We start from the raw sequence: 288358 nt of genomic DNA, 5'->3' as shown, positions 1-288358 counted from the left end.
CTTCCATATGCCTTTCCTCCCCTCAGAGCCAACACCTGCTACCATCCCTATGCCTGACCCTGCCCCCCCACCATTATCCGAGCCAACTGTCTTGTGCCCCTCCTGATGAGACCTTCACCTACCAGACTCTGACACTGGACCTGCCACCATACCTCATTCCACTCCCCTCTCTGACTGTGACTGTTTCTTCCTATCACCAGTACCCTGATTTCTTCCCCCAGGACCCCACCATGGATAACACCAACCCTGCCCTCTAAGACACTGCCCCTGCCCCCAAACTTCCAAGGACATTCCCCCCCCCTTCCATGGACACTCTCCCCCACCCTTCCCCCATAAACCTGCCTCCCCTGTCCAGTCTTCATTCCACCCCACTAAACTCCCTCCCCTGCTTCCAGCCTTCGTCTGCCTCCCTCGTCCAGTCTTGACGCAGGGTTTGCTAACGGCACTCGAGAGAAGTTATGCGAGGTCCCCAAGAAAGAGAAAGCAATATCTATGGATCTTAAAATTGTGGAAGAGATGAAGCTTGCCAGGTGCGCACCACTTATATACAGTCGTAAATTGAATGTTCTAAATTCTCACTGGCAGGAAACTTAATTTGGAGGACAAACTTAATTCCCACAAGATAGCCTTTTAATGAGCATGCATGAGATACTAATGAATGCAAATGGGGTTCTGCCATTGTTCATCAGGAACTCAACTGACCTTTAACCCACCTTGAAAGTCAAGGCCTCCCACCTTCTGCCAATATTCCCGCCACTGGCGGGACTGGAAAATTCCACCCGAAAGGTTGAAAAATATTGCATTCTTTCAAACTCAGTAACTGTTTGTGTTATCCATTTGCACATGTCATGCACCCTCTGCTACCTTCAGCCTATGGGCAGGCATACCTGTAAGATATTCACTATAGATTATCTAACAGAATAACAATGTCTGGCTGGAACTTTAAGACAACCTCAGGATTTTATGGCCATTCATAAGTGCTAGTCCAATGGTTTATCAGAACAAGCATGGAGTGAAATACCATGCAATATTTTGCTCTTTGATATCTGTTAATAAATTGTCATCCTTTCATTTTGTTAGGTCTAACATCTCCAAGATACAGCACTGCTACACTTTCTGATTTTCCAACACTGTCTCCGACCTGCCGATGGAAAGAGATTTACATCAGGGCTTGTCACCTGAATCAAAACTGGGCATTGGGTAGATATACAGTTTTACCTTTACTTCGAGGCCATCAAGAAAGAGTAGATTGCCTTGACTGTGATGGTAAGTAATATTCAGCAAGAGCAGAGAATGGGAAATAGAAAAATGTAGAATATGAAATAAACTGCGATGATTTTTCTTTCCTAAGCATTGATGTATACAGTTTTACATGCACCTCATGCACCTTGACTGAGTGGCCATTATTCAGATGTGAAACTAGACTATGAGCATTGGCTGACTATTCAATCACAATTACAATAAGTTCTTGTATTTATATAGCACCATTAACATAGAAAAATGTCCCAAAACACTTCACAAAAAGATAAAGGCCAAAAAAGGAAATATTGGGAGCTGTAACCAAAAGCTTGGTCAATGAGATGTGTTTTAAAGGAGGACCTTAAAAGAGTAGATGCAGGAAGTGAGGCCCAGATGGGTGCAGGGACAGCAACCAAAGTTGATAATGGGAAGGGATGCGCAAAAATACCAAGTCAGAGGAGCAGAGAGTTCCAGGAAGAGGTGGGTTGTAATATAAGAAATAAGGGAGGAACAATACCATGAAGGGATGTAAACAAAGGCATTGCAGACAAACCCAATTCTGTCCTCATCTGGTTTTTTACACATGCACTTCTTTTTCCCTATGGACGTCCAATCCCTCTACACCTCCACTCCCCACCAAGATGGTCTGAGGGCTCTCTATTTCTTCCTTGAATGGAGAATTGAACAATGCCCATCCACCACCACCACCATCTTCTGCCTGGCTGAACTTGTTCTCTCATTGAACATTTTCTCCTTTACCTTGTCTCACTTCCTCCAAATAAAAAAGTGTGGCTACCTTAATGGGCCATAGCTATGCCTTTCTTTTTGTGGGGTATGTGGAACATTCCTTGTTCCAGTCCTACTCAGGCTCCCTCCCACAACTTTTTTTCCAGTACACCAATCAGTGCCGCTTCATGCTCTCATTTGGAACTGGAAAAATTCATCAATTTTGCTTCCTATTTTCACCCTTCTCTTACCTTCACATGGCCCATCTCCAACACTTCCCTTCCCTTTCTTGACTTCTTTGTCTCCATTCCTGGTTATAGACTGTCTACCAATATTCATTATGAGCCCACAGCTATACTTCCTCACACCCTGTTTCCGGTAGACTCTATTCCATTCCCCCAGTTTCTCCATCTCAGTTGCACCTGTTCTGATGATGCTACTTTCCACAACAGTGCTTCTGACATGTCTTCCTTTTCCCACAGCCAAGGATTCCTCCCCACCGTGGTTGACAGGGCTCTCAAACATGTTCGACTGATTTGCTGCACTTTTGCCCTCACCCCTTCTCCTTCCTCCCAGAACTACAATAGGGTTCCCCTGGTCCTCACTTTCCACCCCCACCAGTCTTCGTATTCAAAGGATCATACTCTGCCAACTCCAGCATTATGCCGCTGCCAAACATCTTCTCCTCACCTCCCCTGTCAGCATTCCAAATGGACTGTTCTGTCTATGACACCCTGGTCCACTCCTCTATCACCCTCAACACCTCATCCCCTTCCTACAGGACCATCCCATGTAATCGCAGGAGGTGTAACACCTGCCCCTTTGCCTCCTCCCTCTTCATCGTCCAAAGCCCCAAAACACTCCTTCCAGGTGAAGCAGCGAGTTACTTGCACTTCTTTCAATATAGTCTACTGTAATCATTGCTCACAATGCAGTCTCCTCTATATTGGGGAGACAAAATCAGACTGCGTGACTGCTTTGCGGAAAACCTTTGCTCAGTCTGCTGTTTTCATTCGGGTAGGTCTTGGCATAATGTATCATCACTGGACTAGTATTCGAGAGACCCAGGCTAATACTCTGAGGACCCAGGTTTGAATTAAAAGTCTGATGATGACTATGAAACCATTGCCAATTGTTGTAAAAACCCATCTGGTTCACTAATGTCCTTTAGGGAAGGAAATCTGCCATCCTTACCTGGTCTGGCCTACACGTGACTCCAGACCCACAGTGATAGACAATAAATGCTGGCCTAGCCAGTGACACCCACATGCCATTTTAATTCATCATCTTGTTCTCGTGCTCACGTTTCTGTTCTCGAATTTGGGTCTAGTTTGCCCTAATTACTAAATCAAGTCCCACAAATGAGATTCTTGAGCCACTACCAGGGAACAGTATTTGTGTAGGCCATTGCCAGTGTTTCACTGTTTCATCTTAGGTGTACCTTCTCCTAGATGGACTAGAAAACCCCATCTGTCCTTTACAATGGGGGAGGAGACCACTTGTACCCATCGTTTCCAAGTGCCCTCTCCCGCCAATCAATCCAGTATGCCCAAAGCCAGCACTCCAGTCTCCCCTTCTGCCAGGGTTGCCTGGGGCCTGCAAACTCAACCCTTCTGACTCAGAGGCTGGAATACTATCACTAAGCCAGTGATCATTCTGCCCTGACATGAGAAACTTGCTTGCGTCCACACAATATTTAGAGACATATTCTAATCTCTATTCCCTGGGCTGTCTGGAGTGAGGTGCAAACCCTCTAGTTTCTGACTCAGAGGCAGGAATGCAGCCACTAAGCCACAACCCCACTTCCTTCTTATCAAGTACTTGAATAAAAGTACAAATGAACAACATCGGCCAATGCTATTTGTTATTTCCTCGAAGACCACTACTAGGTTACTCAGATACGACTTGCCCTGCACATATTCTTTTAATGTCTATTTAAGAAATATAAAACGTTACCTGAATTGTACATGTGGACTCCATTTTTTCAACAAAATATTTAAACACAACAGGACTCTTATCTCACATTGTCTCCATTATAACATACTTTATGCCTCTTTCATGTTCACAGGGAAACGGCTTGTTAGTGGAAGTTCAGACAAAACTGCTCGTGTATGGGATCTGTTCACTGCAATTTGTCTGCATGTACTGGATAGCCACACAGATGCTGTAACAAGTGTTTGCATTAAGGTAGATTTTTTTTTCATCCAACTACCAGTAAGAATTGTTAAACAAACAAAGGAACTGTATATTTTAATTCCTTCCAAAGTATTTACATTTTTGTTTGCATTTGTTCCTAACTTATCAGATTTGTTATTACAGTACTGGATGAGAAGAAATTTCCTTCAATTAAACATTAGGAAGACCAAAGCTATTGTTTTCAATTCCCACTACAAACTCCATTCCCTGGTTACTGACTCCATCCCTGTATCTGGCAACTGCATGAGGCTGAACCAGACTGCTCACAACCTTAGGCAGAATTTTACGATCCCTCGCCAGTGTGTTTGCAGCTGGGGGTGTCCATAAAGTTCCCATAAGCCTTCCCGCCAGCCTCCTGACATTTCTGCAATTTTGCAGATGGACTGTGAGGCCTAGGGCAGCCCACACACTCTCAACCAATTAATGGTGACTTTGAGGTCTTGAGGTCCTGCCTGACCTCAATTTTGAGGCTGGGAGAGGAACTCAGGGGTGGGTGGGGAAACCTGGTAGGTTACAAGGCTTGGGCCTCAGGCAGAAAGAGGGGGCTGCCTTCCTCAAAGGTCCCCTTTCCATATCAAGACAAGGTATGCCTCCTGTGGGTGCTCCCTGGCCAGCAAGAACCCCATCCTCCTCACCCCACCCACCCTGGGCCTCACCTCCCCTCCCCACTGTGAGATCTCCTGCATTTACCTGGTCCTGCTCCCTGGAATTTAGAATCTGGGGATTGCTTGTGTCCATAGTCCTGACCACTGCTGCCGCTGGCACTGCTGGGACTTCAGAGCTGCTGGTTAATCAGATAGGTCAGCAGCTCTCTGAGATGGGATTTCCACCCGAGTGAGTGGTGGAGGTCATGCCTCCGACAAATTAACGCCCCTTGGAGCATTAAATGGCTGCAGGGCTGCCGTGATGTGTGGGGATGTGTTCTCCGCTGATTCTTCGGTTGGCAGGGTGGGAAACCCCGCCATCCAAAAAATTCTGCCCTGGGTGTCGTGTTTTACCTCGAGATGAGCTTCTGCCCACATACTCACACCATCACTGAGACCAACATTTTTCACCTCTGCAACATCACTGACTTGATACCGCTGCTTCATCTCATCTGCTGCTGAAACCATCATCCATGCCTTTGTTGCCTCTAGATGAGTATTCCAATGCACTCCCGGCCACCTTGCACATTCTACTGTAAACATGAGGTCATACAAAACACTACTGCCCATGTTTTTATTCACACCAAGTCCTGTTCACCTATCACCTCTGTGCTTGCTGATCTTTGTCAGCAGATCCCAGTCAAGCAACTCCTCGATTTGAAAATTCTCATCTTTGTTTTCACATCCCACTATGCTTTGCCTCGCCCCACCTCTACAATCTCTTTGAGCCACAACCCTCCCAGACAGCTGCATTCATCTATTTCTGGCCTGTTGAACATCCTCAATTTTAATTGTTCTACAATTTGTAACCAAGCATTGAGCTGCCTTAAGTTCAGGCCTCTAAGCTCTGGGATTTCCTTCCTAAACCTTTCCATCCCCTGCCTCTCTTACCTCCTTTAACTCACTTGTAAAAACCTACCTTACGCTGGATTTAATGCAGCCCGTTGTAACGGGAAACATGGCAAGCCAAGTCCACTTAATCACGGGAGAGGCCGTACATCAGTCTCCCGGAAGTGGGAAAATTTCCTACGATTAAGTTAGAGGTGGGAATGGCCCATGGGGGAAATTCGCCCACTCCTGGCAGGTTGTTAATTAGGTTTATTATTGAGCTAATTGACACCAATTATTCCTGAGCCCAGTTGTGGTGGCTCAGGGATTACATACGAGTGTGGCATGACCTTCCTGCACTTCTTCAATTACATTAAATCCACCTCTTGCTGACCAAGCTTTTGGTCTTCTGCCTTAATAATGCCTCATGTGGCTTGGTGTCAAATTTTGCTTTGTATCGCTCCTGTGAAGTGCCTTGGGACATTTTATTACTAGTGAAAGACCTTGGGATGATTTATTATGTTAACAGCACTGTATAAATATATTGTTAAAGGCACTATATAAATACAAATTGATGTTGTTATTTCATGGAGGTGGTTTAACAATTGGTAGTAAAACAAAATGGTAGTTAAAAAAAAGTTGCAATGGTAACTATCAAGTGTGCATTAGCTTAGATCTTATTCAAAATTAAACAACCTATAACTGTTATTACAATAGATAAGTAATTAAAATTATATAATCAGAACACTAAACAACAAGCTAATCACAATTCTCCCATATCTGTTGCTCATGAGTTAACAGATCACTCAGTCAGGGAATGTAAATCATATTCCATTCTCTCTATATCCTCTGTTCCTATCACACATTGGAGGTTGAATTTCTGAAGGGATTTTCCTATCTAACATTTATGGACGATCTGTCAAAATTTTGAAAAAGAACTGGAAATGCCTATGCTGTTTATCCTAGTTTCTTTAGATCTGCCCCCAAAGTTGCAGCTGAGGATCAAAAAAATTCCTGCAGAAATTAATGGTTAACATCATAATCTTGTAAATAGCATTGCACAAAATAATTTTTAAAAATTAAAGCTATTTTAGTGCAATTGGTATAAAATAAGAAATGCCTATGAGTAATTTAAAAGCTATAATCCAATTTCAAGGCTCAATTAGCATTCACAAACTGCTTCAATGTAACACCAACCCATGTGATTGAGTTACAGCTTTTTGATTCAGTCTTGTGTTTCTAGCATTATACATGTTAACTTTGGATTAAAGGCCATATCATCCCAGAAGTGAAGTGGATTCAATTTGATCCCAATGTATTATTAATCATGGATAGGTCATATTACTCCCCAAGACTGCTAGACTGTATTAGTCTGGGTTTTCTTCCTAAAGTAATCCCAGTTTGCTTCAAATGGGCCATGGAGTCTTGAAACCAATTCCTGACAAGCAGGGCAGGATTTTCTGGATTGTTTCTGGTTCCTGAACCCACCCCAGGGGAGAAACAGTCACCGGTCCTAATTTTTACAGGAGCGCTCCCTTCTTAATTAGCCTAGAGATGAGTTTGGCAGCCAATTAGTGGTGATGAGGGCGGGAACGGAGGTGGGACTCTTCAAATGCAAGCCCGATTTAAACATACCGCAGTAGCCATTATTGTGGCTGATGTTTCACTTTTTACCTTCAGTTTGGAAGGTCATAGAATGTCTCGGGAGAGGCAAGGGCCCAGAACCAGGGGCATGGAAGCCCATTGATTTGCGGATGCAGGCCTTGTGATTCTCCTTGAGGCCGTAAGGGAGAGGAAGGAGGTCTTCTTCCCAGAGAGTGGCAGGAGCAGACCCCCACCAGACTAAGCAGGCCTGCATCGAGATAGCTGATACAGTCAGCGGAAGGAGTGTGGCACACAGAAATTGGATCCTGTGAAGGAAGAGGTTCAATGACCTGATATGCTCTGGCCAGGTGAGTGCAACCCCCAACTCTCAGGACAGGCCTCTGGGTATTCACCCTCCAGTAAGCACACCAGCTGAGGAGCCTGAGGCCACATGCTGCTCCTGAACATGGGAGGAGTGTGCGCCCAGGGCACCTACTGACTCCTCAGAATGGCTCAGAGCAATAGTGCTACTGAGGACCTGTCAGCACTGAGATGTGCAGCTTATAATGAATAGGAGCAACTGATATTGGCCATGGAGGCCAGCGTTGCCTTATCATGCTTTCTTTTGTCCTTACAGGAGAAACAGACCCATAACGCATGTGAAAGGGCCCAGACAGTAGGAGGTGCTCCCTAAGTTCACATTATCACTGCCACAGAGGAGGGAGCCATGGACATCACCTGGGTCATGGATGATAAGGAAGTTGAGCAAGACGAAATGGACATTCATGTCAGAGATGGTGATGAGAGAGTGCAATATGTTTATTTAGGGGCTACATTGCATTCCACCCTATCTGCCAGCATACTGAATCCTGAGCTGCATTGGAATGTTTCAGCACATGCAGAGGCTTCTGCTCTTCAAGGCTAATTCTTATGACCTGTTCTTATGTCTCTCATGGGTGCAGATGTCAAGCCAAGGAAACCATCTCTCTCACCATCACTAGACAAAGAGCAGTAATAGGAGAGCTTACAAGCACCCTCCACCAGTGCAGGTATAGTCGCCTCAGTGAATCCTCACACGTGGTTACCTAGGGTGACACTAGGTGAGGAGCATGGGACTAGTGTGCAGGAGGAGGTGCCAGAGACCGAGGCAGCTGTAGGCTGCCCCCTTTGGAGGAGGAAGGACAGACACAGCCCTGCTCAGCTGGCTACAGATGCAGGGCCTTAGGAGGCACAGGAAAGGAGGCTCTACCCAGACTAGCAGCAACAGATGTGCTTCCTGAATTCCCTGAGGCAGTACGTGGTCAAGGGCCGAGGATGGAGGTGTCGATCCAGCTCATGTACACCACAATGGCTTAGGACTTTGAACATGTAGCTCCTCCACTGAGAGTGGCCAAGCTCATGGAGAGTCAAGGACAGCAGCGCTTAGAGTGAATGCAGGAGCTGCACAAAGACATTTACAGGGTGAATGACTCACTATGTAGCCTTGACTTTTCAGTGGTGTTGATGGCACAGGGTTGTCTGGAGGAATGCCAGTTACATAAAGACTGAGTGGAGTGGGAAGGGAAACACCAGGGCGAGAAGACCTTAGTGGGTGCCTGCAGTGGGCACAGGGGACCGGTAAAAGAAACACCTTTTCCCCTTGGCTGGTCACCAGCCCAACCAGTAAAATCTGCTGGGCTGCACACTTGGCATGGGCCTCTTGCACCATGGGTAAAATCCCAACGGTGGAGGAAGGAGGCTGTTGTTTAAGGGCCTCAATTGGCCAACTTGCAGCTGGGCCTCCTGATGCCTACCCTGCTGTTGGTAAAATTGTGTGTGTGGGTGGGCAGGTAAGTGCCAGGAATGGCACCCCATGGCATAGTGCCCAATTTTATGTCTCCACCCCTCCACCTATCCAGGGGGACTGTAAAACCCCAGTGTCTAAAATAGAAACATTCATGTAGTAAATTTCTGAGGTGTTAGGCACATTAAGGACAAAGTCTAAGGAGTTTTACTGTAGCTTTTGCATCATGTTATACATGAGTGCTTGATAATGACACTGGGATTATCACAACCCAATTCAGACCAGAATGGAGGTGGGTGGCTGGAAAAAATGGCAACAATAACATGCAGCCTGACGTCCAGCCTCTGTTTCTGGTGTCAGTGCTATTTGTGAGGGTTGTGTGGGGAGCTCAGACCTCTGAACTCACCTGCTCTCCTAAACAGGCCAATTAATCTAGTTACGGTATTGTTAAAAGTCCGACTCTAGAAACCTTATGCATTTTCCTGCAGACGGCAGGTATTTTGCAGCTGTTTGCCTCAGACCAGCTGAAGGGAGGTGAGGATTATGTTGGGAGCAAGTCATGGAGACCAGAAAAGTTTCAAAAGGTAAGTGTGCATGCTTATCATAGGTTAAAGGACTTTGAAGTTAAAGTTGCAGCAGCCATCGTAAGTCAGAGAGGAGTTAGAATTAAGAATTTTGCCAGTTCAGGGGATTGTCACCCTTCTGAAAAGTGGGCAAGGCTGTTTGGACTGCACCCAAGTGCCAAGAAGGGTACAGCTGGAAATAAGTAATCGAGAAATCGAGGCCACTGGAGATAAACAGCACTAGCCTGCACAGGGAGTGGAGAGCACCGGGCATCAGTAGGCATGAGGAAAGGGATGAGGGCACAAAGGAGAAGGTGACCCTACCCTGAGCACAGGATATACAGGCAGAGGCGAAGACTGAGGATATGACTGAGAACCAATGTTGAAGGAGACTGTCTCAGTGACGGTCAGACATCAGTACCTTTGTCAGTATGGACCTCTGTGGCAATTCACAGATGGCTTGCTCACCAATGCCTCAACCAGGTGACAGATGCCCCCTTCACCAAGGCTGGACAACAAATCAGGATCACAACTGATAGGGCACCGCAGACTCAGAGGGCACTCAACCCGGTCAGGTGGTGCACTGCAAGGCACTCAGTTGTTATAGTCTGTTGCGCTCTCCATAACATGGCCTCCAGAGAAGTGTGGACCTTGAGGACAGTGAGGCCTGGAAGGGGAAAGCTCATCAGGGGAGGAGCAGGAGTAGGAGGTAAGAGAGGAGGAGGAATTAGAGATAGAGGGAGATGATGCTGAGCAGAAAGATGCCTCAAAGCATGACAAGGTGGTATCCTCCTGCCAGCCTCCTGGAAGAAGATCACCCTCCTTTCCCTCCTGGGTGCCAGATCTCAAACTATCCTGTGACATCTCACCTCCCTGTTGTTCCAGGGAAAGTCTCTGACCCAAACCCTCTCCCCGAGGACATCAGCAGTCTCAGTGATGGCTGCTGTGGGTATCTAAATAAATCCTCCTGATCTACCTCCATTCATGCCCCTCCAACTTTAATTTGACAGGAATCCATCTCCATATCAATCAAGGGCTCACCCCCGCTAAAATCTGAACTTCAGTCAATTTCCCACTGGAGGCAAGTTTATGACAAAACAGGCCTGGTTCCTGTTTCCCACCTCTGGTAAAAATCCGACCCTGGGTGTCAGTGCCAAAACTTGATAAACATTCCATCCTTAAAATGCCTTTTAAAAAGCACTTATATGATGCAACAGTTTTTGAGTCTGAATGGTGTAATTATGAATAATGTAAAAGCTGAAGTACATATCTCTGATTTTCAGGATGAAGTCATTGTAACAGGCTGCGCTGACAGCTTGATACGAATTTTCCAAACAGAAACTGGTATTTGTCTGAGAGCACTGATGGGTCACAATTCAGGAATTGATCATCTCTGTTTTGATGGAATACAGGTGGTCAGTGCCAGCTCGGATAGGTAAAACTCAGATTCTACAGGTATCACATTCATTTTTGAAGTGATAGTTCAACAATTGAATATTTTTAATAAAGATCTGTTAGTAATTGATATTGGGATAAAAATGTAATATTTTATGGACAGGGGCGGAATTTTCCAGTCCCAAGAACGGTGGGCTTAATGGTGGGCGGGCGGGGGGGGGACTGCAGCAGGAGCTTAAAAATCGGTTTCCCACCGGCGTTAAATGCTCCTGCCCATCATGGCAGGTCACCCTTCTGAAAAGGCCGGCATTAAGCTGTTTTGCACCCGATTAATGGGATGCAGATGAAATCCTGACTGGAATTGTATCCCCGTCCAATTATCCGTGCCGTCAGTGGGATATCTCAACAGTCCGGAACACATCTACAGCGATGTGGTGTGGACATATGGAAGGAGTCCTGGGGCAACTAGTGGAGATTGGAAGATGGAGGACTTCAGCGACCATGGACCCTGGAACACCATGTACAGCAGTGGATAGGTGGAGCATCAACCATGTGGATACTCTCGCTGCAAGAGCTGCCAGGAGGTGGATCTTCCTGCTGCAGCTGCAAGAAGCACTGTTGGGCAGTGATGGTCTGTGTTTGGAGGGGGAGGGGGTGGGGGGGTGGTGGTGGGGGGCGGGTGGGGGTGACATTAGACAGGAAGGAGTGGAATGAAGAGGTGGGGAGGGTGTTGAGACCTAAAAGGGGGCAGGGGAGGCGGGTGAGGTGGGGGTGGTAGGGGAAAGAGGGATGCTGCGGGAATCATGGAATGATCTGGCTGGTATAGAGCAGGAGGGTGGGAAGTGCTGTGATCTAGTGTGGGCAGGGGGTGTGCAGGTGTGAACAGTCATGGGAGAGAGGAAGGGAAAGGGGTTCAAAGGGGTCTGTGGTGTCAACTGATGAGTCGTGGGGGACATACTGAGGGAATTGTAAATAGGAAAGGATGGTGAGGGTTAAAGGGGGCAGTGGGATCCAATGGTGAGGGTTTGGCAATGACAGGTGAAGGGGCACTGATGGTTTTTGGAGGGGATACAGAAGTAAAAGCGGATTCTGAGGGTAGGAACAATGGGTGGGGGCATGTCTATTGTAATGGGATGGGCTCCTCTGGAAGGTAGGGGACATGTACATTCACCCTCATGGGACGGAGGGTGATGGGGGCGGGTTGAAGGATAACTGTAGAATGGTCAAATGTTACACCTGGGGAGTCAATGGTTATGGTGGGGAAGTGTGTGGGTCACGGGGGGAGGGATAAAGGTATTGGACTGCACATGAAATGTAACACAAACCATGACCATAACACAAACCATGGCTGCTGGCAACTACCCAGAACCTTGTGGTGGAGATCTTGAGATGCTGCAAGGGAGTTGAGTCATCGGGGATGGGCGGAGATGTAGGTCATTTCAACTGGACAACTGAAGGGGAACCCCAGCATGTAATACTTACAATGCTAGGATGTTGGAACAGATGAGTGTGAAGGGCAAAGGCTCAGCGTGCATGGGAAACTGCTTGCACATGGCTCGCAAAGGCCTTGGCAAAGACATTTGCCTTCCTGCACATGCATGATTCTGGGGGACATAGTCCCAGTCTGGGGTGTTCCTCTGAAGATGGTTGGCGGGGTGGGAGCTGCATAGGCTAAAGGACTAGGAATCACAAATAAACCACATCAGTGCCATAACATCATAGTGCACCCATGCATCCACATGTGAAATCAAAATTTCTTAATCTTGTGTTCCCTACCACTCCTAGGTGCTCCCCCGACATCTGCAGCAGGGTTGGAGGCGACCTGCTGACCAGTGTACCCTGTTGTTTTGGATGACCTTGCCAGCCGTTCTCTGGAGACCTGAGGCCTGGAGGGCCCCGGCTTACTTTGGCTATCCTGCTTTTGGGCAGCCTTTCCCTCTGCGGTCATACAGGATGAAGCTGAAGGGGGTCACAGGCGAGGGGGCCAGACACACTCAAGAGTCCTGAGTGGAAGTCCTAGGGATGTCCAACAGCTGCTTCTCCTCCCTTTGGATGCCTAAGGGGCCTCTGCCTAACTCCTTGAAGGGGAGGGGCACCTGGAGGGAGGTTGAGGTACCTAGTTCTCCTCTCGTGTAGCCAGTGCAAAAGCTTACCCATGACCACAGTGATCGAGTGAGGTCTGCATGCATCTCTAGCAGAATCTGGACATTCTGCTGGACCAGGTTCTCCATGGCGTCCACCACCCTCCCCATGGAGACCTCAATGTGTGTACATGTCGGTACCTCTTCATTAGCCAGCAGTCGGGTGGTCTTCTCCTCACGTGCCACTCTATTGAGGGCCTCCAACACCTCTGCCTGATGTTCCCCCACCCCTCGCAGCATCCGCAGCAATTTGGGCAGGGCTGATCCCAGAGGCTCATCAACTGACTTGGACGTTGCAGATGCCTCTTCCCCAGCAGTCCTCTGAGTGCGGGTGAGCTTGGCTGACCCTGCCTCCTCCTGCTGTGGACACATGACAATGTGGTGACCACCAGAATGTGAGACCGTGCCTGATCTGCGTCTAGTACCCACCGAGGTATGTGTCTGTGCTGGTGGAGGGTGCAGGTGACTGCTGTGACACCTCTACATGTGCACTTTCTTCTTCCTCCCCAATGTCCTTGGTCCTCTGTGGGTTGGATGAACTGCTGGAGCTCCCTGGGATCGGCGGCCTGTCTCCTCCAACGGTGGGTAAGAAGTTGATGTCTGGGCGTTTTTTAAATATGGCATCCGGATATGTTGGCAGGGCGTGCCCTGCTGTGCAATACATCAAGAAACCCACTACTGCATAATTAATTAGGCCACCATCACATGATTTGGCACAAATTTCCACCAGCTTCCACAGTGGGAAACGTCCCCGGTTCCTGCCCCCACCATGGGACTTAAGCCCAGAATGGAAAATCCCACTCAGGATTTTTGGATGGTGGGGTTTCCCACCCCGCCACCCAAGTGTTGGCAGGGAACACATCCCAGCCAATACTTGCTGCTTGGCAGCCACTTAATGCTCCATGGAGCCTTAATTGGCTAGAGACAGGACTTCTGCCCCTCACTTGGGAGGAAGTCCCGCCTTAGCTGCCAGACAATTTGGCTATTGGCCAGCATGATTGGCCAGCAGCTCTCTAGTCACAGCAGCGCCAGGTTCAGGTGGTGGTTACAGCTGGGACTACAGACAATCCCCAAAGAAGAGGAACTGATGGAAGCTGGACTTCAGGTAAGTCCGGGATATTGACGGTCCTGGCTGGCAGGCCCCATCGAGTGGGGTAAGAGAGGTGAGGGGGATCAGGCCAGGTTTGAGAGGCCAGGGATGGAGAGTTAAAAGGGGGGAATGACCTTGAGGGGGGGGGTGACAGGCACAAGGGACCCCTGAAGGAGGCCCACCCTCTCCTTACCAACACCAGCTTGCCCGGCAAAAGCTGCTGGGCTACCCACCCGGCATGGGCCTCCCTCTACCACAGGTAAAATAGCAGCGGGTTGGGATGAGGCACTTAAATGGCCATTAATTGGCCACTCAAGGGCCTTAGTAGGCGTAAGGGCAGGCAGGCTGCCCAACGCCTCCACCGCCACTCCTTAAAATGGGAAACAGGTCGGAACGGGCGGGTAGGCATCAAGGAGGCCATGTGCTGGATTTTACAAACTCCCCACCTTCAAACCCACCAGTGGGGGACTGTAAAATTCTGCCTTTTGTCTTGTTTTCTTCATGCCTTGTACTGGCCTGAGGGTACAGGTTGGAGAGCTGTTCTGAGACTATCAATAAAATCACTCTGTCGCTGACTACAATGTTGAGTTCTAGAGAATGCCTCTGGCTCACTAAACGTTCATTGTTCCATCTTCCTCAGTCGAGAATTGTTTGACTTTTTTTCGATAAGGTGATATTATTGAGATCAAACCTGCTGTGTCGCAAATCAGATACAAGCCCACAACCTTTCACTCCATGGCACAGAACATTGTGATTTGAACATTGGCTTGGATTTTGCTGTGGAACTGTCAGCATTCACTGTTATACTCCATTGAAACTGGCATCAACTTTTGGAATGTGCACATTTGCAGAATAAAGTGGAAATCCAGAAGTTGCTGTCATTAAGTCTATACTCTTCCAGAGGGTGCACTGTAGAGGTTCCCATAGACTGCAAGCTCCATTGCAATCATGATTTGACAAAAACCTCCACTTATGCACTTCTAGGTTCACTGTATAAATCTTTGAAAAAGTTTCACTTTGATGAATGAAGTGTAACAGGTTTTAATAGCATAATAACATTATAACTACTGCCAAACACACTCACTGGCCCTTAAGAGGAGGCAGGAGGCGGTAGCGTAGTGATAATGTCACTGAACAAGTAATCCAGAGGCCTAGGTTTTGGGGTGCATGTTCTGGGCAGCTGGTGGAATTTGCGTTCAATTAATAAATCTGGAATTAAAAAGCTATTCTCAATAATGGTGACTATGAAATCATTGCTGATTGTCATAAAAACCATCTGGTTCCCTTATGTCTTTTAAGGAAAGAAATCTGCTGTCCTTACCTGGTCTGGTCTACATGTGACTCCAGACCCACAGCAACATGGTTGACTCTAAAATGGCTGAGCAAGCTGCTCCGTCGTATCAAACCACTACACCAAACTGCCTAAAAGGAATGAAACCAGACGGCCAACCCAGCATCGACCTAGGCACCAGGAATAATGACAGACCCAGATCTGTCGACCCTGAAAAATCCTTACTAACAGAGTCATAGTGTTATACAGAACAGAAACAGGCCCTTCAGCCCATCGTGTCCATGCCAGCCATCAAACACCAATCTATTCTAATCCCATTTTGTAGCACTCGGCCCGTAGCCCTGTATGCTATGGCATTTCAAGTGTTCATCTAAATGCTTCTTAAATGTTATGAGGGTTCCTGCCTCTATCACCCCCTCAGGCAGTGTGTTCCAGATTCCAATCACCTTCTGGGTGAAAAATATTTTCCTCAAATCCCCTCTAAACATTCTACCCCTTACCTTAAATATATGCCCCCTGGTTATTGACACCTCGGCTAAGAGAAAAGTTTCTTCCTATCTACCCTATTTATGCCCCTCTAGGGGCTTGTGCCAAAATCGGGAGAGCTGATGCACAGACTAGTCAAGCAATAGCCTGATATACCCATAATCACTGAATCATACCTTACAGACAATGTCCCAGACACCACCATCACCATCCTTTGGCATGCCCTGTCCCACCAGCAGAACAGACCCACCAGAGGTAGCGGCACAATGGTATACAGTCACAAGGGAATTGCCCTGGCAGTTGTCAACATTGACTCCCAACCCCATGAAATCTCACGGCATCAAGTCAAACATGGGCAAGGAAACCTCCTTCTGATTGCCACCTACTTCACCCCTCCCCCTTTAACCGATGAATCAGTACTCCTTCATGTTGAACACCAATTGGAAGAAGCACTGAGGGGGGCATGGGCACAAAAAATACTTTGAGTGGGGGACTTCAATGTTCATCACCAAGACTTAGTAGCACCATTATGGACCGAGCTGGCTGAGTCTTAAAGGACATAGCTGCTAGACTGGGTCTGCGGCAGTTGGTGAGGGAACCAACAAGAGGGAAAAACCTACTTGACCTTGTCTTCACCAATGTACCTGTTGCAGATGCATCTGTCCATGTTAATATTGGTAGGAGTGACCACTGTTGGAGTGAACACTGCACAGTTCTTGTGGAGACAAGGACTTTATATTGAGAAAACCTTCCATCATGTTGTGTGGCACTACTGCTGTGCTAAATGGGATAGGTTTCAAACTGATCTAGCAGCTCAAAACTGGGTATCCATGAGGCGCTGTGGGTCATCAGCAGTAGCAGAATTGTATTCAAACACAATCTGTAACCTCATGGCCTGGCATATCCCCCACTCTACAATTACCATCACACTAGGGGATCAACCCTGGTTGAATGAAGAGTGAAGAGTGCAGGAGCAACACCAGACATACCTAAATTTAAGGTGTCAATCTGATGGACTACTTGCATGCCAAGCAGCTGAAACAGCATGAGGTAGACAGAGCTAAGTGGTCCCACAACTAACAGATCAGATTTAAGCTCTTCAGTCCTGCCATATCCAGTCGTGAATGGTGGTGAACAATTAAACAACTAACAGGAGGAGGAGGTTCCACAAATATCCTCATCCTCATTGATGGGGGAGCCCAGGACATCAGTGTAAAAGACAAGGTTGAAGCATTTACAACCATCTTCAGCCAAAGTGTTAAATGGATGATCTATTTCAGTCTCCTCCTGAGGTCCCCAGCATCACAGATGCCAGTCTTATGGCAATTCATTTCACTCCACATGATATCAAAAAAGCTGAAGGCACTGGACACTGCAAAGGCTATGGACCCTGACAACATTCCAGCAATAGTACTGAAAACTTGTGCTCCAGAACTAGCCGCACCTCTAGCCAAAATATACCAGTAGAGCTACAACACTGGCATTTACTCGACAATATGGAAAATTGCCCGGTATGTCCTGTCCACAAAAAGCAGGACAAATCTACCCCAGCCAATTACCATCCCATCAATCGACTCTCAATCATCAGCAAAGTGTTGGAAGGTCACTTCTACAGTGCAATCAAGTGGCACTTACACAGCAATAACCTGCTCACTGACAGTTAGTTTGGCTACCGCCAAGGCCACTCAGCTCCTGACTTCATTACAACCTTGATCCAAACATGGATAAAAGAGCTGAACTCAGGAGGTGAGGTGAGAGTGACATCAAGGCAGCATTTGAACAAGTCTGGATGAGTGCAGCTCCAACACTGGCAGTAGATGCACTGCAGCAACTCAAGGCTGCTTCAACAGCATCTTCCAAACCTGTGACCTCTACCACCTAGAAAGACAAGGGCAGCAGATGAAAGGGAACACCATCACCTGCAAGTTCCCCTCCAAGCCACACACCATCCTGATATATTGCTATTCCTTCATAGTCAAAATTCTGGAACACCCTAACAGCACTGTGGGTGTACCTATACCCCATGGACTGCAGCAGATCAAGAAGGTGGCTCACCTGTATCTTCTCAATGGCGATTAAGGATGGGTATTAAATGCTGGCCTAGCCAGCGACACCCACATCCTGTGAACAAATAAATAAAAAGAAGAGCTAATTTTTTTTATTAGTGGAATGTCGAAGTTTGCTATAATAGTTTAAAAATCCACATATTTTAAAAACAGTTTGTTTATATTTACTTTAACTTCTGCCTTCCACCAATCATTGTCATATATTTTGACATCTGAAAAATTAAATTAAAAATGAAAAGATTCAGTGGTTTTAACTTCCTGGTTTGCCATGTGTCAATACCTAAACATATTGCCCCCTTAGATGCTTGTTGACATCACTGCAGTGGCACATCAAGACATACCCTTGAATTGGTGTCAGATTTAAATGCCTTCAGAAAAGGGGAAAATAAAACCACCACAGAGATCGCTTGATCTTGGAGGGCAGCTTTCTACGAGGTCAGTGGCAGTTATGTTTCATCTTGCCACCCTGTAATATACAGTTTATTTTTATATTTTGTGGTAAACTATCTGCCTTCTTCATCCCTTTACAATTTCTTCCATCTTTCAGCCATGCAATGTTGCTAACTTATCCAACTGAAGGAAACACCACAGCTGATCTTGATCTTGTCCACATACACATATGTAAAATTTTATGTGTGTACACACACGTAAACAACATCATTATACAGTTATCAAGAGCAGGTATTCTGGCTAATTCTCCCGTTTTTAGTCCAGGGGAACTGAAACCAATATGGCACTCTACCTTAGACAGTTAATTCTTTTTTTCATTCATTCACAGGATGGCTGGGAAAGCACTTATTGCCCATCCCTAGCAACCTTTGAGAAGGTGGTGGTGAGCTGCCTTCTTGAACCAGTGCAATCCATGTGGTGTAGGTACATCCATAGTGCTGTTAGGGAGGGAGTTCCAGGATTTTGACCCAGTGACAGCGAGGAATGGTGATATATTTTCAAGTCAGGATAGTGAGTGACTTGGAGGGGAACTTCCAAATAGTGGTGTTCCCATCTATCTGCTGCCTTTGTCCTTCTAGATGGCAGTGGTCATGGGTTTGGAAGATGCTGTCTAAGGAGCCTTGGTGAATTCCTGCAGTGCATTTTGCAGATGCTACACACTGCTGCTATTGTGCGTCAGTGGTGGAGGGAGTGAATGTTTGTGGATGTGGTGCCAATCAAGCAGGCAGCTTTGTCCTGGATAGTATTGAGCTTCTTGAGTGTTGTGGGAGCTGAACTCATCCAGGCAAGTGGAGAGTATTCCATCACACTCCTGACTTGTACCTTGTAGATGGTGAACTGGCTTTGGGGAGTCAAGAGGTGAGTTACCCATCGCACAACTTCTAGCCTCTGACCTGCTCTTGTAGCCACAGTATTTATCTGGCTAGTCCAGTTCAGTTTCTGGTCAATGGTAACCCCCAGGATATTGATAGTGCGGGATTCAGTGATGGTAATGCCATTGAACGTCAAGGGGCGATGGTTAATTTCTCTGTTGTTGGAGATGGTCATTGCCTGGCACTTGTGTGGCGCGAATGTTACTTGCCACTTGTCAGCCCAAGCCTGAATATTGTCCAGGTCTTGCTGCATTTGGATATGAATGGCTTCAGTATCTGAGGAGTCATGAATGGGGCTGAACATTGTGCAATCATTAGCGAACATCTCCACTTCTGACCTTATGATGGGAGGAATGTCATTGATGAAGCAACTGAAGATGGTTGGGCCTAGGACACTATCCTGAGGAACTCTTGCAGTGATATCCTGGAGCTGAGATGACTGATGTCTAACAACCATCTCCCTTTGTGCTAGGTATGACTCCAACTAGCAGAGAGTTTTCCCCCTAATTCCCATTGACTCCAGTCTAGGGCTCCGTGATGCCACACTCGGTCAAATGCTGCCTTGATGTCAACGGCAGTCACTCTCACCTCACCTCTGGAGTTCAGTTCTTTTGTCCATGGCTGAACCAAGGCTGTAGTGAAGTCAGGAGTTGAGTGGCTCTGGCGGAACCCAAACTGGGCATCAGTGAGCAGGTTATTGCTAAGCAAGAGCTGCTTGATAGAACTGTTGATGACCCCTTCCATTACTGATCATGGAGAGTAGGCTGATGGGGTGGTAATTGGCTGTGTTGGATATGTCCTGCTTTTTGTGTACAGGACATACCTGTACAAAATTTTTCACATAGCTGGGTAGATGCCAGTGTTGTAGTTGTACTGGAACAACTTGACTAGGGGCGCGCCAAGTTCTGGGTAGGGGGGACACAAGTCTTCAGTACTATTGCTGGAATATTGTCAGGGCCCATAGCCTTTGCACTATCCAGTGCCTTCAGCCATTTTTTGATATCACGTGGAGTGAATAGAATAGGCAGAAGGCAGGCATCTGTGATGCTGGGGACCTCCGGAGGAGGCCTAGATGGATCATTCACTCGGCACTTCCTGTTGAAGATTGTAGCAAATGCTTCAGTCTTATCTTTCACACTGATGTGCTGGGCTCCCCCATCATCGAGGATGGGGATATTTGTAGAGCCTTCTCCTCTAGTGAGTTGTTTAATTTTCCACCACCATTCAAGACTGGATGTGGCAGGACTGCAGAGCTTAGATCTGATCTGTTGGTTGTGGGATTGCTTAGCTCTGTCTATCTCTTCCTGCTTATGCTGTTTGGCATGCAAGTAGTCCTGTGTTATAGCTTCATCAGGTTGATACCTCATTTTTAAGTATGCGTGGTGCTGCTCCTGGCATGCCCTCCTGTATTCGTCACTGAGCCAGGATTGATCCTTTGGCTTGATGGTATTGGTGGAGTGGGGGATATGCTGGGCCATGAGGTTACAGATTGTGTTCGAGTACAATTCTTCCGCTGCTGATGGACCACAGCGCCTCATGGTTGCCCAGTCTTGAGTTGTTAGATCTGTTCGAAATCTATCCCATTTAGCATGGTGGTACTGCCACACAACACGATGAAGGGCATCCACAATGTGAAGGCGGGACTTCTTCGCCACAACAGCTGTGCAGTGGTCACTCCTACTGATACTGTCATGGACTGATGCATCTGCAGCAGACAGGTTAGTGAGGATGAGGTCAAGTATGGTTTTCTCTTTTGTTGGTTCCCTCACCACCTGCTGCAGACCCAGTCTAGCAGCTATGTCCTTTAGCTAATATCCAGCCAACTCGGTCAGTAGTGGTACTACCAAGCCATTCTTGGTGATGGACATTGAAGTCCCCCACCCAGAGCACATTCTGCGCCCTTGCCACCCTCAGTGCTTCCTCTAAGTGGTGTTCAACATGGATGAGCACTGATTCATCACTGAGGGAGGGTGGTACATGGCAATCAGCAGGCGGTTTCTTTGCCCATGTTTGACTGATGCCATGAGACTTTATGGGGTCCGCAGTCAATGTTGAGGACTCCCGGGGCAACTCCCTCCCGTCTGTATACCACAGTGCCACCCACCACTGCTCGGTCTGTCCTGCCGGTGGGACAGGACACCCCCAGGGATGGTGATGATGGTGTCTTGGACATTATCTGTAAGACATGATTCCATGAGGATGACAATGTCAGGCTGTTACTTGACTAGTCTGTGAGACAGCTCTCCCAATTTTGGCAGTAGCTCCCAGGTGTTTGTAAGGAGGACTTTGCAGGGTCCACAAGGCTGAGTTTGCCATTGTCATTTCTGGTGCCTGGGTCAATGCCAGGTGGTCCATTCAGCACACATCAGAGATCAAACCTTGTGGCTACTCACTGCTTTTACTAGCTGAGCTATTGGGGGTAACACCTTATTGATCATCATACAATGGTCATAAAAAAGATATTCTACAATTGAAATTTGTGCAAAAGTATATTACTGTAAGAAAAAAAGATTAGTTTGAATTTAAAGGAAATTTATCGTGACAACTTTGGCAATAAATATTTGTCTGATATTCATAAATTTTTATTAATGTATGCCTTTTCTGTAAATCAATGCTAGTTTATCTCATTTGCTCTTGTAAATCAGAACTCTTCGAGTTTGGTCAATTCAGGACGGCCGGTGTCGGAAAATTCTACGAGGTCATGAAGATGAGATCCAGGTAATGTTATTAACTATGTAGTTAAAATCTACTGCTCATCTTTGTGTTCAATTTATGAAATTCAGTGATTATTTAACAAAAAGGTCTCAGTGCTTTGTATATCAGCTTTTCTTTCAAATACTGTGTTATTTTCACTGAGGAAAATTAGGTTAAATTTCTAGCTTGGGGCACCTTCTACATATATCTGAATTTCCATTGTGCATTGCAGGAGGCAAGGCTTTCCAATGGCCACATAAATTTAGAAAATTACCCCTACAGTCTTTGGATATAGGAGGAAAAATTGGCAATCTTTCTGTTAAAGATTCTCTAAATAGTGTGTGTAACCATGACTCTCTTTCATAAATCAAAAAAGTCCAAACTATTATGTCATTTTAAAATCTTTCTCTTTAAGCCATCACATCCGTGGGGTTTGGAAGAGTTTGAAAGCCTCATAGTTGGTGGAACTGTAAACCCACTAAAATGTGTGGACTAACACTGGCATTAAGATTGGAGTCCCTCAGTCATAATTATTAATCTAGCCTAAGTAGTGATCATGTCATTTAAACTATGGAACCAAGATTGCTGCACTCCTGAGACCCTTCACAAGTAAAGAGGGGAGATGATCTCACCATGTTCTGCAAGATTAGCTGATTATAATCTGCTCCCTGCTTGTTTTCCATGAGGGGCAAAGAATCTTGTGTGACATTTAAACATCATTTAGTTGTTTAAACTGCATTTAAAAGAAGCTATGCATGATCAGCAACTGTTCATGGATAGAACTGCCCTCCTCAATGACAGTTTGAATGATCAGACATATAAAAGCCAGAGTAGGAAATCTGAGCTACATCTATTTTATACAAATGAACAGTGTTGAAAGAGTGAACAGATGAAAAAATTGCTGATCTTAGTGTGGGACCAATTTAAATACTAAAATTGCTAAACTAATCAGTGTAAAAGTGACACTCTGAGGTCTCAAGTTTTGAAAGATCATCTTTTTCTGAAGTTAATGCCTCATGAATTAGGTGCCCAGTTCGCTGGAACACTCATGCAGTCTGTAAATGTTCCTCATTGAATCAACCCTTGTGAATATTCATTAAGCAATTCTTCCAAGCCAGTTATCCAAGTGTTGTCTTCATCACTGATTATTTGAACAACATTATTCACAAAATAAGTAAACGTGTATTCAAGTTAATAATAAATCTTTGTAACTTTTGGGTTTTTAAAATATTGCTAATGTTGATGATTATTTCTACTGTTTGCAATTAGAAAATATTTCAAAACAAGTGCATTGTTGTGGAGATCTCTTAATGTTTATTATATAGTCACACTAACTGATTTTATTTTAAATGATCTATATATTTAAAATCAAACTAACGCTCTGCATGATATTTGTAATAATTTTAAATGACTGTACATGTTGCAATATGTTTAAATGTGATAAGATTGTTTATATATACTTAAGATGATACTAACCATTTGCTTACTAAACAGTACTTAGCTATGAAAGAGCATCTAGTCGCTAGCACATCCTGGGACCACACAGTAAGAATGTGGAATATACAAAGAGGAGAATGTACAGTTGTACTAAAAGGTCATACAGAAGGTAATTACCCTGAAATAAATACAAGGAGAAAATGTATGTATAAGATTTCAATGTCTATTTTCGAGATTAACTTTTAATTATACATCTGAGGCCTATTTTCTTCCCTCTGAACCCAATGTACATTCTAAATGACCTAGTCTGAACCTGCTATATTTCTAGGTTCAAATCATTACCTGAGGCCTCGCATTTCCCTGGTGCAAGTCTGTCCCTTGGCCAGTGCCTGCACCGGGGAATGAGGGAGAAAATGCAGCTCTTACCTGAGATAACAGCAAAATACTGTGGATGCTGGAGATTGGAAATAAAAACAGAAATGCTGGAAAAACTCAGCAGGTTTGGCAGCATCTGTGGAGAGAGAAATAGAGTTAACATCTCAAGGCCAGTATGACTCTTCTTCGTAACCTGCTTGAGAGATTTGCATCAGTGGTAATGGTCATTGGCTGTGGGTCCTTCTAGCCACTATCCAAAAGGGGTAGCCAAAAGGCCTTCAGTCTTGTCAACTTCTTGTTGCATTTGCAAACAGAAAAGGCCATTTACCTTTTTGTGCCTTCAAGTCCTGCCTAACCTCTAAGATCCTATAGTCTGCTTAAGCTTCTGCAGAGAAGGTCAAGACAAAGAATGATTAATTGTTTGTGCCTGTTTTAGGTGCAAGCACAAGCCTACCCTGAAGGGAAATCTTGCAAGTAAAAGAGCAATGCAAAATTACTCCAGGTGGAGATCTGAAGTAATACGTCTATACCCCTTTTTTCTCAGCTTTGCGTTTATGAATTAAGTGTTCATCGGACACAGAACAGGGGAAACTTAACCCCAGAATGTGAGAATTTTGGTTCTGAAATCCTACAGTACTATCACAGATCTCTTTTTGCAAATTTGGCAGGAGACCATTAGAAACTCCCCCAAAATGCATCAATATCCGTTTTCATCTGTCTATGCATTTTTGCTGGAGATTACTACAGTCGTTTGTTGAAGTTATTCTGGAAAAACAATGATCACTTTCTGAATTTCTGAATTATATTGATCATTATATTGCATCTGACAGGATATTGCTTATTTATTGGATATATTAAAAAGGAAAAGTGTAAGTAAAGCAAGAGTTGGTCCTCTAGAGAGTGAGCCTGGAAAAAAAGGAAAATAAAGATGCATTGAACAAATATTTTTCATCTGTCTTCACCATAGAACATACAAATAACATCCCAGAAATATTTGTGTATCAGGAGGTGAAAGGGAGGGAGGAACGCAAAACAATTACAATCACCAGGGAAAGGGTACTGAGAAAAGTATTTGAACTAAAAGAAGCCCCCAGGTCCTAATGAACTTCATCCTAGGGTTTAAAATAAAGTGGTCACTGAGATAGTAGATGCATTGGTTTTAATTTTCCAAAATTCTTTAGATTCTGGAAAGCTTGGAAAATAGCGAATGTGAATCCTCTACGCAAGAAAGGAAGGAGAGAGAAAACAGGCCAGTTAACTTAACATCTGTCATAGGGAAATTGCTTGAATCTATTAAGGAGGTTATAGCGAGGCACTTAGAAAATCTCAATGCAATCAAGCAAAGTCAACATGATCTTGTGAAGGGGAATCATGTTTGACTAATTTGCTGGTATTCTTTGAGGAAGTAACAAGCAGCATGGATAAAAGGGAAACTGTGGATGTAGTATACTTAGATTTTCAGAAGGCATTTTTGACAAGTGCCACATCAAAGGTTAAGATGCAAAATGAAAGCTCATGGTGTAGGGGATAACATATTAGCATGGATAGAGGATTGATTAGCTAACAGGAAGCAGAAAGTAGGGATAAAGGGGTCTTTTTCCAGTTGGCAAGATGTTACGAGTGGAGTGCCACAGGAATCAGTCTCAACTATTTACAATCCACATCAATGACTTGGATGAAGGGACTGAATGTATGGCTGCTAAATTTGCTGATGACACAAAGAGAGGTAGGAAAGTAAGTTATGAATAGGACATAAGGAGACTGCAATGGGACATAGATAGATTAAGTGAGTGGGCACAATTTTGGCAGTTGGATTATAATGTGGGAAAATGTGAACCTGTCCACTTGGGCAGGAAGAATAGAAAAGCAGTCTATTATTTAAATGGAGAGAGCTTGCAAAACTTTTGAGGTACAGAGGGATCTGGGTGCCCCAGTACATGAATCAGGAAAAGTTAGTATGCAGGTACAGCAAGTGATTAGTAAAGTAAATGGAATGATGTTGTTTATTGCAAGGAGAATGGAATATAAAAGTAGGGATGTTTTTCTACAGTTGTACAGAACATTGGTGGGACCACATCTAGGGTACTGTGTGCAGTTTTGGTCTCCTTATTTAAGAAAGGATATAAATGCATTAGAAGCAGTTCAGAGAAGGTTCAATCGATTGATACCTGGGTTATCTTACGAGGAAAAGTTGGACAGGCTGGATCTGTATCCATTAGAGTTTGGAAGATTGAGAGATAGTCTTATTGAAACATATATGATCCTGAGGGAACTTGACAGATGGATGCTGAAAGGATGTTACCCCTTATGGGAGAGACTAGAACTAGGGGACACAGTTTAGAAATAAGGGGTCTTTCATTTAAGACGAAGATGTGAAGAAATTTTTTCTCTCGGAGGGTCATGAATCTTCGGAATTCTTCCCCAGAGAGCGATGGAGGCAGGGTCAAAAAATATTTTTAAGGCAGAGGTAGATAGATTCTTGACTAACAAGGGAGTCAGAGGTTATCAGGGATGGACAGAAGGTGGAGTTGAGGCCATGATCTTATTGAATGGCCGAGCAGGCTCGCGGGGCCAAATTGCCTAATCCTCCTAATTCGTGTGTTCGTATGTTCCCATTTTCCATTTGATTTTCTCTTTACCTCCATTTCTCTTTCCCATTAACATCAACTTTGGGGAAATTTTAGCAGTCAAGGGTTGGGGTACGTGCAGGCAATTACATCCCCTAAAAGTGATGTCAAGTTAGGATGCCGACATTATCTTGTTCGCTTCTGGGTGTCACCAAGGTGCGTTTGCAGGTGAATGGGAATTCTCCTTGGGGCTATCAGATAAGTAATTAAAATATTCAAGTAAGTCATTAACTGCTGTTTTAACCAAACATTCTGACTTTAACAGCCAGCGGTCCTATTTCCCAAGTTGTCATCAATTTGCCAGGGTCACCAGACGAATGCACAGTGTGGAGTGCTTCATCAGTGAAACTGACATACTGGGAACCCTTGAAAAATGAAGAGTTCCAGCAGTGCACTGGTGAGAGGATGGTGCTCATGGCACTTCTTCTCAGAGTGTGCTTTTCCTGCTTGACAGGTGATTGACAACTTCTTGGAAGTCAGTTCATCTGTCTTGCACTTCACTCACCTTCAGCTGCAGTTTCCTACTGTCAGCCATCACCACGGCATGGGAGAAACTTATGCAGCTGCCTTGCTTCCTGATGGAGAACAAGAGGAGCAGCAACACCAATGCCAACAGCAGTAGGAGGAACACCAGCAGCAGAACCACCTGCCATCTCCTCAGTCACATGCTGCTTCACGGGGCTCAGAGGATGGACATGGAGATCCAGCTCCAAGGAGACAAAACCCCCAACAAAAGGTCTACAGGTAGAGAGTCAGCTCTCTCTATGTGTGAGCACCAGTGCCTCAGGAGGCTCAGGCTTTTAGGGCAAGTCATTGCTAACACCTGCAAAGTGAAACAAGACCTCCTTCCAGAGGGTGACTATGAAGCATGTGTGAGAAAGGGCAATAGGAAGAGAGTGATTGTGAGTGTTGGCTGTCTGGATGGGTATGTGAGAAGCTGCCTGGAGAGAGAGGAATGAGTGGAGCTGCACGGTGTATGATTCGGAGGAGTACTGTTCAGTACAATGCCGGGAAAGTCAAAAATGTAGGGCTTGGCACCTGAAATTGCTATGCCATTCACCTTTCCCCTTATTCCAGAGGATCTTGATCCTCCTTGTGCACTGCTTTGGAGGGACCACACTCCTGCTGCTGACTTCCTTGGACTCTTTCATGCATGTCTGCTAATTTGAAGAGGCTTGCCTCTTCCTCCCACCCTTGGGAAAAATCACTTCACTTCAGTTCTTTAGATTGCGCAGGAGGACCACCAGATAGGGGTGAGAGACCTGGGGGGTGGTGTGGCCAAGCACATAGTGGGGGACAACCTTTGCGCTCTCGTCCTCTCCTCCTTTCTTGTGATTGCTGCAGCCTCAGGAATCCTTGACCAGTTCAGCCATTCTGACTCATTCTGGGGACCCTTTAATCAGAAATCCTTCCTGAATTGATATGTTATCCCTCTATGATTGGCTGGGAAACACAGAGGCAGAATGCTAATATTGTGGCTTAGTGAATGAGCCTTGGCAAAGCCTGCTGAAACTACGAACATGTTCCCAACCCAGTGAAGGCCCTGCCATTTTGGCAGGGTCCATCAATTGAAAGTGCTGCCTATAGTTTATAACTGTATGCCTATGTGTGCTGTAGTATGCTGATTTTATGAATTTGCCAAAATAAATATTGAATTTTTTGTCACAATTGTTCTAGCAATATGTTTTATACACATTTATAAAATATTGTTTCTTAGTAATATATGCTGTATACATCAGTAATGCATTTGATATACAAATCCAGGTGGTTTGTGGCAGCATATGGGATGTGTACACTGATAATCCCACTTTAAACAATATAACAGTGTCACCATACTTCCATTTGCTGATGTAAAACAATGCTGAAAACATATTTTGTCACAGATGTGTCTCTGTGATGGAGCAGAGATTTCCATTTAGATGCTGCTTTTCTCAGGCCTAAATTGAGGACAAAAGACCTTATAATTTTCACCACTTTGTGAAGTGATTTTTTTTTCCCCCTCAACTCTTGGTTTAAAAATGGCAATGTTATGTGTTTCACGGTGCCAATTTATGTTTTTGAACTTATTATAGTATTAGTTTTTTGCTTTTGTCATGGACTTAAAAAGCAAACTTACAGAAAACAGGCCAACTTATTTTGAGACATAGCCACATTTTATCTAGCTCAGGTAATCAGTTATGCCCCTGGGGCCCTTGATACTGGGGGAAGGCCCAACATGGCATGTTACATGCTTGAGTGATGCGGTGGGCCTTCCCAAAAAGAGGGGATGCGGTGGTCTCACCAGCTGTCCAGCCAGCAGCTGAGATCCCCGTCACCTCCACAAGATTCTGCCCTGAGTGTAAATTGTTTGTATAGTTCAGTCCACTGATGATCTCAATCACGATATTTTTCTAAAGTAGAAGCTTGAATATTAAAATTTTTTAAAATTCAAAGATAAAGTATGTAATGTTTTAAAATAATTTTTACTGAGAGTGTATCTGTTTATAGTCTTGGGTGCATTTTCCTCTCCACAGTGGTGAACTGCTGTCAGTTTGACTGTCGATACGTTGTGAGTGGAGGAGGGGATTGCTTAGTGCTTATCTGGTTAACAGACAGTGGAAAATTGCTGTGTAAGTGTCAAGGACACACAGGGGACGTGGTAAGTAGTTTGCACAAGGTGACAGAGACAGAAAGCAAATATGAGAAGAACATATCTTTCCAGATTTAAAGACAGTAAAGGATAATGTAACCAGAAAACAAATTGTTACAGACAGAGCACCAGTTGAAGAGTTAGCAGTGCACAAGTTGATGTGCTGTCAGTTGTATGAAGTTTAATTTAGGCATACTGCTGTGTATCAACTGCTGGTTGTGAAAAATGCATATCACCATCAGATTAAGAACTGACATTTTAACAGTGAATTACAACTCTGGGCAAAAGTGTGTTATAGACCTATCTAAGTTTTACTCTCCACCTCATCAAGGGTTCTCAGAACCAACCTGTTTTATTTTAGAGCTTTAATTGTATAAGGCATTTGTGCACTAAAGACCAAAGGTATGAACATTTGAACACATTATTAGTTAGGGAATCTCTTTAGGGAATGTATTCTGGGTGGCAGACCTCAATGTCCATCACCAAGAATGGCTTGGTAGCACCACCACAGACCGAGCTGGCCGAGTCCTAAAGGACATAGCTGCTAGACTGGGTCTGCGGCAGTTGGTGAGGGAACCAACAAGATGGAAAAACATACTTGACCTCATCCTCACCTGCCTGCCATGGATGCATCTGTCCATGACAATATCGGGAGGAGTGATCACCGCAAAGTCCTTGTGGAGACAAAGTCCCAAGTTCACATTGGGGATACCCTCTTTCGTGTTGTGTGGCACTACCACTGTGCAAAATGGGATAGATTTCAAACAGGTCTAGCAACTCAAGACTGGACAACCATGAGGCTCTGTGGGCTATTAGCAGCTGCGGAATTGTACTCAACCACAATCTGTAACCTCATGGCCTGGCACTCTACCATTACCACCAAGCCAGGGGATCAACAATGTTTCAATGAAGAGTGCAGGAGGGCATGCCAGGAGCAGCATCAGGAATACCTAAAAATGAGGTGTCAACCTGGTGAAACTTCAACACAGGTCTACTTGCATGCCAAACAGCATATACAGCAAGTTATAGACAGAACAAAAACAGAATTACCTGGAAAAACTCAGCAGGTCTGGCAGCATCGGCAGAGAAGAAATCAGTTAACGTTTCGAGCCTTCATGGCCCTTCGGCAGAACTGAAGCATAGTTAGAAGAAGGGAGAAATATAAATTGGTTTAAGGTGGGTGGGGGGGGGGGGGTGGAGAGAGAGAGACATTGAGGGTATAGACAGGGCTAAGTGATTCCACAACCAATGGATCAGATCTAAGCTTTTCAGCCCTGCCACATCCAGTCATGAATGATAGTGGACAGTTAAACAATTCACTGGAGGAGGAGACTCCACAAATATCCCCATCCTTAATGATGAGGGAGCCTAGCACATCAATGCAAAAGATAGGTTGAAACATTCGCAACAATCTTCAGCTAGACGTGCGGAGTGAATGATCCATCTTTGTCCCCTCCAGAGGTCCCCAGTATCACAGATGCCAGCTTCAGCCAATTCGATTCACTCCACATGATATCAAGAAATGGCTGAAGGCACTGGATAGTGCAAAGGCTCTGACAATATTCTGGCAATAATATTAAAGACTTGTGCTCCAGAACTTGCTGTGCCCCTAGCCAAGTTGTTCCAGTACAGCTAAAACACACATCTACCCAACAATGTGGAAAATTGCCCACGTATGTCCTGTACACAAAAAGCAGGACAAATCCAACCCGGCCAATTACCACCCCACCAGTCTACTCTCCATCAGTAAAGTGATGGAGGGGGTCATCAGCAGTGCTATCAAGTGGCACTTGCTTAGCAATAATCTGCTTACGGATGCCCAGTTTGGGTTCCGCCATGGTCACTCAGCTTCTGATCTCAATACAACCTTGGTTCAAACAGGGACCAAAGAGCTGAACTCCAGAGGCGAAGTGAGAGTGACTGCCCTTGACATCAAGACAGCATTTGACCAAGTGTGGCATCAAGGAGCCCTGGCAAAACTGGAGTCAATGGGAATCAGGGGGAAAACTCTCTGCTGGTTGGAGTCATGCCTAGTACAAAGGAAGATGGTTGCGGTTGCTGGAGGTCAATTATCTCAGTTCCAGGACATCACTGCGTGTCCCTCAGGGTAGTGTCCTAGGCCCAACCATCTTCAGCTGCTTCATCAATTACTTTCCTTCCATTATAAGGTCAGAAGTGGGAATGTTCGCTGATGATTGCACAATGTTCAGAACCATTCGTGACTCCTCAGATACTAAAGCAGTCCATATCCAAATGCAGCAAGACCTGGACAATATCCAGGCTTAGGTTGACAAGTGGCAAGTAACATTCACGCCACACAAGTGTCAGGTAATAACTATCTTCAACAAGAAAGAATCTAATCGTCGACTCTTGACATTCAATGGCATTACCATCACTGAATCTCCCACTGTCAACATCTTGGTGGTTACCATTGACCAGGAACTGAACTGGACTAGCCATATAAATACTATGGCTACAAGAGCAGGCCAGAGACTGGGAATCCTGTAGCGAGCAACACTTCCTGACTCCCCAGAGTCCTGTCCTTAGGTTCTAAGGTCCCTTAGGCAGCACCTTCTAAACCCATAACCACTACCATCTAGAAGGACAAGGGCAGCAGATACATGGGAACTCCACCACCAGGAATTTCCCCTCCAAGCCACTCACCATCCTGACTGGAAATATATCACCGTTTCTTCACTGTCGCTGGGTCAAAATTCTGGAACTCCCCCTCCCACCACCACCACCACCACCAAAAGCCTTGTGGGTGTACCACAGGGAGTGCAGCAGTTCAAGAAGGCATCTCACTACCACCTTCTCAAGGGCAATTAGGGATGGGCAATAAATGCTGGCCTCGCCAGCAACCCCCACATCCCGTGAATGAATTAATTAAAAAAATTCTGGCTGCCACTTGGGACATCACTAACATTATCCAATCAGCCATGTTCCCCTCCTCTTCTGCACACTGTGTCCTAAGAGGGCAATGACGACCATGGACCTCCATTGGATTAGTCCAAGATTGGCTTGGCAAAGTACTGCAGTGGTTTGCCATCGCCTCCTGCAGTATGGCTGACCAGGAAACTCCAATTTTACCACCTGCCATCAGGCATCTTGGAAGGATTTATAGGCTCATAATCAATCTGTTTGGCCACATTATGAATGCACCGCTCATGGCCATCAAGTCTTGAAGTGGGACTTGACCCCAGAGTTTCTGGCCTAGCTGTAGGGTCGCGACCACTGCACCATAAGACCTCCATATCAGCTATGTACTGATGTGTAAAATAAGCAACGGGTGCGATTTTTGCTAGAGAAAGCCATTTCATCCACTTTCCTCTGGACAACCAGAAGTGTCATGGCAGGAGACTGCAATTTTAGAAAGTGGCAATTTTCCCATGGTCCCAGGATTTTATCTATGTGGTCACTCGTGCTTCCTTGTTCAATCCCATCAACAAGAAAGGATTTCATTCTCTCAATGTCCAGTTTGGTTAGAACCAGCAATGCTACATCATAGAAGTAAATCATTGCTTTCCTGACAACTGCCATGATGCAATCATTTTAATGCAACTCAGTGCCTCAGCACTATTCTGTTCTAGACGGGAGTCTTGAGTGCCTCCTGAGGGAACAAGGCAGCTGTGATTGACAACACAGTTTCCCAGGATATGAGCTAAGCATCAGTGCAAAGAGTCCATGTAACTATTAAATTAATCATAGAATGTATTATTGGCATGTTAAAGAAGCACTTTAGATGCCTGGATCTTTCTGTGGGCGCCTAGCAATAAAGCCCAGCTACAGTCGCTAGAATCCTGGTTCCTTCTGGATTGTCTCTAACTGCAATCTTATGCTTTTCCTGCTGGGCAAGAAGCATTACAAAGAGGCCTTATCATGGAGGCCCAATGCATCAGGAGCAGCATAAGGATCATTCACAAGAGCAGCAACAGCTAGAAGAGAGAACAAAGAATAATCTGTTCATGGCTGCAAGGGAGTAAACTATGTTTTAATGTTCACATTGGTCACTTTTCTGTTGACATCTTTCCTCGTCCCTCAATTATCTACAGACATTTCCTCATGAGCTTTAACTCACATAGCTTCTTTTCATACCACGTGATGAAGGCCATTCCAAATTTGGCAAGAAAACAGTGTCGATTTGCACATGTAACAACTTTATTGAAACAATAATTTTAATCAAAATCTCTAGTATGTGTACATGCTGAGCTACCATTCTGTCCAATGTGTGAAATGTGAACCTTTAACCCCTACTTATGCTCCTACTAGGGACTACCTGAGTTGCAGGAGTACACAATGTTAATTGTATATTAATTGTGATTAATTGTATACAAGTGGTGGGCATTATCTGGTGATTCCCCTGAATCCCTATAAATAGACATAGACCGTATCTGTTACATAGATGATTTGCACACCCTTCTGGTTAAAGGTTAAAAGTCCTGTTAAAGGATGCAGGTGTGGTTGATGAAGAGTATATGAGGCTAATAGGGGAGATTAGTGAGAAGTGTGAAATTTGTAAAAGTATTGAAGGATGGATAGGGACTGGACTTGGGATGCCAGCAAAATTTCTGTCTGATAATGGAGGAAAATTTGTCAATGATGAGTTCAGAGATGTGTGTGAAAATAGGGTCTGCAGCTGAAAGTCTTTTCAGCAACTGACTTATCCTTAGGTGGCCCAAAGAACAAGAAACTAGTCATTTTTAGCTTTGCGTCATGTGCTAATCTCCCTGACAGATATTCTAATGCAGCTGGTTTCATAATATTTCTGGCGTGTGAGTACAGCTCCAACGACATTCAGGAATCTCAATGCCATCCAGGACAAACCAACCTGTTTGATTGGCATCCCATCCACAAACGTTCACTCCCTCCACCACTGGTGCACAGTGGAAACAGTGTGTGCCATCTACAAGATCCACTGATGCAATTTACCAATTCTCCTTTGACAACACCTTCCAAACTTGCAACCCCTACCATCTAGAAGAGCAGGGACAGCAAGCAAATGGGAGTACCGCCACCTGCAATTTCCCCTCCAATTAGCAGGCAATTCTGACTTGGAAATATTTTGTTGTTCCTTCACCAACAGTGGGTCAAAACCCTGGTACTCCCTTCCCTTTCAGTACTGTAGGTATACCTACAATACGAGGACTACAGCAGTTTAAGAAGGTAGCTCATAACCACCTTCTCCAGGGTAATTAGGATTGAGAATAAATGCTGGCCTTGCCAGCAATAAAAATGAAGGAAACAGAACAGATTGTTGTCTGTTAAATGTTGTCACCTTTGCTGTTTTGCTGTTTGATTTTTACCCATCATGCTGCTACTGTCTGCAGTTTCATGACATCTTTCACTTCAGATCGTCTTTCCACCTATTTCAGTACCAATTAGTCAATGAATGCATGTATGAAGGAATAATACAGCATACGCATTATCCTATTTCTCTAGTTCTTCATTGAACTGCCAAGACTTCAAACTGGGGAAAAGTTGTATTTCAAAAATTCATTTTACCTTACCTAACTCATTTTTGTTAGCCAAAGGTATTAAGGTATGTATATGGAGATAGGTCACAGATCAGCCATGATTTCATTTATTGGTGGAACAGACTCGAGGGGCTAAATGGTCTATACCTGATCCAATGTCATAACATTTATTAACAGGGGAAATTCCTCCACTACCATTATAAAAGTTACATGACTGTCCCTACAGAATTTGCTTTTTACATTGTAATAAGGTTCACAATTATGGAGAACACTTCATTATCTAATGTGCTGTTTTACAGGAGAAAATTAATGGTCCTCTCCCTGCAATTATATGCTAACATAGAGCTCATAATCATAAAAGTTACTTATAAACAGAAATAAAACAAGTGCAGGGACTGAACTAAATGCACAAAGTCTGAGTTAGACTATATTAAACAGGTGCCCTATTTTAGTGAAGATCTGAAAGGGAGGAAGATCTATAAAAATTTTCTGAAATAACAACCATATGAATTTCTGCCAAGACCACTCAGGTACAGCATGCTGACTGGGGGCTAATTTCACCAACTTCAATACTGTCTACTGATTCCATCCAGTACAGCCTCTTTGGACTCTGCCAGCTGATCATCAATCACCCCGTCCACATTTCCCTCTAGAATTCGGCTCACTGGTAAATGAGGCCCCCACCTACCACAACCTTTTTGTGGATAACTGCATTGACATCATGGTATTGACGAAACCTTAACGTCCAATTGGCAACACCTTGTCCTTTACAGAAGCTTCCCTACTTTTCACCATCTGCCCTGCCCAAACTGTTATGCTGGCAGTGAGAAACTTATCACCAAATTTTAACTCTTCTCCCTTACCCATCCAGCACCTTCTCCTTCGAGCACCATACCTTTTTCCACCCCTCTTGTCTCTTTAAAAGCTTGTTCTCAATCAATCCCTACTCCCAAAAGTCCTACCCCAAGTTTCTTCCTGAAATATTCCCCTTTCCTTTCACTCCTCTGTCTCTACATTGACTTGATATATTATGACCTCTTATGTTCCTGTCTCTCTATTTATATTATTGAAAGAAAATAATATCACCCACATTTTATACCTAGCTGGTCTTACAATTTTTAATGTAATTCTTCAATGTATTCTCTACAGTACTGTTTGATGTTTAATGAGAAGACAATCTGCTCTGGTTCATCAGATAGCACGATTCGAGTCTGGGACTTTACAGGTGTGAAAAACAGACAACTTATTTTGAATTTATTTTAGAAGCTTGTTTCCTTTTTCAGGCCACAAATAACTCCATCGGCGATACAATCAGTTATCTTTTTTATAGGCCTGAATCCATGTTACTCTTTAAAGAACTTTAGAAAACTTTGCTTGATTGATATGGACTACATCATCAATGGATTCCTTCTTCCTACTATAGCACCTCCGCTCTATACCAAGCAAGTCAAACAATTACATAGACCCGACAACAAAAGAGGGCATTTAACCCAACAGGTTCATGCTCATGTTTCAATTTCATACAAGCTTCCTTCCATTCTAATAACCTCTTTCTATCCCTTATATTTTCCTATTCTTTTGTCCCTCACGTAATATGCTTCAAATCATCCCTTTATTGTGTCTGATTGGATCAGGAACTCTGCCAAAAAAAGTAGAAACTTATCAATTTGTGGCACTAATATTAATGTTTTCCAGCACTGTGCCATCTGGTATCATTTTTTGCACTGATTTCCATGAGAAAATCCAAGAGTCCCAAAAAAAAATAATTTTATTCAATGTCTTTCAGAGTGAAACTTACACTTTTTATGCTTCAAACTATATTGTAATATTTGAGTTCTCTTATGATTGAGAACCTATAACACAGAGAAGCTATTTGGGAGTGCTGAGGATGCAAGGGAGAACTTTCCACCAAACTGTATTTGGCTGGAAATCTACAGTCCCTTCAGCACGCTGGTATGGTAACTCAGGTAGAAGGTCTATGGTTAGACCAGGGCCTTAAGAGACAGGGTCCCTCCCTTCTCTGCTACTTTCTGATGGGCTTTGTTAGGGGAAGAACCTTTGCCACTATAAGGGCTATGGTTGGGGATTCTCAGGCCAGGAGTTTCCTTGTCTGATGGAGCATTTGCAAGCTTGTATGCTGGTGAGACAGACTGAATGTTGAATGGAGGACCCACCTAAGAATCAAGGCATGAATCACCAAAGATTTAGAAAAATGTATCATTTATAAAGGGACTTGATGGGAGAACTGTCTTATTCCTTTTCCCCAGAGAACCCGAGGCTAAAAGTTTAAGCTTCTCTCCTATGGTAGATGTGGGAGATGTGCAGTGGCACAGGTAAATTACGTGACTTCTTCAATCCCACAAATTTGGGCAGTGTCAAGAGGTCTCTAGCAGGCAGGTCCTAGCATATATGCTGTGATCAAAGCCCAATGGGATTTAGTTCCCATATTTTTATTCTCAGCAAGATTATATTTAGTGTATGGGTTTTCCAGAGCTGCTATATAGATGTCCTGCGCATAAATGTGATGCAAATAAGTTCATAATTGACTGCCACACAGAAGGGATACATTTTAATGCCAGGATTTTGCATTGTGTCAGTTAGTGACTATGACATCTTTGATAAAACAGTACAACTACTGCTTGGGGATTGGAGAAACCTTTGTTTTGTTTCTATAGCTTATAAATAGCTTTAAGACTTCCCCAAGTGGAAAACATAGCATAGGACCTTCCCACTCCCAAGTACAGACATTTCTCTGTCAGATAAAGAGGAAAGATTGTCTTGGGTTATGTTAAATTTGGATACCATATTGGACAAAAGTAGGATGCTGAACAAAGACCTCCCATATAAGCAAAGCCTGGAGTTTAGAGGTGGAAGCAATGCTGTTTTCCATGTACAAGGAGTCACGTGCCTGCTGTCTTCACCATGAATATTTGTGTGACAGAGACCAAGAAAAGTGATGGAAAAAATTAAAACCATTAAAAGTGAAATAATATTAAGTGTGGATTAAGGAAGCAATTCAACTCATCGAGTTCGTGCCAGTAAAAAACAATCTACAATCCTCCATCACCATCTTCTCCCTTCCGCACCACCAAAAAAGAAAGCATTTGCTGGGCATATGTTCAAGTGTGTAGCACACTTGGTACTTGAATGAATGTACAACTGCTCAAAATTGTTTTTTGGAATTCATAATAAATAGTATATTATATCAATGCTGTAAGGAGTGAAGTACTCTAAGAAATATTAATGATTTTCCACAGGAAAATGTCTCTTTACCATGTTAGAGCACATTGGGGTGGTGAGGTGTCTACATCTGGATGGAAATAGACTCATCAGTGGAGGTGACAGAAAGAAGATTTTAGTCTGGGATGTAGCGGTAAATATAGGTTTTGTTGCATTCCATGTTGCATATGTAACTATACACATTTTAATTGATCATGATCAACAATCACAAATTTTACTTTTTGGTAATGACTCTTTTTTCACTTTCTTTAAAAAGGCTGAATTAAAGCTAATCAAATCAATATATTTTAAAATACCCTTTTTAATCAAGATAATCTGACACAAATATATAAAAATGATACAAGAATAGCTACAACAAAACTAATGACAAACCTTCTACCAGTTGTCTATTAGAAAGTCAGAAATAAGATTGCCATTTATTACATTGTTATACATTCCAAAAAAATTGCACATTAAACATGAATTACAAATGGGGGTATCACAGAGTTAGCATGTGGATTCACATTTTACATGTATAAGTTACCACTCTAGCTGTGCCACTGAGCGAGATGACAAATTTAAAAATCTGTAACACTTGACAGAACGAGGGAAAGGAAATAGGAGAATCATCTTGGGCTAACACCACTCATTTTGTAGCAGCCATTTTCAAAGTAGAATTAATGGAGGACTAAAAACAGATTGCCCATCTGTCTTCAGCAACTGGGAGTGTTGTGTGGTGCAAAGAGACCCAAAGGCGGCAATGAAGAACCAATAATAATAACAGAAAATTTTGGAAAAACTCAGCAGGTCTGGCAGCATCTGTGGAGAGAGAAACAGACAAAGTTTTAAGTCCAGTATGGCTTCTTCAGAACTGTAGAGAGGTAGAAATGTGATGGTCAACAATTGAGTCCAACAACTTAAGACGATGAGCCCTGTTCTCCATTTTGATTCCCACCCCCCACAAAGTGTCAAACTGTATCTTGTTCTCATGTTTTTGCTTTCAGACAGTGCTGACCCTTTTCCTGCTATTAATACATTCTGCTATTTCGATTTTAGACAGTCCTGACTTTTATTCTTTCAGTCTTCTCTAGACTCAGGGGAGGTGCCAGAGTAATGGAGAATTGCAAACATTACACCCTTGTTCAAAAAAGGTTGTAAGGATAAGCCCAGCAATTAGAGACCAGTCAGTTTAATTTCAGTGCTGGGGAAGTTTCTAGAAACAATTATTTGGGATAGAATTAATAGTCACATGGAAAAATGTGGGTTGATTAGGAAGAGCCAGCGTGGATTTCTAAAGGGGAAATTGTGTTTAACTAACTTGCTGGGGTTTTTTGAAGAGGTAACAGAGAGGATTGATAAGGGTAATGCTGTTGATGTGTACATGGACTTTCAGAAGGCTTTTGATACAGTGCCACACAATAGACTTGTGAGAAACATTATAGCTCATGGAATAAAAGGGACAGTAGCAACATGGATACAAAATTGGCTGAGTGATAGGAAACAGAGGGTAATGGTCAATGGATATTTTTCAGGCTGGAGGAAGTTTTGTAGTGGAGTTCCCCAGGGATCGGTATTAAGACCCTTGCTTTTCTTGATATATACTAATGATCTAGATCTTGGTGTGTGGGGGACAGTTTCAAAGTTTGTGGATGATACGAAACTTGGAAGCATTGTAAACCGTGAGGTGCACAGTGTAGAACTTCAAAAGGACATAGACAATTTGCTGAAGTGGGCAGATAGGTGGCAGATGAAGTTCAATGTGGAGAACTGAGAAGTGATGCATTTTGGTAGGAGGAACATGAGAGACAATATAAAATAAGGGGCACAATTCTTAAAGGGCTGCAGGAGCAGAGGGACCTGGGTATATATGTGCATAGATTATTGAAGGTGGCAGGACAGGTGGAGAGAGCAATTAATAAAGCATACAGTATCCTGGGCTTTATTAATAGGGGCAGAGTGCAAGGAGATTACGCTGAGCTTATGTAAGACACTAGTTAGACCTCAGCTGGAGTATTGTGTACAGTTCTGTATGCCACACTATAGGAAGGATGTGAATGCATTGGAGAGTGCAGAAGAGGTTTACAAGAATGGTTCCAGGGATGAGAAACTTCAGTTATGAAGATAAATTGGAGAGGTTGGGATTGTTCACCTTGGAGAGGAGAAGGCTAAGAGAATGTTTGATAGAGGTGTTCAAAATCATGAGGTGGCTGGATGGAGTAGATAGAGAGAAACAATCCCACTTGTAAAAGGGCCGAGAACAATAGGGTACAGATTTAAAGTGATTTGCAAATTAAGCAAATGTGATGCGAGAGAAAGGTTTTTCACACAGTGTTTGTTCGAGTCTTAAATGCACTGCCTGGAAGTGTGGTGGAGGCAGGTTCAATTGAGGCATTCAAGAGGGCATTAGATGATTGTCTGAATAGAAACAATGTGCAAGGATACAGGGATAAGGCAGGAGCATGGCACTAAGTCATAATGTTCATTTGGAGAACTGGTGCAGACATGATGGGCTGAATGGCCTCCTTCTGCACCATAACAATTCTGTGATTGTGATATTCAGTATTAACACCTGCTTTAGTCTTTAATACTATCATTGCCACTCCCTTTGTTTTGTGTTCCTTTGTCATTTAATCTCTCCTGCCCTCCTACCATCCCTGACCACTTTCCTCCAACCGGAAGTCTCACCCTCAAGAAGTATAGGCAAATACGTGTGCAAAGATTTAATATCTTATTACAATAAGAAAGAACTTGCATTTATATTATCCCTTATTGCACTCTTAGACACTCCAAAGTACTTTACATCCAGTGAATTACTTTTTTGTAATCACCGTTTTGTAAGCTTCATGTTGCAGTACTTTTAAAAAAAAAATAATCTAACTATCACAATGTCTCATGCAAGCTATGTCTTATATAATTGAATGATATATTAGAGCTTGTTTGAAGTCAGAACTGTGTCTAAGTTATAGCTCAGTTAACTATAATGTACAGAATTAACCTCAGCAATTTCACAAAATAGTTACAGATGACTTTCATTCCATTTTAGTTTATTAACTTAGAAAAACCTTACAAAGCACTTACTTCCCATTGCAATATGTTTCTGAACCAGCTGTTTAATAACATGGTTCCAAGATTTTTGCCTCCTCTATTCTATCCATTCTAAACAGATTTCATGCTTTGTCTAAAGAACTTTTTATATCAGTCACAAATGGATCTTTTTCTCGCATGCATCCATCCCCTCTCCCAATTTAGTCTTTAGATCCCTGTAGATATTAGCATGCGAACAACCCCAGTCTTTGAATGAACCCCTTTTCTCATATGTTTTGAAAAATCATTACAGCAGCTTGTTTCTCACATTTATAGCATGTTTCTCAGTGAATCCAATTGTCTTCCGACTCATTAATCACATTCTTTTCCCAGTCATGTTTAGTTCCGATTTTACCCTTTATGTATTCCTAAAAGCCTGACTAATATATTTGGCTGGTGAATTGGGCATGTATATCATTGAGTTGTGTTAGCCATCTTAAATGTTAATTTTACTAAACATTCAAGCCTAATAATGATACATGCAAGGTAATATTTGATGCTATATTTAAATCCTTGATTTTTGTGCTTTTACTTCTTATTGTAGAATGGGAAACTAGTCAACATAGTTCACAGAAATCCATCCCTCCTCCACAAGATCTGGGTTAATGAGACGAAGGTCATCACAGCTTCGCCTGAATCACCAGGAATTTTAACTATTTTGAGCTATTGGTAAATGATCAGTGAGATAGCTACAGAGATATCAGTTACTGTTCTATATTTTGAAAACCAGGGAAAAGATTAAACTCACTAAACAATATACAAGTCAATGATTCATCATTATTTGGTGATTAAAGAAGCAAATCGAGTTTGTAATAACAAATGTGATATTTTTCAAGAAGCAAAAATTAAATGATGAGGTCTCTGATACCACAGGTACTGATGAACATATAATTCAAATGAACTGCCAAATCCATTGGAATGCACCTATACCAAGAAAACCCTGATCAGTTAGTAACACTGCCAAGTTTATGATTGACTTGGTAAACACTAAGCTGATCAGAGCTGTGCTCCTAAAAGAAAGAATCAATGAAAATTCAATTTAACTGTCACATTTAAAACAACAAATCACCCTTGACACAGCTGAAGATTCTTTACAGGATGCAAGTTTTGAATTTGGAAGCTATCTATCTGAATACTTACAAAAACAAATACATTGAGATGATTTTTATATATGAAGATTCTTGTAATTACTTTCTACTTGAAGCTGGCCACTATTTCTGGGAATTTCCTTGGGCTTCTCCTACTCTGCCGCTGTAACCTATGGAAGTTCAACAGAAATTACATTTAAGCATGTAAATTTCTAGCAGCTGAATGGGTCAAGACTCAAAGAATTTCTTGGTCTGTGATTTCTTTCTCCTGTTTTCTACATAGCCAGCTCCTGGCTAACTATATTCTTTCACATGGCTCTAATATATGGAACTATTCATTTACGAATTCTGATTTTTACTGCAGTGTAGAGATCAACACTTTTTAAAATAAAACTTATTACAAATTAATCAATTCCCATTTGTACTTGCTTCTCAGTATTGAAATCATTCATTATCAGATTTAGTATCAAGCAAATTGACAACAAATCACTCTCCAAAAATCTGTCTGGCTCAGGGGATCAAAGAGGGAAAGATAGATTTGCTTTCTCCAAATCCTGTCAAACAGGTCTTTAGATATGGCAATCCCAATGAAAGAGAAATTTTCACCTCAAATCATGATTATGGCTTAGTTAGGTACTTGGACTTAGTTCCTCTGGTCCCATGTGGGACAATGAGCAGAATGTTCACTGTCACTGGGTCAAAATCCTGGAACTCCCAACAGCACTATGGGTGTACCTACACCACAACACAGCAGTTCAAGAAGGCAGCTCACCACCATCTTCTCAAGGGCAACTAGGGATGGGCAATAAATGCTGGCCCAGCCAGCGAAGCCCAGATCCCGTGAATTAATAAAAAAAAGACTCTGCCACCAGCCCTGGTCCAATGCATGGTGAAAGACATCTAACTTATGTGACAACTTTGTTGTTCTCTTCCATGTTTCACTGGCATCGATTGTGGTTGGTATTACTATGGACATATGGACAGCTTCATGGCTGTGTTGATGGTATTGAATGCCCAAACTGAGTGGAACTGTTGGAAGACTGATTGATGCTGCTTTGCCGATTCTTGTGTGGGTGTTGATCTCTACATCACCCTCCCTGGAGATGTTGCTTCCTAGGAAGGGGAAGTGGTTGTTGTCCTCAATGTTTTGTTGCCCGATAGTGATGGGAAGGCTTTGTTGCCATCCAGTCATCATTGTCTTGGTCTTCTCGCAGCTGATGTGTGGACCAGCCTTGGTGCCACTACTCTCAAGACTGGTGATCATGTCTTGGAGCATGTGCACGATTCTTTGACCAGCAAGGTGATATTATCTGCAAAATCCAGATCCGTCAACCAGTGGTGGTGCCATGAGATGCCAAAGTCTGCATCCACCATTGCCTTCCTCATGGTGAAATCATTAACCACGAGGAAAAGAATTGGGGTGAGTATGCAGCCTTGCCATATTCCTGGGATGATCATGCTGAAGGACACCATGCCGGTTTTGACACAGCAGGTGGTTTTGCGGTATAAGGCTCCCTGATTAAGAACAAATCAACAAAAAAAATAAGGGAACCTCTAATATGGTCATGAAGGTTATAATGTACTAAAACACACCAGTAATTTCCTCAGGAATTCTCCCAATAGGTCACCATATCTTCGGCAGAAATCCTCCTCTGATGTACTTCTATGAGTTAATAAATTATGGGGAGTGCATTTTTTTTGAGGTTCTGCTGCTCTGCCAGATGTTCGTCAGAATCAATGGGCTGAATCTTCCAATGAGTGGCAATCACCATATTGCCACTCTACTCCTATTTTTTTTTCACCAATGTGGAGCTCCACATCTCTGGCCCGGTTCAGAAGTCCAGGCTTCCGAACCGGGCTTCTTCAGAAACGTGGACCATACCTGTTCTTGGAGTCTGTCTTCGCAGTACAGGATCGTTGGGAGAAGCCAAGCCACGTCCCTTCTTTCTGGCACAAGCTGCCATATTTCGATAAGTCTTCATACACTAACACACTGAAAAGCTTTGGGACACAAATAGTTTTTCAGTGTGTTAGTGAATGTATGTTTGTGAGGTAAGTGAGTAGGTGGATAGGGTGGGTAGTGTTGTGATATTACTTTAAGAATATGCAAATGAGCAATTAACCTGGCTATAAAGTAGCATGTGACCAGCAGCTAGCATGTTTGTGTAGGAATTGAGGCTGTGCTGTCCTGTAATGGTTGCTGAATCTCTAAAGTAGATCTGTCTGCTGAGCCACCCTGTACCGTATCTTCAAATAAATCAAATCTACATCTAGTTTACCTAGTCCTGGTGTGAGATTGGTGAGTTTGTGTCAGCATCTGCTTCCCTTGTCCTTCAAGGTGGTAGAGGTCGTGGGTTTGGATGGTGCTGTCTAAGGATCCTTGGTGAGTTTTTGGAGTGCATCTTGTAGATAGTACACACTGCTGCCACTGTGCGTCGGTGGTGGAGGGAGTGAATGTTTAAGGTGGTGGACGGGCTGCCGATCAAGCAGGCTGCTTTGTCCTGGATGGTGTCCAACCTCTTGTGGTGTTGGAGCTGCACACATCCAGGCAAGTGGAGAGTATTCCATCAAACTCCTGACTTGTGCCTTGTAGATGGTGGACTTGAGCTCAGTTACTCATCACAGAATTCTCAGGTTCTATCCTGCTTTTGGAGCTAGATAACTTGGTACAGTTCAGTTTCTGATCAATGGTATTATCCCCCAGGATTTTTATAGTGGGGGGGGGGGAATTCAGTGATGGCACTGCCATTGAATGTCAAGGGGACATGTTCATTGCTTGGCATTTGTGTGGTATGAACATTACTTGCCACTTATCAGCCTAAGCCTGAATGTTATCCAGGTCTTGCTGCATATGGGCATGGACAGCTTCAGAATGAAGAGTTGCAAATGGTGCTGAACATTGTGCAACCATCAGTGAACATCCTCACTTCTTACCTTAAGATGGAGAGGTCATTGATAAAACAGCTGAAGATGGTTAGGCCTAGGACATTACCCTGAGGAACTCCCGCAGCGATGTCCCAGTGTGGAAATGATTGACCTCAACGACGACAACTATCTTCCTTTGTGATAGGTATGACTCCAACCAGTGGAGAATTTTCCCTTTAATTCCCATTGACTACAATAATGCCAGGGCTCCTTGATGACACACTCGGTCAAATGCTGCCTTGATGTCAAGGGCAGTCCCCCTCACCTCAGGAGTTCAGTTCTTTTGTCTATGTTTGGACTAAGGCTGAAATGAGGTCAGGAGCTGAACGGCCCTGGCAGAACCCAAATTGAGCATCAGTAAGCAGGTTGTTGCTGATTAAGTGCTACCTGATAGCAATGTCGATGACCCCTTCCATCACTTTGCTGATGATCGAGAGTAGACTAATAGGGCGATAATTGGCCGGGTTGGATTTGTCCTGCTTTTTGTGAACAGGACATACCTGGATAATTTTCGACATTGCCAAATAGATGCTAGTTTTGGGGCTGCACTGGAACAACTTAGCTAGGGGCATGGCTAGTTCTGGAGCACAAGTCTTCAGTACTGTTCCTGGAATACTGTCAATAAAGGCCCATAGACTTTGCAATATCCAGTGCCTTCAGCTGTTCTTGATATCACATGGAGCGAATAGAATTGGCTTAAGACTGGCATCAGTGATGCTGGGGACCTCAGGAGGAGGCTGAGATAGATCATCCACTTGGCACTTTTGGCTGAAGATGGTTGCAAATGATGTTCTGGCTCTCCCATCATTGAGGACACGGATATTTGTGGAGCCTCCTCCTCCTGTTGTTGCTTAAATGTCCACCACCATTCCTGACTGGATGTGGCAGGACTGCAGGGCTTAGATCTGATCTGTTGATTGTGGGGTCACTTAACTCATCTGTTGCATGCTGCTTCTGCTGTTTGGTATGCAAGTAGTCCTGTGCTATGGCTTCACCAGGTTGACAACTCATTTTTAGATGTGCCTAGTGCTGTCCCCTGAAATGCCCTTCTGCACTATTTATTGAACCAGGGTTGATCCCCTGGCTTGGTGGAAATGATAGAGTGGGGAATATGCCAGGCTCAGAGGTTACAGATTGTGGTTGAATAAAATTCCGCAGCTATTGGCTCACAAAAGCTCTTGGATACCCAGTATTGAGTGTTAGATCTAATCAAAATCTTTCCCTTTTAGTACTGTGGTAGTGCCACACAACATGATGGAAGGTGAAGGCAGGACTTCGTCTCCACAAGGGCTTCGCGGTGGTTACTCCAACCGACACTGGCATGGACAGATGCATCTATGACAGGTAGATCGGTGAGGAAAAAGTGAAGTAGGTTTTCCCCTCTTGTTGGTTCCCTCACCACCTACCGCATACCCAGTCTAGCATCCTTGTGCTTCAGGACTCAGCCAGCTGTCAGCAGTAGTGCTACTGAGCCACTCTTGATGATGGACATTGAAGTCCCCACCCAGAGTATATTCTGTGCCCTTGCCACCCTCAGTGCTTCCTCCAAATGGTGTTCAACATGGAGGAGTACAGATTCATTAGCTGTAGGGGATGGTAGGTGGTAATCAGCAGCAGGTTTCCTTGCCTATGTTTGACCTGATGTGATGAGATTTCATGGGGTCCAGAGTCAATGTTGAGGACTTCCAGGGCAACTCCCTCCTGACTGTATACCACTGTGCCTCCACCTCTTGTAGGTTATCCTACCCGTGGGACAGGACATGCCCAGGGATGGTGGTGACTCGGACATTGAGAGATACGATTCTGAAAGTATGACTTGACTAGTCTGTGGGACAGCAATCCCAATTTTGGCACAAGGCCCCAGGTGTTAGTAATGAGGAGTTTGCAGGGTCGATAAGGCTGGGTGTGCCATTGTTGTTTCCGGTGCCTAGATTGATTTCAGGTTGTCCATTCAGTTTCGCTCCTTATTGACTTTTCTGTAGCATTTTGATACAGCTGAGAAGCTTACTAGGGCATTTAAGAGTCAACCACATTGCTATGGGTCTGGAGTCATATGTAGGCCAGACCAGGCAAGGACAGCAGATTCCCTTTCCTAAATGCTATTGTGAACCAGACAATGGTTCACGGTCACCATTACTGAGACTAGCTTTTAATTCCAGATTTATTAATTGAGTTTAAATGCCATCAGCTGCCACGGTAGGATTGAACTCGTCCTCATAGCATTAGCTGGACCTCTTGATTACTGGTCCAGTAACATTACCACTACGCCACCACCTCCCATAATGACTCGGTTTAAAATGTAATTATTTCAAAATAGCATCGGTATTGCACACAATAAATGTTTTCTGGCAAAGGGTGACTTAACTACAATATAGCAAAAGGTTGCTATATTTAAAAACACGGTGTGGCTTCAAAAACTTTTATTATTGTAAACTTTGGACCAAAAGTATACACTTGTGTACCAGGATCCCTTTCTACTCAAACATTTGCAATTATAAACCTTCAGAGCTGACTACATTATCTGTTGGAAAAATTCATCTCCAGCAGCACTTATAGTAAGAATTTAATGCCATACCTTTACTTCACCTTTCAGAGTTCAGACCTTAAAATACTTAATGGAAAACATACAATGTTGAAATTAAGAGCTTTTAGAATACACATCACCTTTTCTCTAACAAGTGTTCAAATAGTTTTGATAGTGATAACAAGAACATACAGAAAAGCAACATAATTTTGGAAAGGAGCTGACAATATACAATATGCTAGACACTTTGTTACTTCTAAAGTCGGTTGTCTCAGAACATCAATGTTATCTCTACTTCTCAGTGGAATATGCTCTCTTCATCAGTGGAGGCGGTGCTTTACTAGTTTCATACATCATTTCTAGAGGTGGGTTACTCAGGCAGCACCAATCAGGAATACGACCTGTCTGGCTGTAATATTCTTTGGAGACTGAACGACTACCCAAAATGTCCTGCAGAGCACCAAAAATCGCTCCTAAAAGCAAGTAAATGTAACACATTTTAGTAATAAAACACAAGCAAAATTCTTGCATACTCCCTGCCTCACAGATCTTCCATTATACTTCTCCAACCCCCTAGCAGATATTGTAGGTATAGTAGTAAATGCAAATAGTCCAGGACAGGTGAACCACAGAGGTAAAGAAAATAACTTTGAAAAACTGAATAGTTCAGAAATAATTTTTCATACTGCCTGCCAATGTATTTATCTGCAATATCATTCAATTCAATGCTCAAAGATGTACCAAGTAAGTGGCTTATGCATTGTTCCAACATTTCATTTATTTTTCCATTGAATAACAATGATTGTGAAATGCAGTAGTATATTCAATGTGGAAGGATGTCTTGCGGTTGCAAGGGCTAACCCGCTGAAAGAACCTCCCCCCACCGCTCTCATGACTGCTCTTCCCACCCGCATCTGTCTGATCAGTCTCATTGAGCCCCACAAACTTACCTGCACCTCACAGCCTTCATCTTTGCTGGTCTGGGCATGCTGCAGACCCAGAATAGCCACCCCTTCCAGTGGCCCCGATTGGATGGCAGTTCGAGCGCAGGACCTCTGCCCTTAGTCGTTGAATTCTGTTGAGACTTCCAAAAATAGCCAAGGCAGGCTTATCCTGGCTTTCTGGTCGGTGGACGGGGCCACCACCATGGCTATTAAATTCAACCAAAAAAGTGGCCAGGAAAACATGAGCAATAGCAGGACTTCAAGATGAAGATACCTTGTGAAGAAACCAAGCATTTTCCCATGAGGAGGAAAGATGGGGCATTAAATGCTCCTTGGATGACAAAGGAAAGAGGTTTATGACAAACGTCAGGTACGGAATACGACAACAACTTGTATTTAAATAGCACTGCCAACATAATAAAACATCCCAAAGTGCTTAACAGCAGCATTATAAAGCAAAGAATGACATCATTTTTTTTTCTTTATTCTTTCATGGGATGTGGGCACTGCTGGCAAAGACCAGTATTTATTGCTCATCCCTAATTGCCCTTGAATTGCCATTTCAGACGGCAGTTAAGAGTCAGTCACGTTGCTGAGAGTCTGTAGTCACATGTAGGCCAGACCAGGTAAAGGTGGCAGGTTTCCTTCCCTAAAGGACATTAGTGACTCAGATGGCTTTTTACCGCAATCGATGATAGTTTCATGGTTACCATTACTAAGACTAACTTTATATTCCAGGTTTAATGGAATTCAATTCAAATTCCACATGCTGCCACAGCGAAATTTGAACCCATGTCCCCAGAACATTAGCCTGGGCCTCTGGATTACTAGTCCAGTGACATTACCACTATGCTGCCATCTCCCCTAGCCAAGTAGTGGTTATCTGCCCAATATCTCAATTGGCTCGGTCATATTTTGTTTTATAGTGTCCCTTGAAGTGCTCTGGGATGTTTTATTATGTTAAAAGTATTATATAAATACAAGTTATTATTAGGGCAGATGGTCAAAAACTTGGTCAAGAGGCAGGTTTTAAATAAGTGGCTTAAAGAGGAAATAGGTAGAGGTGTCAAGAGATTTTGGGAGGAAATTTCAGAGCTTAGCACCTAGGTAGCTGAAGGTACGGTCACTAATGGTGTGGTGATCAAAATAGAGTTGCTTAAAAAGGCCAGAATTAGCGGAATGTAGGTATCTCAGAGGGTTGTGGGACTGGAGGAGATTACAAAGATAGAGAAGGGCGATATTATGGAGAAATTTGAAAACAAGGATGGGATTTTTAAAAATTGAAGCATTGCTTTACCTAGACATAATGTAGGTCAGTGAGTTCTGAGTGATGGGTGAACAAGACTTGGTGCGAGTAAGGATACAGGCAGCAGACTTTTGAATGGTAGGATGTGATGACTTAAGTACATAATTGTCTAAAGGATAGGAGACAGAGTACCAGTGAATAAACAATTGGCTTATTTTTTAGGTGAGAAAAATGCAGTGGAGTCCCCTAGTAGTAGGACCATTACTTTTCCTGTCATATATAAAAGATTCTGACTTAGTATTAAGGAGCACAATTTCAAAGTCTGTATATGATACAAAACTTTGTAACAAAATGAAGAAGATAGTAGCAGACTTCAGTTGGCCATAAAAAGACTGATGAAATGGGCAGGTACATGGCAGTTGCAATTTAAAGTGGTTAAGGGTGAAGTGGGAGAGACAACATGGAGATGCAGCACTATTAGAATTGTATTACTTTGAGGGGAGGCCAGGGTGGGGGTTGCAAAAGTTGGGGGACCTGGGAGTGCATATTCACAAAAACACAAAGATGTTCGAGCAAGCTGATAAGTGGGTGGAATACTTGTTTTTAGAAATAAAGGAAACGAACAAGGAAGTTGTGCTAAACCTTTGTAAATCAATGGTCAGGCCTCAGCTGGAGGATCATGTACAGTTCTGGGCCTTTATTGCCTATTCCAAATTGCCCTTGTTCAGAGGGCATTGTTGTGGGTCTGGAGTCACAAGTAGGTCAGGCCAGGTAAGGAGAGCAGATTTCCTTCCCTAAAGGGCATTAGTGAACCAGATGGGTTTTTACAACAATCGATAATGGTTTCATGGCTATCATTAGACTTTTAATTTCACGTTTTTTTTTAATCGAATTCAAATTCCACCATCTGCCGCAGGATTCGAACCTGGCTCCCCAGAGCATTACCCTGGGTCTCTGGATTACTAGCCCAGCGACATACCACTATGCCACTGCCTCCCCTAAAATAGAGATATTCAAAGTTATGAAGGGGTTTTGATAGAGCAAGTAGGGAGAACTCATTTCTTCTGGCAAGCAGGCAATGAACCAATGGTCATAGATTTAAAATAATTAGCAAAAGTACTCTGATTGGCTGGCAGCTCTATAGTCCCAACAGTGCCAGTAGCAGTGGCCAGGAGTGGGGCTGCTGGTAGTCCCAAAATTCTAGGTCTCGAGTCCAAGACCAGGTAAATGCAGGGGGACTCACAGGGGGAGGGGAGGTGAGGCCTAGGGGGTCAGGACGATTTGCCGGGCTTACGCCTGCCCTGAATCCCTCCCGTAGGAAACGGTCCTCAAGCAGTGAATAATTGCCCACAAGGGCCTCAATTGGGGCAAAGATTGTGGGGCTGGCCTCGGCCTAACCCATGCCCCGAAAAATTGGGGACATATCAGGGTGGGTGGGCCTGCTGGCAGGGTCTGTAAAATTCTACCCCAAGGAAAAATGAAATTATTTCATACACAGAGGGTTATGATGATCTGGAACATACTACCTGAATATACCTACTACAGATTCCATAGGAACTTTCAAAACACAACTGGTATATGAAGAGAATTGCAAGCTTAGGAAAAACAGAGTTGTGGGGCTAAATTGGACAACTCTTTCAAAGATAAAGGCAAAATACTGCAGATGCTGGAAATCAAACAAAAACAAAAAATGCTGGAAATACTCAGTAGGTCTGACAGCATCTGTGGAGAGAAAGACAGAGTTAACGTTTCGAGTCTGTTTGACCCTTTTTCAGAGCTAAAGGGAAGTAGAATTGTGGTGAAATATATACTGTTTAAGGGAGGTGGAACAGGTGAAGCTGGATAGAAGGCCAGCGATAGGTGGAGGCAAAGGAGAGATTGCGAAAGATGTCATAAACAAAAGGTCAAAGGGTTGTTAATAGCGGTGGTACTGGCTAAAGGAGGTGCAAATGGTGACATTATGAGTGGAAAGCAGAATGTGATAATGGCAGGATCAGGGTAAGCACTCTCGAAAGTGACAGATGTCCCTAGTGGGGGTGGGGTGGGGGGGAGGGGACGGTGGTGGGGAAAAAAGATCGAAAAGACTAAAAGCTGGGGATAAAACAATGAATAAAAATGGAAATAAATTTAAAAATAACGAAAATAGGTGGGAAATAAATAAATAAATAAATATTTAAAAAACACAAATGAATATAGAAACAAGTTGGGGGGGGGGGATCAAAAAGGGGTGGGGATGGAGGAGACAGTTCATGGTCTGAAGTCGATGTTAAGTCCAGAAGGCTGTCAAGTGCCTGATCGGAAGATGAGGTGCTGTTCCTCCAGTTTGCATTGAGCTTCACTGGAACATTGCAGCAGGTCAAGGACGGACATGTGGGCATGAGAGCAGGTTGGGGTGTTGAAATAGCAAGTGACGGGAAGGTCTGGGTCATGCTTGCGGACAGACCGAAAGTGTTCCACAAAGCAGTCACCCAGTCTGCTCCAATGTAGAGGAGACCGCATTGGGAGCAGCAAATGCAGTAGACCAAACTGAGGGAAGTGTAAGTGAAATGCTACTTCACTTGAAATGAGTGGTTGGGCCCTTGGATGGAGGAGGGGGGGCGGGGGGGGGGGGGGGGGAGTAAAAGGGGCAGGTGTTACACCTTCTGTGATTGCATGGGAAGGTGCTGTGGGAGGGGGTTGAGGTGTTGGAGGTGATGGAGGAGTGGGCCAGGGTGTCCCAGAAGGAATAGTCCCTACGGAATGCCAACCGGGGTGGGGGGAGGGGTGGCGGCGAAGGGAAGATGTGTTTGTTGATGGCATCATGCTGGAGTTGGCGGAAATGGCGGAGGATGATCCTTTGAATGCGGAGGCTGGTGGGGTGAAAAGTGAGGACAAGGGGGACCCTAACACGGTTCTGGGAGGGAGAGAAAGGTGCGAGGGCAGAAGCACGGGAGATGGGTCGGACACGGTTGAGGGCCCTGTCAATGACTGTGGGTGGGAAACCTCGGTTAAGGAAGACATGTCAGAAACACTGTTTTGGAAAGTGGCATCATCGGAACAGATGCGACGGAGGTGAAGGAACTAAGAGAGGAGTTTCTTCGGTCTGTCCGCAATCATGACCCAGACCTTCCCGTCACTTGCCATTTTAACACCCCATCCTGCTCTCATGCCCACATGTCCGTCCTTGACCTGCTGCATTGTTCCAGTGAAGCTCAACACAAACTGGAGGAACAGCACCTCATCTTCCGATTAGGCACTTTACAGCCTTCCGGACTTAATGTTGAGTTCAACAACTTCAGACCATGAACTCTCTCCTCCATCTTCACCCTTTTTTGATCCCCCCTTTTTTCTATATTCATTTTTGTTTAATTTTAATTAATTTATTTTCTTCCTTCTTAGTTTCATTATTATTTTAAAAATTTATTTCCATTTTTAATCATTGTTTTATCCCTAGCTTTTAGCCTTTTCGATCTTTTTTCCCACCACCATCCCCTCCCCCCACCCCACCCGGGCCATCTGTCACTTTCCAGGGTGCTTACCCTGGTCCTGCCATTGTCACATTCTGCTTTCCACTCTTAATGTCATCATTAGCACCTCCTTTAGCCAGAACCACCACTATTAACAACCCTTTGACCTTTTGTTTACGACATCTTTTGCAACCTCTCCTTTGCTTCTATCCAGCTTCATCTGTTCCACCTCCCTTAAACAGCATATATTTCACATTTCTACTTCCCTTTAGCTCTGAAGGAGAGTCAAACGGACTCTGTCGTTCTCTCCACAGATGCTGTCAGACCTGAGTTGTTCCAACTCTTCCAAAGAGTTGGCACAAGCATGATGAGTTAAATGGCCCATCATGATTTTATGATTTAAAATAATTGAAAGATGAATATATTATACATTGCTTTAGTTTGTTAGATTTGTAATCTTTGCAATTTGTCACTCTTTCAGCAAATCTCAAGTTTACTCATTTATGTATAGATAGCCCAAGGGAATTCTTGAATTTCAGAGTGCAGAATGAAGTAAAACAAAAAACATTGTACAAGTTTTTGCTGCATCAGTAATCTGAAGTCACACCTCCTTGAATGCAAGCTTACTCCATAATGGGGACCATGCTATATATGCCCAATATTGAATTATTGAGCCAAAACATGTTGAGCAGAAAAGGGCCACATACAGGAAATTGGACAGATATCCCACTGTGCAACATTTTCATTCTGGGCACCTGTTCATTAGTCTTAAATAATCCTCTCAAGACAATAAAACTGTTCATAAACATATAAGGCTTCATAAGTGCTACGGAGAACACATTCTTACCTCCTAGCCAAGCCACAGTGTTTGGTTTTGCAGGTGGAGTATGAACTTTGAACGTCTTGGCAGCCAATACTTCTTTGTATTTTGGTTTCTCCACCAGGTACCGAATTTCAGCCATAATTCGATGTAAAAAACCAGGCAGCATAGCAGTTCCGCCAATGATCACAAGGTTCTCTGCCAACTGTTTTCTTGTGTCAATGGGGCACTAGCAACAATCATTAAAAATTACTTCAGTAAAACAGAAGCATCATTGCTCTCTCTCTATTTCTCTCAAACAATGCATTATGTATACCTAATAAGACGTCATTTAGCCGCGCCCAATGCGCGGCCCCGACTTCACTCAGCCGCATGGCCCCGACGTCATTCAACTGCGCTAAGCGCGTGATGCAGACCTCATTCAGCTGTGCAGAGAGTTAATTTAGCTGTGTGGAGAGTTAATTAAACAGCAAGGGGGTGCTGTTTGTGGACTGGCCACGTTAGGAGAAAAATCGAAGTGTGACATCACAGGGAAACAGGAAAGGTGATTGGTTGGTAAGTATTTGGCTGGTATATCTTTCAAAACCCATTTAATTTATTGGTAATTGTAAGGTTTCTTGGTAGTAGTGAGGCTTGCTAGCAGTAGTAAAGCTAATTGGAAGTAGCTGGCTTTATTAATTATAAATTAGTTAAGAAAAAAATAAATTAACATAATAAAAACAGGGGAGGTGACGTGTTGCAACTGCAGAACCTGGGAGCTTCTGGATGCCAGTGTAATCTAGGGCAAACACGTTGGCACCAAGTGTCTGCTGCTTGAGGAGCTTCAGCTCAGAGTCATTGAGCTGAAGTCCAAGCTGCAGATACGTTGATGCATCAGGGACGGGGAAAGTTACTTGGACACTTTGTTCCTGGAGGGGGTTACTGCCCTTAGGATAGGTTTGTCTGATTTGGTCAGTGATCAGGGACAGGAGGGTCTGGCTGCAAGTGAGGCACGTAAGGGGATCAAGAGAGTAGAAGAGGAGGAGCCTCAGCCTTTGCAATGGTCCAACAGATTAGAGGTTCTTGCAGTGTGTGTGGGCGAAAGCTGGGGCTGCAAAGTGGATGAGCGAACTGACCATGGCATTATGGTACAGGAAACCATTCAAGCTGGGGGAGTAAATAGGAACAAAGTGGTAGTTGGGTTCAGTATAGTCAGGTGGATAGACACAGTTCTCTGCAGCCAAGAGCGAGAGTCCAAAAGACTGTGTTGCCTGCCCAGTGCCAGGGTTCAGGACATCTGCTGTGAGCTACAGAGAAGCTTGCAATGGGAGAGGGAGGATCCAGTGGTCATGGTCATGTGGGTATTTCCCTGGTCAGGACCAGGAAAGAGGTTCTGCTTAGGGTCTATGAGCAGCTAGGGGCTAAATTAAAAAGCAGTACCTCAAAGGTGATGATCTCTTGTTTATTACCTGAGCCACGAGCAAATTGGAAAGGGAACAAGATTAGACAGTTAAATGCATGGCTCAAAGATTGGTGTGGGAGAAATGGGTTTCAATTCATGGCACCAATATTGGGGAAAGTGGAAGCTGTAAGTGGGACAATCTTCATCGGAACCGTGCTGAGCCCGACGTTCAGGTGATATGTATAACTAGGGTGGTAGAGAGGGCTTTAAACTAAGTCGTGGGAGGGAGGAATCAAGTGTGGGAAGATGTGATAAATTAAAGAGAGAAGACAAGTCTAGAGAGCAAGATATGAATGAGGGAAATGATAATCAGAGCACGGCAGGAAGGGACAGCACGTACAAACTTAAGAATGTGCCAGCAAATAAGGCTGGAAGTGGCGAAATAGTAAAAAGACAGAAGTAAAGACTTTGAATTGGAAGAAAATAGATAGAAATAAATATGTATGATCTGACAGCCATTACAGAGACATGGCTGCAAGATGACAAAGGCTTAGACCTGAATATTCAAGGGTACATGACATTTTGGAAGGACAGGAATTTAGAAAAAGGCAGAAGGATATCTCTGTTAATTAAGGATGACAGTACAATAGAGAGAACACTTTAGTTCTAAAGATTAATATGTAGTATCAGTTTGGGTGGAGATAAGAAATAGTAAAGGTAGGAAGTCCCTTGTGGGATTGGTTTATAGACCCCTTAATAATAACTACACTGTATGACGGGGTATACAAGAAATATTGTGTGCTTGTGAGAAAGGTGCAGCGATAATTATGGGTGATTTTAATCTACATATAGATTGGATGAATCTAATTGGCAAAGGTAGCCTGAAAGAAGAGCGCATTGTGTTTTCAGAGCAGTTTCTTAGAGCAGCATGTTCTAGAGGCAACCAGAGAGCAGGTTATTCTAGATCTTGTAATGTGCAACGAGGCAGGATTAATTAATGACCTCATAGTAAAGGTGCCCCTAGGTAGCAGTGATCATAATATGACTGAATTTCAGTCTGAGGGAGAGAACAGTGGGTCTAAGACTAACGTTTTAAACTTAAATGAGGGCAATTATGAGGGTATGAAGACAGAGTTGGCTAAAGTGAACAGGGAAATTAGGTTAAGGGATAGGTCAGCAGAGATGCAGTGGTAGGCATTTAAGGAGATATTTCATGACACTCAGCAAAGATACATTCCAGTGAGATAAAAAGACTAGGGGAAGGACACACCATCCGTGGCGACTAAATAAGTTAAAGATAGGGTCAAATTGAAAGAAAATAGTGCAAAATTCCACAAAGATTAGTGGCAGGTCAGAAGCTTGAACAGAATATAAAAAAAACAGCAAAGGATGACTAAAAATATAGTGAGGGAGAAATTAGAGTATGAGAGAAAGCTAGTTCGAAATATAAAAACTGGTAGGAAGAGTTTCTACAAGTATTTAAAAAGGAAAAAACGTAGTGAGCCTTGGCCCTCCAGCGTGAGTGTCTGGGGAATTAATAGTGGAAAAATCAGGAAATGGGGGATGAATTGAACAGGTATTTGCGTCTGTCTTCACTGTAGAGCATACAAACAACATCCCAAAAATAATTGTGAATCAGGGGGTGAAAGGGAGGGAGGAACATAAAACAATTACAATCACCAGGGAAAGGGTACTGAGAAAATTATTAGATCTAAAAACTGACAAGTTCCTAGGTCCTGATGGATTTCATCCGAGAGTCTTGGCTGCTGAAATAGTAGATCTATTCCCTAGATTCTGGAAAGGTCCCATCAGATTGGAAAATAGCAAATGTAACTCCTCTATTCAAGAAAGGAGGGAGACAGAAAGCAGGAAACTACAGGCCAATTAGCTTAACATCTATCATAGGGAAAATGCTGGAATCTAATAGCGGTTATAGCAAGGCACTTAGAAAATCTCAATACAATCAGGTAGAGTCAACATGGTTTGTGAAAGGGAAATCGTGTTTGATTTATTAGAGGAAGTAAAAAGCAGCATGGATAAAGGGAACCTGTGAATGTGATGTATTTAGATTTCCAGAAGGCATTTGACAAGGTGCCACATCAAAGGTTACGACGCAAAATGAAAGCTCATGGTGTAAGGGATAACATATTAGCATGGATAGAGGATTAGCTACCCACAAGAAACAGTAGGTATAAATTGGTCATTTTTGGGTTGGCAATATGTAACGAGTGGAGGGCACAAGGATCAGTGCTGGGGCCTCAACTACTTACAATCTATATCAATGACTTGGATGACGGGACCAAATATATGATTGCTAAATTTGATGATGCAAAGATAAGTAGGAAAGTAAATTGTGAAGAGGACATAAGGAGTCTGCAAAGGGATATAGATAGGTTAAGTGAGTCGGCAAAAATTCGGCAGATAGAGTATAATGTGGGAAAATGTGAACTTGTACACATTGACAGGAAGAGTAGAAAAGCAGCATATAATTTAATTGGAGAGTGATTGTAGAGCTCTTGAGGTATAGAGGGATCTGGATTTCCTGGTACATGAATCACAAAAAGCTAGTATGCAGGCACAGCAAGTGATTAGGAAGACAAATAGAACGGTGTCATTTATTGCAAGGGGAATGGAATTTAAAAGTAGAGATGTTTTGTGACAGCTGTACAGGGTATTGGTGAGACCACATCTACAGTACCATGTACAGTTTTGGTCATCTTATTTAAGAAAGAATATTTCATTAGAAGTATTTCAGAGATAGTTTACTCGACTGATTACTGAAATTGGGGGCTTATCTTATGAGGAAAGGTTGGACATGTGGGCCTGTATCCACTGGAGTTTAGAAGAACGAGAGGCGATCTTACTGAAGCATGTAAGATCCTGAGGGGACCTGACAGGGTGGATGCTGAAAGGGCATTTCCTTTTGTGGCAGAGACTAGAACTTGGGGACACAGTTTTAAAAAAGCAGTCTCTCATTTAAGACAAACAAGTGGAGAATTTTTTCCTCTGAGGTTTGAGAGTCTGTGAAACTCTCTAACCCAGAGAGCAATGGAGGGAGGGTCACCAAATATATTTAAGGCAGAGGTAGATAGGTTCGTGACTTACAAGGGTGTTACAGGGCATCGGGGGTAGGCAGGAAAGTGGAATTGAGGCCACAATCAGATCAGCCATGATCATATTGAATGGCAGAACAGGCTCGAAAAGCCGAATGCTCTAATTCAGCTCCTAATTTGTATGTTCATGTGTTGTTCTTCTCCCCCATGCTCCACAAGGAAGTGCCTGGCTTCTCCTCAATCAGTACAACTAAGACTGCCACTTCATCAGCATAAGTGAAAAAATATCAAACCTCCACCACCCATCTTGTTCTGCTGCCACATAATAGTGCTTGCACAAGAAATAACTTACTTTTATATAGTATTTTGATGTGAAGACCTTTGGGATTTCATGTTGGCAGGAAACCCTAAAGCTCTTCACATCAAATTACTTTTGAAGTATGATCATTGTTACTTTGTAGACAATTTTGAACAATATGTCCGACAGTAGTAAATGAGAAAAATATCCAGTTAATCTGCGGGGTTTTTTGGGGGGCGGGGGGTGGTGGCGGTAATAGTTTAGGAATTCATATTGGGTAGGACACTGGGAAAACCCCCTTCTTCTCTTTAAACACTGCCCTGGAATTACTTTATCTACTTGAAGGACCTTTGTTTAAAATATCATCTGAAGGATGGTATTTGACAATACAGTACTCCTTTAGTACTGTACTAAAGCATCAGCCTAGATTGTGCGCTCAAGTGAGGCTTGGACTCAACCCAGATACATGGAGTTATAGTGCAACTACTAATGTAAACTGCCACCAAAGCTATACCTAAACATGAGTCCCATGATGATAAAGCAGTATTTTAACTCTGGGTCACTTCCACACATTTAACGGTAAACTATAATGTGGTGTCCAAAAAGGCTGACAAAGTCTTTTTTACATAATAAATCCAAATTTAGCACACACCACCCTCTTACCTGTAAAAGTGAGTCAAGGATTAAAGTGGCAATAGACTTCTCTTCATTATCTTGTTCAAAGAGAATTTCAATTACAGAATCTCTGCAAACAAAAAATGAAAAAGTCCTTGAACTAAAAATTCAATCAAATCACTTTGTTTATAACTATATCACAAACTACTAATTTAACAGTCAGTGTAACAATATAGACTCAGAATACACTATTACTCCTTAACTTAAAAGGTGAAATCTTGACGATAGGAGTTTTGTGTGTGGGCAACATTCATAGAATGATAAGTTAACAAAGTTCCCTATAACAGTTTGCTTTAACATGCCTATAAAATTGTAAGTCACCTTTTTTTATTAGGTTGCTAAAATTTCTTTACTAATTAAGGCACACCCTGCGTGGATCGCAAGCGGCTGCCTGTGCAGGCTGGGGGAGAGGAGGGAGAGCTGGGCCTAGTGCGCAGTTCATGTATGCGCGAGGAAGAGCACGTCAATCTCCCTGAGGCATGGAGCTGCCTCAGGGAGATCTGAAGCGCTGTTTAAAAAAAATAAAGAGAATAAAAATTTAATAAAACATGTCCCCTCATGTGACTGTCACATGAGCTGGGACATGTTTTTAATTCAAAAATTAAGTTTTTATTTAATGTTTATTTGCTTCAGGAAACCTGCTTGTGGATGAGGTTTCCTAAAAAATGTAAAGGCTGCTTGGCCTTTTCGCCTGCCTGCCAACTGTTAGGTTGGGTGGGCAACGTAAATTTGAATTTAATTAGATTGTTAATGGTCTTAATAGGCCTTTCAATTATCGGCGGGCACACAGCCAACTCCAGCATGTGCCCACCAAATGAAATCGCGTGACTGCGCGATGACGTCGGGACGCACACCCGACGTCATCGCGGGTCATTTTACACTTGGGCATGCGCCCACACGCCAAGTGTAATATTCTGCCGATTATGTTACCCTAGCCTATGTATACTGAAACTAAATGTCACATTCCCATCATCTAAGAGATTATCTAATTCAACACAAACCATGGACTGAACCCAATATTTCTCCACTCTTTATGGCTCAGTTCCATACTAGACAATTTTATTAACAAACAAAACCACTGAGGGAGCCTGATTTGTTCAATTTTTATTTCACCACAGGAGCTGATTTACTTTTTTTATTGGTTACTTAGATCCATTTCCCTCTAATCTGCCCTCTGCCTATATTCTTCATAAGCATATACTAATGGTTTCACAACTGAAAAACTCAACTAAATACCAGTGGAAGGGTTTCTTTGTTGGATTAGTTAGAAGGTAGGAAATGCATGATAATTGCCCAAATAGCCAATTTGCTTTGTTGCATCCAAATAACAAAACGGTTGAAATCAAGACGACATTAAGTGGAGAAGCCGCAGTTAAAAACTTCTCTTACCACTTCAACATACTATGCCATTCCTTTCAGCACAACCCAGTTATGATGCAGCTAATTTATATTGTTTATACAAGTGATCCAACCTGATTGATCCTTTGACATGTAAAATTCTCTCTCCATCTAGAGGGTATGCCACATCTGGAGGTTGTTGGGGGCGCTACAAACAAATATAAAATATCAAATTACTGCAATGCACCTCTGACTTTGCAGTTCGAATAGTCAATCTTATTCACCAGTAATTAATGCTGACCTCAGTTTTTCCATCAATGTTAAACTTGGCAGCTTGAAGTTTCAGTCCCCTCTGGAGATCACTCACAAAGCAAGTGCGAACTGAAAAGCACAATTTGAAAAAATTAAATTTTTCTAAAAATTATATGAGTACATGGATTTCAATCAAATGTATGCTTATTCGGCACAGGTTAATATTGATAACTTTTTTCATGCTTCATCCTAATTTTCACTATGCATTTCACTCCCATGTCGCCGTATGCACCTCCTTTTGTTAAATCAGATTTCATATCAATGTGCTGTGAAGTTATTTCATGGTTTTAAAGAAAATGGAAAGCTTGTTAGTCCTAATAATAAGATTCTGAACAGATGTGAACTTCAGTGCTAACTTCACACCCTCTTCAAAAAAAAATTCAGATTAATCTGTCAAAGGTTACACCAGAAACATTAATCTACTTTGCTGTTTCAGATAAGAACATAAGAAATAGGAACAGGAGTAGACCATTTGGCCCCTCGAGTCTGCTCCGCCATTCAAGAAGATCATGGCTGATCTGTTTGTGTTTCGATTTTCACATTCCCATCTAACCCCAATAACCTTTGATTCCCTTGCCTAACAAGAATCTATCTACCTTTGCCTTAAAAATATTCAATGACCCCGCCTCCACCACCTCCTGAGTCAGAGAATTCCAAAGTTGCACAACCCTCAGAAAAAAATTCTCCTCATCTCAGTCCTAAAAGCGTGACCCCTAATTTTAAAACAGTGCCCCCTGGTTCTGGATTCACCCACAAGAGGAAACATCCTTTCCACGTCCACCATGTCAAGGCCGTTCAGGATCTTGTATACTTCAATCAAATCACCCCTTACTCTTCTAAACTCTAGTGGAAACAAGCCCAGTCTGTCCAATCTTTCCTCATAAGACAACCCACTCATTCAAGGTGTCAATGTAATAAACCTCCTTTGAACCGCCTCCAATGCATTTACATCCTTCCTTAAATAAGGAGACCAAAACTGCACACAGTATTCAAGGTGCGGTCTCACCAATGCCCTGTATAACTGAAGCATGACATCGTTACTTTTATTTTCAATCCCTCCCATAATAAAGGATAGCATTCAATTAGTCTTAACTACTTGCTGTACCTTATACTAACTTTTTGTGACGCACGTACTAGAACACCAAGGTCCCTCTGCACCTCAGAATTATGCAATCATTCTCATTTAAGTAACACTCGGCTTTTTTGTTCTGCCTGGCAAAGTGCACTTCACATTTTCCCACATTAAACTCCATTTGCCAGATCTTTGCCCACTCAATTTATCTATATCCATTTGCAACCTCCTCATATCCTCTTCACAACATATTTTCCTACCCATCTTTGTGTCATCTGCAAATTTAGCTCAATGTCTTCACTACCCCCACCTAAGTCATTGATGTAAATCGTAAGATGTTGAGGCCCTAGTATAGACCCCATGTGGGACTCCACTTGTCACATCCTGCCAATCAGAAAAAGAACCATTTATGCATATTCTCTACTTTCTGCCAGCCAGCCAGCCAATCTTCTATCCATGCTAATATATTACCCACTACACCATGCGCTTTTATTTTCCGTAATAGTCTTTGATGTGACACCTTATCAAATGCCTTCTGGAAATCCAAGTACAGTACGCCTACAGGCTCCCATTTATCCACAGCGCATGTTACACCTTCAAAAAATTCTAATAAATTGGTTAAACATGATTTTCCTTTCACAAAACCATGCTGACTCTTCCCAATTGTTTTGAACTCCTCTAAGTGGCCAGCTATAACCTCCTTAATGATCGATTCTAATAACTTCGCCACGACTGGCATCAAGCTAACTGGCCTATAGTTTCCTGTTTTCTGCCTCCCTCTCTTCTTGAATAGAGGGGTTATGTTTGCTACTTTCCAATCTGATGGAACCTTTCCAGAATCCAGTGAATTTTGGAAAATTAACACCAGTGCATTGACTACCTCATTAGCCACCTCTTTTAAGGCCCTAGGATGTAGTCCATCGGGACCCAGAGACTTGCCAGCCTGTAGTGCCATCAATTTGCTCAGTACCATTTCCCTAGTGATTTCAATTTCACCAAGTTCCTTTCTCCCGTTCACCTCCTGATTTGCAGCTATTACTGGAATGTTTTCTGTATCCTCTATAGTGAACACAGAAGCAAAATATTTGTTCATTTCTTCTGCCATTTCCTCATTATCTACTATTAACTCCCCACTGTCACTCTCTAGAGAGCCAACACTCACTTTACTTACTCTTTTCCTTTTTAAATACCTGTAGAAACTCTTGCAATTCATAAGAACACAAGAACTAGGAGCAGGAGTAGGCAATTCAGCCCCTCGAGCCTGCCCTGCCATTCAATACGATCATGGTTGATCTCATTTCGGCCTCAACTCCAATTTCCCGCCCTCTCCCCATAACCTTTCAACCCGTTACTAATTAAAAATCTGTCTATCTCCTCAAATTTATTCAGCATCCCGGCATCCACTACACTCTGAGGTAGTGAATTCCACAGATTCATGACCCTTTGAGAAAAGTAATTCCTCCTCATCTCTGATTTAAATCTACCATCCCTTAGCCTAAAACTATGGCCTCTTGTTCTAGAATGCCCCACAAGGGGAAACATCCACTCCACGTCTACTTTGTCTATCCCTTTTAGCTTCTTATTTGCTTCAATTAGATCTCCTCTCATCCTTCTAAACTCTAGCAAGTATATGCCTAAACTGCTCAATCTCTCCTCATAAGACAAGCCCCGCATCTCTGGAATTAATCTAGTGAACCTACTCTGAACCACCTCCAATGCAACTACATCCTTCCTCAAGTAAGGGGACCAAAACTGTGCACAGTACTCCAGGTGCGGTCTCACCAATGCCTTGTACAGTTGCAACAACACTTCCCTATTTTTATACTCTATTCCTTTAGCAATAAATGCCAAAATTCCATTTGCCTTCCTTATTGCCTGCTGTACCTGCATACTAGCTTTCAGCAATTCATGCATGAGGACACCCAGGTCCCTCTGCACTGAAGCATTCTGAAGTTTCTCTCCATTTAAATAATAAGTCGCCTTTTTATTCTTCCGACCAAAATGGATAACCTCACATTTATCCACATTAACCTCCATATGCCAAATTTTGGCCCATTCACCTAACCTGTCCATATCCATTTGTAAATTTCTTATTTCTTCATTGCAACTTACTTTCCCACCTATTTTGGTGTCATCTGGAAATTTAGCTATAGTACCTTCTATCCCTGAATCCAAGTCATTAATATAGATTGTAAATAGTTTTTACAATTTCTGGCTAGCTTCCTCTCATACTCTAATTTCTTTCTCCTGATTAACCTTTTAGTCATTCTCTGTCGTTCTTTATATTCTGTCCAATCATCTGTCCTACCACTCACCTTTGCTGAGTTGTATGTTTGATGCTTTCCTTAACATCTTTAGTTAACCATGGATGGTGGGTCCTCCCCTTAGAATTTTTCTTTGTAGTAGGAATATATTTATTCTGAATATCCTGAAATATCCCTTTAAATGTCTGCCACTGCTTCTCTATTGATCTACGCTCTAGTCACTTCAGCTAGCTTAGCCTTCATCCTCACATTGCTGCCCTTATTTAAGTTTAAGATACTAGTCTTAGACCCACTCTTCTCCCTTTCAAACTGGATGTAAAATTCAATCATATTGTGGTTGCTGTTACCTAGGGGTGCCTTTACTCTGAGGTTATTAATTAATCTTGTCACGTTACAAAATACTAAGTCTAATATAACCTGCTCTCTGGTTGTTTCCAGAACATGCTGCTCTAAGGAACTCTCTCGAAAGCATTCTAAGAACTCCTCAACCAGGCTACTACTGCCAATCTGATTTTTCCAGTTTGTGTGTAGATTAAAATCACACATGATTATTGCCGTCCCTTTATCACAAGCACACAATATTTTCTCTTGAATACTTTGTCCTACACTGTGGCTACTGTTAGGGGGCCTGTAGACTCCCACTAATGACTTTTCCCCCTACTATTCCTCATCTCCACCCAAAACGAATCTACATCCTGATTTCTTGAACCAATGTCATCTCTGACTATTGCACCAATGCCCTGTTCGATTAACAGTGCTACCCCTCCAGCTTTACCCAGCTTCCAATTCTTCTTGAATGTAATGTACCTTCAATATTAAGGACCCAATCTTTGTTGTCCTGCAGCCACGTTTCTGTGATTGCTATCCGATCATATTTATTTACTTCAATGTGGGCCATCAATTCATTTACTTTGTTATGAATGCTATGTGCATTCAGATAGAGAGCCTTCAGTTTTGTTGGCTTTGCAACATCTAGTCTTGACTGTTGATTTACTCTTAGGTTTTTTTTCTCTCTGTCCCTCATTTCTCATATTACTATTTTGCTCTCCTGTCTTGACTATACACCTTGAATTGCTACCTCTACCCAAGTTTGATCCCTCACCCCTCTTGTTTAGTTTAAAGCTCTCTCTACTTCCCTAGTTATGCGATTTGTGAGGACACTCACCCCAGCACTGTTCAGATGTAGACTGTCCCAACGGTACAACCACCACTTTCCCCAGTGCCCCACAAACCAGAACCCACTTCTCCCTCACCAGTCTTTGAGCCACGCATTCGTCTCTCTAATCTTATTTGCCCTATGCCAATTTGCATGTGGCTCTGGTGATAATCCAGAGATTATTACCTTTGAGGTTCTGCTTCTTAATTTGGACCTAGCTCCTCATACTGACTTTGCAGAACCTCTTTCCTAGTTCTACCTATGTCATTGGTACCTACGTAGACCACAACAACTGGATCCTCTCCCTCCCACTGCAAGTTCCTCTCCAGCCCTGAGCAGATGTTCCAAACCCTGGCACCAGGCAGGCAACATAGCCGTCTGGACTCTTGCTCTTTGCTGCAGAGAACAGTGTCAATCCTCCTCACTATACTATCCCCTACTACTACTACATTCCAAAGATGACCAATCTATTGCACATTTCAGCATTTTATGTATTTATTCCAAATTTACAACATTTGTACTTTTAAAAAATTTAATGGGCTAACATATTTGCCACATAAATCTTCACTAACAATGAAAGAATCATGCAAGAGAGTTCCTACCTTTGATATCCTCTAGAGTTTCTTCTGGAAGTGAGCCTGCTGAAATGAATTTGGGAACAACATTAAGAGCCCAGGCCACAGAATATTACATTATAAAAATGTAAATACTTACTACTAGACACCTTTAAACATCTAACACATTCAAATTCTTTGTAAAACAAACTTTTTGCTATTTCATGTTTCAACTAATGTGTATACATTACAGGCACAAAAAGTATTTCTTAGGATGCAAAGCATTTTGAAACCAGAGAGCCATCTAGAAATAGAGAAATTATTGATGGAGTACCAAGAAATATATAGAAATATGCAAAATATTAAAACATTGGTATTTCAAGCCTTACTCATCACAGATGCCAAGCCTTCTCCAGTCTTAGTCCCAGTGTCCACACTGCATTCTTCTAATAACCGTGACTGCAACTCCCTTCGGTAATAAAAACATTTTAGATTTTTTTTCCCACTTCAATCTTTAAGTGGATTGAATGTCAAATTCAAGTCAAATATTAAAATATCAATACATGTGCAAAAGTTACATATTTTAAATCCTTACATGTGGATTGTTTTTCCACCCAGTGGAAGTGCTTCCCAAGCACTCAGAATAGGAATTCCTTCATATATCTGATAAAGCTAAGGTTAAATTTCAAAAAGGCAAAAAGTTATATAACATATATACATTTTCAGTATTGCTTTGCATAACATTACAGTCACTGTTTTCCCTTTAAGGGAACATCTTCCCCTCAAACCTTACAGCACAGAAACAGGCCACCTGGCCCAACAACTCCATTGTTTTTTCCCCAAATAATCTAACCAGTCTATATGACTTTCTTGTTTTCTCCCCATTCTTAATAATATCCCTCTTTTCAAGCAATAACAACCGTTGAAAATGACTTATGCACTCATTAGCCCAGACAGCAAGTATAAGGAGGTTATTTTTGAATATTAACAGATAAAATTCCTTATAGCAACCTAGTCACCCAAAATGTTAATAAGATTGTGTTACCAGTTTTAACTGCCATATGTGGTTATGACTGAGCCAATATAATGTGCTGGGAGCGAAGGGGGAAGAAAATACATGATTTTAAAAAAATGTATTTTAATTCTTAAAATGAACTCATACGCTACATGTCTAGAGAAATTTGGCTCTCCATGGACTTTAAGAAAAATGTTTTCACTATAATGTTGAAGCAAACATTACAATACTTAACCATTTACATTATAAAAACACTAGTGTATCAAGTCTCTTCACCCCTCGCCCCTTTCTCTCTCATTTGTATAGAATTTTATTATACACTGACATAAATTAACTTAAATTTATTCCAATTATTTTCCTCCTAAAATATTTTACTTTCTTTTAATTTTCTACTAAACAGTTGAGAGAGTGTAAGTTTCAGTTATTCAAAAGCTGATGGACTAAGATATTGTAATACTGCAAATGCAATCAAGTCAACCTTTGCCATATAAAACTCATTACAACAGGAAAGGCAGTCAATAAATGAACAATTTTGAGTCTGAAAGCACAGTTCAGGAACAAACACATCCACAGCGTAGAGTATGAAATCATTTTGTACAAATGAATTTAACAACTCCAGGAAGTTAGAAATCATCAGAGGGCCTTCTTTGTGAAACCTTATCACAATGCCATTAAATTCAGTCATTAAGTTTGCTTTTTAAAAATATTTACAACTGAGCTTCTATTTATTACCAGTATTCTTTCCCCACATTGATGATGGTTAAATATAAACACATTTTCAAAAAGATACAGGTAATGCTAGTGCTTCTGTATATCCACAATCTAATACCACAGCAGAATTGATACCGAGAGTCAGGAGAGACATGAGATGGCTTGGAGCAAAAAGCACTGAAGGAACCTACAAAAATACAAGTGGAGAAACCTGAAATTATATAACTTATTGTTCAACTTAACATCATTGGCTCATTTATGTAATTAATAAGGCTTAAATTATCAAATTGTACTGTATATAAGCTTAGAGATGAAAAGTCTTAATTTGTATGTATTATTAGGATCATTCATGAATTTTGGGGTATGTTGTTGAGAAAGTCTTAAAGTTGGCATCTCTAAGTGCCAAATACTGTGATGTAGGTTTAAGAAAGAACACATGGACCTTTGGGAGTGAACTGAAGTTACAGCTAGGCCACATTTACACATTTGGGCTCCAGCAAGTCTAACTTAGCAGCAAAGAGAAGCCAAAGCTATAATGCTGATTGGCCAGGAAGGTTGCTTGAGGACGAGATGTTTCAGGGCCTCTGGTCAAAGATACAAGTTATAGTTTAGCAGTTAAAAGGGACGCCAAGGCTGCAAAGCTGATTGACTAGAATAATGGTCTTGGAACTAGATGTTCCAAGGACCTCTGGTTAGAAATACAAATTAAGGTTAGATTATTGTGGGGATGCTAACAGCGTTCTTCCCGTTGGTCAAGTGTTGGAAATATTGGGTTAGAAATCATTAGTTGTTTTGATCCAGGTGCACATAGGAGCAGAAGTAGGTCACTCGGCCCATTGAGTCTGCTCCGCCATTCAATGAGATCATGGCTGATCTGATAATCCTCAACTCCACTTTCCTGCCCTTTCCCCACAACCCTTGATTCCCATACTTGTTAAAAATCTGTCTATCTCAGCCTTGAATATACTTAATGACCCAGCCTATACAGCCCTCTGTGGTAAAAATTTCCACATATTCTCTACCCTCAGAGAAGAAATTCCTCCTCTGGCCCCTTACTCTGACATTATGCCCTCTGGTCCTAGACTCTCCCACAAGGGGAAACAACCTCTCAGCATCTACCCTGTCAAGCCCCCTAAGAATCTTATATGTTTCAATAAGGTTACCTCTCATTCTTCAAAACTCCAATGAGTACAGGCCTAACCTATTCAACCTCTCCTCATAAGAAAATCCCTCCATACCTAGGATCAACCTAGTGAACCTTCTCTGGACTCCCTCCAATGCCAGTAAATCTTTCCTTAGATAAAGGGGCCAAAATTGTTCACAGTATTCTAGGTATGGTCTAACTAGTGCCTTGTTTAGTTTTAGTAAGAATTCCCTATTTTTATACTCCATTCCCTTTGAAATAAAGGCCAACATTCCATTTGCATTCCGTATTATCTGCTGATCTTGTATTTTAGCTTTTTGGGATTCATGCACAAGGACTCAAATCCCTCTGTGCTGCAGCCTTTCTCCATTTAAATAATATTCAGCTCCTCTATTCTTCTTGCCAAAGTGCATAATCTCACATTTTCCCACATTAAATTCCATCTGCCAAGATTTTTGCCCACTCACTTAACCTGTCTATATCTCTCTGTAGACTCCTTGTCATCTTCACCACTGGCCTTCCGCCTTCCCACCTACTTTTGTGTCATCCACAACTTTGGCGATAGTACGTTCACTTTCCTCATCCAAGTCATTAATATATATTGTAAATAATTGAGGCCCCAGCACTGATCCCTGTGGCACTCCACTAGTTACAGGTTGCCATCCCGAAAATGACCCCCTTATCCCAACTCTGTCTTCTATTAGTTAGCTAATCCTCTATTCATGTTAATATACTACCCCTAACACCATGGGCTCTTATCTTATTAAGTAGCCTTATGTGCGGTACCTTAGTGAGTGCCTTTTGGAAATCCAAATACATTACATCCACTGGTTCCCCTTTATCTATCCTGCTTGTTACATCCTCAAAGAATTCTAATAAATTTGTTAGGTATGATTTCCTCTTCATGAAGCTATGCTGACTCTGCTTGATTAGATTATATATTTCTAAGTGCTTTGCTATTAGATCCTTTATAATAGACTCCATCATTTTCCCAACGACTGGTGTTAAGCTAACTGGCCAATTGTTACCTGTTTTCTGTCTCCCTCCCTTTTTGAATAAGGGTCTTACATTGGCTGTTTTCCAATCCTCTGGGACTTTTCCAGAACTTAAGGATTCTTGGAAGATTATTACCAGTGCATCCACTATCTCTGTAGCTACTTCCTTTAATATCTTAGGATGCAACCCATCAGGTCCAGGGAACTTATCAGCCTTTAGCCCCATTAGTTTCCCTAGTGCTTTTTCTCTAGTGATAGTTATCGTTATTATATATATACTCAGGCTAAATGCTGCAAAGCTACCTGCAAAAGGGGTATAAAAATGGGGTACATCACTGAAGTCTTTGCACTTGCCAAGAGTTAGCATTTGTCACAGGGCATTTGTCAGGAGAGAGTGTTAGGGGTAGGGCACTTGCTAGGAAGTTAGCGTTTACATAGGACATTGTCAGTCGGTGCGTATTAGTCACCGGCTGAGGGGTTTCTGTAAGAACCCAGTATGAGAGATCAGTGGATCCAGCATAGACAGGATTTCCAGGGTTAAAGCAATTGCCTCAAGGGAGAGTGAATAGAAAACATATAACCACTTAACTCCCGAGGAATCGTTCAGTCAGTTAAAGTCTAGCTTAGAAAATCAGTAGTAAAGTACAGTCTTAGTCATTTTGGGAAAGCCACGATCTTTTTTAGAAAGCCTTTTCCACCAGAGAGAGAGAATGAATACACAGCAGGCAGTTGTGAAAGTATGTAGCTTTGGGTTGGAAAAGAATTCTTCAGAGTTGAAGTCTTCAAGCTGCAAAGGGATTTGTTTGTACGTTAGAGTTAAGTTGGCTAGGCTAAAATCTTGAAGGACTTCATGAGTCAAGAGACCAGGTTCAAGGAACAAAAAGAGAAGACCCCAGAAGTCCCTGGATCCACAGGAAAGACAAACTGACACACATTGAACTTGTAAACCATGCCATGCCTTCACTAATGAAATATTAACTATTAATCTTTATTGTCCAATTAACCTTGTTAGTTTGCAATCTAAATTAGTGATTGTCCTTTTTGCCAATATGGTTGTTCCTCAACAAGAATTTTCTTGGGGTTTAGTAGAGTCCAAATCCTTATATTATTTCTGATTTGAAATTATATCCAAGGTATTCAATTACAATGGAAAATCCAAATGTAATCATTTAAAATATCTATTGCTCAATAGTTCACATATGCAGAGTCACCAGGAGGTAATTCTTAAATCAACTAATTTTCTTTCTTGTTTCCCATTCCATCCAGAAATGGAGCAGGTCATTTTTGTACTCCATCTAGTGGTATGGCAAAGAACTAACAAATCTGGTCTGGTTCTGCAATTAAAAACATAAAACACATGTTTCTCAGCATGTTCATCAATGCACCAATAGTAAGCATGATAGGTGCCATTCTGATATATTTATTTTACTCCTGTGTGGCCCATTGTGCACATGGTCTTCTCCAACGGTGAAGGTAGGTAATCTGTTCTCAGTTCCCTTCCAATGCTGCTAAATCTTTCAGGTAAAAAGTGCACAAGAGCTGCCTGTTCGATGAAAATAGATCATTGCTTGGTTACACATCAGCTGTTTTTTTTAAACTATCTGTTCAGATAAATTACAAAATCCACAAACTATTGAATGCCTTCAGAAGTGATTTCTGACTTTTGTGATAAAAGCCAGTTATAGATTTATACAGGCAGTCACTGAGCTAACATATAAACTAATTTCCAATTAGATTACACTCAGGTTAATCTATCTTATTTATTTTCTTTTAAATAATGCACCATTAGCTACATTGCTTCCTACCTCAAAGTGCTTAAAGAACACTCTGGTAAGCGTTTCTCTGAAGTGTGATGGGCATAGAATAGATTCAATAATAACAACTCGACGATCCCTTGGGTTTACCAATAAATGTCTGTTAAGGAAAAGGGGGAAGAAAACAGACCAAGTTAAATAGAACTGGTTCCAAACTTTAGAGAAATTAATCAACAAACAGAAATTAGTCAACTAGAAGCCACTTCAGTCTTAAAAATGGAGCAATCAACATGTAACCCACAATTAAGGATCAATCACATTCTCAGAACTAAAATGAAAATTGTAATTTTTAAATCTTCTATTTTTCCCTCCAGAGTAGCATGACTGTAAATGAATTATGGAGGCGGAATTAAAGTTTGTATTGGCTGTTTCCCACACAGCAAGTTTTCAATCTCTTGCAACTCATTAAAAAAAGTGGGGAGGAATTGTTGTTTGGGCTCTCCTGTAACTTCAGTGCAAACTCTAGAGAAACAGCACAAATGGCCTTTTGCACCATTTCTCTGGGGTTTTCAGCTAACATTCAACGAAGTTATGCTGAGAGGTCAGCAATTCCCACCCCTCACCTCAGAAATTTTATCCTGGTGTGATTTTTATTGAAAGATAAAATATGCTGTTGTACATGTGCTAGAAGCCAGATCAAGAGTAGTATTGTGCAGGGATTTGGAATAAGTCTGCTCTCATTGGTACGGGAAGGTAAATACCTTTTAAAAAAGAGAGAAATTTAATGCAAAATCTATTGTGCCCCGAATCCCAGCTTGTTTAGCATGTTAAAATTGCAATGAACAATTACAGTATTAGTAAAAAATATTTTTACAATTCACTCTACCTGAAGTATAATGTGTGAATGAATTCCTTCAAATAACCATAAAGCTCTTCAGTATTAATGTTAAACTGAACTACTTTCACAGCCTGAAAAAAAAAGCAAAAACATTCTAGGTGTGCATTTGGAGGTTTACAATTTACAATCATTACTCTAAGTCTAATACAGCTGCAAAGCTTTCCTTTTGGTTCACTGTTAGTCATGTGCAAAAAACAATGCAAATTGACACAATTCTAATAGTAGTCAATAGGTAAGTAAAAACATCTAGTATATATAAAAAGTTGCTTGTGAGCGCACCATTCAGTAGGTAGGCATGATTTTCCAACATTATGCAACAGACCTACCATATTTGGAAGCATTCAACCCATTCTGATAAAGTTGAAAGACCAAAATGAAACCAAAAATGTTGGAAAACTAGAAATGGAAAGTTCAGCAGAATCGATGAAAAAGTCTGTTAGAGCAATATGAACTCAGCCAAAATAGAAAAATTCAAGACTTCAGTTAAAATTGTCAGAGGCATTTTGCCTAAAAACACAATTACAAAAATAAGTGTCTCTCTCCACCCCCAACTCCAGAAGACAGAAAACAGGACCAGTACGCACCAGCAGAAAAATCTGTTGTTACAATGCAACTAGAAAAGATCTGAAGTCTCTCACTACAGAGGCAGTAAAGAAAAAGCAAAAGCACAATTCTAGTCCTCCTGCACTTTTGCCACTCCCCAACTTAACTGGAGTTCATTATTCCAACCCCCTTCCCCACAATGAACTTTAGTAATCCAACACCTGCACCACCCACCACACACCGCTCCCCCCTCAAAACTCCAAGTAGGATTTTAATCCTGAAACTCCCTTCACACTCTCCCAAATGAATGAGATTGAAATCCTGTTGCCCAATCTGCATGATTGAACCCTTCTCATAACATCGCCCAACTTCACCCATCTCAGCTCATCTGCTGCTGAAACCCTCATTTGTGCCTTCATCACCCCCAGACTTGACTATTCCATTGCACCCTTGACTGGCCTCCCACAGTAACTTGAGGTTATCCAAAAGTCTGCTGTCCATGTCTTAACTCGCACCAAGTCCTGTTCACCTATCAGCCCTGTACTCACTGACCTATACTGGTTCGTAGTAAAGCAATGTCCTGCTTTTAAAATTATTTTCTTTGTTTTCAAATCCCTCCATGGTTTTGTTCCTCTCTCTGTATTCTCTTCCAGCCCTATAACCCTCCAGGATATCTACACCCATCTAATTCCAGCCTTCTGAGCATTCCAGATTTTAATTGCTCCACCATTGGTGACTGTGCCTTCAGTTGCCAAGGCCCTAAGTATCCTCCCTATACTCTTCGCCTCTCTACCTCACTTTCTTCCCTTAAGACACTCCTTAAAAACTGTCTCCTTGCCCAGGCTTTTGATCATTTGACCTAATATCTCCTATGTGGTTCAATTTCATATTTTGTTTTATAATGCACCAGTGGAGCAACTGGAAATGTTTTATTATATTTATAAAGTGCTTTTAATGTAAGTAGTTGTTGGTGTTGTAGTGTGAATCAGGAGTTGGGTTCCAGCTGGGTTCCAGGAAGAAATGTGAGATCCCCAGGGCAGGCATTCTCATAATGCTTGGGTTAATGCCTTATGGACTATAACTCCAGCAAAATACCAAACCTGGGAAAAAGATAGGCCCCTGCTGCAATTCCTGTTCAAAGCCCACCTGGAGTTGATTCAAATGTTAAGAGAGTGTGAAAGTTCCCAGCCACACAGGCTACATAATTAAATTTCGAGCCAGGGCTGCTCGGCTCCAGACCTCATTTCAACCTTAGTCAAAATATGGACAAAAAAAGCTGAATGCCAGAAGGTTATGGTTAGAGTGGCTGCCCTTGACATCAAGGCAGCATTTGACCAAGTGCAGCACCTAGTAATAAAAACAGAAAATGCTGGAAAAACTCAGCAGGCCTGACAGCATCTGTGGAGAGAGGAAACAGAGTTAATGCTTCAAGTCCGCATGACTCTTCCTCAGCTCTGAAGAGTTGTGCGGACTCGAAACGTTAACTGTTTCCTCTCTCCACAGATAGCGTCAGGCCTGCTGAGTTTTTCCAGCATTTTCTGTTTTTATTTCATATTTCCAGCATCTGCAGTATTTTGCTTTAATGCAGCACCTAGTAAAATTAAAATCAATGGAGATCAGGGGAAAACCCTCCACTGGCTGGATCATACCTAGCATATATGAAAATGATTGCGGTAGTTAGAGACCAATCATCTCAGCCCACTGATACGGTCACTGGAGCTCCTCAGGATAATGACCTAGGACCCACCATCTATAGCTGCTTCATCAAAGATCTTCCCCCATCATATGTCAGAGGCGGAATTTTACAGCCCCCTTCACAGCGGGGACGGGGCTGTAAAATGCAGCGAGCCATTCAAAAGTCCATTGACTTCGGCAGCACCATAAAATCCCACCCCAGAAGTGGGGATATTTGCTGACAATTGCAGTATTCAGTTCCATTCACAACTCCTCAGATAATGAAGCAGTCTGTGCCTATACACAGCAAGACCTGAACAACATCTAGGCTTGTGCTAATAAGTGGCAGGTAATATTCTTGGTGTTAAAATGCCAGACAATCACCATCTCAAGAGAGTGTCTAACCACTTCCCTTTGAAAATCGATGGTGTTGTCAAGTTCTCCACCATCAACAGCCTCAGGGTTGCCATTGACCAAAAACTTACCTGGACCACATAAATACAATAACTACAAGAGCAGGTCAGAGGCTAGGTATTGTGCAGCAAGTGCATTATCAGGAGGTAAGTTACAAGTCGGAGTGTGGAGAATATTCCCCAGTTCCTTGGATCGGTGCATCTCCAATGCCACTCACAAAGCTCAACACCATCCAGGACAAAGCAGTCTGCTTGATCAGTACCCCATCCATCACCATTAACATTCATTTCCTCCACCACTTGTTCAACAAGGCTGCAGTGTATACCACCTACAAAATGCCCTATAGCAACTCATCAAGGGTCCTTCTATGGCACCTCCCAACCTGTGATCTTTACTACCCAGAAGGGCAAGGGGAGCAAACACATTAGAACACTACCACCTCCAAGTTACACTCCACCCTGCCATCCCGTCATCTTAGCAGGGTCAACATAAGCCGCAACATGTGTTTATGTAGTGCCTTTAACATTGTAAAACGTCTCAAGGCACGTTGCAGGAGTGTTACAAAGTAAAATTTACACCAAGCCACGTAAGGAGATATTAGGAGGACCAACAGCTTAGTCAAAGAGGTAGGATTCAAGAAGCGCCTTCAAGGAGAAAAGGAAGGAAGAAAGGTGAGAGGTTTAGAGAAGGAATTCTAGAACTTAGGCTCTTGCAACTGAAGGCACAGCCGACAATGGCGGAGCGATTAAAATTGGGGATGCTCAAGGGGCCAGAATTAGAGGAAGCCATATACCTCAAACATTTGCATGCCTGGAGCAGGGTAGAGAGGTAGAGAGGAGCGATGCCTTGCAGGAATTTGAAAATAAGGATGAGAATTTTAAGAATGAAGGTATTGTTTAACCAGGTGCCAATGTAGTGAGCATTGGGTGATTGGTGTGAGTAAGGCTATGCGCAGCAGTGTTTCGGATTTTCTCAACTTTACAGAGGGTAGAACGAGGGAGGTTAGAAGCATGTCGAAATAGTTAAGTCTAGCGCTAATGAAAGCATGAGAGTTTCAACTGCAGATGAGCTGAGACAGGGGTGGAGTCGGGCGATGTTACAGAGGTGGAAATATGCAGTCTTAGTGATGGTGCAGATATGTGATCTGAAGCCAGTTGAGCCCCAGGCAGTTGCCAGGGAGAGGGATGGAATTGCTGACTAGGGAATGGAGCTTGTAGCAGGGGCCAAAGACACTAGCTTTGGTCTTCTAAATATTTAATTGGAGGAAATTTCTGCTCATTCAGTACTGGATGTCAGACAATCCGTCTGATACTTAAGAGACAGCAAAGGAGTCGAGGGGGGTGGTGTTGAGGCAAATCTGCTTGCCCCTAATGCGCACGTGAAAACTAAAGCCAAGGGACAGCATGTAGATAAGAAATAGGAAGGGGGCCTTTGATAGATCCTTGGGCAACATCAGAGGTAAAGGTACAGGAGCAAGAGAAACCCATTGTAGGCAATTCTCTGGCTACAGTTAGATAGATGATAGTGGAATGAGGCGAGTGCAGTCCCACCTAGCTGGAAGATGGTGGAGAAGCATTGAAAAGGGATGGTCTGGTCAACTGTATCATAGTCTGCAAATAGGTTGAGAAGAACAAGAAGGGGAGTTTTACTTTGTTACAGTCATATAGGTTATCATTTGTGACTTTGATAAGATCCATTTCAGTACTGTGGCAAAGGCAGAAGCCTGATTGAAGGGATTCAAAAATGCAGTTCCGGGAAATATGGGCATGGAACTGGGAGGCGACATGTTCAAAGGCATTGGAAAAGAAAAGGGAGGTTGGAGATTGGGTGGTAGTTTACAAGGATGGCAAGGTCAAGGGTTAGTTTTTTTTTTAAAGAGGGTTGATGAAGGCAAATTTAAAGGAAAGAGGTGTTAGTAACTAGAGATAGTTTGAGTGAGTTACATTTGTATTTGTCGGTGTTAGGAACGAGTTTTAGCATTGTTTAATTTGTCCCCCCTGGTGTTAAGGGGGGAACTTGAGTTTTAGTTTCATTTTAAAAGTTGCCTGCAAGTCTGAAGGCATTGTTTGTATACCTGCATTCTAATGAGGTTTTACAACTCTTGAAGTAGAAAAACTGGGCTGTTGCCTAGCAACAGGGGGCTCACTGACACAGAAATAGAACAGCAGTTTTTTTTTAGAGATTTCCCAAAAGAACTAAAAGGTCCTAAAGCCAAGGAGTGGGAAAGAAAGGAGATGGTTTAAGTGAGTTATCTTAGTATTTGTGCGTGTTTTTGTGCTTCTGTACTGGTGTTAAGGAAGGAGGGAATTTGAGTTTAGTTTCATTTTAAAAGCTGCTTGCAAGTCTGAAGACTTTGTATACCTGCATTCTAATGTGGTTTTATGACTTAAAGTAGAAAAACTGGGCTACTGCCACAGACACAAGGAGAAACAGAAAAGCAGTTTTTTTAGTTCAGTTGAAACCAGGAACTAGGAGAAGCTGGACGCAGCAGAGGGAACTGCAGAGAGCAGATTTCCCAAAAGGACCGAAAGGTCCCAAAGCCAAGGTGTGGGACAGAAAGGAGGGGTCTCAAGAAGACCATTTAGTCAAAGGAAAAGAACAGGAATCTGGTAAAGGTCCGGTTAAGTGAAGCCAAGAGTGAGGAACAGAGGAAGGTTCCTTGCTTAAAGGGAGTAAGCTGCAGGACGCAGACTTAAAAGCAAAATAAGCTTGAGAAGCCAGAAGATTCAAGGAGACAGCCAAAGGTTGGTGACTCCTTGCTATGGGCATGTGAAGCAGTGGTGTTCTGTTGACATGGCTGAGTATCCGAGAGAGAGTGGATGGAAGGCAAAGCCTGAATGCAGGTGGCAATCCAAGAGAGAAGAACATTGGAAGGAGAGTTTGAAACCCTGGAGGTGGACCCTTGTGGGAGTGGTCTGAGAGGAAATGTCGTTTGGAAGAAGATTCCAAAGCAGGTTCTTCGAGAGAGCAGATTGGGAACCCTTGGGTGAAAGATGGGAGTTCAGAGAGACCGGTTGGCTTATGGTGTGACAAATGTCTGGTGGGAGTTAATGAGAGATCTGTAGCATCTATTTGGGGTGGCATGTGTCACTTGGTTTCAGAGTGTGGTGTGTTTGATCACAGGTCGCCTAATGATTTACATGGACTGTGTACGTACTATGAACGTTAGAGTATAAGATAAGTTTTGTAACTTGCATTATCCTTACAAAGCTGCATATATCTGTAAAAGTATAGTGTGTGAAGGAGTATTGTAATATAGTTCATTTTTTTTTGTTTAATAAATGTTTTGTTCTTTTCTTAAAAGTTTATCAGCTGACTCCAGTAACTCTGTTCAGTAGTCGCCCTGCATGTTTATAAACTAAAATAAAAGTTAGGATCTATCAAGCCAGGTTCCACCCTGGAATCTGGCTTGTCCAGTGGTAACATCAGCTGGAATCATAACATCAACCTGAAAAGAGAGAACTGTAACAACAATGGCTAACATGGGACCAGGAGGAGAAGTGGGATAGTCAGTAGTTTAGTGAAAATAGGATTGAGGGAGCAAGTGATGGATCTCCTTGCACTTGTTGGAGATGACGTGAAAGAGGCAGGGGAGAGGGTTTTAAGAAGTTGTTATGCATTAAAGAAAAGATCTTCGCATTCAAGGATACTCCTGGAATCATGAGCATTTTCGGCAGATGAGAGCAAGACCCAGTAGCACTTCATGTGGTCCAGCCAGATCTGACAGTGAATGGCTGAAGAAGTTGTCCACCATATCTATTCAGGTCTGCACCCCTTGACCTAAGGGAGTAGCGATGAGGGCCATACTGGGTGAATGGCCGAAGTAAAGCAGAGCAATGATTTCAGTGGAGATTAGAGCATCAAAGGTGGAGTTGGGGTTGTTGGTGAGCAAATTAGTCGCTGCAGAAATGTTGTTATGTGTGAGGGTCAAAAGCTAGACAGTTGGGATTTTGAAAGTGCAGTTGTAAGTGAATTGGTGGATAGTTTCAAAACACCGCACCCCCCCCCCCACCCGTGGCGCAGATTGAAATTGGCAGGTATGATATGGTGGGCACTACGGAGACATGGCTGCAAGGAGATCAGGAATTGGAGCTAAATATCCAAGGATATACATCCTATCGAAAAGATAGGCAGGTTGGCAGAGGGGGTTGCTTTGTTAGTAAGAAATGAAATTAAATCGATAGCAAGAAATGATGTAGGGTCAGATGATGTAGAATCTGTGTGGGTAGAGTTGAGGAACCGCAAAGGTAAAAAAAACCATAATGGGAGCTATGTACAGGCCTCCGAACAGTAGTCAGGATGTGGGGCACAAGATACACCAGGAGATAGAAAAGGCTTGTAAGAAAGGCAAGGTTACAGTGATCATGGGGGATTTCAATATGCAGGTAGACTGGGAAAATCAGGTTGGTGGTGGATCCCAAGAAAAGAAATTTGTGGAATGTCTACGAGATGGCTTCTTGGAGCAGCTTGTGTTGGAGCCCACTAGGGAACAGGCAATTCTAGATTTAGTGATGTGTAATGAGGTAGATTTGATAAGGGAGCTTAAGGTGAAGGAACCCTTAGGAGGAAGTGACCATAATATGATAGAATTTACCCTGCAATTTGAGAGGAAAAAGCTGGAATCAGATGTAACGGTATTACAGTTGAATAAAGGCAACTACAGAGGCATGAGGGAGGAGCTGGCCAGAATTGACTGGGAGATGAGCCTAGCAGGAAAGACAGTGGAACAGCAATGGCAGGAGTTTCTGGGAGTCATTTGGGAGACACAGCAAAAATTCATCCCTAGGAAGAAGAAGCATACTAAAGGGAGGACGAGGCAACCATGGCTGACAAGGGAAGTCAGGGACAGCATAAAAGCTGAAGAGAAAGCATACAATGCGGCGAAGAGCAGTGGGAAACCAGGGGATTGGGAAGCCTACAAAGACCAACAGAGGACAACTAAAAAAGAAATAAGGAGGGAGAAGATTAAATATGAGGGTAAACTAGCCAGTAATATAAAAGAAGATTGCAAGAGTTTTTTTTTAGATACATAAAGGGTAAGAGAGAGGCAAAAATGGACATTGGGCCGCTGGAAAATGACGCTGGAGAAGTAGTAGTGGGGAACAAAGAAATGGCGGAGGAACTGAATAGGTACTTTGCGTCAGTCTTCACAGTGGAAGACACGAATGACATCCCCAAAGTTCAAGAGAGTCGGGGGGCAGAGGTGAGTATGGTGGCTATTACCAAGGAGAAGGTGCTAGGAAAACAAAAAGGTCTGAAGGTGGATAAATCACCTGGACCAGATGGATTACACCCCAGAGTTCTGAAGGAGATAGCTGAAGAGATAGTGCATGCGTTAGTGGTGATCTTTCAGGAATCACTGGAGTCAGGGAGGGTCCCAGAGGACTGGAAAATCGCTAATGTAACCCCCCTGCTTAAGAAATGAGTGAGACAAAAGATGGGAAATTACAGGCCGATTAGCCTGACCTCAGTCGTTGATAAGATTTTAGAGTCCACAATTAAGGATGAAATTTCAGAATACTTGGAAGTGCATGGTAAAATAGGGCAAAGTCAGCATGGTTTCATCAAGGGGAGGCCATGCCTGACAAATCTGTTAGAATTCTTTGAGGAGGTAACGAAGAGGTTAGACAAAGGAGAGCCAATGGATGTTATCTACTTGGACTTCCAGAAGGTCTTTGACAAGGTGCCGCACAGGAGGCTGCTCAGTAAGATAAGAGCCCATGGTGTTAGAGGCAAGGTACTAGCATGGATAGAAGATTGGCTGTCTGGCAGGAGGCAGAGAGTGGGGTTAAGGGGGTCCTTCTCAGGATGGCGGCCGGTGACTAGTGGAGTTCCACAGGGGTCAGTGTTGGGACCACAACTTTTCACTTTATACATGAATGATCTAGATGAAGGAACTCAGGGCACCCTGGCTAAGTTTGCAGATGATACAAAGATAGGTGGAGGGACAGGTAGTATTGAGGAGGCGGGGAGGCTGCAGAAGGATTTGGACAGGTTAGAAGAATGGGCAAAGAAGTGGCAGATGGAATACAACGTGGGCAAGTGTGAGGTTTGGTAGGAAGAATAGAGGCATAGACTATTTTCTAAATGGGGAGAGAATTCAGAAATCTGGAGTGCAAAAGGGCTTGGGAGTCCTAGTCCAGGATTCTCTTAAGGTTAACTTGCAGGTTGACGCGGTAGTTAGGAAGGCAAATGCAATGTTGGCATTTATTTCGAGAGGACTAGAATATAAAAGCAGGGACGTGCTGCTGAGGCTTTATAAGGCTCTGGTCAGGCCACATTTAGAATATTGTGAGCAATTTTGGGCCCCGTATCTCAGGAAGGATGTGCTGGCCCTGGAGAGGGTCCAGAGGAGGTTCACGAGAATGATCCCAGGAATGAAAGGCTTAACATTGAGGAACGTTTGAGGACTCTGGGCCTATACTCAATGAAGTTTAGAAGGATGAGGGGGGATCTGATTGAAACTTACAGAATACTGAAAGGCCTGGATAGAGTGGACGTGGGGAAGATGTTTCCATTAGTAGGAGAGACTAGGACCCGAGGGCACAGCCTCAGAGTAAAGGGAAGACCTTTTAGAACAGAGATGAGGAGAAACTTCTTTAGCCAGAGAGTGGTGAATCTATGGAATTCATTGCCACAGAAGGCTGTGGAGGCCAGGTCATTGAGTGTATTTAAGACCGAGATAGATAGGTTCTTGATCGGTAAGAGGATCAAAGGTTATGGGGAGAAGGCGGGAGAATGGGGTTGAGAAACTTATCAGCCATGATTGAATGGCGGAGCAGACGTGATGGGCCGAATGGCCTAATTTCTGCTCCTACGTCTTATGGTCTTATGGCCGAGGCAGACACAGAAGGAAGTCGGGTTAAGAACTTGGAAGCGGGATGTGGTTGAGAGTAATACAAGAAAATGTTCAGGGGTAGCCTTAAATCCTGGAACTCCCTATCTAACAGCACTTTGGAAGCACCTTCAGAACATGGACTGCACCTGAACAAGGCTCACCACCACCTTCCTAAGGGTAAGTGGAATGGGTAATCAATGTTGCCTTTGCCAGTGACACCCACTTTCTGAACAAATTTCATCATACTAAAAAGTGTACTAAAAATATCAAAGAGCAACATATTATTTATGCACCTATATTATCCGCATTTTAAACTCACTGATAATCTTAAAAATTAATAGACTTGTGAAATTTTGCAATTCTAAATCTTAGCAAGGTTAGTCATTCATGAGCAGCTAGTCACCACCATAGACATAGGAAATGGATAGCTGCAAAGGTTGTACTAAGTTTTAGGGCATACTATCAATTGCACTCTAACAATGAGAAAGCTGCATTATCAACCATTAAATATTTTAATATTTAAAGATCACAAGCAGAACTATCTGCTTCTCAAAAGATTTAATTGTTTAAGTTTTATAAAACACCTAACAATTCTACCAAACCACCTGAATATTTCTTAAACCCAGCCAGATAATGTACCAGTGTTATATTCCATGCAGCATCAAGCCCCAAATACCATCAGACAACATTCCTGAAAAATCTGATACTCCTGTGTTCCCAAGTCAATTGGGATTACACTTTGAATTGAAGGTTGCTTTGCAGCGATGTTAGAATTCTATTATAAATAAAAACAGAAAATGCTGGAAAAACTCAGCAGGTCTGGCAGCATCTGGCAGATTTCCAACGTCTGCAGTATTTTGCTTTTATTCTATTATAATGACCTGTCCCGGGCCCACTGCAGAAAAGCAAACAAAAGTTTTGCATTAACAGAGCACCTGGTCACATCTCCAAAATTGTCTTAAAGCACTTTACACAAATTACTTTTTGAAGTGAAGGTAAAAAAGCTTACTTGTGTTACACCCAGCTTCTTAATTTCACTAGGGATGATACATCTTGGTCCAGTTTCTCCAGCAAAACCACACCTAGAAATTGGAAGAAATCTTCAATATACCAAGTATTTTTAAATATCATACCTACATTAATAGCCATTATGAACATACAATGAAACTTCAAAAAGTTGCATTTACTGACTATGACGATGAAGCTACACATTCTTTTTCAAGAAACAGATCAATTGACAGAAAATAAACATCCAGTTATTCTTTTGGCAATGAGGTATTTTAATATTGGATTTCTTTCCCACCATGCTAGTTTTTTCTCTGCTAATTTTTGACAGATGGGGCTATCACAGCCTGGCTCCATTGAATCTTCGAAGGCCAAACATATTGAAGTTTCTGGATAGTGAAGATGTGTGGGAGCCAGGGTTACCACTACCTAAGGTGCCAACTTTGTTACCAGCTGAGATCAATGAAGTCAGCACAAACCCGAGATTGAACCGCACATCTTCCTGGTCCGTACAGTCAACTGCTCACTGGATAAAATTACTCAACAATTGAAACAGTAAAAGGAGGGTCCTTAATTTTTTTTCCTGTAGAACTTTTAGAATGTTCTAGCATGTACTTCTTGAATAAAGATTTTTTAAAAATTAAATCTATTTTCTTTCCATCTCTACCCCCAATTCAGGCCTTATACGTAGTGATGAAGCCCTGATAGTAAATTGGGTCCAACATGAGGTTGTTTGAGCACGTCCCAACTTGGATATGTTTTGAATCCTTTGTAAAAGACCACAGAGCAGAGGAGAACACGTCAGGGTCAGTTGGAAATAAGTCTGAACACCTGCTCACGTTAGGTTGTGAAGAGAGTAAATAAGTGTGTGTTGCCCAATCATTGTCGGTGCCATTGATTGGAATGGGTTGCTGATAAGCTACTGCCTCAGCCGTGGTAGGTTAAAATAGACTTTTAGAAAAGTTAGACTTTTAAGCAAAGTGGGTGGAGACGCAGTTTCACCACAACTGCTCCAAACTTGCTTTTCACTTCCTGGTGTCTTCTTGGCTGCTTGTTGCCAATCTTCATACCAGGCATGCATATGTGACTTTTGATAGTCTAGGACAGACAGTTCATTCTAAAGGTTGTGCATTTTGGAAATTCACGAGGCAGTGTGTATTGTTAAGGTAATTCTAAATTTTGCACAAAGCTAACAAATTGTTCAAAATAAATGCAAATGAAAATGTTCTAATGTTTTAATGTATTCTTTATAAAGCCATGGTTTGTGCCTTAGACTGTCTTTCCACAAAGAAATGTATTATATTAAATAAAATTAAATCATGGAGATAGAGGGGCAATTCCCCAAAGCAAAGTGTAAGATCACTTTGCACCTTTTTGCTCCTACAAGATATTTTATTTACTCTTTGTATTGCATTTATATTCAAACTAGTAAATGCAGGAAGGGTTTGAACCATTTTGAACTGTCTTTCTGCATCTCTAGTTCCCTTGCCAAGGAAATGTATATATTGAGCTCCTATTAAAACAGTTTAAATTTAGTGTGTGAAAGTGGTAGTGTTTATATTCTTTAAACACAAATTAACCACATAAATACAGCGTTTATCATCACGTGTATTACATATAATGCTTCACGCAAGTCGTGCAAAACTACTTTCCCCAGTGCATCAGGTTATTACATGAGTCAGGCTAGGTTTCCACTCTAAATTTGAGCTCCAGCTTGTGTTGTTACCAAGTAGTAACTGTTTTAAACTATAAAATACAAACATCTTCAGGTTAGATAGTGGGATACATGTTTAACAGCAATTTTTAACAATGTAGGGACATAAAAATTTGTCACATTTCAAATCAGAAAAAGACTGCACTCTCAAAATCCGAGAAATTTTGGTGATTGGTTTCTTTTCTCACTGCTGGTGGCAATTTAGATATTTAATTTACTATAACCATCTGCCTCGTTTTTACTTTCAACTAACTACAAGGGTTTAATAATTAAGAGGTAATAAATCTTAAGGGTATACCACTAAAAAGCTAAAATAAAAATTGAAAGGAAATGTAATGAACTTGGTGTACTGGACAGGTTTCTTACTTGAAACAAATAACTTCATTAACAGAGCTCTTGTAGAAGCTACTTGCTTGAACCAGGTCCACGACCAGAAAGCTCCGCCCCTAAGATTACCTGCTGATCACGTGGCCCCTAAAAGCAGTAGGAAAAGTTTTAACCCACAATCACTACATTCCTCCCCCTTTAATTTTTTTACATTTATTTACAGGAATATCTTAACCCACAACATATACATATATACACAAGTCATGTAATCATAAAGTAAGTCTCTGAGGTGGTTTTCTAATTTGATTAGAGCGACGTAGCTCTACGGCTTGAGATTCTCCCACTGGATCGACATGATCAGGAACTGCAGAGTCAGGACATCCTTAGACAAAGGCAGTTCTGAATTAGATAATTCAACAGTGACATCAGGTATGTCCATTCTAGGCCGATCTGGCACCTCAGGGATTAAAGGTTCAACATCAATTATAAGCGAATTAACTGGTTGTTGGAATGTGTCTCTACTCCTTAGATGATCCACGTTTTCGAACAATCTGGCCTTCCACTTCCACTTGGTACAACAAAGGTCCAGTTTCAGAGACATTTATGCCAGGAACGCAACAAGGTCCATCTCCAAAATTTCTCACGAAAACTCTCTCCCCCACAGTAAGTTTTCGAGCTTTGCTATGAATATCATGATTCACTTTCTGACTACTCTGGTTCTGCTCTACCTTCCCCTCTAAGTTTGGAAACACCAGACTTAATCTTGTATGAAGGCAGCATTTCATCTGAATTCAACACCATCTGAATTACTTAAGTTGCATGAGGTATCATACGATAATTGTGAAGAAAACGTAAAATTCGAGTTTCTAATGTTCCTTCGTATAGCTTTTTCATTCCTGATTTGAATGTTTGCACTGCTCTTTCTGCTAACCCATTGAATGAGGGATAATATGGTGTTGTTTTAAAATGTTTAATTCCACTTAACCTCACGAATCTCTGGAATTCCGTACTAGTGAAGGCTGTACCGTTATCAAAAACAATTACTTCAGGTGGGCCATGTATACTAAAACATTAGCGCAGCTTTTCAATAGTTGCACACGATGTCGGTGATCTAACTTCATACACATTCATCCACTTAGAATGCACATTGATGATCAATAAAAACATGGCACCTAAAAATGGACTTACAAACTCAGTTGTTACTGACACTGGAGAATGTTTAACCATTTTTTCTATATCACTGTCTATACCTGGCCACCAGACATAACTTCGCAAGCATCTTCATCTTTGAAATGCCTGGATGCGCACTGTGAAGCTCTGTCAAGAGTGGTTCTCTTCCTTCCCTCTTAATCCCCACAAGAAGATTCCATCTTGATAACCTAACTCAGTTTTATGGGCATAGAATGGACTCATCTCTTCAGAGACTGGTGCATTCAACCATCCTTGCAATAGCTGGTTTCAGACTTTTGATAAAATTGGATCCTGGCTTGTCCAATTCCTTATTTGCTTCACATAGACCTGCGAAGAGTCCAAGAAATTTAACACAAGCACAACTTCTTGTGGCACTGGAACATGTACAATGCCATCTGGTAACAGAAGACAATGGAGTGCGTCTGCAATTACAATATGCATATCAGGACAGTGCATAAAGGTGTACTCATACGCCGATAAAATCAAAGCCCACCGTTGAATTCTTGCTAAGGCTATCGGCAGAATTACTTTACCTTCCATTAGTGGCTTATGATCGGACACTACGGTGAAATGTCAACCACGCAGATATTGATGGAATTTCTTGACTCCAAATATTACAGATAAACCTTCCTTTTCAAGTTGTGAATAATCCTTCTTAGCTGCAGAGGGGGTTCTGGAGACATAGCCTATTGGCCTTTCAGATTTGATTTCCGTCTTTCTTCTTCTGTTTACCGCAGAGTTTTGTCTCAACCTTCATTCTGATTTCACAGTCAGCCAAATTTCTCTCTGGTGAAATCTTAACCTGGTCAGTTCGCTGGTTGAACTACCCATGGCTTTGTTACCCAATTCCATTTTCAATGTTCCGCAACTTTTCCTTCTAATGCCTTTTTTGTTTCAATCAACTGATACTTCAGCTCCTTGTCTCCTCCTGTATCTTTTGGCTTCCTCCTGGAACATTAAACATTGTTCAGTCTTCTCTACCAGTTGTTTCTTCAGAGTGGCACTATATTTGTTTTCATGATTTTCCAGTGGAACGAAGCCTTAGGGATCCTTGCATCCTGTGAAGGTCCTTTGATTCTCCTAACTTATTCCAAGATATACTGTCATATTCCCTATCAACTCAGGAATTCCTCCTGTTCTCTCGAAATGTTTCTGGCCAGTTGAGCTTCATTTCTTTTAGCCAATTGCAGCCTAGAGGACTAGGACCTTCACCTGTTACAATGATCACTGGAAGCTGGGCTGTCTGTTGCCTGTAGGACACAGGTAAAGAGGTGATGCCTTTCACCTGTATTGACTCTCCAGTGTACATCTTCAGCTAAACCATGGTTTGCTCCAGATTCAGTGGGTGAGTACCTTCACTTAGGTATTTAAATGCATGCTCTCCCATTGCTGTGGTCGATGCTCCCATATCTACCTCCATGGCTAAAGGCTTCCCATTCACTTGAAGGGTGATGGTGATTGGTTCAGGTTTTACTGCTTTGACATTATATAGAGAATAGATATCAGTATCAGCAGCTTCTGGTTCAGTTATATTGTGCACTTCAATCATCTTGGTCTGCAGTCTGATTGGCTGTCTCGCTTTCGCCCTACATTGCTTTATTGCATGCCCTTATTTGTGACAGTGGTGGCATTTTGCCTCTTTAAATCTGCAGGTTTCTGGTACCTGGTTACTCTCACATTGGTAACAAATGAATTTCTGAATCGCTGGCGAGATGCTTCCTATATGTCTTTTAATTTCTCGAGCAGTAGAGACTGTTTCCCGCTTCACGGCTGTCTCTCTGGTTTTCAGTAGGTTCCCACCCCAACTAAAGAACAGTGCCATGTTACATACTCTGAAAAGCCTATGAGACCCTCTCAGCGCTCTCCGTTGCTAGTGCTATTTCCATGGCCCGCCTCAAATCAATATTAACTTCTGCAAGTAAACAGCACTGAATGGTGTTGTTGTGAATGTCACAAACCAAACGGTCCCACGACATGTCATTGAGTGCATCTCTGAAGTTGCAGTGCTCAGTCAACTGTTTCAACTTCGTGATATAAGCTGCGATTGACTCACCCGGGGCCCTTAATTTGGAGTTGAACTTAATCTCTGCATAATCACCGATGGCTTCGGCTGAAAATGTGTCTTCACGAGGTCTACCAGCTCATTAAAAGATTTAGATTTGGGCACGTTCAGGGCCGTCTGACTACAGAGGAGGGTATATATCTTGCTCCCACAGACACTTAAAAGAACTGCTTTCTGCTTCACCTCCGCTGTTATTTCATTCGCCACGAAATAAAAACCTAGGCGCTCTATGTATTGGCTCCAGTCTTCATTAATGAGTCATAAAGGTCAATTTTGCCGAAGAGTGGCATGACTGGTGAGTAAGCTTTTCTTTCTTTCCTTAAGAATTAGCGTACTCACATTCACAAGGGTGAGGTGCAGCGTCGGAACTATTTAGCCTTGTAGCCAATTGTAATAAACTTGGTGTACCGTACAGGTTTCTTACATGAAACAGATAACTTTATTTACAAAGCACTTGTAGAAGCTACATGCTGGAACCAGGTCCACGACTAGAAAGCTCCACCCCTAAGATTACCCACGCTTGGGACTGGTTAGTCTTTACAATCACGAGACCCCTAAAAGCAGTAAGAAAAGTTTTAACCCACAATCACTACAGGAAGGTTGGCATATTAAATTAAAACTATTGATTATTGATGAAGCGTTCCAGCCCCTCTGGAGCCCACTGATAGTGGAAGGCCTCACTATCCAGTGGATAGTCCATGCTTCAACTCCAGGCACACTCGTGCGCTGATATAGTCAAAAAGAGGCAAGATTCCAACTAGCTAAAGCTCAACTGTGTGAATAAATCAATTCGAAGTTTATTTTCTTATCTAATGTTCATAATTTTCAAGAGGAAATGTAAGATCAGGCCAAACAGGTGGAGAAGTTGTATCACTATTATTTAGCAGGTGAAGAATTGAAGTGCATTCAGGAGCCCAAAATGTAGACAAAGCTAATCACTAGGGACAGTTAGCCTACCAGAGAATGAGAACCTGTTGCAGTAATCTGTGCTTTTAAATCCTACAGATAGCTAACAGCTTTACTTAGTAGTGAAAAATATCATTGCTCTAGTTTGAATTTTAAAGGGTCATGAGATATCTCTGACCTCAGCCCGCAACCATTCTTCCTTGGTTTTCTCTGTCCCAGACAATTGATTGGCTAGGGTGGAAATGCCCCATGAACATAACAACATACATTTATGTAGTATCTTTAACACAGTGAAATGCCCCAAGGCACTTCACAGAAGCTTCAGACAAAAAAAATCTACCAGAGTTTCATAATGTTTGTTTCACAACTGATTTGTGTGTTAAATAATGTTTAAGTAAAATTTGATGTTTGATCTTTTTCTATTATTCAGTTTTTAACCTTTCAAGATCTAATTTGTATTTTAGCTTTTGTTCTGCTGCCTGTAATTGAGCTTCCACTATCTGAAAAATTAGGTAGGTCACAAAGAATGTTCTGTTAACTCTGGAAAAATGATCAGATAATATTACACAGTTCATAGGCTTGCTTACAGGAGCAGTCCTTGGAATACACAGAGCTGGAAATTGCAATTCCTGCACCATGAGCGTGCTTCTGGATGCCTGACATGTCTGGGGGAACCATGTGTGTGGTAAGTGTCTCCAGCTCAAGCTTGAGATTTCTGAGCTTGAGGGGCAGCTGGAGTCACTGCGGAGCAGAGAAGATGAGTGTTTCCTCGATCATACATTCCATGAAGTGGCCACCTCATAGACAATGAGAGTTCAGGATACTAGATGGAGGCTACCCGTAGGAGTAGGAAGAGGCAAGGAGTACAGGAGGCTTTGGGGTGTGTGCCACTCAAATTCGGTGCTCAGCATTGGGGACACCTTGAAGGACTGCAGTTCAGACCAAGGTACTAATGCACAAGAGACTGCACAAGAGGGAACATTGAAGAGTAGAAATTCAGTCATTATAGGAGATTCCATCGTCACGGGGATATATAGGCATTTCTGTCACTGTCATCAGCTTGGATAAAAAAATTGGCTACCAAGAGCTACCTATTTTTTCTCCTTTATCCTGGACTTTTGAAGGTATATCTCAACCTGTCTTGTTCTAATTAAGCCACCCATCTAAAATCTTTAGAGTCCTAAGCCAAGGTCTAATCAAACATTCTATTACTTTTCAAAGTTGAAGATGATAGGAGTTTTCTGTTTAACCCCTGAGCTCCTAGTAAGGGAAGGCTTCAGCTTATAGACTGCAAGAGCTTCCCCACAGGAGTCTTTGGAGTAGCTGAAACAGGACAACGTATTTGGAGGAAAATGCAGACTAATATAAAGATTGCCATCAAGTTGTTTTTCTATGCAGAATAGGGATCCTATGTCTCACCTGCGATAAAAATATATTCAGCTACCAGGAGATGGCCAGCTTCCATTGGGAAGGGGTCTAATTGGTGTATCTCATGCCCTTGAAATGCTAATATATGGGTTGCCTGCTGGAAGGAGGGGACAATTCTAAGGTATCTTTGATCACTAACATTAATTTCATACTTGTTGAGATTTTAGTTTTCAAAATCAAGGAGAAAGCTACAATGAAGGAAATTTGAAATAAAATCAATTAAGATGGGAACAAATAGCAGGGCAGTTAGCGTTTTTCATTCATTCATGGTTTGTGGGGCATCACTGGATAGGCCAGCATTTATTGCCCATCCCTAATTGCCCTTGAGATGGTGGTGAGATGCCTTCTTGAACTGCTACAGCCCACATGGTGTAGGTACAACCACAGTACTGTTAGGGAGGAAAATCTTTTTAGAAGTGTTCCTACAGTGCCCTAGAGCTCAATCAAACCATTAAATTATCAATAACAGAAGCTCTAAGCACTTGGCATCTTGTAAACAGGGACATTAACAAAAGAGACCACAGAAAAAATAAATTATAACTGCACAGAAATATCAGATAAGCAAAGTCAACATTTCTTTGCACCTGTGTAAACAAACTCACTCACATAATCCTTCTTTAAGAGTCTGGGTTCTCAGTCAAGTAGGCATAATGAGGTTTGGTAATGCTGTTGATGTGGTGTACATGGACTTCCAGTACACCACATCAACACTCTCTGTTACCGCGTCAAAAATAATCTCAAGATTTTCCCTTAACAAATCCATGCTGGCTTTCCTTAATTAACCTGCATTTGCCCAAGTGACTATTACTTTTGTCCTGATTATCATTTTAAAAGTTTCCCCACCACCAAGGTTAAACTGACTGGCCCCTAGTTGCTGAAATTATTACACCCTTTTTTTGAACAAGGGTGTAAAATTTCCAATTCTCCAATCATCTGACACCACCCAAGTCTAAGAAAGGCTAGAAAAGAATGACCAATTTCCACTCCCACTTCCTTCAGTTTTCCTGCATGCATCTCATCCCATTCTGCCACCTTATCAAATTTAAGTAATGTATTCAATACCCCACCCGCTTTATCAATTCAAAACCCTTCAAGTGTCTCAACTATTTCCACCATGACCTAGGCAGCATCTGCTTGCTTCCTTGGTAAAGACAAATGCAACCTACTGTGGCAAATTCAACTAGGATTTATCAACTCTTCCTTATTCCTATTTCCTTAGTTCTGGCGAAGGGTCACACGGACTCGAAACGTTAACTGTATCCCTCTCCGCGGATGCTGTCAGACCTGCTGAGTTTTTCCAGCTATTTTTGTTCTAGATTTCCAGCATCCGCAGTATTTTGCTTTTATTTTAGGATTTAACAATTGTTTTGTGTACCACTTTTTATTTTCCCAGCACAGAAACAGGCCATTCGGCCTTAGTGTTGTTGTTGAAGAGCTCAATGTGTTTATGGTCCACACGAGCCTCCTCAGACCCTATCCAGCTAACTCTTATCAGTATAACCTCCTATTCCTCTACCCAACTCACTTGGTATATGCGGCTCCTAGGTCGATGACAACTGCCGTCTTCTCGCCGCCAGTCCCCAGACCCTCAAACAGCGGCATCTTGCTGGCGCTGAGCCTCCGCTGCTGGCGTCCCAGATCACAAGCCCCACCCCCACAAACCCTCCACTGACATCATCCTTTGCACGGCCGGGCTTCCCGATTGCCTGATTATATCGACCACCATTTTCTTGAACAAAAATAACGCGCCTCTATTGATTTGTTTCTATTTAATGTGGATCGTCGAGTAATTTGGCAAAAAAAAAAGATAAAATCTCAACAAATTTGTCAGGCATTTAATTAGGCTCAACAATCCGTGAGAAGCCCCACAGCCCAAAGTCAACGCTTTGCCTTGTCAGGGCCGAGGCAGTCGGGCCCAGGGGTTCGGGCGGGGCTTGAAGACTCTTGGGCGGGGCCAGGGGTTCGGGCGGGGTTTGAAGATTCGAGGGCGGGGCCACGGATCGGGGTGGGGCTATTTATCACGTGTGCGGGTCTTGGCTGTGCGTGTGTCATATGTGCGTTGTGTGGAAGCTGGGGAGTTTGTAATGGGGTATGAGAGTAAGTGGCCAGGTGGTAAATAGTCTGGAAGCTGTTGAGTTGAATTAGTTACACAGTGATGATAAGTTACGAGTGTGGTCTGTGTGAATTTAAAATGTTCTGTGTTGAATAGAAGCCTATTGTTCTTGTCCCAATGCAGTTTCTGCATTGCAGGCCTGAAAACCCCTTCCTGCTCGGAAGGGAAAGGGAGGGAACTTGCAAACATTGAATTGTTCAGTGACTGGCGGCTGGCTGGATCGCGTAAACCTCTGTCAAGTCGCAATCACAGAATGTTTACAGTGCAGAAGGAGGTTATTCGGCCCATCAAATCAGCACTGGCTCTCTGAAAGAACATTCTAACTAGTTCCACTCTCCTGCCTTCTCCCTGTAACCTTACACATTCTATCTTTTCAGATAGTCATCCAATTCCTTTTTGAATACATTGATCAAACCTGCCTCCACCACTCTGGAAGTTTGTTCCAGATTCTGACCACCCCCTGGATGAATTTTTTTTTTCTCATCACTTTTACCAATTATTTTGAATTGTTAACATCTAATAGGTTTTGGTTAATGAATGTAAATACCAAGTACTTGCTGGTAATAAGATGAACAGGTGCTGGGTACTGTTAGTTAATGATACTCAGTTGGATATGAGGAAGAGTCAGCCAACACTGTCTCTCCTACACTTCTGATCTTTGATGCCTGGTGCAGAGGGAGGAGGACCTGCTCCTGGGCCTGGCCATCAACAGGTCCAGGCAGTGGGGTCATCTGGCCTGACTGTCTGCCCCTCTTCTGTGGCTGGGTGTCCCTGGAGAGGGAGCATATGGTGTCTGCCATCTGAGATCCATAGAGGCTATCTGTGCTCGGTGGGGACTGGGGTGCTTTATAGACCCCTTTGATCACATTTTGGTTTAATGTTTGTAAGTTTCCTTTAACATTTGATTTTCTGTTTGCAGTATCCCTTTTAAGGGCTGCATCTTGTTTTGTCCCTTGGTTTTCCTAATTTAGTTTAATTGGTTTTCTTAAAAGAGAAACACACGCTATCTGGTGTGTTAGAGGGGAGAAGTGAACTCTAGTAGTGAGCAATAAAACTCTCTACTTAAGCATCCTGGTCTGCGTATCTTTCACATCCAGACTTGGGAGTTAGCCACATGAATGTGCCTTCTGGTTCTTGATGCTCCCTTGGGTGGGAACAGTATTTCACAATTTACCCTGCCCATACCCCTCAGGATCTCGAATACCTCTATCAAGTCTCCTCTCTGCTTTATCAGTCCCAACCTCTTCAATCAATCCTCATAGCTGCAGTTCTTTATTCATGGAATCATTCTTGTGAAATTCCTCTGTACTCTCTCCAATGCCTTCACATCCTTCCCCAAGTATGGTGCCCAGAATTGGACGCAGTACTCCAGATGAGGCCTAACTAGTGTCTTGTACAAGTTTGACATGACCTCCTTACTTTTGTACTCAATGCCCCTATTAATAAAGCTAAAGATACTATATGCTTTATTAACTGCTCTTTCAACATGTCCTGCCATCTTCAATGACTTATGCACATATATATACTGAGGTCCCTCTGTTCGTCACCTCCTTTAGAGCTTTGCCCTTTATTTTATCCTGTCTCTCCATATTCTTCCTGCCAAAATGAATCACCTCACACTTTTCTGCATTGAACTTCATCTACCACTTGTCTGTCCAATCCACCAACATGTCTGTCCTTTTGAGGGTCAGATTATCCTCATCACAGTTGACAATGTTTCTAACCTTTGTATCACCTGCAAATTTTGAAATCATGCCCAGAACACCACTGTCTAAGTCATTACTATATCAGGAAAAGCAAGGGTCCCAACACTGACCCCTGGGGAACTCCACTCCAAACCTTCCTCATGTCTGAAAAACATTCATCAACCACTACTTTGTTTCCTGTCACTCGTCCACTCTCTTATCCAAGTGTCTACTCTCCCTTTTATCCCATGAGCTAGAATTTTACTCAAGTCTGTTGTGTGACATTGTATCAAATGCCTTTTGAAAATCCATATAATACCACACCAACAGCATTGCCCTTATCAACCTTCCCTGTTACCAGCTCAAAAAGCTCCAGCAAGTTAGTTAAATATTGCTGATAAAAGAGACATCTAAACTTTTTGTCTTGCACTCATCAAGACACTCGCAAGAATACCAATATAAGGGGGAAATAATTTATACTGTATGTGAAGAGAGTGCTGATTGGTTGGTAAGTGGCATTGCCATGGAGAATGCACCACTGATTGTGACTGACAGTTAACTGCCAAGCATTGTTTGAACTTTAAACCAGGCAGCTTGACCCGGATTGGTCAAGTCATTGTCCTGAGGAATGGGTCAGTGAATGGCTGTCACTTATTTTATTTAGCTGAAACAGACGCAATGTATGTAATGTTCTTTCTGTCTGCAAAGAGCAGGGCCCTGTGTATTAATATATGTAGCCTCCAGTACACGCAAATGTGCCGCCACACTGCGAACCTGACTCTCAATCTTAAATTGACTGTCAGCATAATTCTTAGCACACTGAGGATTATTTAGTAAATGTTGTCCAATTGTGGAATCACATCTAATGTTGACACTGTGTTTTGAGTTTTGCAAGCGTGGGCTGGTTGGGTACGGTCTGTACCCTGCCCGTTGTGAACAGTGGCTGAGACATGCTGTTTGATACGATCCATCAGTCTTTGGGACGTACGGCCTACATACCTAGCATCACACTGGCACTAAAATTCACATACCACATGCTGGCTTTCCTTAATTATCCTGCACTTGTCTAAGTGACTATTGATTTTGTCCCGAACTATAGTTTCCAGAAGTTCCCCCATTACTAATGTCAATCTGACTGGTCTGTATTTGTCAACTCTATCCTTGTACCCTTTTTTGAACAAGGGTGTAACATTCGCAATTCTCCAATCCTCTGGCACCACCCCTGTGTCCAAGGCAGACTGGAAGATTATCACTAGTGCCTCTGCAATTTCCTTTCTCACTTCCTTCTGTACCCTTGGATGCATTTCATCCGGTTCTGGTACCTTATCAATTTTAAGTAAAGATAGCCTTTCTAAAGCCTCCTCCTTCTCAATTGTAAATTCTTCTAGTACACCAGTTACCTCCTCTCTCACCTCAGCCTTGGTAGAAAAGCAGATGCAAAGTTCTAGTTCAATACCTCCGCTATTTCTCCTGCCTCCATGTACGACTCCCCTTTTTTAATCCCTAATCAGCCCTACTCTTACTTTTACCACCCTTTTGTTATTTATATGCTTATAGAAGACCTTGGGATTTCCTTATATATTAGCTGCCAGTCTTTTTCATGCTCTCTCTTTGCTTTCTTATTAGTTTCTTCACTTCTCCTGTGTTTCTTCTATATTCAGCCTGATTCTCCATTCTATTTTCTACCTGACATCTGTCGTATGCTTGCTTCTTCCTTTTCATCTTCATCTCTATCTCTCTCATCATCCAGGGCATCCTGGATTTATTTGTCCTTCCTTTCTCCTTCAAGGGAATGTACCTTGACATTGTCTGCAATACTTTTTCTTTGAAGATAGCCCATTGTTCAGCCACCGTCTTTTCTGCCAACATTTGATTCCAATTCACATGACTCAGATGCATTCTCATCCCATCGAAGTTGACTTTCCCCCAGTTAATTATCCCTCCTCTGGATTGTTCCTTGTTTTTTTTCCATGGCCAACCTAAACCTTGTGATACAATGATCCTTGTGCCCTAAATGCTCTCCCACTGCTATTTGATCCACTTGAACCAACTCATTCACCGGAACCAGGTCCAACAATGCCTTCCTCCTTGTTGGGCTGGAAACATATTGCTAATGGCGGTTTGGTACCAAAGAATTTGAGTATTGCTGAAAAAGGACATTTTGCCGAAGCCAGCATGGATTCATTAAGGGAAAATCATGTTTAACCAACTTATAATCGTTTGGTAGTACAGAACTTGAATATTGTTGAAAGAAGACATTTTGTCAAAGCTTTTTGTTTTGCACTCATCAGAACAATGGCAAAATAGCAATGCCAGGGGAAACAACAACTATATACTGTATGAGAAGAGAGTGCTGATTGGTTGGCAAGTGGACACTGATTGGTAGAGGTGTTGCCATGGAGAATGCACCAGTTAATGGTGACTGACAGTTAACTGCCAAGCATTGTTTGAAATTTTAAACATACGAAATAGGAGCAGAAGTATGTCATTAGGCCCCTCGAGCTTGCCCCACCATTCAATAATATCATGGCTGATCAGTTTGCATTTCCAATTCCATATTCCCACCTACCCCCAATAACCTTTGATTCCCTTGCCTAACAAGAATCTATCTACCTCCGCCTTAAAGATATTCAGTGACCCCACTTCCATCGTCTTCCGAGGCAGAGAGTTCCAACGTCGCACAACCCTCTAAGAGAAAAAAATTCTCCTCATTTCTGTCCTAAAAGGGTGCCCTCATGGTACCTGTACTGAGTGGGTTGTCTTATGAGAAAGTGGCGAAGAGTGGTATTCACCACTAACAGGATGCTGTCATCAAGCCAAAAAGACATTCTGCCTATCACACAAATGAGTAAAGTAGTATATGAATTTTAGTGCCAGTGTGATGCTAGGTATGTAGGACATACATTCCAAAGACTGGTGGATCATATCAAATTGCATGTCCCTTCCGCTGTTCGCAATGGGCAAGGTTCAGACCATACCCAACCAGCCCATGCTTGCAAAACTCAAAACACAGTGTCCAACAATAGATGTGATTCTGTGATTGGACAACGTTTGCTAAATAATCCTCAGTGTGTTAAAAATTATGCTGACAGCCAATTTAAGATTGTCAGCCTGGCTTGCAGTGTTGCGCATTTGCATGTACTGGAAGCTACATATAATAATACACAGGGCCCTGTTCTTTGCAGACAGAAAGAACATGTACACACATTGCACCTGTTTCAGCTAAACAAAATGAGTGATAGCCATTCGCTGGTTCATTCCTCAGGACAATACCTTGACCAGAGTCAAGCTGCCTGGTTTAAGATTTCAAACAATGCTAGGCAGTTAACTGTCAGTCATTAAGTGGTGCATTCTCAATGGTATGCCTCTAGCAATCAATGTCCACTTGCCAACCAATCAGCACTCTCTCCTCATCTCTCCTCATACAATATAAAGTTGTTGCTTCCTCTGACATTGCTATTCTTGCAATTGTCCTGATGAGTGCAAGACAAAAACCTTTGACAAAATGTATATTTTTCAGCAATAAACATACTGCTGCAGAAAACTATCTTGAACACATTCTGGATCTCTCAGCCCTCTTGTCCCTTTGCACTATTCCTATCCCATTCTATATTTGGATAATTGAAGTCCCCCATTATAATTACCCTATAATTTTTGCACATCGCTGTAATTTCTTTGCAGATTTGTTTCTCTGCATCCCTTCCACTAGTTGGTGGTCTATATACTATATTGATCAATGTTATTGCATCTTTTTCATTCCTTACCTCTAGCCAGAGAAATTCTGTCCTTGATCCCTCTGGAATATCCTCTTTCCAGCACTGTAATGCTATCTTTAATGAATACTGCCACTGCCCCCCCGCCCCCCCCGCTTTCCTTCCAGTCATTTGATTCAAAAAATCTACTCTCTGAAAAATAAACATAGCTCTGTCCTATTAAACAATTTGTGTTCCTGCTCACTCAAGTTTTGATCATAAACCTCTAACCATTTTACACAATGGAGTTCATTTCCAGAAGGATAGAATTGAAAAGCTGAGAAGTTATTAAACTTGTATAAAGCTTAGTTTGACCACGCTTGGAGTACTCTGCACAGTTCTGGTCTCCATACTACATAAAGAGCCACTGGTGGATTTATGAAAAAGATTTACAAGAATGATACCACAACTGTGCAGTTGTAATTATCTGGAAAGACCGCACTGGCTGGGCTTCTTTTCTCCAACAACAATGAAAGATCTTTAAGGTTATGAAAGGATTTGCTAAAGTAGATGTAGAAAAAATGTTTCCACTTAGAACCATAGAAAAATTACAACACAGAAGGAAGCCATTCGGCCCATCTTGTCCATGCCAGCCCGAGGACACCCATGTGCACTTTCTAATCCCACCTTCCTGCACTCGGCCCATAGCCCTGCAGCTTACAGCACTTAAGGTGCAGATCCAGGTACTATTTTAAAAAGTTTAGAGTTTCTGCCTCTACCACCAACTTGGGCAGCGAATTCCAGACACCCACTACCCTCTGCGTAAAAAAGTTCTTCCTCATGTCCCCCCTACACCTTCTGCCACTTACCTTGAATCTATGTCCACTGGCTCTAGAATTCTCCACCAAATGAAACAATTTTATCCTGTCTACTCTATCTATTCCCCTCATAATTTTGTACACCTCAATCAAGTCATCTCTCAGCCTTCTTTGTTCTAAGGAAAATAACCCCAACCTATCCAATCTCTCCTCATAGCCTTTTTTAACTCGTGACAATATTCTTGTAAACCTCCTCTGCACTCTCTCCAGAGCTATTACGTTCTTCCTGTAATGTGGTGACCAGAACTGCACACAGTACTCCAGTTGTGGCCTCACCAGTGTTTTATACACTTCCAACATTATATCCTTACTTTTATATTCTATACCTCTGCCAATGAAGGAGAACATTCCATATGCTTTCTTTACAACCTTGTCTGCTTGAACTGCTGCCTTCAGGGACCTGTGTACTTGTACACCAAGATCTCTCACTTCATCTACCCCTCTTAGTATATTCCCATTTATTGTGTAATCCCTGTAACTGTTTGACCTCCCTAAATGTATGACCTCACACTTCTCTATGTTAAAATCCATCTGCCACTTTACCGCCCACTCCACCAACCCATCTAAATCGTTTTGGAGATTATGGCTATCCTCTACACTATCCACTACTCGGCCAATCTTTGTGTCATCTGCAAATTCCCCAATCGTGCCCCCCACATTCACATCCAAATCGTTAATATATAACACAAACAGCAAGGGTCCCAACACCGAGCCCTGTGTAACACCACTTGAGACAACTTTCCATTCGCAAGGGTATCCATCGACCCTTTGTTTCCTGTTACAAAGCCAACCTTTAAGCCAGTTTGCCACATTACCCTGAATCCCATGGGCTTTTACTTTCCTGACCAATCTGCCATGTGGGACCTTGTCAAATGCCTTGCTAAAATCCATATACACAACATCCTCTGCACTACCTTCATCAACCCTTCTTGTCACTTCCTCAAAGAATTTGAGGAACTTGAGGGCAAAGTCCTAAACTAGAGGCCATAAATATATAAGATAAATCCAATATTGATTTCAGGAAGGACTTCCTACCCAGAGAGTGGTTAAACTGTGGAACTCGCTTCCACAAGAAATAGTTGAGCCAAATTGCATAGATGCATTTAAGGGAAAGCTGGATAAACACCTAAAGGACAGAGAGATAGATTATGTGGGAGGAGGCTTATGTATTGCATTATCACTAGCCTAAACCAGTTAGGCTGAGCAACTTGTTTTTTGTGTTGTACATTCTATGTAATATTAATGCCGAGTCAAGATTGACAACTCTGAATGTATTCCTAGAGTCTGATCATGAGACAACTTGTCACAGTTTGCAAATGTCACTAATTTTATGAAGCTTGGTGCCCTGTAATTATGTACCTTTGCTCATCATTTTGTGACAGTAGCTGCTGCACAAGAAATTCTGAGAATCAGGAGGCTGCCCAAGTCCATTTAAAGGAAATAGGATTGTTCACATTTACAATGTTATACTTTCTCCCAGATTGCTAACAGCAATGCCTGGGAGATTCATCTTCCTTGAGACTTCTCGATAACCAGGAGGGTTGGCAACCATGACACAACAATTAGCTTTGTCCAAACCATATACAGTTAGTCCTTACTGAACATTGTAGTCACGTTCTTGAAAAATGCAACTTTATATGAAACAACAGCAAACGAATCAGATTTTCCCATTACAACCAGTGTAAAAGCTAGAGTTAGGGTCTGTAGGACCCTAACCTAAAAAATATGAAAACATTATATGCTATAAGTTGAAATACTTTACATTGCTCGATTCCTATATTCAAAAATGAAATAACTTTTAAAATAAAATAAATTTTAAAATATAGAAGAAATATACTGACTCTTTCTACTTATTTCTGGCTTGCTGTGTCTCCGACTTGCTACCTCTCTGACCTGCTGCCTGACCCTCTGGCTTGCTGCCTTTCCAGTTCACCACCTCTCCCACTCCCCAACCTTTCAGTTCACCGTTTCTCTTGCTTCCTGTCCCTCTGGCTCACCGTCTCTCAATCTCCCTAACCCTCCAGCTGGCTGCCCCTCTTGGATGCCACCATCTTGGATGCTTGTTGACCTTCCCTCTCACGGAACCCCCCTCTCCCATTCGTTGCTCCTCTCTCCCAAACCCTCACTGGGAGTGAGGGCTCATGAGGTGGGAGGCAGGAAGAGCAGCCAAGTTACGGGGTGCAGAGGTAAGCCGCAAGCTGGAGAGGCATTAAGAGGGAAGGTCAGTAGTGACTGGGAAGATTAGTGAGAACGAGGGTTGGCAGTGATGGGGAAGATCTGCCAAGAGGGAGGGTCAGGGAGTGGAAGAGGCTGCCTCAAAATGGTGCCGCTCGGATCACGCGATACAGCCCTGGCACGAAACAATGTTTAAGTGTGAAGACGGGCCCTATTAACTGACTGATGTTAAAGCAGAATGACTTAAAACAGGGACTTACTGTAGTTGGTTCTAGCAGGGAAATAATACCTAATCAAGCAATATTGCTCCACCTCCCAAGCATGGCTCTCCATAAAACCAGTGCCCACAGTTAAAGATGGCACCAACAGCTTCTATACAAAAAAAGTCATGTTTAAAGATGTTACAGACCTCGTGAATTGAAAATGCATTTAATTCTGCACTTGTAAAACCTTTGGCAAGGTTCTAGATTGATGACTAATGGCTAAAATAAGGATTCAAACTTGAGGGTTAAAATGTGCTAGATCGATATTTGGTTTAAAAACAGTTCCTGTTTTGAGTATGAGGCCATACTTCGGATATCACTTTTATCAGTTTCATGATAACATAGAAGAGTGGCAGAGACAAAGGTATTATAAGCAAAATCTCCGAGTTCACTATTGAAACTAAAACAGGAATGAAACCCAAGTCACGTGAAGTTTCTACCAGATATCAGCGTCATTGCTGTTATCTTTAACTTAATGACCTTGGGCATACTCTCCAGATTGCAAAATGGGATAAGAACTCAGACAAAGATCAATCTGGTCTTCATAAGAACATAAGAAATGGGAACAGGAGTAGGCCATCCAGCCCCTCGAGTCTGCTCTGCCATTCAGTGAAATTATAACTGATCTGATTGTGGCCTTAATTCCACTTTCCTACCTGCCCTCCATAACCCTTAACTCCCTTGTCAATCAAAAATCTAACTTAGCCTTGAATATATTCAATGACCTAGCCTCCACTGAATGCTGGGGAACAACTCTCCTCAGAAGAAATTCCTCCTCATTTCCATCTTAAATGGGAGACTCATTATTTTTAAACCTTGCCCCCCAGTTCTAGATTCCCCTACGATGGGAAACATCTTTTCAGCATCTACCCTGTCAGGCTTCCTCAGAATCTTATATGTTTCAATAAGATCACTTTTTTTCTAAACTCCAATGACTGTCGGCCCAACCGCTCAACAATTCTTTATCCCAGGGATTAGCCTAATGAACATTCTCTGAACTGCTTCCAATACAATCCTTAAGTAAGCTGACCAACACTGTACACGATACTCTTGGCGTGGTCTCATCAGTGCCCTGAACAGTTGTAGCAAGACTTCCCTACTTTTATACTCTATCCCCCTTGCAATAAAGGCCAAAATTCCAATTACCTTCCTAATTACTTGCTGTACCTGCATGTTTTTGTGATTCATGTACAGACACCAGGTCCCTCTGTACCGCAGCATTTTGCAGTCTCTCTTCAGTTACATAATATTCTGTTATTCTATTCATCTTGCCAAAGTGGACACCTCACATTTTCCTGCATTATACTCCATCTGCCAAATTTTTGCCCACTCACTTAACCTATCCATATTCCTTTGTAGACTCTTTGTATCCTCTTCATAACTTGCTTTCCTACCTATCTTTGTATCAACAAATTTGGCTATAATACAGTTGTCCCTTCATCCAAGTCATTAATAGAGATCGTAAATAGTTGAGGGCTCAGCACTGATCCCTGTGGCACTCCACAAGTTACAGTTTTCCATCCTGAAATCAACACTGTTTCCTCAAAACATTTTGTATAAACACAATGATTCAGACAATTTCATTTGAATTCTCATTAGACTATAGACAATTTACTGCACAGAAAGAGTCCATTCAGCCCATTGTGTCTGTGTCAGCCAAAATGTCCTATCCAGCCTCCCACTTTCCGGCTCTTGGGTCCATTTCTTTGTAGATTATGACATTCAAGTGTATATCCAAGTATTTTTTTCAATGCAGTTAAGATTTCTGCTTCTACCACCCTTTCAGGCAGTGAGTTCCTGAAGCCCACCACCCTCTGGGTGAAGAAATACCTCCTCAATTCCTTTCTAATCCTTCCACTGAAGACTTTTGTTATAGAGTTGATCTTCAGACAACCTTTCTCATTGGAAACATTTGACTTTATTTACAAGATAGCAGCAGCAACTACATGTGTAAACTAAACTCCATAACTAAAGAAGAACTCCCTACTAGAGGTTCCCCGCGCCGTTAACAGATTGGTTTACGCAGATCACGTGATCTTACAACAGTGGATTATTCTTAAAGCTACATTCCTACATTTCCCAAAAATATAATTACTACATTCCTCCCCCTTTAACTTTTCTGTTAATTTTGTATTTACAAGGATATTTATCTCATTACATTACAATATTTGCACAGGTCATGAAATTACAAGTTCAATCTTTCAGGTGGTTTCCTGGGCCATGTGAAACATCGCAGCTCCACAACGTCAGGTTGTTTTGTAGGAGACACATTCTCTGGAAGCGCATTAACATCAGGTCCCTCATTAGGCACTTGCAGTTCAGTGTCTTCCACTCCGATAGAGACATCAGGCATGTCTACCTGGTTGAGCATCTTCAACAGGAACCACTGGTTCAGTAATGGTTACAGGTGGAACATAATTTTGTTGGGATATCTCACTTTTTCTTAAATGGTCCATATGCTTATGGGGTGATCCGTCCCTCCACTTGCACATGGTACGACAATGGCCTGGGCACAGAACTCACTTTACCAGGTAAGCACTTCGGCCCTCCACTGAGATTCTTTACATATACTGCTTCTCCAACAATAAGTTATCGCTCACGACTATGCAAATCACGAGTCGCTTTTTTGGTTCCCTTGACTTTTCCCCAACTTCCCTTTCAAATTGGGAAGTATTAGACTTAGTCTTGTATGAAGACGGCGCCTCATCAGTAATTGTGCAGGTGTTGCTCCTGTCGTAGCGTGGGGGGTTGTTCTGTAGCGAAATAGAAAACAAGCAAATTTGGTCTCCAACGAATCACCTGTTAACTTTTTCATTCCCGTCTTAAAAGTTTGTACTGCCCTTTCCACCAGTCCGTTTGATGACAGATGATACGGTGCCGTCTTCAGTCTGCAGTGATACTGTTGAGGCTGATAAATTGTTGGAACTCAGTGCTCATAAATGCAGTACCATTATCTGAGACAGTTACCTCTAGCAATATGTGGATGGTAAAGCTCTGGCGTAGTTTTTCTATTAAAGCACCTGACATTGGCGACTTTACCTCATGAACGTCTAACCACTTGGAATGAGTATCTATAATCAGTAGAAACATGGTTTCAAGGAAAGGACCTACATAATCAATGTGCAATCACACCCAGGGTCTACCAGGCTACTTCCATGGGTGTAATAGAGCTGCCACCGGCACTTTTTGTAGCTTTTTGACATTGCACACAGTGTTTCCCCACATTTTCAATATCGCCGTCCATCCCCGGCCACTAAAGATAACTCCGCACTATTGTCTTCATTTAGGAGATCCCTGGATGGGCACTGTGTAGCTCTACTAAAAGTGGTTCCCCTCTTTGTGCAGGAACTACGACCCATGCACCCCTTAATAGAATACCATCCTGACTGTTAATCTCATGTCTTTGATTGAAAAATGGCTTCATTTCATCAGAGACTGGTTTCTGGGACCGACCATGTAACACTTAGTCTCTCACTTGAGACAGGGCTGGATCACAATTCGTCCAGTTTCTTATCTCCCTGGCACAGACTAGTGAGGATTGTGGACATGTGGGATTGGGACATGTTCATCATTCTCTTGCAAAGGAAGGTGATTTAGGGCATCAGCATTTGCTATATGAATCCTGGTGCATGTACAAAGGTGTATTTATATGCTGCCAAAATTAGGGTCCATCTTTGTATTCTTGCAGAGGATATGGGAGGTATAGCCTTTTCCTCACTATATAGACCCAAAAGTGGTTTGTGCTCTGATCCTATTGTGAAATGTTGCCCGTGCATATATTGGCGGAATTTTTTTACACCAAAAATAATCTGCAGACCTTCCTTTTCGATCTGAGAATATCCTTTTTCAGCTGTGGTAAGTGTCCTGGATACACAGCCTATCGGCCTCTTTGTTCTGCCGTCCATTTTGGAGATAGTACCGCTCCCACTCCATAGGGGAAAGCATTGCAGGTTAGCACCACTTCCTTCATCTGGTCATAATGCACAAGCAAATTCAAAGAGTTTAAGAGCTGTTTTACTTTCATGAAGGCTTCTTTTTGGGGTGCCACCCAAAACCAACGCTGTTTTTTTTCTTAGCAGCGAATGCAGAGGGGCTAGAACTGTGGATAAATTTGGTAGAACATCATAATTTATCATCCCTAAAAATAAAAATAATTTAAGTTCAGAGGTGTTCTTGGGTGCAGGTGCCTCTCTTATTGCTTTAACCTTCTCTTCAACCATGTGTAACCCTTGGGCATCTATCCGGTGGCCCAAATAGATGACTTCATTTGCTTGAAAAATACATTCTTCCTTCTTCATGTGCACGGCTGCTTCTAAAAATCGTTTCACAACTTCCTCTAGGTTAGCCAAGTGTTCCTTTTCTGTGAATCCAGTTACCAGTACATCGTCCAGGTAGACCACAACCTGAAATAGTCCCTGTAGTAAGCTCTCCATTGCCCTCTGGAAAATGGCACAGGCTGAAGAAATACCGAAGGGCAGGTGTGTATTGTGGTATAACCCTTTGTGGGTATTTATGGTTACGAATTCCCAGATAGCATCATCCAGCTCCAGTTGCTGATATGCATGACTCATGTCAAGCATTGTATATGTTGTCCCTCCTGCTAGTTTGGCATATAGGTCTTCAATCTTGGGAATAGGGTAACTGTCCAGTTTAGCTGCTCTGTTGACCGTTAGTTTATAGTCCCCACAGATCCTGATGGTCTGGACTGGTTTAAGGAAGAGGACTATGGGTTTTGCCCACTCTGAGAACTGAACCACTTTTATGATCCTCAGCCCCTCTAGCCGGTTCAGCTCAGCATCAACCTTCTCTCTCAGGGCGTATGGCACCGGTCTTGATTTCAGGAAGCAAGTAGTTGCTTCTGGGTCCATGTAAACCTTGGCCTGTAGGCCTTGGATTTTTCCCAGTTCATCTTTGAAGATGGTGTCTTTTTTTTAAGCAGCTCTGGTAGTCCACCTGCTCACAACTGGAAGATATTGGTCCAGTTTAATTTAATCTCCTTCAACCAATCATGCCCTAGAAGGCTTGGCCCTTCACCTGCTACCACCTTCACTGGTAGATATGCTGATTGGTGTCTATAGTGAGTAGTTGCTCTAGTGATATCTTTTACTTGGGTTTCTTCACCTGTGTCCGTGTTCAACTTGGCAGATGCTTATTCCAAATTTAATTGTTGATCATCTTTATTTAAATATCTGAAAGTATGTTCCCCTATTACAGTGCCAGAAACACCCGTGTCTACTTACGTTTTTAATGGTTTACCCCCTGTGATTTTGTTTGCTTGAAAGAAGAACCCAAGATGTTCTATATATTGAGACCAATTGTCTGTGGCTGGCTCAAAGGGTGCGATTCTGCCAAATTGTGGCATTTCGGATGAGTATATCTTGTTTTATCTTTACCAAGCTTAGATACTCATAATCGCTGGGCGAGGAACAGCACCGGATCTGATTTATCCTTGCCGCCAGTTTGTTATAGGGTTGATCTTCAGACAACTTTTCTCAGTGGAAACATTTGGCTTTATTTACAAGACTGCAGCACCAACTACATTTGTGCACCAAACACCATAATTAAAGAAGAACTCCCCTGCAGAGGTTCCCTGCACTGTTAACACATTGGTCTAAACAGATCATGTGATCTCACAACACAGGATTATTCTTAAAGCTACAGTTCTATGTTTCCCAAAACTATAATTACTACAACTTTAAAACTATGTTCCCCAGGTTATTGACTTTTCTTGTCAACATAGATCCTTTCTATCCACTCTTTCTGGGTCCTTATAATTTTATACACCTCAATTAAATGCTCCCTCAACCTTCTGTGTTCCAAAGAAAGCAACCCAAGCTTATCCAATCTTTATTTATAGTTAAAATTCTCCATTCCTAGCAACATCTTTGTAAAGATCCCCTAATCTTACTGCTCAATTGTTTCTACAGTTCAGCTATTTGCCTACATATTTGCTCTTCTATCTCCATTGACTGTTTGGGAGTCTATGTTATACTTCCAGCAGTATGGTTGCTCCTTTTTTGTACCTCAGCTCAACCCATATGATCTCATTTGATTATCTTTCTAGCATATCATCCCCCCTCATAGCTGTGATTACTTTTTTAAACAATACCGTGACTCTCTCCTTTTTTTAAATCTCTCTCTCTATCCTGTCTGAAAACCCTGCAACCAGGAATAATGATCTGCCATTCTGATCCTTTTTAAGCTACCTGTAATAGCTATGATACAATATTCCCATCTGTTAATCTGTGCCCTTTGCTCATCTGCCTTATTCACTGGAATCCTTGCATTGAAGTATATACCAATAATCACAGAACAACTCCTTTGTTGCCTATTTCCTAGCCTTTGTTTCCTAGGCCTTCCATATTTGCTTAGTAATTTTCTGGCTTCTATTTCACGCTTTGCTTCTCTATCTTCTGAATTTACACTCAGGTTCCCGTCCCATGACTAACCAGTCCAAACTCTCCCAGCAGCTCCAGCAAACCTCCCCAGCACGCTATTAGTCTTAGTCCTGTTAAGGTGCAACCTTTCTGGCTTGCACAGGTCCCACCTCCCCAGGAACAAACCTCAGTGTCCCCCAGAATCAAAACCCTCCTTCTTGTACTATCTCTCTGGCTATGCATTCAGTTATCCTTTTTTTCTTATTCATTAGTGAATGGTACTTCAAGTAATCCAGCGATTACTACCTTTGAGGTTCTACTTTTTAATTTCTTTCCTAGCTCCCTAGAATCTTCTTGCAGGACCTCATCCCCTTTCTAGCAACATCATTGGGACCAATATATACGATTACCTCTGGTTGTTTACCCTCCCGCCTCAAAATGTTCTGCAACCACTAACTGACATCCTTGACTCTGGCATAAGGGAGGCATCATACCAACCTGTAGTCAGAAACTCATTTCTGTTCCCCTAACTATTGAATCATCTATCGCTGTTGGTTTCTTGACCTTCCACCTCCCTGACCCTTGTACAGTTGAGCCACCCATTGTGCAGTGACTTATCCTTGGCTGCACTGTCCAGATGAACCATCTCTCTCATCAGTATTCAGAACTGAATGCCAGTTGGAAAGCGTGATGCACTCAGAGCCCTCCTGCATTGTCTGCCTGGTCCTGCTTGTCCGTCTGGCTGTCACCCATTCTCTCTGGCTGCCACTCTGAAGCTGTGGGGTGACCACCTCCTGAAATGTACTATCCATGTAGCTTTCAGCCTCACACATGCACTGCAGTGCCATCAGCTGCTTCTCAAGCTCTGAAATCCAGACCTCGAGCCACTCCAGCTGACAACACAGGTGGATGTCCAGGACACGAGAAATGTCCTGGGGCTAGATTTTACAGACTCCCCCCCCCCCATCCCTACCCCCGCCAGGCAGGTTTTCAGTAGGTGGCAAGCCCACTGTCTTCTTGCCCACCCCTGACCAGGTCACCGTAATGCGAAAGGGTTGGTAAGGCGCCCACTGCCCTTAGGCCTACTGAGGCCCTTTTAAAGCCCTCAATCTGCCTCCACTATCATAAAACACTGGGCAGTGGCAGGCAGGTGGGAGTCAGGCTATTTTTTAAACAACTCTTTTGAAAAGGCAGGAAGGAAGGGGGGATGCACATCATTTGGAGGGGTGCCCTGTGCAGATTGGAAGAATCCACGAAGATGTTACCTCCCCATCTTTGTTCCTCCCCGCCTAGCCTCCAAAACTCACCAACCCCTAACCCATCATCTCCCTCCGTGGGTGCCCAATCCCTTCCCATCCTAAAAGCCCGGGACTGACCTGGGTCTGGACACCATCGATGTTCTTGGGACCAGCTTGCAGTCCCACACCCACCACTAAATTCTGGTACTGCTGGGATTGCTAGGCCTGCTAGTCAATCAGATTGGCTAGCAGCTCTTGAGGGGCGGAAGTCAGACCTTCAGATTGCTAAGGCCGTCCCCAGCGTGTTCTTGCTGTGGGGTGACCTTGTTTAAAATTGGTCCATTTGGGGCTAACTTTTCTTCTGAGTGTTCAACAGTAAGCCACACCCCACCCCCTGTAAAATTCAGTCCCTGGAGTTTCCCATATGGCATGTGATGTGCATTTAACAGGACTGAGGTGCCCCTGCATGCCTCTATTCATTGACAACTATCTCATCTGACCAGAAATAAAACTGAATAATTATCTAAAGCTGATGAAATTTATAATTTACCAAATTTAAAATTTATTAGAATATCAACTAAATTTTTTAGTTTAACCCACTGCCCTAACATAGAGAGAAAAACAAGACAGCAGTAAAACTCACCAACCAATCACCTATCTGCTGCCTTGTGACATCACTGCTCGATTATTTTTTTCGCCAAGTTCATGCTGCTGTTGCTCCTCCTCCTGAAACTACTCAGGCCCCTACTCCTAATCCCAGAAAAATAGCTATTTAAATTTCCACCTGTGCTATGCCTAAAGGTCACTTCTATATGCATTTCTCTATGCTGGTCTGTGATTGAAAAAAATTGTTTACCCGCTCCTGCAGATCTTGGACCTCAGTTATCATTTCTTGTTTATGTAGCCTGAATTGATTTGTCCCTATGATGAGTCTAAGCTTCTTTACTACAATTTGTATTCATTGCGTGCAATGGGAAACATGAAACACAGACCCCACCATGTGTCTCTGGGCGCAACCACCTCAAATATTAAAATAGCTATTTGAAATGCAATATTGTGGTTGTATATTTAGTCGTACTGTCGATGATAAAACATGGTTTCTTGGAAGTTTGTGGTTTGTGTCATACCATTGATAGTCCGCAAAATGTCAGCCAATTCACCCAAGCAGAGAGGAAAGAACTAAAAAGGGAAGCTCACCCAGATGCTCTGAAGAGCATAAGAAATAAAAGCAGGAGTGGACCATATGACCTCTCAAGCCTGCTCTAATACGATCATGGTCCATCATGAGCTTCAACTTCATTTTCCCATCCGTTTCCCATTTCCCTTGATTCCCTGAGAGACCAAAAATCTGTCTATCTCAGCCTTAAATATATTCAACGATGGCGCATCCACAACCCTCTGAGGTAGGGAATTCCAAAGATTCACAACTCTGAGTGAAAAAATTCTCAGTCCTAAATGATTGGCCTCTCATCTTGAGTCTGTGCCCCTGTGATTTAGATCCCACAGTCTGAGGAAACAACCATTTTATTTTATTCATTCATGGGATGTGGATATGCCAGCGTTTATTGCTCACCCCTAATTGACCTTGAGAAGGTGGCGGCGAGCTGCCTTCTTGAACTGTTGTAGTCCATGTGGTGTAGGTACACCCACAGCACTGTTAGCGAGGGAGTTCCAGGATTTTGACTCAGCGACAGTGAAGGAATGACGATATATTTCCAAGTCCAATGCAGGTGGCTTGGAGAGGAACTTTCAGGTATTGGTGTTGTCACGACTCACTGGGGACAGTGCGCTGTAATATCAAGCCCCAGTGTTCTCTGAGCCGTGACAAATGTGAAAAGTTTGACCAAACCACAAGATTCTCCAATTCTACTTGACTGTTTAATTTAGGTTAACAGAATATGAGCACCAGGTTTGTAAACTTAATAAGAAAATAACTATTTATTGAACAAATTTTCTTTTGCCGCTAGTTAAAGATAGAACTATGAACTGCTAACTTCTAAAACTATAACTTAAACTCTACCCCTTTCTTAAATCTCTATACACACACACAAAAGACACACAAGAACCCAAACATGGATTTTAAGGGTGGGATAAACAGCTCAATAGCACCAATCCAGAGTACAGGATTAGATGGGTTGATTTTGATCAATGTCTTCCAAATTCCTTTCAGTTCTTGTTGATGACATGAGGTGGTCTTCCAGCATTTTGTTCACTAGTTGAGCACTTGCCTTTCAATGTCTCTAACAGTGATTTTCCCCTTTTTCTTTTTACAGGGGTTTCCTCAGAGAGAGGGCAACTTATAAAGATATGAAGGGGAGAGATTTTAGATGTTTTCTCTTTGCAGGCAGGCCAGGAGCTTTCTGCTGTGGAATTACTGGAACCTTCCACACACAGGAGAAAGAGGTTTTAGGACTTATTCCTTTCAAGCTAGGAACTATTTCACTCTCGCACAAAAACCTGGTCACCTAGTCAGGAGCCAATTAAAACGTTGTTGCCAGGCAGCTCCCTTGGTCCAGGACTCCTTTCCAGCACCATCTTGTCTTTCATGGCACACTCTGTTCCAGGACTGCAACATTGTATATATCTCTCATCCTGCTCCAGTGGACATGTCCTTCAAACTGCAGCTATTTCAATTCCAATCCATAGTCCAACAGAAAATAAAAAGATATGTTCTTTACAACAGTCCAACAGAAAATTACAACAGTCCAAGAGAAATAAAACGATATGCTCCTTAGTTTTCCCATGTGTCTGCTGCCCATGTCCTTCTAGATGGTAGCGGTCGTGCGTTTGGAAGGTGCTGTCTAAGGAGGCTTGGTGAGTTCCTGCAGTACATCTTGTAGATGGTATACACTGCTACCACTGTGCGTCGGTGGTGGAGGGAGCGAATGTTTGTGGATGGGGTGCCAATCAAGCGGGCTGCTTTGTCCTGGATAGTGTCAAGCTTATTGAGTCTTGTTGGAGCTGCACTCATCCAGGCAAGTGGAGAGTATTCCATCACACTCCTGACTTGTACCTTGTATTGGTGGACAGGCTTTGGGGAGTCAGGAGGTGAGTTACTCACCGTAGGATTCCTAGCCTCTGATCTGCTCTTGTAGCCACTGTATTTATATGGCTAGTCCAGTTCAGTTTCTGTTCAATGGTAACCTGCAGGATGTGGATAGTGGAGGATTCAGCGATGGCAATGCCATTGAATGTCAAGGGGTGATGGTTAGATTTTCTCTTATTGGAAATGGTTATTGCCTGGTACTTGTGTTGTGTGAATATTACTTGCCACTTCTCAGCCCAAACCTGAATTTGTCCAGGTCTTGCTGCGTTTGGACATGGACTGCTTCAGTGTCTGAGGAGTCGGGAATGTTGCTGAACATTGTGCAATCATCAGTGGTCATCCCCACTTCTGACCTTATGATGGAAGGAAGGTCATTAATGAAGCAGTTGAAAATGGTTGGGTCTAAGACACTCATTCGGGCAAAATGGAGAGTATTCCAATACATTCCTGACTTTTGCCTTGTCGGTGGTGGACAGGTTTTGGGGAGTCTGGAGGTGAGTTACCCACCGCAGAATTCCCAGCCTCTTACCTGCTCTTGTAGCCACAGTATTTATATGACTGATCCAGTTCAGTTGGTTGTTGATAGACATTAGTTATATATCAAAATGTTAAAAAAAAAATTAACAGTAGCAGGGAAAGGTTTGACCAGTATTATTATTCTACAGAACAGCAGTGTAATGTAGCACTACCATCCTCCTGAAAATTCAAAGCATATGTATACAGAAAAAATCAAAAAAGCATCCATTACACACAAATATGCTATCTTGAGACTGCATCAGGTATTTAAATTTTTACTATCTAAGCTAATTGTATGTTCATTGGATTGGAAACTGCGGAGGCTAGCTATGTTAGTAGTCATTATCTGGGTTCACAAAATAAAGAGCCTTGGAGGGAGAATGGACAGGAAACACTAAATGTTATAAATGTTAAGGGAATAGAAGCAGCAACAGATTGTCATGATAATGAAGGAAAAAACACCAAATTGCATCTGAAAATATTGGACTTTAAAAATATGTCCTGAGTTTTTTAAAAATGCACACGTGCCACTGGCGGGAATGCTGCAGGGTGACTCCCTGAGAGGTAATGGAACCCCACCCTGTTGCCAGTTAGGGTACTTCTAAAGACATCCAGAAACTAATTGCTCCCCAATGGGGCATAATGGGAGATGGATATCATCTCATCGAGAAATCCTCTGAGCAATGCCCAGACAGACTTGTGCGTTCGCTTCCCGTTTGGAATATACAAAGGAGGGGTTAAAAGTGAGCTGAAAAGCTGCCCCGGTGTCTGTCAGTTGGTGGGTTTTCTGAGAGAGAGCAAGTGCTGGAAGTTTGACTCAGAAGTAACAGCCACACACAGTACCCCTGCAAATCACCATTTTGCAGGTATCCCCATCTTTCTTCCTCTCTACTGAATTCAACACTACTGGAACCTCGAAACTGACTACTCTGTACCGAATTCAACACTACTAGAACCTTGAATCCGACTATTCGTCTACCGGAGTTAGTTCTACTGGAATCTCGAATTGCAATGTCTGCAATGCTCAATCACCTACTCCCACGAGTCAAGGACTGTTCCATAACATGATGGATCTTTCAAATATAAGCTAAGGATAGTTTGTGAAAGAGAAATGTCATAATTTAATTTAAGAAAGACTAAAGCATTGTCTTGTTAAAGGAAACTAATTTGCATTAAATGCTTTAACAAGAGAAACAATACAGTGAAATGATTAACCATGGTGCAAGTAAAGCAGCGATCATCTTCAAGGCCAGCGGAGTGTCCGCTGTAGGAGTCAGAACCCAGGAACGGCATCAGGAAACCAGCAGGCCAGCTGGTGCTGGTATTTGCCCCCCACTCACCTCTGTTCTGGCTGCCAGCTGGATGCTTGTGACTGACACTTCATACCTAACATTAGTTAAAATCTGCAGTAAACAACACCAATACATTGTATTTATATAACACCTTTAATATAATAAAACATCTCAAGGCACTTCACAGGAGCATTATAAAACAAAATTTGATGCTGAGCCACTTAAGGCAACATTTGGGCAGATGGCCAAAGCTTGGTTAATGAGAAAGGTTTAAAGAAGCTTTGTAAAAGAGGAAAAAGAAGAAGAGTTTTAGGGAGAGAATTTCAGAGCTAAACTAAACTATTGACCATCCAACTTCCCTTCCTGGTTCCATGTTAGCTGATGTTGTTCATGGTTCTCTTTCTTTAGGTACTATCCTCGTTCTTCAAATCTGGCATCATCATCCCCCTCCTCAGAAAACAACCCTTGACCTCTCTGTCTTTGTTATATCCCCATCTCCAAACTCTCTTTCCTCTCCAACATTCTTGAAAATCTTGCCTCCTAGACGCATGTTCATCTTTTCTGGAACTACATATCGGAATGCCTCCAATCAGGATTTTGCTCTTATCAAAGTCACAAATAAGATCCTGTATACTGTGAAAGTTAAGCTATCTCTCCTTGTTCATCTCAACCTGTCTGCCGCTTTGGATAGGGTTGATCACACCATCCTGCTCCAACTCCCCTCTACTTTTGTCCAGCTGGGTGAGACAGCTCTCGACTAGTCCAATTCTTAACCAAATCATAACCAAGAAATCACCTATAGTGGCTTCTCTTCCTGTTCCTTCTTACTTCTGGTTGCCCACAAACATCTATCCTTGGACCCCTCCAGTTTCTCACCTACACGCTGCCCCTCAGCGCAACATCAAAAACAGTGCCAGTTTCCACATGTACACTGATGACACCCCTCTACCTTACCATCACTTTTCACTGCCCCTTCACCATCTCTAAGTTGTCACTCTATCCAGTGCTCGATGAGCAGGAATTTCATCCAAATAGATAGTAGGAAGACATTGTCTCAGTCTCCATTACAAACTTTATTCCTAGCCACTGACTCTGTCCTCCCTGACCAATCTCTGAGGCTGTACCAGACTGCTCGCAATTCTGGTGTCATATTTAATCCTGATATGAGCTTCCAACCACATATCCACAGCAGCACTAAGACTGCCTAGACCAGCTTTGCTCCTGTCTTAGCTCATCTGCTGCTGAAACCCTCATTCATGCATTTGCTACCTCTAGACTTGATTATCCAAATGTAGTTCCAGCCAGCCTCCCTTATTCTACCCCCATAAAGACGAGGTCATCCAAAACTCTGTTGAATAAGTCATAAGTCCCATTCACTTATTATCCCTGTGCTTCCTCATCTAGTTTGGCTCCCAGTTAAGCAACATCTCGATTTTAAAATCCTTACCCTTGTTTTCAAAATCCTTCCATGGCCTTGCACCTCCCAACCTCTCTCATCTCCTCCAGCCCTACAACCTTCCGAGATGGTTCTCATGGAATGGAATGGAATAACTCTAGTCACACACCAGTGTGGTTGGCTTTTAACTGCTCTCTGAAATAGCCTAACAATTAACTCAATTGTACCAAACTGTTATGCGAGCTATCATTTCCTCATTGCAACTAGAGATGTAAAATAAATGCAGGTCTTGCCAGCAACACCCACAACTCATGAATTCATTTTCAAGAAACAATAATTGAATCTATGCCATCTTTTATTTGGAGATAAATTGTAAGAATGAAAGAATATTGAAATTTGAGTGAATTTCAATCTTTCATTGTGAACTATTCAAAAATATTGCAGAAGTTAAAATCAAAATTGTTTCTAAATATTAAGCTTTTATCAAAGAAACTGCAGGGATTTAAAAGGTAATTTGGGAAATCGTGATGATAGTCTGTTTTGTCAGAGGCAGCTGCTTGTTTCATTATCTCCAACTATGATTTGTGGTCAGAAAATTATATTGTTCTGGCTGCCAATGGCAAGAACCGCTGAAATTTCAGGTTAATAAATTTTAGAATGTACCAAGAGAGCATTACAAAGTAACTTCAGTTCCATTAGCATTAACATAGTTAAATGTTTGAGGCCACCAATAGCCTGTAAGATGAGTCTTGTCTATATTTATTGAACTATGGCACAAAGAACCATTTTGCACAGATTATCGTAATTTGTTGCTGTTAGTTAAGAGGGTGTTGTTGCTGTTGCCTGTATCCTTCAACATAAAACAAAAATGCTGCTTAAGCATACAAGAAAACAGTCTAATTTTTATTCCAAACAATCTGTTAGAAGATGGCTTAATGAGTATGATTACAAAACATAAACTTCATGGAACACTGATTGAAAGCATAATGGTAGATATTATGTTATGATGCCCCTAGTGACCAATACCATTTTAAAAGAGATGAATTTCCCAATGACTGATGGAAATAGCCAAAGGACAAGATTTCACATTTCAAGACTTTAACAGTAACAAACTAAGATCAACATAGATCAAACATTAGGCAACTAATACACCAAGCTAAAGAAAAGATACGTTTACATTCACTAATTAAAGCAATAAAGATACATTTTACAACTCCTTTTACTGTGCTTTGCACTTCTGGAGGATGTGTAGCAATACAAGATTAAGCCCCAAGTTACTCCCAGCTTTCCAGCAGGCTCACTTCTCCCTGCCACACTAGTTCCAGTGTCCTTCGAAAATCGTTCCAATCACCCTGAACCAACTTTCATCAACAAGGTCAACCTAGGTAAACTCCTTGTTCCTTAACTCTCAAAAGTCCTGTCAGTCTCAACCTTTACAAGAATTCTGCTTAGCTGTTAACACAAAAACAGCTCACCCTGCTTTTCACAGCAGTAGCTGCTTTGTTCCTCTCTCTCTCTGTGCCACTGCATCCAAAGAGAAATGGATCATTTTTCTGTGTCAAGGAGGCACTTGATTTTCGATAGGTTTCAGAGTGGGTTTCTTTCCCCATGACAACTAGATCACATGGACCTGTCTCCGGGCATAATTTCAGTATGACCAATACCCCCACTCCAGAACATTCTATTTCACCTTACATTAAAGGAGATATTTTAAAACATAACCGTCTTGTTAATTTCAACATTTGCAACAATGGGTGTGCTGAAAGTCATGTGGATATTGAATACATATGAGTAATATATTGAACCTTGTTTTGACCTGTAAATTATCATTCATTTGGATGAGCAGATTGTCACCTGTGCAAGCTTGGTTCTGACTTTTAATACGTACAGTGAACAAATTTCAACTGGTGAAAAGCATTTTGCATTATCTTGTGATAGACTCACCACCAGCTGGAGAGCTAGCAAGAGATCCTTGTCACCTCTTTTCAGAAGGCCTCCCACATTAAGTGCCAATCAGGTACCTGACTGGGCAGTAGCGGTCCTACCCTGGTATCAAGGCCCCTGAGATTAGAAGTCCTGCTCGCTGAGAGCTACTGGCCAATCAGAGACTGGCAGCTCTTCATTGCTCAGCAGCACCACTGGGCACTCCGTGGGTTCCCCTTCCTGATGCCAGATCCTGGATCAGGCACTGAATACCTTTGAAAGAGGGACCCCCTCCCCAACCCTGGAAGCCTCCAAGCAACCCCAACAGGGTTTGTTTTTCCAGGCTCCCCACATGCCAAATCCCCCCACCCGCCGATGGATAAATACTGCTGGTGGTGGGGTGAGGCCCTTAAGCAGGTATTAATTGCCCCCTTAATGGCCTCAATTGGTGGGGGACAGGAAGGCTGTCCATGAGTCTTCCCACCATGGTCTTAATTGGGGCAGAGATGGGAAGGTGGCGGGGTCCCACCCTCCCACCCGATTAAATGCCCCCACCATCAAACTTGCCACTGGGGAGGGAATTAAATTCTGTCCCTTGGGACGGATATTTCATGCCTACCAACGAGTAAAATGTGCCCTGGACAACAACAATGACTTACATTTATATAGTACCTTTAATGTAATAAGGCCCAAAGCACTTCACAGGAGTGTTATAAAGCAAAATTTGACAGCCTCATTGATAATACTAGGGCAGATAGCCAAAGCTTGGTCAAAGAGAAAGATTTTAAGGATTGTCCGAAAGGAGGTAGAGAGCCAGGGAACTTTAGGGATGGAATCCCAGAGGCCTAGGCAGCTATAGACAGGGGCACCAATGGTGGAGGGATTAAAATTGGAGAGGCAAGCATTAGATTAACGCAAATATCTCAGGAGGTTGCATGGCTGGAGGAGATTACAGTGATAGGGATAAAGCCATAGAGAGATTTAAAAACAAGGATGAGGATTTTAAAACTGAGGCATTGTTGACCTGGAGCTAAAGTAGGTGAGTGAGAAATATGAAAGCAATGCCCCTTTTGGTTATTTATTCCATCCTGATGACATATTCCATTCTTCTTGTGAGTGTTATTTTCTATTTAGTCTTCAGTAATTTTTCTAAAGCAAATTATTCTTTGTTTGAGGCTGCTCGGCTTTCACATTTTCACTGTTTTTGGTTAACTATTAGGTGGCGTGAGATATTTTTCATGGCTTCAAATTTCCCTTCCCCTAGCTTCAGTTCCCCTTTCCTATGGGGCTGTGTCTCTACAGGAACCTACATGGCTCCTGGCTACGCCTGGCCTTTCGTGGCATTTGCTGAACATTCTTTGTTTCAGTTCTTCTTAGGTCCCCTCCTTCACCTCTTTTTCTGATACTTTGAAGACTCTATTGGTACCTTTTCCTGTTTTCCCCCTGAACCGGATAATTTAATCAAATTTGCTTTAAATTTTCACCCCTCCCTCACCTTCACATGGCCCATCACTGAGTGATATCTTCTCATTCTCAACCTCTCAGCCTTCATTTCTGGGGATAGGCTGTCAATTTTAAGCCCACTAACTCGCACTGATATCTTGATTACACTTCCTCACACCCCACATTCTGTAAGGACTCCATTCCATTCTCCCAGTTTTTCTCACTCCACTTCTGATGGAAGATCATCGACTAGCAATGCCACCTCTGCTTCTCTATCCAGAAATGCTGCCTGACCTGTTGACTGTTTCCAGCATTTTCTGTTTATATTTATTTATTCACTTTGTATATTGCCAGTTACAAAAATCACAATCTGGGGTATCTATTGATGTATTGGATCTTGAACAAAACTGGTTCTCAAACACTAAAAAATATTAGGCCACAATACATTTTCATCCAGAAAAAGACTACAAACTCCATGCACCTGAGTCACTCTGATCCACAGTGGTAACTAGAAGGTACCTATACTGTGCATAGTCTTCATTATTATGTCACACACGTTCTGCTCAGGTTTACATGGAAATGAGGACAAAAAAAATCACCAAAACCAAGTCAAACTGCACAATCAAAAATTCAGTTTTATAACTAGAAACATTGATTGGAGAATCATGTTCTTAGATTTTTTTTGTCCTCACAAGTTTGGGTTCTTGAACTTTTCTTCTTCCAGATATTTTTTAACTTGTGTTTCAAGCGACTTTGGTAGTGGAGTTCAAACTCCCTACTCCCTTGAAAGTCTTTCACCTGTCCTGATATGTCAATAAAATATTGCAGTGTGTTCTTGCCTCCACATGGTTCTCCTTAATCTTTGATACCAGCAGAGAAAAACTGCATTGGTCTTCCATTTGGATCTTAACTGCCTATCAAATTCATTTAGCAGAAACAGATCAAGTGGAACAGTTGTAGACCTACATTACTCATTTGCAATTTGACATTGCTGACTTCGGAACAATTTCACTATGCACTTAAAAAGTAGCCTCTAAGGATCAATTTAAATTATTTACACTTTAGACCTACTGTAGCATTGAACTGGTTAAGGATTAAACTGCACTCATTATGAAAATAAATCTTTAATAAATATTTACATTAGCCAGGAGAATATTCATTTATTTGATAAATATGTATGCATAATTCTTCAGGAATACTTCTTAGCCAAAAACAATTAAATAATTCAACAATGCACAAGTTTTCCCCAGACCAAACACTTGCTTCACAGTAAAAACAGCAATATATTATACTGAGATTAATAGCATAAAAGATGTGAAAGAGCTAAATGGTTTGGCAACTAAAATTTAATTTAGAATTGATAAATGACATATGCTAAAACCATAACAGAAGCCTAAGTAGATTGGATTTGCTTTTAGAAGACAGGTTAAGACTAAAAACAGATATATTGGCAATGTCCAGCGAATGAGAAAAATGTCAGTTTTTGGGCTCTTGAGAACTGTGTACTTTAATTTGGCATTGGTGGAGCTGGAATTGCTTATGCCTTTAATAGTTAGGAAAAGCAAATAAAATAATTAAATTGCATTAAAACTAAGTGGCACTTTTGCTACCTTGCCAAGGCTCCATTTTTGCATCTGGGTGAACAGCGCATTCTCTTGTGACAGACAGGATAATTCCTTCTGTGCTGCTATCAATCTAACTGATGACAGCAGTGTTGTCCAATATGAAAGCCACTAATTACATGTAGCTAATTGAGAATCCAGACATGCCAAATAGCATTTTTGATTAATAAGTAAAATATGTGTAATAAGCACGCTCAGTGGCATGTGATCTCAATACTCCTATCTGCATTATGTATGGATGTGTTCCTTGATCCTTTTTTGCATTTGTTGGCAAAATAATAAGATGAAGATGAAGATCACAATATTTTTTGATTGTGCTTTAGTACCTTGGTTAATGCTTATTGGTTATCTGTTAAAAAGCTGTGTTAAACCAGTGAAAACACAGCCTTCAGAACCGTAGAAACCACAAACATCACATACAGAGTTGAGCTGCCATCATGGTCAGCTTGAACAATCAATATAGTCTCTCTGGGTAAGCTCAAAGTAAGCATGCCTAAGCAATAATGTGCAGCTCCAACAGGACACATCATGGCAAAGAGAAAGGAGGATCCCACAACATTCTAGAGGGAGAGCAGGGTCAGGGTCAGGCACATCTTGTGTTTTCTCAGCAATCACTCTGACTAAGTAAAAGTACCGCTCGTAAGATGTAACTGAGTCCAATAGCTTAATGCAAGAATTCCAAACTTTGCTGAAAGAGAAAGACTGCAAAGTTCTGCAATGAACAGTGGTAAATATTTGGTAAGTGAATGTACACATGAGGCACATTTAGCTGTAGTGTGTGTGAGGTGTTTTCCCATAATATTGGTGCATGTGGCTAAACGGTGTTACCGTAAGCACACCTGTGACTAACAAACAACTTCTCTTGAGTCGTTGAGTAAAAAAGGGGCACTGCTCCGTGTACTTTTAAGATGAATGAATACAACTTTTTTAACATCATATGGAGAAAGGTTTTATAACTGGACATAATTCAGAGAGATTGGGTAGAACTTTCTGTTCTGTGTGCAGGCGTGAGATAGTGTGCGATGACATCAGGCGAGTGTCCCGACATCATTGTGCACTTGCGCGATATTTTGGTCGGCTGGCGTGCGTGACAGTCGGCAGCGTACCCAACAATAAATAGGCATATTAAGGCCATTAAAGTAGCAATTGATGGCAATTTTTCACTGCCTGTCCAACTTTGCATTTTTGAGGAAACCTCATCCAAGGGCGGGATGAGGTTTCTGCGATTAATTTAAAAGAAGATTTAAAAAGTTTGAAAAAACGTTCATCATCCGTCGAGGTGTCTCATTCTGACGCGTAGACAATTTTCCTACTTTTACATTCTGTTTTTATTGATTTTAAATTTGTCACCTCCCTGAGGCAGCTCTCTCTACCTTTAGGGAGCTTTCCTTCTGCGCTACCCCGTGTCCGTGCTGACTTCAAAGCTTGCCCTCCTCCTGTCCCCACCCCAGCAGCGCAGAGCCTTTCAGCGCACCTTTCAGGTTGGCTAGCCATTAATTGGCCAGCCAGTGTGAAATCGCGGTTGGGGGCCAATCACCGTCGGCGGTCAGTTCCCCGGCCCCTCCTGGGCCTGCCGATCACGGCTGCCGCCAACCCGAAAATTCTGCCCATTAATCCTTTTGCTAAATAAAAACAGCATTTATCATGCAAGTTAGTTAAAACTTTTACGTGTGATTTTAGATGCACTATCCTATTGTTAATCTTTGGTTCCAATATATAAATGTGCAAGTGAAAGACACAACTTGCCTGAACAATGCATGTGTTCTGCTGTATTATTATTTGTTATGCATGTATGCAGAAAAGCAAAAAGAAATGTGGACACGACTCAGTTTAGTAATGTATCTGAAAGACAGTATCTTTGACAATGCAAACAGCCCCTCAAAAGTACACTTAAGTGTCAGCCTAGATGACATGCTGAGTCTGAAGCAGGGCTTGAATCCATAACCACCTGTGTCAGAAGTAAGACAGTTACCAATTGAGCCAAGCTGATACTGAAGAGACAGGTAGATTCAGTGTGTGACAAATGTTAATCACAAGAGAATGTAGAGTAAAGTTACACAATATGATTGTTTTATGGGGACAGGAAAAAAATCAACTATATTCAGCTCCTATAAAAACAAAAAGCTAAAAGCTACTGCGGATGCTGGAAATCCAAAACAAAAACAGAATTACCTGGAAAAACTCAGCAGGTCTGGCAGCATCGGCGGAGAAGAAATCAGTTAACGTTTCGAGCCTTCATGGCCCTTCGGCAGAACTGAAGCATAGTTAGGAGAAGGGAGAAATATAAACATTTATATTTCTCCCTTCTCCTAACTATGCTTCAGTTCTGCCGAAGGGCCATGAAGGCTCGAAACGTTAACTGATTTCTTCTCCGCCGATGCTGCCAGACCTGCTGAGTTTTTCCAGGTAATTCTGTTTTTGTTTTATATTCAGCTCCTGTTAGGTGTGATACTTGTGATCCTGCCAATAGTTCAGTGCAGTAATGCACATAGTGTGAAAAGGGAATGCTAAGATTTCTTTTTGAGGTGCTTTGTAGATTGAATCTTGATGTTATTTCAGCTCAACCTTTGCATGTATTATATATGACTTCCAGCTTCTGCGTCCATTTCTAATCTTATTTCTGTTCTTTCCATTTCCATTTCAGTAAGCACCAAAGCAATAATCTATTGTTATAGTTTCATTGTTAGTTTGTTTCCTCCCAGTATCTGAATCTGTTGATGCACTTGAATTTATGTTAGAATAATCAGTTTCCCAAGTCAGTGAGAAATGTATTCTAACTGCTCCTTAACCTCCCTGTCTTGGTGTTCTATGATGATTTCAAAACACACATATGCTGTTTCAAGGCTGCAGGACAGGTTCAGAACTTGTTTCAAATACTTAAGTAAAGATCTGTGTTGTAACATGCTGTTGCTAATCATTATATCATTTTTGAACCAATAAGTGTATAGATAAAGAGTAAAAACCGTCTAGCTTATTTTCCAAATGCAATGCTGTATAACAACAACTTGCATTTATATAACACCTTTAACAGTATTAAACATTTCAGGAGTGTTATCAGACCCCAAAATTTGACACGAGCCACATAAGGAGATATTAGTACAGGTGATCAAATGCTTGAGCGAAGAGGTGGGTTTTAAGGAGTGTCTCAAAGGAGGAGACAGAGGTAGAAAGGCAGAGACATTTATGGAGGAAATTTCAGGGCTTAGGAGTAGGTAGCTGAAGGCACAGCCACCAATGGAAGGGCAAGTGAAATTGGGGTGCACAAGAGGCTAGAATTGGAGGAATGCAGAGATATCTGAAGGTTGTTGGGCTGGAGGAGGTTAGAGAAAGGGAGGGGGCCTATAAATGGACAACCAGCATACCTGACTGTATCCTGGCTTAAATATGCTGTTAGTAACTATATGCTAGTTACAGTTTGCCAACCTGAAAATGACCCATTTATCTTGATTCCCTGTTTCCTGTTAGTTAGCCAATCCTCTATCCACGCTAATATATCACTCCTAACACCATGAACTCTCAGCTTGTGCAGTTACCTTTTATGTGGCCCCTTATCGAATGACTTTTGGAAATCTAAATACACACTTGAACTACTGGTTCCCCTCTATCTACCCTGCTTATTACACCCTCAATGAACGCTAATAAATTTGTCAAACATGATTTCCCTTTCACAAAATAATGTTGATTCTGCTTGATTGTTTTATGATTTTTTAAATATCATGCAACTACCTCCTTAATAAGGGATTCTAGCATTTTCCCAATGACAGATGTTAGACTAACTGGCCTATAGTTTCCTGTTTACTGTCTCCCTCCTTTCTTGAATAATGATGTAACATTTGCAGTTTTACAATTCCCTGGGACCTTTCCAGAATTTAGGGAATTTTGGAAGATTACAAACAATGTATTCACTATCTCTGCTGCCACTTCCTTTAAGGTCCAGGGGACTTGTCTGCCTTTAGTCTCATTAGCTTTCTGAGTATGTTTTCCCTAGTGATAGTGATTGTTTTAAGTTCCTCCCTCCCTTTTACCCCCCCCACTTTCTATTATTCTTGGAATGCTTTTTATGTCCTCTGAAGATAGAATCAAAATACTTGTTCAAAGTCTCCGCCATTTCCTTCTTTCCCATTATTAATTTCTCAATGTCACCCTCTAAGGGACCAGTGCACACTGTCACCACTCTTTTCCTTTTTATATATTTGTAGAAGCTTTTACTGTCTGTTTTTACATTTTCCAGTTTTCTTTTTTACTCCAATTTCCCCCTCTTTTCTCGTTGTCCTTTACTGGTGTCTAACTTTTCATCTTCTGGGCTACCACTAATTTTTGCGCCTTTGTACATATTTTCTTTCAATTTGATACTATTCTTAACTTCCTTATTGAGCCAAGGATGGTGCATCCTTTTCTTGGAGTCTTTGTTTCTCAATGGAATATATCTTTGTTGAGGCTTATGAAATATCTCCTTAAATGTCTGCCACTGCTTCTTTACCATCTTACCTTTAAAATTATTTTCCCATTCCACTTTAGCCAAGTCTGTCTTCATACCCTTGTAATTGCATTTATTTAAGTTTAAGACATTAGTTTCAAACCCAAATTTATCACCCTCAAACTGAATGGTAAATATTATCATGTTGTGATTACTCTTACCTAGAGGATCCTTTACTATAATCTTGTTGCATTATACATTACCAGGTCTAAAATAACCTGTTCCCTGGTGGGTTCCAAAGTACATTGTTCTAAGAAACTGTCCCGAATACACTCCATGAACTCATCCTCCAGGCTGCCTATGCCAATTTGATTAGATTTGATTTCTTACTCTGTACTACAGTGTAGCTACTGTTGTGACCTATAAACCACTCCTAACATTGACTTCCTTCCTTTGCTACTTCTTATCTTCACCCAAAATGATGCTACATTTTGGTCCTTTGAATCAAGATCATTTCTCACTACTATACTCATATCTTTTATTATCACAACTACCCCAACTCCTTTTCCTTTCTTTCTGTCCTTCTGAACTGTCAAATACCTAGCCTTGGTCAGTTGACACCTTGTTGACGTGAAATCGGACTGCCCCGCTGTAATGATATGGTTGATTAGTGCAGAGTAGGACTTCTGCTCTTCAAGATCGGGAAGGCCCACCCTAGAGAGTTGCCGGCCAATTTGATTGGCTGGCAGCTCTGTAGTCCCGTCCATGCTAGAAGACAGTGATGGCCACTGCTGGGACTAAAACCAGTCCCCACGAAGAAGTGAAGGTGCCTCCCGGATTTCAGGTAAGTCTGGGAATTTTGGGCGGGCATGGCTGGGAGACCCAAATGAGGGGTGAGGGGAGTGAGGAGGTTGGGTTAGCGAGGCCAGGGGAAGGACAAAGCGGGGTACAATCTTGGACGGGTGCCCCTGATGGATACAAGGGATCCCCCAGAGGAAGAATCCCCCCTTTCCTGCCCGAAAGCAGCTGACACTGTCAAAGCTGCTGTATGCCAGCCTTGCTTCTGCTTTCCCCCACTGATTCAAAAATTGTGGAAGAGGCAGAATGAGGCCCTTATGTACCAGTTAATTGTCCACTTAAGGGCTTCAATAGGCCTAAGGGCAGGTGGGCTGCCTGATGCCTTACTTGCCCCCCATAACATGTGGGACAAGACAGGAAAGGGTGGGAAGGTGGCGGGCTGGCCACTTGATTTATTTTACATGCTCCCCGCCTTTAAATCCAATGGCGAAGGCTGTAATATTCACCCCCCTCCCACCCCCCAACGTCAATAATGACTATTGTATTATACTCATTTATTTCTATTTGCACTATCAATTCATCCATCTTATTATGAATACTGCGTACATTCAGATAAAGAGCTTTTGGGTGGAATTTTCCCAGGTTTGCACTAAGTGCGGGAGTGGACGGGTAAAATGACGTTTTACCCGCCGGCCGCGATGGCGGGTTTTCACGCCATATCATCCCAAACCCACCTCATTATTTATGCACTCCCGGGAAACATGTTGTTTCCATGGTGGGCGGGCTCTCATTTGCCCGCTGGCCATCAGCCCGCCGCCGCATCATGCTGGGCACCAAGTTTAAAGTCCAGCCGCAAGCAAAGCGCTCATTGCTTACAGCTCACCACTGCTGCATGGAAGACATGACCAGCAAAGGAGAAAAGACCACAGTCCCCCCGCTTCAACAAAGGGTCCCTTGAGAAACTGGTGGGTGCCATGGAGGCCCGCCAGGATTTCCTGTACCCCTGCTCTGGCTGCAGGATGGACAGCAATGTGACCAATCCAGATTTGGGGGTGGTGGCAGGGGTGATCAGTGCCAATGCCCTTCAGAAGAGGAGAGCTACCCAGTGCCACAAGAGGATGAATGATCTCCTCCGTTCTGCCAACATAAGTCACTCTTCTCATCACTCTCAACTCACACTCACAAACCCATCACACATCCACAGGGCCCTCACTCACTGCCAGAGCAAGGGGCATCACCATCCACTCTCTCACACTCACCGTCATTGTCCTCATCCTGTCCATGGGATCGCTCACCACCCACACAGACCAGGCATATTTATCACCTGGCCTGGCAGATGTCTTGCTTACTTTTTCTCCATCTCTATCCATGCAGGACAAGTTGGCACACAACAAGAGAGAGAGGTGACAGACCGGTGGCGGAATGCCCAAAATCAAGGTCCTCACGGACTTTGCAAACAGAGCCATCCAGCTGGCTGGTGAGGATCTAGACTGGTCCTGTGCTGACGGTGAGGTCGGCACTGCTGTACCAAGTGAGGATCCACCAGTGCAACATCCATCAGACAATCATGCCGTGAGTGATGTGTCCTCTTTCACAGGCCACTGCCATGCACTAATTATCTCTCCTTGCTTTTGCAGGCACATCTACCAAACAGCCGACAGAGTCCATGATCCAGGGCCTCAATCAAGCCCCGAAGAAACCTCTGGAGAGGAATCTGGAGGCACTCACCCTGAAGTCCCGTCACAGCGCTCACCCATGCCCTCCGCCAGCACAGAGACACACACCTTGGTGGGACCTAGCTTTAGAGTAGCCTCGGGACCACAATCTGGTGAGCACATCATACTGTCTGATCCATAACAGGTGGCAGCAGGGACTTCCCAGGTGTCTGGCCAAGGAGGGTGCCACTGCCACACAACATGACCCCAAAAGCAGGCCAGGGCTCTCCAAGTCTTGGCCCTCAAGAGGACGCCTGCCAAAGTCATCACAGACAGGGCGTCGCAGTCAGCAGGCTGCCTGCACCTCCGCTGTGGATGTCCGGGGAGCAACAAGACATAGCGGCAGGGAAAGGAAAGTTAAGGAGAATTAACTCTTTCAGAGTCAACCAAATAAACTAAATTAACAAAATGAGGGACAAAATAAGCTACCCCTTAAATTAGGGAGATTGCAAAACCAAAGACAAAATTTAATGGAAACTTACAAACATCAAATCAAAATGTGATTAAGGGGGTCAATAAAACACCCCAGTCCCCACTGAGCATGGAAGGCCTCAACGGTGCCGGCAGACACCACGTGCTCCCTCTCCAGGGACACCCAGCCACGAACATAGCCGCGGAGTTAAGGAGAATTAGTTGCGCAGCCTGGGCACAGGTGTTAATCACTTGTACATACGGTTCACTATTGTCAATAAACTCCCAAGAATGTCTCCCTGTCTATGGCTCCCTGTTCTGATGAGCAGTGTTCTTGTCACTCAGATGTGAAACCTTTCTGCACATGATAAAGACAGGTGTCTTAGTCCGGGGCCTCTTCCCTGTGCTCTGTGCAGCCTTCAGACCACAGTGATGGTCTGGCCTCACACTCTCTGGGAACATCGCTGATGCCTGCACCTCGGCGGTGCTTGTCATTGCTGCCAGAATGTGATGGACAGACACCACAGAATTCTCTCATTCACTTGATGTGCTCCCAGCACCTTTAAGGAGGGGCTGGCCCCCATCTCTTCAGCATTTGTGACCAATGATGCTGTGCTCCAGCTCCTGAAGGGCTCAGGTGCTGAAGGTGGACAAAGTATCAAATGCTTCTAAAGTTTCATGGCTGTTGATATGACCCTGATCACAGAGTGCAAGCAAGCTGCACTCAGCCAGACAGGAGTCAGACATTCCCAGGGGCTATCTGTAGATCTATGAAGTGTCCTCATTGCATGTCGTCATTATCCTCCTACAATCGAGCGACTATTAGGGCCTCCACAGCCTCTCCGTGACAGGAGCAGCCTCGCAGAGGGTATTTGCGCTGCCATAAACCAGACTGGAGTCAAACATTCACAGATGCGATGTGAGGATCTATGGGGTCACCTCACTGCATGTCATCATCATCCTCCACAAATCTAGTAGCTATGAGGGCCTCCTGAGCGCGCCTTCCTCATCCAGCCAGTGTGAGGGCCTCATCCCCATCATCGTCGCCTCCAAGGACCTCCTCAGCCTCATCCCTGTTGGTGTCCTCCTCATCAGAGGAGATGTGCAGCTCCTCCATCTCCTCCTCAGCCAGCTCATCTCCCTGTTGCAGTGCCAGGTTGAAAAGGGTGCAGCAGACGACAACGATTCGTGACACCCTCTGTGGACTGTATTGCAGGGCTCCACAAGACCGGAACCTCATTTTCAGCATCCCGATGGTCCGCTCCACCAAGGTGCGAGCTACAGCATGAGCCTCATTACACTGTCGCTCTGCTGCAGCCTGAAGCTGCCACATAGGTGTCATCAGCCACAGCCTCTGTGGGTAGCCCTTGTCCCTGAGGAACCATCCTTGCAGCTTCTATGAACCCTGGAAGACTCCAGGGATCTGTGACCGGACTGAGAATGTAGACATCGTGCACACTCCCTAGAAACCGTGTGCACACCTGCAGGATGCGTTTCTGGTGGTCACATACCAGCTGCACATTCAGTGCGTGGAAGCCCTTGTGGTTGATGTAGTTCACCCGTGTGTAGTGATGGAGACCTGAGCGCCACATGGGTGCAGTCAATAGCACCCTGCACCTGTGGGAATCTCGAGATCCCGGAGAATCCAATGGCCCTTGCATCCTAGCTGTCCGGGTCCCAGGCGAAATGCACAAAGTTGTGTGCCCTCGAGAAGATGGCATCCGTGACCTCATGGATGCATTTGTGGGTGGCGGATAGTGAAGTCCCACAGCGGTCACCTGTGGAGCCCTGAAAGGAGCCACTGGTATAGAAATTGAGCGCTGCAGTCACTTTCACAGCCACTGGCACTGGATGCCCCCATGTCTCCTTGGCGCCAAGCCATGCATTAAGTGGCAGATGTGAGTGACCAGGTCCCTAGACATGCGCAGTCGTTGGCGACACTGGCTCCCGGTCATCTGCAGGAATGACAGGTGGTGTCTGTAGACCCTGTGTGTCGCTAGACGCCGACCAGCCACGGCTTGCTGTCGCTCCTGCGCAGCGTGTGCGGGAGCCCCTGTTGCCCCTTCTTCATGAGGTTGCCGCTCCTGCCTTTGTGAGGCCAGTTGTCTCAGTTGCTCCCTCCTCCATCTTCTTTGCTCTCTGTAGGACATCAGGCATACAGCTAGGTCACCAGGATCCATGATCCTGATATGGTCCTCCTGCGGCATGAAAGAGAGAGAGGCGTGGTTTGCTTGGGTGTACTTAGCACCTTTCCTGGCTCTGTGTGACGACCCCTTAATGCTTCCCGGACAGTGTTGGCCACCTCTCCGGTGGCCACAGATGAGTGCACTGCATAGTTGCCCTGTCAGCCTGTGACATGGTGGAGACTGCTCCTAACCGGGTTGCTGAGATTGCAAGGGGCTGTGAGCACCTCCAGCAGTGACTGCTACCTGGCCAGTGTTGGCGAGGAGATTGTACAATGTGTGCAGTCCATCTGCTCCGTGGCCCAGTAAAGTGGTCATGGACTCGAAGTGTGTGTTGTGGGGGGTGGTGGTGGGTAGGGGGTTAAGGACTGGAGTGCTTGGTGGCACTTTGGTGCCTCCGCGTTGCTTGTATGGGTGGGCAGGCTAGGAGCCCGACCCCAATCATATCACTGAGGCTGTGCCAGATCTGTCTCAGCTGCAGAGGCATGGTCCCTTATGTGTGGCCACATCCCTCACCTACCCTGCCCCCCACCTCGATTTCTTGCGTGCTGGATCCAAAGCCAGGGCAGAATTTGCCCCCCCCCACCGACAACAGTCGCCTTCGAGGTTGGGCAGCAGTTGCCCCCAGACAACCTCCCCAACAACAGTCGCCTTGGTGGCAGGGGGCTCTTCACCCTGGCCCCCGGCGGCCCTGAAGCCTGCCAAGCAACAGGCAATCCTGGCGAGTTCTGCAGAACGATGCTGTGCACTCATCTCCAGTTCCCCCCAAAGAGAAGGCCGGCAAGTGCACATTGCCTGTGGGCTGTTGTGAAACACGTCGGTGTGCTTTCCCACTGACGTGGACGGACGGTCCAGCGAGGGCGCAAGAGCCTGGCGAGATGGCCTTTTAATGAGATGCTGATGTATTCCCGATGAGCAATGGCGGTACACATGGCCCCCTGTAGGCGGGCTGAGCGGATGATTGTGGCCTGCCTTCCCGCCATCGTGAAACTGATCGCACCATATTGTTCACGCATGCCACCTATCGCGCCCACTGCCAGTGGGCATGGAAAATTCCACCCTTTAATCCTGCCTCTTTATCATTTTTCCTTACTCTGGTGTATGTTTTTTTGCTGTTGCACTCTTAGGCTCTGTCCCTTCCTGTCACACTCTGGTTATTATTACCTGCATCACTGCCCTGCTCTTTCTCTTTTAATTTTCACCCCCACTATTTAGTTTAAAGCCCTCTCTACAGCCCTAGTTATTCCACTCGCCAGTACACTGATCCCAGCGTGATTCAGGTGAAGGCCATCCCAATGGTACATACAGCTCTCTCTCTCTTTTCCCAGTACTGGTGCCGGTGCCCCATGAATCGAAACCTGTTCCTCCCACACCAACCCCAACACCCGTTTATGCCATTTCTGTGGAGTTTCCTCCACGATCAGGATGTGCCAGGTCTGAGAATCTCTGCACAAATCCCACATACAGCAAATTGCAAGGAGAGCTTTTTTTGAATACAAAAATTAAATGATTTAAGGTGATATACGTTTAAAGGGACTTTGTTGTCAGCTAAAGTTTTTGTGCGAACGATTGCTTTATGATGGTGGAGCTATGCCATTCTGTGTCATTGTTGAAGCTCAGTTTTGTTAATGAAGAGGCGAGGTTAGCAGGACGCTCCCAGCTCTGCTGCTTGCGAATGCTGGGACTAGGCGTGCACCGCTCCATCCAAACGCACGACGTCCTGGAGGACGGCCGATCCGGTGACGAGGGCTGAATATTACCAGCGCACGACAACCAAGGCAGAAATAAAAAACCGACGCCTGTGAAAGGATTTGCGGTAAAATACAGAATGTAAGAGAGATTGGACGAGCCCCTTCTGGAAACAGGTGAGTCGCCGTTGGGTTTATTTCACCTACTGCCTGTCTTCTTGGACGTTGCTACACTGCACGTAACAAAAAAAACCCAAACCCGTCAGCTGCATAAATTTGGTTGATGCTTTTGTAAGAAGAATAGGAAGGTTGCAATCGGCGTTTGTAATGCTGACGGAGCTAAATATGAGGCAACAAACAGGATTGAGTGTTTAATCGAAAGGGGCGAATATTATTTCTCTTGACAGAGAAGCTGCAAATTCTTCAATGCAAGATTGACGTGTTCTTCCGATTAAGGTTAAGTACGGCGGATTTCAGCTGCCTGTCATATTTGCAATTTGGGTTAAAAAATAGTTTCGAAATCCCGAAGCGTTTAACTGTGTGCATTGTGTTCAGTGTGACAGCTGTATGCTTGGAGTGTGTATGTGTATATATGTGTAATGTATGTTGCGTGCCATGCTTACTAGCAACATTTTCCTGCTGCCTCTAACACATGTGTCAAATGGAATAGCACCCAAAGAACATACAACCCTAGGAAATGCCCTAACTCCACTGCAGGCTGATAATATTTCAGTGGACCAAATATCCTTTTCTTCTCCATCGTCCCGACCCCTTTTATTTTAATATATGATTGAGCAACTGAACATGTAAAATAGAAACTTCCTCTTTTTATTTTACACTCTACAATAAAATCAGATAACTTGCTATTGTAGTTGACAGTATTCGGTCCATAATTTCTGGACACAGCCCCACGATTCATTGTGACATTTTTGAATGTTCATTGATTACAGTATTTTCAATTGCATTATTCACCCACAAAAGGTAAATATAATTTTGCATTTAATTCTATCATTTTGTTTCCTGGATGGTTGAGACTCCTTTACAATTTATTTTTGTTCCTCTGATTTTTGCTTCCAGTTATAAGTGATGCAAGTGCTCTTGGCAGCTTTCCTGGGAGAGTTGACCCTCTTGTCAAAATAGCCTTTATGCTTCAAAGGAATTTAGATGGTTGATGTTACTTAGGTTCTTGCTGCACTTTATTTCAAAGATTTCCACAACAGTCATGAGCAACACATTGTTTTAATTCAGATGCCCAGGAATGTTGGCAAGTTTAAAAAATAGTAACTTCTTCACTTTCTGCTCCATTCATCTCCATTCAGATACACATGAATTAAGGTTAGTCTCACAAGTTATTCTTTGTGATGCAAGAAATTGGAGGGGTAGAAATGAATGAAAGGACATGGTTAAAAGCTCAGCTACTCCAAGCTGACAAGGAGAAACCAGCTCAAATTTGACAGTTTCAATTTTAACTCAAGCATATCAAAACTAGGAAATAAAATACAGAAATCTAATTTTTCCATATCATTTAGCTAATTTAGCTCTGCGCTGATTATATTAATATTGCAACCATTGCAAAACTACTTTTCAAATTTTAGATTTAAATTTTTGAATGAGTCCAGGGAATTTGCTGTCTTTAAGTCATGTTAACTTTTCAAACAATAGAAATTTCACCAACTATCTGAAGGTGTTTTTTTTATCAGTTTAAGTGCACAGAGCAAAGGCAGGGAATTTTCTCTATAGGAAAAGGGTGGGGGAGTGGGACTGGCTGAGTTGCTTTTGCTGAGATTATTTGCTGAGACCTGGCGAAGATATTATGGGCCAAATAGCCTCCTTCTGTGTTGTAAGCATTCTATCTCAGCATTGTATTCAACCACATCACAATTGAGCCATATCCTGCCCTTATCCCAGACACTAACACCATCAACCTTCAGGCTGAGTCCATAGGTGCACATCCTTAGCAGTTGTTTGACCACAAGCTGATCCCTCTACAAGATGTCTGATTAACTGCAATGAGCACTCCTTCCCTCTGCAGAATATTGCCTTGCTTGTGTCCCTGTGTGATTCTTTCCACTGTCATACCTTCATCATGCTGAATGTTGATTTAATCAATTGTTTCCAGTATCCCCATCTCCACCCTTCATGAACTTTAGGTGTTCTATGACTTGTTTCACCTGCATACCTGTCAACCCCTCCTCACACAACTTTCCTGCCTCCTTATACTCCAACGAGTTAATTTCAAGATTCTCATGATTAGTCCTCAAGTCCCTCTTGCATTGTCCATCCTGTTTGGTAATTGCCTCTAGCTATGCGTATACATCAAGCCAACAGCCTCAACTTCTCTGACTCTTGATTGCTGTTTATCTCCATTTTCTCTATTCCACCAGAGGAGATGAGGCCTGATGGTGATGTGAGGGTGTGTGTGAGAGAGTGAGTGGTGATGTGCCTTGAGCTGGCAATGAGTGAGGTGCCAGTGAATGCGTGATGAGGGATGAAATGGTTGCCTTATACTGGCGGCACAGATGAGATCATTCATCCATTTTCTGCACTGGATGGCTGACCTCTTGTGTGCAGCATTGGCACTGACCACCTCTACCACTGCCTCCCAAGCCGGAGTGGTGAGACTGATGGCCTCCTGCGGTCAGAGCAGGGGTAGAGGACATCACAGCGGACCCCCAGGGATGTGTCACTGAATTGGGGGTCTGCATTCTTCTTAGCTTTTAGGGCCATGTCTTCATCAGTACCCTCCAGGGCTGCAAGCATTGAGAAGTGTGTGCGCAGCTATGGTTTAAATATGGCGCCCTGCGTGAGGAAGCAGCGAAGTAACGGCATGGCGGACAAATCGGAGTCGCCCACTAGTGAGACGGCGTGTTTCCTGTTGCTGCATAATTAATAAGGCGTGAATGGGATGACATGGTGCGAAAAGCCGCTATTGCGGCCGGTGGGTAAAATGTTCTTTTTCCCGCCCGCTACCATACTTAGTGCAAATCTGGGACGATTCCGCCCTTAGTCAACTTAACTCAAACATACATACAAATCTCTTTGCAGCTTTAAGACTTCAACTCTAATTTACCAGTCCACCTTAACTGCTGAAACTATACACTTCATAGCTGCTTGTGAGTCTCTCTCTCTCTCTCACATTCTCTGTCTCTCTCTCTTTTCTAACTGTTAACTATAATTTGCATCTAAACAGGGGGCCCTGGAATACTGGGTCTCAGACCATTTCCCTTGAACCAATTAGTTTCACAGCCCTTTTGTCCCTTCTAATTGCTAACTATAACTTGTATCTTTTTGACAGGAGGTCCTGGAACACCTGGTGCTCTGACCACCTTTCTGGCCTAAACTTCAATTTTTCTTAAAAGTACATGCCAACTTGAAGACTTCTTAAGAACATATCCCAAAATTCATGAATCACCCCAATAATACACACAAATTAAGACTTTTTGTCGCTAAGTTTATGCACAGTACAATTTGATAATTTAAGGCTTATTAATTACACAAATGTGCCAACAAGGTGACACTCCTTTTGTGTGCAGAATTACATAAGTACAAGGCATTGAAATTTGCACATGCACACTTCTAGCAAGGATTGCTGGATGGTGATCAGGAACCCTAGTTAAATTTGTCCTGGCAAAGAGGCCAATTGTGGCTGAGAGCAACTGATTCTATGCAGATAAGGGTTAAACCTGGGACATGCCTGGTGTGTCCTTCTCAGCTGCTCTGTATCATAACTAGCTGTTTGGGAAGAAACTCCTGGTCTGTTTATTGTCTGTATAAAATATTTAAACATTCCTAGGCTGATTCCACAATCCGGGGTTTCTAGTGTGGAGTGGGGCATGTAGGGAGGACAACTCAGGAAATCATAGCTGCACAGCCACATTTTCAGTTATGTTTTCCTCTTGAATTACATTCCATACCCAGTTGTGGAATTGCTGCTTATGCGTTTACATGGTTCATATAACTTTTCACTCGGTGAAGCTGTGAAAGAACATTTTGCAATGATATTTACTATCTTAATTACATTGATTGCATAGAAATTACAACACAGCACAACCAGCCTTTCTGTCCATGTACCTGCCCTGTTTGCATAACCCTTTATTTCTATTTCTGTCAATCATCCAACTTATTCTCAAATATTGACATGGGCCAGGCTGCTAGATAAGTACCTGAGGGAGAAAAGATTAGAAGTATGTGCAGGTAGGGTTAGTGAAGTAGGATGACAGGAGTCTCATATGGAGCGTAAACACTGGCTGAGAGCAGTTGAGCTGAATGGCCCGATTTTGTGATGTAAATTCTACCTAATTTTATGCTTCTGCTTCTCTGCTGTAACTCTGTTGGAACTGCGGTGGAAACTGTACTTATCTGCCTAAACAGAATCGCTGCTGCACCTTCTGATGAAGCTGCAGTGGCGGAATGGGAGCAGCTCCAAGGGAATTGCTGATCATGATCCCTGCTTCAGTTACTAACTGCAGGTGCATTCCACAGCCTCACAACCTTCCATGTAAACAAGAAGCCTCTCCTGCTCTCTGTTCTAAATCTCTTCCTTTTGATTTGTATGCCTATATCCCTTCATTCTAAAACCCTCTGTCACTGCAAAAGTCTGTTTCAATCAACTCTGTCCCAACCCTTTATGATTTTAACAAGCCCTTTCAAAAGCCTAAATAATATCCTTTGTTCTAATGAAGAGAACTCCAATTTTTGTAATCTGTATTCATGTTTGATTTTCCTCACACCAAGCAGCGTAATGAATCTGCATTGTAACCTCTCTATCACCTGAACATCCTTCCTATACTGTGGAGTCCAAAGAAGCTTATCACTGCCTTCTCAAGAGCAATTAGGGATGGGCAACAAATGTTTGCCTCGCTTGAGGCACCCACATCTCATGAAAGAATTTTAAAAAACTGCATATTGCTCCAACTGCGGCTTTACTAATAATATAGGTTCAATATATGTTTCCTTATCGCACCTCGACTTTTATAATCTATACCTCATCATAAACTCAGTATTCCATTAACATTTTTACGGCCTTATTGATTTGAGCTGCTGTTTTTACTGTATTGTGAACCTGAATACTCAGATTGCTTTGACCCTTCACTTTACCTAGCTTTCTCTATTCAAAGTAGAAGACGTTCTGCTGATCTCACAAATGAGTAATGTGGCATACAAATTTCAGCGCCAGTGTGATGCTAGGTATGTAAGCTGTACGTCCCAAAGACTGGCAGATTGTATCAAACAGCATGTCCCTTCCACTGTTCGCAATGGGCAAGATACAAACCGTACTCAACCAGCCTGCGCTTACAAAACTCAAAACACAGTGTCCAACATTAGATGTGATTTCACAATGGGACAACATTTGCTAAATAATCCCCAGTGTGTTAAAAATTATGCTGACAACCAATTTAAGATTGTCAGTCAGGTTCGCAGTGTGGCACATTTGCGTGTACTGGCAGCTACATATATTAATATGTAGGGCCCTGTCCTTTGCAGACAGAAAGAACATGTACACCCATTGCTCCTATTTCAGATAAACAAAATAAGTGATAGCCATTTGCTGGTTCATTCCTCAGGGCAATGCCTTAACCAATTAAAGTCGAGCTGCCTGCCTTAAATGTCAAACAATGCTTGGCAGTTAACTGTCAGTCACCATTAACTGGTGCATTCTCCATGGCAATGCCTCTATCAATCAGAGTCCACTTGCCAACCAATGAGCACTCTCTTCTCATACAGTGTAAGGTTCTTGCTTCCATTGACATTGGTTCTTGCGATTGTCCTGATGGGTGCAAGACAAAAGGCTTTGACAAAATGTCTTTTTTCAGCAATACTCAATTATTACTTTATTTAACCAAAATGTTTTACCTCACTTTACTGACATTTAATTCCATCCGCCTTTTTTTTTACCCATTCCACCACCTTATCAGTGCCCTTCAAAGCTTCCTTTTGCCCCATAGCATTATTTACTATGGCTCCTATTTTAGTATGATCTGCAACTCTAGATTCCCTCTAGCTCCTTAACCAATTCATTGATGTACTCAGTAAACAGAAGCAGTCGTAGGACAAAACCCTATGGGACAAAACTACCCATTTCCAATCACTCTAAGAAACTGTCTTTAATTCATCCTCTCTGTTTCCTCCTTTCTGACAAGTTTTTAATCCAATTTGCTACCCTTCCTATAAATGACTTGGATGAAGGAATAGAGAGCTGTATATCTAGGTTTGCTGGCAATACTAAGTTACGTGACACAGTAAATCATGTAGAAGAGAGCAGAAAGTTGCAAAGGGACATTGATAGATTAGATGAGTGGGCAAAATTGTGGCAATTTAATGTGGAAAAGTATGAGGTCATCCACTTTGGACCTAAGAAAGATAGATAAGAGTATTTTCTAAATGAGGAGATGCTAGGGAGTGAAAATGAGCACAGAGATTTAGGAGTCCAAGTAAAGAAATCAATAAAAGCTGATGGACAGGTACAAAAGATAATTAAAAAGGCTAATGGAATGTTGGCCTTTATCACAAGAGGACTGGCGTACAAAATGGTGAAAGTTATGTTCCAGCAGCACAGCGTTCTGGCTAGACGCCATCTGGAATACTGCATTGAGTTCTGCCCCCACACCTCAGGAAGGATATACTAGCCATGGAGGGGGTGCAGTGCAGATTCACCAGAATGATACTTAAGCTAAAATCGTTAAATTATGGTGATAGGTTGCATAGATTAGGCTCGTATTCACCTGAGTGTAGAAGATTAAGGGGTGGATCTAACGGAGGTGTTTAAGATGATTAAGCAATTTGATAGGGTGGATAAACTGTTAGACAAACAGACAAACTGTTTCTTCTGGTGGGAGAGTTCAGTACAAGTGGGCATAACTTTTAAAATTAGTGCTAGCCTTTTCAGGGGTGTTGCTAGAAAGCACTTCTTCACACAGTTGTAGTGGAAGTCTGGAACTCTTCCATACCACCCCTGCACTAAACCCCTGCACCCCCCCAGCCCCCCACAAAAAAAGCTGTTGAGGCTAGGTGAAATCAAAACTAAGATTGATAGGTATTCATTAGGTAATAGTACTAAGGCTTATGTAACTCAGATGTGTAGATGGGCGAAATGAATGACGAGGCGCTAAATGGCTGACTCCTTTTCCCATGTTTCTTTCTATGTTCTCTTAATTCCATGCACCTTAAACTTCTCCACTGCTCTTTTGTGAAGTTCATGTACGCCACCAACATTCACTGTATCCCCTCACCTTGATTAGTTTCCCCATTCATTGTATCCCTTTTCTTGCTTTATGACCCTTTTCCTATATTTTTCTGTTCAGTCTATTAGTTGTTTTCTGCTTTCTCTATCACACACTGGTAGTTTTTATTAAGTCTTTCCTCATAATTTCTCTTCACGCTTTTATGCTTATGTTGCAACTTCTGCAGACATGGATTCACCTTCCAACATGTATACCGATGGCACACAGCTCTACCTTTCCATTACCCCTCTTTGCACCTCCATTGCCTCTGTGCAGCTAGACTGCTGGTCTGATATCCAGTCTTGGATGAACTGCCGTTGTTTCCAGCTAAACGCTGGGAAGACCAAAACCATTTTTTTTTGGATCCCACCATTAGCTCTGTATCCATGCCACTAACTCCATCCCTTCCCCGGCCACTATCTAGGAAGAACCAGACTGCCCATAACCTCAGCTTCATATTCGACCCTAAGTAGACTGACTCTATATCCCCCATACATAAAATTAGTCTAATAGAGCAATTAGTATTATAAAATTATTATGTTTGGCTGTTCAGCTTGTTCCATTAAGGTCAATGCTGAAATATTCCAGTGGTTTTAAGTAGGCAAACTTAAATAATTGGAGGAAAGTGGTGGTTCTAGCCCAATAGGATGGAGGAGGAAATAGGATCTAATGCTTGGGAGCACTTGGTGATAGAATATTTCCCTAGTGTAAGAGGAAAATGCCTGGGGATCCAGAGTCACTCCGAGTGGGAAGAGGAGGGCTAATGCTAATGCTGGAAGATGAGTGGGCAGACCAGGGTGGGCTTGACAGCTCACCTTTGGTGAAGACTGGGAGACCTTAGGTTAAAACTACACAGGGAGGAAGTGTGAAGAAACACATGCTGGGTTGGGACGGAGCTGAGAAAGTTTTCTGTGTAATAAAAATCCGAAGGTTCACGTGTGAGCCTACAGTCAAAAAAGCAATGCAAACATAACCACTGTTATATAGATAATTTAGCTTTTATTGCTGTGCAGCCTGGTTACATTTTTGAGTTTCATAGTCTTCAAACTTATGCTACCATATTGGTATATGTGTATGATTGACTTGGTGTGTTTTGTAAAATAGACTTTGCTTTTAAATGATACACTAATCCTGTGTCATAGCCTTTTAATAGATTATAATAACTCAGGGGATGCATAATTAATATTCTGACTGCAGTGTAACATTGGTGATGTGAATTTTAAATTGTATCATTACTGCTCTGGGCACTTTCATGATAGTTTGTCTTTTTGAATTAATAGCATGAATCATGCTATAGACAGGTCCAATGCAGCAACTGGCTCTGATCCAGCTTGGACTTTTCCCCAACATTTGTACTTATATTTCACAGCAAGAATACAGTTTCCATAAACAGGCAAATTCCATTGTGAATTAAAACCTCTGTGTTAATTGAGTACCATGTACGGATCGACAGTTAACTCCCAATTGTGGTATACTGCTCACTGAACAAGTGGGATGCCCAAAATGTCTTGTTACCTCCAAAGGTGAAGAATTATTCTTTGCCTGAGCAATGTACAATTTTATTGACAGATAAAATAATACCTGCAAGCAAAAATGACACAGCCACATACTAATACTGACTGTAACTAATTGTTCAATAACTTATTTACACAGTATGTAGACAATGCTGACAGAAGTACATAATTCTTATACTGTTTCTTAATGACACCTTAGAAACAAAACCCCTGTAACTCCTGGAGATTCTGCACAATATGTTTGGCAAGAACTTGCAGAGCCCCCTCAAAAAAAAAGAGAAAAATGGCTGTGCTGAGTCCGCACCTAATCCAGGAGATTTCTCTTTGCCGTAAGAAGGGTTGAAACCTCCATTTGTCCCTTACAAGGCAGATAATAGCAAAGGGGCAATTCAGGGGCTGAGACACACTGTGCCAGGATTTGCCCTCTTTAGGATTAACTGGCATATCAATGAAGAACAATACGCAATTAGTTGAATAGAATATTAGCCTCCACATGGGTGAATGTGGCCCCGAGAGTAGAATCCAAGCCAGGTAAGCGGCCTGATATCCCAAGGAAAATAATATTAAAATATATATTTTTTGACAGTTGCCACAATTACGAAGATTGCAAAGCAGATGAATGTTGTGGCCTGGGTGAGGTGAGGTGAGGAGTCCCACCATAGGCAGAGTTTCTGGCTGCAAACTGTAGGCAGTGTCAGAGGCTCTCCTTAAGTGTTGGTTGTACCAGTCTGTCCATTGGTAATGAAATATTCTGCCTGTGACCTTGCAAACTCTGCCAAGATCAGTGTTAGCTAGCACTGGTGGACATTATTCATTGTCCCTGGAGCGCTCATTGGAAGTTTTGCCATCATTGTACAGAGTGTTGATGAGACCACATCTGTAGTTCTGTGTACAGTTTTGGTCGTCTTACTTCCGAAAGAATATAATATAATTAGGAGTAGCTCAGAGAAGGTTCATTCGACTGATTCCTGGGATGAAGGGGTTATCTTATGAGGACAGGTTGGACAGGTTGGGCCTGTATCCACTGGCAAAGTGGATACTTTGAAACATATAAGATCCTGGGGGGACTTCACGAGGTGGACGCTGAGAGGATGTCTCCCCTTGTGAGAGAGACTAGAGCTAGGAGACACAGTTTAAAAATAAGAGGTCTCCCATTTAACAGATGAGAATTTGTTTCTCTCAGAGGGTCATTAGTCTGTGGAATTCTCTTCCCAGAGAGCACTGGAGGCAGGGTCATTGAATATTTTTAAGACTGAGTTAGATAGATTCTTGATTGACAAGGGAGTCAAAGGGTACTGGGAGTAGAAAGGAAACTGGGTTTGAGGCCACAATCAAATCAGCCATGATCTTATCAAATGGCAGCACAGGCTTGAAGGGTTGAATGGCCTACTCCTGCTCTTACTTCGTAAGTCCATATGTTCATACATCCATAGAGCTCCTGAGGAGGTCATTCAGCTCATCTTGTCTGTGCTAGCTCTTTGAAAAAGATATCCAGTCAGTTCTACTCTCTGCCCCCCGCCTGGCTCTATCCCCATACCTCTCCAGTTTTGGAAAGTAAACGACATGGGATGATTCCTCACAGAACCTCTATTGCATGCAACTGAAGGTTGAGAAGCTCTGGGAGTTGAAGATCAAAAACATTGGCCTGAATCTTCCAAGGAGTGGCAATCACCATCGGATTTCCACTCTGCTCCTACTTCTCTCTGCCATGCTGGTGCTTTGCATTTATAGCCAGGACGTCCGATCTCGGCTTCTCCAGAAATGCGGACTGTACAGTTACTCAAAGAGCTTCATTGTTGCAATGGAGCGGTGAGGGAAGACAAGCCATGCCTCCTTTTTACGGCATTAGCTGCCATATTCTGGTAAGTAACTTGTTTAAATGTCCCAAAGCTTCTTTGAAAAGCTACGGGGAGAAAGTAAGTGTGTAGCTTGGTAGGGTGGGTAAGGGGGCAGTGTGGGTAAGGTATGTGGGTAAGAGGGTAGGGTGGGTGAGGATGTAGGAAAGAGGTGATGGGGTAGGGTGGATAAGGGAAATGGGTAGGGTGGCAGGAGGGTAGGGTGGCAGGGTGGCAGCTGGGTAGAGTGGTAGGTGGGTAGCATGGCAAAGTGGCAGGTGGATAGGGTGACAGGGTTGCAGCTGGGTAGGGTGGTAGGTGGGTAGGGTGGCAGGTGGATGGGGTGGCAGGTGGATAGGGTGGAAGGGTGTCAGTTGGGTAGGGTGGAAGGGTGTCAGTTGGGTAGGGTGGCAGGTGGGTGAGTGGGTAGGTGGGTCGGAGGCATAGTCAGATCGGGTTGGGAGAGATTGTCAGGTTTGAGGCTAGTTAGGTTGTGTTGGGGGAGTCAGGTGGTGGGGTCGGGTCAGGTTTGGTCAGGAGGGTGTAAATTTGGTAGTTGGGTGGTGGGGCGGGTCATGTTGGATCGTTGGGGAGTTGGTGGTTCAGGGGAGAAGTTGGGTGGTGGGTTGTGTCAGGGGAGTTGGGGGGGTAGTTAGGGGGCGAGGGTGGGTGGAGGTGTTCAATGTGAATGATTAGGGGTGTCAATTCTGTGGTTACCCAGGAGTGAGACTAGGATTTTTCTGTCTAACATTTCCTGGGTGACTATTCGAGTAAATGTCGGGATTGTCCAAAGTCCCGGAGTTGGAGACTTTTTTGAAGGGTCCTGGGGAGCAGGGGTATTGCCCATTGAAGGTTCAGACTTCCTGGGCAATTCCCATGGAGTCAGTGGGTTTGGACTGCGGAGGGGTCCCGTAGTGCATCTTTCGGGGTACTTCCGGCCTTCAAATATTCGGAGACTGGAAGATCTGGGCTATTATTTCTCAATAGTCATGCAATCAAAATGCAAACATTTTATTTGCATTTTAACAAGGTGTGAAGGGGGTCTTCTTTGTGAACTACTTGTCTGTTTTTGACGTCTGATGGCTGTTTGAAAGCTCAATTCAGTCAATAATTTAAATGGAATTAACATTTGAGATACTCTTTGTTCTTCAAGGAGCCTATAATTTGATTAAATCAGGATCAAAGGTTTTTTTTTGCAAACTTTATTCATAAAATTTGTAAAAGTATATTCCAAAACAGTTCAAATTGAAACAAAAACAAAAATAGCTGGAAAAACTCAGCAGGCCTGACAGCATCTGCGGAGAGGAACACAGTTGACGTTTTGACTCTTCATCAGAACTAAGGAAATATGGAAATGAGGTGAAATATAAGCTGGTTGAGGGGGGTGGGACAGGTGGAGCTGGATAGAGGGCCAGTGATAGGCGGAGGCAAAGAAGAGATTGCCAAAGATGTCATAGACAGAAGGGTGTTGACGGTGGTGATATTAGCTAAGGAATGTGCTAATGATGACATTAAGGGTAGAAAGCAGGACGAGCAAGTGACAGATAGCCCTAGTGGGGGTGGGGTGGGGAGAAGGGATCGAAATAGGCTAAAAGGTGGAGATAAAACAATGGATGGAAATAAATTTAAAAATAATGGAAATAGGTGGGAAAAGAAATATATATTAAAAAAATATAAATTATTGGAAAAAGGGGAATCGGAAAGGGGGTGGGGATGGAGGAGAGAGTTCATGATCTGAAGTTGTTGAACTCAATGTTAAGTCCGGAAGGCTGTAAAGTGCCTAGTCGGAAGATGAGGTGCTGTTCCTCCAGTTTGCGTTGAGTTCAAATTGAATAATGCAGAAAGTGCAATAAAATTCAACTTTCCTCCATACAGCAAGTTGCGCTCTGAGGTGCCCCAATACAATTGTAGTGCACCTGGTATTTACTTTATGCATTCAATGTCAAGCATACAGCCCAAGGGATTTTAAACAGTCACCAATCCCTCTGTGTACTATGGATGAAATGCCTTAGACTGTGACCTTTTCCAATTATGCCTTTGCAGCAGCTGCCCCAAGCTTAGTGCATCCTCAGCACATAGTCCTGGACCTTGGAATGTGCCAGCCTGCAACACTCGGTTGTGGACAACTCTTTGCACTGGAAGACCAAAAGGTTTTGGGCAGTCTTTCACCGATTTGATGATCCTCCAACAGTAGTTGATGTTTGTCTCGGTGTGCATCCCTGGGTATAGCCCGTAGAGCGCAGAGTCCACTGTCACAGAGCTGCTCGGGATGAACCTCAACAAAAAAACAGTGCACCTCTTTCCAGATCTACTTTGCAAAGGCACATTCCAGAAGGAGGTGTGCGATGGTCTCTCCCCCACAGCAGCTGCTTCGAAGGCAGTGTAGCGGCGGTGCTGAATTAGGACCAAAGGTTTACTGCAGCTTTGAAATAATTACACTGACTGTGGTAGTCAGTGCATTTTTTCAAATGGATGCCATCTCAAGCTAGGGTATCACAAAAACTGTATAGGGTCAGTTCACTTGATTCTCATTGCTGTACAGGAACAGAACAGGCCTACAGATGGTAGGGCCTAGCACCAGCAGAAAGGCAGGAAATTTAACTGCTGCAGGCCTCTTTGGCCTACTGTCGTGTGTTTGGCCTTCGAAATGGAGATCAGCAATCAGAAGGAGCCAATTACCTCTAAAAACCATCTGCTGAGGAGGGGAGCTTAAAAATGTAAGAATGTAACTAACCTTTTTATATTTGGCCTTCTCCAAAATTCTCCACAGACACCCTGATTTCTGGTGGTTATTTGGCAAAAGCTAATATGCCAAGCCTATCTTGTTGCCATTGTATGAGTGTCCATTGAGTAATCCTCCAGGAAAATGAAGTAGGAGTTGAGAAACACTCACTTTCCACTTCATTTTCATTGCTCTGTTGGGCCTGAGCCTACCACCTCCTCTCAGAGAAGTCCCAGAAATTCCTGGGCTGTATAAAAAGGGTGATTCCTTTTAAAAAAAGGTCTCTGTTTCTTTTCCCTGACCTCTGTGCTTGATGAAGTTCCTCAAGGACAATAGTCATAGAAATAGGGGCCCAATATTATTCACAAAAACATACACATTCCATGGGATGAAATCTCTATTTTTGTCACAGGCTGATGTTTCAATGCACTGTAGTGTTCTTTATCTTTTAACTTGGTAGAAGTTCTCATTTCACTTTCTAAAACAAATATGATTTTTACATTAGAAGTATGTGGACATTTGATTTTTTATTCATCAGGCAAATATATTTTTGCATATCTTATTGCCTTGTACTTTCCAATCATTTACCTACACATTAAGTGACGGTTGAGATATATTTGTGCTACATAGTTTATTTTGAATTTTATTAATATTGTGGTGACACTAAATAAATGCTTTACAAACAATATTGAGCCCTTTTTTTTTGTTTCAGGTTTCTTTGTGCAGCTCTCTTCAGGGGAATTCCTTAATTTTTGCATGTATTTGTTAATGATGAGACCAACAGAATTCCACGCATGTGTGGCTATCTTGGCCACCCTCATCTGCTTACCAGGACTGAGATCGTCTGCCATTCAGAAACGACAAAGAAGGAACATACAAATATCTGAGGTTTCCACTGCAAAGCCAGAAAACATCACAGGCTATAATGAAAACAATTACGGGGTGAAAAATGATACATTGCTAAACGGAGAAACAGCAAGTTCCACTGCTTCTAGTAATATTTTAAGGCCTACATTAGGGGCATTAACTGCGTCAATAAATCCTAGCATTGCCCATGTAGAAGAAACAAAACAAACCAATAAGGCAGAAAATGAAAATGTAATCTCCGTGACTAGCCTTGACATATTACCTACAACTACAACAGTGGTGCCATTTCAGAAACCATTCAGTACAAGTACAAAGGAAGCTGACTGGAACAAAACTCTACAGTCTAAACAGAAAGACTTTGTAACAGTCTTAACGACAAAATCATCTTCTAAACCTGGCATTGATGCCAGTGGAGTTAACAATACTGTTTACACGACAACAGGAGCAAAACAGAACGATGCAGCCACCCATGATAAAGACAAAACTGAAGGAACAATGAAGAATAAGAAACAAGTGCCAGAGCCAGTTACAATTTCAACTGTATTTGGTGGGGTCCACCAAAATGAAAGCAGTGGTGTGACAAGGGGGACAACTGATTCTAGCAGTGAAAACTTTACACTGAATAGTCATGACACCACAGCATTGCCTCTTACAAGTAAAACAGTTCTTACTGTAAATACAACACAAAAAGATGTCAATGTATTGACTTCAGAAGTGTTAAATTCCTCAGAATTTACAAATGCAAATGTCGAAGGTTTCAGGAATGAAGAAATAACAACAACAACAACAACAGTAATCAATGAACCAGAAGGTAGTTACTTCAGCTGGAAAGCAAACAGTCCAAATGCTGATAAAGAAATGAATGAAATCATGGCAACTACAATGGGTGCAGTAACAGACAGCAAAGCACCCAATACATTTCAGGTGACTACGACACCCAGAGTCACAACATCAATCAAGGGAGCTGCAATGACGGAGTCGGTCTCATCAGCTTCTACAGAAACCGTGTTGAGAACAACTCAAACAATGCAAGTATTCAGCACAGCAGCTATAATTGGAACTACCAAAAAACCATATAAGGGATTGAGTTCAAGGTTGGCAGTGACAAATGGGATTCCTGCTGTCAGATCTGCTTTGCCAACAACACATCTCCCTCAGAAACAAGTCTCCGAAGGTATAAGTATAGATAAATTATTAAAAATCCAAGGAGTGTAATATTGCATGATTGTACCGAGCCTCAATTGCTGATTGGATTGTTCTATGGCAGGCATGTCCAACCTTTTTGGTTGGGGGAGTCACATTTTCATTTTAGTCTCATCCAAGGGACCAATGAGCTAATTTCAGAAAGTTAAGGTTTGGCACAACACTAAACTGAATTTCAAAAGAAAGTCGTGGTATTAAGAAAAGAAACAACTTGCTGAACAAAAATAAAGCAATGTGAAAGCGATAAATTGTTAAGTTTAAAAAAAAAGAGTAATTAATAAAAATGACTGGATTGTGAGAGGATCAGTGTGTGTGCCAGGCTCACTCCCTGTCTCAGGGTGCTCACTCACTCACCCTCACCCACTGTGTGAGTGGGTGTGAGTGTGTGCTGGTGTGTGGTGGTGAGAGTGAATGAGAGACCTGAGACGGGGAGTAAGGCAAACACTCAGTCACTCTCTCACACCCTCCCCCCCGCCCCCCAGACACACACACTCACTCCCTCCCACAGACACACAAACACACTCACATTCTCATTCTCCCCCACCACACACACACACACACACACTCATTCTCTCACCCCTCCGCCATACACACATATACTCACTCTCTCACTCCCACACACAAAGGCCTGAATTTTCCAGCCCCCCTGCGGTGGGGTAGGTGAGCCATTGAAATCTCCTTTCACACCGGTGGGGCTGAAAGATCCCACTGGCGTGAGGGGCTGGAAAATTACGGCCAAACTATCTCACACACACACTCACTCAATCTCTCACACAAGCCAACCAGCCTCTTCTCCATCCCCCCGACCCTGGGCTCTGCATCCTCTCCTTCCCGGGGCCCCAGCACTCTCACCGTCCCTGCATCGCCGCCCACGGCACTCTCTCCCGCTCATCTCCCCACTCCCACCACACCTGAAAGAAAACCCCTTTCTCCCTAGGAATCTCGCCGCCGCTGTGTTCGCTGCTTCTCCAATCACAGACTGCTTCTCTCCCGCGTTGCTGCCCACATGTTTCAGTGGCATTTTAAAAGTGGTTCCAGGGGCCGCATAGAGGGGCTTCGGGAGCCTGAAGCAGTCCACGGGCTGTGGGTTGGACAAGTCTGTTCTTTGGTCTCACTTGGCATCCGTGAACCAATCACTGGTAAAATTTTAGAATTTTTTTTAGGCTTCAATGATTGTTTGCTTCCTCACTCCCTCAGTTAATTCTCTAGACCAGGCATTTTACCTGCTCTGTTTCCCCACAAGTGTTCCACCTCCAATGTACTCCCTTCTCCCTGTCCAGCACAAATACTTCAGCTCTGCTCCCTGCACCAGTGTTTCCCAAATGTTCCTCGATTTTGCTGTCCAGGCCCACTCAAGTGTTGCAGCTCTCCACTGCATGCCCCGTTCCCTAATATTGTAGCTGACACCCTCCAAACTGAAAATGTCTCCTGATTGTGGGCAACACAGTGGGTGATCTCCAAATATATGTCACAGGATGATACTCTCTTTTGGTTTAAGTATTGAATTCTGGAACAAAAATACAGGACCAAAAAAAAAGGTCATAGGTTTAAAAGCCATGATACCTTCACTTTCTCCCCTCCCTCAGTTGTCTAGACTGGGTATTTGCCTAGTCAACCTTCCTCTCTTCCCTGCCAGGTTTCCCCTCACCTGAATGTTCTGTTTCCATTCCTTCCTTCCATTCATGACTATCATTTTCGCACATTTCTGCTATTCTCTCAGGCTCACCTTAAGCGTTCTCTCTCGGATTCGCTTCCTTTTTCCCTTTCAATATGTTGTTCTTTCTCACTTTTACATCCTCCTCACATCCCAGTCTCACCCCAAGTCCTATTAACACTCTTTCATTTTCAAAAATATATTAACTATATTAAGTATATCAAGTAAGAGAAAGTCCTGTCTTGGACAGCAGGGGATATTCTCTGCAATTTACAGCATGCATTTTGATGATGAGTTAATTAAATTGGAATGATTTCACCTACAGTAATATTCCAATATAAATGAGTTATATATAGGTCTTGCTCAGGAACAGTGAACTTGTACAATAATATAATTTATGCAATTCTTCAAAGCTAAGAAGATGGGATATTGTAACCAAGGCGACCCAACTAAATGAGTCTTTAATGCAATAAATAAGAAACAAATTTAAATATTCACAACAGATGTGCAATTGCATTGTTGTGCAGAGCAATGGAGCACTGAAACATTGGGGGTAAAATTGAACTACACTGGAGTGCAAAGCAGGATATAGTGGATAGACCACTTGCTACACACGCTGCCTGATAAGCATTTCGAGTGAAAACTATGTGGGACATCGGTGGGCAATTGTTACCATTTGTGTTGTGCCCGAACCAGAGTTGAATTTCAGTCCTACTGTATCAGAGTGGTCGGGGTTCATATCTACCATGCCCTTCTCAGTGAATATCTAATCACAGTATTGCGGTTGGGAAAGACCACTGGCTATGTTGGTATCTTTTTTTAGCTGGAAGACTTAACATAGGGAGAGGAAGAGAAATATCATAAAGCATTTTTTGTGCCAAATAACTATACAGTATCTTTTCTTGGCAAAGAGATGGGCATACTTCTGCCTCTTTCACTGTATGCATAGGGAGTTGGACTGCCTTAGACTAAAAGGAATCTCTTCCCTTTTAGATGACAAAATTTATATACAGTGATAGTTTACATTAGGCTTTGCACATGAGTGCTAAATCCCGTTTTATAATGTTCTAATTAAAGCATTTTTAAAACTAGAAGGAAAGGCGCTAAGACAACCTAGGTGAACTTAATGGCAGAAGAGCCGGTGACCAGAGGATACAGATTTAAGATGATTAGCAAAAGAGCGAGAGGCAACATGCCGAAATATTTTTTACATTGTGAGATGCCGTGATCTGGAAGAAGGTTGTGGAAGAAGATTTAGTCCTAACATTCAAAAGAGAATTAGATGACTACTTGAAAGGGAAATTCTTACAGGGCTATGGGGAACAAGCAGGGCAGTGAAATTCATTGGTTAGCTCTATCAAACAGCAACCACAGGCACGATAGGCCGAATTGCCTGTCGAAGACTAGTCGTTCTGATATGAATATTGAATGACTAAGCAAATATTCAGTAACTAAATTGAAGGAAGAACGAGTTATTTAATGGTGAGACTTAGTTCAGCATTGGGATTTAATTTTCTTAACACCAGAAAGCAAGGGATGAGATCAGACCATTTAACACATCCAGTTCTTTCCATAAATCCCATATAATCAGCTCCATTATGACTAGTTCACTACTTAGTCACTTGAGAAAATGTTGAAATCTCCACAAAATTGTTGCATGTTAAAACAGTTGCTTTCCAGTTTAACTTGCTTATTTACTATCTTGCCTGTGAGTGGATTTGGGCTGTAATATTAGCTGTTCTGTGGTGGCTTCTCCGACAGCATTCAATGCAATGTGGAATTAAATCTCAGCAGATGTCTAGCTTTCTGAGGTACAGTTGGCCAAATCTGTATGTGAAGGGTTAAATTGCTAAATAATTGTTTTTTTTAAATTGAACTTTTAAAAACAATTCAGTATGGATTTGGGAACAGTTGAGGTCCATGATGTATGGTACCGCACAATGTGGAAGGTACTGGATGATTCATATATCTGGGATAACCATACATGTGGGAAGCGTCTTTTACTGCTTAGGTTTGAGTTCAAATTTCCTGAACTTGAGGGGCGCAAGGAGAAGGCTGAAGGATTCCACAACTCAATTGGTTATTTTGCTGTATCCTAATGTTTAAAAATAATGAACGTTAGGGAGAAAATTCCAACATGAATCCACTCCGAGATACTGTGGGAAAGAAGGTGGCTTGCTTCCAGCTAGCTCCCTTAAGAGATGGTGACTCCATAAGCAATGTTACTTATTTACGATTGGCTGTCTTCCTGTGTCACAATTGGGTAGGGAAAAATATCCCAGCATTCATCCACCCTCATTTATTTACTTCTTTCTTCTTTTGGATCAATTTCACCTCCTTGCAAAATGCTCTGTTTAAATGCATTATTTTATTACAGTATCATCCAGACAATGGAGATTACATATCTGTAAGTACCACTGACAGAAATCAGTGCTTGAACCCTGAGAAGTAGTTTGTTTGTGAAAAATAACCAATGATGTTAATAATTTTCCTTCTTGCTTGTTCAAGGTTTCTCATGCTTTTTGTGTCTCTCCTTATAATTTCACTCCCCTTCACTCCCTTTGTGCTTCTGATACATTGTATATGTCTCTTGAAGCTTGTTATGCCTCTGGGTCTCTTATGCCACTCAGTCATCCCACCTCCCGCCATGCCTGTTCTATTTATTACTACTAAATAGAATGACCGCCTGTAAGTCTTGCAGGGAGAGAGATTCAGATTCATGTAATGCCATTGTCAAGCATGCATGTCAAGACCATTATTGTTTACTGAATGCCTTTATCACCAAAGGAGTCTCAGAGCAGAGCAGAGAATGGGAGGGGGAAGAAAATGACATACTCAATCACAAATGTCCAGAGCATCTTGTAAGACATTAAACACTAGGTGCTGTTGATATGCAGGCACCTACTAATCTAGACCTCTGCTGGTGAGTGGGTATTTAATTTACTGAGGATCCTTATGAGGCAATTGTAGGTGGCTTATTTTACAGGTATTGTCCTGTTCTCCTATATATTTGGCTTGGTTTTCTCAAATTGCATCTGTCTTAATTTTACTTCATGTTTTGGAGCGTTGGCATTTGCATTTGCTGACATGTTAGAAAAATTGTTGCTTTGTCATCTTTTCATGGGGACCAGTTAGCTCAGTTGACAAAATGGCTAGTGTGTGGTTCAGATTAATACCAACAGCGTGGGTTCAGTTCCTGTTCTGGCGGAGGTAGACTTGGGACCTGACTCTTTTCCCTGCCCCCGAGAGTGAAAGGCAACCATCACTTGCGAAAAAAAGGCTGCCAAGGAAAACAGCTTAGGAAAATCAGGATAATAATGAACCAAGGGCCTGCTTTCAGGCAGAGCAGGCATGAAGGAAGGAATCTTTTCATATTTTTGCCTTTGTATTTTCCAGTGTGATCTGCATATGGAAGTGTATAATCATTGCTGTTACTTTTTTGTAATAAGGGAAGGTTGTTTTGAATTTGTTTATGCTGCATCTCGTGCTGCACTCTCCTGTGAGTGTTTCCTTGTTCCCAGGGAGGTGAACAGGAAAGCCAGTAGCTTCAATTTCCTTTCCTTCAGAGTTTCATCTTTTGTCTTAGTATACTGCAGAATACCTTGCTAAGTAGGACATTAGGATGTTTATTTTATTCCCTTTGATTGTTGCATCGCGTCAAGTCATTTTAATTTTTCAGGAGGGTGTGGTGCAGTTTAACTCCTCAGTCCACAGTGTTCTTTGGTTTTGTTCTTTGTAGTCCTGGGAATGAAACCATAGATGGAATTTAATGCTGGCCGAGGGAGGGAAGAAAGAGGCGGGTGGGGCTGTTGAAAAGCATGAAAGTGCTGAATTATCCTCACAGCAGGGTGGAAGTGGGACAGCAATGCTGAGGGCCCATGGTGGGAAGGTAACCTTAATGGTTTTGCATGCAATGAAATTAACTTGTAGTGATTAAACGCAACCTTAGCAATTAAGCTGGCAGACAGTTCCCGGGAATCACGGGCCTTCGCTTTCACAACCGGTTAAAGCTGGCAGTGAGCAGGCTGAGCACTCCTCAAGGTGGAAGGTGAGTGAGTCAGAGCTGTCTGTCACCACTTGGGAGATTTTTTTTGGAAGAGGGGAGAGGAGGCTGAGAAGCATCGCAGGGAAGGTTGAGGGTCGCTGAGAGGAGGCCGAGTGTGACTGAAGGAAGGTTGGAGTGCGACTTAGGGAAGGTTGAGGATTACTAAAGGGAGGTTGAGTGCGTCTCAGAGCAAGACCAGGGTGAACTCTGCCAGGACAAGTGTGAGCGCCATTTGGCCATAGGCACAAAGTTTTTGGTGAATGCCAGTTCTCCATTGCAGGACACATTCTTGCCAAAGATCTACCTGCTGAATTTCTGCAGGGAAAAATTGGGTCTTGTACACCCAATGGTCCTGGAGCCTCAGGCAGAGGAAGAATGGCGCAGAGGAAAGATGGAATTGGGTGTAGTCAGAGAATGGCCAGAAGGGCCACAAGGTGTACCGCATGCAGCGGGAGCAGATGCTGAGGGTGGTCAGGAGGGAGGCAATCAGGGCCCATTCCTATGCAAAGCAATGGCGTGTCTCAGAAGTCAGAGTACCTGCAGATGTCAAAAAGGCAATGCCAATGGCGGCTGAGGATGTTTAGGGAGGCAGTCACAAGCCTGTGTGCATTCCTTCAGGACCATCTGCAGCCCCTTGGACTGGAACGGAACTCAGTGCCAGTGTCTTTAAAAGCCAATGCAGCATTAAACTTCTATACCAGTGGCTCCTCCCAGGGCTCCAAGGGAGTAATATGTGGCATCTCACAGGCAGCCACACATTGGTGCATTAAAGAAGTGACAATTGCGCTGTTCAAAAGGACCGGAGAGTTTGTGCGCTCAGAACAGATCCAGAGAGCCAAGCCGAAAGACCTGTGGACTTGTGTCATTGCGGTTTTCCCACAGGTACAGGGAGTTATCGACTGCGCTCATGTGGCGATCACAGCTCCCTGGGACCAGTTTGAGGCATTTATCAACAGAAAAGGTTTTGACTCCATTAATGCGCGTTTGGCCTGTAACCCCAGGAAACATTCTCCAGGTATGTGCTCAGTTCCCAGGGAGCTCTCATGATTCACACATTCTTCATGACTCCCAGGTGCCACAGTTATTTGAGACCCCACATGCCTGAAGGGATGGATTCTGGGTAACAGGGACTATTAGCTCAAGACCTGGCTGATGACACCAGCAGAAACCCTCAAACTCCAGCTGAGGAGTGGTATAATGAATCCGATGGCCGCCAACGGGTTTCGATAGAGTAGACTATCGGAATGTAGAAAATGAGGTTCCATTGCCGGACTGCTCTGGCGGAGCTCTCCAGTATGCACCCCAGGAGGTGTCAAGGATTATAATCGCACAACCTCAGGCAGCAGAGAGGGGAGACCTTGCCAGCCACAGATACAAAGGAGTCATACTCTTCATCTGTTGAGGAAGATGTGGAGGACAGATCAGGGCAGACAGAACTGGATATTGGGGTTCCAGCACCAGAAGCCAGAGCAGTGGGAGAGATGCGCAAGGGAGACCCATGAGTCCCTCCTTCTCAACAAATTCCCTCCGGAATGGGAGGACCTGCATTAGAGAACACAAAGAATTAGGTTCATGATATTGCCGTCCCTCTCCCCATCTCTGTGTCTCCTTTCTGCCCAGTGATTGGCACCAGATTTGAGGTCTCCTCACTCTCTTCACTCCTGCTTGAGCATCTGCAACCGCTCGACCCCCCTGTTTGCCAGCCAGTTCTACTACCGCTTCCTCAGCCAGATGGAGTGTCCTTATGTAGAGCACTGCTGCACCGGTTTTTACATATGCTTTAGTGTTATCACAGGACCACAGAATTGTTCCGGTGCAGAAGGAGGCCACTCGGCCCATTATGTCTACACCGGCTCTCCAAATGAGCATCATGACTTAGTGCCATTCTCCTGCTTTTTCCCTGTACCCTTGCACATTATTTGAATCTATTGCCCACTTGAATGCCTCAATTTTCTGCAATTAACTGTAATTTTTTATGAGGCCACCAGGGTAACCCATCCTCTCTCCTACTCACACATCACCTGAGTTATGATAGGAGAATAAGCCTGCAAGTTTGGGCCCATGTACATCCAGGCCCTTATGGTGCATCTGCTGCTATGCCTTTCACTTCATTCACCTGCCTGCCCGCACCCTCCCTTCGCGGAGGTCCTTGGCTTGCTGCCCTCATGAGAGCCACATTGTACCCACCCTGGCATTGTGGAGGTGGTCATTGACCCTCTTCCTGCATTAGACTCAGGTGCGCCTGTGGACTTTCCCGTTGCCCAGTCTTCTTTGGTCAGGCGGGAGGGTCTCCTGACCCCATCGGTGGGGAAGAACATCCCCTACCGTTCCTGGGCAGCCTGAAGGAGGACCTCCAGAGAGCCATCCTCAAAAGCTGGTGGAAGCAGAGTTTTTGAATATTTTTAAGCCAGAGCTAGATAGATTCTTGATTAACAAGGGGGTGAATGGTTATCGGGGATGGGCAGAAATGTGGGGCTGAGGTTACATTTAGATCAGCCATGATCTTATTGAATGGTGGAACAGGCTCAAGGGGCCGAGTGGCCTACTCCTGCTCCTAATTCCTATGTTCATTTCATACTTAAAAATTTGCTCCCTGTACCATTCTTTGTCTCTTCTTTCATATTTTATTTGCAATGCAGCTTTTAGATAAGGCTCTTCCACATGACGTAAGGCTTTATTTATTTTGAATATAAATTTAATGTTGAACCATTTTTGTATTAGCGTTAAATATTTTCATTACAGCAGCAAACACAACTTCCACAAAAGAAATGACACCTATAACTCCTACTGAAATGATGCTGCCGACTGCTGAAACAGCAAGCACAAAAATAACCCAGGCAGTTACAACAGGCACCAACACAAGACAACCCATATCATGGAAAACTAAGAAAACTTCTACAGTGGCATCTGATGTTACAGATAGAACAATGCTGCTGTTACTGACAACCATTGCACCATCAGTGGAACCCACAGTGCCACCATCAAGTACAGCTCAGCCTCTTGAATCAGAAGGTACACGTATATCCTTTGTACAGTATGAGTAGCATTAACAGATGAAAAATGTAGAGTAGGTTGCCAGAAAAGTGAATATGTGGTATTCAACCTGGAGAAAACAGAGGATTTTGTTGTAACTAATAAAACATTTATTAAAACTGAATATGTACTTTGAAAGTAGTTGCAGCAGTTTTATTCCTTGCTTCATGTTCAAGTGTAAGGCTACATTGCAGTATTTAGGTTCATAAAAGAAAGAAATTGAATATTGTAGTTTGTTCATTGGTTCCTCACTCAAACTATATTCATTGTAGTATACTTCAAATTATTTAGTGTGCTCTACTGCTTTACAATTTAGTAGTAGGATGTAATACACAGTCAAACTGTATGGTAATAAATTATTTTGTTACTACTTGCTCTCCAGCTATAATAAACCTGGTTGAAATTCCATTATAGCTAATACCTTGATCATTTGAATTCAAATGAATATAATTTATTGCTACTTAATGAAAGCTACTGTTAATTTCAGAATCATACTCATTTGTATTGTGATTTTCAAACATTTTTTTTGTATTTACAGCTATGACCAGTGCTACTGATTTACCACAACAGAACTCAAATACATTTTCCACTATAGCAGCATCAAGCACTGAAACCAACCACACAGCACTGCAAGCATCTGCCACAAAAACAATGGAAGTGATGAAGGTTAAGCCTTCTATCTCATCACCTGTGCTAAGAGATAACACATGGCCCTCCTTAACAACAACTGTGGCTCCATCTCTGAGTGACACAGAACCGCCAACGTATATGCTGGACACAGAGTCAGAAGGTATGGCTGCTAACCTTGTTAGTCGGCGGAATTAACTTTGGTGAATATGCAAACTGCAGTCGAAGCTGCTGCATTCTGCTCCACTTTGTAAATTCATTTTTCTTTTCCCTCTTTCTCTTATCAGCCTGCCCCATTGCGATTGCTCCTGCTCTGTTTACAAGGCATTTAAGCATTTGTATATTTTTTATGATTCTGCATTTCCCTTGTTCAGTGAATTGCTCTTTTACCCATTGTTATCAGCCTATTTGATTCCCTGCATTTCTCCACTTTGCAACTCCTATTTCTGTTCTTGTGCGTATCCTACTTTCTTTATAATTAATTTAATCAGTAGACTTTGAGAGACATATACTGGCACCAATCACTGGTCCTATTGGCTAGCACTGCAGATTACATGGGAATTGCACAGGAGGCCAACTTTGAGGTATAAGAACCAAGACGTGACTGGAAGCCACTTAGTCATTTCCATTTCCCAGACAGAGATGTTCCTGTTTCTAGCTCTGGTGGAGTTAATTACATTGCTGCCATTTATACTTAGGACCTGCCAAAGTGGTTGGGGGTTAGGTGGCGGGGGGTGGGGTCAGGGCTGGGGTAGGGGTTTGTGGCAGAGATCTGGAGTAGTGGCAGGTAGAAACAACTTGCTGCAGTTTCTCAACTGTTGTGGAGAGATATAAAGTTCTGCAAACATTTAATTACACAACACACAGAAATATAAAGAAGCCCAATGTTCTGACAGATTGCCTTCTGAAAATTATAATATGAAATTCAGATGACCCTGCAAAAAGTAATGGCCAAGATAAAAGTGGAGAAGGAACTGGAGAATTTTTCAGTGTTGTTTTTGAGGCCTCTGGAATCTGCCCTGCTTTTTAATTTAATTTCTCCTTTTTCTTATCCTTTCAATCTAACCATCCACTATTTCATTGTGCTTCTGTTTCTTGCTCGTTCTGCTCCATCTCACATCACCATTACAGTCTGTCCCATCTTTATAATTAATTTAATCTACTTCTCACTTTAATGGGCCATCTAATTTCTGCTGCATTTTTGAAATGTATTTCTAGTTTTTCCCCATCTTTTCAATCATGGTTTTAACATTTCCACCTTTTTGTGCTGCATTTTAACCCCCACCCCATGTCCATTCTGTTGCCTTTGTCATAAATTAGCTGTTCAAATACTTTTCATGTCCATTTACCTCTGTTGCATTTCTCCATTTCTTTAGTCTCACTGCTTCAACCTGCTTGGCAACTTCCCAATTGTGTTTATCTTCGTGCCGTCCTTACTATGAAAAATTAAACGATTTTTCATTTTTTATGTACTTTCCTTGTTAGTGTTTTAATATCTTCCTCCCCTGTTACACGAAATGACCTACCCACCATTTCACAGCACTCAGCTGTTATTACAAGTATTAGACCTTCTTTCAGACACTGCCTTAGACCTTCTTTCAGACACTGATCGTTTCCATGTAGTGAACAGAATGTCTCAGGTGTGAGCCCATACTGCCCATTATTTAATTGTAAAATGACATAACCCTGGGCTGTAAGCTCTGAGATCTGAACTGGATCTTTCATGTGTGCCCTCGTGCATGCTTCTTGAATCTGAAGATGGACACTTCAATGTGATTAGAACATGTGAATTATTTAAGATACTTTAATTTACAGATAGTAAATGAACATATAGAGATGAACAAAACACACTTCACTCAATTTTCACTTCTCAAAAAAAGTAAGAAACAGTTGTAAACTACATATCCTGTCCATTTTGTGGGCTTACTTACCAGTACCTCAGGTGGGAATTCTAACTCTTAAACTACCTTTCCTCTCTCCCACTGGCAGAAACTAGGTGAACAGGCAAAGTGGAGTGTTTGAAACACCAACCCAGATACTCACTGGGCTGGGTTTTTTGAGTTGGGTGAGGGTACTGGGAAGGGAGATACGGTCACACTGTGGAGTTTTACCAGTGTGCATATTTTTTGTTAGGTTTCCCACTCAGAACATAAGAACACAAGAAATAGGAGCAGGAGAAGACCATGCGACCCATTCAATAATGAACATGGATGATCTTGGACTCCAACTCCACTTTCCTATCCGCTCCCCACATTGATTCCCTGAGAGATCAAGAATCTGTCTATCCCAGTATTAAATATATTCAATTATGGTGCATCCACAGCCCTCTGGGGTAGAGAATTCCAAAGATTCACAATGCTTTGAGTGAATAAATTTCTCCTCATTTCAGTTCTAAATGATTGTCACTTTATCCTGAAACTGTGCCCTTTGTTCTAGATTCCTCAGGCAGGGGAAACAACCTCAGTATTGACCCTCTTGGGTCCCTTCACCTTGAATGTTTCAAAGAAATCACCTCACATCTAAATTCCAGGGACTATAGATGCAATTTATTCAGTCTATCATAGGACAGCCCCCTCATCTCAGGGACCATTGTAGTGAACCTTTGCTGTACTGCCTCCAACGCAAGTAGACCCTTCCTTAAATAGGGAGGCCAAAATTGCACTCAGAATTCTAGGTGTGGTCTCACCAAAGCCCCGTACAATTGTTGCAAGATTTCGTTATTCTTGTACTCCAATCCCCTTGCGATAAAGGTCAACATGCCATTTGCTTTTTTAATTGCTTGCATGCTAACTTGGGTGTACTCGTACAAGGAACACAAAGTCCCTTTGAACCTCAACATTTACAAGTTTCATGCCCTTTAAAAAATATTCTGCTTTTCTATTCTTACAACCAAAGTGAATAACCTCACACTTCCCCAAATTATATACCATCTGCTATCTTGTTGCCCACGCACTTAACCTGTCTATATCTCTTTGCAGCATCTTTGTGTTCTCCTCACAGGTGGCAATCCCACCTAGCTTTGTATTGTCTGCAAACTTAGATAAATTGCACTCAATCTCTTCATCTAAGCCATTAATATAGAATGTAAATATCTGAGGCCCCAGCACTGATCTGTGCCGCATTCCACTTGTCACAGTCTGCCAACTTGAAAATGCTCCATTTATCCCTACCCTTTGCTTCCTGTCCATTGACCAATCCTTTATCCATGCTAATATATCACCTTCGACTTCATGAGCCCTTATCTTGTGTATTAACCTTCGTGTGGCACCTAATCAAATGCTTTTTGGAAATCCAAGTATGCTACATCTACTGGTTCCCCTTTATCTACTAGTTACATCCTCAAATACTCCAATAAATATATTAAACAGGATTTCCCTTTCGTAAAATCTCTTGACTTGTCCTAATCATACTATGATTTCTATGTGTTTTGTTAAGACTGCCTTAGTAATAGATTGCAGCACTTTCCCAATGACTGATATCAGGTTAACTGGCCTGCAGTACTGTTTTCTCTCTTCTTCCTTTCTTGAATAGCAGTGTTACATTTGCCAACTTCCAACCTGCTGGGATCATTCCAGAACCTAGGGAATTTTGGAAATCATAGCCGGCACATCCATTGTCTCTTAAGGCCCTAGGATGTAAGCCATCAGTTCGTAGGGATTTGTCGGATTTTAGTCCCTTGAGTTTCTCTGGCACTTTTTATCTGCTGATATTAATTACCTTAACTTCCTCACTCTTATTAGGCCCTAGGTTACTCTCTATTTCTGGTATGTAACTTTTGGCTTCTACTGTGAAGACTTACACAACAGATTTGTTCAATGTCTCTGCTATTTCCTCATGATAATTTCACCTGTCTCTGCTTGTAAGTGACCAATGTTTACTTTAGCTACTCTTTTTTTTCTACTTGTAAAAGCTCTTACAATCTGTTTTTATAATCTTGGCTAGTTTACTCTCTATTTTTCTTCCTTTTTATCAACCTTTTGGCGGCCCTTTGATGGTTTCCAAAACACTCTCAATCCTTGGACTTACTATTGTTCTTTGCAACATTATCAGCCTCTTTTAATCTAATAGTATCCTTAACCTTAAGTAAGCTACAGATGGATATTTCTTGTGGAGTTTTTGTTTTTCAATGCAATGTATTTCTCTTGTAAATTTTGATTTGTTTCTTTAAATGTTTCCCATTGTTTATTTACTGCCATATCTTTTAGTCTATTTATCCAATCGATCATACCTATGGATCGGCTTTGTTTAAGTTCAAGATTCTTGTTTGTGGTTGGAGTATGTGATTTTCAAACTTAATGTGGGGCTTCAATTGCATTATGATCACTATCTCCCAGTGTATCATCTACTATGACATTACTAATTAAATCTGCCTCATTGCACAATACAAGATCCAAAATAGCTTTATCCCTGGTTGATTCCACAATGTATTGCTCCAGGAAACTGTCACAAAACCATTCTACAAACTTATCTTCCAGATCACCTTTGCCAATTTGATTGGTCCAGCCTATATGAGGTTAAAGTCCCTGACAACTATCACATTGCTTTTGTTACAAACTCCAATAATTTCTTGCTCTGTCTGATTATATAACTACTGTTATGGGGCCTGTAAAGAACTCCCACCAGTGTTTTCTGACACTTGTTATTCCTAATCTCCACCCATACTGATTCTACTTCCTGATTTTCTGGAACCAAGATCCTTTCTCATTAATATCCTTATATTGTCCTTTATTATCAGGGACACCCCTCTTCCTTTTCATTCTGCCTGTTGTTTCAAAATGTTGTGTACCCTGGAATATTTGTTCTCAACCTTTGTCACCTTGGATCAATGTATATTGTCATGAAAAGATAGCAGTGTCTACAAGGTTATTGGAAATTATTTTTAAATTGGAATTGTAGTAGGATCTGTATCTATGTGTGTCTGTGTCTTAATTGGACTAACGCCAGCTAGTCTGGGTGCTTTGATATATAGTAGTTTGAGATGTTAATTGGGCAAACATTAAGTAAGGATTGAAGGTAAAGAGTACATTTGCATTTGTTGAATAAACCATTCAAAAGAATGGGTGAAATCTTGCACCTAGCTAGAAGACACCAAGCAATATGTTTATTTTTTCAGCTTACTAATAAAATTGGTGGAATTGAAAGGATTATTGTTAGGAGAGGTAAAGTTAAAAAACCTAGTAATACAATGGAAAATTTACATTCAAAGGGGAAAAAGCTAGGTATAAACAGAAAGGAGTTTGTGTGTGAGTCAGAGGCATTAAATGTCTAACCAGCCTGTAAGCCTACAACTGTCTGCAAAGGAAACAAATTGCAAGGGACCTTATTTTGAATTTGTAAGGTAAAATGTGCTTTGCCAGGTGTCTTTTAAAGTCTATGGATTATTGTTGCCTTGGTGAAGATTTACCTGGGAGTGATTAATTTGGGGATTTATTTAAAAGCCATTATGGTAGTAATTCATAGACATGTGTATGTGTTTAATTTATTGTAAATTTTAATAAATGTTTAATTCAGTTTTATATTAAAAAACTTATTGCGGCTTGGTGGTTTTATTCCTGAATTCGGAGCTCATCTCAAACATACCAATTGAAAATATAGTTTATGACAGTTGTTCAGGTTTCTCTCTGGCATTTAAACAACTCAGCCTTTACCAACTGCTGTGCCATAACAATCTGTAATGGCTATTAGATCTAAGCCATTTATCTCTATTGGGCAGTGGTGCAACTATCATATTGTGGATACACCATGACCAATTTTTTAAACTATGATTCTCTGCATGGACCTTACGCTGCTGCAATATTGCCATTAGACTCTGTCCCTTCCCGTACCACTCAACTTGCCTTTACTCACATTGATATACTTTTCTATTGCCTCAACTTTTGTCTTTCGATTTCTAAATCTCCCTTAACCTGAATCCTTCTCTGCCTCTGCTAAAACCATTTTCCCTACTTTGACCATGTTTACTGCTGCACTCATACCCAGAAGGAAAGAAACAGTTCAGACCAGCACTTTTATTTCCCAGTTTTTACTGATGTTCCATTTAAAGGTATACAAGACCAGTTCAGACCAGTCTTCTTATTTCCTAGTTTTTACTGTTTTTTTCGTTCTGGGTCTGTTTGTATGATTTGTCCTTTCCTGTCTACATTCTGGTTACCATTACTCGCATTGCTGTCCTGCACTATTTCCTTGTCCTGCCTCTTTAACTTTCCAAATCCCCCTAACTTTAACCCTCCCCTCCCCCTACTATTCAGTTTAAAGCCCTCCCTACAGCACTAGATATGCGCCTCACCAGGACACTGGTCCTAGCGGAGTTCAGGTGAAGGCTGTCCCAATGCTCCCTCTTTCCCCAGTACTGGTGCCAGTGGCCCGTGAATCAAAACCCATTTCCCTCTCACCAGTGTTTGAACCAGACAATCAACTCTTTGATCTTATTTACCTTAGGCCTAGTTTCTCAACAGACAATTTGATTGACAGCCCTGACTTCCAGCTGGGCAGGGGCATTTGGAGCAGGCGGCAATTGCAGGAACAGAGCTTTCAGCTACTAATGGGAGTGGGGCGCATTAAGGAAAGAGTCCTGCACCTCCTAGCCCACAATAAGTGCAGTAAGGGCACTTAACTTTTCCCTGAAGCTGCCCTCACCTCTGAGTTGCTGGGTTTCTAAGGCCCGCTGCTCACAATGAAACCTGTAAGGGAAGTTAGTTGTGAGGCTCCAAGCTTTATTATAATTAAATAGCTAATTTGCCTCCTGGGAGTGAGTTGGCTGCACACCCCTATCCAGCCTCTGTAAACCCTGAATTGGGTGGGTTAGAGTTGAGTTTGAGATTTTACACAACCCCAGCCCACCCATTTTTGGGAATTAAAATTATCCCCTCTTTTCCTGTTTGATTGCAATTTTAACATGTCACAAATATATTGCAGGTTCTGGCCACTATGCAACTCTGTGGAATGAATTTTGAAAATATCTCCCGATTTTGTTGCTGTCTTGTATATAAAGTTTTTATATTTATTAACTGATTATGGACAAAGCCATGAACAATTTCTGATTGCTTTTTGAACATAGAACAGTGGATTGAGTATTGTGGAGCCTTTTCACTATCTTCTGTTATTTTATGTCAGTTATTTTTCATGCATTAGTGTAATTGCACCATATTTTGTATTGCATCTTATTAGTACTGACTAATGTGAACAGACTAGATTAATGTCTCTAGTGACATTAAGGGGAATTATCAATAGCTCTCTTTGAATCATGTTTTACTGACATTACAAGCCTTGTAACATAAAATTCCTTTAAAAAAAAAATCACAAAACTCCACTTTCTCCAAGTGTGTATAGACATATCCCTGTAAATACTGGTTTTATGGGGTTCCATTCTTCCCATTGCAGATCAGTAAATGTCAGAGCAGTGTAAGTTATGTTATCATAGAGAAAGTTAAGTACGTAGAGAATTTAGAAAGGTCTCAAGAGGGTAAGTAACAACAGATTTTTCCTATTGCTTGGTATATCAGTAATAAAGGAGCATTGACTTAGGCCATTCATTAGAATTGCAGTGGGTGGGGAAATGAGAAGGATAATCTGCTCAGCGGATTCATTTAACTTGAAATTGTACAGTAAATGCTTGAAAAGGAAGAATATAAAATTACGCTGGAAATGACAGAGGAGCGGGATTACATTAGATAATAGTTCAAGATGGCTAAATATTGTTTAATTGTCTCCAACATTTGAGAAAACTTGACACTGTTAGTGTTGATGAGCTATGTCCTCGTTTTCCGTCACTTGAGCCCAACTAGACACTGCTTGTTGAAGTTGTGAAAGAGTCTATGGTCAAGAGTTCAAATGTTACATTTCAGATCCTCCAAAGTTCATTTTTTAATGCATTTTATTCATAAACTTCAATTCTCAGAAACCTTTCTTCACAACTTTTCACTTTAAACTACTTATCGTGCTGAATGTTCTTTTACTTAAGTACGTTTCATACTGAACTATTTTCTATGTTGATATTTTGTCCATTTGCAGAGGAAGATGATGAAGATGACGAGGAAGACGAGGAGGATGAAGATGATGAGGAAACTGACTCTGATGAAGACAGTATGGATTATGACATGGAGGTGCCTTCACTGCCATATATAACGCCTGGAGGGCCCATAAGAGATGACAGAAACTTGACAAAAGTGATGGAGATGTCATATCAGCTCCCAGATTCCTTTGAATGGAATCAGCATGATCAAGGTACTAAGAATCTGGGTAAGAGTAAATCTTTGTGTATAGCCTTTTTGCACTATTTTTAACCAGCATTAGAATACTGCTGTTAGATCCGTAGTTGAACAGCAGTAACTTTCAATACACTACACTGGGATTTTATGTATTAATGACCTCATTTGGGCTAGGATTTATCTCTCTGCATTAAGGATAAGTATCAAACTTAATTTTAAATCCAAATGAATCTCAATTGTACTACTGTATCTGGAAAAAAAAAGTCAATTGAGATTACATGGGAGACAGCCCTGTTCCCTTCAGGAAAATATGCACAATGAGATATTTTTCTATATTTAATATGTTCTGTGTGTATGTTGGTTGTAAACTGGAAGAAATTGCCTCCTTTCATTCATTTTTGTGGGTTAGCAGTGGGGGAAAAAAGTAACATATTAAATTGGCTCTGAATTTATGTTTTAATACAATTTTCTCACTTAATTTGAACATAATTGCATTTTTGATGGTGCATTCGATGGTGGGACCCATTTCTGCACCGCAATGGCTAGGCTGGTGTTTTTGTTTTGGTTGGGGCCTGCCATGTTTGTGCTTGTCATATAGCTGTGATATACTTGTGGTACATTAAAATGAGGATGGCCAACATCGGAATGTCCAGAACTTGTGGCTTGTGCCCCATTGCATCAAGTATAATTAAGCGTACTTGTTGTAAATACTGGCACAAGCACTTTACTCTGGAGCTTGCACCCTGAAGCAACTTTGAACAGTTGCATAAGAGTTTTTTGAGCATTTTTCTTTTACCTTCACCAACAGAGTTGACCTTTTCTCCATTAGCTTGAGGCCGCTTAGAATCACCCCATGCTCCGTAAGATGTTCTGTTATAATTATGGAATTCCTTTTGGCCATTCCCTTGTTTGCTATTTTACTAGAAGAGAAGGAGGAAGAGGAGCATGACAAGATGGAGAAAAAGAAAGCTAGGCAGCATTTGAGGAGGATGTACCTTAACAGCTATTAGTCTAGAATGTACAGGCCATGCAAATCTTATGCAGACCTTAGAAATGAGCACTGTCTGAGGGCCCATAGGAGAGCTGCATGAAGACCTGTAGCCAAGATCAGCAGTTCTACCTTTTATGCCAGCAGCTCAAGCAGAAACAGAGAACTTATACAATATCATTCAGGTGGCCATCCAAGAATACATTTCCTGGTCCCTGAGAGCATCATCTTAGGTGAAGGGGATCACAGTCAGTTTGACATGAATGCCAGGCAGCAGTGTGACAGAACCATACATTTTATCCAGTTGCTAAGCTTCCTAAAGTGTGAAAATGAAAGATCAGTTAACATTCCAGCAACCATTCACACTCATTCCAGCTGCAACAGTATTATTCATTTGAGCCCATCAGGGATCATTGTCAATTTTGGCTGATGGACTCTGCTCTTGGATGGAAGATAGTAGGCTAAGAACTGACATTGGAGTGGGGCTTTTTAAAAAAAAACACACAATGGCTGCTGAAGTCTGTGAAGAGGAAGTTCTACCCTGGCAGTGTAGGACAGAATGCTGTGAATTAAAAAGGATAATTTACAAATGGCAAGTATTACATGTTCTTTATTTTGTATCATTACGCAAATCTATCAACCAATTAGTAAGCAGGTATCCAACAGTTAAGACCATGCTTGGTCTGAAAATTCAAGACTTCCAACAAAGATTCACGTACAGTTGGATCTTCTTGCAATCTGTCAGTGACGTCCTTGTACATAACTGCAGTTGTGTTAGCAGCCTGCATACATCATTAATTATGGAGTTACCTGAGGCCAAATGATTTCCCATATAAACAGGTCTTCCAAAGACATCCCATCTGCTGTCTCCTCTTTGAACTCTTAATGTATTGGCTTAATTAATGGTGTCACAAAAATATGCATACTTCAATTTAAATGCCAGATTATAAAATCAAGCACTACCAAAAGTCCTCATAAGCATTACAAGAGTCCCAACATGAGCTACAGCAGTCACCCAACCAGCTTTTCTGAGGCCATCAGGGGAGCACCTTGTAAAGTGTCCAAGTTCATACAGCCCTTCATCACTCTGTCTCTGACAACATTGCTTTTACCCCTCCCCCACTGCTCTGAACAATTCTCTCCACTCCAGCACAGAAGATACCTCGGAGGAGAGCCTCCTGAGGTCGCACCATCAGATGCTCCATCCTTTCCAGGCATCAGCTCAAACAGTACGAAAAGCACTACAGGTTGATCACTTGAGAGAGAGATGAATTTAAGGCAATTATTATGTTTGACATCAAATTAATCACTTATCACATTTGATGCATTGGTCTGCAGCGCGGTTTAATAAGCAACCTCTGAGTTTGCACCGTCAGTTTGTCATTGATATAGAAGTTATTGGAATGGTTTGAATGTTCTATTTGCAGAATGAATAGAATGATGAACAAGGATAGTTAATAAGAGGGCCAATTAGCTGATTCATCACATCTCTTGCTGCAAGCATATAGGCTTTTTATAAAAATTTTCATGGGGTGTGAGTGTCACTGGCAATGCCAGCCTTTGTTTCCTATGAACCTTGCTACTCTTCTTCCTTGAGGTACCCCACGCCCCCCACTTCTATTGCTGCTTTCTCCAATGGGAACAGCAATAAGTTCTATCATTTGATTATGAATATAACAGCACAAATCTACTACTTTAAATAAATGCAGTCTACTCCAGTTATAAATGGATATTTCATTAATGAGTACATATCTAGATGTGACCATATCTAAATAGGTGTTCATTCCAGTACAGCTACAACACTGGCATCTACCTGACAAAGTGGAAAATTGCCCAAGTACATCTTGTCCACAAGATATCGGAAATATCCAAACCAGCTAATTACCACACAACAGCCTACTCTCAATCATCAGCAAAGTGATGGAAGGTGTTATTGACAGTGCTAAAAAAGCAGCACTTACGCTCCAGTAACTTGCTAAGCAATGTTCAGTTTGGGCTCTGGCCACCAGGACCTCTCAGCTCCAGACCTCATTGCTCCAAACATGGACAAAATGACGGAATTCCAGAGGTGACGTGAAAGTGACTGCCCTTGATGTTAAGACAGCATTTGACCTAGTAGAATTGAAGGCAATGGGAATCAAGGGGAAAACTCTCAACTGGATGGAGTCATACCTAGCACAAAGGAAGATGGTTATGGTTGTTGGAGGCCAATCATCTCACTCCCAGGACATTGTTGCAGGAGTTCCTCAGGGCATTTTGAGGCCCAACCATCTTTAACTGCTTCATCTTTTCTTCCTTTCCTCCACCTTAAGTTCGGAAATGGGGATGTCTGCTGATGATTTCAGTGTTCAGATCCATTCGCAACTCCTCATAATGATTCTGTACCTTGCATGCAGCAGGGCCTGGACAACATTCAAGCTTAAGGTGATAACTAGCCAGTAGCAATTGTGCAAGCCGAGGAGGTATTTCTTCTCTCAGGGCCATGAATCTTTGGAATTGTCTTTCCCAGAGAGCTGGAGGCTGAGTCATTGAATATATTCAAGGCTGAGATGGACAGATTCTTCAATTATAGGGGAATCACAACTATGGGGAACAGGCAGGCCATGTTCAGGCCATGATCTTATTGAATGGTGTGGAAAAGGATCAAAGCACCGTGTGGCCTATTTCTGCTCCTATTTCTTTGTTCTTCTGTGCCACACAAGTGACAGGTGGTGACATCTCTAACAGGAGAGTCTAACTGCCTCCCCATGACATTCTATGGCATTACCATCACTGAATTCCCCACCAACATCCTGGGGGTCACTATTAATCAGAAACTTAAATGGACCATCCGCGTAAATACAATGGCTACAAAATCAGGTCAGAGGCTGGGTATTCTGTGGTGAATAATTCGCCTTCAGACTCACAAAACCTTTCCACCATCTGTAAAGACACAGTCAGGAGCGTGATTAAACAAACACTCCAAGAACACAAGGAGCATGACACCATTGAGAACTAAGCAGCCCAATTGATTGTTGCCCCTCCACTGCCTTAAACATTCACTCCGTCCACCATCAGTTCAATGTGGCTACACCACAAGGTGCACTGCAGCAACTCATCAAGGCTTCTTTGACAGCACCATGCAATCTCTACCACTTAGAAGGATAACAGCAGATGCATGGGACACCAACATCTGCAAGTTCCCGTCCAAATCGCACACCATTGTGGCTTGGAAGTATATTGTCATACCTTCACTGTCTCTGGGTCACAATACTGTAACTTCCTACCTAACAGCACCGTGGGAGTTCATTCATCTCACAGATTGCAGCGGTTCATGAAGGCTGCTCACCACCACCTTCTCATAGGTAATCATCGATGCCCTCTCATCTCAAGACTGAATTAAAAAAGAGCTGTGGCCCTTAAAGGAACCACTGGAGGGCACCACCAAAATGTAAGCTTTTTGAAAAGACAAGTCAGAAGTGGATTTTAAAATCCAAACTGGATAAATTTTGAAAAATAGTCAATCAAAATGGCCAATTTGAATTTAGGAATTAATTGGAAACAAACTGTTGATTATTTATATATGTGCATTGCAATATTTTGGCCACATTCATCACTAGCTAGCTACAGATTTATGTTGTATTCTTTGACATAGACTTTATTTGACTAGTGATATTATTGTACTTGCTTGGTCATAAACATGCAGAAAATATATATTTGTGAGGAAATCTTAGAATAATTAATTTCAGTTGATTTATTTCATTACTTGACTCTGAAGCAGAAACATTAAAAAAATGATGAATGTTTAATCTAATATGTTATTTTAGAGTTGCATACAAATCTGAGAAGTGCAAAATACAGTTAATTGTGAGGAGTCTTCTGGTATTTTGTAAATGTATAGTAAAATCAAATTTGATTTTCACAGCTGCAATATATTACTGGTTAGAGTTGTGAAAATTAGACATTGATATATAATGAACATGCATTGGTGTCATCACAATTCTCTCAAATTGAATCCACATGTTCGTCAAACACTAAGATAACATTAGTTGTCCTATAAATGCTTTACCTATACTTTCATTTCACTGTGAAGGTTTTAATTATTTAATTAAAGTTGGCCATCACATTTCAAACTTATTATGGAAGTCATATTTGAAGCCTTCTCTTTAAAATATGAATATAACTGCACAAATCTAATGATCTGACTTGCCATTGTTGTAAACTTTCAACATTTTCACCTTTCTTTTATTAATGGCTTGGGATGAGGTTGCCTGCCTGAATTTATTTTTTGACCATAAAATGCTGTGCGATATATGGAACGAAACATAAAAGGAGAAAAAATAATGCGAAAGATTTGATTTTGTATGTGTTACTTGTATAATTGGGCTGTGGTCTTAAGCATTGGGAGGAATTAGTGGGATAAAACTAAAGCTAAATGGTGCCACTATTTGGTACTATGCAGTGCAATACCATTGATCCACTACCTTCCATTTTATAGATAAGTTTAGCTTTGGCTTCCTTGGTTGCATGAAGATAGTCTGGAATTGTTCATTACACAATCTTATGTGTCTTACAAATTTCAAGTCTATACTAAATATTCTCTCTGGTTTGACATAACTGAGTTCTCCAGTAAACAAACTCCAAACCCTTTATGATCCAAAGTTTTCGATATTTAACTAAGTGATACGAACAAAGAGCAGGAGTAGGCCATTCAGCCCCTCAAGCCTGGTCCGCCATTTAATAAGATTATGGCTGATCTGATAGTAACCTGAAACCTGCATCCCACCTACCTCCGATAACCTATCATCCCCTTGTTTACCAAGAATCTATCCACCTCTGCCTTAAAAATATTTAAAGATTCTGCTTCCACCATCATTTCAGGAAGAGAGTTCCAAAGACTCACGACCCTCTTGAATAAAAGATTTTCTCCTCATCTGTTTTAAATGGACGACCCCTTATTTTTAAACAATGACCCCTAGTTCTAGATTCTTCCACAAGAGGAAACACTCTCTCCACATCCATCCTGTCAAGACCCCTCAGGATCTTATATGTTTCAATCAAGTCTCCTCTTACTCTAAGCTCCAACGGCTACAAGCCTAACCTTTCCTCAAAGGACAACCACCCATTCCAGGTATTTGTCTGGTAAACCTTCTCTGAACTGCTTTCAATGCATTTACATCCTTCCTTAAATAAGGTGACAAGTACTATGTACAGTACTCTAGATGTGGTCTCACTAGTGCCCTGTATAATTGAAGCACAAGCTCCCTACTTTTGTATTCAATTCCCCTTGCAATAAATGATAACATTCTATTAGCTTCCTTAATTACTTGTTGTACCTGCATACTAGCCTTCTTTGATTCATGCACTAGGACACCCAGATCTCTCTGCACCTCAGAGCTCTGAAATCTCTCACCGTTCAGATAATATGTTTCTTTTATTCTTCCTGCCAAAATGGACAATTTCACATTTTCCCACATTATACTCCATTTGCCAGATCTTTGCCCACTCACTTCACCTATCTATATCTTTTTGTAGCCCTCTTATGCCCTGTTCATAACTTACTTTCCTACCTATCTTTGTGTCATCAGCAAATTTGGCAACTATCCCATCCATCGCTTCATCCAAGCCATTTATACAAATTGTAAACAGTTGATGTCTCAGCACTGACCCTGTGGCACACCACTCGCCAACCTGAAAAATACCCATTTATACTCTCTGCTGCCTGTTAGCCAGCCAACCTTCTATCCATGTCAATATGTTACCCCCTATGCCATGAGCTTTTGTTTTCCACAATAACCTCTGATGTGGCACTTTATCAAATACCTTCTGGAAACCTAAGTACAGTATATCCACGGGTTCCCCTTTATCCTCAGCACATGTTACTTCCTCAAAGTACTCCAATAAGTTGGTTAAACAGGATTTCCCTTTCACAAAACCATGTTGATGCTGCCTGATGACCTTGAGCTTATCAAAGTGCCCTGCTATAACTTCTTTAATAATAGCTTCTAACATTTTCCCTACGACAGATGTTAAGCTAACTGGCCTGTTGTTTCCTGCTTTGCCTCCCTCACTTTTTGAATAATGGAGTTACATTTACTATCTTCCAATCTAATGAGACCTTCCCCGAATCTAGTGAGTTTTGGAAAATTAAAACCAATGCGTCAACTATCTCACTAGCTACTTCTTTTAAGACCCTAGGATGAAGTCCATCAGGACCCGGGCTCTTGTCAGCCCGCAGCTCCAACAATTTTACTCAGTACCACTTCCCCGTTGACTAATTTTCCTGACTTCCTCCCCCACTTCCATTTCCTGGTTTATAGCTGCTTCCGGGATGTTACTTATATCCTCTATAGTGAAAACTGATGCAAAACACCTGTTCAATTCATCTGCCATCTTCTTGTTTTCCATTATCAATTCTCCAGTCTCACTTTCTATAGGACCAGTGCTCACTTTGTTAGTTTTTTTTCTTTTTAAAATATTTATAAAAACTCTTATTATCTGTTTTTATATTTCTGGCCAGCTTTCTCCTTATTAGTCTTTTAGTTATTCTTTGCTGTTCCTTATATTCAGTCCAATCTTCTGACCTGCCACCTGTCTTTGCACAATTATACACTTTTTCTTTAAGTTTGATACTATCTTTAACCTTTTTAGTTAACCATGAATGGTGTGCCCATTCCTTAGACTTTTCCTTACTCGTTGGAATGTATCTATTCTGTGCATTCTGAAATATTCCCTTTAATATTAGCCACTGCATCTCTGTTGACCCTATCCCTTAACCTAATTTGCCATTCACTTTAGCCAGCTCAGCTTTAATGCCTTCATAATTGCCCTTATTTATGTTGAAAAGCATGGTTTTGGATCCACTCCTCTTTCCCTCAAACTGAATGTGAAATTCAGTTATATTGTGGTCGCTGCTACGCAGGGGCACCTTCACTATGCGATCATTAATTACTCCCATCTCATTGCACAATACCAGGTCTAGTATAGCGTGCTCTCCGGTTGGCTATAGAACATGCCGAAAACATTCAATGAACTCCTCATCTAGACTATCTTTGTCCATCTGACTTTTCCAGTCTGTGTAAATGAAAATCTCCCATGATTATCGCCGTGCCTTTCTGACATGCTCTACAATTATTTCTTCCTTTATGCGGCACCCTACCATGTGGTTTCTATTAGGGGGCCTGTACACAACTTCCGCAAGTGACCTCTTGCTTTTACCATTTCTCATTTCTATCCAAACCGTTTCCACATCCTGGTTTCCTAACTTAGGCCATCCCTCTCTATTGTGCTAATACCATCATTGACTTAGTCATCCCTCCATCTTTTCCTTGCTTCCTGTCCTTCCTAAATATCCTGTATCCTTAAATATTCATATCCCAATCCATGTTCTCCTGCAGCCATGCCTCTGTAGTGGCTATCAAATCGTAATTATTTATTTCTATGTGCGCTCTCAATTCATCTGTTTTGTTTCGAATGCTACGTGCATTCAGATACAGAGATTTTAGTTTTATCCTCTTTATAACCTCTAGTTTCATCTGCTGATTTACTGTTAGATTTGTACTCTCTATCCCTTCCTGTCATGGTCTGTTTTCCATTTCCTGTAATAGCTTTTTCTTTTGCCTTGTCTCTGTTCTTTGATTCACCAAATCTCCCCAAATTTGATTCCTTGCCTCCATTATTTAGTTTAAAACCCTCTCTACTTCCCTAGCTATGTGGCCTGCAAGAACACTGGTCCCAGCATGTTTCAGATGTAGACTGTCCCAACGGTACAGATCCCACTTTCACCAGTACTGGTGGCAGTGCCCCACGAATCAGAATGTACTTCTCCCACACTAGTCTTTGAGCCACATATTCATCTCCCTAATCTGATTTGACCTATGCCACTTTGCACGTGGCTCAGGTAATAATCCAGAAATTATGACCTTTGAGGTTCTGCTTCTTAATTTGGTGCCTTGGTCCTCATACTGACCTCCTCCTTTGTCCTGCCTATGTCATTGGTACAACATGGACCATGACAACTGGGTCCTTCTCCTCCCACTGCAAGTTCCTTTCCAGCCCCGAGCAGATGTCCTGAACCCTAGCACCTGACAGGCAACACAGCCGTATGGACTCACGCTCTTTGCTGCAGAGAATGGCATCAATTCCTCTGACTATACTATCCCCTACTACCACTACATTCCTTTTTGGTCCCCCCACTTGAATGGCTTCCTGTACCATGGTGCCATGGCCAGGTAGCTCATCCACCTTGCAGCTCCCACTTTCACCCACACAAGCTGAAAAAACCTCAGACCTGTTGGACAATTCAAGGGCCGAGGCTCCTGCGCTGTTGGCCTCTGGGTCCCCTTACCTGTCTCACTCGCAGTCACACTCCTGTCCCTTTCCACTGACCAAAATCAGAAGACCCTGTCCTAAGAGGCGTGACTGCCTCCTGGTACAAAGGATAGGCTTTTAATTTATCTGTTAGTAGATGTTGATAAAATGTTTCCCCTACAATTATTTCTTAATGATGTGTCGGTGTCTGTAGTTCAGCTTCCAGCTCATAAACTGAGTTGAAGCTGCTCAAACTTCAAACACTTACTGCAGATGTGTTTGCCCTGGATCAAACTCGCATCCAGGAGCTCCCACATGCTGCAGCAGTGACACATCACCTTCCCTGACATCCTTAATGTGTTCTAGTTAACTATTTAATTATTTTATTCAATTATATATTTCACTTTTGTTTTTATATATTTTACTAACCTTACCACCAGTTGCTAGACCATTTTGCACCTTAGGAAAAGAATAAACCTTAGTCACTTACCATGTATTCCCCAAATAACTAGCTGCTTCTCCTGAAACAGAATACGCCCACTTGCTGAAGGCTGAGAAAGTTAGAAAGCAGAAAGCAAAAGAGCACCCCTTTCCCTTCCTTCCCTAATTCCCTTAATTAACCAACTCCCAGCACTCCATTCTAAGTCGTACTTCTTGCAGTAAACCTTACCGAAAGCGCCTCTTTCACCCTATGCACCGAGTTCCCACTTTGACCAAATTCCCAAATATATTCACTAAGATAAAGGCAAAAAACTGCGGATGCTGGAAATCCAAAACAAGAACAAAAACAAAAATACCTGGAAAAACTCAGCAGGTCTGGCAGCATCTGCGGATAGGAGCACAGTTAACGTTTCGAGTCCGAATGACCCTTCAACAGAACTAAGTAAAAATAGAAGAGAGGTGAAATATGATCTGGTTTAAGGAGGGTGGGGGGGTGCTGGTGGGACAAGATGAGCTGGATAGAGGGCCAGTGATAGGTGGAGATAACCAAAAGATGTCACAGACAAAAGGTCAAAGAGGTGTTGAAGGTGGTGATATTATCTAAAGGAATGTGCTGATTAAGGGTAGAAAGCAGGACGAGCAAGGTACAGATAGCCCTAGCAGGGGTGGGGTGGGGGGAAGGGATCGAAATAGGCTAAAAGGTAGAGATAAAACAATGGATGGAAATACACTTAAAAATAATGGAAGTAGGTGGGAAAAGAAAAATCTATATAGATTATTGGAAAAAACAAAAAGGAGGGGGAAAATCGGAAAGGGGGTGGGGATGGAGGAGAGGTTCATGATCTAAAATTGTTGAACTCAATATTCAGTCCGGAAGGCTGTAAAGTGCCTAGTCAGAAGATGAGGTGCTGTTCCTCCAGTTTGCGTTGAGCTTCACTGGAACAATGCAGCAGGCCAAGGACAGACATGTGGGCATGAGAGCAGGGTGGAGTGTTAAAATGGCAAGCGACAGGGAGGTCTAGGTAATACTTGCGGATAGACCGAAGGTGTTCTGCAAAGCGGTCACCAAGTCTGCGTTTGGTCTCTCCAATGTAGAGGAAACCGCATTGGGAGCAACGAATGCAGTAGACTAAGTTGAGGGAAGTGCAAGTGAAATGCTGCTTCACTTGAAAGGAGTGTTTGGGCCCTTGGACGGTGAGGAGAGGGGAAGTGAAGGGGCAGGTGTTGCACCTTCTGCGGTTGCATGGGAAGGTGCCGTGGGAGGGGGTTGAGGTGTAGGGGGTGATGGAGGAGTGGACCAGGGTGTCCCGGAGGGAACAATCCCTGTGGAATGCCGCCAGGGGGGTGAAGGGAAGATGTGTTTGGTGGTGGCATCGTGCTGGAGTTGGCGGAAATGGCGGAGGATGATCTAACCTGTCTCTCTCTGAACTTGCTGAACTCGTTCTCTCAGGTCCAACCCTCACATTGTCATCAAACCCGCTGACAAGGATGGTGTTGTTGTTGTTGTCTGGCGCACTGACCTCTACCTCGCAGAGGCTGAGCGTCAACTCGCAGACACTTCCTCCTACCTCTCTGGACCATGACTCCACCACTGAACATCAAGCCATTGTTTCAAGGACTGTTACTGACCTCATCTCCTCTGGAGATCTTCCTTCCACAGCTTCCAACCTGATAGTCTCCTAACCTCGGACGGCCCGCTTCTACCTCCTACCCAAAATCCACAAACAGGACTGTCCCGTCATGTCAGCCTGTTCCTGCCCCACGGAACTCATTTCTTGCTTTCTTGACTCCATTCTCTCTCCCCTTGTCCTGTCCCTTCCCACCTACGTCCGTGATTCCTCTGACACCCTACATCATATCAACAATTTCCAGTTCCCAGGCCCCAACCGCCTCCTCTTCACCATGGACGTCCAATCCCTCTACACCGCCATCCCCCACCTAGATGGTCTGATGGCTCTCCACTTCTTCCTCGAACAGAGGCCCAAACAATCCCCATCCACCACTACTCTCCTCCGTCTGGCTGAACTTGTTCTCACACTGAACAATTTCTCCTTTAACTCCTCTCACTTCCTCCAAATAAAAGGTGTGGCTATGGGTACCCGCATGGGCGCCAGCTATGCCTGTCTCTTTATGGGGTATGTGGAACATTCCTTGTTCCAGTCCTACTCCGGCCCCCTCCCACAACTCTTTCTCCGTTACATCGATGATTACTTCGGTGCTGCTTCATGCTCTCGTCCGGACCTGGAAAAATTTATTAATTTTGCTTCCAATTTCCACCCCTCCATCATTTTCACATGGTCCATCTCTGACACTTCCCTTCCCTTCCTTGATCTCTGTCTCAATTTCTGGTGATAGACTGTCGACCAATATTCATTACAAGTCTACCGACTCCCACAGCTACCTCGACTACAGCTCCTCACACCCCGCCTCCTGTAAGGACCCCATCCCATTTTCTCAGTTCCTTCGCCACCGTCGCATCTGTTCTGATGATGCCACTTTCAAAAACAGTTCCTCTGACATGTCCTCCTTCTTCCTTAACCGAGGTTTTCCACCCACAGTGGTTGACAGGGCCCTCAACCGTGTCCGGCCCATCTCCCGCACATCCGCCCTCATGCCTTCTTCTCCCTCCCAGAGACATGATAGGGTCCCCCTTGTCTTCACTTATCATCCCACCAGCCTCCGCATTCAAAGGATCATCCTCCGCCATTTCCGCCAACTCCAGCATGATGCAACCACCAAACACATCTTCCCTTCACCCCCCTGGCGGCATTCCGTTCCCTCTGGGACACCCTGGTCCACTCCTCCATCACTCCCTACACCTTAACCCCCTCCCACGGCACCTTCCCATGCAACCGCAGAAGGTGCAACACCTGCCCCTTTACTTTCATTCTCCTCACCGTCCAAGGGCCCAAACACTCCTTTCAAGTGAAGCAGCATTTCATTTGCACTTCCCTCAGCTTAGTCTACTGCATTCGTTGCTCCCAATGCGGTTTCCTCTACATTGGAGAGACCAAACGCAGACTTGGTGACCACTTTGCAGAACACCTTCGGTCTGTCCGGAGGTATTACCCAGACCTCCCTGTTGCTTGCCATTTCAACACTCCACCCTGCTCTCATGCCCACATGTCCGTCCCAGGCTTGCTGCATTGTTCCAGTGAAGCTCAGCGCAAACTGGAGGAACAGCACCTCATCTTCCGACTAAGCACTTTACAGCCTTCCGGACTGAATATTGAGTTCAACAATTTTAGATCATGAACTCTCTCCTCTATCCCCACCCCCTTTCCGATTTTCCCCCTCCTTTTTGTTTTTTTCCAATAATCTATATAGATTTTTCTTTTCCCACCTTCTTCCATTATTTTTAAGTGTATTTCCATCCATTGTTTTATCTCTACCTTTTAGCCTATTTCAATCCCTTCCCCCCACCCCACCCCCACTAGGGCTATCTGTACCTTGCTCGTCCTGCTTTCTACCCTTAATCAGCACATTCCTTTAGATAATATCACCACCTTCAACACCTCTTTGACCTTTTGTCTGTGACATCTTTTGGTTATCTCCACCTATCACTGGCCCTCTATCCAGCTCTTCTTGTCGTTCCCCCCCCCCTTAAACCAGATTATATTTCACCTCTCTTCTATTTTTGCTTAGTTCTGTTGAAGGGTCATTCAGACTCGAAACGTTAACTGTGCTCCTATCCACAGATGCTGCCAGACCTGCTGAGTTTTTCCAGGTATTTTTGTTTTTGTTTTTGTCCCAAATATATTCCCTCTGCCTCACTCAGGTTGACGTCTCCCTTTGCTGATTGTGCGCCTCTTGCTGATTGTGCGCTTAATGAGCCTTTCTTATGTAGATACATGAGCTGGGGGGTTGTGAGAAGAATGTAGCCCTTCATTATGTGAACTAGATAGTGTAATATCTTGCATGCCCTTGGCTGAATTTCTCCTATCTTTATACTTGAAGCCAGCTATAAATCAGCAAGCTGACATTAAAATACAACTCAATATACTTACCAGGGAGCGAAATCCTCCTGTCTAACCTATTTCCCGGCAATTGGAGCCTGTGAAGGCCTAGACCAGACCTGCACTTAAAATGGCACATGTGTTTCCATGATAGCATCAGGATGTGGCTTTGTCCTAGGGAAGCATAATTTCAGTCGTCCTTGTTGTTCCTGAATTCAGGCATTTAAATAGTGAGGCAAGAGCATGTCAGGAACATGGGATGGAATAGTCCCAGATTTTCACTAAGTGCAGTAGTGGGTGGGTAAAATGACGTTTTATTTGCCGCCCGCAGTGGCGGGTTTTCATGCCTTATCGTCCCAAACCTGCCACGTTACTTATACATTCCCGGGAAACATTCTGTTTCCATGGCGAATGGGCTCTGATTCGCTTGCCACGTCGTCACTTTGCTGCTTCATCACGCCAGGCACCACATTTAAAGTACTGCCGTGCACAGTGCTTCCAGCCCAGGACTGCAGCAAAGAGGATATGGCCCCAAAAGGCAAGAAGACTGCAGCCCTCGAGCACCCTTTGGACGTCGTCGAGGCCCGCTGTGATGTCCTCTAACCCCGCTCTGACCACAGGAAGGGCAGCAACATTACCACTAGGCGATGGCAGTGATAAGTGCCAATGCTGCACAGAAGAGGTTGGCCATCCAATGCAGATAGAGGCTGAATGATCTCATCCATGCAGGCAGGATATGGCAACCATCTCATCACTCTAAACTCTCACACTCAAGCCCATCATACATTTACTGGCAACTCACTCACTGCCAGCTTAAGGGACATCACCACCCATTCTCACACATATACCCTCATATTTCCATCTGACCTCATGTCCCCTGGAGACTGACTCCTCAGCCCTCACCACTTTGAGGCCACTTGCACAGATTAACATGTGCCCCCCCCACACACCCTGGGTTACCCTCCTTCCCCAGTATAGCTCTCATCCTGCAGCCTCTTCCCTTGCCTGAGGCCACTTCTCCCCCTTCGCCAAGCAAGTCCTAGCCTTGCAGCCATTGAAAAGCCACCCATGTATGGCTGATCTGATAGGTAGAGACCTGCCCGTGAGCCCCCCTAAAAGTGATGTGATGCTGTCTGTAAAGCCTGGTGCTGATGACTGCGAGTGCTGACCAAAGCAAAATAGGGAGCAAACCTTGAAATCCCAAGCGAAGTGCAGCCCACCAGGTACATGTCGCTTATGTGCTATTGTGAAACACGTTGGCATGTTTTCCTGCTAACATGGACGGACGATCCAGCGGAAGGAGGTAGGACAGTTCCGGTGGGCAGGCCTAATAATGGTATGCTGATGCATTACAATGAGGTTCCTGAAACCCGATGGCGGGGAAGACGGCCCACCATTGGTGGGCTGAGTGGACGATTGCAAACTGGTTTCACGCTGTCGTGAAACTGATTGCATCATATTGTCTGCTCTCGCCACCGAACACGCTCGACGCCGGTGGGCATGGAAAATCCTGGCCATGGTCTGAATCCCTCATCATCTTAAACCCTTCCAGTCATGACTACATTATTTCCACTGGGTAGCACTATTTCCCCTTGCAATTCTCTACATTGTAACTTGTCTATGAACACATAACCAAAACTTAGAAGGCGTGCATTGCATGTGTCCCATTGAAGAAAATGAAAATGTTAGTTCATTGATTATGGAGAGAGCAAATATTCTTATTTTATTGAAATAGTGGATATATCCCACTGTTATTTATGTGGAGCTAATGCTGATATGCTATTAATGGCAATGTGTCTAATAATAATGAGGTAACTCAGAAGAAGAGACACAGAAAAATTGTGAAGTAGCACAGCAAAATGAGAAAGAAAGCATTTAAGACTGCCTCTCTTTTGATTGTAAAATTATCCCTGACCACAGAAAATAGTGGTTATGCAGGAAAATCCAATCTATATCAAAACTATAAACATTGCATTCTCAGAAGACTAAGCAATAGTTTGTTAAAATTCATATTTTCCTTTGACTACACTACAACTGAGGCATTAATACACTGACATTTTAAAAATGAAAAGCGAATAACTTAATTATGTTGGCATTCTTCAGAAGATAGATCAATCATTTCAAACTATTGTTACCTTTCAGCTGCAGCCTATTGATTCAGCCAGTATTATGGACAAATAGTAATTCTATTGCTTATGCTTTCTGGGCACAACCTGTACCACTGTACAAAATAATATAAAGGGAAGTCTCTGGATACTCCATTCTTGAAGGCAAAATAATCTAAAATTAAATTAGTTCTATATTCAGGAGTAAATGTGCTTTAAATTATTAGACTTTTGGAGGGGCAGGTGGGTGGGTGTGTGGTTTTTTTTTAACCATTCTGACACACTAGCGGTGGGGTATGGTTGTCAGTGGCCAATGCTACATGGATCCAAGCCAGTTGGTGAAGTCAAAACTAAGATGGACAGTCTTTCCTTGCAGAGAGAGTTTATTGACTTAATACAGAGTCAACACTCCTCCACCCCAACAGTGTCCCAGCTATTCCCATTTATAGGTGTGCAAATACCCATCACCTGTTTAACAATGTAATTGCCATTAAACCTTAGTGTAATTGCCAATAATATTGACAGATTTCCCTCTTTAAATCAAAAGTTTTTTTATGGAAACAAGAACAATCTTTCAAACTAATCAAAAAGAAACAAAACTGTATCTTTTTCACCCTCTGTCTCACATTATAGTACAACCAACCATTAATAGATTCTATATTTCCCCTTCTTTAAATATTTTTTTTCTTTACCATGTATAAATAATTACAAAACAATCAAAGAAAATATTGGTTTTCCATAACAAAAACAGAATTACCTGGAAAAACTCAGCAGGTCTGGCAGCATCGGTGGAGAATTGGTTTTCCATATCCTCATTATAACACAAGATGTCCCTCTTCTAATACATCTAATAATTTCTTGGAGCAAGTACCTCTTTGTATAACAGTCTGACAATTGGCGATTTGCATCCACCCATTTTGTTTTGGAAATCTCTCACCTTTCCAATTCTTCCTTTATGCTAGCAAGGTCAATCCTCAACCTTATTTCAGTGACATCCTTGGTCGAATGAACATTGCCCCAAAGAGAGCGGTTATCCACATAGCATTCTATGGGCAAGCTTCTCAGATTATATTAGATAAGAACACCCCCATGTCTATTGCTTCTACAAATGCCAATGTCTGAGAAATACCATACCCATGACACATCATTCAACCCATAAACACACTTGTTCATTTTCCAGTTTCCCTTCTATATCGCCAGCTTCTTTAGGCAGTTTCAAAAACACTTCCATTTCTCACCCTGCAAAAATGTATCTTTTATAATGATTTGCATTCCCAGGAATATGTTACTAAAAGAGCTAAGAAAATCTTTCTCACCTTTCCTGTAGTAGGGGAGTCTACTCTGGCACCTTGATCACCTAGACTATCTTCAAAACCCTAAGCTACTAGTCTAGCTTTAGCCTTAAATGTGCCATCAGGGCATATGTCTTCTGTGCATATCTGCCTGTGTGATGAGGCTGACTGTCCCCTGTCTGGTATCTCAATGTATACACCAAATTTTTTCCAACTTTCCAATGCTTTGTTTGGCATCCTTTATCAACTTAACTTCTAATTTGTTAGTAGCCATTCAAACTTCTAGATCATAACGGCTTCTACTTCTAGTGGCATTCCCAGCCTGTTCTATGGCCCTTGTTCTTGTCAAACTACGACCTCTACTCGTCCTTTTATCTCTTTCTGGAAAACTGCTACATGATCTCTCCCTACTACAATTAGAGTCCCTTTTGCAAGTCCGTGATCTTTCCCTAGGGCTGCAATCACTTCCCAGTCCTCTTTCAGAACTCAACCTGTTTTCTGGCCATCCAGATCTTTACCTCATTTTGCCAATCCATGGTCTTACCTCCTGTCCCTCATCTTGCACATTCAACCAATGTTTGTATTTGCTGGTGGCTTTTCCTGCTCTCCCTACAATGGTGGCATCCCTCCAAACACTGGCCCTACTGACATATATGTTACTCTAGTGCCATCTTTGGGTAGCCTTATCCTGCCCTTCAGTGTCACTTTGTTCATATTCAGTCATCCCTTTATCTGCTGCGATCTGCTCCTCGTAATTGTTCAAAATATGCATATGTAAAGTGCATGGTGCCTCTTCACTTTCTATTCTCTGTTCAGATTCTGTAAATTTATAATCAGTGTCAATTAGCCTTGAGGAATGTACCGTAACAGTTGATTGCCGTGTTGCAAAATTAACATTTTTCCATTACTGTCTATAACCTTACCCAGGCCTTTCCATTCTTTCTGCCCTTCTCTCTTGTAATGTACCATGTCCTCTGGATTAAGATTTATTTCTGATGGCCTTATGCGGTGCCGTAAGGTTCGCCGAATTTTCTCTGAAACCTCAGCCTTGATAAATGCCTCCCACCCTGCATGCAGGGCATTCAATTGCTCAGAAAAAATTGAACTCATCGTAGTCCCTTCCAAGGCTGGGGATGATCCCACATCACCGAAGATATTTTTGGATTTCTCCCATGAGCTAATTGATAGGGGACTGTAAACCCCAACCATTTGAAATGAATTCTTCGCATGGACTGCCCATGCCAGGGCAGATGTCTGTTTACAGTTTGGTTGGTCAGCTAAGAGTTTCTGTCGCATCTCATCAATTACTGTGTGATTCCATTGACAAATCCCATTACTACAGGGATTTTCTGCTGCTGTGTTCAATATTACGATATTTTTAGATTCACCATTGGCAAATGCCACCCCCACCTCACCCCACCCTACTGTCAGTTAGGAATTTAGCCAGTTCCTATCCATTTTTCCATTACCTTGTCACAGAATTTCAGAATGGTAATGTTGCAGAAGAAGGCCATTGGGTCCATCTTGTCTGCACCAGCTCTCCAAATGAGCATCATGGCTTGGTGCCATTCCCCTGTTTTTCCCCCCCGCACCCTTGCATATTGTTTGAATAGAAACAATCATCTGTTGCCCTCTTGAATGCCTTGATTGAGCCTGTCTCCACGACAGTTCCAGGTAGTGCATTCCAGACTCGAACCACTCGCTGTGTGAAAAGTTTTTCTCACATCACATTTGCTTCTTTTGCAAATCACTTTAAATCTGTGTCCTCATGTTCTCGATCCCTTGATGAGCAGGAACAGTTTCTCCTTATCTACTCTATCCAGCCCCCTCATGATTTTGATATCAAATATCAAATCTTCTTTTAGCCTTCTCTCCAAGGAGAACAGTCCCAACCTATATCTTCATAACTGAAGTTTCTCATCCCTGGAACTATTCTTGTAAATCCCTTCGGCACTCTGTCTAAAGCGATCACATCCTTCCCATAGTGTGGCACCCAGAACTGTACACAATACTCCAGCTGAGGTCTAACTAGTGTCTTATATAAACTCAGCATAGCCTCCCTGCTGTTGTACTCTATGCCCCCTATTAATAAAGGTCAGAATACTGTATACTTTATTTACTGCTCTCTACACCTGTCCTGCCACCTTCAATGATCTATGTACATATACACCCAGGTCTCTCTGCTCCTGCATGCCCTTAAGAACTATACCCCTTATTTTATATTGTCTCATGTTCTTCCTATCAAAATGAAACACCTCCGCACTCAACTTCATCTGCCACCTATCTGCCTACTACCTTCCCACTCCACCAACTTGTCTATGTCCTTTTGAAGTTCTGTACTGTCCTCCTCATGGTTTGCAATGCTTCCAAGTTTTGTATCATCCGCAAAATTTGAAATTGTCCACTGCACACCAAGATCTAGATCATTAATATATATCAGGAAAAGCAAGGGTCCAATACCGATCCCTGGGGAACTCCGCTACAAACTTTACTCCAGCCCGAAAAATATCTATTGACCATTACCCTCTGCGTCCTATTACTCAGCCAATTTTGTATTCATGTTGCTACTGTCCCTATTATTCCATGAATTGTCCACAAGACAGACTGAATCTAGTTGCCATGTCTATGAAGTGTAAGAGAAAAAACGTTTTTGTCCTTATCCCACACCTTCAAGCCTATTGCTACAATTTTACTAAAATCTCTTGCTACTGGGCCGTGATGATGTCTTTCCTATATGTTTGTTTTTTACATATATTGCATTTCTCACTGATCTCTTCTATAAGTTCAGCATATTCATCACACCTGCACCTTTCAGTCAAATTTTTAACCTATGACAAGATGCACGGGAAAACTGCCGATGTAGTTTTAAAACAATTTGCCTTTCTTCCTTTAAACTCCTACCCACCATCACCACCCCCCAATGTCATCAAAACTTTTTGAACATCATGGTTAGAAGTGTTAGGTCATGTTAAGGGGATACAATAATGTCTCGATTGTGAAAACTCTAAATCTACTGATTTCCCAAAATAATTGCCTTATCGTGTTCCATATCTAATTTCATTTGAGCCTTATTCATAGATGGACTTACTCAACAGTAAGGGTATCTGTGCTGATAAAAATGGTTTACCCTGGCTAATTTACACAGAATCACCACTCTCATGATTTTAACATGTTATCATCCCCGAACCTGAAGTAAATAGAACTTTCATATTCCTTCGCCGTACTTCGGTCTTTACTGTTTAGAGAATCCAGGTAACGCTTTAACCAATCCACTCCACATACTGTGGACGTCCTGTCCGGCACAGGACGATTGAATGAGTCTGCAATTAGAAAAAACCATTACTGGGCTAAAGCTTCTGGTGACTAGTACAATCTGACTGCTCAGTATCATCACCTTACCCTACAGATCCTTCCTTGTCATGTGTCATTTCAAAAACCCTGTTATTCTGTTGCGGATAATTCTTTGCATAATGATATAGAATCACACCTGAAACACCTGTTTGCCATTCCTCAGTTATTCATGGGGTTCACTCTCCTGCCATGGTTACCTAATTCCTGTCGTCTGTTAGAGCTACCAGAAAGGCCTCTATCCTCATTTCTTTTGTTTGTGTTTCTTCTATCATATTGATGTTTGCGCCACACATCTAAATGGTCCCGAAATGCTGCCAACATTGAATCCTCCATCTTTTGTGTTACTGCTGAATGTCCTATTGATGCCATTAAAGTGGTTGTAAATGAATGTTTCCCCAGAAATCTGTTCCAGAAGCGTATCTCTTTCTAAGAATCTAACTCCAGTCAAGACCAGGACCCAATCCACGTTCGATACTTTAGCACAATCCAACCATTTGAAAACAAGCACTGAATTAGGGATCTCCAGAAAGAATTTCTGCAATCTGTTATATAATCTGTTAAATTCCATAATATATTCTTCTGCGGAATAAGCATCCATCCTTCTAAATTTATCAAAGTCTGACCATGCCTCATAAGCATTTAACAGATCATCTTTCTTATAGCTTTTGTCCATAAATTTTAGGAGATTATCCAACCTTCTTCAGTGTCCAAATGATGAGCCTCTAGCTCTGAAAATACTTTACACTTGATCCTGCATCTGGTAGGAAGAAAAAGTGCCAAAGCCATACCTTGCTTTTTCTTTGGTAAGGATATAACTCGTGTCCATATATCCATTTCATTCTTCCATGGTCATAAGGTTCAGCTTCACAGAACAACGGTGGAAAATCAGACCCTGATACTTTACACTTGATTTGAGCCATTCTTCTCAAAAGTAACTCCAATAATAATCAACTGTCCAATTACAATCTTCTGTCTGAAAAAAAATTCTTCCTACTTTCCAATCTTCACCTTTAGGCAGCCATCCTCTGCTATCATGTTACATGGATCCAAGCCAGTTGGTGAAGTCAAAACTAAGCCAAAGAGTCTTTCCTTACAGAGAGAGCATATTGACTTAATACAGAGTCAACACCCTTCCACACCACCAGTGTCCCAGTCATCCCCATTTATAGGTGTACAAATACCCATTGCCTGTTTAACAATGTAATTGTCATTGAACCTTCACAACATAATTGCCATTAACCCGTAACAATGTAATTTCCATTAAACCTTAACAAAGTAATTGCATATAATATTGACAGCCAATAGTACATGGGAAACCCAGAAGTCTGAGTTTCTCTGCATGTTGTGAAGCTTTACCTCCACAGGTTTGGCTTTCATTATTGACAGGTTCCTCACCCAGAAGTCAGCCCGATTGGTAGGATTGGAATGTTTGATCTCCAATCTTGGAGGTGGAGGTGGGGGAGGAGTCTGATCCTTGACCCCGAGGAGGGGGATTGGGAGAAGGGACTGATTGTGGTGGATTATAATCTCAGCCCCTTTTTTGGGAAATCCCAAATCAGGCATCCCTCTCAGATGGTTCCTCAACTTTGGGTTGAGAAAGGCAGATCCTAAAAGTGCTAAATGGGTTTGAAAGACTGATCTGTCCCTCCCCTAAAGAAAGGAGCCCATGAGAGTATTACTGTCCTCCAGGTAGCCTCTTTAACAAGTTTCAGACAGATTATAATGTTCCAGATATTATTAGGATCCAGGTATAACTCCTCAGTAATGTACCCACCCTCCCCCTTATCCAAAGAGGATACGGGGTTGGGTTCAAGAGTTAGTGGCGCTGAAGACTATATATAGAGACAATATAAATTCTAAACTATGTTGATGTTTACTAAGGAACTGAACATGCACTTTTATTTTTTGCCATTTAAACCCCATTGGCACCTAAACCCACCCACTTACCCATTTAAAATTTCCCCCATAGACTGGTGTGTTTGACTAAATTATATTGGAAGGAACACGTCTACCTGCAGTTATATTTTACATCATTTTACTGAGATTGGTCTGAGGCATTACGGCATATTCCCCATTGATTGAGGGTGTTGAATCTCAATATGGGTTCTCCCACTCTTCGAACATAACTTCAATGGAAGAGCAGCAAAAATTCCAGGAGAATAGTTCAAATGGTGTTTCAATGGTGGCGTCGGAGGTCTTACCTGCTGGCTGGAGAGCCAGTGAGAGACCACGTTGCGGTTACCTCCTCTTGGAAGGCCTGCTGGTATTAAGTGCCTCTCAAGCATGTAAGTGGCAGCCGGCCTTCCCCAGGATCAAGGATCCCACGGGCAGAAATACTGTTCACCAAGAACTGCCGGCCAATCAGAGGCTGGCGGCTCTTTTGCTGAGTAGCGCCATTGGGGAGGTGGTGGCTACTGCCGGAATGATAGCCACCAGAGGCCCTGGAACGTGGAGGGACCTACAGGTAAGTAATGGTGGGAAGGGTTTTGCAGGGTGGGGATCAATGGAGAGGGTGTATATGGGGGTTGGTAGCAAAGGCTGGGGTGTGGCTTTCAGCAGCACCCCCCGCCCACTCCCCATCCCCCCACCTTCCCGATGCCAGACCCTCAATCAGGCACCAAGTGCCTTTAAATGAAGGATCCCCCAGGATACCACAAACAGCCTGCATAGGTTTGCTTGCCATGCTTCCCACGTGGTGACAGGCATGCCCACTGCTGGGTTAATACTAGTGGTGGCAGGATGAGGCCCTTAAGTAGTCATTAATTGCCCACTTAAGGCTTCAATTGGCAGCAGGGTGGGAAGTCTGTCCATGGGCCTTCCCTATCTGGACTTAATTTTGGAAGAGCTGGGAAGTCAGTGGGGTGCTCGCATGCCAACCTTGCGCCTGATTAAATGCCCTCCCCAACTCTAAAGATGCTATGAGGGAGGGTATAAAATTCCACCCCTCATCTGTTGGCTCATATGTTGAAATTATGGCAGAGGAGTAGGAGAACTGGTGTAGAAATTGACCAGTGCTGCTCTTATGATGAACTTTTGTAGCTTCCAGCATGGCTCTTTATTGCACATGGTGAATGAAAAAGTCACTTGGGCAAGATATAACTCACTTCGTGTATTTAACTGCTAAAAACTCTTCTAGCTGTAATCCAGTAATCTTAATGAAGGGAAAACAGGTATTTTTAAACGGAATACGACACATGGAACATTGAATTTTGAAACAAAAAAATCTGTGATTTTTCTTTTGTTGGAAGTTAGAAAATATAAACATTTTTACAACTGATACCTTCGTAAGAAAGAAAGATCTGAGCTAGGAGCTGTCTCCATGCTTGCTTTTACACATGTCTCTGTTCAGTATATCATTGCCCTCTAGACTCGGGTCATGTGTTCCTTTACATCACACTGTGGGCAGTACTACACCCAGCCCCACGGTAACCCTTTCTGTGCCAGACCCTTATACTTAGGGAGGGAAGTCGGAGTGAAGGGAGAGTGGATGAAGTTGTAAGGGTGAGATGAGTGACAGATAAAGGAGAGGGGTGTATATAGGGATTGAGTAGGTAGTTTAAAGGGATATAATTAAGGATTGTGATAGGAGTGAGTGTATTCAGTGATAGTAGCAAGAGGATAGTGGGAAGGGAATGGGTTTGTGGAAGGGAAAGAGATTGGGAATTTTAACATGGTTATGGGGAGGGAATGAGTTGAAAGAGAGCTATTGCATCGTCCATTGGAAAGTGCAGCCTGGACATCTCGGCAACAACACAATCCCATTACAAAAATCTCCTCGTTAAAAAGGAAAGAAAAATACAGAAAAACAAGAAGACAAGGATTGGACCAAGGACAGGAGTCAGGGGAGAGGAACAGAATGGAAGAGAAAAAGAGACCAAAGCAGAGACCTTCAGAGAGAAAATGATGCCAACGGAGGAAGACAAAAGAGAGAGACCATGAGGGGTATTTTATGGAACCAACAAGAGCTGGAAACTTGGTGTGAGGGGCGACTGAATTAGGCGGGATGCGAAATTTCGATTTCCTGACAGCGGAAACTTGGAAACAAATTTTTGACACCTGAACATTTCCCTGTAATGCCTTAAAATATTGTTTAAGAAAAGGTGAAGTGACAAGTAAACAATAAGGCATTGCAGGAAGAGATGCAGAGATAAAGTCAACAGCGTGTTTGCAGCATGTCAGCCTCTGATAGGCTTGTACTTGTAATACATTTGCATGTCATGAATACTCATTAGTGTAAAACTTAAAAAAAGTTCTAATTACAAGATAAAGACAGTGGCGCACGAGAATACTCGTGGCATCCAGTTCACGTTTGTTTAAAGGGGCATGCACCAAAAGGCTTTGTGTAGTAATGTCTGAGATCAGTGGTTTTTCTTGTTGAACTCTATAGCACAAGGGAGGGGAACAGGAGAATGGCAACTTGCATGGAGTCTCGAGACAGGCAAAGGTGCGTCAGTGATGGGGGTGGAGTGCGGTTGGAGGTATGGAGAAGTGGAAGAGCCATTCAAGGGAGGACAGAGGGTGGGGTTGGGGCATGGAGGAGTGAATTGGGAAGGGCCTGGCATGCTGGGTGTGGTGGGGGGCGTGGTGAGGAGAGTCAGTCAACATAAGAAAATGAGGGGCCTAAAGGCCAGTGCTAGTACTATCCAAATGTGTGACCATCCCAGGGTGTTGGCTGGCAGAGTCCTTACAAGGCTTTGTGTTCACCTACAACATTTCCAATTATCCCTTCTGAGAGTGACCTTGGACAATATCTTCTGCAATGCATAGAAGTGAGAGCCAGCTGAGCCTGCAAGTTCAGCCGTGTCACACAGAATGGCAAGTACAACACTGGCACTAACATGAACATTCAATAAAGAGTGAACAAAAAAACACAACATAGACCTGAACCTTCCAGTCCCGCTGCCCACGAAGCTTTTCCCGACCCAACGCTACTGTGCATTTCTTCTGCAATCTTCCAATCCTGGCTCTCAGAGAAACGCGCAGTGCAGCGTTTCCCCTCTAACTCAACGAGTGGAGTAGAGTCAAGAAAACAAGTGGACATGCCACCTTTTTTACAGTGTTAATTGCCATATTCTGGTAAGTTTAAAGATTCAATCTTTGAGTGTGGGCTAGTGAATGGCTGAGTGGTTAAGTGAGTGAAAGGGTAGGGCATAAAGGAGGTAGGTGGGTGAGGTTGGCAGGTCGATGAGTGGGTAGGTATGGAGGTGGGTGAGTGGTTGAGAGCGGGTAGTCGGGTGGTCAGGGATAGTTGGGCTGGGTCCGGGGGGGTTTGTAGCTGGGCGGTCTGGGATTAGGCAGGTTGGGTTCGGGGGGTGGCCGGATGTTAGTTGGGTTGGGTCGACAGGATAGTTGGGCCTAGTCAGGGATTAGTCAGGTCTGGTGAGGAGGGTAGTTGGGTAGGTAGGTAGTTGTGTCTGGTCGGGTTGGGTTGGGGGTAGTCAGGTGGCCGGTGCGGCTAGTTGGGAGGTTGGGGGATAGTTGGGTTTGTCGGGGGGCCAGGGTGTAGTCGGGGTGGGGGTGGTCAGTGGGGTAGTTGGGTGTGGTCGGGTGGTCGAAGGGGTAGTCAGGTAATTGGCGGGGGGTGATAGTCGGGTCTGGTCAGGTGGGGTAGTTATGTTGGTGGTCGAGGGTGTAGTCAGGTGGTTGGGGGCAATAGTTGGTTCTGGTTGGGGATAAGGGTGGTCAAGGGGTGGTTGGGGATGTAGCCGGCTGGTCAGGGAGGTGATTGGGCGGATTGGTCGTGGATTTACCCAAGTGTTAGACCAGGTTTTAAACTGTCTAACATTTCTTGGTTAACTATCAAGGCAAGTCACATGGATCTGTCCCAAGCCTCTGATTCTAGCTCAGAGTTGGAGACATTCACGCAGTGTCCTGGGCAGGAGGGAATTACCCATCCGAAGTTTAAACTTCCTGGGCAATTCCCACGGAGGTCTGCGCGTAGGACTTCTGCAAGGTCCTGACACAGACCTCCCTTTGTATGTTCAGTCTCTGACGATCGGAAGACCGAAAGATTTAGTCCATTGTTTTTTCCACAAGAAAGGAAATGTCATTAATTCCCATCCAACCTTCAATGCGTTCCAACCATGATGCATGCCAGAACATTTCGCTCTCGGACTAAGCTAGTCTCAACAAATAATGATGATGCACATATGAATAAAATGAAACCAATGTAATGTGAAATATTTACAAGTGAAATTTAGATTTGAAAAAAACACCTATGTCACTTTTGTGCTCTCAATAAGTCTTGTGTTATTGGCAATGGAACTGTGCAGGAAAGTTGTGGCTGTGATGCAGAGCCTCCCTGTTTGTCCAGGAAGCTGTTTTATAGCCCGCCCATGGCTGCAACATTGTCAGCTGATGGTGGGTTTCACCACTGAAAAGCATCCTTCGCTATGGAATCGCACGTCTCCTGTGCACACCACCAGAACTTTAAATTTTAATTGTGTTCGTGTGGGAAATGGGAAAAAGCATGAGAGCAGAAGTGGCACACACTTCCTGTCCTGTCATCGGGAATGTCACACCACTGACGAACTCTGGCCCTATATTCTCTGATTTTTCATGTGCTATATCATGGGGGATTCACAAGTTTGTATTTATTTACTCTATGATGCATTAAATTATAACACGCATGTAAAAGAAAACTTCTCAAGAGGAAACATAAAAATGAACTAATATCAGCAAATTGCATGACTATGAAATGATAGTTTCCACTTGTTATACTCCTCTTTGCCAGCGTACTTAATATAAAATATGAGAAAGTGGATACTCAACCCACTGTTGAGAATATGAACTTTATCACGTGAGTGAGAGGGGCCTACAGGAACAAACAAATTGTGCAGGTACAGCTCATGAGTATATGAAATCCTTTGTTTAATGTTTATCAATAAGTAATTCGTTTGTATCTTAACAGTGATTTTAAAATTTAATTTTCCATTATGACTACATCAATTGAAGTCTGTGCATTTATATAATAGGGAGAGAGAGAAAGGTGAAAATCCACCTCAAGCAAATGAATAACAGCTATTAAACTGCCTTTCTTATTGCCTTTCCAGGGTTTGTGCAGATTTATGGCGGACAAACGGTAGAATCCTTGTAAAAGTTAGCTCCTTAAGTTTAACTGCTGCACTGAGCTTTCTCTTGAGCAATGGAATTAAGTTACATACTGAATAAATGAGAAATTGCCTTAGCGGTCTCAGACCACTAGCTCCAGTATCTGGAATATAGGAACAGGAGTAGGTCATTCAGCCCCTCGAGCCTGTTCCACAATTCAATAAGATCATGGCTAATCTGTATTTTAATCTCATTGACCCTCCTAAATTCCATGAATCTTAATATCTTTGTCGAGCAGAAATCAACCTCGGTTGTGAAATTTTCAATTGATCCAGCCTCAACAGCTATTTGGGGGAGAATTAGGTCCACCTCCTAATGGAGACAATCCGTGACAACTAACAGCTCCAGAAAGATAAAACCTGGTTAAATTTTTCCCTGGCGCATGTAGGTAATTGAGCAAAACTGGGACAAATTAATCTAACATCAGAAGCAATATGCTGACTAATTAAATTCTACAGATCATGCATTGACTGTGTCAGCATTACAGGAACCATAATTTTCCATTGAGTCTTTAATCGTTTATATTCATCTTTAAACTTATAATGTTTAATCAATCTTATAAATATAAGATAAACTGTGTTTTAAATTTTCTTTTATATTGCTGCGGTTGTGAGTTTAATGTCCAAGAATCGATTTATTTATAAATCAACTACTTTCCAATGTCTCATTTTGTTGGCCAGAAGTTTCAATTACAAAGGGGGAAATTAGCAAAAACTTGCAGTTATAGATCTCTTCATATATAGGACTTTTCAGTGTACTTTTCAATTAGGAAGAAATGGATAAATTAGACAGCGACAGGAATAAAAATGATGAAGATGAAGAAATGAGTTGACCAAGACATAGGGAGATCTCCCTGTTCTATGATGCCAAGCTTTGTGCTGCCTGTTAACTTAAAGCATGCAACTAGCGCTAAACATGCTTTTGAGTGACATGCACGCCTAAGCAGGGAACGCAGAATTGTGAAAGGCTAGCACCAGTTAAAGCTTAAACCCAGCCTGCACCTCTTAAAGGGGAAGAGCATTGTGACTGGAACAGGTGCTGAAAGCCATTCCGCAATTGATTCTGACCTGGGAAAGACAGATAGCGTGGGAGAGAGTGGGCTCTTAAGATTATCCGACACTGCACTGGAAGCTGGAGTGCAGGCAATGAATAGAGAGAATTCCTCTACCATAGAGGGCCAGGAGACCTCCAAACAAACTCTGAGAAGGCAGTGGGAGCCGATAGCCATGACTGTCAGTGCCGGCAGTCTGTCACCAAGAACCTGCATGCAGACCCGCAAGAAGATAAATGACCTCATATGAGTAGTTAAGGCCAGTGAATGTATCTTCAAATGCTGTATCCCACCAACTGCATCACTAGCCTCCCACACTGCACAATGCACCATTTCCCTATCAACAATCTCAATCATAATCATGTCTCATACTTCAAATTCATAGCTTCACCTCACCCTCACACATTCAGCATTTCTGCAAGCCTTACATCCACATCTCTCAGTTTGCACACACTACCAACTATTCAACCATGATGGGCACATCACACCAATATAGTGCACCACACTCACTGATAGACCTTCCCTCTTACAGGACAAGGATTAATTAATGATTTCATAGCAAAGGGGCCCCTAGATAGCAGTGATCATAATATAATTGAATTTTACACTCACTTTGAGGAAATGAAGAGTGGTTCCAAGACTCGTATTTTAAACTTAAATAAGGGCAATTATGTGGGCATAAAAGCAGAACTAGCTGAAGTGAACTGTTAAATGAGGTTAAGGGATAGATAGATAGAGATGCAGTGGCACCATTTAAAGGGATATTTCAGAATAGTCAGAGTAGATACATTCCAACGAGAAAGAAAAATTCCAAAACGTGGATCCACCATCTGTGGTTAACTAAAATGTTAAAGATAGTATCAAACTTAAAGAAAAAGCAAATAATTGTGCAAGGATGGGTGGCAGATTAGAAGACTGGACAGAATATAAAGAACAGCAAAAAAAGACTAAAAGATTAACAAGGAGGGGAAAATTAGAGTACGATAAAAAGTTAGCTAGAAATATAAAACCAGTAAGAGTTCCTATAGATATTTAAATAAGAAAACAGTTAACAAAGTGAGCGTTGGCCCTATAGATTTTGAGTCTGGGAATTAATAATGGGAAATAAGGAGATGGCAGATGAATTGAACATGTATTTTGCATTGGTTTTCACTATAGAGGATATAAGTAACATCCAGAAATTGATGTAAATCAGGAATTGGAAGGAACAGAGGGAGGAACACAGGAAAATTACAATCACCAGGGAAAGTGGTACTTAGCAAATTATTGGAGCTGCGGGCTGACAAATCTCCATGTCCTGATGGACTTCATTCTAGGATCTTAAAAGAAGTGGCTAGTGAGATAGTTGTTGCATTGGTTTTAATTTTCCAAAATTCCCTAGATTCAGGGAAGGTTCTGTCATGAAAATAAAATAATTTTCATAATATTATTGTGATTGATTTTTAAAGGTAGGTTAATAGTGAGGTTTGGATTAGTTTCTCTGTGTGGGTGTGTGTGGTGGATTTAATTGAATTAGAGACAGCTATCTGGAGCTTTCGAGTGATCAAAAAAGGAAGCTAGGTTTGAAGTGTTAAATACGTAAACATGGTTGGCAGGATGTAACAAGTGGTGTGACACAGGGATGAGTGCTGGGGCCTCAACTTTTTGTAATTTATATAAATGACTTGGATGAAGGGACTGACGGTATGGTTGCTAAATTTATTGATGACACAAAATAGGTAGGAAATTAAATTGCGAAGAGGACATGAGGCTACAAAAAGACATAGATAGGTTAAGTGAGTGGGCAAAGACCTGGCAAATGGAGTCTAATGTGGGAAATGTGAAATTGTCCATTTTGGCAGGAAGAATAATAAAGAAGTATATTATTTAAATGGTGAGAGATTGCAGAGCTCTGAGATTCAGAGGGATCTGGGTGTACTAATGCATGAATCACAAAAAGCTAGTATGCAGGTATAGAAAGTAATTGGGAAAGCTAATAGAATATTATTGTTTATTGCAAGGGGAATTGAATACAAAAGTAGAGAGGTTATGCTTCAGTTGTACAGGGCTTGGTGGGACCACATCTGGAGCACTGCGTACAGTATTGGTCTCCTTATTTAAGGAAGGAAGTAAATGTATTGGAAGCAGTTCAGAGAAGGTTTACTAGACTAATACCAGGAATGGATCGGTTGTCTTATCAGGAAAGATTGGAGCGATTGCTTGTATCCACTGGAGTTTAGAAGAGTAAGAGACAACTTGATCGAAACCTTTAAAGATCCTGAGGGGTATTGACAAGGTGGATGTGGAGAGAATGTTTCCTCTTGTTGGGGAATCTACAAGTAACTGTTTAAACTGGTCACCCTTTAAAAATAAAGGGTCGCCCATTTAAGTCAGAGATGAGGAGAATTTTTTTCTGAGGATAGAGAGTCTTTGGAACTCTGTTCCATAAAAGGCGATGGAAACAGAGTCTTCGAATATTTTTAAGGCAGAAGTAGATAGTTTCTTGGTAAACATGGAGTGAAAGGTTATCGGGGTTAGGCGAAAGCTTACAATCAGATCAGCCATGATCTTATTGAATGGTGGAGCAGGCTCAAGTGACCTACTTCGTATATTTGTATGTTCGTAAGGTGGTGCACGATGGGAGGCAGCATCACCTAACCAGCAGGTATGTGCATGTGATCACCTGGTGGAAGGACAGTTCTCTCCATTATTGGAGCAGACATTACTGAGGCCATGACCAGCAGCAGAGCTCAAATAAGCAAAGGTGACAGTATCCTCATACCTAATCCTCCTTCTCACATTCCCCTTATCCCATAAAAGCTGCCAATGTTGTAAGTGTTATGGTCCCAGCTGATGTTACTACTTGCCAAGTCAGATCCCTGGCTTGATAGATCTTAACTTTTATTTTTTGCTTAGAAACGTGGAGGGCTAATGAACAGAGTCACAGAGTCTGCTGACGTACTTTTAATAAAAGAATAAAACATTTATTAAACAAGAAAAAGATGAACTATGGCACTACTCTTTCACCCACAACCATACCTTTACAGATGTACATAGATTCCTAAGAATAACATAAGTTACAAAAAATCTAGCTTACACTCCAATGTTCACAGTAAGTGTACAGTCCATGTAAACCAATTGGTGACCTGTGGTCAGACACACCACACTCCAAGATCAAGTGACAGATGTCACCCAAAGCAGATGCTATGGATCTCTCATCAACTCCCCCCAGACACTTGTCACACCGTGAGCCAAACGGTCTCACAGAACTCCATCTTTTTCCCGAGGGTTTCCAATCTCAACACTTGAAGAGCTCGCTTTGGAATCTTCTCCCAAACAACGGTTTCACTTGGTCATCTTCCACAAGGACCCATCTCCAGGTTTTCAAACTCTCCTCCTGATGTTCCTTTCCCCTGGATTGCCACATGCATTCAAGCTTTGCCTTCCACGCACTCTCTCAGATACTCCGCCGTGCCAGCAGAACACCACTGTTTCACAGGCCTGTAGTAAGCAGTCACCAACCTTTGGCTGTCACTTTGGACCTGCTGGCTTTTCACAAGCCCACTTTGCTCCCTGAAGCTTTCTCTCTTTAGTTTGGAACCTTTTCCACTGCTCCTTACTTTAACTTCACTGAACAGGACCTGTTTCCAATTCCAGTTCTCGTTCCTTGACTTAACTTAAAGGTCTTCTTGGGACCTTTCTCCTTTTCCTTTAGGACCTGCTCCCTGCAGTTCCCTCTCCCAGTAGACTGCTGACAACTTGGTATCTCCCTTGAGATCCAGAACTCACTCGACATTCACTGTTACTTTAACTTTAGAGCAACTCATCTAAGATTCCTGGACTTATTTTCCTCAGCAATGTGTTAGTATGTCCAGCTAGAGAGAAATTTAAACTGCTCCCTTCACCTTAGAGCATAATCACCAACTGAACTCAAACTGCTTTCTGTTTCTCTGTCTCTGTGGGCCCCCTTGTTGCTAGGCAACAGCACAGATTTTCCTACTTTGTTTTAACTTCCTTAACCCACTTCAAGGGTTATAAAACCTCATTAAAATGCAGGTATACAAACAAACCCAAAGACCTGAAGGCAACATTCTATAGTGAAATGAAAACCCATGTTTCCTCTTTCTTACTACACACAAATAAAAAAATTAATTAAACTTAAAGCTAAAACGTAAATTTAAAGTTATAGCTTATTGCTAACACATATCAATACAAATATAACTTACTTAATTCCTAACATAAGCATGCACCTTTCCCCCCTCACCACAGTCCTCTTGTGCCTTTCTTCTTTCAGACACCCAAGGACTGCAACTTGGTAGTTGGATGAGAAGGAAGACAGTGATGAAGAAGAAACACTCACTTGCTCTCTCACTTGCTGTCACCCATTTGGATACCGACACAGTGCAGACATTAGAGAATAGCTTGTGGTGTGACTCTGGGTAGCACATATGCCAGTTCACTGGAGGGCGAAGTTGCACAAGAGTTCAGCTGCAGAGGATTCAGATGAACACTTTGATATGATGTCCTACAGAAGAAGGCTGATGACTATGCATACTGAAATGTTTGGTTCATTGGTAGGCCTAGAAAGCCTGTGTCAATGTCAAAGAACATAGAGGAGTCCAGCACAAATTTGCCACAAAGAACTTGGAGCACATCCTTTCCATGTGGAAGTGGTGGTCAAATCCTTTAGTAAACTTATAGATCCAACCATGATGTAACATCATGATGGCTGATGTCTCTGCTCCCATTGCACCAGAAGCAGTAGTCACCCAAGATCTGAGTGCTGCAGAGGATGCTCAGAGCTCTGCTTTTCATGCAAGTTTAGCTTGCTGTGTGATACCCTTCAAGCTCAGACAGCTGCCATTGTAGCTGAGGATACCAGTGTTCAAAGAGGCTTGCAGGGTGTCACAGCGATCCAGCAATCTGTCCTCCAGCAGATCACTAGGATTGCTGAGGTACCACCCCAGGGGAATGACAGTCATTCCGTGGAACATGAGCTTGCTGTCCTCTCTCAGAATGACTGCTTTCAAACTCTCACCACTGCAACTCTGTCAGTGTCCTCGCTATTGTGGGTCAGCCAGCCAGCCCAGACTGCTGCTGTCCATGCCGAGATCATGCAGTCCAAAACTGGGTCCTTTAGGGCTAGAACTGCTTGAGAGCATCCTCCAAGGCCACCTGTAGTCTCCCCCAATAAGAGTCGGCAGTGTGTAGGAACACCAGGCAAAGGCATGAAGGGGACAGGCACTAAGGGACTTCATATGGGTGACTAGCTGATTTTTGTATGCAGCACGACATGGTTTGAATTATAAATTTACATTAGAATGTTCATTTTGTGTTGGCTTTTATTTTTGCATTGTGGCCAAGTGGATACTGTGATGGTCAGTAACTGAGGGTAGGGATTGATGAATGAGGATTCGAGGCTGTGTTTACTGTTTTTGCAGTCGGATTGTCAATCACAAACTGCTCAACCAAAAAGCAGTTATGTTGGTTGTCTCTTGCCTTCCTCCTACTCTTCCTTTTCCTCTTCCTGCTCCTCCTCCTCCCTGTCATCTGATCACTACAAATCTTGTTATGTTCTCCGTAGAGACGATTAACTTTTAAATACAGGTTTTAATTTCCAGTGAGCAGCTTAAAGGAATTGCACAAGAAGATTTCAAGTTCTACAATCTTCACTGTAACAAACAAACTAAAATCAACATCGACTAAACATTACTTAGTAGGCAACTAATACTCTAAACTACAGAAAAGATAACCCATATTAATGACTTAATGTGACCAATAACTGCACTCTGCATAGATATTCTCCGCAAAGTTTCAGTTTGTACAGGAAATAGTCCAAACTCACTCACAGCTTCCAATGGGTTCACTTCTCTGAGCCTCTAAGACAGTAAGTCTGCAATAGCAAAAACATCTACCTCTCCCTTTGCTTTCATATGTTAAACCTGATTTGTGCACTTCAATAGCAATTGACCTGGGCCTCCGGTCCCCATGGGTAACCAGGCCACGGAGGCCGATCATTGAGCAGAACTCATAGCAGATCACATGTCTCTCTTTATTAGTCCACTTTACCTTAAATTAAAAGAAACAGCTGGAAAGCATTCACAGGGGATCTCATCCTCACCACAAGTTGCTGGCCGATTTGCACATTGATAATGGTGTGTGCAAACCATTATTTAGTCAGCAAATTCTGGACTAATATTTCTGTTTCAGTAAACACACTCTGGTTAGAAATTCATCTTAGGCAGCATCGCATCAGCTGCCTGATTTAAACCCCCCACTTGTTATTCTCTGCCATGAACTTAAATGGATCTGAATATTCGGTGGAATGTATAACTGGCTCTCAATTTGACACCACCCGTTTTACCCTACTATCTAAGATGAATTCCTATCCTAACAACCTAGTCTGCATTTTGCAGGTGTACACTCTGAATTTGAATTGTACTATAAGGAAACTAATATATAAATGTCAGTAATTGATCTTTCATTTAAATGTTTTTATAGGGTTTTTTTTGCAGTTTGCTTTCACTGTCTCAAAGGAGTGCATTACTACTGCAAAGTGCAATTGCAACATGAGTAAAATCAAAGCAAAACATCACAAAATAACTGATAGATAAACACATGCGAGGAGAAGGTGACTAACTACAAACAAGTATTATTAATAGTAAGTCCTTACTGGTAGACCAACTCCATTGACTTTATTAATAATAAGTTTAAACAAAGAAAATTTTGGGGTTGTGTTTCCTCTTGCTTCCTATTATAGATGAAATCCATTGAACCAGCACAGAAGATCAGGGAATTTTAGATGTCGGTCAATTACTCCCAAAACCTCAATGTTTTCCACAATCTCCAACACTGATTCAAGGGTCAATCTGTCTGGATCAGGCTCTGCTCACAAGTCTGGCCACGCCTGGCCAGAATTGTGAGATTCTGCCTTTTATGCTTGTTTGGGAGGCTTCTCAAATTGCAAACATTTTCTTAGGCACACAGGCACCTGTAGGCATGTTTTAAAGTTTCCCAAATTAAAAATAATTTAATTATCAAGAAACTGGCTATTGTACGGCAATTAAATAATTGAATGGTTCAGGCTTAGATTTTTTTAAAAGCAATTTTCACTAATTTTATATCAGGTTACTTACAGGGGGAGGACGAGAAAGCCTTATGAAAAAGGCTTAGTTTTCTGATGAACCCATTTTCAACTCTATTAATAAAACTGCAGCAGGCTACCACTCTTTTAAAAAATCATGGAATACTTTTTAATGGAAACATAGAAACTAGGAGCAGGAGTAGGCCATTCGGCCCTTCGAGCCTGCTCCACCATTCATTATGATCATGGCTGATCATCCAACTCAATAGCCTGCTCCCACTTTCTCCCCATATCCTTTGATCCCTTTCGCCCCAAGAGCTATATCTAACTCCTTCTTGAAAACATACCATGTTTCGGCCTCAACTACTTTCTGTGGTAGCGAATTCCACAGGCTCACCACTCTCTGGGTGAAGAAATTTCTCCTCATCTCAAAGAAAAATAAAGAAACAATTACACCTGATTGTGCTGGTTCATGGGAGGTTTTATATTTGTGATTATCAAATTAATTTTAGTGGATAGTGGAAACTTGAAACCTGATCTAACCCAGCACATTTCTGGTCCTTTTCACTCAGCGGTGGAGTGAATACTTCCCCATGATGGAGATGATGATGAGGTGGATGACTGTGATGAGCTTCCTGTGAAGAGTGCAGAGTTGCATAGAGTCAGCTTTTGGTGCACGTCTGCTAAAAGGAAGTAGCCAACCGGTGCACATTAATTTTGAAAATATATTTCCAGGATACAAAAATCCATCATTAATTGATTTAATAATCAATTTAAATAAAGCCTTAAGGGACAGTGGGAACCTGCGTCATTTCAAGTTGCTCGTAACTTTCAAACTGCATTTATTATCATTTAATGCCTAATTGATAAGCAACAATGATGATTTATTATTATGTAAATACTGCCAAATGCTAATTTAGTTTAGTCACAAAGGAATTGTGGAAACCAAGTCAGGTAGGAAACACTAGAGGCTCTGCAAAAGTGTAATAAGAAGTGACTCACTTCTATTGATGTTTTTTCCTGCCTGATTTTCAGTTTTTAATTTAAAATGCCTGAGCAGACCATGGATATGGAAAAAGCCTCAAGCAAACACTGCTCGATAACTACTTTTTAAATTAGAGATTTGAATCATGTGTTTTTTCATAACCTCATGGAATGCCTCAAACTAGTTATAGATTTTGAACATCCTTCCAAATAATGTTAACTTAAAATACAACACTGCATGAATGAATCATTTATTGTAATGTGTAGGTATTTTAAATAACAGCCTCCGACCCCTGCCAAGATAATACCAATGATAGCAGAAGACACTAAGTAGGTTGTGTGATTAAAGACATTGCAATAAGGAAGATGATTCCAAAAATAGTAACATTGTTGGCAGGATCCTGGGAGGGATTTCAACTCTTCACCTACTCTTTTCATCACCTTTCCTAAGGATGGGTGATGAAGGCCTTCAGAAGATTAGTTATAAAGACCATGTTGAAATGCTTATCAAATTAGTTCCATGCATATTAGTTCCGTGCATTTGCAATTCATTCACAGATTGCCACACACCCATCATGTTTAATATATCCTTTAAAAAGGAAGTCTTCACAACAAATGGATTGAGGAACATTTGTTTAAAACCTTTGAGGAATTGTGCTATTGAAATGTTAAACAGACTTACTGAGCCTATTTGTTTTGTATGCTTCACCACCAGATGGTATAGTTTATTCCATTGAACCAGTTTTATTTTATTTATTTGCTCTAGTACACCAATTTGTTATAGGAATAAAGTATCTTTCACTATCCATACAGATTTTAAATAAAAAAGACTTGCACTTATATAGTGTCTTTCATGACCACAAGACATCCCCAAAATGTTTTATAGCTAATGGAGTACATTTGAAGGGTAGCTACTTTTGTAATGTAGGAAACATGGCAGCCAATTTGCACACAGCAAGCTCCCACAAACAGCAATGTGATAATGAGTTCTCTTGCAAAGAATTAATGAAAGCCATGGGGAGGGTTTAAACAGCTTGCTCTGGATTTTACACTGCATTAGCCTTTCAATACTGTACAATGCAGAATAGCACTTTATACAGTGGATAATCTATTCTAATGTATCTGAAGACTTTTTAACTTGTACAGTGCTGTTCTTTCACTTTACAGCTTATCAGATGTCAAAAGTAACAACCCGGCAACCACATTATTTAATGGTCACTTACCTATTCCAATCATAGTACTACGTCATTGACTTTAAACACAGATATAAATCAGGTTATAGCATTTCATGATGAACTGTAAAGGAGGCAACACCATTTTATTCCCCTGTTACACTCACCTGTTTACCACAACCTGTAATTATCTCAGCAGGGAGACCTAAATTCACTGTTTGACAGATGAACGAAGTTATTAAAGGATTAGCTGTCTTTGATGTGGGGTTATGAATATGTCTATTTGTTTTTATAATGAATTAAGTACTTGAGATATAAAAGTTTTGAATGTGCTTTCATGAATGTGTGTTTTAATATAGTGAAGGCTGCAATAGATATTGAGAACTTTATTTCACCTCAACATAGCTTCTGAGGTCAGCCCATGGTGGATACTGGGTGAGTTGGTATGGAGTGTGTAAGGATGGGTTGGCATGAGTTGGCATTAAGTTGCTATTAGGGACCATAAGGGCCATGGAAATGAGTTGGCATGGAGGGTATGAGGGCCCATGGAGGGTGGGTGGGGTCATGTATTGGCACAGAGTATGGAGGTCATATGGGGTGGGTGGGGCATGGATTGGCATGGATAGGGCATGGAGAGAGGGTGGGGCATGAGGTGTGATTGGTGAGGACTAGAGGGCCAAACATATGTGCAAGCAATTGGGATGAAGTCCCAGAGAACTGAGATGGGTCTTTTAAACAGCTGGCCTCAACACTCTGCAGTCCCCGTGCCTGTCTCTGATCTGTTCCGAGGGCAGGAGGCCCAATTCCATCCCGCACCTGTCCCTGGAATGAAAATCCAGCCATTCAGGGGAGTTTCTTCCGAGGCGACTGTGGCAAGCTGGGGAATTTCCCAACTTGCACTACCCACCTTGGGCATGAAAATCCAGGCCGTACCAACTGAGCCACAGCCGATACAGCCAAATTTGTCAAACCATTGATTTTGAGCAATTTCAGTGTAAAAATGTCAAAGATAAACTTTCAAATTTAACTTCAGATTTCCCAATGGAAGACATTCATCTAAATTTTCCGTTCGTCGGGCGGGCGGAGCTGACCCAATTGCGGGCGGGCCAATTAAGGCCTGCCCAGCGTGACGTCCGCAGGGAAACGCTATGCACTTCCTGTGCGGGTGGGGGGGAAATCCCTAAAATCGAGAGTGCGCTCTTTCGTGCATGTGCAGGGAGATCGACTCTAATTTCAACAATATTAAAAATAGAGAAAAAAACATTCCCTTACATGTCCCCTTATGTGACAATGTCACATGAGTTGGGACATGTTCATATTTTCCATAACAACTTTATTAAAATTTTTAAAACTCTACATGAAACCTCATCCTGCTGGTGGATGAGGTTTCATGTACTTTCTAGTTGCCGCCGGGGCTCCTGGCCTGCCCGCCAACCTTAAGGAGTTCAGCCCGATGTCATCCGGCGTCATTTTACGCGTCAGCGAGCGGGCCCCGTCCTGGCTTGCCGACGGTAAAATCCTGCCCATTGTTCTAAATGTTACCTAATGTAAGCCAGGTTGTGAGGAATTTATACCAATGTTGGTTTTGAGCTGCAAACTCGAGGATTTACGATGAAGATTCGGGTTTCATGTGGTCATTATTTGTGAAGCACTAGTGGACAAGAAAATAATGAAGGTGACTTAAAATATTACTCCAAATTTTCATTTAATGGTATTGCAAAATGTGTGGAATCATTTAATGAGCTATTTAATAGAAAATAATGATATTGTACTATCAGTTAAGATGTTTCATGCATTGAAATAAAGAACTTAAAGAGATCCAAAGATATTGATTAAAGCAATAAATACTTCAGGTGAACAGTAGAAACAGGTCAGTTGACTAAAACATATGTATCAAATATATATAGGCTTCCAGAAGCTCAAATTACAATAAGTGAGCACTTTTTACTTTGACAGGACTAATTAAGAACTGGTTCAATGGTGGGATTAGAAGCTACTTTGATGGTAATAGCATCAGTAGAAGTCTGTTTTCTTTAATGATTATGTCCATGCTATCAGTGATGAAAAGTTTCTTAGGAACCTAGCTAATGTGTCTTCTAAAAGAAAGGTGTTTGAGATCCAAGACTGCTACTTAAGATTGAAATGGCACTAAATCACAAAAAACAAGCTACATTAATTTTTGCTGGGAACTTTTCTCTTTTCTAAACTTTGATCACATGAAATTTAATAGCAACACTGAATTTACTTGCAACCTTGATCAACTGCCGATAAAAAGAGAGTTAAATAATTTTTCCATGAGTTAGGATTGACCTAGACTTTCAGGAATACAAATGTAAATTTTAACTCTGTTGGACTGGCGGAAACCAGATGGGCAGTAGAAATGGAATGGGATCAGTCCCTTCCAGCTCCGTTGTGATTTAAAAATTTGCTTTTTCATGCATTGGAGATGCCCAGCTGAATCAGGTGGGAGCCTCATCTATGTATCCAAATCAAAGTGATTTTACATAAAAAGGACCAAAACAGCATCTTGACCCTGAAGAGAGCAGGGCACCCGCAGCAATAACTAAAATTCAGTCTGAAGACTGAAGAGGCCTTTCTAGGTCCCACAGGGAAAGGGTAGATCTCCCTTGTTTCTGACTCCACCCACCTCCTTTGCAGATGGTGACTCCCCTTGAATCCCCATTCCCTCCTCCCCTGTCCTTGTACTTACTGTGGGCCTAGTGGGTCATTTGACTTTCTGCTTCTTTCCACAGATCTCTCTCCCATTTTGGGTGGAAACTTGGCTAGCAGCGTGCTAACGGGGCCTGCCCATTAAAACCAGTTGGACCCTCCTGCAGTGGCATTTGGGTGGTGTAGCCGCTCACTACTTCACTTCCCCCACCTCCCCACTCCCAGCTGTGAAAATTCCCACCAAAGGTTCCAAATTTCCTTCAATGTGCCAGTGTTGATTGGAAAGAGGATTTCCACCCTACTAGCTTACAAGTCTGTCTTACAGCTGAATTCTCAATTGCCTCCCCCTTCCTGTGGACCTACTCGCTATTATTTGCACAAAGATCTTTAACAATAATGCAACCTAGTTCCATTATAATAACAGCCAAATCAACTCACTGAGCAGTACCAGCCTTGAGAGGCACAAGTTTCAAGTGGAAATGGGAATGCAGTCAATAGTGTTGCTGATCAACGCTGCCTGTGAACATTATGTGCAATCATTGACTGTTTCAGGTATACTCCTGTATATTTACAGAATTATGAACTCTATTGTTGGAATTACAAAACTTAAATGATGTCATAAATTGTTAACACAGTTCATGACTATCATGCAACTCTAACATCAGATCACACACTTCTTTGTGACATATATAGGTCTATAGAACCTGCTTACCCATTTTTGGCATGGAGAGCTGCTTCTTTTTAAATCCAAATTTTCCCTTTTTACATCTCTTGGCTACTTGGGAATTAGGAGCAGTACCTCTCTTTGAAACATCTCAATTTGCTTTGCTTCTAAAAGTACGTTCCACATTCTCACAACTCTTCATTTGAAGAAGTTTTTCTTGATTTTGCTTTTAATTGGTCAAGACAACGTAGCTTATTTTCATCACTTTACTGCCCCATCTACAGATGTAAAGAGTGGACCCCTGATGAAAATTTTCTCCCAAAAATGCCAACTTACAGCTGTAGGCCTGCCAGTTCCAGCTTTCAGGCAGACCACAATTTAGGGACCAGCAGTCCTTTCAGAAATAATCAGGGCATAATTACAGTTATGAAACAGAAATCAGTGATGCAGTTAAGACACCAACATGATACTTCCTTAACCTGCCCACAAACCTCAGCTCTTCAGCTCACTCGTGACCTGGTGTGGGGCTGGGTGCTGGTATATCAAGTGAAATTAGGGGCAAAATTTTTTGTCCTGTGGGCGCGCCTCCCGACGTCATCGCACACTCAATCTTTCGGTCAGCGGGTGCGCGCGAGAGGCGGCAGCACGCCCGCTGACAATTAAGAGGCCTACTAAAGCCCTTAAGCAATTAATTAATTTGTATTTTCGCTGCCCACTCAAATGTTTGGTTGGCGGGTGGACGAATAGGCCAGGCGGCCTTTGCATTTTTTACGAAACGTCACCCATGACCGGCTGAGGTTTCCAATGGTTACTAACAGAACAATAAAAAACATCATTTTTTACATGTCCTTCTTCACGTGACTGAGTTACAATGTGGGGACATGTTTATATCATTTGTGAAATGTTTATTTTTGTATTTAAAATTCTTCAGCTCACTGAGACAGCTGTGTACTTTCAGGGAGCTTTCAGTGAGCGTAGCCCCATGCATGCGCAGACTTCAGCGCCTGTTCTCCTCCCGCCCTCCACCCCGGCAGCGTCGAGGCTCTTAGCGCACGTTTCACACTGGCTGCCCGTTAATTGGCCAGCCAGCTTGAAATTGTGGTCAGAGCCCGGTCGCGGGCGGCGGTCCGTCTGGGCCCGCCCACCGCGCCCACCCGACAAGGGGAAAGTCCCGCCCCTAGGTGTACTGACCTCTAGATAGACACAAGTGGGTTGCTTCTGGACTCCCAAAGGTTGAAATACTGGGGGGAATTTTGTGGATTCCACAAGAGCGGGAAATGTAGCGTGTGGTATGCAAAATCCCGATTTCCCGACAGTGGGTTGAGATGCAAAGGTAAAGTCAGCGGCGTGTTTGCGATGTTCAGGCCCCACACTGACCGGTGGTGGGTTCATACTTGGAATATATTTGCGTGCCATAAATACTTACTGGCATAAAAATATTTTGAATACGAACTGCCTTCAAGATAAAGTCAGTGGCACATGAAAATCTTATGGCACCTACTTCACATTTGTTTAAAGGTGGCGTGCACCAGTCAGCTTTGTGCGGTTGTTTGTAAGGTCAGTGGTTTTTCTTGTTTAATTCTATGGCACAAGGGAGGGGAGCAGGAGAATTGCAACTTGCATGGAGGCTCGGGACTGGCAAGGGTGTGTCAGTGGTGAGGGGGCATGGGTTGGGGGCTGCTGTTTGGAGTTGGGTTGGGGGCATGGAGGAGTGAATTGGAAGGGCCTGGCATCTTGGGTGGGGTGAGTTGATGGAAACAGTCAGTCAAGGTAAGAAAATGAGTGGCCTGAAGCACAGAGTCAGTATTGTCCAAATGTTAGTCCAACTCAAGATTGCTGGCTGGCAGAGTCCTTACAAGGCTTTGGGTTCACCTATGCTTTTCAGTTATTTCCGTTGAGAGTGACCTTGGACAATATCCTTTACAATGCATAGAAAGGAGGGCCAGCTGAGCCTGCAGGTTCAGCCATGCCCCACAGAGTGGCGATTACAACACTGGACACTAACATGAACATTCAATAAAGGGTGAACAAAAAACGCAACATTGTTTGTTCCACGATAATGGAAATGCCCCTAACTCCCCTGTGACCATCAATGTGTGCTTTTGGACTAAACTAGTCTCAACAAATAATGATGATGCACACATGAATCAAATGAAACCAATGCAGTGTAAAATATTTATAAGTGAAGTATAATTTTGAAAAACACCCATGCCACTTTGTGCTCTTAAGTCTTACGATAATGGCAATGGAGTCGTCAGGAAATTTTAGGCTGTGATGCAGAGCCTCCCTGTTTGACCACATAGTACTTTTATAGCCCACCTGCAGCTGCTGCATTGTCAGCTAATGGGGGGTTTCAACACTGTGAAGCTTCCTCCACCCCATGATCGTACATGCCTCCTGTACACACCACTGACACCTTAAATTTTAATTGTAATCGTCTGGGAAATGGGAAAATGCAAGAGAGCGGAAGTGGCGCATACTTCCCTTAGAAGTGAGAAATGGCACACAGTTGACAAAATTCTTCGCCACCCCGTGTGCCATTATTTTTTAAAACTTTGGCTTTGTTCTGTTCCTTCTGTGCAAAGGCCAAAGGACCACCGGGGTAGAACCGTGCCAGGCATCGACCCCCCACCTGCCAACCATCCCCAGCCCCTCCACAGTGGCCATCAGATATCCTGATGTGCACTTACACTCACCTGTTCCATACAGATGGGGGTTCCTTCCATTGACCTTTCAAACTCTGTTGGGAATGACTTTAGAAGTGCTTAATTGCTTAAAAATAATTAGGATAAAATTTCAGAACAGACTGTATCTCCTTAAGTACGATTACTCTGTAGCTGGATTTCCCATTAATGATGAAAATACAGTTTATGTGGGACTATTGCTACTTGAACATTTTCTAATTAGTTCTTATCATAGTTCTACTTTTCTCTACTAGACCATTTTATATTTAATTAAGTTTCTGCTACATTTGTAGCTAAACATTGTGGGGTATATTTTAACTATGGCTGATATTGAATTGGCTGCCAGTTGCCTGTCTGACTCTCATATCCATTCAGTTCAGTGGAAAGGAAATTGGGCTTGGTGTATAATTGGTAGCAATTTGACATCGTCTGTTCTACACCATTGGCCATTGTTAAAATTACCCCCCAATGTAATCTGAGTGTACCCTGTGCAGCTCTACGTTGCAACATAGCAGAGAAAAATTGTCAGTTGGCAATCCAATGCAATTTTCTTCAATTTGTTACAGGTCGAGATTATGCAATTTATCAAAATGTAATATGTTGAAAAGCTATTTGGTTTTGTTGGCTTGCCATGTAAAGAAATTAACCAAACCATGCTAGAAAACTATATTAGGAGTTAAATCAATGCCTGTATTTAATGTTGTTAGTTGAACTCCCCACCCGCCAAAAACACTATTTGGAGTATATGCATTACATTGCTGGAGTAACCTCACATTTGCAATGAGTCTGTGCTTTCAGCTTCTGTCTGTGCAGAAGTTAATATCTGCTGATTTGTAACAGGATGGATGCTAAGAAGTTTTCAGTTAAAAAAGATAAACACTCTTTATGTAACACAAAATGGTTTATAATTATGTAAAGTGTTGGGAAACATATCTTGAAGAACTGTATTTTTCTTTTAAAATTTGGAAGGCCATTGCATTGTTTGGACACTTGGATTTTTTTTAAAAGGTTATAAGTTCACCTTGGAATGTGAACAATAATGCCTTTTCCAAGAAATCACCTGACCAGCATGGCACTTGAGGGGGGCGAGCTGTTTGCTTGATGGAACTTAAATCATTTTAATTATGGGGGGAAAAAAAACTGGTTGAAAGGCATAGGCTAGTGATTTACTGGAAATCACCAGATGGAAATGAGCATTGAGTTTTGAACTTGTTTTTTGAACTCAGCTTGGAATGAACTGGGAAGAGGAAAAGCCCAGCTTGCGCTCTCCTTGCCTGAAACAGTGTGGTTATCAGTATCCAGCTAGGAATCCTCATCTCAGTGGAATCTGTGTGTATTTGTAAATTCGAGAGGCTGAGAAGGATTGATCTGGCTCTATTCTCCTCAACGCTGAAGCTCCTTTGGTGAGAATCTCCAGACGTCTACTGGGACTCGCGATCTGTCTCCACACAAGGCTGCTCCAGCTTAACAGCGTTGAAACCTTGCGAACTTTATCCTTTTCTAATAGTCATTTCTTCAACCGCCCATCCCTGTAGAGACCCAAAGGGTGGAATCGTCCCAGATTTGCAAAGTGCGGTAGTGGGTGTGAAAAGGGTGTTTAACCTGCCGGCCGCAATGGTGGGTTTTCGTGCCACATCGTCTCATCCCCGACGCATCCCACTTCATTAATAATGCATTCCCGGGAAACATGCCGGATCGCTGCAGGGTGGCCTCTGATTCGTCCGCCCTGCTGTCACCTCAGGCCTTCAGAAATCCGGCTGCCATATTTAAAGGGGGCCCCTGCACAGAGCTAGCACTCTCTAAGGCATCGAAAGCTGCTACAAAGTCATGGCTGCCAAGGGGAGGAAACATGGTGACCCCAAATTTAGTGACGCCTCCCATGGGCGCCTGCTGGATGCAGTGGAGGCCCGCCGGGAATGTCCTCTACCCTCACTCTGAGCAACAAGCAAGGTTACCAGTCCAGTATGGGAGGCGGTGGCAGAGGTGGTCAGCACCATCGCCCTGCAAAAGAGGATAGCCACCTAGTGCCAAAGAGAATGAATGATCTCCTCCACTCCACCAGGGTAAGTCACTCTTCTCATCACTCTCAATTCTCACACTCACAAACCCATCACACATCCACAGGGATCCCACTCACTGCCAGTTCAAGAGACATCACCATTCACTCTCTCACACACACCTGCATCTGCCCTGTGGATTGTGTCCTCATCCTGTCCATGGCTGCACTCACCACCCACGTATGCCAGGCACCCTTCTCATCTGGCCTGGCGGTGTCCTGCTTGCTCTCTCTTCATCTGTATTCATGCAGGACAAACTAGTACAGAACAAGAGGGAGAGGTCGCAGATTGGTGGAGGAATGCCTGAAATCAAGGTCCTCATGGACTTTGAAAATAGAGTCATCCAACTGGCCGGTGACTATCTGGACTGCTGCCGTGCTGCAGGTGAGGTCTGCATTGCTCAACCTAGTGAGGACCCAGCAGTGCAACATCCATAAGACAAGCATGCTGTGAGTCAGTTCCCCTGTTCCACAGTCCCCTGTCATTATCTCTTTGCTTATTCAGGCACACCTGGGAAGCATCTGAGGGGGTCCATGACCCAGGTCCTCGACTCAAGCCCTGAAGACACCACAGAAGAAGAATTTGATGACACCCTAATTGAAGACCCATCACAGCGCTCACCCACACCCTCCACCAGTGCAGAGACTAGGTCCTTGCTGGGACCTAGTTCCAGAGTAGCCTTGGGGTCACAATCTGGTGAGCACATCGCACTGTCTGATCCACAGCAGGCAGTAGCAGGGACTTCCCAGGTCCCCGGCATTCGAACGAGTGCTGTAGGCCAGAAATCTGCTGAGTCCGAGTCAGATGACGAGCCTCTGGACTCGGTCATGTTACAGCTGCTGCAGCTGCAAAGGCAAGCTCGGGAACATCAGGAAGGATGCCCGCTGCACTCCTTAGATAGCAAGGTATGTTGGAGGAGTCCATCTGTCTTCAGTCTGAGGTGATAGCCCTGGCATGCCAATGCATGGAGGTCAACACTGGTAGGATGGCGGCCGCCATGGAGACCTTGGTCCAGGACATCGCTCTTGCACTGCTGCGCGGGCTTAACTCCATCGCTGACGCCATAGTTGGCCTCCAGCAATGTCAATATGAAAGGAGTGTGGGGCAACTCAATCTCATTCCAGCTTCCCCTTCTCCTCAAGGAGTCAGTCAGAGACCCTCAAGGTACCCATGGAGAGGAGGATCAGCAGGTGCACACCCTGGGGCTATCCATCCAAGTGCCTGGCCTATCCAAATCCCCTCTTCCTGTGACCCAAGGAGCTCCACCTCCACAGGCCAAAGGGGGTGCCATTGCCACACGGCAAGAGCCCAAAAGCAGGCCAGAGCCCTCCAGGTCTCGGCCCTTCAGAGGACACCCACCAAGGTCATCACAGACAGGGTGTAGCAGTTAGCAGGCTTCCTGCACCTCTGCTGTGGATGTTGGGGAGCACCAAGGTGTAGCAGCAGGGTTCAGAAGGTTAAGAAGCTGTAGCTGCACAGCCTGGGCATAGGCATTAATCTCTTGTACTTAATGTTCACTACTTGTAAATGAACTCCCAAGAATGTCTCCCTGCCTATGGCTCCTTGTTCTGATGAGCAGTGTTCTTGTCACTCAGATGTGAAACATTTCTGCACAAGATAAAGGCAGGTGTCTCAGTCCAGGGCCTCTTGCTGTGTGTAACCTTCAGACCAAAGTGATGGTCCGGCCTCACACTCACACATCACATCAGTGACGCCTGAACCTTGATGGTGCTTGTCACTGTTGCCAGAATGTTGTGGGCAGGCGCCACAGAGTTCTCTCATTCTCTCTGTGTCCTCTCAGCATCTTTGAAGTGGGGCTGACCCCCCACCTCTTCAGCATCTGGATCCACTGACACTGTGCTCCTGAAGGGGTCAGGTGATGAAGGCTGACAAAGGACCAGGTGCATTTAAAGTTTCACGGCTGAACCTCCATGATATGACCCTGATCACAGAGCGCAAGCGAGCTGCCCTCAGCCAGACAGAAGTCAGACATTCAAAGAGGCTATGTGAAGATCTATGGAGTGTCTTCACTGCATGTCTTCATAATCCTTCTGGAATCTAGTGACTATTAGGGCCTCCGCTGCATCTCCATGACATGAGCCTGAGCACTGAGGGTATGTGAGCTGCCGTCAGCCACACAGGAGTCAAACATTCACAGATGCAAGATGAGGATGTCAGGACTATCCTCACTGCATCTCATCATCATCCTCCATGAATCTTGCGGCTATGAGGGCCTACCGAGCGCACCTGCCTCGCCTGGCCAGTGCGATAGCCTCATCGCCAGCATCCTCTCCTTCAAGAACCTCATCATCGTCATCCCCTTCGATGTGCTCCTCTTTGGAGGATACGTGCAGCTTCTCCACCTTTCCCTCAGCTAGTTCCTCCCCCTTTGCAGCGCCAGGTTGTGGAGCAAGCGACGATGATGTTCGACACCCTCTGGGGGTTGTATTGCAGTGCTGCATGGGACCTGTCAAGGCATTGGAACCTCATTTTCAAAATGCCTCTCGTTTGCTCCACCAAAGCCTGTGTCACGGCATGAGCCTCGTTGTACCGTCGCTCTGCTGCTGAGGCTGCCACACGGGCATCATCAGCTGTGTCCTCTGTGGGTAGCCCTTGTTCCCAAGGAGCCAACCCAGCAGCCTCTCTGGATCCTGGAAGATGTCAGGGACCTGAGACCTGCTGAGGATGTAGGAGTCATGGATACTCCCAGGGAATTGTGTGCAGACCTGTAGGATGTGTCTTTGGTGGTCGCACACCAGCTGAACATCCTGCAAGGGGAAGCCCTTGTGGTTGACGTAGTTGACTGCTCGTTGCCACGGAGATCTAAGCGCCATGTGAGTGCAGCCAATGGCACCCAGCACCTGTGGTAAACCTGAGATCTGCTCAAATCCCAGCGCTCTTGCTTCCTGATCCCAGACGAAATGCACAAAGTTGTGTGCCTTCTCAAAGATGGCGTCCGTGACCTCTTGGATACACTTGTGCGTTGAGGCTTATGGGATCCCGCACAGGTCACCTGTGGAGCCCTGGAAGGAGCCACTGACATAAAAATTGAGCGCTGTGTTCACTTTCATGGCCACTGGCAGTGGATGCCCTCCATCTCCTCGTGGCGCTAAATCCTGCAGCAGGTGACATATGTGACAGACCGGTTCCTTAGATATATGCAGTCTTGGATGACACTGGTTCTCAGTCATCTGAGATATGACAAGCGCCATCTATAGACCCTGGGTCTAGCGAGGCGCCTACGAGTGACGGCCCCCTATAGATCTTCAGCTGCATGCGCAGCAGACCTTGCTGTCCCTTCATCCTGAGGCAGGTGCTCCCCCCTTTGCTGAGCCAGGTGCCTCCACCGTTCTCTTCTTCTTCTCTGCTCTCTGTACGCTATGAGGCATACCGCTACATCACAAGGCTCCATGATCCTGATGTTCTCCTCCTGCGGTATCAAAGAGAGACGCGTGGGTTAGCATGGGTGAACTAAGAAACTCTCTTGGTTAAGTCTGAAGGCCCCTTCTCGTATGCAAGAGAGTGTTGGCCACCACTTGGATGGCCAATGTGTAGTGCACTTGTTGGCTGTCCGAAACCCCACCCATCTCCGCCCTACTCCACTAGACCGATTAGCGCCAGCTTTGCCCACTGGACTGCTGTGCTCTCAGCTCAGGCACAGGCATTTTCTTAACCCGCACTGCAAGGCTGCACCGTTAGCTTGAACCATAACGGATACTGGCCCACACCTTAATAAAGACATCGCAAGGGGCTTTGAGCGCTTCCACCAGTGACTGCGCCATTGCCACCTTTCGCAAGGGGATTGTATAACTTGTTCAGTCGGCCAATTGCTCTGCTGCCTCCTAAAACACACATTAAGTTGCAGTCTGCGTCCAAGGGACGCTAGATTGTGGAGCATTTGGTGGCACTTCCATGCTTTTGCATTGTTTGAGTGGGCAGAAAAGCTTCAGAGGCCCGAGTCCGAGCAAATCAATGGAGCTGCAGCTAAATGGTCTCAGCTGCAGAAGAATGCTCACTTTTGACAAGCTCTTCCAAGTGTGTGGCTGCTTCCCTCACCCCGCCTCCCCCTAACCCCCCGCCATGTGTTTGAGTATCACCTTCAGCCTGTGCTGCCTTGCCCCGCCCCCCTTGGCCTGACCCACGCTGGAACCCTTGCCCCAGCACTGCACTGAAACCCAGCTGGGAAAAAGCGACTTGCCTGTGTCCCCCGCGAATGCGCGGCACTTTTTCAGTGATGTTCCATGGGCGATGCTCGCGAGCGCTGTGCAAGGTTGCATGTGCTCACTTCCGAATTCCCCTTGAACTTCAGCTCACCAGGTGCATGTCTTTTAAAGGCAGTCGTGAAGCAGGCTGTTCTGAAGCCACACTGATGTGGGTGGTAAATTTGACATGGGGGATGATTCTGTTACGCAAGGCTTATAATTAGATGCAAATATATTAAAATAACGTTCCCGCCGTATGGCGGTGGGAAACGCAGTCCGCCATTGATGGTGGAACAGATGATCGCAAACTGATTTCACGACGGCATAAAGCCGATGTTTGACCTTCTTGCCATTTGTCCCTCCCCGGCCACCTGATGCCAACCAGGTTCAGAAAATTCCAGCCTATTTGTCCTTTGTTTGTCCTTTGTTTGTGTGCGTGTGTGCATGTGTGCGTGTGTGTGTGTGTACGTGTACGTGTGTGTGTGCGTGTGTGCACGTGTGCGTGTGTGTGTGCGTGTGTGCACGTGTGCGTGCGCTTGGAAATATTTAAAGGGATAGATAGTTACATTTCCAGAATTCAAATTACGTGTTAACCAATTCTTGCAACTTGTTTCAAAACAAAAAGCTTTGTTTTATAATAAATTAGTCACTCTGAGTTCATTGAAAGAACCCTGGTTAAGGTTATTCGAGGTCTAACAGCTATGAACATAAATAACTGGCAATTTTGGTGATTGAATTAAACATTTACATTAATGGTGCGACCTTCGGAGTAGTGGAGCTAGATCAACCGCGCACTCCTCCCATTTCGGTTGTAACAAAAGAAAAACAACAATGCATTTAGTCCAAAAATGCTGAGCAAGAAATTCCTGTAGCTTTGGAAGCAGCAAGGAAGAAGAAAAAGACTGTTTGCAAATCATCTGAAATTTTCTGTCACCCAAGCCAAATTTTTGAAGTCTGCACAAACACAAGGATATAAGTAGAGCCAAGTAATTTTGTTTTCTATGGGCAATGTAATTTAAGGTTTATTTAGATTCGGGGGCCTAGAAATTCGATTTCCCCATCTTTAGGTGTATTATTTTCTGCACCTGAATGGTAAGCCTCAAGGCTGTTACAATCCTTGTAGAGACCGATGACTTATAAAAAGATAACTGAATTCCCAACTTAAAAGAATTGCACAACAAGATTTCAAGTTTTAAAACTTCTACTGTAACAACTTAAGTAAAAGCAACATTGACTAAACATTAATTAGCAGGCAACTAGTACTGTAAACTACAGAAAAGATACCCCCCCCTTTAGCTTTTTAACGTGACTGAAAAGCCCACACCACAGTTAAACTTTATTGTCCACTTTCTGCAGAATTGCAGTTTTTACAGGAACCAGTCCAACATCACTCCCAGCTTCCCAGTCATAACATTAAGCAACTGTCAAAAGGTGCTCCTGGAGAAGCATAAACCAATTACCAACAGTAAGGCCAACAATTGGTGACTCCTTCCATGCCAGGACAAATATTCCTGCGTCTTTGATTGCCGCAGATGCGTCTCTTCAACCAGAGACATGTTGCCTCCGCATTCTGACTGGTAGTGACAGAAAGGCAACACACTCCTTCCTCTCTGCTGACCACACTAGCTGCAGCCTTTTGTCCCTCTCTGAAAGACCTTTCTTTCTGTCCAAAATCTCAGAGACAGAAAGTCTGCCTAAAGTTAGCCCCAGCTGCTCCTATCTTTGTTTCCAGGTATGAGAACCTTGCACCTTGCTCAGAAAATCTCAATCTGGGCCCTCCTGTCCCAATAGTGACCAAGCCACCTGGTCTGTTTTCGGACAGAATTTGGAACAGATCACATGTCTGTCTTCACCACCCCAATTTATCTTGATTTAAAGAGAGAATCCCAGAACATAATCATCTTATAAAACCTCACATTCATAACATAGTGCACTTGATCCTGGGCCTTGGGCCTCATTACCATTTGGCCAGTGGGATCCGAGTAGCAGCCCTCAGGTGGTTAATAGGATCAGGAAGGAGGGCAATTGGTTCAAGAAGAGGGGCAGTTGGATTGGGAGGTAGATTGGCTGTGGGATAGGGGTTCGTGGGTGGGTGCTGGTTAACTGTGACCTGGATTCGGTTCCAGCTCCTCCCTGCTTCATCTTCAGTTAAGTATTGTTATGACCAGGTTAGGAGGGGTGCACTGACCCCTCTCCAACTCCTGTGTTGGTTACAACAGAGATCTGATATTGCCGATTCAATATGTACTTAACTGTGTATAGCTCTGTGTAAGAATTAACCCAGCCAGATTCCTTGATTTAAGAAATGAGGAATTAGTTTTATTACTAAAACTCCCTCAAGTGAAGATGCAGAAATTATTAACAAAATTTGCGAATCTGTCCAATTTCCCAGTAATGCAAAAACATGTACACAATTTCCCCAGGCAAGTGGAAAATGAAATAAAACTTCACAGTATCAGATATTAAAACTTGGCCAAATAAAAAAAAGGTAAAGTCAGAAAAATTATTCACGGATTGTCCAAATGCTTGTTCACAGCTGGGGAGTCACTTTCCACGGCGGCTGCTGGTACTTTGTTTCCCACTAAAGCAGTTGCTCTGCAGTGGTGGCTGGTTGATCTTCTTTTATCTTGAAGACGGTGTGTTGAGTTGGAATCCCCTTTAAGAACTCTTGGTTTGCAACGATGAGATCTTTTGGTGGGTTTTTAAACCACAAACAGGGCTTAGCTTTGTTGAGAGAGGTTTCAGAGACAGAGGGTAAAGGCTGTTGCCCCAACTGTCCCTGTGGTAGTCTCTGCATATTTTACACTCGAGCGGGGTCACGTGACACCTCTCTGGTTTCAATTTGGGGCTTACCTTAGCCATCGTCTCTGAAAGCTCCGTAGACCCTGTATCCATAATTTGGCTTGTGGCCTTCACAAATGCAACTTAGTAGCTGCTGTAGGGCAGTGTCCTTTGTTTAGCACAAAATGTTCTTTTCAAACAGTTCAATATCCAGCAGATGACATTACAAATTAATATTCCACAAAGCACATCTTCGTAACAGATATATTTTAAAGCCTTAACTTTTTGGTTGCGGCCAAACAAGCAATCCCTTTAAGCACCATCTGTTAGGGTTGCATCCAGATCCAACTTCTTGAGCGGCGCTGGCTGTTTCAGAGCAAAATAATTATGGAGTGGGGGCCTCAAACAGGCAATAGGCCCCTTATTTGCATTTAGAGCTGAGGAGGAGCAATAATGCTACTGCTTCATATTCACGCCAAAATGGCAGTATCCTAAATCATAAGATGAGCTTCAGTGGACCATGTGACCTTCCTTGTCCCTCAGCATCCATGGATTTATAGCGGATTATATAAATCACTCAGGAAATGCATGCTGTCTGTTATAGAAATGATTTGGACTTATGTTTTCAATCTTTATGGGTGTCACTTTGACTTTGTGGGATACTGGAAAGGGGCGATAGTAAATCTGCAGCAGTGATGGTAAGTCTGAAGATTACAAATAGTAAATCTGCAGATGTCTATCTCTCTTGATTCGGTATTTTTTTCATTGACTTCAATTAGGAGAGATGAAAACTGACTTACCTGTTTTACAGTATCCCACAAAGTCAAAATTACCGCCATATCTGTTCTCTACTGCCAGTCTCCAAACTCATTGGATGCATGTAGAACATTGCATGTTGAGACTGTTCATTAATTAATTGTGAAGTTGTTATTTAACAAGGGGAACATCTCATTTTCAACAAATACAGAAAATGCTGGAAAAACTCAGCAAGTCTAACAGCATCTGTGAAGAGAAAAACAGTTAATGTTTCGAGTCATACAGACTTGAAACATTAACTCTGTTTTTCTCTCTACAGGATGCTGTTAGACCTGCTGAGTTTTTCCAGCATTTTCTGTTTTTCAGATTTCCAGCATCTTCAGTATTTTGCTTTTATTATATGAACATCTCATTTTGCCCCCCAACAGGTGTAGCAGCATTTGTGGAGGGACAAACAGAGTTAATATTTGAGGATGATCTTTCACCAGAATTTGATGAAAGGTCATCCACCTAAACCGTTAACTCTGTTTCTCCCTCCACAGATGGTGCCAGGCCTGATGAATATTTCCAGCATTTTTTTGTTTTTATTTCAGATTTCCAGTATCCGCAGTGCCTGTATTTTGCTTTTAGTCATTTTCCTTCTCTTTTTCCTGAGTTACACCATTGTACACTTGTACAGGTGCTGAATACCCCTTAGACATTGTCCAAGTGATGTCCCTTGAAGTGTGAACCAAGATAATAAAGCTCAAAATATTCAACCAGCTTTATTTTAACCTAGGTGAGAATGTCAGCAGGCTGTCTGACAACGCAGGGCATCAGAGGTGAGTCTAGTATGTGTGCATGCACAGGTATGTATAGGCACTTACTAGCAGGAGTCACTGGATGGTAATCAGGTCTTAAACTTCAGTTTACACTGCACAAGTTTTGCATTGGCGCAAAGTATAAAATTAAACTTTTAGGGAGAATTTCCTCTCCGTTTGGAGGGGAGGGGGGGCGTTGAGTGGGAGCACAGCCGATCACTGCCCATGATTGGCTGTGTGCTGCCATTTTACGTGGGTGGGCCAATTAAGGACCGCCCAGCGTAACACGCACCCAGAAGCACTGTGCACTCCCTGTGTGGGCTGGGGGAATAGGCTGAGTCGGGGCCTGCAGAAATCTCCCTGAGGCACAGAGCTGCCTCAGGGAGATTAGTTTGATCTTTAAAAATTTTAATAAAGGCAAAAAGAAATTTTTAAGACATGTCCCCTCATGTGACAGTGTCACATGAGCCGGGACATGTCAATGAATTTTATTAAAAAATTTTATTAAATTTTAAAAACCTTCATGAAACTTCATCCCGCCCGTGGATGAGGTTTCATGATAAATGCGAAGGCTGCCTGGGCTCTTCGCCTGCCCGCCAACCTTAAGGTTGGACGGGCAGCTCAGTTAAGTATTTTAATTGATATTTAAATGGCCTTAATAGGCCTTTGACAGTTTGATGGGCGCGCAGCCGACTCCGGTGCACGCCTGCCGAACTTAAGATAGGAATGATGCGCGGTGACGTCGGGACGCGCGCCCGATGTCACCAAGTGTCATTTTACGCGCCGGCAAACGGGGCCCACCCCCGCTTGCTGACCCAAAGATTCTGGCCATAGTATAAACGAATCCTTAGAAGCTGGGGGTAGAATTGCTCAAGCCACTCTGTGTAGCAATGTGCAAATGCATTCAAGATTCGTCAGTGATGTTACACATTGAAGCTAAACAATCCATCCCCCATGTGCTGACTAAATTAATGGAACATAACAATTAACTTTTTCTGAAAGAGTGTTTATTTTAAGTCACCAGAAAAGCACACCACTGCTGACACAGCGTTTGTTTGAAAATACAATACATAGGCAACGCTATTTGTCGGCGAGGCTGCAAACCCAAGATATAAAGTCACATTTATTTTAGTAGCAAGTATAGCTGTTTTAAATTTTTCATATTATCCCTTTTTTCCACCAAGATGACTTGAACGTAGTCAGCTCTGAATTTGTGTTTTATGCAAAAGTCAGCGTTTGTAGTTGACAGCCCAGGAATAAACGCTAATGAACTTCTGCTGATGAAAAGGATTTATCTGCCACTTCAATCGTTTGTATGTAACAAGAGGAAATCAGAGCTCAGTAGAAAATGAACTAAAAAGACTCACTAAATATTAGGTTTGATCTTTAACATATTATCCAGATTCGCTTATCTATGTCTGAAAACCATAAACCAATTTACAGGAGTTTATTTTCACATTTTTAACATCAATTTTGTTTCAGCTTCACAGTTTCGTTGCTAGCTCTTGATTGGATTTTGAAGTGTAAGATTAAATGGTTTTAATTAAATACCTATGGTGCATGGGATGAACTTCACCTAAACTAAATAGGATGACTAGGAGCAATCATGATTTGGAGCTTATAAGATAATTATTGAAGCAAATCCATATAATTAGGTCAACTGGTGTGGAAAAAACAGAAATATTAAGAGGAAAGACAAAAGCAACCCAGGCTTATACTTTGTTTAACACAATGACGAGGTAGCACAATGTGATCTGTTCCAAAGTAGACTTTAACTTATCTGTAAGGTCCAGGATGTCTGTGTTGCCCAGGTGTTACTGGATAAATAACTGTTACTAACTAGGCTCTGTATTGGGATCCCCGTTTCTTTAGAATGAATCTTTCCTTGCTGTGAGAATCCTTCTCCATATTGTTTCTCCAGTCACCTTACTGAGCAACCTGTCATCTATGCTTGAGGACATGTGAATTAGGTTATCAGAATGAACAGGGTGAGCCAGTTTGCCCACATGCAATAAAATGCTCACAATGGGAGATTGATGCAGTTTGGAGAGAGGGTTAGCAATAATTATTGGCCAGAAAACATTAGACCAATCGAATGGAAGTCCATGGTCGCCAATGCCCTCTTAAGGCATGATACCTGAAGGGGGAGAGGGATTAGAATGCTGCAGAAACAAGTTAGCTACGCAAAACAAATATCTGGAGCCATAAGAGGAAAACACATGACCTCTGAGGAGACTGATTCCATTGAGAACGATGTGGAATGGATGTAAAAACAAAAAGCTAAAAGCTACTGCGGATGCTGGAAATCCAAAACAAAAACAGAATTACCTGGAAAAACTCAGCAGGTCTGGCAGCATCGGTGGAGAAGAAATCAGTTAACGTTTCGAGTCTTCATGACCCTTCGGCAGAACTGAAGCATAGTTAGGAGAAAGGTGAAATATAAGCTGGTTTAAGGTGGGGGGGCGGGGGGAGAGAGAAGTTGAGGGTGTGGTGATTGTGGAGATAAGCAAGCAGTGATAGGAGCAGATAATCAAAAGATGTCACAGACAAAAGGATCAAAGAGGTGTTGAAGGTGGTGATATTTGTCTAAGAAAAGTGCTAATTAAGAATGGAAGACAGGACACTCAAGGTACAGCTCTAGTGGGGGTGGGGTGGAAAGACTAACAAGGTTTTAGTTTTAGATTTAAAAATAATGGAAATAGGTGGGAAAAGAAGAATCTATATAAATTATTGAAAAAAAAGGGAGGGGGGAGAAACGGGGTGAGGATGGGGGGAGGGGTAGTTTAAGATCTAAAGTTGTTGAATTCAATATTCAGCCCGGAAGGCTGTAAAGTGCCTAGTCGGAAGATGAGGTGCTGTTCCTCCAGTTTGCGTTGGGCTTCACTGGAACAATGCAGCAAGCCAAGGACAGACATGTGGGCAAGAGAACAGGGTGGAGTGTTAAAATGGCAAGCGACAGGGAGGTTTGGGTCTTTCTTGCGGACAGACCACAGGTGTTCTGCAAAGTGGTCGCCCAGTTTGCGTTTGGTCTCTCCAATGTACCAATACATTGTTCAAAAACAAATCATAGTTCAACGCCAAATGTTTTCATACAGATGTTAGAGTTGATCATTTTTGTTAGAATTTTTTTTCATAAATCAAAATCTAAATTTGAGAACTGGTTTACTGGAAGCACTAGTTATAAATTATGTAGTTAAACTCTGCGAGATGCATTATCTCATTAAAAACTTGCCAAGATGATTTTGTTTTTACAATTTCTTTCTGGAATATCTATGAACATGGACAGCATTAATGAATAAATTAGATCCTTAGGATATATGATGTAGTTCCACTTCATAATTTTGTCCATGCTCAAATATAATTTGGAGTATGTGGGGTAGATTTTTAACTTGCTGTCTGCCTGTAAAATTGGCGTTGTGGATCATGTGGAATGTGGAGATGTAAATCAGGCGGATTCTAAAATCTGCAATACCAATTTTGTAACCAAAGTTGAAAATGTTTGCAGTTGGGGAGAAGAGATATGTGATTAATAAATTGAAGACCAAAGTGTGAGGTTCTTATATTCTGTAAAAGGGAGTTGAATTCCAGAACAGTTGTTTAAAAGATGAAGTGATAGGTAATTTATTGGCCAATTTTGTATTTCTCAGTTTAAGCTCTATGAGTGAAGGAAGTCACTATTGGCGCACTATTTGATAGTTGTCTGACGTCCTGAACGCTTACTCCTGCTTGTTCATCTCCAGTACTGCTGTTTTCTTCTTCAGGAGTAAATTGTGCACAATAATGGTAGCAAAGTGAGCTAACCAATTAATAGCCGTTGTTCGGCAGACCAATTGCTAAATGACTTTCATTGTGCTAATATTCTTGCTAAATATCAGTGTCAAGAGCTTGCTTGATTTTCACAATCAACTGGTGAAAAGACCATTTAAGAATTGTGGGAAAGGAGGCCTCTACTGTATAGTGCTAGAGCACCACCCTAAAAATATTTAGTACATGAAATTTGGGAAGAATTGCAGAGATGATAAGTCCAGTCACCAGAATCCAGTGGACCTGAACATAGAACAGCAAGAAGATGGCTGACTGGAGAAAAAAAAGTGCTGAAGTAAGGCTAATTACTTTTGCTTCTCCACTTTTAACACCCTTTGTAAAATTTACCTCTTTGACTAAGCTTTAGGTCATTCCTCATTATATCTCCTTTTTTTTGGGTGATACCTCCATGAGATGGCTTAAGGTTTTCCAGCTTAAAGGTGCATTTTAAGTACAAGAAGTAGTGATGCAGGTCAAGTTCCTGCTCATTGCAGGCAAACCACAACCTTTATATTCATAATTCTCCAATATTCATAATTCTCCAATATTTTCATGAGGTAAACTGGCTATTGAATATTTACCATGTATTACTGTAACATGGGAGGAATACTTATACTTTTTAATTCAAACTGTAGGCACTTAGAAACCTTACAGGGACTTCACAGAATGAGCCACAAGATACCCTTGTAAGGCAGCCTAGTTGCATGAAGTATGTTGACTTAGTTAAGATGGGTGGTGTGGTTGCGTTGTTGCTGGTGATTACAGTTGCATGTCATTATCTTTGCTACTTAAACTAGAAAAATGTCAAGTTATATCAGGTTGAATAACAAGATGACCCATAGTAAATGACAGCAGAGCAGAAATTTAGCTGTTCTCAGGCACTACAAGCCCTTGACAAAATTTGACGTGGCCACATGATAACATTGAGGATGTAGGCAAAGGTGAAGCTTGAGGCTGGTACAAGCTCAGGGCTACCACTAAGAGACGGAGACAAAATATTTTGAATATCTACCATGTATTACTGTAACATGGGAGGAATATTTATACTTTTTAATTCAAACTGTAGGCACTTCGAAACCTTAAAGGGACTTTACAGAATGAGCCACAAGATACCCTTGTAAGGCAGCCTAGTTGCAATGAAGCAATGAAAAAATTTTTCCTTAGTTCTGATGAAGAGCCATTCGGACTCGAAATGATAACTGTATCCCTCTCTGCAGATGCTGTCAAACCTGCTGAGTTTTTCCAGGCATTTTTGTTTTTGTTCAGGGCTACCACTGTTATGATCATATTGTGTCTTATCTCCTTGCACAATCACTGACACACAACCTCAACAACATCACAGTCCAAAACAGTGGAAGGGCTACATGTTTAAGTAACATTTTGATGTGTATTTCTGTTTTGATTTTGGCTATGAATTGTTTTGGAAGATCAGTGGTTCAGATTATCTTTCATTAAGATGGTTATAATGCATAATGTTCATTAATTCAATGGGCAGAATTTTCAGGTCAGCGAGTGGGGGCGGGGCCCGCTCGCTAACGCGTAAAATGACGCGTGGTGACGTCGGGCGTGTATCCCGACATCACTGCGCGTCATTTAGATTGTCAGCTCAGCAGGCGCACAGCTGAGTCAGCTGTGCACACGCCAAACTGTTACAGGCCTATTAAGGCCATTACGAATGTAATTAAAGTTGTTCAGAATGCCGCCTGTCCAACCTTAAGGTTGTCGGGCGGGCGAAGAGCCCAGGCGGCCTTCGCATTTTTCATGAAACCTCATCCACGGGCAGGATAAGGTTTTATGAAGGGTTTATTAATTAAATTAAAAATTTTGAAAAAATTAATGGACATCTCCCAGCTCATGTGACAGTTTCACCTCCCTGCCTCAGGGAGATTTCTGTACTCTGTTGCGCACATGCGTGAAAGAGTGCAGGCCACGACTCAGGGAATCCACCTGCCCCCGCCCACACGGGGAGCGCACAGCACTTCCGGGTGTGCATCAGGCTGGGCAGGCCTTAATTGGCCCACTCACGTAAAATGGCTGCGTGCACCTGATCGGGGATGCCGATCGGATTCGCACTCGCTCCTGCCCGCCCCCGCACAACCCCCCGAAGGGGGGGAAATTCAGCCCAATGGATTTCTTTGAAGTGTTAGGACGCAAAATTTCACATGCATAACACCTGTTTTTTGGGCACTATGAGTAGCCTTGGAGGTCCAAAATGGCATTCACAGTGTGCGTGCATAATTCTGGTACAACAAGGGTCGGCTGCCATATTGGCAAGCCACATTGCACCTCTCATTTAAGAGGCACAAACTGGCTTTAAGTAGTGCAGGACAGCTTTAATATGGGTTAGCCTCTCATGTTTTTGGGCCCTCTGCTAAAGTGTACAGCCACTCGACAGTGTGGTTAGTACTGGCTGCATGTTGTGATAATGGTAGTGAACAGGCAGCAGAAGTTGGCATGCTCCCTGAATCACATTGAACTGGTGTGGGGCAATCGCACATCGCAAGCCCCATGCCCATTTTTGGGTACTGTGCAACTTAGCTCCTTAGAGCCCTATAGAAGGTCATTTGGCCCATCAAGCTATGCTGGCTCATTGAAACAACTGTCAAATTTAGTCCCCAGATCCAAGGCTTTTCTCCCCATAACCCCGCAAATTAGTTTTCAATTACATATTCAATTGCCTTCTGAAATTTCCTATGGAACCTACTTCTGCCACCCTTTCAGGTTCTGCATTTCCAGACGGGAAGCCTGGCCTTGCCTCAAACGAGCCATTTAAGGGCCACTTCCCACCCAGCCTCAATTTTTAGGCTGGTGGGCAGATTGAAGCTCCATGGGGGAAACCCAAAAATAAAGTTAGATCTTCGGTGGGAATGGGGATGCGCCTCCATCAGTAGCCCTTTTCTGACTGGGGGCACCCTCCCCTTAAGGCCTGGTGATCCTCTGGACCCCCCTCCTGCCCCCCCCAAGCCTATCCCCATAGACCCCGATCACCCCCCCATCGCGACCTCCTTGCTCTGGGGCCCCTGATACTTAGCTAGATCTCCCGTTCCCGGGACTTAGTTTCCGGTAGCTTTTTTTAATTCATTCATGGGATGTGGGAGTCGCTGACTAGGACAGCATTTATTGCCCATCCCTAATCCCTACTGGTAAAATTGGCACTATGATAGATTTTATTATTAGAGAGGTAAAGTCCAAAAACATAGTGAACCAATGGAAATTTGCATTCAATGGGGAAAATATGTATAAAGGAGAGAAGGCTGTGTGTATGGGCAGGCATTCTAACACAAGTTTGAAAAGCTTCCAGCATCTAAGCCTCAAGCTGCTGCCTACAAGGAACTGAAGCTGAGAAAAACTCAGTTTGAATTCGACTGTTCAGGTATCGTGTTTCTTTGCCTGGGTCTTATAAAATCTGTGTCTTGCATTTGCCTTAACAAAAGTGTAACAGGGAGTTAGATTAACTAGGGGATTTAGAAGTTATCATAGTAGTAATTTGTAGATCTACGTATGTACTTCAAATAATTTCTTCTATTAATAAAGGCCTAATTTAGTTTGAGTCATAGAGGTCTACAGCACAGAAAAAGGCCCTTCGGCCCATTGAGTCTGTGCCAGTCAAACAAGTACCTAACTATTCTAATACCATTTCCCAGCACTAGGCCCATAACCTTGAATGCCATGGCATCGCAAGTGCACATCCAAATACTTCTTAAATGTTAAGAGGGTTTTTGCCTCTACCATCCTTTCAGGCAGTGAGTTCCAGATTCCCACCACCCTCTGGGTGAAAAAATTCTTCCTCACATCCCCTCTAAACCTCCTGCCCCTTACCTTAAATCTATGCCCCCTGGTTATTGATCCTTCCACCAAGGGGAAACGTTCTTTTCTGTCGACCCTATCTATCCCTCTCAGTTATGTCCCCCCTCAATCTCTGCACCAGGGAAAATAACCCCAGTCTATCCAATCTCTCCTCATAACTAAAACTCTGCAGCCCAGGCAACATCCTCTGCACTTTCTCTAGTGTAATCACATCCTTCCTAGAGTGCGGATTCCAGAATTGCATGCAATACTCTAGCTGTGGCTTAACCAGCGTTTTATACAGTTCTAGCATAACCTCTCTGCTCTTTTATTATGCCTTGGCTAATAAAGGCATATGTCTTCTCCCATATGTCTTCTTAACCACCTTATCTACCAGCCTCACTACCTTAAGGGACTGGTGGACATGCACACCAATGTCCCTCTGATCCTCGGTACTTCCCAGGGTCCTACCATTCATCGTGTATTCCTGTGTCTTGTTTGTCTTGCCCAAGTGCATCACCTCACACTTATCTGGATTAAATTCCATTTGCCACTGATCAGCCCATCTGACCAGCCCATCATAAATCCTCCTGTAATCTAAGGCTATCCTCCTCACTATTTACCACCCCACCAATTTTTGTGTCATCCACGAACTTACTGGTCAACCCTCCTACATTCAAGTCTCAAATCGTTTATATATACCACAAACAGCAAGGGACCCAACACCGATCCCTGTGGAACCCCACTGGACACAGGCATCCAGTCACAAAAACTTCTTGTAAAACGTTTTTTAAGAAACCTATAAGACTCAGTCTTATTACTACTGAATTCAAAGCCCACATCTCGAAATATATACAAATTGAAAATAGTTGTGGCAGCTGCTTCAAGTTTCCCTCTGGAATTTGAGCAGCTTAGCATTTACCATTGGCTGTGCCATTACAGACTTATTTTGAAAATAGTGTTATGTAGTACTTCATCAAATATCTTTTGGAAGGCCATACATACATCTACAGCACTACCTTAATCAACCCTCTGTTACTTCATCAAATAACTCAATCAGTTTGTAAGAACATTAGAACATAAGAAGCAGGAGTAGTCCATTTGGCCCTTAGAGCCTGCTCCGCCATTCAATAAGATCATGGCTGATCTGATTGTGGCCTTAACTCTCCTTTCCTACTTGTCCTCCATAACCCTTGACTCCCTTGTAGGTCAAAAATCTGCCTAACAAAGTCTTTGAATATATTTAATGATCCAGCCTCTACTGCTCTCTGGGGTAGAAAATTCCAAAGATTAATAACACTGAGAAGAAATTCCTCCCCATCTCTGACTTAAATGGGAGACCCCTTATTTGAAACTCTGCTCCCTAGTTCTAAATTCTTCCACGAGAGGAGACATCCTCTCAGCATCTGTCCTGTTAAGCCCCCTCAGAATCTTATGTGTTTCAGTTAGATCACCTCCCACTCTTTAAAACCCCAATGAAAATAGGCCAACCTGCTCAACCTTTTTTTATTAGACAACCCTTTCATCCCAGGAGTCAACCTAGTGAATCTCCTTTGAGCTGCCTCCAATGCAAATATCCTTCCTTAAGTAACGAGACCAAAACTGCACATTGTACTCTAGGTGTGGTCTCAACAACACCCTGTACAATTGGAGCAAGACTTCCCTACTTTTATACTCCACTCCCCTTGCAATAAAGGCTAATTAGCTGGACACGATTTGCCTTTAACAAATCTGTGCTGGCTAAACTTTATTAACTTAGCTTCTCAGTGAGGATTAATTTTGTCCCTTACAATGTCTAATACTTTCTGCACCACTGATGTTAAAGCATTTTTAAAGCAGTAAAATGTTCCAAGGCGCTTGGCGAATTGTTAGACAAAACATGACACAGAGCAGCATAAAGAGCTATTAGGATGGGTAACCAAAAGCTTGGTCAAAGAGGTGGGTTTTAAAGAGAAATTTCAAGGAGGAGGCAGAGCTGAGAGGCTTAGAGAGGGAATAATTACATATAAAAGCATGCTTAGAGAGTCAAATTATGAGGACAGGCTGCATAAACTTGATTTGTATTCCTTTTGAGTATAGCAAGTTGAAGCATCCTTCTGATTGAGAGGTTTAAAATATTAAAAGAATGAAAAGGTGGCAGTCTTCATCTTGTGAGATGATGGTTTATGTCAGATAGTCAACTCTATGTAAAGCATTGCCTGGTGTGACTCAGGAGCCCCAGTAGCTCTGGCATGGCAGTCTTTGCCACATTTGCTGCAGAGCTGCAGAGGATGACAGAAGGTGCACAACTTGCTGGCCTCTGTTTTCTCTGGGCCCTCTTCTCAGCCAGCTGAGCTTTTAATTTCTGCTCACCTCTTCCACTGCCTTTACAAACAAACATTCAGACTCCAGAGACCACAGTCTCCCAGTTGTCAGAGTCAATGTCCACCATCTTCATATCTCACTTGCAGGTGTCCTTGTTGCAGAGGTATGGACGCCCAGGAGGTCGTGACAGAGGTCAGTTCATCTTGCAGAAGGTCTTCTAGTATATGACTGTTATCCATCCATTGAACATGGTCGAGCCAGCGCAGACGTTGTTGGCTAAGCAATGAGTGTATACTAATGGAATTAGCATGCCCCTGGGCCTCTTGTGTTGACCTTGTCCTGCCGAGAGATGCCAACCATACATCTGAGATAACAAAGGTGGAATCTGTTCAGCCTTTTCTCTTGCCTGGCATATGTTGTCCAGGTATCACAACTGTCAAGGAGTGCACTTAGGATGCAAGCTCGGTAGACTCGCAATTGGTGCTCTCAATCAGATTGCCGTTGTTCCACAATCTCTTACTCAGCTTGGACATAACAGCTGCAGCTTTTGCGATGCATATGTTGATTTTAGCATCTTGTGTCAGATTGCTGGTGATTGTGGAATCTAGATATGTGAAGCTATCAACAACCTCCAGGTTGTCATTGTCAATAGTGATAGCTGGTGGTACGGCAACATCCTGGACCATGACATTTGCCTTCCTGATGCTGGTCAAACCAAACTTTTCAGGCCTGAGAGAATCTGTTTATTTGCCATTGCAGGTGTTCCTCAGCATGGAATGCTTACTGCGGCTTCATCAGCGTAGAGCAACTCTCTGATGAGGACTTGGCGTATCTTTGTCTTGGAACTCAGGTGAGCAAGTCTGAACAACTTTCGGTCAGTTCTGGTATGTAGGCCGATGTCCTCTGCAGATAAACTGAAGGGATATGATAGCAACGAAGAGAAGAATATGCCAAAGAGTGTCGGTGCCAGAATACAAGCCTTTTTGCCAAACTGCGGATCTCAAAGTGTTCCAATGTTACCCCATCATAGCTGACCTTATCTATCATGTTATCATGGAAAGAGGAGATCACATTGAACAGCTTCGGTGGGCAGCTAATTTTCTCCAATAGCTTAAATAGACCACATCTGCTCACAAGGTCGAATGTCTTGGCGAGATTGATTAAGGCGATATATAGTGATCTCCATTGTTCACAGCATTTCTCCTGCAGCTGCTGGACTGAGAAGACCAAGTCAATTGGAGATCTTCTAATTTTCCACACTAGAATTCGGGGTAGATGGTTTCATCCAGGATCTGCAATCTGACAAGGGCAACACAGGCAAATACTTTTCTCACAATGCTCAGCAGGGAGATGTCTCGACATTTGTTACAGTCACAGTGGTCACCCTTGTTCTTGTACAGGGTCACAATCTTTACATCACACACATCCTGGGGCACTGCCCCTCCCTTCAGCAGAGACAGAGAAGTTCATGCAGATGCTTCAGGAGTGCTGGTTTCCCGTATAGCATCAGCATCTGGCAAGCAAGGCAATAGCTTTGCTAACCTCCTCCACCTTGCGTTCGATATCCAGCTCTGCCATGACAACCAGGCCTTCAATGGTGTCAAGAGCTTCCTCAGTGACAGTGATCCCCCTAAAGAACAACTCAAAGTATGTTCCACCTGTTTATTGTAGGGAAGCTGTGTCGATGTCTAGCAACCAGCTGCAAGCCATCTGTCAATCTCGTTCACATGGTCCTGACGTTCTGTTTTGCCAATTAAAGAGTTGGCATCTTCTTTCTTTTAGTTTGGCTTGTTTGCTTGGTGGGATGATTCTGCCTACTCATTGAGCAAGGACTCTAAGCTTCAAGCACCCATTGAAGTAGATAGACTGTGGCGGGTCAGCATCTTACTAGTCAGAGGCCGCCTGACTTGAGATGGATGACGACTGACCAGTGGGACATGATGGCCTTTCCCACCATTAGAGACAGCCCGCAGCACCCATTCTCTACATCAGTCAAGTTGGGTTTATCACTTGTAACTGCTGTCTCCTGTGTTGTGTTAATGCTCTGCAATGAAACTGGAGTGTCCTCTCCCAGACTCAAGCCTGGGAAAAATTTATGGAGACCCTAGGCTGCCAAAACATCTGGGTCCACTTCTCAGCTTCCGCAGATGAGACCAAAGGAATGCAAAGTACTGTTTGGCACTGGCTTGGTTGCAGAGGTTGCTGGAAAGATGACATATTTAGACATCACTCCACCTTTGGGCTCCTCTCCAGATTCTTTCTCAGGATTTACTCCCTTAGCCTTCAACTGTCCCCGCGTGTCCACAAGGCAATGGGTCTGCATACTGCATATCTGGGGAACATACCTCCTCCGAGTTCCTCTAACTTTGGCATGGACCCAGTTTATATGTGTTGCCACGAGGAGGCACAGCTGAGGACTTGCCAATGGAGAGGCTGTGTACTGACAGGGAGAGACTTACAAATATGGCTGCCTTTCTCACATTGCTGTTAGCCAGTGATGTGGGCTGAAAATGAGAAGCAAACTAACATACAAAAGCGGAAAGCATATTAACTGTCTTCACCAAAAAATTGGATGCATCACATTGACCTGTTAGAGGGGAATCAACAAGGTTGATACAGGGAAACTATCTTCTCTGCTGGGCAATTCAAGAATGTGGAGGGAAAATTTTAAATTAGAGCCTGGCCAGTTAGGAGGGAAATCAGGAAGTACTTTTTCACATCAAGGGTAGTAGAAATCTGGAATTCTCTGCCTCTAAAGTTTGCAACAATTAGAGTTTTCAAGACTGAGATTGATAGAGTTTTATAGGAAAACGGTCTCGAGCAATATGGAGCCAAGACGTGTGAATAGAGTTGAGCTATAAAACAGCCATGGTCTAACTGAATAGCAGAGTAGTCTCAAAGGGCTGAGTGGCCTACTCTTGTTCCTATGCCAATAGGGAATGTCATACCTGTTCCTGAGTCATCCTATAACTCTACTCTGGCTGAGTTGAAATCTTCTCGTGGTCTCACATTGCCATAAGCGGTCAGAAACAAGGCTGTGTAGGCAGAATGGCAAAAAGGGTAAATAAAAAGTATCCCCAAGAAACACACAAAGTCATTATCAGCTGCAGAACTCTCTAGTTAAACTCTCCACATTTTGCAGGAGAATTCCTCACTACTGCTGGTCCTTGCAGATATTGGTAGTAGCTGCACGCCATATATCTCATTCTAACTTATCCACTGTGCATTGTGAGGACAAAAGGCTGAAACTCAAGCTGCAGCCCCTCTTGCCCTCATTTACATATACTTATGTGAACTGTCTGTAGACGCAACAGGTAGATTACAGAAAGAGCCAGAAAACATAAGGAAACTTGGGGAGAGGAACTGGCAGAAACAGCTTCCTCTCCATTTACTTGCCCCATTCAAAAGGATTCTCTGATTCAACATTGACGAAATGTCAAGAAGGTATGGAATTTCAGGACCAAAATATCTATTTAGCATATTAACCATTTCTTGATTCTTGTCTTGTATCTTGCAAGGGTCCAATCCAATTCTTCAAGGTTTGGTGTCTCCCAACATAATTAACAATGCTTTACCAATTATTTTTCCCTCTTGTTCCCAATTCCAGGTCAGAACTCCTTGGAGTATTTTTAAATAATTTTAACTGCCTTGATGTTTGTTTCTACTTCCTTGACAACTGACTTCTTGCATAGACCCTAGAGGCTAATAAAATGTCTGTCAGCTCAACTGGTCAGCAAACATAATGACAGTCCAAATGAGTACTGAACTTAAGTCATAAAAATGAAAACCATATCAAAACTACTCCTCGTTCACCTGTTAACATTATGAACTACAGTCGGTTTAAATTCTGGTCTCATGGTCTTCCTTCCATTATATCATTGGACGCCAAGGAATGGCTGTAGTAACTATAGTTTTGGGAAATGCTGGACTGTAGCTTTACGAATAATCCTGTGCTGTAAGATCACATGATCTGTGTAAATTAATGTGTTAGTGCGGGGAACCTCTACAGAGAGAGTTCTTCTTTAGTTATGGAGGCTGATGTACACGTGTAGTTGCTACTGCTGTCTTGTAAATAAAGTCAAATGTTTCCACTAAGAAAAGTTGCCTGAAGATCAACTCTATAGCAAACTGGCGATGAGGATAAATCAGAATCAGTGCTATACATTGCCCAGCGATTGTGAGTATCTAACTTCGTTAAAAATAAAAGAAGATATATATACTCATCTGAAATGCCACAGTTTGGCAGAATTGATCCCTTTGAGCCAGCCACAGATGATTGGTTGCCAAGGTTAAAGCAATAAGAGAGGCACCTGCATCCAAGAACATCTCTGAACTTAAATCATTTTTAGAGATAATAAATTATTATTTGAGCTGAACCAGCTAGAGGCTGAGTGTCATAAAAGCGGCTTGGTTCTCAGAGTGGGCAGCACCCATAATCCCTGTCCTTAAGCTAGACCACACCGAAAGTATCTGTGGGGACTATAAAATAACAGTCAACAGAGCAGCCAAACTGGACAGGTACCCTATTCCCAAGATTGAAGACCCAAATGCCAAACTAGCAGGAGGGACAATGTGTACAAAGTTTGACATGAGTCACGCATATCAGCAATTGGAGTTAGATGATGCCTCCCAGGAATTCGTCATCTCCCTTTTCGATCTGAGAATATCCTTTTTCAGTTGTGTTAACCATCCTGGATACATAGCCTATCGGCCTCCCTGTGCTGTTATCCATTTTGAGTCACGCATATCAGCAATTGGAGTTCGATGATGCCTCCAAGGAATTTGTCACCATAAATACCCACAAAGGGTTATACCACTGTACGCGCCTGCCCTTCGGTATTTCCTTGGCACATGCTTACTGCAGGGTCTATCTTGGGTTGTGGTCTACCTGGATGATGTACTGATAACTGGATTCACAGAAAAGCAACACTTGGCTAATCTAGAGGAAGTCCTGAAATGATTTTTGGAAGCAGCAGTGCACATGAAAAAGGGAAAATGCACTTTTCAAGCAAATGAAGTCATCTATTTGGGCCACTGGGTAGATACCCAAGGGTTACACCCAGTTGAAGAGAAGGTTAAAACAATAAGAGAGGCATCTGCACCCAAGAACACCTCTGAACTTAAAATCACTTTTAGGGATGATAAATTTTTATGGGTGATTTATACTAAATCTACTCACAGTTCTAGCCCCTCTGCATTCACTGCTGGATTTGGGAGGCAACCCGAAAAAGAAGCCCATGAAAGTAAGAACAGCTCTTACACTCTTCAAATTTTTAGTGCAATATGACCAGATGAAAGAATTTATGCTCACCTGCGATGCATCCCCCTATGGAGTGGGAGTGGTACTATTTCACAAAATGGATAACAGCACAGGGAGGCCGATAGGCTATGTATCCAGGATGCTTACCACAGCTGAAAAAAGGTATTCAGATTGAAAAGGAAGGTGACGAATTCCTGGGAGGCATCATCTAACTCCAATTGCTGATATGCGTGACTCATGTCAAACTTTGTATACATCGTCCCTCCTGCTAGTTTGGCATATGAGTCTTCAATCTTGGGAATAGGATACCTGTCCAGTTTGGCTGCTCTGTTGACCGCTAGTTTATAGCCCCCATAGATCTGGACTTTCGGGTCTGGTTTAAGGACAGGGACTCTAGGTGCTGCCCACTCTGAGAACCAAGCTGCTTTTATGACACCCAGCCTCTCTAGTTGGTTCATCTGGGCGTCAACCTTCTCTCTTGGGGCGTATGGCACCAGTCTTCCTTTTGGTGTAAAAAAAATTGCACCAATACGTGCAAGGGTGACATTTTACGATAGTATCAGATCACAAACCACTTTTGGGTCTGTTTAGCGAGGAAAAGACCATACCTCCCATAGCTTCTGCAAGAATATAAAGGTGGGCCCTAATTTTGGCAGCATATGAATACACCTTTGTACATAGACCATGATTCATATAGCAAATGCCGATGACCTGAGTTGCCTTCCTTTGCAAGAGAATGATGAACATGTCCCAGTTCTACAGGAACTCATATTAGTGATGAATATTCGAGATTCCTCGCCAGTCTGAGACAGGCAGATAAGAAACTGGACAAATCGTGATCCAGCCCTCGAGTGAGAGTGTTACATGGTTGGTCCCAGGAAGCAATCTTTGATGAATTGAAACCATTCTTCAACCGAAGACATGAGATGAGCAGCCAAGGTGGTATTCTATTATGGGGTGCACAGGTAGTAGTTCCTCTACAGGGAAGGGAACCACTTTTAGTAGAGCTACACAGTGCCCATACAGGGATCTCCGGAATGAAGACGATAGCGCGGAGTTATCTTTGGTGGCCAGGGATGGACGGCGATATTGAAAATGTGGTAAAACACTGTGTGCAGTATCAGCAGCTACAAAAGTGGCCGGTGGCAGCCCCATTACACCCATGGGTGTGGCCTGGTAAACCCTGGGTGCGAATGCACATTGATTACGTCGGTCGTTTCCTTGGAATCATGTTTCACCTGATTATAGATGCTCATTCCAAGTGGTTAGATGTTTATGAGGTAAAATCACCAACGTCAGGCGCCACTATAGGAAAACTACACCAGAGCTTTGCCATTCACGGATTGCCAGAGGTAATTGTCTCAGATAATGCATTTACGAGCACCGAGTTCCAATGATTTATCAGCCTCAACGGTATCAACCATGTGAAGACTGCACTGTACCATCTGTCATCAAACGGACTGGTGGAAAGGGCAGTACAAACTTTTAAGGTGGGAATGAAAAAGTTAACAGGTGACTCACTGGAGACCAAACTTGCTCGTTTTCTATTTTGCTACAGAACAACCCCCCACACTACGACAGGAGCAGTACTTGCAGAATTACTGATGACGCGCCGTCTTCGGACAAGACTGAGCCTAATACTTTCCAATTTGGAGGGGAACGTAGAGAAAAGTCAAGGTAACCAAAAAGTGTCTCAAGATTTGCATAGTCTTGAGAGACAATTTACTGTTGGAGAAGCAGTATGTGTAAAGAATTTTGGTGGAGGATCGAAGTGGTTACCTGGCAAAGTGAGTTCTGTAACTGGACCATTGTCGTACCATGTAGAAGTGGAGGGCCGGATCACCCATAAGCATGTGGATCATTTAAGAAAAAGAGAGATAACTCAACAAGATATTGTTCCACCTGTAACCATTACTGAACCAGTGGTTCCTGTTGAAGATGCTCAACCAAGGATAGATAGACATGCCCAATGTCTCTGTCAGAGTGGAAGACACTGAACTGCATGTGCCTAATGATGTTAATGTGGTTCCAGAGAATGTGGTTCCTACAAAAGAACCTGAAGTCATGGAGCTGCGAAGGTCCACACGGATCAGGAAACCATCTGAAAGACTGAATTTGTAATTTCATGACTTTTGTAAATATTGTAATATCATGAGATGAATATCCTTGTAAGTACACAATGTACAAAAAAGTTAAACGGAGAGGAATGTCGTAATTGTAGTTTTGGGAAATGTTGGACTGTGGCTTTAAGAATAATCCTGTGCTTTAAGATCACATGATCTGTGTAAACCGATGTGTTAACAGCGTGGGGAACCTCTACAGGGGAGAGTACTTCTTTAGTAATGGAGTTTGATGCACATGTGTAGTTGCTGCTGCTGTCTTTGAAATAAAGTCAAATATTTCCACTAAGAAAAGTTGTCTGAAGATCAACTCTATAACACTGGCTGAAATAGAAAACTAAATTACCAACAGTTTAACAACATTTTAAAATGATCTGAGCAGATTATAAGGGGACTGAACTCGATGGCCCCCGAAAACGTGCAGAGGGATCATGATGCAGAATTAATTTAGCCCATTACCTCCGATGTAGGCAGCATGAAAACTTAATGCTGTCAACTAATTTACATGGTTGTAGTGTGCATCCAGCACCAATTGCGCTGTTGTGTGGCTGCACCTTTCAACAGGGGGCTTAAAATTTTGAAATGCTAGCACCGGTTAAAGCTAGCCCATACTATTTAAAACCAGCTTGCCCCTCTTAAAGGAGCAGTGCATCATGGCTGCATCTGGTGCCAGAAGTCATTCTACAGCTGATTCTAACCTGGGAAGATACAGGAAAAGCACAACACGAGAGACAGCGTGATCAAAGATATTCAGTGCTGCACCAGAGGTTTTGGCCAGGAAGGAAAGAAGTGCTGTATGAAGAGCTGCCCTGATTGTCCAGGAGGCTTTTTTCCAGTTCACCTGTACCTGCAGTATTGTCAGCTGAAGAGCTTCCCCTGCTGTCTGATCGCACGTGGCTCCCGTGCACGCTGCCAACACTTCAAATTTTAATTGGAATCGCATGGGGAAAAAAACAAGAGAGCAGAAGTATCACACACTTCCTGGTCCGCCATCAGGAACAGCACACCACAGTTAAAATCCTGCCCCGAGAGTCTGGTTTGATGATTTAATTTATTTGATTTGGTCACAGTAAAACACACCATTAGGATTCAACTGACTGTTCACTTCAGACAGTGGTTACGAATATTTTTGGTGCAATTTCTGACCGGCTGTTGCACTTTGTATCCATTGAAGGAAGTTAATTAGGAGGATTTCTTCATAAAATATCATACTTCTACTTAAAAAAACTTGCAAGTTAAACAGTTGAACTGAAAGGTTGTGTTGACTATTTTGTCCTTTAATCAGCTGGCCTTCTGGTGCTGTCCATTATGTCTTAAATAAATAATTTTCCCCACTATTTCCTAATAAGCTTTCAGCATCTAATTTCACTTCTGAATTGAAAAGAAAGCGGGTGAGTTGTTTTGGTTATGGTTACTTTATTGCTGGTTTTCAAGACTTACACATGTTGTGGCACAAACTTTTCTTACTCCAAAAGCTTTTAAATAGTTGGTGACTATGGGATAGTGTTTTGGTCTGGTGTTACAGTCAGTGTGCCACTTTGCTGCTCTAGGAAAATGCACTTTTTTTTCAACGTTATGTGCCATGCCCTGAAATTGTTATTAATAATATCAATGTTATCTATTTATTATTAATGGGTCACATGTATGGTTACGCGTGGACCATCAATGTTTAAGTGTGCATTTCTTTTGAATGAGTCAAAAGAAACTACTGGTATTTTCTATTTGGCTGATCTTACTTCCATTTTACAGCAGTGTCAGCATTAGACTTCCAAGATTTAGCTATTTGCTTGCAAAGTAATATAATTAAACTTGATGGTTCATTAACAGTGTAAAAGTATGCATAAAATGAGCAAACTCAGATTATGCAGCTACAAAATAATTAGCTGTGATATTACAGTGCTGAACTGATGTTTATGGAAGAAACAATAAAGTGATAAGTCCATGTAAGAGAAATCATAGGAAGTATGGTTGACTTGAGATCGAATTGCAAAATGCAGTGTTTTCTTTGACTTAATTTGTTTTGCTCAATGTAGAACCCGTTAAGTAGCTTCATTGCAGAGAAGCGAGTTCCCTCTGGGCTAGCAAAATAAAATATCCTGAAGGAAGAAGTTCTTCTGAAATATTTTCATGTCTTGAATGTTTTACGTTTCTTTTATGTTAATAGCTATAGCCATAGGGGAAATGTTGTTTTAATGTAATGCTCCCCACTATGGGATATCCCTTTTAATTCTGAGGCAGCCCATTTTTAAGCGCACAGGGAATGATTAGGCCTGTGGCGCATCTGAAATTGGATCACAGGCCTTGTTGCTATTGATCCAGAGAGTTGTGTACACCTAATAGGCATCTGCAGGCACCTCGCTGGTGAAGAGCAATGGAAAATCAGGCCGCTGCAATAGTGGTAACAGCCCTCGTGAAGGGGGGTAATCAGGAACTGGGGGCGTTGGGGTGCAACTGAGTCTGGAGGTAATGGTGGGTGATCGGATTGGAAGGTAGCAGTAGCCGGGTTGTGGGGAGATTAGGTAGAAGTACTGGGGTAGGATTGGCAAACAGGGCAGGTGGACAGGGACAACCAGTTATGCTACGTGGGCACATCATTTTCCTGAGAGCAACTGCAATGGGCTGCCTCAAGGCAAACCAATCTTGGAGAAGGGGCTTCAAATATTGCCTTTGCATAGCGATTTTTTTGATCTTTAACAATGTGGCTGCCAACATACTCCCTGCTCCTAAACAGCATGAAACCTAAGAACATAAAACATAGGAACTAGAGTAGGCCATTTGGTCCTTTAAGCCTATTCTGCTATTCAATAAGATCATGACTAATTTTCTATCTCAGCTGCACCTTTTCTGCACTATCCCCATATCCCTTAAATCTCCTAGTACCCAAAGATGTAGCAACCTCTGTCTGGAATATACTGAATGACCGAACATCCACAGCTTTCTGGAGTAGAGAATTCTAAAGATTCACAGCCTCTTGAGTGAAAAATTTCTCCTTACCTCAGCCCTAAATGACCAACAACTTTCTCTGAAATGTGAAACATTTTCTCAGCATCTATCCTGTCAAACCTCTCAAGATTTCGTATGTTTCAATTAGATCGCATCTCATTCTTCTAAACTTCAGGGAATATAGGCCTAGTCTACTCAACCTCTTCTCATAGGGCAGTGCCCTTATCCCAGGGTGCAGCACTTGCAAGCAGAAGTTTACCGCGTAATAAACACAAAGAGGTGTTGTCACAAGTGACATCATTTCAGTTGAAACGTGTTCTATGTTCAAATTGTGTAAACATGACCACCATTTAAAGATGTTACCACGTTTCATGGTCTGAATGTGCTTCATGTTTTTCATAGGGTTTGAGCATGGGGGTGGCTTGTGACAACCGGGAAGGGCTGCAAACTTTATTTCAGAGGTAGTTAGTTGACATAAGGGTCAAAGGATGGGCTCATCAGGAACGTTCAGTAAGAAGGCATCACCCTTGCCCTCACTTTCAAGCCATGCTTTGGATGCCTAGCTGAATGAACAGAGAATCAAGACCTCTCTGGTCTCCCTGCCTCCCACAAGGGGTTCATTACTTCCGCAGCCGCGTCCTCACTCTGGCCCTCCTCTGGCTCCTCATTAGACCCATCAGTTGAGTCGTCCACTGTGGTCTGGGGAGCTGCCTCGCTGTCCTCACCCTCCAAAAGGACCCCCCTTGACAGAGCCAAATTGCGCAGAGTGCAACACACAGCAAGAATAAGCTTGGGAGGATAGTGCAGTGCTCCCCCTGACCGGTCCAGACAGTGGAATCTCATCTTGAGCAGGCCAATGGTCCTCTCAATTACCGCCCTTGTAGAGACATGACTTTTATTGTACCTCTGCCGCTTCTGTTTTTGGGTGTCGGAATGGCGCCATGAGCCACCTTTGTCACCCAGGAGCCAACCATCCAACCGAGCTGGAGTGACAAAGAGCCTTGGCACTTGGGAGTGCCGCAGGATGTACACATCATGGGAGTTGCCTAGGTACCTGGCGCAGACCTGCAAAATCTGTGGTCGCAAACAATCTGGATGTTGATGGAGTAGAAGCCCTTTCTCTTGAAGAAGGCAATCGGCTCACGCACTGGCACCTTTATGACCACATGAGTGCAATCTATGGCACCCTGGATCCGGGTGAACCCAGCAATTGCAGTGAAGCCTCTGGCTCCCTCAGCCTGGCGGCTTCATCGGCCGGAAATGATTGAAGTTCATCACCCGTCTGAACAGAGGTCAGTGACCAGCCTGACACAGATTAGGAAACACCACACGGATCTCCCATTAACCTTTTGGAAGGAACCGGAGGTGCAAACATTCGGGACCACTGTCAGCTTTAGAGCCAGTGGTATCGGGTGGCCATCGAGTGACACAATTTGAGGTGATCTCTGGGCCAATCATGTGACAAATGGAGGTCACAGTCTCCCTGGAGAGGCGGAGCTTCCTTCAGTACTGGACCTCCGGCATGTCCAGGTAGCTGGAGCGCTGCCTGTAGACTCTCCCTGCAGGATAACAGCATCTTCTGAGGACCCTTTCGCCTTGCACTTCCTGCTGGCCTTGCACCATCTTTGGCTGCGCCTGTCTTTCCACAGGTCGCCCTCTGGGATGATGCCTGCGGACACCAGCCCTCCTCTCCCTTCTGGCCCTCTCCTCCTCAGAGGAGGAGGTCCCTCCAGCGGAGTAGACAATCCCTGTTTCCTGGAAAAAGATGACACAGGATAGTCCCCTGAAGGGTGCACTTTGCAGAAAGCCTCTAAGAAAGCTCGTAAACCAGAGTCCTCCAGAAAACACAGAAAATGCAAATAATTGTCAGGAAACCACCTAAACCAGCTCTCTCACCTAAACTCCTAACTATTCACATTGTCACAGCCCTGGTCGACTTTTATCCTGCCCTGGATTGAGTTTCACTTAAAAACAAGATGGCTGCCTAGTCGTATGGACTGTGCGCTGACTGCAAAATTGCATGTACCATGTAAAATTTCTATCAATTGCCTTTTTAATGGGCTTAATTGCCCGTTTGATTGTTGGCGGGCGCGCTTCCGACTTCCATGCGTGGCGCAATGACACCTGATGTTTTCTCGCGCAATTTTACATGAGGTCGGGTGGACCGTGTGCCCAATCCTGCAACGTAAAATTCTGGCCCAGGTGTGACCTCACTGATGCCCTGAATAAGAGCTGTAAGACTTATTCACTCTTACACTCCAATCACTTTGTAAGAAAAGCTGACATAGCGTTTGCCTTCCTAATTGCTTGCTGTACATGCAGTTAACTTTCTGTGATTCATCTGAAAGGACACAGTCACACGGCTGTGCCCCTTTAATTTTGAAAATAGGGCTTTTTCGCCTTTCAACTGACTGGAAATTTTGGAATTTGAAATTAGACAGAACAAACTACTTAAAAATGCAGGCCATCTTCCGAGATGAAGCTGAAATAAAGCAAACAAGACACCCTCAGGGGAGTGTGAAGACAGGAACATTTCCAATCATTCAAAGACCCATTGAAATTTGTCACTTCCTCAGACAAAGACATTAAAATGTAAAGTGCTGGCTGGTGAAACAATGGCTGCCACAGACAGACCCCCCCCCCGCCCCCCCAAAACCCTTTGGAAATACATAATGGGTGAAGTATAACAGGCCCTGCTGCAATAACTGCAGGGGGATTGCAAGTGAGACTGGGAGAGTCAAGAAAGTTTTCAGCAGAGGAAGCAGACTGAAAAGCTGCGCTCTCTCCCTCTCTCTCTCTCTTTTGGAACAAGTCTATTAGCTGATACGGAAGACAACTTTACTAGGATTCTACCAGTGAACTGAGATCTCATATTAATTGCAACATCACCTATATCTGACTGCAGCCACAAAACCAGTTAATCCAAATCGGCTGCAACGTTTAACAATCTACGCCTCAAGGACATGCAAAAGACACTTAACCGTATATTCTTTTAACTTTTTTTATTGGACTCTGACTTCCCTTATTTCTGAGATCTGTGTGTGACATCGTGTTTTTTGTCCCCAGGTGTAGTGGTTAATAAATTTTCTCTTTCTTTAATTCAAGAAAAACTTGTTTTGATTGGCTCCTTATTGCTCACTGCATCAACAGTTAAATATATTTGGATTCGGAAAAGGCATATTCTCATGAGAAAGAAATTTAAAAGCTTTCTTGTGACCAACCGAGGAGGCTGACTAGAGTGGAGCCAGTTCACCCCTTCTCACCTGGTCATAACACCCAGGTCCTTCCGACTGTGAAAACAAAATACTATGAATGCTGGAAGTCTGAAATAAAAACAGAAAATGTTGGAAGCACTAAGCAGTTCAAACATCATCTTGTGAAGATCTTTGACTCAGAAATGATGCAGTAAGAAAAACCTGTAATTTCTTTACACTGTCTGTGGAATCTGTAGTTGCTCAAAAGTATTTGAAAACAGCTTTTAAGAGTTCGTATCAATTGTAAAGGGACCCAGTGTAATTTTCTTGAGTAATAAGAAATACTGTTCCATCATGTGACCTAGCAACCCAGGTGAAAGCAGCACCAACAGGAAGGAAGTTAATATTCAAAAGCTGTGTGGCCAGACACAGAGAAGGCAGACAAAGAAGCTACTGCTGTAAATAAGATAGGAGAGCTGGAGAGAGAAGGCATTTAGCACAAGGGTGCAGGAATTCTTGGAAGCACTGTGTGAGCAGGCTAATAAGATCTTAAAACCTGGATGGCTGTGTAAATAGCTCAGAGATGCTAAAGTGCTGGATGTTTTACCAGGAATAGCCAAACTTGTGAACTGGGGTGTTATTAGTTGGTCGGTTGAAAAGGAATTCTGGGCACCGTCAGTAGTGCTATGATCTAAGGGAGAGAGGGTTCGTAGAAGCGTGCTTTGCTGATGATAATCATACCAGTGAAACTCAGAGGTGAAAGCTGTTGTTGGCTAGGACTCTTGACCGACTCTGTGTGAATAAAGAACAGCATATAGTGGAACTGTGTAGCTATGTCATGCCACATTTCTGCAGGGAATGATGTGAATGCTTGTGGTTGTGTAAGACATATCTTTGTTGTATCAACTATTTAAAGTGAAATTTACCCTTTTACTTAAAGTATCATATGCCTGTTAATTCATGTTTAATTTTGGGTTGATTCTGATTGGTGAAAAAGTAAAAGTTACAAGAAGTGAAATCTTGTTGGTCATTTCTTCATTTGGGGGTCATTTGGTAAATTTGGTTATTTTGGTTTACAGTTTACCCATGGGGATTTTAACAATCTCTGGAGAGAAAAACAGAGTGAGTTAACATTTCAGGTAGATTACCTTTCATCAGAAGAATCCCTCTGTAAGCAAACCTTTCCCAGTCTCTCACCAATTAAAACATATTCCACTTTATTATTTTTCCTACCAAAATGGATAACCTTGCACTTTGCCACATTGTATTCCATCTGTCATGTTCTTGCCAACTCACCCAACCTGCCTGTGTGCACTTCCTCCCCACTATAATGGAGGCTTTGAAGGCTGTTGCTGCCTGAAAAATCAAAATCATCAAATCTATTGTGTCTTAAAAAAACCTGAATCTCTTTGATTAGTGCCTGAAGAATAGGTGTTGCATGGCCAAATTTCTACATATGAACATACGAATTAGGAGCAGGAATAGACCACTTGGTCCCTCAAGCTTACTCCGCCATTCAATAAGATCATGGCTGATCTGATTGCAATCTCAACTCCACGTTCCTGCCTACTCCTGATAACCTTTCCCCTCCTTGCTTATCAAGAATCTATCTGGCTCTGCCTTAAAAATATTCAAAGACTCTGCTTTCACCGCCTTTTGAGGAAGAGAGTTCCAAAGACTTAAAACCCCCTGGGAGAAAAAAATTCGCCTCATCTCTGTCTTATGTGGGCGGCCCCTTATTTTTAAACAGTGAACCCTAGTTCTAGATTCTCCTAGAAGAGGAAACATCCTTTCCACATCCACCCTGTCAAGACCCTTTAGGATATTATATGTTTCAATCAAGTTGTCTCTTACACTTCTAAGCTCCAACGGATACAAGCCTAAAAACAAAAAGCTAAAAGCTACTGCGGATGCTGGAAATCCAAAACAAAACAAAAACAGAATTACCTGGAAAAACTCAGCAAGTCTGGCAGCATCGGCGGAGAAGAAATCAGTCAACGTTTCGAGCCTTCATGGCCCTTCGGCAGAACAAGCCTAGCCTGTTCAACCTTTCTAGGTCGAGGTATTGACCAGGTAGGAATTTCAGTGTGACTTTATTATCTGCTTAATGCTATCCTGTTCGGTGTGACGTGGGTTCACATTGAGGCTTAACCCATGTCCACAATCCCCTGGTACGATGTATTGGCGCTGCAACATTTAGTGACACTGTGTCAGTGCTAACTCTGGTAGTGTGATTGTTGTGGACAAGACAAGATTAATGTGTTTCACAAAGCTCTCTTGTTTTCCATTTGTTTCCTGGAATCTATATGAGCGATTATCTTCTTGCAATCATCCTTTGCATAACAAAGCTCAATCCTTCTACCCAAACCACAGCGGGTCAAAATCATAGAAGCTATTTTGTCTTTAAAAACCTTAATTTCTTTGATTGTGGAAAATACAAATGAGAGCAAAAGTCTCTGCTGCATGTACAAATTCATTGTAATGGAGAACTTGCTAACAACATGAAAGGGCCAGAATTGCATCCATGCAATTATAAAAGGGAACAAACGAGGAATTGCCTGGGTTCTGTTGATTTTTTTTAATCAACAAAAGTATTAAATCATTTTGGAGTCCCTTTTGGACCTCTTTGAAAATAAATCAAACAATTATTAATTAGATGAATTTTAACATCCTTTTTCTAATTCTGATGACAAATTAAATATGTTTTTTTAAAATAGTAGGTGCTGAGGATCTCACTAGAGGCACTTGTAGGTAATAGTGGAGATTGAGGGTGTAACATGCACAAACAAATAACATGACTTAAGTCAAGTCTCATCACTGTCAGTAACTAGTCCAAACCCAGGTCTCAAAATACTTAATTTTGCAATCTATTTTTGTTGGTTTTCTTGCATTTTTATTGTGGATTTTGTGCCCGTCAAAAAAATGAACACTAGGGAATGAAAAACTTGCCATTTCAGGGTGTCAAGGCTGAATTTTCATTTGCAGAAGGGGGTGAGCGGGGATGCAGGTGTGCATTGCAAACTGTGGAGTCCCCAGAGGACGTCACTGGATCCTGACGCCTTTGGAACATGACACAATTTTCAAAGGGAGGATTAAAGGGGGTCCTGGGAACTGGGCACCCGCTGGCCTCCAGTTAAATTCCCATGAAGTTCCTTGGGGATGTTTGTTAACAGGTTGGGAGGCAATTTGTCAGGTTCAATGCGGGAAGCAGCAACGTTTTTTTAAACCAGAGAAATTTTTAACACCAGGGTTTGTTTCACTGTGAGATCAGGTGCCAAGCCATTGGCTGGCCGTTTGGCCAATGAGCACTTAAGCTTCTGGCCCTCTGAATTCCTGCTTCTTCTCTTGTAATGACTGTCGTCTGCCTTTGACGCCCGTGCCCCAGCTGGCATCTCCCACCCCGTCACAGAGCTCCGTGCCACTACTCAATTCGGCTCAATTCGGGCATTAAGGTTTGAAGATTGCACCACACAGACACACAGCAGTATTGGGACCTGGAAATTATATTTCCACATGGTAATCTGCACCTGTAACTCACCAATCTTATTGACCACACTCTGTGAATTCACATAAATACACAGTAACCCTAATTTAGACTTTATTACTTTCTCCCGTACTCTGAACCCACCCAATGGCTTGCTATATCCTCTTGGTCTGCTCCTATCTTATATGGAGCTATTCCGTTCTCTAGCACTGCCTAATAATCAAACTTTATGCACCTTATTCTTCTTTTCTGCTTTTACATCCCTTGCAAATTTAGCGTAAACCCTCCCCAGCCACACTGGAGAATCTCCTCGCGAGAACATTGGTGCCAGCCCCGTTGAGGTGCAGCCCCACCCTGCTATAATAAGCGAACTTTCATTCTGGTGGGGCAGTCACAGCATTTAAATACACATCTGAACTGTGGCTCAGTCTCACCTCCATTGCAGCTGTGAGTTTCCTGAGCCCCCAGAAACCCATGCTGGAGAGATGAAATTTAAATCTAAGTAAAATTCAATTTAAAAACAGTACATTAATCTCTCCTAAGGACATCATTTGTAGCAATAATTAACCACCCACCTGTACTGATTAACACCCCAATTTTGGCGAGTAGATACTCACAGGCATCCAAACATGCCTCCATTAATCCTGAAAGTGAGTGGACTGGTGCTGGGCTGTGATCCAAAAATCAATCATTTTAACTACCCACCCATCCCCAAGTCACCCACTCTTGGAGGTTAAAATCTCCCCAAACATGTGCTTTGTGTTTTTGATGGAGACAACATGTGCTTCAGTGAGCAGACAGTTATTTGAGGCTTTCAGCACTTCAGCTAGGACAAGACAAAGTGGGTATGACATGACCAGTGTTGAAATAAAATCAGTATCGGAACAAGCTAGCCTGAGATAGTCCCAAGTGAGTTATGGCTGCTTTCCTGAGCTGAGATGTTTATTATATTTTACAGCTGGCCACAATGTGTTTTATTTCTATCACAAAGCAATCACTGTAAAAGAAATGTATTTCTTTTTATTGTGCCACAGATGACATTACAATTTGTCCAGATGAAAACTGTGGATTGAAGATGATCATTTTGCTGAGAATAAGATTATAATAAAGGATATTTTATTTATTTTGATGTATCAAGTGAGAGGAAGAAACAGAATTGTCCATTCTTGCTGGTTGACCTGAGCTCTAAAATATTAAGCAGATACTTAATGTCTAGGTCTGTGAGAATATCTGAGGGGTAGGCAAAAGCAGCCAAGCAGTATATTCTGGAATTGAGTATAATACTTAATCAGTCAGAAGCATTTAATAATGGATAAGAACTTTGGAAATGGAGCCAAAATAAAATCAATTCCACTTAATATGGACCTGAAAACCATGATTCAGCAGACTCATTTCTGTAAATAGGATTATAAGGGAAAGGGAAGGAGAATGACTGCAGAAAGCCTTTAAAGTAATTGTGAGCATTACATCAAATAAATGTCAAGTAAATTAGACTCTATGAGTGGTATTTAATGGAGGTGCCGGGGGTCTCGCCTGCTACCTGGAGAGCTGGTGAGAGCACCACATTTCCTACTTTTATAAACACCTGTTGCATTGTGCCAATCAGGCACATAATTGGGCAGCGGTGGGCCTACCCCGCGATCAAGGACCGGGGATGCTGAAACCTCACCCCTCAAGAGCTACCAGCAAATCAATGCTACTGGGGAGGGAGTGGCAGCTTCCGGCAGTGCACCCACCCGAGGCCCAGGGCTGTCGATGGACTATGCAGGCCACAGATGAGTGATGGCAGGGTGGGGGCCATACAGAGGGGTTGGCAGCAAGGGCAGTGGTATGGCTCTCAGTGGGCCCCTCCCCTTCCCCGATGCTGGGTTCCTCAATCAGGCACCAAGTGCCTTTGAAAGAGGGACCCATCTCAGAAGTCTGCAAATAGCCACCTAGTCTGCAAATAGGTGAGGCCCCTGCCTGTGAATAGTAGCGATGGAGGAATGAGGCCCTTAAGTGGGCCTCAATTGGTTGCAGGTGGGAAGGCTGTCCATGAGCTTTCCCACCCCAGATTTAATCAGGGCAGAGGCAGGAAGGCGGTGGGACCCCCACCCGCCAACCTCCGGCCTGATTAAATGCCCCCCTGCCACCGAACTCACCACAGTGGAGGGCATTAAATTCCACCCTATCTATTGGTATTTATAGATGGGGGAAACATTCTATAAGAAGCATTTTTCATATAATATCTTAGGAATAAGAAAGTCAGGATTGATGGGTAATGTGGGAGGTCAGAGCATACCAGAGGGTTAGTCAACTGGTTCACATCCGATTTTCATTTATTTTAGTGACTGAAAGGTTTGTGTTGCATGAAATTAAAAGCCTTTGGGTGAAGTTGCTGTCCTTCAAATCACCTAACTGTATTGTCTTAGTCAGTGCCTCACACTATGTCCAGAATGTGTTTCATTTAATCAGAATTTAACCTCAGACATCATTACCAGAACCCACAAAGTTATCTATACTGTAATTGCCTGTGTATAGGCTAAATCAACAAATGAATTAAGTACAAGGAAGCACTCCAGTAAACGGATTCTATCTGAATTCTTGCAGGGCAGTTATTCTTTCACAGCACACTGCAGTGTTAAGTGCACCTCCCTGGCGAGGGATACTATGAGTAGACAAATATGACTGCATTGTGTAGCTTTGGGCTTGTTGCAATGCTTGATGCTTGCAGATGCTATTAGAGACTGGATTGTATGGGGGAAAATAATGGGGATGTACAGTAGAGGTCACTTTTTGTATTTGTTTCATCTTGCTGCACTGACTCATTTTTTCAAAGTGCCAGTTATTTTTATTTTATATCTTTACTCCATTTGATTTGATAATGTCACTTTCTTTAGTCACATTCCTCTGCCCGTTGTCTCTTTTACTCAGGCAATAGCTTTGCAAGTGTGAACATTATTGTCCTTTTGTTGTTCATGTCACTCAGACGTTGGTTATTGCAGCCTGAAAATGACCAATGAAATTGAGATGCTGCAGCCACTGGAAAATGCAATTTGTTCCTTTGAACGATTTAATTCTAAGGTGGTTCACAATTTGTTTCTCCAGTGGCATGGGAAAGTGTGTTTTAAATTTTTAAGGCCCAAAAGGACATTGGGGCAATTGATTCAACTTACCAGACCAATTTTTAAAAAAACTGAAATATCCACCCCTTTCAGTTGTTCCAGAGGCTGCTGACCAGGTTCTGGTGTGGCAAGTACCTGAGGCCTGCGTTAGTGATTTTTTTCCCCCATTCTTTCCCCCAGACAGAAATGGAAATCCTGCCTGAGGCCTGTTGAAAACATTCAAATCAGCCTAGTCCCAGAAAACAGGATGAAGATTGCAGCAATAGGAAAGGGCAAAAAGCTGGTCACAGCTAAGGGACCAAGATCAAAATCAGTCCTCTAATTTTAAAAGAAGTCTCACCTCTGAACTACTGAGTTATTCTTAAAAAGTTGATGAGAAGAATGACCAACAAACATTTATAAAGCGTGTAATTGATTTTGTCTTGTTTAAAATGGTTTTCTTTAAATAGGACTTGATACGATCAACGAAGGAACTGATTGAGAGAAAAGCAATTTTCAACAGTGCATAGAAAAGCTAATCTAACATTAGTAAATGATCATTAATAATGGCACTTCAGCAATCATTGGCCCAGATTTTCGCCAAGTTAGGTCAACTCAGGAGACCTTTAAATACGGAGGGTGGGATCCGGATCCGGATGCGGAAGTGCCACCTCCATTTCCATCAGATCCCGTTTTTGCCGGCAAAAGGGGAGAGGGGTGGGGCGTGAATTGCACAGTTAGGAAACCCAAACTCAGCAGGGACATTTGATTTGACTGCAGAGTACAAACGCACTCAATTTTCATTGCGGCAATGGCCTTAATCCGCAGTGTGGAAACCACAATTTTATGGACGATGTGTAAATGCTTATGAAGGGCGAATCTAAGGTATGTTTAGGTGTCATATTCTGAAGTGATTTAAATCCCCAGCCCTTTAAAATTGAAAACAAAAGTGTAGCTTTCACTTAAGAATTAAAAAAACACAAGCTGTTAGAGTGCATTGATGGACAGTGAGGTTGAGTGTCTTGGGCTACAGGAAGATATAAAGGGATGGTCAAATGGGCAGATAAGTGGCAGATGGAATTTAATCCTGAAAAGTGTGAGGTGATACACTTTGGAAGGAGTAATTTGACAAGGAAGTATTCAATGAACGGTATGGCACTAGGAAGTTCTGAGGAACAAAGGGACCTTGGCGTGTGTCCATAGATCTCTGAAGGCGGAGGGGCATGTTAGTGGGGTGGTGAAAAAGGCATTTGGGACACTTGCCTTTATCAATCGAGGCATAGATTACAAAAGTAGGGAGGTCATGTTGGAGTTGTATAGAACCTTGGTGAGGCCACAGCTGGAGTACTGTGTGTAGTTCTGGTCGCCACATTATAGGAAGGATGTGATTGCGCTGGAGGGGCTGCAGAGGAGATTCACCAGGATGTTGCCTGGGATGAAACATTTAAGTTATGAAGAGAGGTTGGATAGACTTGGGTCGTTTTCATTGGAGCAGAGAAGACTGAGGGGCGACCTAATCGAGGTGTACAAGATTATGAGGGGCATTGACAGGGTGGATAGAGGGCAGCTGTTCCCCTTAGTTTAAGGGTCAGTCACGAGGGGGCATAAGTTCAAGGTGAGGGGCAGGAGGTTTACGGGGGATGTGAGGAAAAACATTTTTACCCAGAAGGTGTTGACGGCCTGGAATGCACTGCCTGGGAGGGTGGTGGAGGCGGGTTGCTTCACATCCATTAAAAAGTACCTGAATGAGCACTTGGCACGTCATAACATTCAAGGCTATGGGCCAAGTGCTGGTAAATGGGGTTAGGTTGGTAGGTCAGGTGTTTCTCACATGTCGGTGCTGACTCGATGGGCCGAAGGGCCTCTTCTGCACTCTGTGATTCTGGGACAGGCCATCTGGTGTAGTTTAGAAAATAATTATTAGCCATTCTTTTATTGCAATTTCAATAGACTCAATTGTTTAACTTTCCCAAGGTTTGTTATTATAGCTGAGCCGATTATTGTCATGATCTGCCTATTCTATACACTGGAGGCTCCCTGCACATGTGAACGCCCTCACTTAGATGGTTCGGGCACCTGGCGTGCGTGTATGCGCTGCGAATGCCAGGCACTTGTAGTGCTGAAAAGCCAGGCGCATTGAAGCCGAATTTTGCTGCCAGCAATTCAAGTTGAACAGTATCATCCATTATATACTTTCTTGAGTTTTTATTCCTTTGCTGATGGCTAAAGACACCTGCAGTGCAGCAGCATTCTAATACCAGACAACAGAGAATTAACCTATAGTTTAAACTTTATGTACTCCAACATCAAGTAGTACAGAAATGTACATCAGTTAATATGTCCTTACAGTTCATGTTTTGAAAATGAATTCAGTAATTATTTAACAGTCAATAGAGAGCAATTTTCAATCAGTAACTGGAGATGACTGGATTTCAAAAGCTCCTGCTTCAGATCAAATACAATTTTTAAAATGCACAGAATTTTCTGTAAACTTGTGCCATAGAAATGGTGCACCTATGGTGTACACAATTTTTCTAGTGCAGAAGTTCTAGGTAATTATGGTGTGAGTATCTTATACCTTTATTTATGCTACTTCATAATTTCTGGGGATTTTTGGGCCACACTGTTACTCTTCAGCAAAGATAGCTAGAAAGCAAATATCATAGCTCCAACTTCATTACCATCAATGACAATTGCAAATTCTCTGCACAGCCAGTGTTCACGCTGCTGTCACATAGACTGAAAAATAATGGCGCTGAAGACTGGCAGCAACATGATTAATGTGCTTATTCAAGATGCTTGCTTCTGATGCCTCATTATTCATACTTAGTGCACACAAGATCAATTTGAAGAGAATCCATAGACCCATTATTATAAATGCAATCACAGTTATCATTTCTCTCTGCAGGAGCATAGAGTTCAACACAGCAGGCAATAAGTTATTGATAAAGCACTGTTATTGAGATACAGCATTTGCCATTGTAATCATTTCCATTATAATAAGCAGTAGGTAATGGAATATTTCCTGTTATTTTATTGTTGTTGAGTTCAGTACTTCAGTGGTACTACTATAACAACTAAAGCATACATTGATCATTTCCAAAGGGTGTGCTCAATTCTAGTTTTCCCATATCAATATCCTGATAATGATTCATGAAAACATGGATTGGAATCAGACCACAATGTATAGTTATAAACCTGATCTTTGCAATGCTGTTTGTATGGTTAAGTAAATAGATATGAATGATCTGATTCTTGTTGTGTAGAAGAGCATGCAATGTCTCCCTCAAGAATCTAATTGTTGCATCAATAAAGTACAACTGAGTAAGGAATGGCAGATGTCTAACAGTGAGTGTTCATATATCCGATTAACTCTCTCCACTCTACTTATTAAGTGAGGTAGTGAAATCTACCTAAAGCTCTGATGGCCCTTAGGTACACAATGAAAAACAAATCGATTTATTAGGAAACACATCAAGGCATCTTTACAAATTCTGTTACAAGTGGTCCTCAAAAGGTGCTTTATCTTAAAGAATTAAACGAGCCTCAAAAATTTTTGTGATAGCTTAGATGAGAGGGGAAAATATAATCTGCTACTGGTAAACATCTTGAGAACCATAATCTATTAACACATCAATAGATTAATGTTTATGAAACTCCATGACAATCAGAATTAATTACAAACTACACAATTGGCAAGATCAATCCATTAGCCATTGGTTGCACCATTTCCGATTCACCACTATGATCACTGACATATTTTAATGACTGCTTCAGTAAATTTTGGCATAAACAATTTCACCATTCTTTAATGTTTGTATCAAAAGAATATGTATTATCTGTAACACATCTGTTTTCACCTATCCCTTTTTCAGTAAGAAGCTGGCTGGAAAAAATCAAAGACAAAGTAAGTGCGTCAGGATGTTTTATTTTTTGGACCCATACAACCTAGTCACTTATTTCATGCTTTGGTTCAACACTGAGCTGTCTCTTATTTTAATGTTCTGCCAATATAAATTGCTCATTTAAAATAAGTCACATCTGCCTTTTCACTTTTACTGTTTATAATACTGCTTAAGTCATTTACACTTGAATGGACAAACCCTAAATTTTCTGCTGTGTTCAGTGGGTATCTATCACGTGAGTAGCACAAATTTATGCCCTTCACATGTGTTTCAATGCTGACTCTCGACGAAATCAGTCCATTAGCCATTGGTGTAGCAAAGCTTGTGGAGGAGCAGGGCAAATTGGACAGCAAATTCCTGATTTCCACATTTAATTGCACAAGTGCAGATGTCAGAAGTTGTTCTTTGATTTACTCCTTCGTACCGGGGAGAGATTAGTCTCACTGTTATTTCTACCGCAAAATCCAGGTTAATGTGTTTTACTTTTGTGAATTTATATATTGTAATTTACATAGAATCTGAACAGAGTTATATATATTTCATGAAAATTTGATGAGTGAAGTTCAGAAAAAGATTTCACCATCCAAAAATAAACTGCTGCCGATTTTGTGACTAATTTTTATGACACACATTTTAAACCTTTTGTTATCCCAGGCAGGTTATATGTCCGGGATGTTAGTGCCTGTAGCTGTTGGTGTGGCTGGAGCACTCTTCATTCTGGGAGCTCTCTATAGTTTCAAGGTGATGAATCGAAAGAGGAAAAATGTTTTCAAAAGACGTGAAACAAAGGTAATTGCCAAGGAAGAAGCCTGACAAACCCTACAATGCATACTCATCTGTCTCTTGTAACATCGCTAACATCTTATATCTTTGCTTTATTTTCTTGGATTATCCGTTTGACCCCTAGCATTGGATATCACTTCATTTGGGCATTCCCATTTTTAAAGCTTCATTAGATTGAGTCAGGTTGCATTTATATAGCACCTTTCACAACCTCAGGATGTCCAAAGTACTTTTAGCCAATTAAGTACTTTTGAAGTATAGCCACTGTTGTAAAGTAGGAAACATGGCAGCCAATTTGCACACAGCAAACTCCCACAAACTGAAATGTGATAATGACTAGACAATTTTTTTAGTGATGTTCATTGGGGGATAAATCTTGATCAGAACACCAGGGATAACTCCCCTGCTCTTCTTAGCAACAGTGCCATGGGATCTTTTGTGTCCTCCTGAGAGAGCTGATGGAATTTTGCTTTAACTTCTCATCCACACAAGACAGCACCTCCCACAGTACTACACTGGAGTGTCAGCCTAGATTTTTGGATTCAAGTCTTTGGAGTGGGGCTTGAACCAACAACCTTCTGATTCATAAACAAGAGTGCTATCAGTTGAACCACAGCTGACCAAGCAAATGGAACTGATAGGTCAAGCAACAGCCCTTAACAAAATTACCTCTTCACCTCTACCGTTTTGTGCCACAAGATGTTTTAAATCACTTTCTGGAATTCAAGACAGAGGGCGGAATTGTCCCAGATTTGCTCAAAGTGTGGTAGTGGGCAGGAAAAAGGACGTTTTACCCGCCAGCCGCAATGGTGGCTTTTCACACTGTATCGTCCCGCCTCATTAATTATGCATTCACGGGGAACACGCCGGATCACTGGTGGGCAGGCTTGGATTTGCCCGCTACACTGTGACCTCAGCGCTTTCTCACTCCGGGCGCCATATTTAAAGCGCACCAGAGCGCAGCCTACTTCATGTTTTCAGACCAGGACTGCTCCAGGCGACAGGTGGCCCCAGAAGCAAAGCAGACTGCAGCACCCAAATTTAGTGAGGCCTCTCTGGGGTACCTGCTGGACACAGTGGGAGGGCCACCATGATGTCCTCTACCCCTGTTCTGGCCACGGAGGTCCACCAGAGTCACCAATCTGGCCTGGGATGTGGTGGCAGCAGCAGTCAGTGCCACTGGAGCATAGAGGAGGTCAGGCATCCAGTGCAGGAAGAGGATGAATGTTCTCATCCATTCTGCCAGGGTAAGGCAACCGCCTCATCACTCTAAACGCACACACTCCCAAACCCATCTCACATCCACAGGGATCACACACCTCAACGGACAACATCACTAACTCTCACACGCACCCTCACATCTCCATCAGGGTAATACCCTTTTGAACTCACATCCTCATTCCTGTCCAATTTTCTGCTCACCACACAAACATTCCATGCAACGCTATGTGTCCTGCTCACACTCTCTCCATCTGTTTTCACGCAGGAGAAGCTGGCTCAAAGCAGCAGGGAGAGGTCCCAGACTGGGGGTGAGTGCCCCACATTACGCCCCTCACTGACTTTGAGGAGTGTGCCATCACGCTGGCTGGCTGGTGAGGACATTGACCATGCCTGCCGCGACGGTGAGGTCAGCAGCAAACACCCACATGAGGATCCTGCACCACATCGTCCCTCCCACAACGCAAAAGTGAGTGCTCTCTCTCCTGCTTTTGACTCTGCTGCCATGCACTAATGCTGCTACTGGACACCCCTGGATCATCTACTCAGGAATCTCAGAGGCTGGCCTCTCCCTCCGAGTCCCCTTTGCCTGTGACCCCCTCAACCTCATCCTCTGTCACCGCAGAGCTGGCCCACAGGAGGACAGCCAAAGCAAACCGGGGCCTTCAAGGCCTCGGCTCTCCAGAGGGTGAATGCCGAAGTCCTCAGAGGCAACAGGGCCAACCATTGCACAGGCTGTCTCCACCCCTGCTGCAGATGTCAGGGCAGCACCTAGAAGAAGTGATAGAGGCCTAGAAAAGTTAAGAATTTCTGATCACAAGTGGTTGCACAGGTGAACACATATTGTCACTTTATAATTTGAAAATATATTCACTTTCACTGAATAATGTGTAATGGTGTCTTTCAGCTTCATTTAGAAGCTTCGCGAGTCCTCTCCCTGCATTCCCCTCACGAACAGTTCAGCTACACACAGCTGGGCCACGGGTGATTCTGGGGGAGAAGTGTTTATGTGGCAGGGCCTTTTGGAGCTTTGTGCAAGCCCTCTCCAACATGAGGCTTCGTTCATTTTCAATTTCAAGTTTCCCATAAGCTCCCCTGTCCTTTCCCCTCCTTCAGTCACCCATGTTCTTCCCCCATTGCTCTTGAACCCCCAGCATCACCTTCCACCTACCAACCAGAATCCTTTTCTTTTCAGGATGTCCAGACGAACGTGCACGTTCCGACCTTTCTGAGAACCCCACCCCCATCAACGTTGACCTTCCCGACGACCTCCTTCCCAACCCCAGGATCCATGTCTGCCTCCGAGTGCCCACCAACCACTCTCACCGTCCCTTCTACCTCTACCGTCGCACCCTCACCCTTCTGACTCATTCTGCCCCCTCTCTTTCTCATCGTTCCCTCCTCCACACCCACCCTCAGTTCACTCCCCAGGATGCAGTCATTGACTCCACAGACCGCCCCCTTGCACATTCACCAGGACATCTCCCCACCCCACTTTCTCCCTCCTCCACCCTTACTCCTTCCCCCCCCCTCCCTAAACTCCTCCCCCCCCACTCCAAACTCCTTCCTCCTCCTCCAAACTCCTTCCTCCCCCTGGACTTCCTCCTCCGGGACTCTTCTCTCCCTCTGAATTCTTCCTCCCCCGAAGTCCTTCCCCTCTGAAGCCCTCCCCCTCCAAACTCCTTCCCCTTCCAAACTCCTTCCTCCCAAACACTTTCCTCTCCCTGGACTCCTTCCCCCCCTGAACGTCTTCTCTTCCACCTTCCTGCTTACACCTACCTCCCCACTTGCCGCATTCTCCCCTGTTACACTCTCATCTCCGTACTCCCCCCTCCTAACCTCATCCCCCAACTTTTGTTTCTCCCCCCACCGCCACCTTTGTCATCAGCACCCCCACCCTAACCTTGCTCTCCCAGTCAAAACTAGACCTTCCTCTCCCATCATCCCCCCCATCCCCCCCACCGGCTCACCTTCCTCTCCCACTCATAGCTGGACCTTCCTCTCCCCACCTCGCTGACCATCCGTAGCAGCCCATGGCCAAGACTGTGATGTTCTGAAGCAGACCAAAGCATCAACAGTGACCTTCCCCCTTCTGTGAGCTGCTTTGCAGCAGAGCCATGTCCATGAGAATCCACCCAGCATGCGCTGCACATGTTCCTCCAGGGTCCAGTAGCATCTTCCAGCACCTTCTGCTCCTTGGATGTCCGCGATTTGAGTGAAGCCCTGATGGTCAGTCCCCACTTCTGCACGCACACTTGTCCAGATGTGTTCTGGGCTGCTGTGTGTTCCCGCCGGTGTAACGGTAAATCTGGTGTGGGGAGACGATTCCAGTTGGGCCTTACTTTACATTCCATTAACGGGATGCAAAGTGGGTTCACGCTAGACTCCAGCAGGATTCGGTTCTGCCATGGCGCACACCATCGGATAACCCCACTGTGCTTTCGCACTGGAGTGAAACCGATTTTTGGCCTTCTTGCCATATTGTACCCTCCCCCTGCCCGCCATGACACCTGCCGCCAACAGGGCTGGAAAATTCTGGCCAGAGAGCCATTTTATTTCCCTTTTAATCCTCATGGAGATTGAACCATCCTCTGTGCTCAGGTTTAAGGCTTTTCTGGTGACCAAGATGCCTTGAACTGCTCATGTTTATTATTGAGCTTTAAGATAAACACTCTCCACATTTCTTAATGCAATGTTTCTGTAGCTATAGCTTGCATAGTTAACTATTGATTGGTAAACTAAATTAAATTACAAAAATTAACAATCTAGGTAACTAGAAATGAATTAGGTCACATTTAGACCCTGTGCTAAAATTCCAAGGATATTAAAAACAAACTGCCACAAACTTTAAAGCAGTTCAAATCCCATTAAAGTGACATGAACACATAGGCCCAGATGTTTTGCGAAGCGGCAATCACCATCGGTTTACCGCTCTTCTCCTACCTTTCTGCGCCTCGACGCTGCTCCACACTTGTTGCTGGGTCTTCCGAGGCCAGCTTCTTCAGAAAGGTAGAGCCTGCAGCCCACAAAGAGCTTCATCATAGTGCTGGAGCGTCGGGGAGAGACACACCATGCCCCCCTTTTACAGCACTAGCTGCCATAAGCTAAATTTCAATATCCAGTGTGAGTGTTAGTGAATGGATGACTGGGTGAGTGGGTGAATAAGTGAATGGGCAGGGCAGTAAAGTGGGTAGGTGGATGAAGTAAATGGGTAAGTGGGTAGGGTGGGTGAGGTAAGTGGACCCCATGGCAGGTGGTAGGTGGGTAGGCTGGTAGGCAGGTAGGGAGGCAGGTGGGTAGGGAGGCAGGTGGGTAGGGAGGCAGGTGGGTAGTGTGGCGAGTGGATGAGGTGGCTAGGTGGGGGAGTGGATAGGTGGGTCAGAAGTAGTCAGGTGGGGTCGGGAGGAGTTTTCAAGTCGGGGGCTAATAAGGTCGGGGGACGGGCGTAATCAGATTGGGCTTGGGGGTATCGTTGGAGGGGTTGAGGCAAGGAGTTGGGGGGGGTTGTCATTGTGAGCAATTGTGGGGTTGTCAGGAGTTAGACTAGGATTGTTCTGTCTAACATTTCCTGGGTAACTATTCAGGTAAGTCCCACAGAATTGTCTGAAGTCTCCGACTCTAGCTAAGAGTCGGAGACTTTTACAGGAGTCCCAATGTACATCTTGAGTTGTATGTCAGGTCTCTGATCCTTTGTCCTCCTTCAGTACCTGAGCCCTTCAGGAGCACAACGTTACTGGTCACAGATGCTGAAGTGATGGGGGCCAACCCCACCTTAAAGGTGCTGAGAGCACACAGAGAGAATGACAGAACTCTGTGATGCCTGCCCATGGCATTCTGGCAGCAATGACAAACACCATCGAGATGCAGGCATCAGTAATGTGTCCAGGGAGTGTGAGGCTGGACCATCACTTTGGTCTGAAGGCTGCAAAAAGCATAGGGAAGGGGCCCTGGACTGAGACACCTGCCTTTATCTTGTGCAGAAAGGTTTCATATCTGAGTGACATGAACACTGCTCATCAGAACAAGGAGCCATAGGCAGAGAGACATTCTTGGGAGTTTAGCTACAATAGTGAACATTGTGTACAAGTGATTAACACCCGTGCCCAGGCTGTGCAACTACATCTTCTTAACCCTCCTAACCCTGCCGCTACATCTCCCCGACATCCACAGTGGAGGTGGAGGCAGCCTGCTGTCTGCTTTGCCCTGTCTGTTATGATCTTGGTAAGTGTCCTCTAGAGGGCCAAGACCTGGAGGGCCCAGGCCTGCTTTCAGGGTCCTGCTGTGGGGCAGTGGCACCCTCCTCGGCTTGTGGAGCTGGATCTGTGGGGGTAACAGGAAGAGGGGCTCTGCTGTGCCCGACGTTCCCAAGGTCACCTGGGTGGTTGGCCCAGGGGTGTGCACCTGCTGAGCCTCCTCCCTATGGGTGCCCAAGGGCCCCTGGCTGACTCCTTGAGGAGAAGGGGTAGCTGGAGTGAGATCAAGCTGCCCCGCACCCCTCTCGTATACACACTGTTGAAGGCCAACTATAGAGTAAGTGATGGAGTTCAGCCCACGCAGTCGTGCAGGATCGATGTCCTGGACCAAGGTCTCTTTGGCGGCTGCCATTCTACCAGTGTTGACCTCAGTGCGTTGGCATGGAGGTACTATCACCTCAGCCTGAAGTCAGATGGTCTCTTCCATTGTGCCTTGCAATCTGAGGAGTGCAGTGGACATCTCTTCCTGATGTTCCCGAGCTTGCATTTGCAGCTCCTGCAACTGGCACAGGACCGAGTCCAGAGGCTCGTCATCTGACTCAGACTTAGCAGATTTTTGGCCTCCATCAGTCGTCTGAGTGCTGGAGACCTGGGAAGTCCCTGCCGCAGGCCTTCTGTGGATCAGACAGTGTGATGTGCTCACCAGATTTTGATCCTGAGGCTACTCTAAAGCTAGGTCCCACCGAGGTGTGTGTCTCTGCGCTAGTGGAATGTGTGGGTGTGCGCTTTGATGGGTCTTCAATGAAGGTGCCTTCAGATTCCTCTTCAGAGGTTTTTTCGGAATTTGATTGGAGACTCTGGGTCATGGACTCCATTGACTGTTTCCCAGAGGTGCCTGCGAAAGCAAGGAGAGATAATTTGTGCATGGCAGGGGACTGTGGAACAGGATACATCACTCACAGCCTGGTTGTCTGATGGATGTTGCACTGCTTGGATCCACACTTGGTAGAGCACCGCCGACCTCACCGTCAGCACAGGAACAGTCCAGCTCCTCGCCGGCCAGCTGGATGGCTCTGTTTTCAAAGTCTGTGAGGACCTTGATTTCAGGCGTTCCTCCACTAGTCTGCGCCTCTCCCTCTTGTTGTGTGCCTGCATGTCCTGCATAAATAGAGTTGGAGAGAGTGTAATCAGGACGCCTGCCAGGCCAGATGATAAGTATATCAGGCATGTGTGTGTGGTGAGTAGCCCCATGGATGAGGACAATGAAGATGTGTATGAAGAAGTGAATGGTGATGTCTCTTGAACTGGCAGTGAGTGAGATCCATGTAGATGTGTGATGGGTTTGAGTGGGTGAGCTGAGAGTGATGAGAAGAGTGACTTATCCTGGTCATTCATCCTTTTTCCGGACTGGGTGGCTGTCCTCTTTTGCAGGTGTTGGCGCTGACCACCGCCTCCCATGCTGGATTGGTGATGTTGTTGCCCCTCCTACAGCCAAAACAGGGGTAGAGGACATCACGGCAGGCCTCCACTGCGCCCAAAAAGTGTTTGAGGGACATGCCATTAAACCAAGGGTGGGGGGGCTGCAGTCTTCTTTCCTTTCGGGGCCATGTCTTCCATGCAGCGGTCCTGGGCTGGAAGCACTGAGAGGTCTGCGTGCAGCTGCACATTACATACGGTGCCCAGCATGATGAAGCGGTGAGGTGATGGCGGGTGGGCGAATGAGAGCCCACCTGCCATTGAAATGGCGTGTTTCCTGGGAATGCATAATTAAGGAGGCGGGATTGGGATGATATGGCACAAACAGCTGCCATTGTGGCCAGCAGGTAAAACGCTCTATTTACCGCCTGCTACTGCACTTAGTGCAAATCTGGCATGATTCTGCCCTTAGTAAATATGTCAATAAAAACCCATCTGGTTTACTAATGGCCTTTATTATGGAAGGAAGTCAACTCTTCTTATCCTATCTAACCTTTGTGTGACTGCAGCTCCACAGTAATGTGGTAGATTTTTAAATGCTCTCTGAAATAGCCAAACAAGCCACTCAGTTTGCCAAATCTCTGAAAAAGTCAGATAAGAATAAAACCAGATGGATGACCTCGGCACTAGACAGTACAAAGGCACACCCATCCAGTCAACTCTGCAAAGTCTTCCTCTCTGATGTCTGGGGACCTGCACCAAAATTGCAAGAGCTCTTTCACAGACCTGTCAAGTAACAGCCTGACATAGCCATAATCGCAGAATCATACTTTACAGGCAATATCCCAGATTCCTCCTTCACTATCCCTGGATCTGTCATCCCATTGGCAGCACAGACCCATCAGAGGTGGTGGCACAGTGGTATAAAGTCAAGAGGGAATGGCCTTGGGAGTCCTCAACATTGACTCCAGACGCTATGAAGTCTCATGGCATCAGGTCAAACATGGGCAAGAAAACTTCCTGCTGATTACCACCTATCTCCCTCCCTAAATTGATGAATCAGTACTCCTCTATATTGAACACCACTTGGAAGGAGCACTGAGGGTAACAAGGGCACTTCAATGTTCTTCACCAAAAGTGGCTTGGTAGCACCGCTACTTATCAATCTGACTGAGCCCTGAAGGACTTGCAATAATGAGAGGACCAACAAGAGGGAAAACCTACTTGAGGTCGTTCTCACCGTTCTACTTGTTACACATGCATCTATCCATGACAGTATTTATAGGGATGACCACTGCACAATCCCTGTGAAGACAAGATCTCATCTTCATACTGAGGACACCCTCCATTGTATTGTATGGCAGTACTACTGTGCTAAATGGGATAAATTCAGGACAGATCTGGCAGTTCAAAACTGGGCAAGCATGAGGTGCTTTCAGCAGCAGCATAATAGCACAGCATATCCCTCACTCTACTATTATCATCAAGCCAGGGAAACCACCTCTGGTTCAATGAAGATAGTAGGAGAGCATGTCACGAGCAACATCAGGTGTACCTAAAAATAAGGTCCCAACCTGATGAATCTACAATACAGGGCTACATGCATGTTAAACAGTGGAATTAGCATGTTATAGACAGAGCTAAGTGATCCCATAACCAACAGATTGGGTCAAATTCCTGCAGTCTTGCCATATCCAGTCATGAATGGCGGTGAAGGCTCCACACTCCCATTTTCAATGATGGTGAAGCCCAGCTTGTGAGTGTAAAAGACAAGGCTGAAGCATTTGCAGTCATTTTTAGCCAGAAGTGTCAAGTGAATAACCCATCTTGGCCTCATTCTGAGATTCCAAGCATCAGAGATGTTTGTTTTCAGCCAATTCAATTCGCTCCACATGATATCAAGGAACGGCTGCGCAACCTGCATACAACAAAGGCAATTGACCCTGAGAACAGAATCACAGTGCAGAAGAGGCCCTTCAGCCCATTGAGTCTGCACCGACACGTGAGAAACACCTGACCTACCTACCTAATCCCATTTACCAGCACTTGGCCCATAGCCTTGAATGTTATGACGTGCCAAGTGCTCATCCAGGTACTTTTTAAAAGATGTGAGGCAACCCGCCTCCACCACCCTTCCAGGCAGTGCATTCCAGACTGTCACCACCTTCTGGGTAAAAAAGTTTTTCTTCACACCCCCCTCTAAACCTCCTGCCCCTCACCTTGAACTTATGCCCCCTTGTGACTGTCCCTTCAACTAAGAGGAACAGCTGCTTCCTATCCACCCTGTCCATGCCCCTCATAATCTTGTACACTTCGATCAGGTCGCCCCTCAGTCTTCTCTGCTCCAACGAAAACAACCCAATCCTGTCCAACCTCTCTTCATAACTTAAATGTTTCATCCCAGGCAACATCCTGGTGAATCTCCTCTGCACCCCCTCCAGCGCAATCACATCCTTCCTATAATGTGGCGACCAGAACTGCGCACAGTACTCCAGCTGTGGCCTCACCAAGGTTCTATACAACTCCAACATGACCTCCCTACTTTTGTAATCTATGCCTCGATTGATAAAGGCAAGTGCCCCATATGCCTTTTTCACCACCCCACTAACATGCCCCTCCACCTTCAGGGATCTATGGACACACATGCCAAGGTCCCTTTGTTCCTCAGAACTTCCTAGTGCCATGCCGTTCATTGAATACTTCCTTGTCAAATTACTCCTTCCAAAGTGTATCACCTCACACTTTTCAGGGTTAAATTCCATCTGCCACTTATCTGCCCATTTGACCATTCCTTCTATATCTTCCTGTAGCCCAAGACACTCAACCTCACTGTTAACCACCCAGCCAATCTTTGTGTCATCCGCAAACTTACTAATCCTACTCCCCACATAGTCATCTATGTCGTTTATATAAATGACAAATAGTAGGGGACCGAGCACAGATCCCTGTGGTACATCACTGGACACTGGCTTCCAGTCACTAAAGCATCCTTCCGTCATCACTCTCTGCCTCCTACAACTAAGCCAATTTTGAATCCACCTTATCAAATTACCCTGTATCCCATGTGCCTTTGCTTTCTTTATAAGTCCCCCATGTAGGACCTTGTCAAAGGCTTTGCTGAAATCCATATAATCCATCCCAGCTATAGTACTGAACACTTGTGCTCCAGAACTAACCACACCCTAGCCAAGGTGTTCCAGTACAGCTACAACACTGGCATCTACCTGACAATGCGGAAAATTACCCAACTCAGTCCTGTCCACAAAAAGCCAGTTGTGTCAATTCCTACCCCATCAGTCTACTCTCAGTCATTAACAAAGCGATGGAAAGTTTTATTGATATTGCTGTCAAACGGCACTTAGACAACAATAACCTTCTCATTGATGTTCGCTTTGGGTTCCACCAGGACCACTTGGCTCCAGACCTCATTACAACCTTAGGCCAGACATGGACTGAGGAGCTGACTGAATTCCAGAGGTCAGGTGAAGAATCAAGGCAGTATTTGACTGAGTGTAGCATCAAGGAGCCCTAGTAAAACTGGAGTCAATGGGAATCAAGGGGAAAACTCTCCACGGCTGGTGTCATACCGAGCACAAAGGAAGATTGCTGTGGTTGTTGGAGGCGAAACTTCTCAGTCCCAGGACATTGCTGCAGGAGTCCCTCAGAGTAGTGTCCTAGATCCAACCATCTTTAGTGGCTTCATCAATGACCTTCCCTCCATCATAAGGTCGGAATTGGGGATGTTTGCTGATAATTACACAGCATTTAGTTCCAACCTGGCTAGCTCCATTGTGGAGATAGGCCTGTCTCACTCCTCTGCAATTTTCATGGAGTCAGGCCAGGTTTTTAAAGAGTTGTGGTTCACGGCCCCTTAGAAGACTCATGAAGTCTAGTGTGCATGAGGATCCTTTTAAAAGGTAAGTTCAAAAGGTCCCCCTCATGCCCCCTATGCCAAGTTTTACCCCTTCACCCACCCCCTCAGGACCTTCATGCCCCCATGCCAAACTCTGCCCTTCCACCCTATGTTCCCTCTAGCCCCCTATGCCAAGTTCTGCCCCTTGAGACACCCCCATGCCCCCTATTCCAAGCTCTGAGACTTTCATGCCCATTGAACCACTGTAAACTTTCTTGAACCTATGAATACCACAGTATAAAGTGCGGATGTGTAAAAAAAAACTGAAAAAATGTAATCCTTTGATCACTTTGCCCTATGTTTGAAAAAAGTCCCAACAAGCTAATAAACGTGTCAGTTATCCAGCCCCTTTGGTGTTTCAAAAACCACAAACACTTGAAAGCACTTGAGTTGTGTAAACAAACATAGTGAAATTGACCGCAGAGATCAGAGAGCCTGAGCTGTCAATTAAACAATATTTCCTCTGGGGAGCTGGTGTTCTGTTATTCTAATGGACAGCCAAGCATACATAATAAGGCAGCATTCAAGAAATAAGACTTACATTTATAGACCAGCGGATGTCTGAAAGTGTTTTGCAATCAATGAAGTAGTTCGAAGTGTAATCACTGTTATAACGTAGAAAAGCTCAGCACCATCCAGGACAAAGCAGCTTGCTTGTTTGTCACCACATCCATCACTTTAAATATAAGCTCCCACCACCAACACAACGTGACTGCAGTTCGTACCATCTACAAAATGAACTGCATCAACTCATCAAGAATCCTTCGGCAGCACCTTCCAAACACACAACCTCTACAACCTAGGAGGACAGGGGCAGTGGTGCATGGGAAAACCATCACCTCCTCATTCCCCTCCAAGCTGCACACCATTCTGACTTGAACTATATCACCACTTCTTCATCGTCATTAGGTCAAAACTCTGGAACTCCCTCCCTACGTGGACTGCAGCGGTTCAAGAAAGTGACTCACAACAACCATCTTAAAGGCAATTAGGGATGGGCAGCAAATACTCACATCCCGTGAATAAATAAAAAAAGTGCTGTGGGATTTCCTGAGGTTGTGAAATGTGCTACATAAATGCATGTTCTTTTTCTTCCTCCTTTGAGTTACTATCAATGTGATGTTGGAGTTTCTTCATTAATTTTGGTGTGAAGTTCAAGTAATTTGTTTTATTTATTCTTTACATATTATTTTACATTTTCTGACGTTTAACTAGTGGCTCTTAGAGTGGTACAATATGCTGGTGTCTGTGGCAGTGTTGAGTAATCTCTTTTAATAAATTAACTTTTAAGAATTTAAACAGAATTTTAATTTCAGTGGCCCCAAATTCGTTTAAATTGAATGTATACACATTGAAGATTTTTAGTGGTAATAAAATGAAGAAAACATACTCCTGTAGACTTAATGTACAATCAAAATCTTTATAATGGACATTATGGGGCATATTTTCTCAGTTTGTGCTGCTAGTGGAGAACCAAACCCACTAGTGCTGTATATTGGGAAATTGTGGGTGTTTGGCCTACAATTTTCCATCCATTGGAATTGTTTCTTTTAATTGCCAACATAGTTAAGTCAGAGAACAGTTGCCTTGTGACTTCAACCCTCAGTTCAGGGCTTAAGCACTTAATGTAGGCTAAAACATTAGTGCGGAATGAGAGAGTGCTACATTGGGCAGAAGTTTACAATCCCTCCCACCAGCGGGATCTTCCGATCTCGCCAAAGTCAATGGACTTTGAACTGCTTGCTGTATTTTCTGGCCCTGACCTCAACCCGATAGGGCTGTCAAATTCCACCCATTGGCCAGAATCTTTAGCTTGATGGGCGGGTGCGTGCCCGACCACGAAATGACGTGCGATGATGCTGGCCGAGTGTGTCGATGTCATTGCGCAGTCACGCGATAGTTCGGTTGGTGGGCGCATGCCGGAGTTGGCAGCACGCCCGCCAACAATTAAAGGCCAATTAAGGCCATGAATTTATCAATTGTCGTTAATTCTTCACTGTCCAGTCAACCTAATGGTTGCAGGCAAAAAGGCCAAACGCACTTTGCACTTTTTTGGAAACCTCATCCACAGGCGGGTGAGGTTTCCAAAAGCAAATACAATCGAAATAAAAACTTTATTTTTTAACTAAAAACATGTCCCTGCTCATGTGACAGTGTCACATGAGGGGACATATTTCATTACATTTTCCTGTGCTTTATTAATTTTTCCAGTATCATCTTCATCCCCCTGAGGCAGCTCCCGACCACCTCCCCCGGTCCCGCATGCCAAGGGCAAAATTCTGCCCAATGTCTTTTGGATCAGTCTGTTTAGGTCCCATGTCATTAATTAAAGAAGAACTGAGGAGTTCTTCTGGTATCCTGACAACATTTAACTCTCAGGCAAAACTGAAACAGATTAACTGATCACTTATTTCAGTGCCATTTATGGGACCTCGCTGGGAGCAAATTGGCTGCCAAATTGCCTCCTTAGCAACAGTATGTACACCTAAAAATTAGTTAATTGGTTATGAAATGATTGTGTTAACCTTAGGACATGAAAGTGCTGTATTAATGCAAGTTCTTATAAAATGCATATTTATTATACATATATAATAGTTCAAAGTGCTACTAATATCTTTGTTTGAAATTGCAGCCTAAAGATTTCACGAGCATGCAAGATCGGGTGATGCTATTAGCTGACAGTTCAGAAGATGAGTTTTAAGTATGAATAATGCTTCTTTGATGCAATATGAATATCTGAAGCTGCACTGGAGTCAGGGGATTTAGGATGCCACTGCTTTTTGCTACTTGCTGTTTCCGTTTCAAGTGCTTTTTATTTTAGTATTGAGAAGTTATTAAGATTGCAAGCGTTACTTGTGATATGATGTAAGGTCTTGTTTGATAGAAATTTACTTTACAGGAGCAGCCTCACTTTGATTTCCCTATAAATTCATTCTGAAGATTTGGAATGACCAGATGTTATGTGATAATGTTGCTATGGCCAATAATTGCTTGGTTGCTGTAATTTCAAAACTGCAATTTTTGCTTTTTGTTACCAAAATTCTGTCAATGCTTTGGAGACCATGCTATCAAGGGATATGCTTTCCTTAAACAGTCTTTATCAAGTCAGTAATGAATTTGTAACAATGTTAAGCAATGCCTATCCAACTGTTTATTTTTTCTACATTGGTATAAAGTTCACAAAAGAGGCCACAGATGACTCCATGAGCATGTTGCCAATATTTCTCAGAGGCAACATCAGATTGTTAATTTCTTTTCAGAGTGGAAACCCCTCAACAGTAGAAGAGATAAGAATGAATGGGATTCATTGCCTAACTAACAGGCAGGTTTGATCATTGGATAGCCTTTAATTCAATATAGATTGCAGGATGATTGTTCAGTGTGCGGTGCCTCTGTCCCACTGTTAAGCTTGATAAATGCTTCCTAACAATGAAATGTTCTGTGAGTTAGAAGCTCAGGTCTTTAAAAAGTGCGGAGGAAATGAGCTTCTGGGATAATCTTTCCATCACTTCTGTGCACATTCTCACATGGACACATCTGCATCCAATGTTGGCAATACTCAAAATACCCATGGCTCCTTAGCACCTGCAAACTTGCATCTCATCAACAGAAAGGTGCCTTGTTGGTGTTTGTTAAAAATAGTTCTTAGAACCATGGACAACAATGAATATGATGTTATGACAATATGAAGTAGAACCCATTTGTCACTATTTGTCAATAGCCAAAACCTTCAGCAAATGCCATGATTTTTAAAAAATAATTTTATATAAATGATTTCTTTTAACACATTTTCTTCTTTAAACAGCATTTAATCCCACATATAATGCCAAATTTGATATAAATTAGGTAGGAATAGGTAACAAAGTGAAATAAAAAGTATGGATGATTGTAATTCTTGCAAAGAAGTCGATACAGTTAAAATCACATTGGATTTGATGGTGTTTGGACCTTTAATGAATTAATTAGATAAATACATGCATTGCAAACAGAATAAAAATATTTTGTCTAATTACATTCTCATTGTCTTATCATAGTAGTCCAGATGCAAGTGCCATCAAAATGTCTTCAAACACATGTGGTACTAACTTCATGCTGACTGGCAACTGGCTGCAAAAATAGCTACAAAGCTAGCAGTGGGGAAGTTAAAATTATATCTTGTGGAAGGTGCGTGATTCTGGTCTGTGGCTAGGTAGTTGATCCTTGGCTGTCATGTAGTGGGTAGGCATCCTATTTCAATGTCGGTTTAGTATATTTGAAACTGAAATAATCATCAATAATATTTCTAAAGTCATTGCACTACTACAAAGTAATTAATCTTTTGAAATGTTTGAGATATTTCAGTATGATAAGGTGCCATATAAATGCAAGTATGTATTGTGGATATGTAGCCAGCTGCCTAGGTAACAGTTGGCTCATCCATCCTTGGACTGGTTATAGGGAAACATATTGGAAATAGGAGCTTAGCTTTTCCATTCCCAGTGAAATTAAAGTAAGAATGGCTGGGAATGAAGGCATAGCTGGGAGGCGTTGAGTGTATTGCTTGAATACAATTTCCTGGGTCAGCTTATTACCATAATTCTCAGTTCCAAGTGCAGCTTTGGTCTAATTGGGAATGTGGGGAATACAATATATAATTATGATTCAGGTCAAATTAAAAAAAAAAGATATGGACATTTAAAAGTAAGTGGGAGCTTAGGGAGACTGAGAATTCTTTATGTGGAAAGCTTCTGAAGCTTTTGAACTCATTGTAACCTACGCCAAGGCTGAAGGGAAGAGGGGGAAAGAAGTGACATGCAAAAAAAACATGCACATGACTTGCTTTCATGTCAAAATGACTTGTTTGCAATTTTATTTAAATTTTATAATCATCCTCCTGCCTGGTTTAGGCATGAAGTGTCCAAGTTCATAAAATTTAGTATTGCCAATGTGCATGATTTGAAATTTGTTTTCTTACTTATTCTTTTATGGGATGTGGGCGTTGTTGGCAAGCCCAGCATTGGCTTCCCACCCCTAATAGCCCTTGAGAAGGTGGTGCTGAGCCGCCTCCTTGAACTACTGCACTCCATGTAGTGCAGGTACACCCACAGTGCTGTTAGGAAGGGAGTTCCAGGATTTTGACCCAATGACAGTGAAGGAACAGTGATATAATTTAAAGACAGAATGCTGTGTGGCTTGAAGAAGAACTTGTGGGTGGTCATGTTCCCATGCATCTGCTGCCCTTGGCCATCTAGGTGGTAGAGGACGTGGGTTTGGATGGTGCTGTTGAAGGAAGCTTGACAATATTGCAGAGTGGGCAGAGGTCTGGTCTGATTGATCTGCATCCCATTTTATGATCAGTAACACACACTTAATGCCGGAAAAAGGGTTTCATTAATTGGAAAATCTACACTTTGGGGCCAGAGAGTTAAATTTTGGGGACTGGGGAAGATGTTCAGAGGGATTGACTTCATCCAAACCAGACTAGTGTCAGTGGGTGAGCATTAAAGGAAAAAGGAGAGGTCAAGAGGCTGGGAGGTTTAGAAAGGGAATTCCAGTGCCTTGGCAGCTGAAGGTACAGCCACCAATGGTAGAACAGCTAAAATCGGGGATGCCCAAGAGAACAGAATTGGAGGATTGTGGATATCTCTGTTGGCTGTGGGACGTGAGGAGATTACAGAGATAGGGAGGGACAAGGCCATGGGGGGATTTGAAATCTAGGGTGAGAATTTTAAAATCAAGGCATTGCTTGATTAGAAGCCACTGTAGAGCAGCGAGCATAGGAGTGGTAGGCAATATTATCACTAACTTCTGTTTGCTGTGCATGGCCGGCTTATTGCACTGTGTGTTCCTTTTAAGATTGACGTGTGGACGCGCATGCACATTTCTTAAAGGGAATGTTACTTGTGTGTGGCTTGTTTGTTCCCTGTGTGACATATTCCCAATTGCTGCATGGCTGCACACCCACGAAGCTTTAGGTGTTAACATTGGTGATGGGTGAACAGGACTTAGTGCGAGTTAAGGCATGGGCCACAAGTTTAAGAAGAATTGCATGTGGGATGCCAGCCAGAAGTGCATTGGAATAGTCAAGTCTAGAGGAAACAAAGGAATGGATGAAGGTTTCTGCAGCAGATGAGCTGAGACAGGAACAAAGTTGTGCAATGTTTTGTGGGTGGGAATGGATGGTCGTAACGAGAATGAGAGTGTGGTGGGAAGCTTATCCAAGGAACAAATATGACACCAAAGTTATTAACAGTCTGGTTTAAGTTGAAGGTTGGAACAAAATGCATAGAGCTTAGTAAAGGTAGGAAAACATTAATTGGTGACTGATTTAGACACGTGGGCTGGAATGTTATGGGGCCTTTGGGAGCGGGCTAGGAGGCAGAAGGATGGCAGAATTGGCACGGGAAGGCAAGGGTGACATGCCTGACGTCTTCATGCCACCATTTTTCCAGTGATGGGAAAAGTATCATACAGCCCGCCCACCTGGATCCCAACTGAGCCACTTAAGTGGCCAAGTAAGATCATAATAAATAGGTCTCTTCCTGCTCTCGCTGGCATTTTACAAGCGACAGGGGAGGGGCCCAGTGCTGAGTAGGGAGATCACCAACCTCACAGTAGGCTCTGGGTTCGGGGGGTTGTTGCCCTCCTCTTCAGGCACTATTTGGCCCATGGAATGGCCCCACAGCATTGGCGCCTCCTGCCCTGAGCAACCACCTCCCCCCCCATCCGGGGCCTGCCTGATTGACCCCTCCATTTTGGCCCTGGTGAGGGATCCATGTCACCCTCGGGAAATTCAGGCAACGGAGTGGAAACTTATCAGCCCTGCAGAGGTGGGATTGGGATAAAATGTGAAAATAGTGTGTTGGGTCAGCTCCCCAACATGTTCCCCTCTCCAAGTGACTTTGAGCCCAAAGCTCTGACTGACCCTCCCAAGTGCACAGACCACCCACCGTTCTTAATTGCACCCCGACATTGAGCCTATGTGGGGGTCCTGAGCCTACCTATGTTCGCAGCGCAGGCACGGACATCTTTCAGAGGTGGCGTCTTAATTGGCCACTCCGTACTCACCACCCTAATAAGGATGGTGGGTGAATTCCCAATACTGGAGGCTAAATCAGATGCTCCGCAGTTATGTACCATAGAGGTGGGTGCTGCTGACGCAGGCAGGTAAGTGCGAGGGCTCTCAACATGGAGCCGTCCTTGGGTGCCTGACTACAACTCATGAAATAAAGAGGCCTGAAGCCGCCAGTAGAGTCATTGGATTTGAGTCAAAACATCTTTGTAGGACTTGTAACAGACAGGGCTGTGGCCTTTCATCCCTGCTGCCCCGTCAATGAGGTGATATAGCCTCCAGCACTGATGGCCCCCCTGCCTGTTGCCGGGAGGCTGCCTCGATTGAGCTGACAGCCTCAGCGGAGGGCATAGGCTGCTTTGCCAGCTGCAAAATACTGGTACTGTTGCAAAATGGCTGCTAAGTAAGTCAAGTCTAGAGGAAACAAAGGAATGGATGAAGGTTTCTGCAGCAGATGAGCTGAGACAGGAGCAAAGTTGTGCAATGTTTTGTGGGTGGGAATGGATGGTTGTAATGAGAATGAGAGTGTGGTGGGAAGCTCATCCAATGAACAAATATGACACCAAAGTTATTAACAGTCTGGTTTAAGTTGAAGGTTGGAACAATATTCATAGAACTTAGTAAAGGTAGGAAAACATTAATTGGTGACTGATTTAGACACGTGGGCTGGAATTAAACTGGGGAACTGTCCCAGTATGGCTCCCCCCTATTTTCCCGAACTTCAACCCCATCTTCACAGAGCTGGTAAAGTCCTCCCCTAAAACTGTGAAATTTCTTGTCAACCATGAAGGTAATTGAACAAAGATTCAGGATATTAATCCAAATTATTTCACAGCTATAACAAGTGGCCCTCCTCAGCTGTTGCAATGCAAGTGGCATCAGAACTGTTATGTTCTTCAGATTTTTTTATTTATCTGTGTCTATCCAAATTCTATAAACTTTTGTTGCTAACCTGATATTTATCCTTTTGCAACCACTCGCATATCTCATAGCATTTAAACAAGGTTTATATTAAATGCTTCTCTGAATAAAGTATCATCGTATTGGAATGGAATTCTGTTATTGGCTTTTGCATGGCTAATGAAAAGTGATGGTAAACTGATATTAGTTGCCAATTTCCTCAGGGATGCTTCTGCTCTGCTGATGAAATTTTGCTGGAAGTGCAACAGAAGCATTGTATATGCAGGCAAGTGGAGTTTCCACTGTGTTTTTGGTGATGTTGAGGCGATGGATTGGGAACAACCCCAAGGCAATTCCTGGCCATTTTATTTTGTGTGGTTTCCAGTTTACAATATGAGGAAGTGAAAAAGTTGAACCTAGAGATTCCTATGACTGTGGTTAATAATTCATTCTCCCCTTAATTGACATTGGTTTATGATTAGATCCCATGCTTTGCTTTGATATGGCTAATAAATGGCCCACTGATTTGATAAAGACTGTTTGCAGGAAAAGAAAAATCAATACTTATTCAGGGTTTATGTATAGAGAATAATTATTTGATAAACCTGTGATTCGGTTCAGCATGATGTGGCTATTGCATTCCATCAACAAATGAATGGAATGGTGGTTGCAGCAAATTACAGCATAAAATCGAGGCTCAATGCACAGTTGATGTTATAAATGCTCATGCCCTGCCTTTGCAAATCATTTTATTTTGTGTGAGAAATGATTGCAGTATGATGTTCTTTGTGCATTTAAACTATTATAATTTTAACCAGAAGAAGTTATTGATGTAATTGTGGAATGTGACATATAATTTTATTAAAATCTAATGAAATAAAATCTGCGGTCTCATTTTCTTTAGTTTATAATTGCATTCGGGGCTTTGTGACTTTTAATGGAGAAAAGTTCATATTTGTTCGTCTATGCCTAATGTATTTTGATGCCCCATAAAACTCCAACAAAACCCTGTTTAAATTAATTATAGAAATGCTAATTTGTGGTTGGGTGATACTGAAAAGGCAGGATATATTGCTTGCTTCCCCTTAGGACAATCAGGTTCAAACTTATAATCAAGTGTCGTCCAGACCAGATTCCCTTCCCTGAAGGCCATGAGAGAACCAGTTGTGTTGTTGCAACAGTCCAGCAGCTTTCAAGATCATTTTTTTGATACTATATTGAATCAAGTCATACAACATGCCATGATGGGATCTCTGGGCTACTAGTCAACACCATAACCAGTACAATACCATACCCCAACTAAAAAGGAAAAATCACTAAAACTGTGTGACTCTTATTCTAGGCCCATAGCTCAATGGGCCTTGTCGTAACACGTGGTGGCGATGATAGATTATTGTGAGATTTAATTGATATTCCATTGTAGCATCAGCACCATTAACACAAACCAACAATTTAGCTAACTCTGCCATCACACAAGGCAGTTCCTGGTTTATTGCTGTACAGGCCTAATTGAAAACTCAGTCTCTTTACAAGTTCATTAGGAGGCATAGAGCTATAAGTTGAAACATTCAAGTTTCTACAGAACATATTTTGCATTACAGAGTTTATTCTCAGTGACCGCTGGACTATCGTAGAAGCAATAGTATGTCAGATCTGAATTCTTTCCCAGTACTTTTTCTCTTCCATTTCAATCTTCACCATATGATTAGATTTCTGCTGTCTGGGAATAGAACTTAACCTTTGCAAACTGTGAGGAGACTTGTAGAGTGCATTAGCATTGAACTAAAACAGAGAGCCTAGTAGTAATCCTTTTTCAATATTGCTGCAAGGTAGAAAATTGACCTACTGTAGGCAGTAACTTTGACCCTAGTTGCAGCCGCAAAAGATAATCTATTCTGTCTTTCTCTATATCACATGGGAAAAAATTGTTATTAGCAAGATAACACCTTCAAAATTAAGGTTAGTAATTCTATAATGCTCACTATCATTGCACGTAGGTACTTGTATATGTATTTTGATTGCAGAATTTTTCTCCACATAAATCAGTAATGGTTCAGTCATGAAAAATGCGATAACCATTACCTCATCACCAGCCATAAAAATTGGTTTAATTTAAATTGTATTAGCAAAGTAATCTTCAAAGATGGAAAAAGTTGTGTTATTAATTACAAAATGACAAGTAGAAATTCAGGTGGAAACTCAGACCTTCTCTCACGTTAAAAAAACTTTTAATTGTAAACAACTGCATATCAAAAATTATGCTTGATAGTTAGAGAATAATGACATAAAATGCAGAAGCAGCTTTCTGCTCTTATGTAATCAAATCCCTGTAAAACATCTCCAATTACGAGTAAACATGCAGCTTAGTAAAATGTTGGTACGGTTCAGCTTTGAGCTTATGGAATTTGCTCAGGTACCCTGATTCAAGGACAGATTTTGTTCCAAGATAAAACAACTCTTACACCCCCAAGAGTAACACAAAACTTAATGAGAACTATTGCTTATTAAGCAGAGAGTCACCAGATAGATCTTTTCTTTAAAGCTTCATGCGTACCCATAATGGAGAGAGTACGAAAGAGTTTGGGAACTGTGTTAGTGCAGTGTTAGAGTTTTGGATTCTTTTGCACCATTTCCTTGCTCAACAGCTGGTTACAGTTTTGCTGAACAGCTTCCTCCTCGTTTGAAGCCTGTGATTTTCTTACTGCAGTGTGGGCAGGCTCAGAGAATAACAAATATCATACCTGTGGCACTGATATTGGATTAAACATAGTTTCATGGAACTCATGGAGTTCTTTGTCACTAAGATGGAGACATTTCGATCAGCTGCCTCTCCCTTCCACTAGCCCACTTGGCTAATCTTCCTTTAATGCTCCTCCGTGCCCTAGCCTTAAACTTGCATCTTTCTCTAATTTCCCTCTTTCCTCCCCTCATGTCTTCTCTGAGCTCAGTTTGTTCATGAGGCCCACCCAATGTTCCCTCTGTCCTACTCCCACTAAACTGCTGATGACCCAAGTTCCCCTCCTGATCCCCATGTTAGCCTGTATTGTTCATGGTTCTCTCTCTTCAGGTGTTGCACTTCTTTCCTTTAAATCTGCTGTCATCACCTCTCAAAAAAAATACAACCCTTGACTTCATCATTGCAAACTACCATCCCATCTCAAATCTTCCTTTCCTCGCCAATGCCCTGGAAAGAGTTGCCTCCAAAATCCGCTCTCATCTTTCCTGAAATTCCATGTTTGAATTTCTCCAAACAGGTTCCTGTCCCTGCCACATGTACCAAAATGGCTCTTATCAAAATCGCAAATGAATTCATGTGTGGCTGTGACAAAGGTAAACTTTCCCCTCTCATCCTTTTCCGCCATCTGTAACCTTTGACACGGTGGACCACACCATCCTCCTCTAACGCCTCTCCACTATTGTCCAGCTGGGTGACTGCCATTCATAGAAATTTCTACCTTTATGGAATTTCACCCTTTAAATTTTTTTTCTGGCCGCCACCTCCCTTTTCTGTAGCCCTTTGGTTTGCTTCACATGTACATAATCCAGCACAGGTTTTGTTCTGTTCGTGTCTGATTCCACTCATCGTCACCGCTGATTGGCTCCTTTGGGGACTGCCAGAACAACAGCAGTTACTGGCTGAGTAGTACACGCCAGATTCCCCAGTCCCTCCATCCTTATTTGCCTCATCTCAGGAGAGGTCTGTTTCAGAGGATTTTGTGGTTGTAGAGGCGGAAGACACAACGGGCCCTTTCTTCAGACCTGAAGTGCAAGTGAATGGAGTTGAAGAAATTGTTTCAACCCATCCTGAACACAAAGCCACTGAACTGGAAAAGAACCCCAGCAATGATGGCATTCCATGGCCCCCAGCCATGTGCTACCCTGACTTAAGCGTCTATTCATGTTGGCTGTCATATGAAGAAGGCGCAGCCCTCTTTCATCACTAGGGAATCGCTGATACTTTGGTAGGGTTCGTATTCTGTTCCTTTATAATGAAGCAACTGGAAAGTCAGCGTCCCAGCCAGATCAGTTGGCTATTAGATTTAGAGTCCAAAGATGAACCCAACTGCATTCATGTCATGGTACTTTTACAATTCCTCATGCATCAAATGTTACTTTCAGTGATGTTCCAAGGTTTGTCAGTCAAAAGATACAAGTTTACTGTAGTTAATAGGTGAACAAACCCAGTATTTAAATCACTAGCAACTGCAGTGGTCATTAAATGGCTTCTACCAGTAATTAAAGCAGACCACCAGGTTACCCTTGTGTGGAATGTGGTCACATACAAATATTTCCCATGATTGTGCTGAATTCTCTTTTAACCTTACATTAATTGTAAAATATTTTGTCCACATGAGCAACTGTACATTGAGAAAACATTTTTGAGCAATTTCACTGGAAATTGTCTTTAACCAGCAGCAAACATACAGATGAAAATGCTCTCATAACAAAAATAGCTTTACACACAATACAGAGAAAATGTACTCTCAGATGATTTGTTGGGGGCTGTGGCTTTTCTTTATGTCCTTTCAATTGTTCATGTGCAGGTTAACATTTACAATTTACATTATACAAGTTATAATGTTTGCATTATCCAAGTAAAATTCTTTGGCCTAGGACTTAAACATCTACCATTACCTTGTGCCTGACAAGGTATCTAGGTATCTCCCTTAGGGATATGATGACTACTTGTTTACCCCAGCAATAAAAACCGGGCTTGATGTTAATACTTTCAATGAACAAATCTCTCTCAGTCTCAGTGGCTCCACCTCTCTCTTTCTTTATGACCCTCCTTAAAACCTACCTCAAGAATTTAATCACCCGCCCTAATATTTCTTGCTTTGCATCGGTGTCAATTTTGCTCTGATTATCCTTCCACGAAATACCCCTTTTTTTGACATTAAAGGCATAGAAGCTGCAATTTATTTTTGAATGGCATGATGGATTAGAGCCACTCCCTTTACCTAGGATCTGCTAAAAGGCAAAATCAAATCAGTCTGAGCTTGAGGAGCTTGTAGAACTTTGACAGTGGAAGATTTATGAATAAGTTTTCAATGTCATTTTCTCTTGTTAGTATGGACTTCATCCTGTATTACATGCACTGACTGCATTGAACGCTGACATACTAAGGTCACTTTGGTGATTTGATATGAATGCACTGGTCCACAGTCTTGATAGTAGTACAAGGTAAACAAAGGGAAAACTAATGTTTCTATCCACTTGAAGTCTAATAATTCCACCCATTTGAAGTGACCTAGAAATATTTGCATCTTACTATGGATCATAACAAATGCTATGATTTTCCATCCCCTCACACCGCAGTGACTTTGCTGCTTTGCACTATAATGTGTATGCGATTCCTTCTCACAAAAAAATTTCAGACTTTTTTGTCTTCGCCCACTCTCACCCCTGCAATTATAACTATCTAATCATAAAGAGAAAAACTTGCAATGGCTTTTCTTCCTGCTCTCATGCCATTAGCTTTGGTGTCTCTGAAGGATCAATCTCATAGTCATACCATCTCTATTTCTACCTTCGTAACATCGCCCAACTTTATCCCCACATCAGCTTATCTGCTGTTCAAACCCTCATTCCTGCCCTCATTTCCTCTAGACATGACTATTCCAATGCATTCCTGGTTGGTCTCACATTCAACCATCCGTAAACTTGAGACCATATAAAACTCTGCTGCTCGTGTCTTAGTTTACTTAAAGTCCCGTTCACCTGTTACCCCTGTACTTGCTGACCTACATTGGCTCCCGGTCAAGCAACATCCTGATTTTCGAATTCTCATCCTTGTTTTCAAAACCCTCCATGGTCTTTCCCCTCCCTATCTCTGTAATCTCTTCTAACCCCACAACCCCCTGAAATATCTGTGCTCCTCTAATTCTGGTCTCTTGTTCATTCCCAATTATAATTGCTACACCATTGATGGCTGTGCCTTCAGGTGCCTAGACCCCATGCTCTGCAATTCCCTCTCTGTACCTCTCCACCTCTCTACCTTCGACATTAAAGGCCTTGTTTTCCTCCTTTAAGACACTACTTAAGATCTACCACTTGCTACAAATAATTGAAAATAATTTTCAGAATATTTTTCTGGTTTATTGTAAAGTAGGTTTCTGGGGGATTGTATTTTTCTGTCTGTGTGTGTTATTTACATCTCGTGGCCAAGCAGACTGCAAGTTGAAGTTATCAAAAGAAGTAGAGTGTAGAAGTGTCTTTGAAATGCTAAGTAGATAAACATGGCTGGGTCTTAGCATGTAAAGTGTAAAGGGAATTTGCATTTTTAGATAGATGAAGGGGGATTTGGATTTCAAAGGGATCTCAGTCTGTTTACAAATAGCCAGACAAGCAGCTAAGGAATGTGTTTATTTTTCCCAAGGGTTACTGACAATATATAGCGACAACATGAAAGTTTTTATGTTATGAGGCAGATATAATTTCAAATACTTAAGAAACAATAGAATTTACATATTAAAAAGAGGAAAACATAAATAAAGGAGAATGAGGCTATGTGTCAGAGGAAGGCATTATGAGACCTAACAGAAGTGTGTGAAATAGCCTTAATGAAGCCTCCAGTATTTGTGCATAAGCCTGCTATCAACTGAAACTGGAAAAAGTCATTTTGAATTCTACTGTTCAGGGTATTGTGTTAATTTGCTGGATCTGTTTAAAATCTAAAATCTATTTTTGGACTGTTGCCTTAAAAGGGATGTAACTGGGAGTCAGGTAAATTAGGAATTTTAGGAGTTATTATAGTAGTAATTTGTAGTCCTATGTATGTGCTTGGAATCTTTTCTTTTGTTAATAAATAATTTAGTTTAATTTTTTGAAAAAAATCTCTAAAAGTCTTGGTGGAATTATTAATTCTAAATTCATCTTGAAATAAATACAAATTGCAAAACCATTGTGATAGCATGATCAAGTTTCCCTTGTAGATTTGATCCACCTGGCACACATCATCTGCCGTGTCATAATGCTCTGTGATCAAGCTTTTGCTCATCTGGCCTAATGGCTGGCATCCTCTGGTCAGCGGTGGAGTGGAAGCACATGCAGGTGATCCCATTTAAAACTGCACTCTTATATTTTTGGGTTGAGCCTTTGGACCTTCCTGTCCCAGCTCCAGCTTGGATCCAGTGATGAGCAGAGAGAGGAGGCTGGTGGTGAGATGGAATTCCAGCTAAGCAATGCCTCCTTTTTCATTATGAACTGAAGACATGCCCCTTAAGGTCTATTATCAGTTCATTGACTAGCAGAGTTTTGAAATGTTCCTGTCTTTATTCGGTACCCCCCAACTCAATCCCGTACTTCTGACATTCCTCAGCCTCCCCCGAAACTCCTCACCCTCCTCACCCTCCAATCCTGACAATACTCAGCTGGCCCACTGCACCCCTAAAAATGCTGACTCTGTTCTGACACTGGCCAGACTAAAGAACCAGAGATTCTGGAAGGCTGGTCAGGAGGCAGGGTGCAGTGGGGTGGTGAAGGAACATGTTACAAATATCATATTCGTTCAAGTTTTTTTGACTGCAAGCAATTTTAAAACTTATATCCACAACTAGGCCAAGCCTGGGTAATCCCATGATGCATCCTGATATGCCTATTCAAGCATCATCAGGGAGTGCAACAGGGGCAGCATTATTGGGGAGTGAGGGACTGAAGATCATTGGGGGTACAGGGAAGGGATCATTGTTGGGGGTACGGGGTGGGGGAGCATTCTTGCGGGTGTAAGGTGGGTTAGCATTGTCGCAAGTACAGGAGGGAGCATTGTTGGGGTGCGGGGAGGTGAACATTGTTGGGGGTGCAGGGGGGGCATATTTTCAGGAGGGGTTGAGCTGTTTTGGGGGAGGGAATGAGCATTCTAAGGAGGGGATTGAGGTGTATTGGGGGCTGAGCTGTATTGCAGGGTGAACATTGTAGGGACGTGTGGAGGGGTGATGACCATTGACAGGGTTGTGAAGGGCTATGTATTATCAGGAGGTGGTTCAGCTGTGTTGGGGTTGAGCTGTGTTGTGTTGGGGGGTGAGCTGTGCTGGAAGATAGCTGGGCTGTGTTGGGTGGCGGGGGGGTGCTGTGAGCTGTGCTGGATGATAGCTGGGCTGTGTTGGGTGGGGAGGGTGAGCTGTGTCAGAAGAGGGCTGAGCAGTGTTGGGAAGAGGGTTGAGCTGTGTCAGTAAGTTGGGTGAGCTGTGTCGGGTGTGTGATCTGTGTTGGGGGTGGGAGGTGTGTTGTGGGTGTGGCAGCTGCATCCACATTGCCTTTGTGCTGGAGCACTTTGATACTCCTCCTGATTTGCTTAGAGCTGCATTATGCTTGCTCGGAACAGCACTAAGTAAATCAGTGTAAAAAACAGGGTAAGCATAGGGCAAACTTCCCAAGTTTACATGTTTACAGGTCCCAGGGGAGCAATCAGCGAGGGGAGCCATTTCTGAGGCATCGGAAGTTCCTGGTTCAAGCATAAATCAGCTCCCCAGGATACTACGGCCCTTAATAACAGCGAATGAATCAGCTTTCGCCTCGAAAACCTATCTTAAAAAAAAGCACAAAAACAAAATCCATTTCTGGTTATGGTTCTGGTTATGTCCATTGATATCTGCAAATTTAGAAACTCAAAATTTAGTAATGCCCAAAATATATACATTTAGCAATACAAAAATTGTGTGGTGAATTAAAAAAAACAGCTGTCAGCAGAAAGGGTTAACTTGTCTCCTTGCTTTTCCAAAGAGTGGAGCAAAGCATTCTCAAATGCACACAATTGTTTCACTTTGCAAATATTTAAAAAAAAAATATCTAATCAAAAAGGAGCTAAACACCACTTTAAATTGTGTTTTTCCAAATTCTTTTGGCACCTTTTCTTCTACTTTGCCCAAATTTAATCCTCAGGGGTTGAAGCACCAGAGTCATTAGTACCACAATCATCAGTACACTATCAACTCTTGAAGAGAACTATTCTCATATTCTCATTAGGGAAGGGAGCATTTTAGATTAAATTTTAACAATTGTTTCAAAACCTTTTAGCATTTCTGTGAGACATTTCTCACCCAAGATTTATTTTGGTACAACTGGGATGATTAAATAACCAGAATCAATTCAAATATCTCAAATTCCAATTAACATCACTGGTCATTTATAATTCAGAACTGCTGAACTACAGTGTGAGCCTTATTATCCAGAATTAAAGAGTCTTACACCTTAACAAAATAACTGGGATGTCAGCGTGGCCACTAATGAAATTCTAGTTTTCACAACTTAACAGGCAATTAACCTTATCACTGGCCCTCTATCCAGCTCTACCTGTCCCACCCCCCTCAACCAGCTTATATTTCACCACAGTTCTATATTTCCTTAGTTCTGATGAAGAGTCATACGGACTCGAAACGTTAACTGTGTTCCTCTGCGCAGATACTGTCAGACCTGCTGAGTTTTTCCAGCTATTTTTGTTTTTGTTTCAGATTTCCAGCATCTGCAGTATTTTGCTTTTATGTAGGCAATTAACCTTAATACCCCCAATTCAATAACAAAACACAACATAATAATACATACTCTAAGATTAAAAGAAAAATTATGTCATTCTCTTCAGATTTCCAGCATCTGCAGTATTTTGCTTTTATGTCATTCTCTGTTGTTCTTCAGGCACCTTTCAAATGACTGAAAAAAACTAGACAGAAAAGAAATGAAAGGAAACATTAGCGTTCACAGATAAATAAAACTTTCAACATTCTAAGACCAAAAGAGTTAAAGAGGGACACCAAATTAAAGAGCCAACACTACAACCTTATAGGCTAGCTGTGAAAAAGGAACTTCTGATGAAGAGTCATATGGGCTCAAAAAGTTAACTCCAGCCAGGATTTTCTAGACCCACCGCGGTGGGTTTCCCCAGTGGGAATGGAAGATCCCGCTGGCGGCAGGGGCTGGAAAATCCCGGCCATAGATTTCAACACTTTGAATTCATAACCCATCACAGGAATCAATATTTCAAAGTTACTTGAAAGTATGAGTGTGATTGCTGAGTCTGTTTGTTTCAATTTAAGGTTGTGTGGCCAGAATTGGAAAAAATATAAAAGTTACATTACGTTTTAAATTGAGGTTGCTAACTTGTGTGTTACTCTTATTCAAATTTATTTTTGCATCTGTGGACAAGGAACAGTTTGTCTCGTATGAGATAAGCTCCAGCCTTCAAAATGTTGAGTAGGAATCCAATTTGAACCGTTCAAAACATTTTGCTTGTTTTAAAGGAGAAAAGGGAAAAAGCAAAAGAAATATGGAAAAGATTCTGTAATACGCGAACCGTAGTGCTCAGTGCTACCTGTGCGGGCGGGGGGAGGAGGGAGAGTTGGGGCCAGCGCTCTTTCGCGCGCATGCGTGGAGCTGCCTCAGGGAGATTGAATCGATGTTGAAATAATTAAACAAATGGTTTAAAAATTTATTTAAACATGTCCCCTCATGTGACTGTGTCACATGAGATAGGGACATGTTTTCGTATTTAGGAAATTTAAAAAATTTATTTAATAAAAGCTCTAGGAAACCTCATCCCACTCGTGGATGAGGTTTCCTAAAAAACGCAAAGGCCTCTTGGCCTTTTCGCCTGCCCGCCAACCTTAAGGTTGGACTGGCAGCGTTACCAATTACATCAATTAATTTCTTAATGGCCTTAATAGGTCGTTAATGTATCGGCAGGCCCGCAGCCAACTCCGGCGTGTGCCCGCTGAATGAAATATCGCGGGACTGTGCAATGATGTTCGGACGCACGCCCGATGGCATTGTGCATCATTTTACGTGTCGGTGTGTCAGGCCCACCCCCACACGCTGACTGAAACATCCTGTCCCAGTAATCTCACAGCATACATGATAACTGGTTAGTTAACTTGTTTTGGAATCAATTAACTTTTATTACCCATTCTGTTAAGAAACGTCTGATCCTTTTTGGCTGTGACCTGTGGGAGATTTTAAAGAAGGGTCTACCACAGATAGGTAGTCCATTCCAGTAAAGGATGTGTGGTGAGTTACGGTTTAAACAGTAAACTGAAAGAGCAACCAAGTTGAGAAGGAGAATGCAGGAGGTTAATTTGGAATTATTTTGTGAAGTCAATTCACTGCTTTGGGGAAACATGGTATATTCATTGTTTTGTATTATTATATAGAGGCAAATTGTACTGATCAAGCCATGCAAAGGTGATCATAACTGTTGCAATTGTTCACTTACTTTAAAATAAGATAGTTTAACTAGTCTTATCTGGCCTTGTTTTACCAAGTGATTTCTTGGTCCATCTTCAATGAGATTTGAAGAAGTGCACGTGTAAAAGACACAAATATCTAATTCAGATTGCAAGAGTGTACTACTGCTATGCCCTAGGTTTTGCTGTTATATTGCTAAAGACTGGACACTATGAGCACACTCCTAATGAAAGATGCTCAGACTGCTAATGGGGGAGGCGATGACATGGTGGTATTTTTACGGGACTAGTATTCCAGAGACCTAGGGTTATGCTCTGGGGACCAGTGTTCGAATCCCACCATGGCTGATGGTAAAATTTGAATTCAATAAAAATCTGGAATTAAAAGTCTGGTGGTGACCACAAAACCATTGTCGATTGTTGTAAAAACCCACCTGGTTCACTAATGTCCTTTAGGGAAGGAAATCTGCTGTCCTTACCAGGTCTGGCCTATAAGTGACTCCAGACCCACAGCAATGTGGTTGACTCTTAAATGCTGCCTGAAAAAGGGCAATTAGGGATGGGTAATAAATGCTGGCCTAGCCAGTGATGCGCCACATCCCATAAATGAATTTAAAAAAGCATGGTTCTGAACATGTAATGCAAATACTGTGTTCACATAAAGACATCATAGAAGATGTGCCAAAGTATAAATGCCTTCAGAAGCATTCCTCAGCAGTTGGAAAAATGTTTTGGAATTAAAGAGTTCTGAGTATTGACATAAGTGTACAATTTACATGTTGCTCTTTGGTTAAAGATTAACATTTCTAACTACTCCTCAAAGGGGAGTTTATCTTAAATGTACAAGCCAGTCTCTAAGAGAGCTCTTTCATCTGGACTAATCTTTGGAATTTCAGTAAATAAGGCAAAAAAGCAGAAACATTTTGGCCTTTATCCACTTAATTTTGTTAAAGCAGGGAGGAAATTCTTTGAAATGGGAAAGCAGACTTAAGTAATGTTGGCAAGTAATGGACAAGTCCTGGAACAAAGGTTCACATACCTTGGGCAGATTATTGGGAGATGTATTGTGAGATCTGAAGAAGAATTGATAGCTAAGGCATCAATGATGTGTTAACATTAAAGAAACTGAACCTGAGTCTTAGGACTAGAATGCTGAGATGCTACATCTTGTCATCAGATATATGAATAACAAACAAAGAGACTAATGATAAACTGAATGCTTTGGAGATGTGGATATATAGGAGGATGTGCGGCATATTAGACACAGTCAGAAAGATAATGAGAAAGTGCTGGAAATGGCTGAAGAAGAGAGGAAATTAGTGCATAACATCAAAGAGAGAACAATACAATATTTTGGTCACATTTTTAGGGCAGGTGGTAGACAGAGACAATTATTGAAAACACAGCACAGGGAAGCAGAGGGGAAAAGGATACCAGATATAAATGGACCGGATGCAGGTGACCTCTGTGGAATGTGTGAGGGCAGCCCAGGACAGACAGAGGTGGAGATCCACGGCAGCCAACTTTCTGGGAAGAAGATGACACTGAAGAATGAACAAATGTTGGCAAATATATAACTGCTCATATTATAGATATTACAAAACCTCAACATTCACTGGGTGAAGCTTACTGTTTCTCAAAAGACTATCTTAAATGAAACAGCTCAGATTGTAAATTAAAGTAGTTACTTCATAAGTGTTTGGGGGCTGTTTGCCGTGGTTGGATTTTTTGCATAATGATTTAATTTACTATAGGGTATTTCCAAATCACCTCATATGTACAAATGCATACGGCAGCCATATTACACACACATCACTGTGATAACCTAAGCAAGCCAACTTTTGTTTTCTATTGACTTGAAAATATTGCCAAGATTTTTAACATCAAACCAAATAAAAAAGACAGGGAGACTAGGAAACAAGTCTCCAAAAACAGTTTTAACCATGGTTCTGTGAACACCGGTGCAAAGATGATATGTTTGATGTGGTGAAAAATCAGCTGCCGATTCACTACACGTCCATTTTGTGTGCTGGCATGGACCAATATCATCCCAAGGCATCAAAACCAGTTGCTGCCATAAACTGAAATTGGCATTGTTTGGCATATCTTATCTGATAGAGGGTTAGGTCAGAAGCGCTGAAAAAACATTAATAAAACTGTCAAATATGCCTAAAGCAAAAATACTAGAGATGTTGTAAATCTGAAATAAAAACAGAAAATGCTGGAAATACTCAGCATATCAGACAGTGTCTGTGAAGGGAAACAGAGCTAATGGGTGGTATCTTATGCTTTACCCCATGGTGAGTTTGGAGGCGGGGAGGACATTTAATCTGGTGGAATGGTAGAGGGTGGGGGACCCTGTCACCTTCCCACCACCACCCCAATTAAGTCCATGGTGGAAGGGCTTCCTGCCCCACCACCAATTAAGGCCCTTAAGAGGGCAATTAATGTCCAATTAAGGGCCTATCCTGCCACTGCTAATGCTAAACCAGGGGCAGGTGGGCCTTCTCCACTAGCAAATTGTGTGGATTACTTGTGGTCTGCCTGGGGGGGATGAGTCCATCATTCAAAGGCACAGTGCCTGATCAAGGGGCCCGGCATTGGGAAGGGGGGTTGCCACTGAGAGCCACCCCTTGCTCTTGCTGCCGAACTCCCTCCCCCATGACCTCCACTCTGTGAAACCCCTCCCTCCGTCACTCACCTGAGTCCAGGGATCCAACAAAGATCTGGGCCTCAGGTGGGTGTCTTTCTTGTGGTAGCCCCTGCCTCCCCTGTGGCGCTGCTGAGCAAAAGAACTGCTGGCCTCTGATTGGCCGAGGGCTATCAGTGAGTGGGGTTTCCTGCCCCTGGGGTCCTGATCCCATGGTGACCTCTCAACTTCCTGACTGGCATGTAATACTGGTGGGTCTTCTCAGGAGGCAACGTGGATCTCTTGCTGACTCTGCAGTTGGCATCTGAGAGCACTGTTTCCTCTATAAAATTCCCCCCCAATGCTTCAGATTGATGACCTTTGGGCGGAATTTAATGGTCATGGTGGTCGGCTTTTCCAATGGTTGGAGAGCTAATGGCAACCCTGTCGCAGCCATTTCTGGGAGCCCTGTTGGGATTAAGCCCCAATCAGACAGCCCGATGTCTGCCGTTGGCTCCACTGGGGTCAATTTCCTGCCGGGCGTCTGGTGTGGGGAAGGATGTCCCACACCTGGGAGCTGCTGGCCAATCAGAGGCCAGCAGCTCTCTAGTACTGGCAGAGTCACCGGGAGCAGTGGGTTAACTCAAAGGATCGTCACTGGATCCTAGGGTTGTAAACCCTCCAGGATTGCCCTGGAATCTCCAGGAATTAAAGTCTAATCTCTGCCAACACGACTGCAAGCAAACCCGGGTGAAACTCATTGAGGCATCAAAAATTGTTGTGTTCATTAATTTTTATGAACACTTTCATCTATTTTGTTAAAACATCTGTTTTAAATGTTTGGAGATGGGAAAAAAGGGCTATTTGACCAGATGGGGAAGTTAGAGGTGGGAGGTCAGGAAACCTCCAGGAATATGTCCAACCAGAAGTGGTAATCCTACTGGAGCCCTGAACCAAGGTGAGTGGGGTTGAATCACTGGGGCCAATCAGAAAGACTTTGGCAAATTGGGACCAGGGGGGCGGGGGTGGGGGGTGTCGTTCTCAACGGCAGGAGTTGGCTTCCCAAGAGTTCCTCTGTTTCTGCCAGGAAGTCCCTCCATTGGGCTTGGGATGCTGGAGAAGGAGGGATCACCCCCCCACTAGGTCACTGGCATACCTGCCAGGTTGCCCACATGGCATGGTCCCTACCCACTACTGGTAGAGTACCACTGGTGGTGGGACGAGACACAACAATTTTTGATGCCTCGATGAGTTTCACCCGGGTTTGCTTGCAGTCGTGCTGGCAGAGATTAGACTTTAATACCTGGAGATTCCAGGGCAATCCTGGAGGGTTTACAACCCTAGGATCCAGCTGACCTGCTGATTATTTCCAGCATTTTCTGTTTTCATGTCAAATATGCCTGGGGCAGAATTTTTCCGTCAGCATGCACAGGGGGTGCGGGACCCGCACGCTGACATGTAAAATGTCGCGTGGTGACGTTGGGCACGCATCCCGACATCACTGCGCGCCATTGCGATATTGCGGTGGGCGGGCGCGCGACAATGTCCATTGTGCGACCGCCATTAATTAACGGGCCACTTAAAGCCCTTGAGGCTCCAATTGACCTAGATTTTAAGACGTCTGTGCGATCTTCGGCTCATCGCGTGGGTGCAATGGGCAGGCGGGTATCAGAAACTTGCATGAAGCTCATCCACGGGCGGGACAAGAGGGCTCAGTGGGTTCGCGAATCCAGACATTTAAAAGTTACTGCTCACAAGTTAGTGAAACTTGCCTGTGTGAGGTGGAAAAGTTGCAAACGCATAGCAACTGCTTGGACTGGACTCATAACCTTCAGGTCAGCACTTCGCAGTGAGGATTTGTTTTGGGGCCTGTAGGTTTCCTGAGCCTGGGAATGGGAGGTGATCTCTCCACTGGAGGCACCTCATCTGAGGAGGAAGGGAGGGCTAGAAGGGGAAGGAGGCCAGGAGTGCACATTTAGCCTCCAGGGGAGTCACCTTTGGGAGAACAGGTGCAGGCACAGGGGGTGCAGGGCCAAGAGGTAGTCCAAGGAGCAAGAGGCCGCAGAAAATGGCACTATCCTGCTGCCAGGGTATACAGAAGGCGAATCACCTACCTCAATATGTCTGAGGTGCAGTGCTGAAGGAGGCTCTGTCTGTCAAGATAGACAGTTACCTCCATCTGTCAGATGATTGGTCCAGAGATCTCCGCTAACTGTGTGGGTGGAGACCCCATGCCAATGGCTCTAAAGGTCACAGCTGCCCTCAACTTCTATGCCTCTGGCTCCTTCCAGGTGTCTGTGGGTGATCTTTGCGGTGTCTCCCAATCAGCTGTCCACACTTGTGTCGAGCAGGTCACAAACACTCTGTTCAGGCGTGCAT

At 43.0% G+C, this 288358-nt stretch overlaps 3 protein-coding genes across 6 annotated transcripts in view; 2 read left to right on the top strand and 1 right to left on the bottom strand.

The window, feature by feature from the left end:
* LOC144693170 (uncharacterized) overlaps positions 1–41642 on the top strand; it is a 71066-nt gene extending 29424 nt beyond the window's left edge. The window contains exons 4-12 of the mRNA XM_078562710.1: positions 1081–1266; positions 4034–4152; positions 10847–10998; positions 22000–22072; positions 23543–23654; positions 29001–29125; positions 35740–35815; positions 37848–37963; positions 41438–41642. Of these exons, the coding sequence (XP_078418836.1) occupies positions 1081–1266; positions 4034–4152; positions 10847–10998; positions 22000–22072; positions 23543–23654; positions 29001–29125; positions 35740–35815; positions 37848–37963; positions 41438–41566 (1088 nt within the window). The 3' untranslated portion in view covers positions 41567–41642. The remainder of the gene's footprint in view (positions 1–1080; positions 1267–4033; positions 4153–10846; positions 10999–21999; positions 22073–23542; positions 23655–29000; positions 29126–35739; positions 35816–37847; positions 37964–41437) is intronic.
* Positions 41643–47311: 5669 nt separating this feature from the next.
* Positions 47312–92283, bottom strand: actr10 (actin related protein 10). Its single transcript, XM_078562711.1, has 13 exons — positions 92134–92283; positions 82985–83057; positions 72495–72577; positions 71660–71768; positions 67795–67902; positions 66585–66652; positions 66379–66458; positions 66038–66073; positions 60933–61012; positions 60766–60839; positions 59282–59363; positions 53914–54115; positions 47312–47903 (listed from the first exon to the last, which is right to left on the bottom strand). The coding sequence occupies exons 1-13, from the start codon at positions 92208–92210 to the stop codon at positions 47722–47724; spliced, it is 1254 nt and encodes a 417-aa protein (XP_078418837.1). The 5' UTR covers positions 92211–92283; the 3' UTR covers positions 47312–47721.
* A 39222-nt stretch (positions 92284–131505) lies between these two features.
* Positions 131506–267050, top strand: LOC144693165 (uncharacterized). Of its 4 annotated transcripts, none has more exons than XM_078562699.1 (8): positions 131506–131656; positions 145483–146811; positions 155285–155551; positions 156111–156362; positions 164210–164437; positions 252676–252707; positions 253360–253494; positions 266861–267050. In XM_078562699.1, the coding sequence occupies exons 2-8, from the start codon at positions 145527–145529 to the stop codon at positions 266927–266929; spliced, it is 2268 nt and encodes a 755-aa protein (XP_078418825.1). In that variant the 5' UTR covers positions 131506–131656; positions 145483–145526; the 3' UTR covers positions 266930–267050. The 4 variants fall into 4 exon arrangements, with proteins under 4 accessions (XP_078418825.1, XP_078418826.1, XP_078418824.1 ...); XM_078562700.1 differs by having other exon boundaries at positions 155282–155551; positions 164210–164422; XM_078562698.1 differs by having other exon boundaries at positions 155282–155551.
* Positions 267051–288358: the final 21308 nt, after the last annotated feature.

The sequence above is a fragment of the Cetorhinus maximus genome, chromosome 18 (assembly GCF_964194155.1).
Source record: "Cetorhinus maximus chromosome 18, sCetMax3.hap1.1, whole genome shotgun sequence".
Classification (NCBI taxonomy): domain Eukaryota; kingdom Metazoa; phylum Chordata; class Chondrichthyes; order Lamniformes; family Cetorhinidae; genus Cetorhinus; species Cetorhinus maximus.
Note: the sequence above shows the minus strand (reverse complement) of the source record. Positions and strands in the feature narration are given on the sequence as shown.

Coding starts and splice junctions, on each gene's coding strand:
- actr10 (XM_078562711.1), bottom strand. CDS start 92,210: ATGCCGCTGTTTGAGGGTCTGGGGACTGGCGGCGAGAAGACGGCAGTT. Junction 66,653..67,794: donor CAGAAGCACTAGCATTACCT/GTATCTTTTTGA, acceptor TAGCTTTATCAG/ATATATGAAGGAATTCCTAT. Junction 47,904..53,913: donor CACTGTGGCTTGGCTAGGAG/GTAAGAATGTGT, acceptor ACTTGCTTTTAG/GAGCGATTTTTGGTGCTCTG.
- LOC144693165 (XM_078562698.1), top strand. CDS start 145,527: ATGTATTTGTTAATGATGAGACCAACAGAATTCCACGCATGTGTGGCT. Junction 146,812..155,281: donor TCAGAAACAAGTCTCCGAAG/GTATAAGTATAG, acceptor TTTTCATTACAG/CAGCAAACACAACTTCCACA. Junction 253,495..266,860: donor TCAAAAGACGTGAAACAAAG/GTAATTGCCAAG, acceptor TTGAAATTGCAG/CCTAAAGATTTCACGAGCAT.